We start from the raw sequence: 234,105 nt of genomic DNA, 5'->3' as shown, positions 1-234,105 counted from the left end.
ATTCCCAACCATTCTTATTTTTTATTTTAAGACAGAGTCTGCCAAGTTGCTCAGGCTGGCTTCGAACTTGGCTACAAAAGCATTTAACAATTCTTTGACTATTTCTGGTCCTCTCCCGAGTGTCTGGGATTATAGATGTGTCATACCTGGCTCCTCCCATTTTCAAATACCTCCTATTATATCTTCCCTGCGTATAAAAGCACAGAAGCACATCCTGTTTTACATATACAGAAATACACTGCATATGAAGTCCACACTTGCCTGAGACTCAACACTTCTCGGATTGAATGTGTTGTAGAGATTTGCAATTAAGGGTCTATTTTACTCTCTGGCCTAAAAACTCATCTTCCAAATGATCATCAGGGATCAAATGTTGTACCTCCTTCTGCTACAAATTCATCAGTGATTTTACTAAAAACCATAATCGAAGGCCTGCAAGCCCCATCCTGCACCACATTCACTTTCTGACCCCTATATGCTGCCCTCATTCTGCTCCTGCAGTGCAAAGGGATCCTATTTCTTGATAAACAAGCTTATCCCTCCCCATCACAGGACATTTGTACCAGCTTCCCTGAGTACAGTACTTACTTGACCTTCCATTCACTCCTTCTTGACCATCAGGTGACAACTCAGAAGTCACCACCTCATCATTGTGACAACCTTCTGTTTTATTTGTTTTCTTCTTTGAGCTGAATAGAACCCAAGATCAGTTTCTCCATTTGACTACTTCCCCATTTTAAGGTTTGAGTTCTGGAGCAGGGATTCTTGTCTGTCCCATTCACACCTGGATCCCCAACGCCTAGATGGGTACCTAGCATAAAGAAAGATGGACAAAACCCACTCCACACCAGTGCACACTGGGCTCCGCATCCTTACTCCAGGAACCACACCTCGCCACCCTGAGGTTTCACCCCTTTATTAAGCCTAAAGACCAAAAATCGGCTTCCTTCCTGCACTTGGCTATTACAAAAGGCACTTCAATTATTGAACTAGGTGCACTGAAAAACTTGATTACTGTTGCCAATTTTCTCCAAGAAGGACCAATTAAAAGAAAAACTGTTGTTTATCGCCTTTGGAGGGCTGACGATGGAACAGGCCAAAAGGGCATGAAGTTGCTCATTTTGCAAACGATCAGAGAGCTTCCTCACGCCGGATCTCTGTACTTTGCCCCAGCCTTTGGCTCATAAATCGGCCAGCACTAGTCCACGCGACGGTCTAGAACTCGAACCTCAGGCCCCGCCCACTGGCGGACAGCACCGAGCAGACTCCGCCCTTCTCTCGCGAGAGCTGAGAGGCGGAAAATGGCGCCGACGTGAATGCGAACCCGCATTGCCGAGAAAGTAGCCGCCTCCTGAGTTGGAGCCGCCGGAGCCGCATGAACCAGAGATCGAGCAGTCGAGGATGGTGAGCGCAGCGCCGGGGGAGCGGGCGCGGTACCGCAGCGAGGACTGGCTGGGAGCGATCCCGTCGCATACACACCCTCCGACCGACCCCGCCCTCACATCCGGGCACCCGCTCGCCGCTGGCTGTGGCTAGGCAAGCCCCCTGCCCCTACTTCCGGGCCTGGCCTCGGGTAGGCCACGCCCATCAGGCTCGGGCTCCTCCCGAGCGCCTCGAAGTTCAGCCACACAGCTGTAACCTGGCCAGGATGTCCCCGTCATGCACAGTTCACTTCTGGAAACTCCAGCATCTTCCTAGCCGCGTCCTGTCCAGAGCCCCGACTTCATAGCTTTGCCTCCGCTCATTCCCTCTAATCTGCCATCGACCTCTTAGGGCGCCTCCCACCTGTCGGAGCTGGAGACGTGGAGATGGTTCTCTTAAGTGTAGCTCCCGACAGAGGCTGGAGCTCAGTCCACTCTTGCCTCCTTACCCTCTCTGGCTGATGATGTCCTAGAATGGGGCGAGTGGATGGTTTTGCGGGGTCTGGAATTCAGGAATGTTAAGCCTAGTGGTCCTTTCAGGGTGGGAGGAGCTTCCCTGCTGGCCCAGAGAAACCTGAGTACAGACTAGTTCTCTTCTACCAGGAGGAGGAACCGTCCGTGCCCAGCCCAGACTTGTTAGCCACTGCAGAGCCCAACTCCAGTGCGACCGACCAGGAGGTGGTGTCCCCAGTTATGGCTGAGGCAACCACTTCTTCCTCCATGGAGGAGGAGCCAGACCCTAATGGGACAGCCACACCCCCAGTTTGGGAACGTGGAGGGTTTGGAGGTACACAGCAGGGTGCCTCCCCAGCCCCAGACAGCTGCCAGACAGGCCCTGGACCCAGCCCTGTTTCGGGGACCAATGAGGACCTGCGGCCTCCCAGGCGACGCCCACCACCAGGTGACCTGTGATGGGGCCTACTGGGGGGGGGGGGTGTCACAACACAGGTCCCACATCAGGAAATGGGGAGTGCGGTATATGGCCAAACTAGGGGACATCTACAGGGATTTCTTTCACCATTTACTGAGCACCAAGTGTATGCCGGTCTTTGGCTTCAATGAGGAACCAGATCAATCCAGCCCAGTACCCTTTGGCAGCTCATTCTTGTGGGGAACTTGCATAGTCTGGGGGCCAGCGGCCTGCAGCATTCATGAGGAAGGGATCTGTGACCCTCACTCTGTATCCTGCAGGGAAACAAATACCCTGCTCTAGCCCTGGCTGCTGCCTCAATTTTCCCAGTGTTCGCGACCTGGCACAGCATCTTCGTACCCACTGCCCGCCCACACAGTCCCTAGAAGGTAGGACCAAGGCAGATGGTGGGGAAGCAGGTTAGAGTGGGAAGCAAGCCTTGCCCCCGTGGGCCAGCCTTGGCCACCCCACTCTTCCACTCTGCCCTTTGTCCCTGCCAGGCAAGCTCTTCCTCTGCTCAGCCCTCAGCTGCACCGAGAGCTTCCCCAGCATGCAGGAGCTGGTGGCGCACGGCAAACTGCATTACAAGCCTAATCGCTACTTCAAGTGAGCTCCTGACCAGCCTGCCCTACCTCACCTTATGTGTGGGGTCCAAACCTTTTTCTATGTGGGGAGCGGAGGAGGGAGGGGGGGGAGGGAGGTGGGCATGGTCTCGGGCAAGAAGCGTGACCACCACTCTGTGCCTGGACTTACATGGGTGTAGGTCTGCCCAGCTCCTCTTCACCTCCCAAGTAGAAAACCAGCCTACTGAGTTAAAATTGAGACTTCCTTCTGCGTTGTCCCATAACTAACTCCAAACTGGGAGGGATCCAGAATGGTCACAATCCCCATAGGGGATTGGGGTAAGCTCCTTCTCCACAGGTTGAGTGCCATCCAAGGTTTGGGACCTGGCTCCCTTCCACGTTCGCAGAACAGGTCCCCTGGTAGCAACGGATGGCTTCCTTCTAACTGCCTGAGAGACAGCACAGCCCTGTGCCCGTCCCCCAGGTGTGAGAACTGCCTCCTTCGCTTCCGCACCCACCGTTCGCTCTTCAAGCATCTGCATGTTTGTGCAGAGCATGCTCAGAGCCCAGCCCCACCACCACCCCCTGCCCTGGACAAAGAGCCACCTGCGCCCGAGCGTCCCCCGGAGTCCGACCCTTCTGCGCCGGGCTTGCAATTTCCGCTGCTCGAGCCCTTCACAACCCCACCCTCTGCCTCCACTGGACCCTTTCTACCGTACTTGAACCCCGCGCCTTTTGGCTTAAGTCCTCCACGCCTGCGCCCCTTCCTGGCTGCTGCTCCAGGGCCACCAACTTCCAGCACAGCTGTCTGGAAAAAGAGCCAAGGTGAGTGTAGGGGCGGGCGGGGCCTCCGGAGGAAATGGCTGGGCTTGCCCTAACTCTGAATTTACCTGCCTCTTTCCTGTAGGTGCGGGCGGTAGCCCCCGAAGACCTCAGGGTGGCTCCGATGCGCCCTCAGGTGCGTGCAGGTGACCATCAGGGCCGGGTGGAGGGGCTTTCTTGCGCCCTGCCGGGCCCTGTGGATTCTGGGAGGCAGCAGTGCCCGTCCCTTTCCCAGGTGGCTAAAAGTGTCACCCCTTAAAATATATGATTTTGCCTTTAAAATTACTGGCACCTGCGCCTTAATCTGCGCCGGCGTTCCTGTGTAAAACTCGCGCCCCGTTCACCTGTGAGCGGTCTTCCCGCCCCCGCCCCCAATCCCCTGCGATGGTTCGAGGATGGGAATAAGGGATTCAAGTAAACAAAGTTTAATGCCCTCAGAGATGGGCAAACAAGCCCAGGAGAAACTGATCCTGCCACGCCCGACCCTGGGCTTCGGGAGCTGGGGAAAGGTCCAGCCTTCCCGCGCCCGCCTCCACCACCATTAGAGGACGGGTCCTCAGGGTTGGGGCCCGGGACTGATGGGGGTCCCGCCTGCCTGCCCGCAGGGCATGCGGCCCCGAGCCGCATCGTGTGGGAGCACACGCGCGGCCGCTACTCGTGCATGCAGTGCACCTTCTCCACGGCCTCGCGGCCCGCCATGACACTGCATCTGCAGGATCACCGCACCAGCGGCCCCGCAACCCCTGTGCCTGGGCCGCCACGCCCCGACGCCCCGGCGGGTAAGGCGGAGGAATACGCGAGTGGAGAGGGCGGGGAACCAGAGGCTAAGGGCGAGGAACCAGAGGCTAAGGGCGAGGCCAAGGCTCAGACGCTCCCTCCTCTGCCTCTACCAGACCCGACCCCGCTTGCATCTAAAGTGTCACCGCTGCTGTCAGAGGGGGAACTTCCGGTTTTCTCACCTCTTTGAACCCCGCTGCTTTGGGAATGGGCGGTGGGGTGTGGAGATTTTTGTAATTTTAAGGGGAACAATAAAGAAGGCGCGATGAGCCAGCCTGTGCTGTGTCTGGGTCCCTTGCCCCTCTGATGCGCAGTTACCTGCGCCTAGCATACCTGGGGCTCTCAGACCCCTGGAGGGGCACCTCAGGGTGGCTTCACAGGTGTTGGACCCTTGTTTGCACATTCCCTTTTAATCTCAATAGTGGAATCCAGGTCTCCACCAGAGGTAGGCAGGGCAACCTGTGCCCACCATCCCAGGCCACCACTTCCAGAAACTAGATAGGATGGAATTTTCCAGGCTTTTATGTATTTAAGATGTCCCAGGAGTTGGGAAGACTGAGATACTAGTCCTGAGAGTTCCAGGCAGGCCTGGCTGGATCCCCGGATCTTGAGGCCAGTAAAGAAAGGAGAAGCCTTTGAAGTCAGGAAGCAAAGGAGCTGTGCTAGAGCCTCCAGGGTGGGGCAGGACGGGGGCCCAGGCCTGTTGTCATCCTTGCTGTCCTCAGGACCCTCTGCTGCTTCTGCCCTGCCCCATCTGTTCCCTGCTTCATCAGGAAAACCCATAATAGGGTCACAGTGCTGTCAGCCCCGGGCATTGTTCACAGCTACCCCTGGAGGCTAATTTTACCTCCTGCATCTTATTCCCTTCCTCTCTCCTCTCCAGTCTCTAGCTCTGGCCATAACTCTCCCACTCCTCAGGCAAAGAAGGGACATCTCTATCCATTGCTACCTGGCAAACTGTTCTCCCAGACTCTTCTAGTGATGTCCCTCCCCTGCCCAGTACCCTTCAACAGCTCCCCATAACCCTTCTGAATGAAGATCCTGCTCTCCCAATAACACAAGACCCCATCTTGAACCTCCCTTCCCAGGCCCACACTCAGTTAACTATTTCCTCATCCTCTGCAATCAGACATCCTAAGAGGAAGAACCCAAGGACCTCCTCCACCACACCCCATCTTGTCCCACACTTCTTATCTCCCTCCCACTTACCCCTGAATCCACCTGGACATTGTCCTCTATCACCCCTTCATCCTGGCATCTGCAGCCATGACATCATTCATTCACTGGGTGGGGTTTCCCAGGCCCTGCCCTTCCCAGTCTGCCATCTACTTCCCATCACTACCCATCTACTTGATGGGAAGTGATCCCCCAGTCACCATTCTCACCTTTATCCTCAATGGAACCCTTGTCCCCCAGTGCATCCACCTCAAGCTGAGTGGAAGCCTTGGGGCAGCTACTCAAAATACCTGCTCTAGCAGCTCTGCTACTGTGTCACATTAGAGTGGGACAGTCCAGGCCCACAAGCCTTTCAGCTTCTGCAAGGGGCAGGTGGGAGATCTAGGCACCCTTAATGACCAAGCCCCCTGGACCCAGGTGCTTGTCTGCCTGCTGCTAGGTAGCACACACTGAATACTGTGCCAGCAGCTCAAGGGCCCTGCCAAGATGGTGTTATATGTGGGTCCCAAATGGCCACCAGGGGGCACTGGAGCTCCAAGGTCCCCTGAGCTTCCCCTTTCTCAACCAGAAGCCTTGGAACCACAACTGTATGACCTGGGGCAGGGGGACTCAATTCCCTGAACCTCACTTTCCTAGTACTTGAAATAGGTGTCATGATGCTTGTGCTTTTGAGACGCATACTAAAAGGGGGCCGAGGTGGAGAAGAGGCTTGGGAAATGTCTGCTGAATCATTCACATCCCTCTGGCTACCAGTTCCATGGTTGCCTGAGATCCTGTCAAGAACTGGGAAGGAAGGTGAGCCTTGGTCAAGGAACCCTGTGGTACAGATGGAGAAGGACTGGGGGCCCAGAGAATTAATGATGGCAAGCTCATTCTGGATCCTGACAGACACCTGGCTGCACAGCTGCATAGCAGTGCCAGCTTGGCCAGAGACGACAGGCTCACCCTGAACAGGCTGAGCCGCTCCAGGAAGCTTAACTGCACTGAGACCAGCCAGATGCCAGTCCACTGCCAGGCAGCTGTCTGACAACAGCTCTGTCACCTGCAGATACTGACCTGGTTATCCTCAGCTGAGGCTGAGAGAAAAGGTGAGGTCTCCTGGGGGCAGGTGGCACGTGTCAGTGGTGCCGAATGTCCCTATTCTGTCCCTCTCCTTCCCCACACAGTTCTACAGCTGCACTCCAAAGAAACCCCACTCTTCCAGGTCAACCCTAGCCCACCCTCACTTCAGGTTTCTGGTTCTGTACTGCAGCTGAAGCATGGCTAAGGCCTTAAAGACCTAGGCCAGGAGCCAAACACACAAAGGGAAGTGGGGTCATGCCCTCTGGTGGCCAGTGGTGGAAGCCTGCACACCTCACCTACTCACACCCCAGTAAACTGTGTGGGGGGTTACCCAGACACAATTTCAAGTTCCTTGCTCAAGATGACCAATCCCAAGCCCAGGGAATCCCCAGCTATCATTCATTCCTTGATCGTGCACCTACCGTATGCTCTTGGTCAATACTCACTTGTTCATTGGTTCTTTTACCAGTCTTCCCCCACACTCACCTGTCCTGGAGACCCAGAAAGGAACCACATCTGGTCATCCTTGCCCTGCTAAGAGGAGTCCTACTTTAAATGAGGGCCCATGTCTGGAAACCGTAACCCAGGATGAGGATGCACTGGCACAGAGGCCTTCGAATCCTGCCCATGTGTTCAAGGCAAGAGGAGTCTCCCTCTCAGACTCTGTAGGGTCTCTCTAGTTTAAATAAGCACAGGAAAATTCACCCAGTATGCACCAGCAGCCTGGGCACCACATGGGATCTGGCCCATCACCTGGGTCAGAACCTGCACTTTGAGTGACCAGTTCAATTTAGCCATGCATTTGAATCATCTTCCAGAGTCTGAAATAAAAACCCTTGCTCGGGCCTCATCTCAGACCAAGTAAGTTAGAATCTCTGGGAGACTGTAAACTGCTCAGGCAATTCCAACATGTGGCCAAACTGAGAATCAGGGCTCTGCACTCTTCTGGTGGGTGTTTTTTCCCTATCTACTGAGACCAGGTCACAGATTCCTAATGGACTGAGCTCTGTGGACGAGGCTTGCCCTATTCTGGGAAGGCCTCTACACCCTATGTGCCTTCATCCCCTCTTTTCAGGACTCCAAGGGGCCACACTGTTTTTATTGTGTCCAGTCTTAAGGTTCCTACTCTTTCCACTACCTTCAGTCACAGGGAATCTGGTGTGTCTTCACACCCCCTTCCTCCTTGGGGGCAAGATCTTTGACACCACTTACCCGTCCACCCCCAAATTTCCATCCTACTTGAGTTCTCTGCCCTGGATATCTGCCCTAGCTTGTGGTACATCTGTCACCTGAAAAGGGAAGTCCTGCTGAGAGTGGCGGAAGAAGTGTGGAAATGAGGAAGGCTGTTGAGGCAATAAGGGCAGGCAAATGTGGGCTCACCACCCCACTGCCCCCATGTCCTGGATCTCCCCACCTCCCTGGTGGCCTCCTAAGTCCCACAGCCAACTGTACCCCTCCATACCAAGATGTCCCCCTCCTGTGGCTCTCCAGTCCTAGCTGAATTTTGTCTTGGCCTGCCTCTTTGCAGGTAGGTCACCAAGGCCTGGAACTCAAGTCTTGAGATCAGGACACAAAAGTGGTTATGAGTTAAGAGGGACAGAGGAGAATCAAGAAACTATGACAACTATTGACTGGGTTGGGGATATGCTGATGCCCAATGCATTAATTGCAAGGACACCAGCAGGCAAGACAGGAACTACCTCAAGGGAAGACAGAAGTGTCCTCAAAGGATCTGGGGACAGACCAGAGCTGTCTCCGCCTATTTTCCTTCCTCCTCTGTCTTCCCCACCCTCACAGCAGCCCCCACCTTGTGTGCTGGCCTGTAGAGCAGAAGCCACAGATACTTCCTGAAGGCAACAACCTCAGCTCAGAGCCCACCACCCTGTAGCTCATCATCAGCCTGCAACCATGGTGAGTCCCCAAGCCCCAGGACAGGCCCATACTGGCCTGGAAGCAACAATCATATCAGGTAGAAATTGGAGTGGCAGAATGGGGCTGGGAAATGGGAATGTCCCACACCAAACCCCTAAGGTAGGAAGCAGTCAGGGCATAGCTCTAGGACACGGTTCAGGCTCCTGGGGCCCAGGCTTAAGTTGTAACTGCAGCGGGGATGAGTGGGACTGCCTGGGAAGACTCCCCTTTCCCTAGATCAACATGATCAGCAAGCAGGGAACATGAAGCCAGGATGAAGAGAAGCTTCCTATGGGGTGACCTAAGTGGGTCACAAACTCTGGCCCCTGCCATTACCCAGTCACTCACGTTGTGACCTGCTGCTGCTGATTTATTCAGCCTTGGGTTCACCTGGGAATCTCTGCCTCAACCCATCCAGGTTGGGAGTTTCAAAAGAGGAATTTCAGGGCCCAGGCAGGAATCATCATCTTTGCATGGGGAACTCCCGAGTCCCTGGACCTCTGAATGAGGAAAAAAGGCTCATGGAGCGGCAGGGGCCACATGCTTCTGCCCTTTCCTCCCCCAATCTCCTTGACCCCAAGTGAAGACAGGTTTGAGGGCCCAAGGCGGTGTCCCCTCAGAGGAGGCCTGGCCTTCTTGTCCATCTGTGGAAGTTGTCTGTGACCCATGGTTCAGGGTCAGCTTCAAGGACACCTGGAGACCACGTGGTACATGTGCCTAACGGGTACCTGTGGGTGGGAGCCTACCTGCTCGTCCTCATGGAGGCTGTCAACTCTGAGCCTCCTTCCCAGGCAGTCCAGGTGTCAAGAGAGTGTGAGCTAAATACCTACATATGCCTCCAGATCTATGATGGTCAGACTGAGTATATGTCTGTCTTTGTGGCTCTGTATAGTCTTTATGTCTGCAAATATTTACTGAACACTTACTATGTGCCAGGCACTGGGAGGTCAGCAATGAATAGGCCATAGGGGCTAGGGGAATTCAGTGTGTGTGAGCGCTTGCCCAGCATGTACGAGACCCTGGGTTCAATCCCCAACACCAAAACCAAACAACAACAAAACAACAACAACAAAAGCAACCACCCAGTCAAGAAATATTTTTTAAAACCAATGCAGTAGAATTAGTATGTGGTGGCAGATATGAACAGCCACACAGGCTGGGGATAATGGGGAGCACTAAAAGGGAGTCCTCCATAATTTAAAGAGATATTGGGTCAAGACTTGGAGAAGAGAAAGGAAACCCCAACATGATGGAGAGACATGTCCCAAATGAGGGGCAGGGCAGAGCTCCCAAGGTAGAAGGGAGAGGGAAGAGGCTGGGTCGTTCAGGGCCTTCAGGAGACCATTTACTTTTCCTGAGATGATGAGTTATCATTGGGCAGTTTTTTGGCAGATTTCCTCCAGCTGCTATGGGGGAACTGAGTTAGGCTGGGGGCTACCGGCAGCAGACCAGGGAGGAGCCTGTTATAATAGTCTGGGAAGTTGATGGGAAGGTTCCTCCCACTAGGGTTTCAGTGATGGAGGCAGTGAGAAGTGGCTGGAATCCGGATGTGTTTTGAAATGAGAACAGAAAGGCCTGGGAGGACACGGGGAGGGGAGGTGGAGGGAGGGGGTCAAGGATGCTGACTGGGAGGCTGTTGGGGCCACTAGATGGGGAAGAGGCATCAGTAGCAGCTCCAGTCCTGCCGAGATTAGACATCTAAGTGGTCAAGTCAGGAGGGTGTGGTTTTCAGGGACTGGGGTCAAGGGCTAGTTCTTGGCCAAGAAAAGAAGTGGCCCAAGGGCTGGAGTCAAGAACAGGGAGAGGCAAAACAGGAGAGGGAAGGGGATGGTGATGATGGGTTTGTCTGTGACTGACCATGTCCATGGGTACTCAGGTCTGTCTCTCCATTATGCTCTGTGTGTAAAAGCCCCTGCCTGACATTCCATGTCCCCTAGGGGAGCCATAAGGATTTTCGGAGCCTCCAAGCCAAATTCCAGGCCTCTCTACCAGAGCCTAATGAACTTCCTAAAAAGCCCCCAAAGCCAGAGTTCAACAAACTGCTGAATAAGTTTCCACAACCTGAGCTAAGTGAGCAGCCCCCAAAGCCCTTGCAGCCTGATGTCAGTGAAGCCCCTCAGAAGATCAGTACAGCGTCCTTGAGGCCTCCGCAGCCCCAATTTGCTGATCTTCCCAAGAAGCCCTTGAAGCCTGAGTTTACTCATCTCCCCAAGAAGCCCCAGCAAACTGAGTTTACTGATCTCCCCAATAAGGCCTCCAAACCTGAATTCACTGATCTCCCCAAGAAGTTCCCACAACTTGAGTCCACTCCATTTCTCAGGAAGCCCCTACAGCCCGAGGTCAGTGAGGCTCCTCAGAAGGTCTGGCAGTCAGAGCCCAGCACACTTGTCCAGAAGCCCCCACAACCAGAGCTCAGCGACCCCGCCAAGTCCCCTGCAGAACCCAAACTCAGCACATTCCCCAAGAAGCCCCCACAGCCTGAGTTCAAATTCAGTGTGCACCCCAGGAAGCCCCAACAGCCTCAGACTGGTAGCTTCCCAAGGAAGTCCCTTCCACAACAGCCTGAATTCTCTGAAGTCCCTCAGTCGCTTCCCTCAAAGTCTGGGCCCAGTGAGCCCCAACTCCTTTCCCCAAAGCCTGACCTCAATACCTCACCAAAGAAGGCCCCACAGCCTCAGACTAGTGACCTCCATAAATTCTTGACACAGCCTGAGCTTAGAGAGGTCCTTCAAAAGACCCCCCTGGAGAAGTCTGAGCTCAGTAAACCCCATCCCCACTACCTGCAGCCAGGCCTCAGTGCATTTCCCAAGAAGCCCCCACAGCTTCAGCCAAGTGACCTCCCCAAGAAGGTCCTGCAGCCTGAATTCAGTGACCTTACCAGGACTTCCTCAGAACCTGAAGTATTTGTGCTTCCCAAGAAGCCAAGGCAGCTTGAGTTCAAAGCACTTTCCAAGATGACACCAAAGACAGAGCTCGGCAGTCTCCCCAGGACCTCCTCAGAACCAGAGTTCAGCTCATTGCCCAGGAAGTTTCAGCAGCCTGAGCGCCAAGGGCCACCTCGCAAGTTCTCCCAGCCTGAGCCCAATGATCTGCCCAAGAAGCACCTACAGCCTAAATTCTTCAGGGATCTTTCCAGAAAGCCCCCACTCCTGGGCTCAGTTTCTGAGAGCTCACTGCCCTCTGCCACCTTGGGCTCCAGCCCCCAGTACCCACTCGGCCCTAGATTTGGAGCCACTGGGGCAACCCGCTGGAGGTCAGAAGACTTCAAAGCTCACAACCCACCCCAGCGGAGGCCACTGCCCCCAGCCAGCATCCTGGGACCACCTCCAGCCAAACCCCCACTGCCCCCAGTCCCCATGGATATTCAGAGCTTTCGGAGATCCTCAGCAGCATCCACAGGTGAGTCAAGATGGGCTGCACAAATAGAAATGAGGGGGCTAAGGCTCCTGGGCAGTGCCATCTCCCTCTCATGCTCTCCCCCCACCCCCACTCCACAGCTCTGCGGAGGACTCGCTCATCCGCTGGGACCCACTTCCTGGCCCAACAACCTAAAGACTTCCCATGGTGAGTGAAGGGAGGAAAGGGGGAGGCCAGGCACCCTTTATGGGCTGAAGGAGACCCTTATTTCAGGTATCCCTGCAGGGACCCGGACGAGACTTATGAGCTATATGACAACGTAGAGCCCACGGAGGACTCAGGCCCCAGCCCCAGAGGCAGAGGTTTGTTGGTGGTCTGCTCAGGGTCCTGTAAAGGCACTGGTTGCAAGGGCATCTTCTGCCATGTTCCTGGTATAAGGAACCAAAAGCACGGGACCCCAGAGGCTCACGGTTGAGAAAAGGTAGGCAGCAGTGTAGCCCAGGGTGATAGCAGAAGGCATGTACAACAATGGAAGAATCCAGAGATCAAAGATGCAAATGGGACTTAACAAGTGTGAGTGAGCCGAACACATGGTTGGGTCCCAAGTATAAAGTAAGCCTAGTCTTCAGGTACACAGTGGAACCAACCCAGGGTTAGGGACAAGTTGCTATGTTCCACATTAGACATGTGTCTGAGGTACCAAGGGATGCCCGAGCCTAAACTCGGGAGAGAGACAGGGGTAGAGACAGGTATAGCAGTGGTGGGAAGAGAGGCCACTCTGCTCTAGATTCTAAAAGACCCTTCCTTCCTGCTCCTGGAGGGCAGGGTCAACCCTAGTAGGCCTATGCCTCCAGGCTGCAGGAGTTTTGAGAGTTTGGCTGAGAATGAAGTGGCAGCAGCCCTGACCAGACTCTCTTCCCATAGCCTAATCTAAGAACAGCCCCCAAAACCAGCAAGGACCTTCCCTGGCAACAGTAAGGGCTTCCATGCAAGCACTCTGCTGAACCTGCAGCCCATACTCCCATCCCGCACCAAGAAAGTATCACCTCCCCCACCCCCTGCCATTTCACTGAAGTTGCAGTTTGAGGATCTGAAAGTTGCTCAAGCCACAGCCAATGTGGGAGCTTCAGTCAGACCCTCCTGCTCCACTCCACCATCTCTCAGGGAGGCGTTCTACAGAGAATCTGGCCTTTAGGGTGCTCCTGCTCTGCCCCCCAGCCAGAGGTTCTGGTTCAAAACGTAGCTGGCTGCCTCCTGAGTCCCTGATGCCTGCTCCTTCGTGGGCCCCCTTCTGCTTCTCCTGAGTGACCCCCAAGACCTGCTTTCAACACCTCCTTAGCACACAGCTTCCTGGCAAGGCCCCTTCTATTTCCGCTCCTGGGAGGATCTGTGGCTGCTGGGTTGAAGCCTGGCTGACACTGTGGTCTTGGCAAGGAGGTCAAGCTGAGTGCAAGTAGGGTGGGTGGGTACAATGCTGATGCCACTCAGAAGGCTGCGGGGGAGGGTGCAGACGGGCACTGCTGACCTGAAACACCCAATGACACAACAGGTCATTCAGAGAGGACAAGCTGTGGCCCCAGGTTCAGGCCTTTCACTCACCTGAGCTTCTGGAAGATCCTGCCATAAGATGTACCCTTGACCAGCAGGGCTTGTACCCCAAAGCCTGGTAAACCACTGCTGCCAAGTGGCATAAGTCAGACCTCACTCTGGGGTGACTCCTCCATGCCGTCTCCTTATCAGCCAGGCCAGGATAAGGAACTCACCTGGGTATCCCCTTCTCAGAGGTGGTATTTGCTTGCCTCTAGGAATGCTTGCCTTTGTTTACTTTTTGACCCAAATCTCATTACAATTCCCAACCTGTTCTAGGCAGCAAAAACAAAGTCACCTTAGAAGTCTATAATAAATCCCTCCTTTAACCACTTATGATCTGATGACCCTAGACAGAACCAACACACAGTAGTCTCACTCAAGATGGAGCCACTGGAGTAGGCTGAGCTGGGGGTCTGTGATTTGACTTGGTGTTTTGACTGCCCCCAGATGAAGTGCTATGTGCTCAGCAAGCCACCAGGAGGCACTCACAGGACCCAGAGCTCAGGTACTCCAGGGCAAAGGGGTGGGATAAAGGTGAGGTTGAATTAACAGAAGCATGAAAGTAGAACCCATCTTGCTCATGAGCACCTCAATTCTTGGGGGAATGAGGAAGGAGAAGGCCCCACAGACACAGCAGTTGCCACCTACGGATCCAAAGCTGCTAAAGCAGATCAGGAAAGCAGAGAAAGCTGAGAGGGAGTTCCGGAAGAAGTTCAAGGTAGGGACACAAGAGTCTGGGAGGGCTGGGACCAGATCCCCGGAGTCCCATCCTCAGAAACAAGACGGAGTGTATGTGGGGTGACCGCATGAGCAAAAGCTCTAATATCTTGTCCCCAAGTTTGAAGGGGAGATTGTGGTTCACACAAGGATGATGATTGACCCCAATGCCAAGACCCGTCGTGGAGGTGGCAAACACCTGGGAATCCGGCGTGGAGAAATTCTGGAGGTGATCGAGTTCACCAGCAAGGAGGAGATGCTGTGTCGGGACCCCAAGGGCAAGTGTAAGTGAACCTAGCCCCAAAACCCTGGGGAGGGAGGACACCTCAGACTGAGAACCCACCATGTCTACTTTCTTCACAGATGGCTATGTGCCCAGAACAGCTCTTCTGCCACTGTGAGTGCTGACTCTGCTGGGGTCTGGGAGAGGGTGGGGGGCCAGGGTCTCCCAGCTGACATTTGTGCTCTCTACCAGGGAAACAGAGGTGTATGATGACGTCAGCTTCTGGGGTATGTAGATGCTGCAGGACGGGTTAGAAGGGACCAGACTGACACCTGGTGGACCACTTTTTTAATGCCTCTATGGAGAGGGGTCACTGGAAATCACCCCTCCTTGCAGACCCTTTGGAGAGTCAACCATTTCCCCAAGGACAGTAGGGCCCTCAGGTGGGGCCCAGAACAGCCTGCCAGCCCAGCTACCCACTAACCCAGGATCCTGGATTCCAGTTTGACAGACAGAGCTGCCCAGGTGCATGTGTGACCACATAAAGCCTCTCTAAAAAAAGCTTCCCTGCTTCTTGTATTTTCTTTTCCATCCTGACTGCTGGCACACACAAGGAAACGTGTGTGTGTGTGTGTCTCCCCCTTCTTCTCTCTGTGGGAGGTCTCATCACCAAATCCTGATCTCACTCCTCAGCTGCTTGCCACAGGAATGGGGAGGGAGCTGGGAAGCAAGGTGCACACTGCACTTAATGCCACTCCACACCCCAAAAGGGCAAGTAGCAGATGGAGTCCCTCATGTGCTGCAAATACCTGTTTTACTAAGTGGGTCTATGAAAGCACTTCACTGACAGGGGCTCCCAACCTGAAAGACTTTGGAGGGAGCATCCGTTCTTGGAAACTGGCATATTCTCCTCCCTGTCGGTTTTATTAAAGTCAAACTGGAAATGAGCCTGACACCATCTCTGTCTCACAGGATAGGCACAAGAAGAGACAGGACAGCTTTCAGAATTGCTCTTATTATCAGCAGCAGTGAACAAAAGATCCCTCAAAATTCAGTTTCCACAGAAGAGTTTTTCTGTGGAAAACAACTGGCCAGGGCCTTTCCCACCCAAGGAACAGATGAGCAATAGCAAAGGTGAGATTCCTGGTGATCATGGGTCAAAGGAAAGAAGGAAGCATAAGTGGCTCCAGGCCACCAAATTTCAGATGGTTGTCCCCACAACACACACGCAAAAGCAAGCCACTTTCAGGAACTGGTATTTATTATCAAAGTCATATTCGATGTCAACAAGATGCCACAACTACAAAAAAAATTGCGCACATTGCAATCTCAATGCAAACAGTCAAATGGAACCCCAGTCATTAAAAAAGTAATTCAAATTACCCCAAAAAGCAACTGAATTTTTTAAACATCTTTATACATCCAGCCAACAAATTAAAATGGTTAACAAGAAAAAATACAAATTCAGAGGTCTGGTATTGATGTTTAAAAAAGGCAACTGCTTAAGCATTTCTATCGATTCGAACATCAATCTCTCGGCCACTCAGCTTCATGCCATTCATCATCCGGCAGGCTCTCTCAGCCACCTCTGGCGACTCAAACTTAACCACACCGCACCCCTTGGACTTCCCGTTCTCCATCTTGATGTCGGCGTACAGCACGTGGCCTGGCACAGGGAGGGAAGAAGAGACCATACGCATCAGGCAAACCCAGAGCTCAGCCTCAATCTGGGCTCCACTCAGTCCAGATCACCTGTTGGATTTTGGTGACAGAGTCAAAAAGGAAAGAGGCCCTCATGTGTAGAGCACAAATGCTCAGAACACCACGGCCGGAGTCAGTGACAAATGTCCTTTGGCCATGTTGCCATTGTTCTGCTATCAGTACAATTTGATCCAGCACCATGAAAAGCGTTCCTGGGGGTTTAAAGTGCTTGCCTTTTAAGTTCAAAAACAGGAGGAGTCCTGTGAAGCCAACTTGAGAGGAGAATTTTAGAGGCTGTTTTCAATATATCACTACCCTCAGTCACAAAGCCATCAATACAATAGATACTTCTAACTGTCCAAATGTAAGCTATATAATAATTAGCAAGCAGATTACACATATTCCTTCAAACACCTATTAAACACCCCAAGTATGTGTTGAGCACCATGGAAATAGATACAGAGGGTTAAGAGCCCAGAGGCCAAGGTCCACTCCAATGAGGACCAAGGAGATAGCACATTATGGTCAGTGCTAGGGGCTCACAGTTCTAAAGCCACCAAATCCATCTGGGGGAAGGAAAACATCCCAGGGAGCTTCTCACAGTAAAGTTCTAAAAGAGTTTTAAGTGGCCAGGTGTGGCATTTGTTTGCACATCTGTAATCCTAGCAGCTCTGGAGGCTGAGGCAGGAGGATCATGAGTTCAAAGCCAGCTTTGGCTATTTAGCAAGGCCCTAAGCAACTCAGTGAGACCCTATCTCTACATAAAACATAAAGTGCTGGGGGTGCTGGGGTTGTAGCTCAGTGGCAGAGTGCTTGCCTCACACAAGTGAGGCACTGGGTTTGATCCTTAGTACCACATAAAAATGAACAAACAAAATAAAGATATTGTGTCCCATGTAGAACTAAAAAAATAAAAAGGGTTGAGGATATGGCTCAGTGGTTGAGTGCCCAGGTACCATTAAAAAAAAAAAAAAAGGCGTTTCAGTGAAAATTCACCAGAAGACAGATTCTGGCCTGTAACAGCTCACACCAGAGCACTTCAGGAGTCAGAGTATTTGTAAGCTCAGGTTCAAGGACAGCAGTGAGATGAAGGTAGGTGCTGGGATCAAGTCCTCCAGGGGCTCATAAGTATTTTTACTTTCTAAGAGGTGAGGGGAGTGGTATGATCCAATCTGATTTCTTGAAGTATCTAGATACAATGTGGAAAAATGCAAAGCAAGGATGGGGGTGGGGTGGGACAAGAAAGTAGGCTCTGACACAACTGCTTACCCCAAAGAACCAGAGAGAAGCAGCAATAATGGTGAGTCGTGACCCACTGCTGAAACCAGAGATGAGAAAAACAAAACAGGCCCTGATCCAGCAGCCATCGAACTTATAGCTTAAGGCTGACCTAGTTTAAAGGACAGGGGTGGGTAGTGGATGGAGGCTTGGGGATCACCCCAAAGAGCAAACTATGAAGATAACTTCTTTCAGCCACAAGGGGGCCTTCTAGAAGGGTCATCTTGTATGCTAGGAAATTTCCACTAGAGACTTACTGCCACACAAGATGCTAAGTGCCTAGATCTTGCAAGCCTGACTCATGGCACCTACTGGGCACACAAGCGCTTGCTGACACACCAAACCAGCTTGCTGTGAGAGAAAGCAACCTTGTCTTGGGAGTATTTTATTTAATTTTATCTCTTACAAGTCATGCCACCTTAGAAGGTAGCTTTACCTGACTCCTCTGTAAAAGGGGGAAATACTACCTTTCAAGTACTCTGTTAGCAAAAAAAAAAAAAAGAAAAAGAAAAGAAAAGCAAAGCTAAGGGTTGGGAATATAGCTCAATTGATAAAGTGCTTGCCTCATATGCCCAAGGCCCTGGGTTCAATCCCCAGCAAGAGACAGAGAGGGAGGGGGAAAGAGAGAGACAGGCAAACACATACCAGGACACTCAATACATGCTTGGGTATCTGCAAAAGCAGAACAATGGCAAGACCCATCAGTCCTCTAGAGCTGATGAGCAGTGGTTGTGCAGACTAGAAGGAACATAACAGCACCACTGGTACAGGAAAGCACCTAGAGAGCCTTTCTCAGACACTTACCACATTCGTTGAATTTGTCCTTTAGCATCTTCCATGTAAAATCAAATGGGAGCTGAGGGGGGAAAAAAAGGTAGACTAATGTGTGATTCAACCAAATCCTAATGCACAAACATCACAATCATCTATGAGGGTTCCTGGGACAAAGGATGCAGCTCAGTGGTAAAGCACTTGCATCCCTGGGGAGGAGGCTCCTATATATACATAGAGAAGCTGGCCAAACTCCACACTGATATTGATCAGCAGAGAACAAATAAGTCTATTTAGAATGAGGTTCTGAAGTGGCACAGCTACTCACTCCCTGTCACCTTATCTCTAGTGTCTGGGAACATCATGCAGGGAGCAGAACATACAGAGCCTGATGTAAGCAGATTACAGAACTCAACAGTGGCTACAGGTGGTCCAGTCGTTACAAATAATTCAATATATAGCCACCTCTCTCTGAATCACTATACCAAAACACTGGTGCTCCTCAAGCCAAGGGATCAGAAACTAAAATCTTTCAGCTCATAGTCTGCTTGGTCAACAGACACATCAGGAAGCCCAGGCAATTGCAGAACTACTGTTCCTTTGTGAGCCTTCACAATGAATTAGCACCAGACTCTGGGGACAAGAGTAAGGTGTGCTCTCTATTGTCTCTTCAGAGGAATACCCATTACCCTCAGCCCACAAGTCGTCAGTCCACTGAGATCATCCCCTGTGTATAACAACACCAAAGAGTTCCTGAAGAGCCACTTACATTTCTCACAAATATCTGGCAGGCCTTTCTGGCCACCCCAGGAGCATGGCCTCCAGCTCCGCCAAAGGAACCTGCGAAGCTTCCTCCAAAGTTGCCACGTTCCATCTCAATGGCACGATCGAAGCTGGCACCACCGCCACCACCCATGGCAAGGCCCATGCGCTCAATGCCAGCGCCCAGGGCTGGGCCCATCGCTGGGCCCATGCGCTCCAGACTGTTGGCGCCCATTCTCTCCAGGCCCATGCGCTCTAGACTGTTGGCTCCCATGCGCTCCAGGCCCATACGCTCCAGGTTGTTGGCGCCCATTCGCTCCAGGCCAGTGGCCATGCGATCCATCACGGGGCCCATGCGCTCCAGGCCGGCCCCCATACCTGCGGGCACCATGCGCTCCATGCTCAGGCCCATGCGCTCGATGGCAGGGCCCATTCGCTCCACGCCAGAGCCCATGCGCTCAATTGTTTGGCCCACACGGTCGATGGGCGCGGCCATGCGCTCCAGGCCGAAACCCATGCCGGCACCCATGCGCTCGACACCAGAGCCAATGCGCTCCATGGTCTGGCCCATGCGCTCGATGCTGGAGGCCATGTGGTCGAGGCCCAGTGGGCCCATACGCTCGATGCCAGAGCCCATGCGCTCAACGGAGCCCATGCGGTCCATGACCAGGCCCATGCGCTCGATTTCGGAGCCCACTCGATCCATGCCATGGCCCAGGCCTGCGCCCATGCGCTCCATGCCAGCACCCCCAATGCGGTCAATGCCAGGGCCCATCCTTTCGATCCCAGGGACGCTGCCTCCACCTCCACCTTAAACAGGGACACAAAACACAGGAGATGTCAGGTATCTGTGTGTACACCATGCCACGCCTGGGCACTTCAGTTCACAAGCTCACCCACAGATTAGCAATTTAGCCCCACAGTGATTTAACATTAAAAGACCCCTCAAATCATACAGTTACTAAAACTAAGTAATAGGTAATGTGGGGTGATTATAATCATTCTTCCTGTCCTGCTGCAGTTGAAATTTCCATAATAAAATTTAAGAACAACACCCACACCACAGTTGTTTCTGAGGTGCTAGTGTCTGTGACAAGCGAAACCCCACACTCATTCACACAAACAGAAGTTATGTGGAGGTCATTCAAAGTCACAACTTCTATACTCTCTCAATCTGTCCCTCTAACCTGCCTGCTGGTGGCCAATCTGGCTGCATTCCCTTAGCACTTCCAAGGCACAGAAAAGCAATTTTATAGTCATGTAACCAAGCAGGGATAAGGAAAACGAACAAAAACACCCACAAGAGATCCTCTGTGTACAAATGCACACAACTGGCCATTTCCTGGAGGACCTTAGTTTCTATCAGGGAAATCACCAACCAGTTTATCTATAACTCTGCTGGCCTTGGAAGGAAAATGATGACAGTACTGCATGGTAGGCTCTGAAATAGACCCAGAGTCAGTACCCAGCAACCCCTGTACATGGAGCTTGCAATTATGGACAGAGAAGACTGGCTCTAGGACCAAGGCCACCATCAAGCACTTCACAGAGCTCCAGGCTCCTCCCAAGCTTCATACTGCCCACATGTGTCTGTTGACCACAGGGAGCCCAGTTACTGACTCAAGCGACCCAACTGAAGATGCAAATTCAGGAAGAAGAAATTCAGCAGTTTTTTTTAACTGATTCTATAGCTGACCAAGAATGTGACCTGGCACAAGGCACTCCACCTCTCTGTGCCCGTTTCCTTAGCTGAATAGCAGCACACCAAATGGCAAAAAAAAATAAGCACAACTTTAAGAATATTAGACTTTCATAGCAGAAACGGGTTAACAACTATCTAATATCCTAACATTTTATAAAAGAAAAAGGTGCTTGCCCAGTAGCAGCAGAAATGAGGCTGGCACCCAATGCCAACAGAAGTAGGAAGAGACAGCACCAGGTAGAGCCTTCCCCCCACACAAACAGAAATACCCAACAAGTGGGGAGCCAAGGCAATGGCTAACCCCTCAAGAGCCTTGAGGAAAAATCGGGCAAAAAAAGTACATTTAGTTCTAAGTGCCCAAAAAACTGTGTATTCTATGGAAGGGTATATACCAAAATGTTTATAGCACTCACCACTAGGTGGTGGGCCGGCAGATAATAATTACTTTCTTTGGCATTTTCCAGGTTTTTATAATGAGTGCATGCACACATTTTAGTAAGCATTTGTTGTATATTAGCTGATGTACTTTTACAGTCAGATAAAAGAAAACAAAACCCCCAAATATCAGTATTGTAATAACAATGGCTAACACACATCGCACTCATTTAAGTACTTTTTTTTATATGCATTGGCTCAATTACTCTTCACAACAACCCTCTGAGGTAGATACTACTGCATCCCCATATTACAAGGTAATACGAAAACAGAGAGGTTAAGTAACTTGCCACATGTCACATAGAAGAGGCAGAACTAGACACCCCACCCTGGGCAGTCTGTGTCAGAGCCCACTATGCTCTGCTGTCCCCCACGGTAGCAACCTGTTCTAAAAATCAAAACATCAAACTAAGCGTTTCCTACCTCCTCCCTGCTTTGCAATGATCTCTCCTCTCTTCAGTGCATTACTTAGGATTTCTAAGGAAATCAGGAAGAAAAAATAATTAGCCAAATTTCTCTATGGCAATAGAAACTTGCTCTTAACAGATCTCAGAGTAGAAACACTTCTAGTAAAAAATCTTAAAAGAAATAAAAAGGAAAAAGGTTAAGGGGTTTGAGAAATACATACAACAGACATGATCATTTTATAGGAAACTGAAGCACCCTTGATAATGGGTCACAATGCTAGCATCCCATGTAGCTCCAGAGTCTGAGGCCCAGTTCACAAGGTCACCTGCAAATGCGTCCAGCAGAGCAAGGAACTGTATGCATCTGGGAGCTGAACTCAGAAAGTCAAAGCAAGAACGGGAACCTTGGTCCTTGCTCAATACAGTACAGTTTTCTAAAGCTGGTCTAGATTCTCAGCAATTAGGCTTTCCCATTTCACCCAAGCAGAAAAACTAAGGCCTCTCTGGAACTACTCAGAAGTTTGAAGCCTGCATTCATTATTATAGATCAAATAAAAACCAAAGTTATACTTACTATCTAAAAGGTGAAAACCAACAGCACTGTACACAGTGCTTGAGCGTACTACATAATTTCATGCTTGGCATAAAAATACTATAACAACCTGACTGTGCCAGCCCCACCTGAAGTGAGCGTGAGCTGGATGAGATGGTGAATTAGCAACAGACAAAACTTAAAGAAAATACATACACATACATATGCACACTCATACACACCCCCAATTGTCCCAAACAAAAAGCACTGGGGCTTGCTGACCAACAGCTCATCCAAACATCCTTCAGTTTAGCCTAATGTTGTCATTAGTGTCACCTTTTAAAGTTTCTCTTCAGTCTTTTGTATATGGGAGAAAATGAAACCAACTTCTCTGGTCCTGAAGAAAATCAGCAACTTGGACAACAGACTCAAAACACATCTCATTATCATCAAAAACCACAAAGGTGGCCGGAAGGTGTGGTGCATGTGTGTAAACACAGCAACTTGGGAGACTGAGGCAGGAGGATCTCAAGTTCAAGGCCAACCTCATGAACTCAGTAAGGCCCTAAACAACTTAGACCCTGTCTCAAAATAAAAATGAAAAGGGCTGGGAATGTGGCTCAGTGGTTAAGTGACCCTGGGTTCGATCCCCAGTAGCCCCCCATCCAATCCCACACCAAAAAAACTCATAAGCAGTTAAAACCTACCCCATGGCTGTTCTTGTACTCCAACTAACCACTAGAGGGAGGAGGTAGGAAAGCACACCAAGAAATAACGGACTTCCTGCCTGCCAGCAAACATGGGGCTTATTCTTCCATGACACCAGAGATCCTGGTCAGCTTGCCATGCCAAGATTCACTATGCTTTCTGATCACAGCCCCTAGAACAAACAATTCCCTGCAAGAACACTGAGTTGATGCACCATGTATTTGAAAAGCCGAATTATTTCCATGGGTATTCACAGACCTTCCCTGTTTGATACTGTTCTCTCTCCAGTATTCCTTGACCGCTAGACCCTCATTTCCAAGCCTCTGTACTGACACTGTCTAACCTGTCTGCCAATATACAGACTATGCCAAACACACCCAGACCCTCAGCCCTCCAGCTGCAACTGCACCTCCTGCACTATCTTCCTATACTATTGCTCTGAACACAGGATGTCCAGTAGCTATCCAGAGAGGTGCCTTTTTAAGTTCTAACATATTTCACATGCTATTCATATGACTGCCTGAGGACCTCACACAGTTCTCCTCACTAGCCCACTGCCAAGTATTAACCTCTGGTGTTATCTTGGGCCACTACTGAGTATCATCTCTTTGACTGCAACATATCCTTTCAAGGTCAAGGACCACAGATCTATCTACAGCGTTGAAGCACCAAGTACTACTAATATGATATGAGAAAGCACACTGAGCAGAAGAGTGCTACAAAAAAGGACACAAAGAATTAAACAAACAAACAAACAAACAAAAACCCAGGTAAATACTCTGAAAACCCAATTTAAATATTTTATTTGGGACAAAGACTATTTTACTCCCTTGGGTCTGATCACAAATAATACCAGGGAATTCCAGGACAGAGACTACACAGTCCCAATCTTTAAAAAGGTGCCAAAACAGCAGGACAGGAAACCCTGCGGATGATATTTCTGTTCAGGTTCAGGCAGTAAGAGTTCCCTGTTGCCCACATCTGCTAGTATACCCCTGTAGGAAGAGGAATGAGGCCAAGCTGTTCATCACAGAGGTATATCAGAGTCACAGACTGGCCATGATTAAAGGCTAGGAACAAGAAAAAGTGACTATAGGTGTAAAGTCACATATCGTCTTGTTGGTCTTTGCCAGAGGCATCCCCAAACTGATATCTGAAGCCAAATTATGCTAAGTTATTTTTTAAAATAACCTACTATTTCAGGACATGAAAATGAGGCCAGTAATGGCAAGAGAATACCTACCCTAGTCACATACAAATATGAACTCACCCTTCAAAATTCTAAAGGTTTATTAAATCTAAGATAAAGATATAGGTAGGCAGACCAAGCAAGCCCAGAAGTAAAACACTAGCAGCCTAGTAAAATCAAAGAAAACCATTCGAGTTACCTAACCATGGTAAGAGAAAAAAGAGAAACAAGGATATACCAAACAATAGACCACTCTCTAGGAAACAGTTTCAGTAGTTAAACTTAAGAAAAAACATGAAGGACAGAAGGCCTAATAACAACATGAAGAGTTGAGATGCTAGACTTAAGGATGACTCTGAAGATAATCTTTCTAGGGCCTTCATAAATTCTAGGAGAACAACTAATACCAACTAGCAGTGAAAATCTTAGAATCCTGATCCCTCACCCATGGTACCCTCAAGGAGACAGAAATAAGTAGGAGGTTACCATGCTCTAAACTGCCTTTGAGAAAAACAACTTCAGAGCCCAAGAACATCTGATCTCCTTCCTCCCCAATAATGAAGGAAAATTCAACTGACAGATTCTAAGAAACACAGGGACCTAAATGGCAAAAGTCCACATCCATGGAAAAATAAAGAAGAAACTGCTTTGCCATCTAACCGAAAAGGAAACAGACCCCAATATTCAAGACCTTCCAATGTTAGGAGGTTTCCATGATCAATCTAGGTTCCTTCCAAAGGCAAGCGCACAAGACTAAATTCTGTTAAATGGGACACCTACCACAAACCACGGAGGAGAAAGACTACTGTCCACTTAGCAGAGCCTCCAAAACTCTACCAGAGTGAAAGTGTTAACAGAGTTATATAGCAAGAGATGCATGAGGCAGTTCTAATTCCCAAAACATGCAAAAACCTTATGCCAAATTTTTTAAGCCATTTGAAAGACTACTAGAAAAATGCTACTATTCCTAACCAGAAATCCCATATTGTCAATCACCACGGAGCCCTCACTCTCCTTTAATCCTCTTGATAAGCATATGACTATTTTAAAAGCCTAAGGAAAGCCAGCAGACTTTGCCTTAGAAAGAAGCCCCAACACCAGGCTGAGCCTCAGCAGCCTGTCAGTCCAGGTAGTGGACTTCACCCACATGGGGATCCACGGGGCCATCCTAACCATCCCTCTGCCAAGGATCTAACCATTTGCTCTCCAAAGCTTGGAGATATTCCCATCTTGTTTCTGGCAAAGTTTCTTTCAAATCCTCCACCTAAACCACCCGCCAACTGTGTGTGTGTGTGGAGGGGGGGAATATATACATATACATACACATTCACATATATTTTACCCTAGGCCTTTCCAGAAATAAACATTATGTTTCAGACATTAAAAACTAAACAAGAATTATAAACATAACAGCCACTACCAAGTTGACCTATGTAACTATTCTACAGGAAACCATCATTCACCCTTGATTCTTTAAAAAATCAAAGTCACAAATTCTAGAAAAGGATGTATCTATAATGTCTATTACAACCACACAACAGGTACACCACATACTACCACAATAATTAGTAGGTTACCTGCAGTGTTCACCTACAGTGCATACAGAGTTAAAGGAAGAGGACTCTGCTGGTAACAGTAACAACACCTACTGGGCACTTAACATATGCCCTGCCTGGAACTACTGTTGTACTGAATAATCCTCACAACCACCTTGGCTCCTGAATTACCTGCCTAGTGAGGGTGGATGGAAGGTTGCTATAACACAAAAAGGACACCTTGGAGCTGGGGTTGTGGCTCAGCGGTAGAGCGCTTGCCTAGTATAAGCTATGCAAGGCCCTGGGTTCGATCCTCAACACCACATAAAAATAAAATAAATATATTGTGTCCAACTTAAAAAAAAAAAAGTACACCCAAGCAGAAGAAAGAAATATGCATGCATATAACATCTGTCCACTGACTAGTGCACTGGTCCCATCTACAAAATAGGATTTGGACAACTTCTCTTCTTTTTGATCAGAGGGTGTTTGGGGGATTGAAATCAGGGTGCTTTTTCACTAAAGTACATTCCCAGTACTTTTTATTTTTAGACAGGGTCTCCCTAGGTTGCTGAGGCTGGCTTTGAACTTGCAACCCTCCTACCTGAGCCACCAAAGTTGCTGGGATTATAGATGTATGCCACCACACTGTGCTTCTGATGTTTTAATGTCCTTTAAAAAAAAAGCTGATCTTTCCTGGGAAAATGGCCCACCACAACTGACAGATGCTTGAGAAAGCCTTTCGTGACTCCTAGTATTAGCTATTTCTTTAAAGTACAGTCATCTCATCCAAGATTCATAATGCATCACACCATGTCTCCCTCCCATACTGAAAGGTCCTTCAATAATCTAGTATTATCAATCTCACTCTTTATAAGTATTAGGTACACAGGACACATTTTATTATACAACTACAAAAAAATGTTTATAAGTAGCCCGCATTCCTACCCTTTCAAGGAGCAGCACTTTATAGAGATATGGAAGCAGGCTCAAACCAGCATTATAAAGTAAGAAGACCTCTGGCATTGGTCAACTTTAGCATAGTTTTTGTTTGTTTGTTTCATTTTTTATTGGTCCTGGGGATTGAACTCAGTGGCACCAGCCCTATTTTGTATTTTATTTAGAGACACAGTCACACTGAGCTGCTCAGTGCCTTACTGTTGCTGAGGTTGGCTTTGAACTCTTAATCCTCCTATCTCAGCTTCCTGAGCCGCTGAGATTACAGGTATGTGCCACCGTGCCCAGCCTGACTTAAGCATAGTTTGAAACAAGCTCAAAGTAAAACCCTAGATTAGTGGTGTGCTATCTGCTCAAAATGTTATCTCACTCGTGCAAGTTTGAGGGTGGTGGGCAGAAGTGGCTCAAAAGAACAACCAAAATGAAATCATAAATGGCATCATAATTGGGGAACTGATGCTCTCCTTTAACCCCTTTGATAAGCCTGTGAAGGCTGCAATCCCCCTCCTCAGATAAGGAAAAGTCATATGCAGGTCTTGATGCATTGGCAAAGACCTTGGAAACTATCTTCCCAAATGCTGACAGGGAATCCTGTGAGAACTTCAATTTGGGAGCAAATTGGGCAGGGGGACTTGAGAGAATTTCATTGTCAAATATTGCATTAAACATCTACATTTGATAACTGACAGTCATTTACTTTTCAGAGCCATTCTATCAAAATTAGACCTATATTAATTCACTGGCCCTGAAAAAGTTCCATAATTCAGTCTAATGTCAACACCCGGAACCACAATAAACGCATTATCACCATCATCAACTAAACAATTTAAATTCAAAACAGCTTTAAATTTTTCAGTGTGATTTTAAATTTTCCTTTGACATAGTACCTAAAGGTTCTATTTCACCCAAATCTTAGAACCCAAATCCAGTATAAGGAAGTCCCTATTCTCTACTGCAGAGGACAAAGAAGGAGGACACCAAATATCTACATCTAAGGGCAAAGTCTAAGAACACAGGCTCCATTTTTAGTTCTCACAGAATCCTTTGAATCTTTTATGACCAGGCTCAGAATTCTTAACTGATGGATTACACCTGCTAGCTTAGCTTACACAAGACTTAAGTCACAAACTCAGCAGAGGTTCCAGGGCTGTCCCTACTCCTGTTCTCATCAACTTCAAAGCTGTACAACTCCACTCCCCAAAACAACAAACAAACTTATTTCTAATGACTAATAGGTTCTGAGTCAACATTTTATCAAATCGGACTTTCCAGATTTTTACTTTTTATTAAAATCCTCCACACACAAACAACAGGCAAACCTTAAAGCACACTGGAAACACAGACCTCTGTCCTTGGTGATGATTTTCCACCATCTTCTAAAACAAGGCACCCAAGAAGAAGGCAAACCCTTCCCATAGTTTAGTTTCCTATGCTCTGGAAGAAGGGTAGTCTGGTTTGTTCATCAGGAATATCTCTTCCCTTCAAGTTTGACTGTCTACTCTAGTAAAGACACTTGCTCTTTACTATTTTCACAGACCAGCAAACATTTAAACCTAAATTCTCAGTTACTTTCCCTTCCAATAAATGTTATGTATAAAAGCAGCTTTCCAGCAAATGAGGATCACAGAGTAAACCAGCATAGAGACAGCTTCAAAAGAATGACTTCTGGTTTCTCAGCCCTAGAGATAACGCTGTGCTGGAGGCAGTTCCAAAAGGCAGGATTGAGGCATGATGAAGAGCCAGGCTCTGGAGCCAGCCTGGGTTCATTCATATCCTGGCATTTACTAGCCACATAACCTTAGGCAAGCCACTCTCTGTGCCCCAGTTTTTGATGAATGGGGAAAACAGTAGCCACGTGTCATGTGGTTCTTGCAAGAACTATTAGAACACATTATTATAATCATCATCACCATTATACTCCTGTTAAGAGGAGGGCTCTAAAATCTGAATGACAACAAATGAGAATCTGTGTTATGTAAATGATAAATTAAAGGAATCTATGGTTTTTATAATGTGTCTCTCTGTCCACAACATGGAATCATCAGGGCAAATTGTCAAGAACTACCCATCCCAGCACTCCTGAGAAGAACTTGATCAAAAACTTCAAAGAATCTTTTGTCTTGGAGACCATTTTTAAGGTGTGCAAAACACAACCACAGATGTCTACATGCTTCAGTGCTAAAGGCAAAATGAAAGTTTTTAAATTTTTACTAAAAATTTTACTAAATTTTTACTGAATAATTACTAAGAAGACTTAGAAACATGGGACAATTTAAGAGTGACTAAACAAAGTAATCCTATTATTAAGTCCAACTAAGTCTACCTATTGAAATATTTAAGGCAATCTCAAGACAACGGGATTCAGCAGAAAAACAGAAGTGGGATGTCACTGAAAGTGGGCCTGCAGCCTAAAGGTCACCTGAGAGCTTCAGTCAGCAAAGGGCAGGTGTTAAGGAGGAAGAAATATATAAATCTTACCATTTATTCGGCCCATGTTCATCCCAGATCCAAATCGCCCCATGTTTTCCATACCACCACCAAAGGGTCCCTCCATGCCTGCAAGAGAGATCTGCATTTCAGTGCCATCCCAAGGAGACTGAAAAGACTGATCAGGGAAAGGGAAAGGTTTTTCACGTTTCACCTTAGGCATTCTCTGCCAAGAACTTACCAAGTTAAAGGGCTTTTGAAAAACAAAAAATACTGGTTCCCTTGTTTAAAAATCACCATCCTCAGAAAGCTAACCTGATCCAACCCCCTCATGAATACACAAGCAAAAAGAGGTCCAGAGAGATGAAGTGAGTTGCCCAAGGTCACAGAGCTACTAGTGAGAAAGCCAGAACCAAAAGCCAACAATAACCACTGAAAATAATGGGCAGCTAAGAAAAGTAATTTGTAGACTCAAACCTTTTAGAAACAAAGTGAGAATTTCATGCAGGGTTTAAAAGACAAGAAAGAAAAGGCGGGGGGGGGGGGGGGGAGGAAAACCATACCTAAAAGTAATTATATTTGTACTTCGTTTTAAATTTCTTACCTCCCATTTTATTTATTCCAAATCCTATGCCTTCCATTCCCATTCCTTAAAAAGAAAAAGTCAATGCAAACTAAAATTATGTCAAAGCAGTAGTGTTTAAACTTAGAAAGCACAAAATTCCAAACCAATAAACAAAAATATTTCTGATGATGAATATTTTTTGTCAAAAGGCGGGGGGGGGGGGGAGACACCCTACCATTTCAGTTGCCAAAAATCATATCCCAAGCAAAATTTTCTAAGCCTTTTATCCAAAGAATCATTATGGCAGTTAAAATTCTACACAGTTTTATTAAATGACCAAATTGGATAGTATTAAATATGGAATATAATTACCAGACACAGATTATGAAACATTCACTTTTTAGAATTTTATTTAATGGAACAGAAGTGAACTTTTCCTAAAATCCCTGTTAAAGGTAAAATCCTTAAAACAGTTTCTGAACACTGAAGCTTCCTCCTGCATTCACTGTTTTTTAGTGCCGGACAAGGAAGTATGTATATACATGTGTAGATTAGGTGGCAGAGTCACTTCAGGTTGTGACTGCTCAGCATACATTTCAGGTTTATTTCAGAGCTGACTCTGGAACAAAGACCAGGGATATGCAAAAAATGATGGTGATGAGGCACCTGTATCACAATTTAAATTTAAAAAAGAAAAAAAGAAAAACTGAAGTCTGGGGTTATAAAAATGAAATATTCCTTAAAAGCATAAAGAAATGCCTTGTACCAAAATAAAAATGCTATTCAACAAAGTTTATTCTACAAGTCCAAGCTTTTACAATTCATTAGCTGTTCCCTGTCTTCTTGAACAAAGATAAATGTTCAGTGCTGGAGTTGTGGCTCAGTGGTAGAGCGCTTGCCTAGCATGTGTGAAGTACTGGGTTCGACCCCCAGCACCACATAAACAAATAACAAATAAAGGTATTGTGTTTGGGGGGGGGGATAAACATTCATCCTTCCTTGTGACCCATGACAGCTATGTTATACAGGGAAGCCCTCCACACCTTCTTGCATCTCTCAGTGTTCCTACTTCTAGAAGAAGCCATTCCAACATCAGGCGAGAGCCCAGGATGGTTTGGTATCAAACTTAACAGGCTTTGAAAGCAGTGCTATGGTCCCATTGTCAGGAGAAATGCAGTCTGTCATTGACAGTGTGACCTTGGGCAAGACCAATTAACTCTCTGACTTGCCTCCTTTTATCAAATGGCATAACTATCTCAGCTCAGAAAGTCATTATGAGGATAAAAGGAAAAGGTATGAAAATTAAAATTGCTTTTTTTTTTTAAAAAAGGAGTCAACTCATTAAAAAAAAAAACACTGCTTATCAATATTACTTATCAAAACAAAGCTTAGAGGGGCTGGAGTTGTGGCTCAGTGGTTGAGTGCCTGCCTTGCACATGTGAGGCACTGGGTTTGATCCTCAGCACCACATAAAAATTAATAAAATAAAGATATTGTGTCCATGTATAACTACAAAATATTAAAATAAAGCTTAGATATAACGACGAGGGAATCTTTTCCTGATTAAATCTTTATTCCATTTGAAATACTTATCCAAATAATTAACTTCAATAATTTAAACTTTCCTCCCCAAATCCTCAATCAAGGTACACTGTAATTCTCACCTGCAGGCCCTATGTTTCCCATTCCAATGCCTTTGTTCAGGTGATTGGCATCAATAGGCTGCCCTCCTGGTCCTAACCCCATGCCAATACCACCAAGTCCATCTGGAAGGAAAAAAGAAAGTCAGAAGCATACATTACCCTTCTTATCAGAACTTGACCCTCAAAGACAAGAGTCTATGTGTTATAGCTGACCTGTTCCCTCCCCTGACCCCAAGCAAATCCAATACTTGATTCAGATTTCAATACTGGTACACTCCCTTTTATTTTGCAGTACTGGTAACTGAACCTAGGGATGCTCCACCACTGGCCTAGAATTTGTGATCCTACTGCCTCAGCTCCATGAATTGCTGGTGTTTCAAGTGTACACCAATATGACTAGCAAGTACTGCCCTTTATTAAGACATAGCTATTTACATGTGATCAGACTGGAGTATATGGTGTGTACTACATGACAAAAGCAGCTAAAAAAAAATCAATTTTACTTCAAAGCTGCCAGGAGCAATTAACAATATACAGTAAGAATCCTGAGCAGCTATTTGTTTGCCTACACCATGAGTTGAGAAAAGTTTCATCAAAAAAAGTGACTCAAACTAGGTGCAGTGGGGTACGCCTGTAATCTCAAGTTACTTGGGGACTGAGGAAGGAGGACCACAAGTCTGAGACCAATCTAGGCAACTTAGCAAGGCACTGTCTCAAAATAAAATAAAAAGGCTAGGAATATAGCTCAGTGATACAGCATGCATGTGCCCCACGTTCAATCCCCAATACCAAAAACTAAATTTAAAAAGTAACTCAAGAAACCAGGTGGCAAGGAGCACAAATATTGGTGCCAACACTTGCCTCCTGACCTGGCAGCCCAAAGAACTCTCATGAGAAAACCAATTTACACACTGCGCCACACTATGAACCTGGATAGTTTAATAACAATGAGGCTAATATATTCAAGAAACCTATCTCCCTGCCCACTAAGCTTCCAACTCGATATGCAATCTAATCTACCCTCAGCTCCATGCCCCACAAGCACAAACAAGGACACAAATAATACAGAGTGATCTATGGAAACAGTCAAAAGAACTGATACCTATATAATGCACTGCATAACCACAGTGTGAGGCTTAAACTGAGATTGAGGGGGAAAAAAAAAAGCACCTTCCACAAGTTCCCAGGCATTTAATCTGATTAACATCCTTGTTTTTAATGGCATAGCAACAGCAGCAAGAAATCACCAAGTTTACTTATTCCCAAAGCAATTAGGCTTTGAAGCTGACCATCTGAACTGTGCTTAGAGACCAAGAGCCAGGAATAATGGGCTCCCTATGGCCCAATGTGCCTGTTCATCTTCCTCCTCCTCCAGGCACAAAAGTCAACAGAAGCACGGCAAGTGATCATTTACTTGGACGTGGGTGTGTTGAGGCACGGAAATGTGGTCCCTCTCTAAATAATGGTGCCTTTCAACAGATTAAGCCAATATCCTATTTACTTTTGGTACTAGGGACGGAACTCAGGGCCTCACACATGCTCGGCACACTACCACCGAGTATACCCCCAACCCTAATCGCCTATTCTTTACTGGTAATATTTTATGCGTGTGTGTTTGGTAGCCAAGGGCCTCCTAGGCAAGTATCAGAGAGCTACATTCCCAGTCCTAATCTCCTATTCTTTAAGCCACCAACTTTGCTCAAGATCTACCTCTAGCTGGCTGTAGTGGTGCAGCAACTCAAGAGGCTGAGGCAGGAAGATCTCCAAGTTCAAGTCCTGCCTTAGCAATTTAGGGAGACCCTGTCTCAAAATAAAAATAGTTGGGGATGTACCTCAGTGGTAGCCAGTCTCTGGGTTCAATTCCCAGTAGCCCCCAACCCCACACACAAAAGTGTATTATGTTCCACTATTGAGAGCTGATGCTCTATTTAAGCTCCTATTCAATCTCCATCAGAAAGGACTGTGGCTAGAGCTACTGCTGCAGACCAGCAGTGCTCACCGACTCTCCTTCTAGACAGACAGCCCTCTGCCCACCTGTGGGATTAATGTCCTCCCTAGCATAGCACACAGATCTCATACCTACCACCAACCTTCTTGCCATAGGCTATCCCTGCCTGTACCACCAACTCCCCAAGATCTCATGCTGCCACAGGCCCTCACTCCCACTATAGTCAGTGTTCAGACTCCCACTTGTTAGAACACCATGCTGATAAGCACCACTCAACCACACCCAATCAACTTGCCTTCCTTGTCACAAGACAGATTTTCACCTAGATGTTGCAAACAGCCAATTACTTTTTTATTTTTCATAAAAATTACATGGTTGGTTATCTTTACACCTATAGAATTCAAGGATTTGGGGCATATTCAGAGCTATGCAACCATGGCTGTTATTTAATTTCAAAACATTTTCATCACTCCAAAAGAAACTCCATCCCCAGTAAGAATCACTCCTCACTTAATCCTCCCCAGCCCCAGCACCACTAATATACTTCTTGCCTTCATGGAATTTGCTGTTCTATGCATTTCCAATAGATGCAATCAAAATTCATCCATGCTCTTATTAGTATTCCCTTCCTTTTTATGGCAAATGTTTCAACATATAAATTTACTATATTTCACTTACATATTTATCATCTAATAAGTTACATCCTGACTTTTTTGAGTCAACTGCTGGGCCATATGGTATTTTAGGTCAAAATACAACCAATGTATTTTGACCCTCAGTACAACCTGGCTTTCATTCCCTTTGCAGATTCTGCGCGGGATACTTTCAAAATGCCCACTATGTTTGTCTTTTACATCTTGGCAGCCTGCCTTACCACAGAAATCATCCTAACAAGCCCTTCTTAGGTTGTGAATTCTCTGCTCATATCTCACTCTGAAAAATCTATAGAAAAGAACTGGTCAAGAGAGCTCCAGACTAACCTGACAAGTTCAAGTGTAATTATAGCATAGTTTTCTGAAATACTTACGGGGAAGTTGCTGTGGACGTTCAGGAGGGAAAAAGTCTCCCTTTGGTAAGGCCCTTTCATCCTGAAAGAGAGAAAAATTAATATATCTCAGTATATACTGAAGTACTGTTTACAACAGCAAAAGAGGAAACAATTTGTGTTGTCATAGAACTGGTTAAATAAATTATGGTATGTTTATTTATGTCATGAAATACTATGCAAGGGTGGAAAGACACATGGGAGCATGCCTGTCACCTTGTGTGATAAAAACACACAAGTGTATTATTAGAGGTAGGGATGGGGTGACCAGGCCCCTGGGCAAGAAATACAAGTGAAACTCTCACACAATCTTTTCAGGCCTTTTGACCTTTGAGTCTGTGAATCCATTATCTATTCAAAAAACTAAAGTAAACGTTTAAAGAAACTAAAACTTTGTTTTACAGTTCCTTATCTTCTTCCTATTGAGTCTCAAACTAGATTGCCCTCAGCACATTCTGGTCATGATTGAATAAACTATTATCTTTGGCACTGCCACAGCAGGGCCAATGTTTATTAGGACTTAAATACTCCAACAGATCTTTAAAAGCTGTCTGAATCAGGGCTGAGGATGTGGCTCAAGCGGTAGCGCGCTCGCCTGGCATGCATGTGGCCCAGGTTTGATCCTCAGCACCACATACAAATCAAAGATGTTGTGTCCGCCAAAAACTAAAAAGTAAATATTATAATTCTCAAAAAAAAAAAAAAGTGTCTGAATCAAAGTCAATTATGTTCACAAATACACTGTTAATCAAACATTATACTTTGAAAACTAGGAATCCACATATATAACCATTCTTTGAAAATGATCATTTGCTCATTCAGCATACTCAACTGACTTCCTGAACATGCCAATAACAGCCAACTATGGAAAGAAGAAAAACCCAGAAACAAGAGCTGCATGAGCAAAGGGTTTTTGTCTGTAATAAATGTGTTTAACATACTATATACCCTGTTTAATTTAAATTAATCTGTTGTTTAGTACAGGGATTGTATGCATACTCAATGCCACATTTTCACTAGACTTAAATAAGTATATTGTTAGAGAAAGATTTTATTAACTTACCATTTTGACGTGCATTGGTCTATCAAAGAGCAGTTGGCCGTTAAACATAGCTGATGTTAAAATTAAGGCTATTTCTTACAATTGTAAAACTGCACAACAAGAGAAATACAAAAGAAAAAAATACTACACTGCTACTGATCTAAGTGGTGAATTTACAAGCAATTTCAATTCTTAATTATGTTTCAGCATTTGCTTCTACAGTAAGCATAAGAGAAACAAAGAAAGCTTGAGGGAAGAAGAATTTAAAGCTTCACCTCACTCCTTAGGTACGAAGCTTCACTCAAAATCTTACACTTTTTACCAAAGTTCCTCGTAAGCAGCCGCATCACAGTTTTCTATATGGATCCAATGGGCCAGATGAACTAACTTTCTGAAGTACCATGGTTTTTGGGTGAGATACTCAGTGACAGTCTTGCCTGAGTTTAATGACTGCAATCATCTGTGGCACTTACCGTCATGATTTTTAAAAATGTAACTCTAGGGTGAGCACAGAGTCCAGAAGAAGTTTCTCTTTCAAAATGATGCCTATCCACTGGAGAGACAAGGTCCTATAAGCACATTATGTATAAATAGAAACCCCATTTTCTCTCTAGAGGTGTATTTTCTGGGCATCTCCATTCAAACCCAGATTCCTCTAAGAAGCAAACATTAGAAAAAAAAAAATTCACAGATACAGTTTACATTCTAACCTCCTCTTCTATCCACACACTATGGAACCAATTCAGCCTGAAAACTTTCAAAATTTCACAGTAATACATTCCCTCTAGTTATACAGAAAAATATGAACACAGTTATCTCTTCTTTATACAAAACTATAATTTACTGCCTAACAGTGCTGTGGCCACCCTGTTCACCATAAGTTGAATTCCTGCAGAAGGATACATATAGCTTGTACAGCTTCGATGGACTGTTCAAATGTCACAGTGCCTATTCCACGACTTTTCCCATCTTTATCCTCCAGAATGTCTGCTCGAACCACCACACCAGCCATACTAAAAACTTCCTTCAGTTTCTTCCAGCCAACTTTATAATCCAGCTAATCAAGAGAAGGGGGTAGTTAAAACCTCAATATAAACATCTTAAAAAGGAACATTTTTTATTACATGAATGAGAAATGTTTTAGTTGGAAACAAGCATCCGACAATATCACAAAAACTAATAGATTGCATTGGTCATTTTTCAAACAGGATTACAAAGCTTGGCCTTAACTATGTTATTTACTTATCTCTTTTCTTGGGAGGAATAGCCTAAGTTCCCTCATACTTTCCAAAGTAACATTTATTTTCTGAACATTAACCCTCCCCCCAGAAAGGCTGACCACTGCCCACAATCCACTTTTTTCTAATATTTTTCCTTGCAGATGACAAAGGTATCACTGTTCACCCTAGACATGACACAAAGAGGCAGGTGTTAGTATACTGTTTCGGCTCACTCCTTCCCTGCACTGAAACTGCACAAAGGAAACCCAACAAGAATGCAGACCCAGCTGCCACTTTTGTAAACACATGCAAACTTAAGCAAGCTCAGCCCCAATGGGACCATGGTCCAGCTGGTGACTTAACACAATGGTCACTAAGGTACAAAGTCCAACCCCCAACACTGGTTTTTAAATAAAGTAAGAAGATTGAGTTCATAAAATTCTGCACACTTTTTACTCTAGATAACATATGCATATACTTACATTTGCTACAAATACTGTGCTTCCAAGTCTTCCAGCCTGTAATGCATGGATAATCTCATTTGGGATGTTAGGATTATTTAGGATACTGGGTGGGATATTAATCATTCCTGGGCCACCTGGTCCCATACCCATCCCACCAGTCGTAGCCATCACCTTTTGCATTGCTCTCCTGGCATGTTCACCATCAGGATCCTGAAACAAGCACAGAAGTGTTACACTGAACCAACCCAGTGACGATTAGAACCATTGACAATTGCACCATAACTGAGACTGCCAAAAGAGATTAAAAAGCTGCTGGAATTCATTTCTCAAACCTACTAACAAGAAATTAAAATGAACTAAATAAAGTGTTCCAGCTAAGGAAACAAGAGAGGAAGAAAGGCACAAAATTCAGTACTGAAAATACTGCTTTCAAATTAACTAAATAAAAAACAAAAGACAGAAATTACATGATTAGCTGACCTGATGCAGAACTTCCAGACTGCAGGAAGATCTTCATGGGCTTAGTATGATTGACTCTTACTAATTAATTCCTTGGGGTTTGTGTAATTTCTGCAAAATCTATCAATGATTTTTTTTCCCAAAAAAAGTTTGAAAAGTACAGTTCTATATCCCCAGATGCCCCACCTTCTCAAGTGCTTTAGGCGATGAACTTCAGTATGTAAAGTTTAAACCATATTAATAGCACCCAGAACAGATTTATGAAGCATTGATATGGACACAGTTTTTTAACTCTTTGTGTTATGTTCCACCATCAACACACAAAGGACCTTAAAAAAACCCAACCATGCTTTCCTCCCTAAGTTCTTAATATATTGCTCCTCCTTCCCAAGAGACAAAAAGAAGTCATGGGGTGATTTAATCACCAACGAACTATACCTCTTCCTAGAGGAAAAAAGAAAGATATTTAGTAAAGTAAGACACGAAAGAGGATTTGAATGATGAGAAGCTCACTTTAAAAAAGAAAAAAAGGGAAAAGAAAAAGAAGAAAGGGAGCCAGGTGTGGTGGTGCACACCTGTAATCCCAGCTACGTGGGAGCCTGAGGCAGGAGGCTTTCAAGTTGAAGGCCAGCCTGAGAAACTGAGTCCTGTCTCAAAAAAAAAAGAAAAAGAAAGAAGAAAAACTAGGATGTAGCTCAGTGGTAAAGCAACCCTGGGTTCAATCCCTAACAAAGAAATAAAGAAAAACGAAAATAAAAAGGAAAAAAGAAAAACCAGAAAAGAAAGGGCAATTTAGGGGTATTGCTTAGTGGTAGTGCACCTGCCTAGTATGCACAAGGCCCTGGGTTCCACCTCTGGTGCCATACATGGAAAAGAAGAAAAAAAAGGAGAAGCAGGAGAAGAATGCTGTATAGGGCTGGGGATGTGGCTCAAGCGGTAGTGCGCTCGCCTGGCATGCGTGTGGCCCGGGTTCGATCCTCAGCACCATGTACAAACAAAAAGATGTTGTGTCTGCCGATAACTAAAAAATAAAATATTAAAATTCTCTTTATCTCTCTCTCGCTCTTTAAAAAAAAAAAAAAGAATGCTGTATAACAGCATTCAGACTGATAGATGTAATAATCTCTTACACAGATGTAATAGTCTCTTACACGAGCCCAATTAAAAAAACAAGACTAAGTTGGAGTGTTCCCAAGACAACCCCACCAAAGGAAAGCAGTCAGCTTAGGCCACTTGGGATCTGCTTGGCTGCTATTCCAAAGTTCTTATAAGAGTGATGGCTGAAGCTGTGATTAACTCTCTTTATTAAAACAACAAGTTGGTCTGCACTATAACATGCAGTCAAGGACTACTCTTGTTTTCTCACTCTAAACAGGACACTCAAAAATTACACATGGTATCCACAGCTTATCAAGAGCTTACTTTTGGCTGGAGATGTTTGTAGCTCAAGTGGTAGAGCACTTGCCTAGCAAGCCACCGGGCCCTGGGTTCCATGCCCAGCACAAAGAAAGAAAGGAAAAGGGAAGAGCTTACTTCTTTGACTTTCAGTGGTCTTCCACTCAGACTATGCTTGTTTAGAACTTCAGCAGCTTTTTTCATACTCTCTTCCATCTTGAATTCAACAACGCTACAAAGAGTCAAAAGGAAATTAGTGAAACCAGTCCTACAACTTGGAAGGATCTAATGCCAATAAGTAACTAGACAATACTTACGCACATCCCTTTGGATGAAGCCACAGATCAATCAGAAGAGCAAGGAAAGGCGAAGAAAAAAAAAAAGAAATAGTAAATATCAATGACAGTTATAGACAAATTTTAAAATATGATTTATGTAACAAAGTTAGTTTTTTTTTAATTAACCTGTCTAAGGGGAAGCTGACAGAAATGCCTTGCCTATTAGCCTTCCTTATTAAAAACTCCTTAATATTTCCTTTTCCTACACATTACCAGCATTGCACTATAGTTGCTGAAGTTATAATGAGCAGACCTAAATTCAGGTTCTCCAAGAAATCACACAAACTTTAGATCTGCTTCCCTCTATACTCAATCAATTCCTTATCATACTCCTACTAAATCCGTCCCTTCCATAAATTAAGCCCGTCCTTTTGATTATTCTAAGCCATTCTATTGCACAACAGAAAATAGTTTATGTTCTCATTAAACTAGGCCAATTTGGAACGTTCAGGTTTATAGTATTTGGTTTACAATTTACTGGCACAAAGGCAACTTTTCGGAATCTTTGGTTCACACAACTTTCAAATTCAGCAAACAACCAAGAATAACATTTTCTAGACAAGAACACACGTTTTACATTAATTATACCACCGCTAAAATTCCATGCATAATTCACACACAGCCAATTCCTCTGTTAACAAAGAGACAATGCTGCTATTGGTCCCCAGTTATCCAAATTGGGCATCCAAACAGAATACCAAAAAGCTCTTTGGCCAGCCATTTGGAAAAGCGGGACAGGACTCCCATTTGCAAACCCCCTCCCACCCAACTGGAGTGTTGGCAAAATCAAACATAGCTACTATAACATGAGCACTCACTGCCTTCCTGATTTCATTCGAGTCCACGCCACCATACAATTACATTTGTCATGTAGTAAATCCACAGAAGAAATTCTCTCAGACACTTACCCTTGACTTTCCTTCAGCGTCCATTAAGAGCTCCACGTATGTTACCTCACCAACTACAAATCAGTTTCCAGACGACACATAAACCAAGGGAGAAAAGCCAAGAAAACAATGGGAATTTAGAACAATCATCAGCAACCTTGTATGGAGCCTCTGCCTTATAAGAAAGCCCAGAAACACTCCATATTCTCTAAGCCACCAAACTAGGCATTACAGGTGTGCAGTAAAAGTAAGTGAAAACTCATTAACAATATGTCCTTGATTTTCCTCCCACCACAAACAAGCTACTTCCACAGATTTCAATTATCTATTTCCCTTCCTGGAATACTCATTCATGACTAGAGGCAATCCAAATCTATAGGAAAGAAGTCTGCATGATTAACTTTTTGGGGGAGAGAGGAAGTTTTATACATACAGTCTTACTAGTGAAAGCAGATAAACAATCCACAGGTTGCAATGCCACTGCACTGAGCTCAAATGCTGTATATACAAGGACGCTCAAAGACACACACACACACAGTCCCAAGGTCAGCTTCATGAGTGGCAACCTGTGTAATCATAGAGACCTGTGCTTGTTTTAATATTTTTAGAGCTACCATGAGATAATTAATTTGTTAACAAGAGGCCTCTCATTTTCATTTTGCATCGGGCCCCACCAATTCTGTAGCTGGTCCTATACACAACGCTAGGCTCCACAATTTAGAATATACAATCGTAAAATAAAGAGCAGCATCTGGATTCTCTTCAGTGAATTAAGTCAGGCTTTAATCTTGCTGCTTTCTAAACCTCCCAATGAAAGGACACAAATTCAAATTTAGGGCTCAGTTGGCAACTAAACAGTTAAACAGATTCATAATTCTAAGCTACACAAAGGGTAAAAGATCAAAGCATTTCAAAAGTTTCGGCAGATTTTCCTCAAGGTTTGGATTGCCAATTCATGACCACCATGACCAGATATTAGAATCCATCAAGAAAACCACCAAAATGGCTGCTGAACTTAAAGATGGCACACAAAAACAAATCTAAAGCTTTAACTTGGAGAAACAATCTCTAAGCAGGCTCTTCAAAGTTAAGAAAGGGCTTTTGCTCTCAGAAATCTTTTCTTAAGGATTTTTGATGTTAAAGCATTCTCCAATTCACTTCAGTTCATTTAGCAGTATAAGGGTAAAATTAACCCACTCAGTGCCCTTGAAAGGTCCAGACTATTCCAACTCCTTTGTTCAAAGGACATTGAAATTATAAAAGATTTCACATTACTATATCAAGGAAAGATTTTATTGAAAAGCAAAATTATTTCAAAAATAAAATTAACATTTTGAAGGGTATATTTACTTATGGATTTGCAACATGGTTTAAGGCAAGGTGGCAATGTTCAAAGTTTAAGTCTACAGCCTCTTTCCTTGTCCTTTCCTGAAATACTATAAAACTAGCACTTTGCACAAAAAAGGAAGGCGAATCAGTGCAAAGAAATGAAGAAATAGGTGGGACCAGTATAGTTAACTTTTGGAGTTTATACTCCAATGGGCAATTAAAAACTGATCACAGCCAAAGGATAGTCCTATATCCTGGCTTTATTTTAAACTTATAAGTAAAGCAGTTCCAAAAATGGTGTGGCCATGCCTGAGGACATGTTAGCCATCTGTTTCAACAGTAGCAGTCATTCAAGGACCAAGAGCCCTTGCTTCCACTTTGATGAAAATGCCAAGTAGTGTCAAAACAGTAAAGAGATACCCCAGGTTTATTTCCTACCAGCTAAGACTACCACCTAATAACCTTAAAAAAAAAAATCACAACATCTAATTCAAGACAGCTATAACCATGTTATCAGAACTCAAATACTGCTGCATTTGAAGTTCCCAGCCTGTGTCCATAAAGACACTTTTATCAAAAAGTTGTTATTACAACCTAGAAAACAAGCAAGTCCAAACCAAACTTTTTTTCTGCAGTCATAATCATTTTAACAAAATAACAGGTTTAGAAATTACAACTTTTTCCACTTAACATTGTAGTGATAGCACACACCCAACTTTTAATCCTTTGCACTAAAACTTTACTTTAAATTTACTTTTTTTCCTCCATATGGTACAGCTGTGGCTCCAGCATTAGTACTGTCCTTGAACATCAGTAGTAATAACCATGTTCCATATTCATAACATTCCAATCCCTACCCTGAGAGACTTCATCAGTTCAGCCTTTTGAGATCTGTAATTGTTTCCAAATCATACTTCCCCCTACAGGAAGATAATCATGAAGCCTTTAAAAGACCACTTGTCTTTTAGCACTACAATACTCAAAAGACTCCTTTAATACAACTATCCATAAGAATTTAAAGGCATATTCTGGTCCATCCCATGACATGAAGTTTTAAAAGAGTGAACCATTCAGAGCAGATCACACAGACAGGTAGTAGCACCAATCTCACAGAAGTGGAACTTGAAGTTATAAAAGAGGAAACTGCTGCTCCCCTCCCCTTCTGAATATGGATGGAATCTATGATAGTTGAGAATAGGCTGCTAAGACAAATTCAATTACAACTGCAAACACCAAAAACATCTAAATGAAAAAACTAAGACAAAATTTCAACACCAAATGTCAACCTCTACCTTCATTAAAAAAAAAATGCCCCAATAAACCATTTTAACCAACATTTAAGTGGTTTATAAAAGTACTGCCCCCAAAATGAGATGTATCATAAGTAAATGAGCAACCCAAAATGAACTCAACTACTGTGATTCACTCTTATACAAATTTTTATCATAATGAGCATTTGTTTTTGTGCTCCCATTTATTGCTCAAATCTGAAAGAGATAAATAACAGAAGAAATACAGAGGCCAAAAACTTCACTGAAGAGAATTCATATATGTGGTAAGGCCTTCTCCATCTTTGTTTTACTTGGTGCTAGTGATAAAGCCCACAGCCTCATACATACTAAGTACCTACTCTACCACTAAGTTGCACCCTGATCCCCAAGGCAGAGGCATGTTGTCAAACTTCCTTTCCTCAATAGTGGACAACTCTCATGTAGTCACACTAAGTGAGAATAAAATGCACGTTTTATTTTGAAAAGCTTTTCTTTGATATAACAAAGAATCTGAAACATAGCAAAATAATTATTCTACACAATTACTTCTTGACTTATTATAAGTCAGAAGATGACTAAGCCCATACTTGTTCCCAATTCATGGTAATAATAGAAGAGTATGACCTCTAACTAGGCCGAAGATCAAAGTAAGCCACACAGGTTGCGCTGCTGGAGATCAACTTCAGTATTCATACAAATGAATGCTTTAGCATAATGGGCCTTTCTGAAGTGCAGGCTGAATTTCCAACAGAGGAAAACATGAAGAAGCATGTAGACTAGGTAAGGATTTTATCTAAACTGAAAATGAAGTTCTGCCTCACAGACCTAAAAAAGCAGATTACCTTTAGGAGCCAGTGGAGGCTTTCTATTAGACTACATTTGCCCTCTGGGCCTCAGTTTTATTGTCAGCTAGAATCTGAAATTTACTTAAAGTGATGCAGTACATAATAACAGAAGGATTAAGTGCTTAAAGAAATCTTTGCTTACATAAGTTAAATTGACTGCTGCTAAACTTGGGATTGATCTGAAAGTAAACTACATCACTGACCTTCCTTTCTTCCTCAAACTGGGCTCTGTATTTACTGAGGGTTGGTGCAGCTCAGCACTACTTGAGATGCAGCTGCCCCACCTAGAGGCTCTCTGGTTAGGACAGGAAAACAAGCAGCCCAGACTAGGCCTTCCTTTATCCACAAAGGATCCCACTAACTTAACACAACATTAAGTTTAAAGTGCCTAAGATCATTTTTTGCTCTCAGAAATCTTGATTGTTTTCTGCCCAGTCCTTATGGTTAAATGCTTTAAGTCATGTATTCCATTATCAGTCATGATGTAACTGGTTAGCTGTGGACTGTTAAAGGCACTTTCAAAGATAGTCTGGCAAACTCCAATTCAAATTTCATATAACACTGGTTGGTTCTCAATTATTTTTCAATCCAGCAACTCCAGTGTTCACAGCAGCCATTTGTTCCACAATATCTGCATTAAAAATACGCATGGGGGCTGTTAATGTGGCTCAAGTGGTAGCGCGCTCGCCTAGCATGCATGAGGTGCTGGGTTCGACTTTCAGCACCACATAAAAATAAAAAATAAGGATATTGTGTCCAACTAAAACTAAAAATATATATATTAAAAAAATATATATGCATGGTCCAAAGGAAAGACAATAGAAACCTCCCCTTTGTTTCATCAGGACACCTGCAGGAGGAAGGGGAAGGCAGGAAGCAGGTGCTTAGAGCAAGAGCAATCACAAAAACAGTGTCTAACCTACATCTCTCTGACTGCTAGGACAGAAGGGGGTTTGAACAAAACAGCAGCCTGCCTCAAGACAAAAAAGCTCTGACACATTTTCCCTTTAAAATCGGCAATGCTGATTTTTCACGATAGTGCCACCAAATAAGCTTGTAAACAAAAATATTTACAAGACCAGCTCACATAATATCTCAGATTATTAACAGAATCTCCTAGAATGCATCTAAAAGCTAAAATTAAACAAAGAAGGTTTAAAAGAAGGAAAAGATCAGGAATCAGGGATTGGTACACAAGATAACTTCATGCACAATTACCCTGAGAAAAGCTTCCCTCTTGCCAAAGCTACTACTTTAGTTCTGAGACCTGCAATTAGACACTGCTGCAATGACAGAAAATTCAAGTCGAGGACAACTAATTCTAGCTCTTATATACTAGTTTCTCAAAATAATAGGACTAAGATTTTATCAGGAATGAACTCTATGGACTGAAAAGTGATTTAACTCTTTTAGGGTGAAAGTGCCTCTATTTGCCATTTTCCCTGTGTTAAGTCTTCAAAAATCTGACGACTATTGCCAACAGCTTTAAAATAACTATTGAGACTTAGTTTTGGTATATTAAGACATGAATAAAAGTTTATTTTTAAAATTTCATAACGGAAAGAATGAGGACATTTCTTAAGGAGTCAAATGTACGTAAACACCATTTCTTTAGGTTTCATATACTGAAAATGAGCATTACTATAAAGTTACCTTTCTCTTATGAATCACTTTACCCACAATCCAATACTACTAATAATTTAATTAAATGGCTAAGTAATTAACCAATACAGGGGAGCTCTAAACAAGAACATTTTAAGGTTCGTTAAAAATGACGGATTTACTGCACACCTGTAATTCTAAATTACACCACCAAAAATACACTGAAAAGGGCTGAGCCCAGGCATTCATAGCAGTATGCCAGGAGAATATGAGAACCAGTTTGGAAGTATCCAAATCAACCACCAGGCTGACTCCACACTTAATACAGTGCAAAATAGTAAATTGAGGTGAACTGCTTCTACATCCAGAAACGTCATGGCTGCTGCTGCTGCTGCTACCAGCTTTAAGGCTTCCAAAACTGAATTACTGAATGGTAAAGCAGTAAAAATGTCACCTACTTTATCCATCATGTCCCAAAACTGGTTCACACACTCCTAAAAATGAAAAAATAATTTGGCCTGCAATCTCTTACAAAATTCTAACAATTGCATTTTCAAAGCCACATTCCTGGTTCTTGGAACTACTATACCTTATTATCAATGGAAATAGCAATTCAGAGGTTCAACCAAATCACAAGAACACAAATTTGGGGGTTATTCCAAGAACTAATTCGAATAAGACCCAACTGTCTGTACAGAAATTCTATTGAAGCAGCAGTCCCAAAAACCAAGAACACTGCATCTGGGATGCCACATGACACGTCCTTCAGACAAAAGAAACTTCACTCTTGCCCTAGGAGTATTGGCAGGAATGATTTGGCTGATCAAGTCAGGAAAACAAATCTCACACCAAACATTTTTCCATCATCTGTATTATCTGGAGAAATACCACATGGGAGCAGCACACATGACTATACAGAGAGGTTCACGGTGCCTAGTGCTTCTTGCATGTCATGGTCAAAATAAGTGATGGGATAATGATGGCAGTGGCCATTCAGAGTTTCAAAACCTAATGCAGGGAGCACCAGTACACATACCAAAATGGCCTATCCAAGTGGCATCTTTGTCACTGAAATGTTCATCATTTGACAAATCAAGCCCACATCTCTCTTCATGATGAATGCTCCAGAAAACCGATTCCTTTCAGTCCTTCAAAAAGACTCCATGAAGGGTGATTTGATTCTAGGGTTCCCTTGGGGGGAGAAGGGAGCTCAAGGCATCATACAAATTTTTCTCTACCAACAGTTTTGTCTAAATCAGGGCAAAGCCATCTCTTTAGTCTTCAGTGCCACCAGCAGGGCCAAGAATGAGGAAAGAAAGGAAGACAATAGCAGAACAGGAGTGAAGAAGAGGAGAACACATGTAGTGTGTATGGGGGTGAGACAGAGGACATTGGGGCAGCCTCCTCAGATCTCCTGGTGGCAGCAGAACTCGGTTGCTTTCCATCCCTAGGCTAAAATTTGGATACCTGAGCTCAGATAATGTACATCTTTCGAGGCACATTACTAAGCAAATATTTTATTTTTGAGCTCTCCAACTGCCAATCTGTTGTTATTTTTCCCCAAAGCAGGAAAACAGAAGCTAGTATTTTACAGTTTAAAATCTAAACAGCATACATTTCAGCTACCAAAATTTGAACCCAAGAGGACATCCACAAAATTTAAACAAACTACCTTCCTGCCAGACTTAAAAAAAAATTAAAAAGATAAAAATCTTCCCCAAATAATGAAGAATTTATGAATTACCTTAAAACAAAAAAGCCCCCCTCAAGCCTAACCAAAGCCCTACTAACCATATCAAACCACTAAAATTATTTATGGGCCAAGGGACCATACAAGCCACTCTGCTTGACATAGGCAAGATCACAATAAAAAGTGGAGTGGGGTTAACTCTAAGCTTGGACAGAACACACACTCTTCCCAGAGCAGCTTCCACTGACAAAAATTAACCAAGGAATTAGCCACACAGAAGATGACACACCAACCTTCTTACCCTACTCAACCACCAGTACCATTACCTTTTTCTTTAACCAGGTCTTTAAGTGACTGCCATTTTACATCAAAAGGTATGTTTGTGATGAAGGCTCTGTATCTTTTAGTTGGATTGGCATATGGCTCAAAGCGATTGCCTCCTCTTTTTATGTTTTTCTCCTTTCTCTTTTCATTCTGAGTAGGTCGTTCTCCTTCACTGAATTCAAAAGAGAAAAAATACAAAGGGTTTATGTTAGCACAAGGTGAGAGCCAATATTTGATTTGATAGGTTTACAATTCCACACAAAATGAATACTGGATTTGAGACTCTGAAACCTAAAGTGTTCCACAGGGCAGATAGTTGCAGTAGTGTGGTTCCTTAAAACCCACCTATTAACAAAACATTCCCTAGAAAAATGCACTTTCCTAGGCTTATGAATGCTCCTATGGCTGTAACACAGGAAAGTAAGGCCAATTACCTGTCCAAGGTGTGTTAATTCCAAGACAGAAACAAAAGGGAAGATTAATAAAATTTCATGGGACGGAAATACAAGACAGTGCACAAAGTCCCAAGCAATTTTCACTTCATGAAAATCTTTCATTACTGGGGGTATGGTGGATAAAATGGTGCAGCCACTAGGAAAAACAATTTGGTGATTATTCAAAATTAGACAAAAAAATTACCATAACTCAGTGGTTCTACTCCTAAGTACATACCTCCCAAAATTTAAAAGCAGGAACTCAAGATATTTGTACACCAAAGTTCTTAGCACCATTATACATAAAGGCTTCACATAACCAAAGTGTTCATCAACAGGTAAATGGAATAAACATAATGTGGCACATCCATGCAGTGAAATTTTCCAAAAGGAACTAAGTTCTGACACATGCTACATGGATGAACCTCAGGACATGATGTTAAGTGAAATAAGCCAGACAAAAAAGGGCAAACACTGTATGATTTACTTATATGAGATAACTAGAATAAGCAGATTCATAGAGACAGAAAGTAAAAACAGATAACCAAGGTCTGGTGTTTAGTAGAATGGGAAGTTAACATATTTAAGGTGTAGAATTTGGGATGATATAATTCTGAGAATAGACAAGTCTTTTTTGTTGTTGTTGTTATTGTTGTTGTTGTTGTATATGGGTATATGGACTCAATGCCTTTGTGTTTATGTGGTGCTAGGATTGAACCCAGTGCCTCACAGGCATTAGGCAAGCACTGAGCTATCACTCCAGTCCTGAATAGACAGTCTTGATGGCTGCACCACACCGCACTTAACTATTTACTTAACAGTGGTTAAAATGGTATATTTAATACAAAACCAAAGATGTGTAGCTCAGTGGTGGAACAAGTGCCAAAAAGGGGGGGGGGAACCATTCTCTATTCAACTCTACTACTTTGAAGCTAGGAAACTGAAGCTGAGCAACTCTTGTAGACAGGAGACAGTGCTAACAATCCTACCTTCCACAAAGAAGGGTGGATGCTTTTTTGATTTAGCTTTCCCTGTAAAACTCTTTACCTTTGTTAATCTTCCCTTCTTTTTGCCTGTTTGTCTTGGGACTAAAGCATGTGTCTTCCATGCTTTAACATTTCATCTCTAAGCGCTACCAATAATAATTTTGGTTGAGTGGGACATGAACAGATTTCAAAGAAAAAAGTTAAAAAAAAAAAAAAAAAACACATACATTTCCAAAGCACAGCATAGGCCATCAGTCTGGAAACCACTGTGTATAGAATCACAGCTAAATGAGCTGTTCTCTCAGATGCCTGTTCAAATTCAGCCCCCCATAACTATATGGAGACTGACAAGTGGGGAGCAGCAGCTTTGGAGAGTTCCTCAGGGGGCTAAGTCTTTCTTGCACTTTTTGCTTCTTGAGCCTTAGGCTTTCCACCAGTGAGAAAACACCAGTGACTTCCAAACCACAGGCTCTAGCATTAAAAAAAACAGAAAACAAAAACGCCAAGACTATGGTTTTGATGATTTGTACAACTACCTTTATTTAATTAAAGGGCTGATCTTTATTCTGGGATCTGGCTTCCTCTTGAGGGAGAACGCTTTTCAAACACCAGATGGTACCTGAAGGACTTTTTTTTTAATGTACTTAAAGCTAATTTTTTATAGTCCCCAAAATCATCTTTACTGGTCCTCCACATGCAAACACAAAAGTGACAAATAGTATGGCAGTGAAGGTACACTATAACTGTGACCTATATCCTACTTGATAAAAGGTTAAACTAAGGAAAGCAGGGATGGGAATTTGGCTCAGTGGTAGAGCACTTCCCTAGGATACATAAAGCCATGGGTTCAATACCAGCACAATATTAATAATTTAAAAAAAAAAAAAACTATATAAGGAAAGCAGCCTCCTTGGTGATCTGAGCTATATCAGCACAGCATCCGCAGGCTTCTCTTCAAACAGGCTAGCAGATGGGGTATGTTATAACCATTCTGATCCCCCAATTCACAGAATTCTTCACTCAGTCTACCTGAGTTCACAACAGATCTCTGCTTAGGGTGGCTAAACATCACAAAGAGAACCCACAACTGTCACAAAAGCCCACCTGTCTACTCTGTCAAATCCTGCACCAGTCTGCCAAACAGAAAATATCCGCCAAAGCGTTTCTTTCTCCTTCCTGGCAGATAAGTGTTAAAAATCATAAAACATTGACGAATCAACATGCCATGGTCCACTAAAAGGTCTGGGGATGAAAATGTTTTAATAATATTGTTTTCTTTTTAAATACTTAGATTTACATTAAAAAATTATTTTGAACCAGGAGCAGTGGTGCATGCCTGTAATCCCAGTAGCCCAGGAGGCTGACACAGGATAATCACAGATTCAAAGACAGCCTCAGCAACAGAGAGACACTAAGCAACTCAGTGAGACCCTGTCTCTAAATAAAATACAAAATAGGGCTGGGGATGTGGCTCAGTGGTGAGTGTCCCTGACTTCAATCTCCAGTATTTAAAAAAAAAAAAAAAATTGACACAGAAATAGTTTGTTTTCATACTCCTCACCTGTTAATTTCAAACAAACAAACAAACAAATAAAGTTGCAGTACTGAACAAAATGTCTAGCCCACAGTCTGCTGATCCACAAATGGCTAAGAATAAACTACCCAATCTTACCAGGAACTGAGTATTTGTTTTAGGGTTAATCCATCTCACATGGCTCAACACTGAGAAAGCAGCTCACTGCAAACAAATCCTGCTCTGGCTAACCATTTCCTCTGTCCATGAATTTTCCTCATAAGAACTTTCTCTTGTCACTTCCAGCTTTTAAAAAATTAACCATTCTGAATATCTAATGATCACCATCAATTATATTCTTTGCAGAAAGAAAAGGACCCTCAAAGAAATTTCACTCAAGACATATGTTCGTATATAGAGGATATTGATAGTGATATTCTGGAAAGTTCATTTTTAAATGTCCAATCCTATTTTCTTACTTATCTTCAGAATAAAAAGAGGAAAATATTTCTATCCCTAAAATATACACATTTAATTTTGAAGGCCTTTTAGAATGACATTTTTAGATAGATTATACTTTTATATTGATAAAAACAAATTGCTTTACACCTAAAATATTTGGAGTATCATAGACATTTAAAATGAGGTTTGTACCAAGCATGGTGGGCGCACACCTGTAATCCCAGTGGCTTGGGAGACTGAGGCAGAAGGATTTTGAGTTCAAAGCCAGCCTCAATAAAAGCAAGGAGCTAAGCAACTCAGTAAGACCCTGTCTGAAAATAAAGTTCTACCCATACTCTATACCTCAGCATCACATACAAAACCAAACTTAAAATAGATAAATCTAAAAAAGTGATAAATCAGCCTTTAAAATAAGTCATGCCACAAACTATAAGACCCTTATCAAAATGTACAAAAATAAAAATATAAAATGTAAATTAAAAATGCAAATTTTAAAAAGAAAATATTTGCAAAGTCAGTATTTGGACAAAGGTGTTATATCCAAAAATATACAAAGAACACCTCAAAACTCAGTAATAAAAACACAATTTTTAAAATGGACACAAGTTCTGAAGACAGTTCTCCAAAGATATATGGATGGCAAATAAGCACATGCAAAGAAATCCAACATCACCAGTCACTAGAGAAATGCAAAATAAAGCCAGATACCACTACACATCTGTCAAAAGAGCTAACATTAGAAAGAGTATGGGGGGGTGGGGGGCAAGGGTTGTGGCTCAGCAGTAGAGCCCGCGCCTAGCACATGCAAGGCGCTGAGTTCAAACCTCAACATCACATAAAAATAAATAAATAAATAAAATAAATGTATTCTGTCTAACTACAACTAAAAGTATTTTTAAAAAAGAAAAAGAAAAAAGAACATCCAAGCCAGGTATGGTGGTATATGCCTGCAATCCCGGCAACTCAGGAAGTTGAGGCAGGAGGACTGCAAGTTGGGAGGTCAGCCTTAGCAACTTAGCAACGACCTATCTTCAAAGTAAAAAATAAATAAATAAATAAGGACTGGGGATGCAGCTCAGAGGTTAAATCCCCTATATCAAAAAACTAAATAAAAATAAATTCATACCAAACAATAAAAAGGATATGAAGGAACTGGTAAGAATGTAATAGCATAACCACTTTGGCAAAGTTTGGTACTACCTTAAAAAATAATTGCATATTCAACTAGACCCAATCACCCACAATTAACTACTTACCCAAGACAAAACAAAGCATACAGCCATACCAATATTTGTACTCAAATATTCACAGCAGCATTATTTTTAATATCCCCAAGCTGGAAATTCAAATATCTAACAGGTAAATAAACAAATTGTAGTTTATCTATATAACAAAAAGTAATAAACTACATGCAATTAGAGACGGATCTCAAAAGTAATTATCCTCAAAGAAGCCAAACCCCCAGAAAAGAGTACTACTGTGATTCAACATATGAGAAAATCATACATAGCAAACTGGAGTATTTTTTAACCTCAGCACTACTGACACTATGAGCCAGATACTCCTTTGTTGCAGAGGGTTGTCTGGAGCATTGCAGGATGTTTACCAGCATCTACAGCCTCTACTCAATACCCTAAGTCATGAAGGTGAAGATTAAAAAAAAATGTCTCTTTAAGACACTTCCAAACTTCCCAGAGGCATGGGAGGGTCATCCCCAGAGAACACCGATAGAAAGTTGATCAAGGGCTGCCCAGGGGTAGGGGAGAAGGGGGCAGGGAAGAGTTGTTGGAAGGATAGGATTACAAACTGGCAATTACAAAAGGACAAGAAGATACTTGTGAAGAATATGGATACATTCATGTTGATTTCAGTGAAGAATCCACACAAGCTAACAGTTATCAAACTGTACATTTTAAATGTGTAAATCATTGCATCAATTATAAAATAGACTTATACTTCCTATCATGTTTGCTACATTTCAATACTAATCCCAGTAACCTGACTTCGTAACTTCAACATAGAGGAACAAAATTTGTAATCTTTCAATAGGCAGATCTACTTAAATCAGCTAAATTTTTTACCAATACTGTATTTGCCAACTGGCTCTCTTAATTCCAATTTGCCAATGAAAACTAGATTCTGGCACCCAATTATCAATCCAAAGTTCTAAACAGACACAGTCAAATAAAAATGCTGACACTCTATCAAATTGTTATTAATAATATGCTGATAAACAAAGTCTAAAATATCTTAAATATGTCCTGAACCATTAAAATAAGACTAATTATATATAATATGGTTTTGGAATAATTTCACTGACTGGTTTCCTTGAAAACTGACCTTTATCTAATCACTGCTCCAACATACAATTCTAGTACAATACATAAAGATCACAACTAATAAAGTTTTGAATGCCTACTCCACAAAGGACTGCTATATTTACTACATTAAAGCAATGATTTATCATGTATAATATGTACTCTCATTACTTGTAATTTCTCAATCAAGGAACGTATAGTTTGAAGGATCATTTCCTCAATACCCTGAAATTCTGATCACATCTTCTGAAGGGCAAAATCCTTCCTCTCCACTTAAGAACCATTCCTTATGTTAAGTGATTCTTCACAGAAATCCTTTAAACCCTGAGTTCTTATAATGCATGCAAGATGTAGAGAGCATTTCAAGATTCAAGTCCACCATTTACCTACCCATGTGACTCAACTCTTTACCTATCTGGTTCTTTTTCTTATATATTTATTTTTTAGTTGTAGTTGGACGCAATACCTTTATTTATTTTTTTCAATGTGGTGCTGAGGATCAAATGCAGGGCCTCGCCCGCGCTAGGCCAGCGCTCCACTGCTGAGCCACAACCCCAGCCCCAGCCCTTGGTTCTTTACCAGCAAAACCAGCATAACCTGTATCCATGGTAGCTCACAAAAGTGCTGTGAGAATCAATAAAGAACAGCCCAACAAAAGGCAAAACTGGTAAATGTTTAAAGCAAAATACCTAAAGAGCAGTACTGCAGGTGACATATGTCAAGGTCTTTACCCCAATGTAACTGTGTCTTTTACTTGGCCTCAATTATCTCATCCATAAATGAAGGTTACTCCCTAACAAGGAGAGACTTGGCACACAGTAACTGTTGCAATAACAAAATTACCTACCAATAATTTTCTTGAGGGTTAAGGAAGGGAATGGAAGACTCAAGCTTCAGATTCTGTTACAGTAACTAAAAGCAGATTAATAAAGCTCTTGTGTGCCATTTGTGAAAACTCATTGAGCTGTTCTTTTGTAACTGGTGCACATTTCTATATGTATGCTATACCTTTATAAAAGGTTATTCAAGGGGGGGGGAGGAAGGGAATAGATTCTAATGTTGCATCTACTGATACCAACCAGAGTCCTGGCTGAGGAAACCTAGATATTGAACCCATTGCAAATTACCAAAGGGAAACTCTGCTTTTAATCCTATGACTGCAAATCATTATAATTTGAAAGTCCATTTGAGAAACATCCTCCCTACGTTAAAAAGCAAGCTAATATTTGCAGGCTATTATTTCTTTTCCCAGCAATGAATATAATCAAAAGACAAAGTGAAACTCTGGAAACATGCATTCAAATAATCCAAAACTCCCATTCTAAACCAGAACACTCTGATGTGCTTCAAAATTCCTTGTCCCAACCAGGCACGGTGGTTCACACCTATAATCCCAGCAACTTGGGAGGCTGAGCCAGCCTCAGCATCTTAGCCAGGCCTTAAGCAATTCAGCAAGACCTTGTCTCTAAATAAAATATAAAGGGCTGGGGATGTCGCTCAGTAGTTAAATGTCCTTGGATTCAATTCCCAGTACAGAAAAAAATTCCTTGTCCCAACCCAGTCATACCCATAATCTCAGCAATTCTGGAATGGTAAGGAAGAAAATCACAACTTCAAGGTCTGCATGGGCAATTTAGCAAAACCCCCTATTAAAATTAAAAATGGTTGGAGAACCAGCTCAACAGTCGAAAAGCCCCTGGTTTCAATCAAATGCTACCAAAAAAAAAAAAATCCTTTTCACCAAGTATACAATCATTTTTTCAAAAAAAAAAAAAATTTAAGTTGCTGATGGACACAATATCTTTGTTTTGTTTATTTATTTTTATGCTTGCTAGGCAATTAAAAGCCCAGCCCTAAAATCACTTTTTTAAAGTAATCAACAATACAAAGGATAGAGAATCTGGGTTAAATAAAACAATTCAAATGTCTGTTAAGTGGTAGTGTTAAGGAAGCAGCAGAGGACTTAATGTCAAAATGGTCTCACCCACAGTTTCTGGTCAACTTGTTTTCTTAATTATTTAAAAAAAGTTCTCCCACTGGGGGATAGAATGCTTGCCTAGTAAACTCAAGGCTTTGGGTTGATCCCTAGGCACCACAAAAACAAACAAAAGCTTTCTCAATGTAGAATAGAATTAACACCAACAGCACCTCCTCAGAAATCTATGCTAAATATTAATGCTTATGTTTAAAACAACTACTCCACATAATAGGGAGGAAGGACTAGGGAAGAATAGAGGTACTTTGGATCAGACAGAGGGGAGTGAAGGGAAGGGAGGGAGTACAGGGGTAAGAATAATAGAATGAATTGTACATTATTACCCTATGTGCATATGTGATTACACAACTGGTGTAACTCTACATCATGTACAACCAGAAGAATGAGAAGTTACATTCCATTTATGTATGATATGTCAAAATGCATTCTATTGTCATTGATAACTGTTTAGAACAAGTAAAAAATAAAGAATATAAAACTACTCCATTCAATCAGGAAGGGAAGCAGGTCAAGTCACTGACATTAAATACTGTATATAACCTTTAATTAAAAAAAAAAAAACTAAACCACATTACTTATTTCCCCCCTATATAATCTAATTCTAAATCCTGATTCTAAATAGAACACATCTTGCAGGGCACAGTAGCACACTCTTGTAATCCCAGCAGCTCCGGAGGCTGAGGCAGGAAAATCCCAAATTCAAAGCTAGCCTCAGCAACTTCACAAGTCCTAAAGCAACTCAGCAAGACCCTGTCTCTAAAATAAAAAAAGGGCTGGGGATGTGGGTCACTGGTTAAGCCCCACTAATCAATCTCTGGTACCAAAATAAATAAATAGGACACATATCTCACATGCTTCAAAACACAGGGTCCTCTATCAAGCTTATTGACTGCCTTTCTGGTCTGTAGCACACCCCTCTACTGGTGCAGAGGTAAGTCAAAAGAGCAGCTTCTATATTTTCCTCCCATCTCTTAAAGGCTTTTAAAGTAAAAATCCCAATTCCTTAGCTTACAATTCAGTGTCCACCAGATGGCCCTCAGTGCTCCAACCTTCTGCCCTAACTTCAGTTTTTAAAAAATAAAGTATAAAGTAGAGAGTTGGGAGTATGAGTGCCCATTTAGCAAGCATGAAGCCCTGGATTCAACCCCTAACACCATAAAAAAATTATTCTTAAAAATAAAGCACATAGAGGTTGGGGATTTAGCTCAGTGGCAGAGTACTTGCCTAGCACTCACAAGGCCCAGAGTTCTGTCCTCAGCCCTGAAAAAATAAAGCACATAGCCAAATCCCTGGTCTTTGCTCAACGGTCTTCTCTGCCTCTCTTCAATCACTTTTTTCTCTTCCTGGGGAAGGACATCAGGCTCCCAAAGGTTGGGGAGGGTTCCTTCATGCTCCTCACTGATCATCTTCTAAAAGCCTAATTACTATACTACAAAAATGTCAATTCTTAGGCTGGAGTTCTGGCTCAGTGATAGTGCACTTGCCTCACATGTTTGAGGCACTGGGTTCGTTTTTCAGCTTTGCAAATAAATGAATAAAATAAAGATCTATCAACAATTTTTAAAAGTTTATTTTTAAAAAAGTCAATCTGCATAACACCTCTGGATATGGGCCTCTAAAGAGTTTAAATTTCAACAACTTTTGTCATGCCAGATGTGGTGGGTGATGCAAGCCTGTAATCCCTGTGATTGGGGAAGCTAAGGCAAGATGGTAAATTTGAAGCGAAACTCAGCAACTTAGTGGGACCCCTGTCTCAAAATTAAAAATAAAAAGGACTTGGGATGTAGCTCAGTGGAAAAGGGGGAGAAAGTTGAAAGAAATGAATGCATGGCTATTCAGCTTCCAAAGTAAAGTGCTGGGGATATATATATACGTTTTTCTCTAGATTTCTACAGGACCAGTTAACCATAGTATAATTATTTTGTTTCTGCCCATCATTCTTTCTCATCAAAGAGAAAGAATCTGGATTTTTCTCCTGATTTATATGGTGAATGCTCACTAAGGTTAAGTGCTTAATTACTTCACTGTCGATCCTCCTAAACTCATCAAGCCTCACAGGTCAAAAAGTGGAGGGAAGACAAATTCATAGAGAAACAAAATAGGCATTATCAGGGACAGTGTGGAAGGGGAGGAGGGGAATATTGTGTAGTGTTTTATGGCTACATTTATATTTGGGATGATGAGAAAGTTCTGGATTCAGTGGAAGTTGCACAACATCACGAATGGACTCAACTCCACTGAAATGCACACCTGAAAATGGTGAAAACAGCAAATCTTATAAATGGCGGAAATGGAAATCCAATGGGTGCCTAAGTCCTCCCCATCCTCCACGTTTGTCAAGTGATTGTAATCTGAATGAGTGCGTTTCATCGGGGCACAGGTTGATGCTCTACTTCTTTAAAGAAACTTCGGAAAAACAAGGATTCTAAACAATCCCGAAATAGGACTCGAAAAGGTGACGGGAGTCTAGAAGTGGGCGATTCCCACTAAAACGGAACATTTTCCCCTGAAACACCAAAGAGGTTTCTCTCCCGCTTTTTGCTGGTTTCTACTAATACCTACTGCGCACCTGGGGAGAAGGCGCGCGGAGCGGTGGCGGCGGCCTCCAGCCAAAGCCAGAGCCAGTTCCGAGGGACTCTGCCCGCCGGCCTGGGAACCCGGTCTGCGCGCTGGGGGGGCGGGGGCGGCGGGGGGCAAGAGCTGGCCCCGGCCGCGCGGCCCTTGGCGACACCTCCCCCGCTCGGCTGCCGTTTACCGGGAATGACCGCGCGAGGCCTTGCGCGCGCACTCCCTCCCCTCCCCCACTCACGGGTCGGGAAACTGAGACCCGGGGTAGGGCGGCGGGGGGGGGGTGAAATCACGCGTCCAAGGTCACCAACAGGCGGGCGTCGCGGCGGGCCTCGGACTCCGCGCTTCTCCGGCTCCGGGGCCCGCGCCATCACGCCCGCGCGCAGCGACCCGGCCTGAGGCCTCGCTAGCGACGTAGGACCCGGCCCGGGGAACGGCAGGTGTGGAGACGAGATGCCTGCCGGTAGGGGGTGATCCTTCAGCGCTCTTAGGGCCGCGCGGCTCCCCTCCCCGTAGCCTAAGCCACCTCCGCACTCGGCGGGGGAAGTCCAGGGACGAGGCCGCGCCGAGGAAAGGCCGCCAACAGACCTAACGGAGCCGCTGCCGGCCGCCCCGAGGGAGCCTGCCCCGGGACATCGACCCATGGAATACTTACCCCTTCGGGCCCGGAGCCCCGTTGCCACTCGGCACGCCGGGCGCGCCGCTTTCTTCCTCCATTTTGGGCTCCGTCGCTGCCACCTCTGCCGCCGCTTCGACCCCTGCCGCCATTTTCTCCGCGTCTGGGCTTTGTGTGAGGGAGCGGGCTGCGCGGCGCTGCGCCTGCGCGCTCACGTGACTTGGAGCGACCAGTAACGCCTGCGCGCGACACGATCCGCTCCCGCTTCCTCCCCTCCTGCCCCGGGCCACGCCTCTGGCCAGGCCACGCCCCCGCCGGGCACAGGCGCAGACCGGCCGCTTTGGATTCATTCATTCACGCAACAAGTTTGAGTTAAAACACTTACCCGACGTTCCGCATGCGCTCCAAGTCCTGTAGGGGAAGCATCTGTCTCCCCTTCACACCTACGTGTACACACCTGGACCTAGTCACGCCCAGCTTTCTGTAACCAGAGCTGGGGAGAGGGACAGCGAAAGTTCTGTCTGGAGGTTCCTGGAAGGTTTAGAGGACTTTTTAGAGACAGGCTAACACCACATTAAAACTTTCTTCTCTATGTAATTTAAACTATTAGAAGAGAAGTACGAAGGCTTTTTTCTCTTCTTGGCATACCTGGGGCACCACACTCCAAAGCTGGCCTGAGGAGGAATAGGTGCAAGACTATGCAGATTGCTGAGGCCAGGGGTACCCTCAAGGACAAGCAGAGCTAATGTGTTTGGAAGTGATCCTTTGTTTCTGCAGACCACCAGCTCACCATCCACCCATTCCTAGGATACTCTGCCTACCTCTCTGATCCCTGCCCCTTAATCACACTGTTCCAGCCACAAAGTCCTCTACTCTGTACTACAGGCCAAGCAAGTTACAGCCTCTTGGTCTATGCACTTTGCAAAACTAGCATCCCCTTGCCCTCCCAGTCAGAACAGAAAAGGTTTTTCTTTGTGGGTGAGCTATGTATCAGGCAGGAATTTGTGCAGAACACAATAAGAAGGGCCAGACACTGTACTAGATCCATCAGGGATGTCTGTCCTTGAACCAGTGACCCCATTGCTCTGATGCTCAATTTGCTCATCTGAAAGTAGAGTTAATAAGAGACTCCAGAGAACCCATATTTAGGGGCTTCTCTGAGCATTAAATGCAGGCCACTGTTGAGCCCTGGAATGTATAAAGCTTGGCAAGCAAAAAGCGCTCAGAAATAGGTGCTGTTATTAGCATGACCACATTCTGCTTCTTTCCTGAGTCATTATGGAAGGTGGGGCACAAGGCTCAGCACTGAGGCATTGCAGACCTAGGGTTCCCAACTCAGCTTCCTAAGGCTATAGAACCTCAAAGGTTTTCTTGCACTGGGCTTCAGTCTTCTCACCTGTAAAATGGAGATAATAGCTATTCCTACCCCAGAGGGTGATAGCAAGAATCAGAGAAAGGGAGGATTTCTGAGAAGGCTTAGAACTGGACCTCATCCATGGTGACCTCTCATAAGTACAGATAGTATCAAGATTACTTAGTGAGCATAAAGGGCCCAGTATAATATCTGAAGCATGGGAGATGCAAAATGAGTGGAAACTGTTCTTAACTGTTATTTTTCCTTTTTGGTGGTGCTGGAGAATGTAACCCAAGACTTGCACATGTTAAGCATGTACTCTATCACTGACATGCCCCAGGTCCACATGTATTTTTTTTTTAATATTTTTTTAGTTCTTGATAGATCTTTATTATTTTTATTTATATGCAGTGCTGAGAATCAAACTCAGTGCCTCACAATGCCAGGCAAATGAGCTACCACTGAGCCACAGCCACAGCCTCATATAGATTCTTAAAATCATTTATTACATAACCCTGCTACCTGCTCTTCACTTAAAAAATCAGACTTTGCCTCTTCCTGTGGGCTTCATAATGGATCCCTCAAAATAAGCCAAGCATTGTTTATTCTTTACCTCCATGGAGTCTTTCACTTTGAGTGACTTAGAAATTTAAGTAACGAGTCCATTTTGTCCAGCAAGGGCTCCTTTTATTCATTCAGGGATGGGTTTTTGAAACGCAGTGCAACTTCATAAAGTCAAGGGTGCCAGGAGAGCGAGCCTGCCAGGTGCAAGGAAGCAAGAGAAGCTGGGACCTTCCAGCCCAGTGGGCACCCTTGATGCATGGCCACAGCTGCTGGCCCAGAAGGTGCCAAATGGACCTCAAATTTGAGATCAGGGTGCCTGCTCCATCTGAAGCTCAGGATCATGTCCATCTGTCCTTGTCATGAACAACAGTGTGCAAAAAACCTAAAAATATGTTCACATAGGATCATAGAATAGGCTCCACTTGGCATGGCTCTTGGCCTGGGAAGCATTCTGGCCATGCAGGAAGGGTCGGGCAGTTTCTGTCCTTCCAAACACCAGGGCATCACCAGCTGCCTCTGGCCTATCTCTGCCACAGGGCCCCTTCAGCCTGGCCTTCACACAGGCGTCTCCTCTGCCACCTTTTTCAGGAGTCCAGCTGCCAGCGGGGAGTGGTGGGAATCCTCGGAGCCATCTGTGTCCCGGATCTTCAGGCGGACTTTCTGGTTGGTCCTTCTCCACTCAGAGTACAGCTGGCAATGGTAGCGGAAAGAGACCTGCAGGGCAGTTCTGTAGTGGGTGGGCAGGCCAAAGCAGCCCCTACCCCCAAGGGAGGAAAAGGGCCCCATGACACCTGCCTTAGCCTGATCCAGGGTCCAGCTCCCATTTTCAGGAGCACAGCCAGCAGGCTGTGCACACAATCACTCACTGGCTCTCCTGGGATATTCTGCTTGAGCTTCAGTCCTAAAAAATGAGAGACCCTACCCACCCCAGCAGGAAGCAAGGCACTCCCTTTATGTGTCTGGTAGGAGTGCAGTAATTCAGCCTTTTGCAAGGGGTTAATGTCAATCAGTCACAAAATCACGAGAATTTGGAAGCAAACGAAGATGTTCCTCAATAATGGTGGTGCATCCAGACAATGAAATATTATTCGGTGCTAGAAAGAAGTAAGCCATCGAACCATAAAGACACAGAGAAACCTTAAATGAACATGACTACTTGAAAGAAGCCCATCTGAAAAAGGCTATGTACTGTATGACTCTATGACATTGTAGAAAAGGCAGAACTATGGAGAGAGTAAAAAGACCAATGGTTGCCAAAATCTGTGGGGAAGGAGGAGGGGCTGAATAGGTGGAGCACAGAGGATTTTTAGGGCAATAAAGATACCCTCTGAGCCTGGTGCAGTGGCCACGCCTGTAATCCCAGCAGCTGAGATAGGAGGATCTCAAGTTCAAAGCCAGCCTTAGCAAAAGTGAGAAGCTAAGCAATTCAGTGAGACCCTGTCTCTAAATAAAAAACAAAATAGGACTGGGGATGTGGCTCAGTGGCTGAGTGCCCCTGAGTTCAATACCTGATACTAAAAAAAAAAAAAAAAAGATACAGTCTGTGATACTAGAAAGGAGGAAACACCATATATTTGTCAAGGTCATAGAATGTACAACGAGTGAGCTCTATGGTGAATTATGAACTCTGGGTGATAAGGATGTGTCCTGGCATCAATGTGCCACTCAGTGCAAGATGCTGACATTGGTTTGGGGGGGGGGGGACGCGCACTGCACAAGTTGTGGGGGACAAAGTTGATATGTAGAAATTCCAGTATTTTCTGCTCAATTTTTCTATCAGCCCAAAAACTACTCTAAAAAATAAAGTCTGTTTTTCAAAATTAAAAAATGTCAGTAGTTTATAATCTTTGACCAAGTTCTCAAGAAATATAAGCAGAGTTATTTACTACCTTGTCCCATTTCTCTTTTTATAAAAGCCACATGAAATTACTTATATAGTTATTGTTGGTTGAAAAGATAGAGCAGTTATACTCAGGAATAGAAGAAGCAGAAGACACATCACTGATACTTGAATCATATTTTTGTTGAAAGGGGTAGAAGAAGCAGTAAACTAGGAATCAGATATGTGAGAGTCGTGGGTCAAATCATTGTCTTGGAATCCTTGTTAGAATCTATAAAATGGAGCTGGAAACATGATCTGGAGACAGCGTATGTTAGCAGGAGGGGGTCTTCAAATGAAATAGTGATGCAAAAGTGTTGGGAAACAAATCCCCTCTATAATTTCAGATATGTAGTATCAATTGACTTTATTAATGATATCATCATCATCTTATGTTGTCACCGGGCAATGTACCATGTTTAGTTCCGAAATGTTCATTAAAATAATTGAGAGGGGGGGCTGGGGATGTGGCTCAAGCGGTAGCGCGCTCGCCTAGCATGCGTGCGGCCCGGGTTCGATCCTCAGCAGCACCACATACCAACAAAGATGTTGTGTCCGCCAAGAACTAAGAATAAATAAATGTTAAAATTCTCTCTCTCTCTCTCTCTGTCCCCCTCTCTCTCTCACTCTCTCTTTAAAAAAAATAAATAAATAAATAAATAAATGAGAGGGGCTGGAGATATGGCTCAAGTGGTAGCACGCTCACCTGGCATGTGTTGAGGCACTGGGTTCAATCCTCAGCACCAGATAAAAATAAAATAAAGATATTGTGTCCACTTAAGGTTAAAAAAATAAATATTTAAAAATAAATAAATAAAAATAAAATAATTGAGAATGCAAACAAAGAAGAAAGAAATATATGCAGGGCTGGGGTGTAGCTCTGTGGAAGAGCGCTTGTCTAGCATGAATGAGGCTCTGGATTCCACAGCCAGCACAACCAAGAATAAACAAGGAAATAATTGCACAGGTGTTGCCCAAAGCACTGTTCATAAGAGGAAAAAAAAAAAAAAGGAGTGGAGGGAGAGGCACACACAAACACTGGAAAAAATACCAGTGTCTGTCAAAAGGGATTGGTTAGGTAAATATAGTACACCCATAAAATGAACGACTGCTGGGAGGCTGCATTTTTTTCTAAAGGATGTTAGCAAAGTAGAAAAAGAAGCAAAACAGTACCTATGGCCAGTTTCAACCTATTTGTATTAAAAAAAAAATACAATCCTGTGTCACTTAACAATAGGGATATGTCCTGAGAGTGCATCAGTGGGTAGTGTTGTCACTGGGCAAGCATCTTCGAGTGTGCTGACACAATCTAAGGCAGGTATGGTGTAGCTAGGCAATGTAAGCTATGGGACCATAGTCATCCATGTGTTGTGTTCTCCAAAGAAATGTTGTTATGCAGCATGTGACTTGTATATGCTGGTGGATACACTGACATCTACTTCTGGAAAACAGGCATGCTGGTATGCACCCATAGTCCCAGGTGCTCCAGAGTCTGAGGCACTGAGCCCAGGAGTTCAAGTTCAGCCTGGGCAATGCAGTGAGATCCCATCTCTTAAAAGAAAAAAGACTTCTTTTGTTTTGGGGGACGGAACCCAGAGGCTCCCTCATGCTAAGCACGGGCTCTGCCTCCAAGCTACACCCCTAGGCTGAAAAACATTTATGAAGGAGACTACCCCACAGCTGAACAACAACGGTTATGGCTGAGGGATGAGATGGACTCTCACTGTGTTGGACACACTGGCTCTGAACTCCTGGGCTCAGACAACTCTCCTCCTTTAGCCCCGAGGAGCTGGGATCACATCCTTGCCTCTTGCTCAACCTTTGCCCCTCCCTCCGTGGCCCATGCCCACTCTCTGACTTGGAGCTTAAGGATTCCACTCGGGAATGGTGATCAGATGCCCTTACTACGCCTTTGAAGCAAAAGGCTCACCCTCGGCTTGGGGCTTCCCTGGACCTTTGCCATGCTCAGAATCTGGAGCTCCATGAGATGCAGGGTGAGCTCAGGGGAAGCTTCCACCCAGGGCCACCTGCACAGAAGACTCCCAAGTCATGACCAAACCCCTGGCCCCGCTGCTCATAGCTGGAACCCCCCAGTTGCCTGCTCCCTGGCTGACGGCACTCACCAGCGTCCAGAGGACGTAAATAGTGAACAGGGCGATGGTAAGGGCAATGAGCCCCACGGCCTCAAGCCGACTATGGAGCCGGAGGTGGTCCTGGGCTCCGCGCAAGCAGAGCCAGCCTGAGATCGCAGCCAGTGGTGTGATGAACAGGAAGCACACCATGTCGCAGCACAGAGTCCGCTTCTCTGTTCGAGGCCCTGGGTCCTTCAGCCACTGCAGGGTGCGAGATGAGGAGAAGCAGGGTATAGAGAGAGTGGCCAAGGAGCCAGAGGTGGCCCTGCCTGGACAGTCCTCCATGCTACCTTTGTTTGTTTGTTAGGAACTGGGGATTGAACCCAGAAGCACTCTGCCACTGAGCCACATCCCTAGCCCTTTTGATTTTTAGTTAGGGTCTCCTAAGTTGCCCAGACTGGCTTCCAACTTGTGATCCTCCTGCCTCAGGCTCCCCAGTAGCTGGGATCACAGGTGTGCGCCTAGCTAGGTGTGCGCTTAGCTGTTAAGCAATGGTGAACCACAAGTCACTTTTGCCTCCATTTTACAGAAAGGGAAACAGACATGGAGGGGTTAATTCATTTATGCAAATTAATACAGCTATATAGCTTTCCCTAATCCAAAAACTACAATCCAAAATCTTCCAAATTCTGAAACTTTTTGTGTGGGGACATGTTGCCATAAGTGAAAAGTTACATACCGTGATACTTTGTTTCATGCATTTAATTATTCAAAATGTTATATAAAATGAAGTTCAGGTTATGTGTATAAGGTGTATATGAAACACAACTGAATGTCATACTTTAACTTGGATGCCATCCAAGCATTTCATATAAGGGATATTCAACCTGGGGTCCACAAAGCCAGCTAGGACTGGAACCCGGGAAGTGGTGCTCCAGGGCCCAGCACCCTTGGCCACCATCTGACATTGTCTTCTGCAATCATGGACCAAGAGAGATAGGCACTGTTCACAAAATCAGTGAGTGAGATAGAGAGGGTCCCTGCTTTCCCTTGCAAACAGGGAAGGTATGAATGGAATGAATACTCAGGGAAGAGAAGGCCTTGATGAGGAGACTGGAATGAGCAAAAGAATGGCAGTCAGGTACAGAGCTCCCCTTTAAAGAACATCGGGTGCAAAGGCCCTGAGGTAGGCATGGGAGGCCTAGACAAGGTACACTGGGGAAGAGTACTATTCAGCTGGAAAATGAGAACCAAAGAGGAACAAGAGGGGTGTTCAGGCAAGAACTGGACCTTCCCTCCCAATGTCTTTCTGGGGTCCCACAGACTCCCAAGCTTACTGTGATGCTCTGACTACTCTAGGGAGCCTCCTCAGTCTCAGGGTTAGATTCTGCTCTTCCCTCCCCAGCCCAGTGACATCCACTCTGCAGTTCTCAGCCACCCCATGCCAGGCTGGGCAGCACCCAGGCAGGCTCAAGGAAAGCAGCAGCAGTGAGGTACTACCACGCCTGGAGTGTCCTGTCTTAATCTGACTGTCACACTTCAGGCTAAAACCTAAGTGTCTGGGTGCAGGTCACACAGCCTGGTGTGGCTGCAGCCAGTTCCTCCTAGGTCACTCTGCTCCTCCTTTAACTCGACCCACTCCAGCCATTCAGGCTTTGCTGGGAGTACTGAAGTCGGCTTGGCCTGGGTCCCTCACACCTGCTGTGCCCTCTGCTGGCACTACCCTTCCCTGGGCTCTTTCCTCCCTCAGGTCTTAGGTTGGGGTTCACCTCCTGTCAAGGCCTCTCTTGACCCCCAAGTTGTTGTCCCCTACATGCCCTACCCTTGGCAACACACTTTCGGGCCACGTCATTGATTGCCTGGACTTTCGTCTCTATGAGCACTGCCAAATGGGCCTTTGTCAGTGGCTGGGTCCCCAGCACCCGACAGGCAGTGGGCACACTGGAGGTGCTCAAGGAGTACCTGCTGGTGACAGAGTGAACCTGAACAGGGAGCAGGCACGGTGGACCTGCAACCTCAGGCTTGGTCCCCCAGCCCCATCCACAGAGTCTGCCCAGAAGGCAGTAGGGAGGCTCCCCCAGGGAGAAGCTGTGCCCCAGGGCAGCCCCCATCTGTGCCCCAGGCCTCCTTTCCTCCCCTCCCCCTGCTCAGGCTCCCAAGGGTACCTCTGTGAGAGGTCTGGGCCGCTTTTCCACTGCAAACTCCGTGTGGCACAGCTCGCAGTAGCTGGTGTTGGATGAGGAAAGCCACTTCTCCAGGCAGCTCCTGTGCACGGCGCCCAGCGTGCCAGCGCAGCCACACGGGGACAGCAAGCTCTCCCCATTTGCTCCCTCATGGCAGATCCGGCAGAAGGGACAGTCACTGGATTACAGAGATAGGACCCATGAGCAATGACCGGGCTTCATGCCTACACCTGCTTCACTGCACACTCTTAGATCACAAACTCATCATTGCCCCACATTGGCATTTGTTGAACTCCTCTTCATCCTTCAATACCCAGCTCCAAACAGCCTCCTGTTTTGGAAGCCTTCTCAGACTCCCACAGCGGGAAGGATGTACTCCCTCCCAGGACTCCAGGGGCATTGTAGGCCCAAGGTGAGTATCTTGAGTACCTGCCTGCCCAAAGTTCTCTCTTCCTGTAATACCACCCTCAACTGTTGGTTCTCAAGGACCAGGGCAGAACTGATGACATCTTGATGACCTTAGGCCTGACCAATGAGAACATCATACATCCCATGTGGTGGGGGGACTGACTCAGAGGAGGGCTCGTGTAATACAATCAGAGCCACCAAGAATCAATCTCTAAAATTACCAAACAGCAAGGCTGGCAGTAGCTTAGAGCTGACCGATGCCAGCACAGAGGAAAGGAGTGCCAAGACCAGGCAAGAGGACTCCCTTTTTACTCTGTTTCATCAGTACTGGGGATTGAGCCTGGGGCTGCTCACTGCTGGGCTGCGACCCTGCCCTTTTTATTTTTATTTTGAGGCAGGATCTCACTAAATTGCCCAGGCTGACCTTGAACTTGCTGCCTACACCTTGACATGGCTCCTCCAGCCTCAGCCTCCAGAGTCACTGGGATTATAGGCATGTGCCACCATGCCTGGAGGGGAAAGGCAGATTATTAAAGACATCTTTAGAAACCCTGGATACAACGGCACCTGAGGCCACACAGCCTAAGAAACCTGTGTATCCCTAGAGAATTGCTCCTGGGCTCCTGGCCCCTGTGAGGGGGAAAACAGATAAAGCCACCCACTGAGAGCTACCTTGGGAAAGTCTCCAGCCCCCACCTTGTCTCTGGGGAGGCTAGGTCCTTCCAGAGGCAGCTCAGGAGGCAGAGGTGTGGCCTCAGTGAGCCCAGAGGCCATCCAGGCATGAGTCATTGTTTTCCAAATACTTCGGCCCAGAAGCAGAGGTTGTCAGGAACACACAAAGGACACTGAGTAGGAGAGCTGTTTTCCAGATAAGCCAGTTTCCCTCGGAAACTGTTTTCGGTCCCTTTCTCAGGCTTTCCTGCTATGGGGTGGGGCCTGGCTGCTTTCAATAGAGCCTAGTCGTCTGCTCTTGGTCAGCCCTAGCCCCAAGCTGCCGTTCTCTCTAGCAAAGTTAAAGGGCAAAAGGCCTGCTCCTTTCCAATCCCACACCCTGATCCTGCCCTCACCCCCCCCAGAAGTTCCCAGGAGACAAGCCCTCTCCAGAAACCAACTCAGGGAAACGGAAGTGGCAAAAACCTCAGTTTGTAGTTTGTTCTGGGAAATCCTGTAAAACTCTGGAAGGGCATTCAGAAAAAACAAAAAGGGGATCCAGCACGGTGGTGCACACCTGTAATCCCAGCGGCTGGGGAGGCTGAGGCAGGAAGATCACAAGTTCAAAGCCAGTCTCAGCAAAAGCAAGGTGCTCAGCAACTCCGTGAGACCCTATCTCAAAATAAAATACAAAATAGGGCTGGGGATGTGGCTCAGTGGTGGAGTTCAATTCCTGGTACAAAAAAATAAACAAATAAATAAAGTAAAATTGATTGAGCACTTACTGTGAACTAGACACTATTCGAAGGGCAACATCAGGATTAATTTGTCTCATTCTCACAATGAGCTGGTAAGGAAAGGGCTTGTTACAGTTTAGATCTGCACTGTCCCCTGAATGCTCATGTGTTGAAGACTTGGTCTCCATTCCAGCCATGCTCAGACTGGGACTTTTGGGAAATGATTGGATCCTGAGGGTTCTAATCACATCAGTGTATTAATCTACTGATGGATTCAAACTTCAATGACATTACTGGGAAGTGGCGGGGAAACTACAGGGGGTGGGACCTAGATGGAGGAAGTAGGTCACTTGTGGGGGGGCCGTTCTAGACAATACTTTAATATTTAGAGATAGTGTCTTGCTAAATTGCATAGGACCTCACTAAGTTGCTGAGGCTGGCTTTGAATTCATGATCCTCCTGCCTCACCCTCCTGAGCTACTGGAGTACAGGTGTGCGCCACGGAGCCCAGCTTAGAAGGGTACATGCTGATCTTGGTTCCTTCCTTGCTCTGTCTCTCTCTGTTTCCCAATTGCTAGGACCTGACAGCTTCCCTCTGCCACACCCTTCTATCATGATGGCGGTCACCTCAGGCCCAAAGTAGTGGGGCCAGTTGACCACGGACTGAAACCTCGGAAACTAAGACACAGTAAATCTGTCCTCTAAGTTGTTCACGTCAGGTATTTTGGTCACAGCAACAGAAAATTCACAATGGCAGTATTCATTTGGTTTGGCCCCCATTTTACAGATGGTAAACTGAGGCGTTCTGACTTGATCATGTGAACTCACAGCTAGACATCTACAAAGCCAGATTTGAACCAAGAAGTCTCACTCCAGGGCATGGGCACACTAGGCTGCTTTGTAACACTGCCTTCTGCAAATGACAGGCAAGAGAAATGGGCTTTGTTCATGAAATTCTGGCAGGGTAATAATGCAAGGGACACAGCCCAGAAGGCAATGGGATGGAAGAGCAGGTGAGACATCCACAGACCTGGTGGAGCTGCCCAGCGAGCACTCCAGGAGCAAGGAAAGGTCAGTGTGAGTGACAGAGAAAATCCCAGGGAAGAGGGCAGGCAAAGGGCTGGGGATGCCAAAATGCTTGAGGCAGCCTCCAGAAGGGGCTGGGCTCACTCACAACCTGTGGGGCAGACAGCCCAAGGTACAGAGAGGCAAAAGGCACCCAGATGCTGTACCCGAGCCTGTGGGGACTGTCCTGGGTCATGGAAACAATTCCTCCTTAGACCTTCTTCTTTGATCTCTATAGGTTTCTGAGTCCAAAACTCTCTGCCCTGATTAACCTCTGCCAAGATCTTTGCCATGTGCCCCCAGGATTCGGGGTCTACTTGAAGACATGTGAAGGCTGCATATCTACAGTCATGGAACTGGCCAAGGTGCTGGGTATGATATCTTTGGGTCCTGTGCTTGCTGCTTTCAGTAGCAAGCAGAAGCTCCCCAGGAGAAATTTTGGAGTCAGCAGGAGGATGGTAACCAGCTGTCTGCAGCCTCTGCCAAGCCCAGAGCCATCCAGCAGCAGGGAAGGACCCCTGTTTACCCTCGGGAGGACTGGTCAGGAGGCTGGAAGGAAGGTCACATTCCTGAATGCTGACCTTTGGACAAACAGGGGTGTTTGCTCTATGGAGGTCTGGATGGAGCACCTCTCCCCTGGCTGGACTGGCTTGAGTTGAGCTGCTTCCAAAGGCAGATGCGAGATGGAGAAGGAGACCTTCGGAGAGCTGAACTGCACCGCAGGCAATGAAGCCAATGGGCAGAGCCGGGAGGGCCCTGTGGTCTCAAGGTGCCATGCTGTCCTGACCACCAGTCACATACCAATTGGACAGGACCCAAGAAGCAGTACAAGTTGACCAAGGACAAGAGCAAGAATTGCCAGACTGCTCACTGGGGTCTCTCAGAACCGTAGGAGAAGGTGCAGCCCTGGGTTCAAGCTTCCATTCTACTCAGTGACCTTGGCAGGTGTCCATCTCCCTTGAGGCTTCAGTTTTCCCAGGTGTAAAAAGGGAGAGTGGAGCCTGTAATCCCATGGACTCAGGAAGCTGAGGCAGGAGGGTCTCAAGTTCAAGGCCTGCCTCAGAAACTTAGTGAGACCCCTCTCAAAATTTTAAAAAAGGGCTAGGGTTGTGGCTCAGAGGTTAAGTGCCCTGGGTTCAATCCTTGGTACCAAAAAAAAAAAAAAAAAAAAAGGAGAGCAGGCCAAGTAGGGGTCACTCACTGGATCAGCACTTTCCACATACACAGCTCCTCAGAAATCCTACGTGGGGACATTCTGCTGCAGTAGGCCTCCTCCCCACTGCCCTGCCCTAGCAGCCCTGGCTGGGAGGCCTGGAGCCCAACAAGGGTCTCCTTACTCTCCGCCTGCCTCTACCAGCACAAGCCCCTTTCTACCTCCTTTTTGTTTATATGCATGTGGTGCTGGGGACAGAACCCCAGGCCTGAGCATGCTCATCTCAGGTTCTGCCACTGAGCTATATATACACCCAGCCCCAGGGCTTCTAACAGAAATGGAGACTTGTAAGCGAAAACCTCAGAGAACACTCAGAAGCTCAGAAAGAGACTACCTGATCTGATCTGGGCTCAGACAAGGAAGGGACACCAGGCGAAGACTTAGGGAGCAGCCTTTAGTTCCCCCTCCAAGGGCAATTCAAGGATTCTATTTGCTGCTTGTAATTTTATCTACTTATTGGTTTTTGCAGTGCTAGGGATGGGACCTTCACATGCTATGCAGGTCCTCTACCACTAAGATGTACTCCCAACTCCTACTTATTTTTATTTTTTGCATAAAATGCTTATGAATGAATTCTGACAGTACAACACGGACGAACCTTCAGAACATGATGCTCAATGAAACCAGCCAGTCTCAAAGGACGCACTGTATGATTCTACACACAGGAAGCCCCTAGAATCATGGGATCCACAGAACAGGATGTAGTATGGTGGGAGCCAGGGGTAGGGGATGGGAGTTCCTGTTGAATTGGACAGTTTCAGTGTGGGAAGATGAGAGACTTCTACAGATGGAGGGTGGGGACGGCTGAACAACAATGTGAACGAGCTTACTGCTCTGAACTGTATGTTTAAAGTATTTAAAGTGGTAAGATGAATAGTATCATGTATTTTACCACAGTAAAAAAAATCGAGAAAAAGGAGCTTATTTATTAAATTGTATGAAATAAATATAATATGTAAAACTTAAAAAAGTGAAAGAAAAATAATTTACAATTCTATTCCCCTAGCCAATTTGGTGGCTATTTTAAATCTAAGTGAGTTAAAATAGATTTAAATGTCAATAGCTGGGTACTGTGGCACATGCCTGAAATCCCAGCATCTCCAGAGGTTAAGGCAAGAGGATCACAAATTCGAGCAACTTAGCAAGATCCTGTCTCAATAAATAAAAGGCTGGAGACATAGGTCCATGATAGAGTGCCCAGATATCACACACACACACACACACACACACATACACACACACACACACACATGTCCAACTACAACTAACTATACACACACACATATATACATATACACACATATATACATACACACACACACATATATTTTTTTTTATTTAGTTAGTTATAGTTGGACACAATGCCTTTATTTTATTTATTTATTTTTATGTGGGGATCAAACCCAGCGCCTCACACATGCTAGGCAAGTTCTCTACCACTGAGCCAGTCCCCAAGACAAAATAAATGTTCATGGGGTTCCCTTAAAACTCTTCCTAGCTGGATGCACCATGGAACACACCTGTAGTCCCAGCTACTTTGGAGGATCACTTGATCAGGAGTTTGAGGTCAGCCTGGGCAACATGGTGAGGTAGTATCTCTAAATAAATAAATAATCCTTTTCCTTGGAACTGATAACAAATTGGCAAACCAGACAAGTTGAGCTCATAGAAGGTCAGGAAGACGAGGCTCACACTGAGGTTTGTTTTTGCTTTTACTTTTGTCTTGTTGGTGCTCACTCATGGTAAACACACACCCGACCACTGAGTGGAATCCCTGGCCCTTCATGCTGAGTTTTAATTACAGATAGTTCCCAATTTAAAACAGTTTGATTTAAAAATTTTCAACTTCACAATGGTGTGAAAGCAGTACACATTCAGTAGAAATAATCATTTGAATTTTGCATTTTCATCTCTCCCAGGTCCTCTGTCCTGATGCTGGACAGCAGCAGTGACCGGTGGTTCCTAGACAGCCACAGGTTACCGTGGTGAACAACAGAGGCTCTACTGTGCTGAGCACACTGTTTCTAAGTGACGCAGCTCAATAGGTTGGGGATGCAACAAATTTTTTTAAATTTTATTATTATGATTATGATTTTGGTACCAGAGATTGAACTCAGGGGCACTCAACCACTGAGTCACATCCCCAGCCCTATTTTGCATTTTACTTAGAGACAGGGTCTCACTGAGTTGCTTAGCACCTCACCATTGCGGAGTCTGGCTTTGAATTTGTGATCCTCCTGCCTCAGTCTCCCAAGTCACTGGGATTACAGGTGTGTGCCACTGCGCCCGCCCAGCACAATGCATTTAACTTGTGACATTTTCAACTTATGGTGGGCTTATCACAATGTAACCCCATTATCGATCAAGGAACATCTGTGCATATTATCAAATGTTTACTAAGTAGCAAACCTCACTTTCTAGGGATCATGGCATCATATTCCCAGAACAACCCCAACTGGAAGGTGTCCCCATTTCAGAGACACAGTGGTGAAATAACCTCTGGGGACACTCCAAGAGAGACCGAGGAGTCCGCTCAACGCGCACGGGCAGTCTATACTCCTATAAGCTCCCTCCGCTGCTCCCGTAAGCTGGAGTTACTTGCCAACACATAACCTACAGATTCTGCATAAGAATCCGGAGTTTGGGCCTAGCATATGTGAGACCCCAGGCTTGACCCCCAGCCCTACCAAACAAAAACAAAAAAAGAATCTGGAATTTTGGCTTTTCCTAAACAATCAGACCTGGCTAGCCTGTCTTTCTGCTTCCGAGTGGTGATTACCATTTGGGCTCTGCTCTCTGGTGTATTCACTGCCTGGCCTTTTTCAGTGGTTGGACTTCTGACCTCAGACTAGGAAGAAATCATTCACCACAGAGAGAAAAAGGAACAAAGGCCAAGAACTACACAGTCACCACTTACCTTGGTGTGTCTAATGCCCGGATGACAGTTGAAAGGAGCCGGCCATCCCTGGAAGTCACCTGAGCCACATACTGGGGTGGCCCAAGGCCTGTGGCCTCCACAACTTTGGAGAATGCAGGGCTGCCAGAGCAGTCACACAGGGAGCCAGGGAGGTGGCAGCAGTCACCTGTCGTCATGGCCACAGGGAGCCCTGTGTCCTCAGGGCCTGAGGCCCATGGTCCCAGGAGCCTGAGAGGTCAGCAGAAAGATTAAGGACAAAGTTATGAGCCCAGTGGACTAGGGTTTGATTCCCCTCTTAGCTCTAGGAACTATGTACAAAGATGTACCTCTCTGAACCTCAGTTTGCCAGATCTGTAAAATGGGGCCTTAAGGGGGAACCATGAAGATGCTGAGATGATACACACAACCTAGTCCATGTCAGGCAGACACTAGGCATTTGGTTGCATTATCTCTCACTTTCCTAGGAAAAGCCATGCCAGGCCTCACCTTCAAAGCCACACACATCACCTTTACAGACTTGGAAATGCCATCTGACACTTATTGAGGGCCTACTGTGTGCCAGGCCCTATGATAGTTCTGTGTCAGGACCAGAACTATCCTGTGCCTGCTAACCACTTAGTTTTGGTCTCCGAGGATGGGGCTGGGCTCAGAGCAAGAAGCCAGCCTTTGACTGGAGCAGAACGGAGCTGGGAACTTGGCCTCACAGACCTGAATGGTGAGTCATTTTGACCCAACTTAGTCATAGTGTTTTTTAAATTTTTTTTTTAGTTGCAGATAGACATAATCATTTATTTTTATGTGTTCCTGAGGATCAAACCCAGTGCCTCACACATGCAAGGCAGGTGCTCTACCACTGAGCCCCAGCCCCAGCGCCTCATGGTGTTTTTAACTTTTCTGGGGTGTATGTGGTTTGGGGGCTAGCGCCTAGCACCTAAGACCTCACAAATGCTAGGCAAGCACATTACCACTGAGCTACAGTCCCAGCACTTTTTATTTTGAGACAGAGACTTGCTAGGTTGTGCAGGCTGGCCTCGAACTTGTGTGCCTCCTGCCCCAGCCTCCTGAGTTGCTGGGATTAGAGGCATGAGCCACCGTGTCCTGCTGGCTCCTGGCCTTTTGTTAGGCTGTACATACCATCACAAGGAAGTGACACAGGCTAGAAAGGATGGTGGCAACCTTTGACCTCACCAGACCAGTAGCTCTGAGCTATGCCTTGGTCCCCAAGGGGAGTCTGTGGGAACAGTTGGAGCCTTGGGTAGCAATTCTGAAGTCTGTTCTGGTGACTGCAGCAGAACTCTAACCTCTGCCCCACAGTCTCAACAGCAAAAAGGAAGCATAGGTAGTCTCCCCACTGCTCGCGCGAAACTTGAAATAGGGCTTCCAGATCCCTATGCATGCTTCCCTCTGAGAATATCATGAAAGTAACAGATGTCTCTAGAGAGGGTCCCTTGATGCCAGTACAAGTATGTTTCCAACTTGTCTAATACCTGGGGACTTTGTCTCCATGAGCTAAGGTCCAGAGCCTGAAGCAACCCATGTAGTATTCAGAAACCAAGTGAGCAGCCAGTTGGGCACTCATTGAAGTAACCCCTCCATCCCAAGTCAGCTTTGACCAGCTGCTGCCTGTCAAAGTCTGAGACCCAAAGAGAGGAGTAAAATCCACATACATTGATTGACTTTTGGGGTTGCAACAGTCCGTCTGCTGGCAGACAGTGCCCTCTGAACAGCTCAGCCAAAAACCCACCATGTCTGAGCCTCCACAGTTGGGCCACTGTGGCCAGATAAGCAAGTTATCAGCTGAAGGCAGGAGAAGCCTAGGAGGAAGGCTGCATGTCTGAGATAACATCCCTTGCGCAGGCCCAACATGTTGTGTACACTGCTGTCCCTCCCAAGTGCTTACAACCCAACTCCTGCTCAGAGATCAGCGGAAAAGCTGCTGGACCCTCCAGGCAAATGCATGTGGAAGGCAGTCCAATCCTTTGCTCCTTCAAGGGTCAGTCTTAGCATTTCTCTGTATAGCTGGGCATTACAAGAGTCATCATAGCTCCTGTAGATTAGTACTATCAGACTTGGGGACAGGGGACAACAAACTAGTAAATCTGTTAACACCAGGCTCATAAATCACCAAAATAACCATAACAGTTAAGGTTTATCAAGGATTGGGCACTGTGCCAAGCAATCTACCATCTCATTAAACTCAAAACAGTTCTTAGAAGTGTCCCCTTCAAAGGTCACCTCCCTGGAAAACCCTTCCCTACCACTGATGTCCATACTACTACCCTCATGGCATGAAACCCTCTCTGAAACGGGCTATTTGTTCAACCTGCTTAACCATCTCTGTCATCCCACACCTCAGTGAACTCTGGGAAGTATAGATTTGGTCAGACTTGATCCCTGCAGTCCCCAAGTTCCTGACCCTATGTCTGGCAGAGAGCTCTGCACACATTGTTGCTGTATCTGTTTCTCAGCACAGACTGTGAGAACATGATCTTGTGACCCTCAGGCCCTGGCCTGCTAGCCCCCAGGGTGAGGTTCAGAGGCTATAGGTCCATGCAAACCACACAAGCTTGGACTTAAAAGGGGTCAAACTTGAGACTAGATAGAAGAATAGGGAGGCTGCCGGTTAGACTTAGCTCTGGAGCTGCTGAGATGAACAGAATATCTTGGGCAAACTAGGCCCAGTGCCCAGGAAATGAGTTTCATAAAATCTTTATGACAAACCTACAGCATAAGTTCAATAATTACCTCCATTCAGCCACGGAGGAGGCTAAGGCTCAAAGGGGAACACCTACTAGCCCAGAGAAGAAACAATGCTAGGATTTGAATTTAGTCGTGAGTGGGTCTGGGCCTTAAGAGACCTGGTTCTTTAAATCATGATTCTGCCACTAATGCTGTGAACCCTGGTTCAAGTTACTTTACTTCTCTGGACCTCATCTTTCCCCTCTGTCAAATATGATGGACCTAGTAAATTAGGTGGTCAGAGGGATCTCCTGAGAAGAAGCCTCCAGGCCTAGCCTAGCCTACCTTTGGCTAGGCTTGGAATGACACTTGGGCACCCAATCTTTTCCATGCCTGCCTGACCTCCTTTTCCAAAGGGCAGGAAATTGAAGAAATAGCAATCAGAGGGCCTTAACTCCCCACAGTGTGATCTTGAGCAGCTATATCCCTCTCTTAGACTCAGTTTTCTCATCTGTAAAATGGTAGGTCCATAATGATACCTAGCTTGTCAACCAGTAAATAAGAAGTCAATAAATATTAGCTCTAATATAATTACCATCATCAGAGCTGTTGGGAAGATTTGATGAGAGGAAACAGTCAGCACCTGGAACATGGTAAATGCTCCAGTCTTGGCAGGGCTCACCATTATTGTTTTTTAGGATAAATGTAGAAGCTGTCCAAATGCATTCATTCCTCATCACTCACCATAGAGAATCTCCTGTGTGCCCTTCAGCACTTCCATCGCCCTGCATCAGCGAGATTCTAATCCCAGCTCTACTTCTTATTTGCTGTGTGACCCTGGGCAAGAGACTTCACTTCTCTGACCCTTCACTTCCTCATCTATGACAGGAACCATTTCTAGCACTTACACCTACTCCGGTTCCTGCAGGACTGAAGGAGCAGCTAGTCATGTAATTTCTGCCGACCCTGTTTTGTGCACCATTTCAGCACAGTGCACTCTGTCCGAGCAGCTTTATGCACACTGCCTGACTCGTTATAAAATTTACTACTTTTCACGCAAAGCCCCTCTAAAAAAGGTTAGGGAAGGACATCAGCCACTTATTGACTGCCTACTGTGTGCTAGGCGCTTTACTCATCATCAACCTCCTGAATCAGGTTGGCGCTGGGATGACCCAATTTCACAGAATGGGAAACAGAGGCTCCAAGAGGCTCCTACTGTGTGACGAGGCCCAGAGGCCTCCCGAGGCTCTGAGATGGAAGTTAATGTCCCCACGTCCCAGGGGAAGGATGAGGCCAAGGGTCCGAGCCTGTCCCGCCCGGGGGCCGACCTCGGGCCTCGAACCCGGGATCTGGGACCCGCCTTCGTACTCTGACCCTACTAGCAGTCCCGTACTTACCTGATCCGCGGCCGGGCCGGGCGGCCGCGCAGGCCCCTCAGTTCGCCCTGGCCCGGGTCCCAGCCCGGCCCGGCCCGTCTGCGCCGCTCGCTCGGCTCCGGCCGGCACCTGCGTCCGGGCACCGCCCGCCAAGCCGACAGCGCCGCGGGCCAATGACGACCGCCTCTCAACTGCACTGGCCAATAGGCGTGCATGTCCCGCCCAGGGAGGCGGGGCCGGAGGCGACGGGGACGTCCTGGGCGGTACAGGCCCCGCGGCGCCGCGGCTGGTGGCCCCGCCCCTGCCGCGTCCTGGTTCCGCCCCCAGCCCCGGCTCCGCCCCTTCGCCAGCCAGGGCGGTAGCGGAGCCGGCTACGCCACCTGCAGAACAGCCGTGTTGTAAGTAAATAGGACCTTACAGAATTAAACATGACACTTGCCAGGTGATTTGTAAGTGTTCATCACCTCCCTTACACTTCTCGTCGATCCCGGGCGTGGGAGGGACTGTAGGTTCACGTTTCCCGGAGGAGAAACCTAGGTAGCGGGGTTAGGAAGCTGTGGAGCACTCCAAAGCCAACTTCACTTATGTGTCATTCATGAATTCCCGCGACAGATCCGTTCAGTAGACAGAGCAGACATCAATAGGAGGGATTACAACGAGCCAGGCACTGTGCTAATCGCTGGTGACAAATATTAACGTAGACAAATAATCGCCTCGTGGACCTCAATCTAGTCAGTGAGACGGACATTGGTAATCAACTTTTTTCTCACAGTGCTGGACATTGAACCCAGATCCACGTGCATGCCAGGCAAGAGCTCTGCCACTAAACTATATCCCCAATCTTACTGTTTTTGAAACCAGAATATTTATTGCCTTACTAGCCACTGAATTTTGGGGAGGAGGGGCCCTGGAGATTGAACCCCTCCGTGCTCTGCCACTGAGCTATATTCTCAGCCCTTTGTTGTGTTTTTTTTTTTTTTTTGGTTGTTGTTGTTGTTGTTTTAGCTGTAGTTGGGCACAATACCTTTACTTTATTTATTTTTACGTGGTGTTGAGGATCGAATCCAGGGCCTCACATGTGCTAGGCAAGCGCTCTACCGTTGAGCCACAATCCCAGCCTCTTTGTATTTTTTATTTTGAGACAGAGCCTCAAACCTGTGATCCTCCTACTTCAGCCTTGTGAGGCCCTGGGATTACAGGCATGTGCCATATGCCCCTGGCTGGTTGACATTCTTAAAGTAATCCATTATTAATTACAAATGTGATACATTGTAGTAAGGGAAGGTTATCATGTTATGAGAACTTGGAATAATATGAGAAGCTAGGAAACATTTTCCTGAAAAAACAACTGAGGCGAGTAGGCTGGTGACACACGCCTGTCATCCCAGTAGTTTGGGAGGCCAAGGCAGGAGGATCACAAGTTCACAGCCAGCCTTAGCAATTGAGTGAGGCCCTAAGCAACTTAGTGAGACCCTGTCTTTAAATAAAATATAAAAAGGCTGGGGCTGAAGTTCAGTGGTTAAGTGCCCCTGGGTTCAATCCCTAGTACCAAAACAAAATAAAACACAGAAGAAGCAATTGAGCTAACATCAAAGATATCTGAGTAGAGGTTACCTAAAAAAAATGAGAGGGGGAAAGAGTCCTGGACAGAGTGTTTGGAATATGCAAAGATCTAAGGTAGGATGGAAAATGGAAAAATTGCTTAGTACTCTCCCCCCCTCCTACACTGTATTTGTTACATATATAGATCTGGTCAATTACTTCAGTTAAATTCTGTTGTGTTATATTGGATGGATGGAGATATAGATATATATTCATATTTCTCCCCAATCCCCTCTGGTGCTGGAGATTGAACTCAGAACCTTGTGCATGCGAGACAAGCACTCTACCAACTGAGCTATATCCCCAGCCCTGGCTTATATTTTTTAATGGGAAGATAAATCATAACATTTGTTAAATGGTTACCTATAGGGCTGAGGATGTAGCTTAGTGGTGGAGCACTTGCCTACATCTGTGAGGCCTAGGGTTTCATTTGCAGCCCCCTCAAAACTTCCCCTTGTCTCAACCTTCTTGAATATACACAATGATTACTATGGCACAGGTATTCCCATTGTAACACTTTTCCTGAATAAATGTAGTCTTTTTTTTTTTTTAAGTGTTGCTGGAGCTGTAATCCAGGACCCAGGACTCACACATACTAGCAAGTGCTCTGCCACTGAGCTACATCCCCAACATTCCCAGCCCTATTTTGTATTTTATTTAGAGACAGGGTCTCACTGAGTTGCTTAATGCCTTGTTTTTGCTGAGGCTGGCTTGGAACTCATGATCCTTCTGCCTCAGCCTCTCAAGCCGTAGGGATTACAAACAGGCCTAGTACTTTTTATTTATTTTTTTTTAACTTTTTTTTTTTTTTAATGTGGTGCTGGGGGTTGAACCCAGTGCCCCATACATATTAGGAAACACTCTACCACTGAGCCACAACCCTGGCCCTCCAAACTTAATCTTTTAAGAGTATTTCTCAACTAAAACAAACAACAACAACAAAAAGAATATTTCTTTGTAGATTATTTAGATAAACAAGAGTGAAGGAGCTGGGCACAGTGGCGCACAGCCGTAATCACTGTGGCTAGGGAAGCTGAGGCAGGAGGATCACGAGTTCAAAGCCAGCCTCAGCAACTTATCAAGGCCCTAAGCAACTTAGTGAGACCCTATCTCAAAATAAAAAATAAAAAAGGGCTAGGGGATGTAGCTGGGTGGTAAATGGTCCTGGGTTAAATCCCCAGTTTCAAGAAATAAAAAATTAACATACCTTGTTTAGATTTTGACTTTACAACCCTATAAATATTTTATGTAACTATAAAACTTAATTAACATCAAAAGAGGCTAGGGGTATAGCTAAGGGGTCAAGCACATGCTTAGCCTGTATGAAGTCCTATTAAATTGCCAGCACCACCAAAAGTAAATAAATTAATTAAAATACAGACTTAAAGAGATCCCTGAAGAATAAAATAAATGAACACATATATGCATATGGTAATAAGACAATCCAGGGATAAAACTCCTGGTAAATTCAAAACACAACATAAGCCACTACTATGTTACTGGTGGTGTTAGAACTGTTATGCTGAAGGACTGTGGCTCAGTGATAGAACATTTGTTCAGGATGTGTGAGACCCTGGGTTGGATCCCTAGGCCTACAATTAAGAATTGTTCTGAACTTATTGCTTAAGTCATATGAGATGAAGGTAAAGAATAGTTACATTGATGTCAAGAACTGGAATTTTGGGCTGGGGATGTGGCTCAAACAGTAGCGCGCTTGCCTGGCATGCGTGCAGCCCGGGTTCGATCCTCAGCACCACATAACAACAAAGATGTTGTGTCCACCGAGAACTGAAAAATAAATATTAAAAATTGTCTCTCTCTCTCTCTCCTCTCTCACTCTCTCTTTAAAAAAAAAAGAACTGGAATTTTCAGATGGAATAGAGATACAAATGTGAACTGAGTCGTATATAAAAACTCTTAAGTTGGGGCTGGGGTTGTGGCTCAGTGGTAGAGCAATCGGCCTCGCACATGTGAGACCCTGGGTTCCATCCTCAGCACCACATAAAAATAAATAAATAAATAAACAAGTGAGGGTGGGGGATGTGGCTCAAGTGGTAGCACGCTCGCATGCGCGCAGACCGGGTTCGATCCTCAGCACCACATACAAAACAAAGATGTTGTGTCCGCTGAACAAAACTAAAAAATAAATATTAAAATATTCTCTCTAAAAAATAAAATGAGTTTAAAAAAATAATAAAATAAACAAGTGAAATAAAGGTGTTGTGTCCAACTACAACTAAAAAAAATAAAATAAAAATAAAAAAATAAAAACTCTTAAGAGTATCATATTTTATCTTTATAAAAAGCAAACATTTCCTAGCTCTGTTCACTGAAAAGGTCAGTGACATTTCGAAGACCAATTTCATTGCAATGAGCACTTATTAAGCTCAAATTATGATCTCTAAATTCAGTTTCCAATTGAAGGAACTAGAGAATCTTGGGGAAAGATCTGATTCTAGGTATAAGATCCTTGCTTAGCATCTGGACAGCCATCTCAAGTGACAGCTGCCATTTTAAGGAAAAAGTTCCACTTTCCCACCCAAGGGTCTTTCTGAGAAAGGCTTCCACTCCCTCACCACTACCCAACCCTCTGATTCTTGAGCCTCCCCCATAGAAGTCCCAGAACCCCAGGCCTGTTTTGCCTCTCCTACAGAGATGGCCTTCATTTGTCAGCTCTGACAAAGAAACTCCTGTATGTATCTCTGCCTGGTCTCCATCTTTCATTTCTTGCTTATCCGTCTCTTGTTTCTCACTTCCCTTTCACTAAGTTTGAGGCAGGAAATGAATACATGAATCTGGTACATCTAACAGAAAGCAGGAATGTTACTATCAAAGGCTAGTGTTCGCTGGGCACAGTGGCACGGGCCTGTAATCCCAGTGGCTCTGGAGGCTGAAGCAAGAGGATCATGAGTTCAAAGCCAATCTCTGCAAAAGTGAGGCACTAAGGAACTCAGGGAGACCCTATTTCTAAATAAAATACAAAAAGGACTGGGGGTGTGGCTCAGCAGTTAAGCATCTCTGGGTTCAATCCACTGTATACCACCCCCCAACAAAAGACAACAACAACAACAAAGGCTAGTGTTCATAGGAGCCAAACTAGAAGCTTCTGCTGGCCACAAATGGGACAAATAGACTTTTAATAAGGGTATTGATTGTAAATAGATCAAAACAAGTAAAAAAAATGCATAAATCTGTGTACCTTTTAAGTTTTAAAATAATTTTTAATTTAACCCAGTGTGGATGGTAAATTTAGGCACACCCATAATCCCAGCTCTGGAGACTAAGGCAGCAGAATTGTAAGTTTGAGGCCACCCTGAGACACTTAGTAAGATCTTATCTCAAAATTGAAAGAAAAAAAAAAATTAACAGCTGGGGTGTAGCTCAGTGGTGAAGTGCCCCTGGGTTGAATCCTAGTACCAGAAAAACAATTTTGAATTTACCCAAAAGTTACAGAAATAATACACAGGGGGCTGGGGATGTGGCTCAAGCGGTAGCGCTCTTGCCTAGCATGCGTGCGGTCCGGGTTCGATCCTCAGCACCACATACCAACAAAGATGTTATGTCCGCTGAAAACTAAGAAATAAATATTCAAAAATTCTCTCTCTCTTTCTCCCTCTCTCTCTTTCTCTAGTCTCTCTTTAAAAAAGAAAAGAAATAATACCCAGGGCTGGGGATGTGGCTCAAGCGGTAGCATGCTCACCTGGCAAGCGAGCAGCCCGGGTTCGATCCTCAGCACCACATACAAACAAAGATGTTGTGTCCACCAAAAACTGAAAAATAAATATTAAAAAAAAAGAAATAATACACAGAGCTTGCACAAACCCTTTGCCCAGATTTTTCCATCTGTTAACATTTCTGAGTCCTTTGAATATTACAGTCCTGGTATCTCATTATATATACTTCATTATATATTTCCTAAATATAGGCATACCTTTTTACATAATCATAGTACAATTTTCAAAATCAAGAAATTAATATTGATTCAGTATTATCACATAATTCTCAAAGCCCAAAGTTTCCAATAAAGTCCTTAAAGGTCCAAAATCCATCCTAGAATCATGTGTTTTATTTTGCTATTATGACTTTAATTTATCCCCCTTCTATCTACAACATTTCCTCAAACTTTCCTCATCTTCATGACTTTGATAGTTTTGAAATCTACAAACTAGTTTTTTTTTGAGAGAGAGAGAATTTTTTTAATATTTATTTTTTAGTTTTTTCAGTGGACACAACATCTTTATTTTATTTTTATGTGGTGCTGAACCCAGCGCCTGCGCATGCCAGGGAGCGCGTTACTGCTTGAGCCACCTCCCCAGGCCAAGCTAGTTATTTTATAGCAAGTCCCTCCATTTAGATTTATCCAAGGTTTCCTCACAATTATGCATTTATATCCAGAACCACAGAAATTATATTATGTTCTCAGGATACATAGGACATTGATTTCTTCCATTACTGATTTTGCTAACTTGTTTGAAATATGTCTCCCAGTTTCTCCAGCATGAGTTAGTATATTGAATTTGTCAATAAATACCTTATGGAAAGACACTTTGACACTAATTAAATATCCTGTTTCTCAACAAATGTTTGGCCACCAATTTAATATCTATTGATGATTCTTGCGTCGATTAATTATTATGATGATGGCTGCCAAAAGATGATTACTCAAATTCCATCTTTGAGGGCTGGGGATGTGGCTCAGTGGTAGCGAGCTCGCCTGGCATGCGTGCGGCCCGGGTTGGATCCTCAGCACCACATACCAACAAAGATGTTGTGCCTGCCGAAAACTAAAAAATAAAGATTAAAAAAATTCTCTCCTCTCTCTCTCTCTCTCTCTCTCTCTCTCTCTCTCTCTCTCTCTCTCTCTGTCTCTCACTCTCTCTTTAAAAAAAAAAATTCCATCTTTGAGCCCTCTCTTACTGGCTCAACAAGATTTCCAGGATGACCTGTATTTTTCTCTGGTTCTGCCCTGGAATCAAACATGTCTCCAAATAACTCTGTCCTTTTAAGTGGAAAATGATATTTAGAAACCAAAATTTTGAAGCTAAGTGTCATAAACACCATGGTTTGATTACTACTTGGTTTTCTCATTGCAATACATATACATAGACATTTGCATATTGATTCATCCATCCATCTATTCTCCACTCACCTTTTTATTTTTTAAAATTTTTTTTAAAGAGAGATAGAGAATTTTTTTTAATATTTATTTTTTAGTTTTCGGCGGACACAACATCTTTGTTTGTGTGTGGTGCTGAGGATCGAACTCGGGCCGCACTCATGCCAGCCGAGCATGCTGCCGCTTGAGCCCATCCCCAGCCCCTCCACTCACCTATCTTTAAGACCATGAGGGAACTCTAATCCTAATCCAACACCCAAGTTTATTCTAATCCCCTTAGTTTTAACTTCCTTCTCTGACTATGAGAAATCTGGCTAGCATTATCCTTAATGTATTTACTTGATTGCTTACCCAACCTCCCAGCTCATATGTGGGACATATGGATACACACTGGCTGTCTTTGACCATTTTCTGTTGGTATGATAAAATACTTGAGCACAGATAATTTATAAAAAATAGAGGTTTATTTTGTATTTTATTTAGAGACAGGGTCTCACTGAGTTGCTTAGCACATGATCTTCCTGCCTCCACCTCCCGAGCCCCTGGGATTACAGACATGTGCCACTGTACCCAGCATTTTTTTTTTTTTTTTTGTACTGCTGGGGATTGAATCCAGGGCTTTGTGAAGCACTCTACCAACTGAGCTATATTCCCAGACCAAGAATAGAGGTTTATTTATCTTACAGTTCTTCAGACTGGGAAGTTCAAGAGCATGGGCTAGCATCTGGTGAGGGCCTTCTTGCTGAATCATAACATGGCAGAGGGCTTAACATGGTAATAAACCCAGTATGCTGTCCTGAGTCTCTCTTCCTCTGCTTATGAACCCATTAAAGTCATCACAGAATTATCACCACCCTGATGACCTCATCTAATTATAGTGAGCTCCTCACCTCCCAACAATATTAATATATGACTTTGGGGATTAAGTTGCCAACTTTTTTTAAGATGAGACAATTTTTTATATCTTTATTTTTTATTTTTATGTGGTGCTGAGAATGGAACCCAGTGCCTCACGCATGGTAGGCAAGCACACTACCATTTGAGCCACAACCCCAGCCCAAGTTGCCAATTTGTGAATTTCAGATGTCACACCTTAGCACTGGCCAAGACTCAGCCCTAGATGTACAGCCTCTGATGCCACGCTAGTCCCCATGGGACACACCATTGGAAGCTTGACCCACAAAGGGGATTAAACCATGCATTTTTTCATTTTTTTAAATACAGGACAGTAGAATGTATTTTGAATATCATATATATATGGAGTATAACTTCCTATTCTTGTGGTTGTATGGGATGTGGAATTAAACTGGTTGTGTAATTCATATACACAGACTGTCATATATGAACACAGGAGAGTTATGTACAATTCATTCTACTGTCTTTCCCATTCCCATCTCCCCTCCTTTATTCCCATTCCCCCATCCAATCTGGTGAAACTTCACCTCCACACCCACCTCTGCCTATTGTGTGTCAGCATCCACATAACAGAGAAAACAATTGGCCTTTGACTTTTTTTTTTTTTGAGAATTTTTAAATATTTATTTTCTAGTTTTCGGCGGACACAACATCTTTGTTTGTATGTGGTGCTGAGGATCGAACCTGGGCCGCACGCATGCCAGGCGAGCGCCCTACCGCTTGAGCCACATCCCCAGCCCTTGACTTTTTTGTGATTGGCTTATTTCACTTAGCATGATAGCCTTCAGTTCCATTCATTGACTGGCAAACATACATTTTATCTTTAAAAAACCTAAGTAGTCAGTCACTTTGGGAGGCTACTCAAAGTCTTGAAAATCATGACATTTGAAAGCTGATGAACAAAGGAAAGAGTTAAGTCTTTATGCAGATTTGCATACACTGTATCTCAAGGTCACCAACATAGTGGATGAGGAATCAGAGTACATAAAAAAATGAATAGGATTCTAATACAACCATTTTGTAACTACCAATGAATTATGAATCCTAGTAATGCTTATCAGCAGCTGCTGACAACACAAGAGATGCACTGACATTATGTGCCTCCTAGTGTACATGCATCACCCAACCTGTGAAGTGCCCCATCCTGAATCTGATCAAGCTTCTAGCTTCAAGTTTCTAGAAAGACAGATGATAAATGACACCATGGTCCCTGCAGATAGAGTAGATTGAGTGCTTGCTGGGAAGGGGCAGATGAGGAGCAATTCTTCATGGAATGGGTGCTGTTTCTTCTGGAGTGGTGAGAAAGTGCTGGAATTAGATATGGTGGAGCTAGCACAGCATCCTGAACATACTGAAAACCACTGACTGGAGCAAGACATGCTGGTGATGCCTGTAATCCAGCAACTCAGGAGGCTAAGGCAGGAGGCTACAAGTTTAAGGACAACCAGCAATTTAGTGCAACCCTGTCTCAAAAAACAAAGGGCCGGGGCTGGGTTGCCTGTAACCCCAGCAGCCAGAGGCTGAGGCAGGAAAATGCTAAGTTCAAGATCCTACCTAAAAATAAAATTTTAAAAAGAGTGGGGGTAGCTAGGGTTGTAGCTCAGTGGAGAATGTTCCTGGGTTCAATCCCAGTAACATACACACACACACACACACACACACACACACACACACAGTGAATGGGGCTGGGGTGTGGCTCTGTGGTAGCTTACTTAATATATGCAAGGCCCTGGGTTAATTCCCAGCAACACCCACCACCACCAAAAAAAGAAAAAAAGTACATAAAAGGTTCTGTGTAAATACTACCCCATTCTACTTAAGGTCCAGAGCATCTTCATTGTTTGGTTTCTTCTTCTGTGAGTACTGAGAAATCACTATACTTCCTTCAAGTCTTTTTCTTGTTTTCAATATTTTTATTTGCAGATGGACACAATATCTTTATTTTATTTTATATATTTTTTAGTTGTAGTTGGACACGATATCTTTATTTTATTTTTATGTGGTGCTGAGAATCAAACCCAGTACCTCACATGTGCTAGGCAAGTGCTCTACCACTGAGCAACAACCCCAGCCCCTCTTCCCAGTCTTTATCTGAACATTTAATTCACTTAGAGCTTTCTGGCTCATAGCATGCCCTTAATCAACCATGGGAGAGGCCCATAACTTGATGGTTACACACACAACTCCAGGTGTGAAATCTGCTTGCATCTCAACTGTAGGACCTTGAGTGAATCACTCACTATTCCTGTTCCTTATCTGTAAAATGAAGCTAGTATTTATGTCCACCTCCTAGGATCGTTGAGAATACCAAATAACAATGTGCAATAATAGACTTAATTTAGTTCCTAAAAAAAAATTGAATTACCATATGCCCCAGCAATTGTATATATACACAAGAGTTAAAATCAGAGACTCAGATATTTGTAAACCCATGTTCATAGCAGCATTATTCATGCTAGCAAAAAGGTGGGAGCAGCTGGGCATGGCGGTGCACTCCCATAATCCATGATTTAGGAGGCAGAGGCAGAAGGATTGCAGGTTGGAGGACAGCCTTGACTATCTAGAGAGATCCTCTCTCTTTTTGGGGTGCTGGGGTACAGGAATTGAACTCAGAAGCACTCAACCACTGAGCCACATCCCCAGCCCTATTTTGTATTTTATTTAGAGACAGGGTCTCACTGAGTTGCTTACTGCCTCACTGTTGCTGAGGCTGGCTTTGAACTCCTGATCCTCCTGCCTCAGCCTCCCGAGCCACTGGTATTACTACAGGCGTGTGCTACCATGCCTAGCCTGAGAGCCTGTCTCAAAATAAGAAATATAAAGGGCTGGGGTATAGCTCATTGGCAGAGCATTCTTGGGCTTAATCCCCAGTACAAGAAAAAAAAAAAAAGTAGAAGCAACGCAAATGGATAAATAGAGAACTCTATGTGGTATATTTACACAAAGATTCAGTATTAAAAAGGAAGGAAGTTGAAAATTCAGACACAGGCCACAACAGGATGACCTCGATGACCTCATGCTCAGTGAAATAAACCAGTCATAAGAGAACAAATATGGCATGATTCCACGAATAGGAGGTCCCTAGATACATAAGACCCCACAGACTGTAAGGAGAATGGTGGGTGCCAGGGGCTGGGGAGGGGGAGAGGATGTCGGTGTTTAATGGGGACAGAATTTCAGTTTAGGAAGATGGGAATGTTCTGGAGATAGATGGTGCTTTTTGCAGGACAATGTGAACGTATTTAATGTCATGGAACTGTGGATCTAAAATGGTTAATAGTCAATTTTATGTTATGGACATTTTCCATAATTATAAAAGACTTTAAGAAAAGGACTTGGTATCAGAGAGTCTGATATGAAATCAGGGTGTTCAAAACAGCATCTGTGGCCTGTGGTTCCCAACAGCTCTGGGCTTTGCAAATATCAGGGCTCCAGAAATAATTGATCTTTATGACTGCTGGAAATCTTTCAAGGGTGCAGTATCTCTTCACCTGGCTCCCTGAAGCCCGTTTCTCACATGCTCCACACTATCCTGCCCCAACCCAGGGCTGTCAGAGCCTTGGGGTCAGTGTGGATGGGGTCCTAGAGCACATGATGTCTGGCTGCCCATGTCCCCCAGACTCCCAACTCCATCGTCACACACACCAGGCTCATTCCCACGTAGGACCTCTTCTCCAGAGATGTGTCTGGGACTGCTTGTCCTCCAGGGAAGGAGGCCCAAGCCTGCAACCAGGAGGATGGGCCTCCAAGATATTCAGGGCATGAGTCGCCTCTTCAACCAGAGGCTGGAGCTTCGGGAACAGCTCCCAGTCCTCAGAAGAGGGGGGACACACATTAGGTCCCAAAGTCCCTGTAGAAGTTGAGTGGAGGGTCAGGTCTCCTCATTATGCAAGCCCCGCCCATGTGGTCTAGGGAAAAGCAACATCCTGGGAACAGGCAGAGGACCTCGAGCCGCCCACTTTGCCTCTGCCAGTGTTCCCCACTGGCCCTTCTCAAGTGTCAGTCTGAGGCGGAGAGCTGGATAGAGCTGAAGTCACCCTATATCTACCACCCAAAGCCCCCGCCAGGACCCCAGGTGAGGTGGTAGCAGTGGGTAGTAGACGGAAATGGTGAGCAGTGGGCGTGGCCACCCCTCTCATCCCCACCAGAGGGCGCCGTGGGCCCTCCCGTCTGGCAGTCCTAGTTTCCAGTGAAAGCTATCCGCGGTGGGCCATGGCCCCCAGCCTTCCTCCTTGCTACAGGGGCAGCCGAGAGGAGGCTCACCCTACTCCAGGACTGATAGCCACGTGAGCCTCCAAACTGCCCTTGCAGGTACTGGGCCCAACAGTCCCCGGGGTTCAGGCCTGGTTTCCTAAGCTCCCCATGAGTTGAGCCAGGGAAGTCCAGCCTGCCGTGGGGGACACGAAGCGACCTTGGCTCGCTCTGCAGTGCTGCCTGGCGGAGAGAAAGAAGACAGAAGCGCAGTGGCAGGTTTCTGTACAGGAAGTCGGCTTATACATTTAGTATCGGGCAACAGTGCAGGGGCCACAGGGAGAATAAGAGATCGAGAGCTGGGGTTTGGCGTAAATCTTACAAAGTGTATAAAGAATCTGTGTTTCTCTACAATAACAAAAACCAAAGGCTACAAGAGCGGTTGTATATACAAAACACGGAGATATTGCTTCACTTGCAAACAGGTTCCTGACCAGACAGGGAGACAAGACAGAAGGGAGGACGGGCAGTGGGGGAGAGCGCGCTGCGTGCAAGAGGAGGGTGAGAAGGCGAGGGTCTCCTCCCAGTGTAAATCTACAGGCGGGAGCTGGAGTCGCGCGCCCGGAGTGGTAGTGCCGTGCTGGCGCTGGCTGTGCGGGAGGAGCAGGCAGGAGGCCGAGAGCTGGGAGCGTCTGCCTGCCCAGTCTGCGCTGCCAGGCTCTTCTGGTAGCCCAAGAGGGGTTCTGGGTAGGGATGAGAGGCCAACTGGCCAGATCAGGAGGGAGGTGACGGCTCCCTGGAGTCTGCTGTGGGAAAGAGAAGTCGGCTCCATCCACTCGTCCTCCTTGCCTCCGGCCAGCCCTGTCCATCCTGCCAACCTCCCCACCCTGCCAAGATGCCCACAGGGACCCGAGGAGAGCAGGTGCAGCAAGCAGGGGCTTCTAGGCTTCCTCGGGCAGGAAGGGAGGTGCCACCCAACTCCTGCTCTTCTTGGGCTCTGGCTGGCGTGCAGAGCTCACTTGGAGGGTGGGACTGAGCTGGTCACAGAGGACCGGGACAGGGGCAGGAGGACATGGTGAGGAGCAGGCGAGGATGAGGACGTGCACGCACGCTGGGGTGGTGGCGAAGGGCGGTCACAGATTCTGGCAGCACTGCAGCTTGTTGGGTTTCTGTCCATCCGTGGTGGGCGGCACACTGATGTCCACTACATTGTTGCCGGGGGACTCGTCATGGGCTGCACGGTCGGCGATTTGCTTCTGTGACACAATGCGGTAAATTTCTGCAATAGGGAGGATACAGAGTGAATGCGCCACGGGTGTCTATCCAAGGCAACCGCCTCCCTGAAGGACTCAGGCTCACTGTCCCCTCGAAGGGCCCCACTGTGCCCTGTGTGTTCCATCACACAAGGGTAACAGTGACAAGAGCTGGGCTCCGGGGACTCCTGCCAGCTGACCCAGTGCTGGGTCACAACCAGCCCAGGCTCCTGTTTCCAGACATCAGAGCCCTCCCCTGTCCTCTCAAACAAACTCCTAGGAGCCACGGAGGTCTGGAAGGCCACTGCCCCCTCTGCTGGCCCCAACAGGACCCACAGGGGAACTGAGCAAGGGAGTCTGTGTCCTGTGTGCTAGCAAGGACCTGATCCCACAGAACGTGCCACCTCTGTCCTCAGGTCCAGACTGATGAGCAGGTTACAAAGCGAAGGCCCAGGGGCTGCACTGCACCTGCACAGCCAGTGGCCTCCCTGTGCCCACCTAGCCCCAGGCCCACCTGTGAGGATGTTCTTGAACGCTTCCTCTACATTGGTGGAATCCAAGGCTGAGGTCTCAATGAAGGACAAGTTGTTCTTTTCTGGAACAGAGAGAATACTGCCAGGGTAAGTGGGTGTGTACGTCTGGCTCCCGGGAGACCTGCCTAACAACTGCCTGGCCTGGGACGTGACAGGCTGGTGCTGAGCAGACAGGACGACCAAGAGGTCCACTCCTCAGGGAGGTGAAGATGGGGCTGTGACATGGAAGTCAACACGTGGGACTGCCTGCCTTCCAGATGCTGTGAAGCCTGAGTCTCAGCTCCTCTTGGGCATGGCCCTGCCACTCCCCAGTATGCCTTACCTGCAAAGGCACGGGCCTCATCAGTGGGCACGGCTCGCAGGTGGCGCAGGTCACTCTTGTTGCCCACCAGCATGATGACAATGTTGCTGTCTGCGTGGTCCCGCAACTCCTTCAGCCAGCGCTCCACGTTCTCATAGGTAAGATGCTTGGCGATGTCATACACCAGCAGCGCGCCCACTGCGCCGCGGTAGTACCTGTGGGGCAGGTCCAGCTGAGCCACGGGCTCCATGGACAGCAGTTGTCTCAGGAACCCAGGCTTCTTGGTTTGTGCACAGGGCCCAGCTGAGGGGCAGCCATCTTGACCCTGAGGGTCCTAGGTCTTGAGGCCCCAGCTTTATCCCCCAGATTTAGCTCAGGACGTGGGGACTTGGGAAGGAAGTTTGGGGTCTGGTGTTAGAGGAAACAATGAGGTCACTGACAAAAGGGAAGAAGGAAGGAGCCGTGGTGCAGGAAAGAGCCACTGCCAGGCAAGTACTCTGATGCCCACAGGCTGGACCATGGAGAGGAGAGACTCGTGGGTGCCTGGAGGACAAAGGATGGGGAAGTGACAAAGCTATGTGAAGGGAGTCCAGAGGACAGTGAGGGATGGAAGGAGTGAGGGTGCAGGGAACCGCAGGGAGCCAGGAGGGGCCAGGAAGAGGCAACCTGGTGGGTCTTTCTTTTTAATGTTCTTTTTACTTTAGCACCTCGCTGTTGCTGAGGCTGATTTTGAACTAGTGATCCTCCTGCCTCCACTTCCTGAGCCACTGGGATTACGGGCACACACCACCATGCCTGGCCCCTTTTGTTCTTTATTTTGAGACAGGCTCAGTTGTCCAGGCTGGGTTGGAATTTGGAACCATCCTGCCTCAGCATCCCTAGTAGCTGGGTAACAGGCATGACCATCACACCCAGACTGAATGAGCCTGGATGGCCATTAGGTCTCAGGAAGACGGAGAAGGTGGCCAGGCTGGACCAGCTGAGTGGCAGCACTGGGGTGAGGACACAGTGGAGTGGTCCAAGCCAGACTCTCACTGTGCCGCCAGCAGTAAATCCAGTATCAAGGATGGTCAAGGCTGGACACCAGTCTGCTGAAAGTCCTATAGTTCTTGGGGGCATCTGAGGGCAGTGTCCAGGGTGTCCCTGATCTCTGGAGCTTACCCCTTCTCTCACCCAACTCCTACACACCCTTGCATGCCCACATTCCACATGCCCATGCTACGTCCAGGCCCCAGCCCAACACGCACGCAGAAGTGATGGCACGGTAGCGCTCCTGGCCGGCTGTGTCCCAGATCTGCGCCTTGATGGTCTTGCCGTCTACCTGGATGCTGCGGGTGGCAAACTCCACACCGATGGTGCTCTTGCTCTCCAGGTTGAACTCGTTGCGGGTAAAGCGTGACAGCAGGTTGCTCTTGCCCACGCCTGAGTCCCCGATGAGCACCACTTGGGGGCAGGGAGAGAGGAGATTGAGGATCTGAGTCCCCATGTGACCTTCACATCCACCCACAGAACCTTCACGGCAGCTCCCTGGGCACCACACAAATGTGTGGTGGAGGAGCTGGAGATGCCTGGAGCCCATCACCATGAGTACCACAGGAACTGATGCAGAAGTGAATGGAGGCTTCCATTTTTCAGAAACAGTCTGTGGGAACAGGGCATCTCTGCTTGTCTCTCATCCTCAAGATGACCATTCCAGCTGGTCACAGGGACACACCAAGCAACCCCATAGGCAGGGGGGATGGAAACCTAACAAGTCTCAAACCTCCACCTGCAGCCTGGTGGCTGAGTTACTGGGAATGATTAGAAAAAGCTCTGGAACTGTGTGGCCTTAGGCAAGTCATTTAACCTCTCTGGCCACCTTTTCTACATGTGTGAATATGTAGGCAGTAATAGGCCCTTTAGGAGGAGGGAGAGAGAGCAGCTGGGGTCAGGACCCAGTCAGTGTGTAGCACAGAAGAAGGGACATGAGTAAGCAGTTGTCATTACTGTGTGGTTTTGGTTCAGGCATGGGAGGGATCAAGACTCTGCAGGGATTTTACCTGAGGGTCTGCATCTGATGCTTTAAGTGAGAGTAATGAAAAGCCATCCCTCAGCCATGCTTGTACTGTTCCAGCTGCGGCAGGCAAACCCACATTTAGCTCCAGTACCAATCCCCCCATGTGGAACAGGAATGTGCCCACTGGATGCGACACAAAAGGGTCAGCCCCAGGTTAGGACCGCTCTGCTGAGCTGCAGCATGCTCTTGGCCAAGTCCCTGGTGCAAGGGGAGGTCCTCAAGGCTGTGTAAGTGCATGTCCTCAAGTTCACAAGTGTGCACAACTTCCTTCAGCTCCCTCTGGTGGCCAGAGAGGAGGGAGAGTCTCCGCCCAGCCCAGCCCACACCTGCTTGTGGCTGGAGCAGCTCATTAACATGCACACATGTCCAGAACGGACACAACTGCTCCCCAGGATGTGAGGCCCAACCCCAGGGAAGGCAGGATGTACAGCAGGACTGCATCATGCAGGCTGAAGGACACTGGGAGCAAGAGCCCTGAGAGGCCGCTAGCACAGGCTAGCCGGGCTGTAAAGTATGTCCTACCCAGCCATCGAAGCACTGCCTCTAGGGACCCAACTGCCCAAGCTTTGGGAGATGGTCTAAGAGGGCCTGAGCAGGCTTTCAACACACCCAGGGTGTTCTTTGCCAAGGAAGATCAGGGCGTGCACATGTGTGTACACATGCTCTCAAGCTAAACAAGAAGCGGTCTAACCAGGCCCCAAGTGTGGGCGTTGGACCCGGGTACCTGAGCGTGGGTCTACCCAGTGGAGTCATGGGGGCTGCAGGCTTGGTCGTCCACAGCCCTGGGGAGTAGGAGAGGGAGCATGAGCGAGCCAGAGTGAGGCTGAGCCCAAGGCCCTGCTGAGTGTGGTAAGGTGCAGGAATGCAGGCTGAGCCTGTCAGCCCTGGCTGACACAGAGGACCCCAGGCCCTTCCTAGGAGTCCTGCCCCATTGAGGGAACAGGGCCCAGAGGTCACCAGGCCGTCCGGCTCCCCTGGACCAAGGTGCATGGCTGTGGTCACATGCTGGTAATTCTTCCTCCTGAGATTGTCTCGGACCCCACTTCCTGCTGTAAGCAACACCCTAATTGTCTCCTTTCTGGCTCCAAACCCCTAGAAGGCACTGTCCATACTCACTGTCTCCCCGTCCTGTCCTCCTAGCTCCTCTGGGACCTGAAGTGGGCACATGTCTGCCTCTACCTCTCCATGAGTCCTCCTTCCCACAGCCTCCCAGGACTCGAGGCCCTCATACCACCCCCCATATTACAGCTAGCTGCTCCTGCCCAGTCTCCTCTGCAGGATCCCCCTTGGCCTGCAATCATCAGGGAGCCCTAGGGCTTGGCCTCTGTGTCCACATCTGGTCTCTAGGTGACCCTGTCCAGGCCCACATGCTGGCAACTCCTACGTTTCCCTCTCTTCCTGCAAGCCCAGACTGACCTTCCTTCTGCCTATACATCTCTTTGGGGTTCATGGGCCCCTCAAGGCCAGTGCAGCAGAGCTAAACTCCTGATCACCCCCAAACCTCCCCCAGCCTTCCCTATCTCAGCTAATGGAGATTGGGGCCTTTGGGTGCCTGGGCCAAACACCTGGAGCCCTTTCAATCCCTTTCTCTGTCGCACACTTTAGGCTGTCTCCTGCAGCCCCTTCAACACAGGACGAGGGCAAGGATGACGCAGGTACTTCTGGAGCTGGCAACGTTCTGCTTCTGCATCTGTCTGGTTACTCAGGTTGGGGGGGGGTGAGCGGGTGGAAACACACTGAGCTATGCGCTCACATAAGTGCTTTTCTATCTGAATGCAATAGTTGGTAAAAAGTTGTGTGGGTGTCTCCAGATTCCTGCCACTTCTTACCACCTTCACAGTTCAAGCCACTGTCCTCTCTCCCTGAGGGGCAAAGCCAGCAAGCACCTTCCCTGGTGGCCCAGCATTCACTCTCATCTCATCCAAAGCCTGTTTTCCTCACGGTCACAGGAGGGCGCCAGTGAGCCTTCCCAAGTCAAGTCCCAACAGTCTCGGTCCACCTCCCTTAGTTTAGGTAAAGCCCAAGTCCTCCCTGGGACCCAAGAGGCCCTGCATGACCTGCCCTGCTCACCCTAGCCTGTTTTTCTCCCTTTTGCGCACTGTACTAGTTTCTTCTCTCTCTCCCTCTCTCTCTCTCTTTTTTTTTTTTGGTACTAGGGATTAAAAAAGAGGTACTCGATGGCTGAACCACATCTCCAGCCCTATTTTATATTTTGTATAGACAGGGTCTCACTGAATTGCTTAGGGCATCGCCATTGCTGAGGCTGGCTTTGAACTTATGATCCTCCTGCCTCAGCCTCCCGAGCTGCTGGAATTACAGGTATGCACCACAACACCCAGCTTGCTCACTGTACTCTTGCTTCCTTCAGCACACCAGGCTCAGTCCTGCCTCAGGGCCTCTGCATGGGCTCTCCCTCTGCCTGACCACACATCCCAGGCACCATGTTGGCTCCCTACTTAATTTCTTCATGTGGTCCCTCGACACTGCTTGGTCCAGAAGGACCTCCATGCCACCCTAGTAAACCTCACTTTGCTAAATTTCCCCATTATCCATCCCAACATTTCCTCCAGAAATCTTGTCACCTCTCACATTTGCCAGTCTGCCCCACGAGCGGGAATCTCAGACAGTTTTGTTCCCTGCTGTAGTTCTAGGCCCTGGCAGAGTCTAGCAGGACTACCTTATCTAAGATTTCCCCCACACACCTGGAAAACGCCCAGGGTTGCACCCTTGGGCCAGAGATGAGGACGGGGAGATCAGGCAGTTCCCCACAACCTGACCCAGCACCCTCTTTGGACTGGACAATTTAGAGCCAAGAATAATAAGAACAAGAACAAAAAGAACCTTCCAAGAGAATGTGCGAGGTAGTTCCTGGTGTGTCACCACACACGTCTTATGGCCCATTTTAAAGAAGAGGAAACTAAGGCTCAGACACAGAATGACAAGCCCAAAACACATGGTAAGAGGAATAGGACAACAAGAGTCTAAACCTGTGCGTATCTGTGGGCTTGCCCCCACCTCCCAACCATGTCCCCAAGTAATGACCCATCTGGGGCTGCCGGCCTAGGAAGCAGCCAGGTGAATTTGAACCCAGATCTTCTGAGTCAAGGCCTGAATTCTTTCCCTCCCAGCTCATGTCCTCAATGACTATTCACCCCCACCCCAGGATATGGCTCAAGAGTCTTGGTTCTGCCTCATGTGGGACACAGAGGCCCCAGGTACCTCAGCCTGCCCTCTCTCCAGCTCCCACCACACCCAGCTCTAGGGCAGCTGACAAACTCCTGCTCATCCTCCAGGACCCTGAATTCAGGCCTCTACTTTGCCTCAGATCATCACATGGCCTGGCCCACAAGACATGTGACAACAGTGCCAGTATCCTCTCGTGAATGTGGGTGCCGAGCACAAGACTGCCAAATTCAGAGAAAGATGGAGAGGTAGAGCCATAGGGGCTTGCAGCCATGCAGAGGGCAACAACCGGCGCCCAGGCCCAGGCCACTCAGCGCCAGGCTGGACTCGCTGTGGGGACCACGGTATGTACCACTTGCCCTTCACCTCCCTCCCCTGCTGGCCTCAAGAGCCTGACCAGGAGTTTTCCTCGCAGTCCTCGTGTCCTCAGGAACAGAGAAGGAAACTCAATCCCTGTCCACTGCCCACTCCCTTCCCAGCCTCGCCCAGCTCATGCCTGGGCCCTGTGAGTCCCGCCCCACCCTGGCCAACAGGCTCCTCACACCCTGGGCCAGGCTGGCTCCTAAACACCTTGCAGACCTCAGCTTCTCCAGTTCCCAGGGACCATCTGTAAATACCCATATCCCACTAAACAGCTCAGACGCTCACCCCAGAGTGCCCAAGTCCCTAGTCCAAGGTCACTCAGAGCAGGATGAAGACCAGCCAGTCACTGCCCAGGTGAACAGTAGTGGCTGGATGGCCTCAGCAGTCCCTGGCACAAGGAACCTGATGCAGAGAGATGGCCGAGGCGCCCAACCCTGGGTGCAGGCTGGCAATGAAATGGCATTGTCAAGAGTACAAATGATCTGTTGTGTTGGGGAAATAAAGAGCCCTTGAGGACATGGCCCCCAGCATTTCCAAAGAAGTTGGTGGCTTCACTGGCCAGGAAATGGTCCCCCTGGACATGTCACTTGGCTCGTCCAGCAGGCAAGCCCTGTTGGCAAAAACAAAGAGCTGGAACCTCTTGAAAGTCCTGGATGCACTGGATTGCCCCGTGACAGTGTGGCACCCCAGGGGCCCAGACAGGCACTCAGGCAGACTGAGTAGCCATTCAGAGGGCCCCTTCTCTGTGACAAGGGCCTGGACCATCCTGGACCCCATGGCTGGCAATGGGAAGCATTCTTGCCTCAGCTATTCTCTGAGGACAGGCATCCAAAGCCAGGACACTGGCAGGCCTTCAATCCAAATAGGGGAAGATGGTGTTTGGGTCCCAGAGCAGCAACCAGAACAGCAGGCCTGATGAGGGCCCTGTCCAGGCTGGAGGGCCACAAGCTACCTCAGGAGCACTCAGCAGAGAAGAGCAAGCCCTGAAGTTAGACTGTTCCCTGGGGACCACTCCCTCCCTCCTCAAGCAGGGGTGGACACAATCCAAAGGAGAGAGCCCGGGCCATTGCTGCCAGCTTCCAAATGACCCATGTCCTCAAGGGTCAGGTGGGCACTGATTGGCCAGAAGTTCTAGGGAAAGGACCCCTGGAGGGCCTCAATGGCCCCTGGGGACACAGCTGCTCCCTCTGTGGACCCTGCATTCTAGTGTCCATCAGAGGAGAAGTGAGGGGTACCTCCAGGGATCAATCAACAGGCTGGGGAAATAGCCACGGATGGGAGGATAAAATGTTAGAGTGATAATGTGAAGATCTATAATTAGATACAAATAAACAACCTCACTCCTGTGGGGGAGAATGTTCAAGGAGGAAAACAAATAGCACATGGTGGCCACTTGCAGGACCTGCTGGCCTTGGCTGCTGAAGTCAAGGGAGCTAACGTGTGATATGGCTGCCAAAAAATAAGGTGGGGGATAGGGAACCTCTTGAACAGAGGGCAGCCAGGGTCCCAAGAAAAGTATGGCCCCCATGTCAGGGGCTCAGCCAGCAGAAGGCAACTAAAGCCCAGTGTAGGGGGGTGGAAGGAGGAGAAGGCTGGCTTGCCACAGGAGGGGGGATAGAGACTGCTGTCCCTTCTGCCTCCAGGAAGGCTCCCCACAGCAGGCAGGGCTGGAGAGCCACAAGGTGACAAAGTTGGTCTTTGTCAAGACTTCTTGGGCTGGGGATGTGGCTCAAGCGGTAGCGCGCTCTCCTGGCATGCGTGCGGCCCGGGTTCGATCCTCAGCACCACATACAAAGATGTTGTGTCCGCCAAAAACTAAAAAATAAATATTAAAAAATTTCTCTCTCTCTCTCTCTCTCTTTAAAAAAGAAAAAAAAAAAGACTTCTAGGGGGCTGAGGTTGTAGCTCAGTGGCAGAACGCTTGCCTAGCATGTGCTAGGCACTGGGTGCAATCCTTAGCACCACATACAAATAAAAATAAAGACAGTCTGTCCATCTACAACTATAAAAAAATATATATAATTAAAAAAGTGGACTTGAGGAAAAACATTGAAATAGAACAGAGAGGGTCCCAGGACAGGATACAAGTTGTGAAGGGGAGACCTGGGATGGGCACAATGGGAAATGCTGACCTTGTGAGTTAGACTTTTGCTCCCATCCAACTTGAGAAGGTCAACAAGACACCTGCTCTGCTCAGGGAAAGGAGGCCAGTGGGGGAGGGCAGCGGGGCAGGCGGGCACTTCCCCGTGCCAGTTGCTGCAGAAGCTGGATCAGTGTTTCCAGGAAGCAGGCTCTGGAGACAAGTCCCGGGAACCACATGTCTGTTGCATTGCTGCCCCTGACCCAGTAACTGTACTTATGGGAACACACATCAAGGAAATAACCCAAAGGGCAAAAAGAGGACTCAGGCAAACAATCAGAGCTAGGTTATTTATAACAACAAAAGGTCAAAAATAACAAGTGAGGAATGGCCACAGACATCTGGATAGAGTAACTTAGGAGGAAAGTCCCCTGCCCCAGGAGGGCCACATGTGGGTCAGTGTGCAACCTGGACCTGAGAACAGCTGCCATAGAGTGGGCTAAGTGGGGATGCTGCAGCAGGACTGGAGTCTGATCCACCTGTCACCAGAGGGTCTTTCAGATCTCCAAAAACCTTCCAAAGCTACCCTCTGCTTTTGGAGTGAGATCAGAGACCATACACCTGCTGACCACACAGCCTGCATGCAGCCCCTAGTAGACCATGGTGCTCTGTGATGACGCTGGATCTTTACAGAGGCGCACTCTCCCCCACTGCCAAGGAGATTTGGATATCCCATAGGTAAGATGACCTCTTCTATTTTCTATAAATCCAAGATACTAGATGATGTCACAGACACCATGGTCAGCCAAGGCTGCCGTTAGGAACAGAACACATTCCCAGGTATAGTCAGGCCCCCCCAATAAGGGGAAGATGTCCATAGCTAGTAGCCACTCAAACAACAGGCAGCAGGGCAAAGGTGCCTTATGGGCCCAGGAGGTAGTTCTCAAGGGCAGCCACTTTCAGCCAGGGAGCCCAGCAGAGGATCTGGCCAAAGTCCAGCGTGGCACACAAGGTGCCAAGAAGCCAATGACCCCTAAACCTGTCCAGCTGAGAAATGAAGGACTCCAGTGACATGGAGTCTCACCAGGCAATGGCTGCCTGACCTGCCTAAGCCTCATACAATATGCCTAGAGCCCTGGGTCCCCAGGTGGGGAAGATCTGCAGGTTGACAAGGGCCTAAGTCATCACTGTGTGTTGGGGGAGGAAGTCTGACAACATCAAATCCCTGATCCAGACTGTAAGTTCCCCAATACTCATTCCTTAAGTGGTAAAGTCCACAACCAGCCTGGATTCTATCCTATTCCAACCCTTATTAATTTAAAAGAAAAGCCAGGTAATATCGACTTCACAGGGAAGTGGAGATTTAAATGAATTCATTAATGTAAAGTGCTCAGAAAAGTGCAGGTACTGGGTCAGTGCTATCAAGAGTTGTTCAGATTTAAGGGAACGAATTGGTGCTGCACACACAAGCACCCCTCCACCTAACTCTGATCCGCACTCTTATCTAGGGATCCTCTCCTCTCCATCTCCCCGCCTCCAACTCGGCCCCGCCCCCATTGTCCGCCCCTTCCCTACGGGACTCCGCCCCCACTATCCCCAATCTGGCTGAGCCGCGAGAACTCCACCCCCTTACGCCCAGGTCCAATCCACCTCTACCACGCCCACACGTCCAGGCCCTACCTCTAGTGGCCCCGCCCCCAACCCGAAACACGGTTTCAAGCGGTTCCGGCCCGCCAAATCCTGAGGCCGCCCCGCCCCCGAAGGCCCCGCCCCTAACGGCCTCTCCCACTGCCCTGGGCCCCACCCCACTGGGCCCCGGCCCCGCCCCCGGCGCATCCCCAACCCCCAGGCCTCTCCCGGCCTCCTGCTCCTCACTGCCCCACACTCCGACCACACAGTGACAGAAACCGGCCTACTCCAGCCTTTCTGGCCGTCTGAGCGCCAGACCTCAAGCCCCGGGATCCATCCTGGGTCCAGGGGCCTGGAGTGCCACCTTGGTCCGCCTACCCACCGCCTTGCCGCCGCCCCTTCGCCCGTCTTTGCCCCACCGGCCGCACCTTTGAATAGGTAGTCGTACTCGTCGTCCCGGGTCCCCATTGTCCTGGCGCTTCCGGCGGGATCGGCGACTCCGCAGCCCCACCACAAACACCCGACGGGGGCGGAGCCGGCGCCGCGCAGAGCGGCGGTCTGATGACCAATCAACAGCGGAAGTAGTAGCGACCGGCACTCAGTACAACCAATCAGAGGTTGAAGTAGAACCCCGTGGGTGGGTGCCTCCTGGGATCCACCCTCCTCGCCCTCGGTCTCCTGGAGAAAGGCGGAAGGAATGCGGATCTTTGTAAATTGACTGCCGGAACAGCCTATCAGAGGCAGCCTCGGAAAGGTGGGACGGAAGACTGGAAGAAAGAGTCGGATTGACGGAGTGGATAGCCAATGAGAGGCTTGATTCAGACCCTACCCTACAACCAGAGGACTTGTCCGGGAAGGGAAATGTGGCTACGTCCAGGTGATTTTACGCTGCTTAACGTCCCGATGACGTCATAGGTCAGGGCTAGCGGTTTTGGCCTCCCCCAGGCCATAAATGACCATTTCCGGGGACCCTCTGCGCAGAGGTGGGCGGGTGTCTCCTCTCCTTTGCAGTTTCCATCCTTACCCTGAGGACTTCTTACTTTACCTGTCTGTTCTGAGTGTCAGCCTCTGCAAACAATGAAGATAGGCCTCATGGAATAATTTTTGAGAATATATGGATCATTCCTTTCATACTGAATCAACCGTCCTCTGCCATAAAATCTTTGTTAAGCAAATTTATTTAGGGACTGGGGTTGTAGCTCGGTGGTGGAGCGCATGCTTAACATGGGCAAGGCCCTGGGTTCCATCCCCAGCACCGAAATGAGTAAATAAATAATAAATCCCTGCTGGGTGCCAGGCGCTTTCCAACATAATTTCCTCTCCCTTTCTGCCTCCTTACCCTGTTTTACTTTAACCCCTACAGGGTTTATCACTGTCTAATATTAAAGTGTATGTTTATTTTTATTTTATATATTTAAGATGTACAAAAATGCTAATATCAAACTATTACCACAGTTAAGCAAACTTATCTACCCATTAACTTACATAGTTAATATAGTGTGCATTGCCTTCAGAAGGCAATAGGAGTCTCTGCTCAGTGGCTCATGCTTGGAAAATTGAGGGAGGGGGATTATAAAAATTAAAAGAGCTTGAGACATGGTAAAGTGTCCTTAGGTTCAATCCTCAGTACAAAAAACAAAACAAAACAAAAAAGCAGAGGACAATAGGACCTAAGAATCCTCCCCCATTTTATTATGAAAAAAATTAAACATTCAGGAAAATGGGAAGAATTTTTTTTAAATATTTATTTTTTAGATGTAGATGGACACAACACAATGCCTTTATTTTTATGTTGTGCTGAAGAAAGTGAGCGCTCTATCGCTGAGCCACAATCCCAGCCCAAATGGGAAGAATTTTACAAAAAAGTTCCATCATTGATATTTTGCTTGATCTCTCCCACTTTTTCACCCACCCTTCTGTCATCTTTTCTTTTTTTCTGGTGTTGGGGATGGAACCCAGGGCCTTGCACATGTAATAAGCACACAGCCTAAGTTCTATATTCCCAGACCCCATCGTCTTATTTTTGAAACGTTTAAAGGAGAATTGAAGACATGGATCCATTTAACCTCTAAAATGTCAGCATACATGTCATTGATGAGAGCTCAGTACTTACTTGTGGCTCTTTTCAGAGTTCATGGTTGGTTGGTTGGTTGGTTTTGGGTGTGCTGGAGATGGAACCCAGGGTCTGGAGAATGCACAGCAATCAGTCTCCTATTAAGCCACACACCAGACTGCAAGCTGGAATTTTATTTTATTTTATTTTATTATTTTTTTAAAAGAGAGAGAGAGAAATTTTTAATATTTATTAATTTTTTAGTTTTTTTGGCAGACACATCTTTGTTTGTATGTGGTACTGAGGATTGAACCTGGGCCGCACGCATGCCAGGTGAGTGCGCTACCGCTTGAGCCACATCCCCAGCCCACAAGCTGGAATTTTAAAGCTTAGGCATGTTTGATTGTCTTCAACCTTAGTTTTACTAACCTATTTATGGCAGATCATTTTCCAGTGGTAGAGATATGATTACATTCTTAAAAACTGGGTTGGTAAGTTTTGATGTCTGGGAGTGAGCTGTTTGACATCTCTTGTCCAGATTAATTATTAACAGCAACCAGTTTCACTCTTGAAAGTGTCCCAGTTTGGACCATCAGTTCTAGGTCACCGTATCTGTAATGGGAGGGGCTGAAAAGGGCAACTCAGGGAGGGCAGAGATCTTTTTGTTCACTAGAGTATCACAGATACCTGTCATAGGGCTTGGCATGTAGTAGTTGCACAATAAATATTGATTGAATTTATATTTTCCAAAAACAAAAATAAATAAATAAATTTAAGGAAAACTTGAAGTAAATTCCAGAATAGGTTATCAGTAGATATGTGAGTAATTGGCCACAAATCCTATATTAGTGTTTACATGACAGCTGTGCTATCCAATGTGGCAGCCACCAGCCGTGGACAGTGACTACTGAGCTATTGAAACCCGGCTGGTCCACATTGAGATGTGCCCAAAGTGTGAAACACCAACCAGTTTCCTGTGACTTATCAAACACAAAAAGCCAAATATCTCAGTAATAATTTTAATTTTGATTAGAAGCCAATTAGTAATATTTTGAATAGGACGGATTCAATAAAATATTTTTCACTTTCTTTTTTTCCCCTTCCCTTAGTGGTGCTGGGATCAAACCACGGGTTTCACACGTGCTGAACTCGTGCTCTACCACTGAGCCACATTCCCAACCCAGATAAGATGTTTCTAAAATGTACTTGGGGTGTATGTGTGTGTGTGTGTGTGTGTTTTACTGGTAATTGAACCCAGGGGTGCTTACCACGGAGCTACATGCTCATCTTTTTTTTTTTTTTTTTTTTTTTAAAGAGAGAGAGAGAGAATTTTTTTAATATTTATTTTTTTAGTTTTCGGTGGACACAACCTCTTTATTTTTTATTTGTATGTGGTGCTGAGGATCGAACCCAGCGCCCTGCGCATGCCAGGTGAGCGTGCTACTGCTTGAGCCACATCCCTAGCCCTTTTTTTGATTGTTTGTTTCTGTGACAGGCTTTCACTAAATTACCAAGGTGAGTCTTGAACCTGTAATCTTTCTTCCTCAGACTGTGAAGTCACTGGGATTACAGGTATGTGCCACCATGCTCTACTTCATATATATGTATGTGTGTGTATGTGTGTGTGTGTGTATATATATATATATATATATATAAAGTTTATATATAAACATTTATATTTACTATAAAAATACATGTGCATACATACACACACACACACACACACACACACACATATTTTTTTTTTTCTTTTGTACCAGGGATTGAACCCTGTGCTTAACCACTAAGCCACATCCCCAGCCCTTCTTTTTATTTTTTATTTTGCTAAGTTACACAGGGCGTCACCAAGTTGCTGAGGCTGGTTTTGAACTGGCAATTCTCCTGCCTCAGCCTCCTGAGCCGTTGGCATTACAGGCGTGCCCCATCATGCCTGGCTCTTTTTAACTTTTTTAAAACATGGCTACTAGAAAAAATAAAGTTAAACTTACAGCACACATTGTACTTTTTGTCTATATGCTGTCATGCATTGTATTTCTATCCACTAGCAAGATATTAAAAAATTAATCATGATTCATATCCTTAAGTATGAGCAGGAAGGATTCTCCTTTTCTCTATTATGAGGGATTTGTTTTATAGTTTTCAAGATAAAAACAAGGGAGATCCACAGGATGAAATACTGAGTGGACGAAGCTGAGCTCACTTGTCGGAGGAGGGAGGAAAAACCAGTGCCGACCTTAGGGGACCTGAAAGCATGTTCTCCACCCTAGGAACATGTTTATGTGGACTTTGAAACTGTCCGTTTTTTAAAACAAACCAAAGGACAAAGAAGAACAAAATGTTCTAATGTTGCTTTTATTCCAAGAATTCTGTGGACTCCACCCGGACACCATCACTGGTGCCAGCTCATGCCACAGCACCCACACACAACAGCACCATGAGGGCATCCAGGGCCCCAGGGAGCCCTGAACCCCACCAGTCAATGTGACTGAGTCCGCCATCAAGGGCTGGCCTGGCCAGCCCCAAGTGGTCCCTCTGTGTCCCCCACTCCTCGGGCGGGCGAGAAATGGGACTCAATGCCCCTCGACCCAGGTTTCCAGGGTCTGTGTGTGCCCTGCAGCTCTAATCTCAGAGGGCAACGTGTGTGGCCCCCACTCAGGAAGGGGCCTCTCCAGTCGTGGGCTTCATCTCTGTTCAAGAAGCTCCAGGTGGCCCCTGCTTAGAGCTCCTGCTCAGGCAGAGAATACCATATCCGTGGGCCAAAGCCAAAGTCACTGTCCTCTAGAGCCTGGGACCAGGCCCTTGCAAGGTGGCTAGGAAGCTGCTACAGCCTCTGTGGGCTGGATCAGCATAGTGGTAGCCTGCAGCGGGTAGTAGCGGCCCCGCCAGGTCTTCCAGAAGATTCCCTTCTTACGCTGCTGCCGTTGCCGAGGGATGGAGCGGAAGTACTGGCCATTGAGGTTGGAGTGGCCACAGGTGCCAAACCACCAGCCACCTGAGGAGGGCAGAGGAGAGGGGACTTGGTCAAGTCCTTGGGTCTCCACATGGGGATGGAGATGAAGATGGGGTAGGGGGTGAGACTGGGCCTCAGACTGTTCACATTTTAAATGGGAAGGGTCTGGCAGTAATTGTCAAATGGTGTTCCAAGATACCCAAGGTTATGACAAAAGCAATCTCAGGGGCCCTGGGCATCCCCTACCCATAACTGCAGTAGACCTGCTTTCATAGTCTGTGACCACAGCCAGTTATTTGTGTATTCCTGGCACATGGCTAATATTTTTTGCTTTCTAGGACCAGCATACATTGCATTAATTTGGGTTAGCTTGAACCATATGAAATGATCAACATTCCATCATTTTTTTTGACCCATCAGAAGGTGATCCCCTGTTTTACTTCACAAAACCCAGGCTCTGTCTCTGATTTCAAAAACACAAAGCAAGGGTGATCTGGGTGGTTCTGCTCCATGCCAGCCCCCCTCCCACTAACGTCTCATTGGATTTCCCTAACGATCCTATGGACTGAGCACCATTTTAAAGATGGGGAAACTGAGATTGGAGAAGTTACATCAGCAAGCAGCCCAAGCACACGCAGCAAGTAAGGAGAAAGTGGGGGAAGGAAACAGATGCATTTGGGGGCTGAAGGCTGGCTGGTCAGGGTAGGGGCAAAGCTGCTCACCAGAGAGGCTCTTGGCACAGTTCAGGTCCCCGCGAAGGTCATGGTCCTGGTCCCACGTGGAGAAGGGCAGAGAGAGTCCACTGGGCGTGATGGTGGTGGCACCCAGCTCGCTGGCCACCGGCTCCGTGAGCTGCAGGCTGTAGGCTGTGTCCTCACCTCCCAGGTGGACAGGAAACTGCAGCGATTCGGCGTTGCCCTCCCAGTCCTTGAGCTGCACAGCCAGGCGGCTGCCACGGTCCCCTGTGATGCTGTGCATCTTCTCCAGGCCCAGCCAGAACTCGCCTACAGCGGGAGGGGCTGCCTGGTGAGCTGGGCCCACCTCCATGGGACCCTCCTCCTCCCCTGCCTCTGGTCCTGCTGGAAACACCCACCTTGGGGATCCCCGAAGCCTGTCTTGTAGGCTTCCCAGGGCCGATTGAAGTCCACAGAGCCATCCTGGCGCCTCTGAATCACTGTCCAGCCTCCATCTACCCAGAGAGGCACAAGGTCACCAGAAGGCCCCTCCTCACAGGGGACCCTGGCAACCAACCCTGAGACCCCCCAAACCCAGGAGAGTCACATTCCCCTCACTCTTCCCAGGAGGACTGAAGGAAGGTGAGGCAGAGGGATGACTACTGTGGGCCACCAGGCAAGGGCTCGAGCTGGATCTCAGGCATCTATCTGCAAAGCTGGATTCAGATTTGTGTGTGTGTGTGTGTGTTTTACTCAGGATTGAACCTTTTTATTTGAAGACAGGGGCTTGCTGAATTGCTGAGGCTGGTCTCAAACTTGGGATCCTTCTGCTTCAGCCTGTCAAGTAGCTGGAATTATAGTCTTGCCCTACCGTTCCCTGCTAGGCTACAGGTGGTAACTCCAGGAACCTATCTGTGAGCTTGCGTTGGACGGCAATGGGGAAAGGGCTTGTTTTCATTATTATGTTTCTGGTGCTGGAGATGGAATCCCAGGCTTTATGGGCGCTGAGCACATGCTCTACCCTGAGACACACAGGGCTGCGTTTTAGAGAAAGACACTAGGGCCCGTGAATGGCAAGAGGGTTCCCTGGAAGGCCAGTACATCCTACCTGAGGTCATTTTGCAGTTGACCAGAAAAGGTGGGGACCCCTGAGGCTGGATCTGGAACAGTCCACTTTGTCTCTCACCAGCTTCAAAGAGCTCCTGGCAGTCCCGGGGCAGCCCTGAAGGCAAACAGAGAGATGAGGTGAAGCAGGAGAGACGCTCCTGAGGCCTCAGGAGGCAAGCTGTATGTGGGTGATGAGTAGGTGAGATGCAACCCTGATCTCATGACCCTTTCCTACCTCTGCCTAAACTCTTCCATGGCTCCCTCTGGCCTTCTCAGTGTAATCTATAAGGCCTTCAGGAGCAGCCTTTGTACCCACATTCCTTCCTCTCAATGCTGCACCTCCACCCTTCCTGGCCAAATCAGCTTCTTTCCTGTTCCCCACCACCTTCCTTGTATCACATATCCCCCTACCACAAGGTCTTTGCACATGCTGGTCCCTCTGTCTGGGACTCTCTTCCCTTAGTCCCCGCTGTGGGTCCCAGTTTCCAGAAGAATGCCTTCCCTCACCCCTAGACCAGACTTGATCTCCCAAAATGAATATGAAGGCTTCCTGCTCCCCCACACTAGGGTCATCTGGTAGTGGCTCCCCATCCTCCTACTGAGTGGGGGCTCCATGAGGCCAGGGATAAGGAGCAGCTCTGTCCATAGGCACCAGGCTCTACCCTGAGCTTAGCTTGCAGCCCGTACTCAGTGAAGAGTTGATGCATGAATGATTGCAGGAGTTTGATGGGGTAGGAAGCAACCGCCTGGGTGAGCTGAGCAAAATGGCTCTCTGCTCATACCAGGGAACACGGATCATAGCTGGATGAGGCTTGGCGACATAGAGACTTTGCCCAGGGTCCCAGCTCTGAGCGGGAGAGGGCTCAAGATAGAGGAGAGAAGGAGGAAGGAAGAAAGGGGGAGAGAAGGAACCTGGCCTTGGGTCATGGAGACTGGGGAAGGACGGCCCCCAGCCCAACCCAGCTGGGCCGGGAAAGTAGAGGAAAGGTCACCAGGGGGAGGGGCAGGGCCAGGATTCTCAGCCAGTGTGTCCACTGCAGCAGAGGGGCAGGCCCAGAAGGACACTTCCCGGCCCCTCAGGCAGCTCCCCTTTCCCCTACTTTCCTCTCATCCAATCAGGACAGGCATGAAGCCAAGCCACCAATGTGGTCTCCATTAGCTCCAGCTGTTTGTCTCTCAGAGCTCTGAACTTTCCCCGACTTGGCCAGGCTGAGTCTGGGAGTCCTAAACCACCCCGCACACCCCCCTTCTCTTCCACCACATCTCCCTGCCTGGACCTGTGCCTGCTGGCCTCAGAAACTCCTCATCCAAGATGATGGCTCGGGAGAGCTCCCTGGGACCCTCACCATGCTGAAACGCCAGCCCTCCGCGGGGAAGAGGGAAGGAGTCTGGGGAGCAAGGGAGCCCTCAAGACTGCAGGGCTGGAGGCCAGCAACCAGGCCAGGGTGTGAGGCGGGGGATCCACACTTTCACCCAGTTGGCTGTAGACAGTCACAGATGCTGGGCAGGGTGACAGCATGGCTGTGAACTTAAGGGTGGGAACTGGGAGCCTGTGTCACACACACACACACATGTTGTTATTTGAGATTGGGGGGAACTTGGGACATACACAATAAAAGACCTAAAATCTGTGATGGCAGGAAAAGCCTGGTGTGTGTGTGTGTGTGTGTGTGTGTGTGTGTGTGTGTGTGTGTATAGGTTCAATGGGGACTTTGAGGACATAAGTGGCAAGAGTCTGTGTGTGAGGGCTGGGGTTGCGGCTCAGAAGTGGAGTGCTCGCCCAGTATGCACAAGGCACTGGGTTCGATCCTTTTTTTTTTTTTTTTAAAGAGAGAGTGAGAGAGGGGAGAGAGAGAGAGAGAGAAATTTTAATATTTATTTTTTAGTTCTCGGCGGACACAACATCTTTGTTGGTATGTGGTGCTGAGGATCGAACCTGGGCCGCACACATGCCAGGCGAGCACGCTACCGCTTGAGCCACATCCCCAGCCCCTGGGTTCGATCCTTAGCACCACATAAATGTAAAATAAAGATATTGTGTCCACCTAAAACTTAAGAATAAATATTTTTTTAAAAAAGAGTCAGTGTGTGGCCAGGGAGCTGGGGGCCCTGCCACAGTTTCCCTTCTAGATTCACACCATGGGAGTTCTTGGGGTGCCAAACCTCAGAAACCCCCACCTGGTACCTCCCTCTATCATACCCTCCCATAAAGTCCTCCGCCTCAGGATGATGTCCCTGAGGGATACTACCGTCTCCCAACACCCCTGAAGCTTAAGTTCCTTGTGGTATCTCTTCCAACCCTGGCTCCAGTTGGTGGCCAGCAGGATTTCAGGAAAAGCCCTCTGGCTTGCTGAGAAGAGGGGTGCAGTGGCCTGCCTGCACAGGTCAGGGCTGAGGAAGGAGGTGCTGCCATCAGCCTCAGGAGCTGGGACCCAAGACCAGAACCTCTCTCCTTATTACAGTGAATCTGACCAAGGGGCTGGGAACAGGAATGGCAAATGGAGGGGCAGGGAAGTGCAGGAGGACAGCAGAGGTCCAGACACTCACTGTGCAGGCGGGTGGTGTTGTGCTCCAGGCCAAGTGGGGCCATCTTGGGTAGCCTCTTTCTTTTGGCAGGCTTGGTCACTCCATTGTCAAGGTGTGGGGGGGTCAGGAGGCCAACCTGGGACAAGACAGGAGAAGGGGGAGGGTGTCTGGTGGATTGACTCATTCGGCTGCCTTACCTGCCTGGCTCCATGATGGGACCTTCGGGTCCAGCTCTGACCTCTCTCCCCACCTGGGTCAGGCTTAGGGTACCTGGCTCTGCAGATTCTGTATTCTCAGGTGCTGCTTCTCCAGGTGTCGCTGTTGCTGGGCTACCTTCTGGAACAGTTGTTCGATCCTGCTGTTCTGAGCCTTGAGCTGCGTCTGGGGAAGGGTGCAAATCTTGGTGAGGACCGGTCCTATATCTCCAACCTCCCTTTTCAGCCACCCACCCATCCTTCCAAATGTCCATGCTTTGAGCCCCCGGCAGTGGTACCCAGAGAGCCTGGGCTGCGCTCTCCCTTCCCACCCACACAATTCCAGACCAGAAAGGGAGTTGGCAAGAGTGCCCAAGAGCCCGCGTTAGCAGGCCCACGTACCTGCAAGCTGCGGAGGGTCTCGGGGACCGCCTCGCCTCCGGGAACCCGGGTTTCTGGGACTGCCTCGCCACCGGGAACCACGCTCTCGGGGGCTTTTGAGGGCTTGGAGGACGCCTCAGACCCCTGGCAAGCGGCCCCGCAGGCGGCCAGGCGCTGCTCCAGCGCGCCCAGCTGTCCACGGGTGCGCTCCACGTGTTCTCGCAGCCCGTGGCCGAGCTGCAGCAGCCCGTGGGCCAGCACGTTCATCTCGTCCCAGGACGCGAAGCGAGGCGGCTCGGGCGGCGCGGGGCGGCCCTGAGCGCTCAGCAGCCCGGCGGTGGCGGCGCACAGCATCAGGGCTGCGCCTGCCGTCGGAACGCAGCGCATGTTCTTGGTCGGCCTGGATGTGGGGACACAGGGACTCGGTGCAGGGACGCAGTGGCTCGAAATGCTAGGGCTGGAGACGTGGAGAACCTGGCGGAGACTCGCTGGGGTGCCGAAGGCAGCGGGAAGGAATGGATCTCGGCCTCAGGTCCGCTAGGCTCGGCTTGACCTCGCAACGCCCAACGCCCTCTCTTATAAACCGGGTGCGGGAGTGGGAGGGGGAACCTCGGGGGCGGGGCGCGGGGAGTGCTGGGGGCGGGGCGAGCGGCCTAGGGTGGGGTCCTGTGTGTGGTGGTTATAGAGGGTGGGGAGCCTTCTGGGGCGCGAAATTCTGGCTCCCCTCGCCCTGCGCCAGGCTCTGGTTGGCCTTCCTCTGTGAACCGTGGGAGACGTGACTGGCGCCTCCTCTAAGACCCCCGTGCTGCCCCCGCTGTGATCAGTGGGGGAAAGGCCGATCGCATCTGTCGGGACATTCCTGAACCCCTTTGCGAGGCAGAAGTTGGGGAAGAGAGCAGTGAGTACTGCGTGCGAGGAAGGTCCCTCCCTGGTGCGCAGAGTTCCGCGGGGTGGGCGGGGAGCCCCGGGACACCTCAGCCTCCTGGTCTCAGAGGCTTCCTATGATCTCCAATTCCAAGACCAGACTGGGGCTCCTGGCTCCCAGGGTTGTCTGAGGCCTCCCACGCCCCTTCCCGCACAAGGGTTCGTCATTGCAGGTAGGTTTACGAGATTCTGTCTTGTCCGGACCTCCTGTCCCATCCAAATTGCCAGCGCCCTAGTGGCAGGGTGTGGGCCTGTATTGCTCAGAGCCTCCCCTCCTGTTGCCCACTCTCCATTGCCAGGGCTTTGCTCGTATGCAAGCAGGAACCCAGGGCACATGGAAGGAAGGCCTCCCTTCCACCCTTTCTCTTTGTTCATTCATTCATTCGTTCGTTCATTCATTCATTCATTCAACAAAGAGGAGCTCAGCCCAGACCCTATGTGGAGTTCCCTGGCTGGAGGAGAAACCCCAACACTCTGAGCCTGAGGGAGGGACAGAGGAAGATCCAAGCAAACCCGTGGGCCCTGTTCATGGCACAAGGCTAAGCTTTCATTCAATAAAAAACGCACAGGTGTCACCTATGCATTCCCCACCAACTCCCCTATACCTTGCCAGGAAGGTTAGCCTGGCACAGAAAACCCTCCTGCCAGGAAGAACCACTAGGCCGATTACTCAGAAAAAAAAAAAATGATAATAATAAAGAATGGAGTTGACTCAGCATGGCTGGGAGCCAGCAGCCCTGGCCTCTGGAATCTGAAACTGCACACTCCAGGGCTGACGTGCAGGCCACCACTCATGCACTTGGCCTGCCTGGGCCACATGCCAGCCTGGCTGATCCCAGCAGTGACAGACAAACGGGAAGGGCAGGCAGGGAGGAAAACCCCAGCAAGGATAGTTTCAGCTGGCCACCATCTGGCCTGTCCACCCCTATTTCCAGCATCTGAGTGGTGAACATAGCTATCCCAGGGAATCTCCAACCGCAGTATCCTCTTTCCCAGCTTCTTGCATCAAGGAAGATGATCAGTTATTTTCTAACCTCATGGACTTTGTGATTTGCTTCTCAGGAACTTCAGTGCTGTGTTTTAGAACAAACCAGACTTGCAGAAGGCCATTGGCGGCACCTGCTAGGAGTCAACTTTTAAGACTATGATCCCCCTGGGGACCAAAGCTGGCCCTGGATTTTATCCTAAAATCAGCTGCTTGGAATGTGCTCTCTGACTCAGCCATAACACAGTCACCCTGACTGATGGTCCCTTAAGCATCTGATGTGTGCCAGGCACTATGCTGGGGCTGTGTTGGTGTGATGAGCCTGTCCTCTACTCCCCAGGCTTTTTTTTTTTTTTTTTTGTACCAGAGATTGAATCCAGGGCTCTTAACCACTGAACCCCTGAACCACATGCTCAGCCCTTTTAAATATATTATTTACAGACAGGATCTCACTAAGTTGCTGAGGCTGGCTTTGAACTCACAATGCTCCTGCCTCAGCTTCCTAGGATTACAGGTGTGCACCACCGCACTCAGTCTTACTCCCCAGGCTTTTTTTTTTTTTTTTAAACTTTTTGTAGTTGTAGATGGAGAGAATGCCTTTATGCCTTTATTTTATTTTATTTGTATATGGTGTTAAGGATCAAACCCAGTGCCTTGCACATGCTAGGCAAGCACTCTGCCACTGAGCTACAGCCCCAGCCCCTACTCCCCAGTCTTGACCCCAAGCTACTCTGGTAAAAGTAAATGGCTTGAGAAAGGTGGGCTGGGGACTCGAATCTGTCATCAGAAAATAAAGCAAGGGAGGTGACTCTTGTTACCAGGTGGTGTCCAGCTGAATGAAGGAGACAACCCTCTGCCTTTGGGATATTTTAGCCTGGGTAGGATGTGGTCTCTTGAACAGTGCCCTTCCAACTCTAGTCTTGGGGACTTCTAGTGGGTGGGTGGGAGGAGAGAAGTTGATCTGTCAATCACCCTGAGGAGCTGCTTAGACTAAAAGCAGCAGCAAAGGCTGGGGCTGAGGCTCAGTGTAGAGCCCTCACCTAGCACGTGCGAGGCCCTGGGTTCGATCCTCAGCACCACATAAAAATAAATAAATAAAATAAAGGTATTGTGTCCAACTACAACTAAAAAATAAATATATTAAAAACAATAAAAATAAAAGCAGCAGCAAACATCTGAACACTTAATATCCCCCACATATTGTTCTTTAGTGTTGCCATATTCATTTAATCCCAGTAACAACTCTGTTTGAAGCACATATTCTAATTATTCTGTTGTAACAATTCTATTTGAATTACATAATCTAATTATTCTATTTTATAGATAACAAGATAGATTGCACATTTATCCAAGTCCACACAATTATCTAGACACAGGTAAGATTTGAAACCAGCCTGATAGCTGTATTCTTTTTTTTAAATTTTTTTTAATATTTATTTTTTAGGTGTAGATGGACACAACACAATGCCTTTATTCATTTTTTTTTTTTTTGTGGTGCTGAGGATCGAACCTGTGTCCCGCCTGTGTTAGGCGAGTGATCTACCGCTGAGCCACAATCCCAGCCCCAAGACAGCTGTATTCTTAGCAGCCAACCTGTCCTTCCTCTCTTTAATAATAAAAATCGTTCACATTTCCTGATATGTGCAACCTCATGGAGTTCCTTCTGTATTATAACCAATAGGCTACTGCAGAAATGATGGGACGGTAAAAAAATGTATAAAGAAAGAAACCATGGGATGTATGACTTTTTTTAAGGGGGTGGGGCTTGGTACCAGGGATTGAACCCAGGGGCACTCAACCCCTGAGCCAGGTCCTCAGCCCTTTTTATGTTTGGTTTTGAGACACAGTCTTGCTAAGATGTTTAAGGCCTCAGGAAGTTTTTGAGGCTGGCTTTGAACTTGTGATCCTCCTGCCTGAGCCTCCTGAGCCACTGGGACTACAGACATGCACCACCATACTCATTGGGACATGTGACTTCTGAAATTAGGCCGGGGGAAAAAAACCTATGACTTCTATCTTGATCTTGCTTGGATTACTTGCTCTGGAGAGAGGCAGCCACCATGTTGTGAGGATGCTCAAGCAGTCCTTTGGAATGACCTATGCAAGGAGGAGACTGAGGGTCACACCCAACAACCAATGTCTTGTCAGTCATGTGAGTGAGCAGTTTTGGAAGCAGTCCTCCAACACCAAATTATGAATGACCACAGTCTCACCTGACATCCATCAGTAGCCACGTGAGACCTCAAGCCAGAACAACTCAGCTAAGCCACTCCCAAAGTCCTGACCCATAGAACTACAATATAATAAATACTACTGTTATTGTTGTTTGGGGTGCTGGGGATGGAAATTAGAACCTTGCACATGCCAAGTGAGTGTTCTACCATTGAGCAACACCCACAGTCTCCTGATCCTACCTCTTAAAGGTCCACAGAGACAGCCATCACCATCATCATGGGGACAAGGTCTTTATGTATAGACCTTTGAGGAACACTCATCTGAACCAAAGTACCATATAATTATGGGGCCCAAGAAGGCCCACCATCTGCCATCTGCAAGCTTCAGAGTCAGGAAAGCAGGTGGTATAATTCAGTCCAAGTCTGAAGGCCTGAGAATAAGGAGCTCTAATGACTGAGGACAAGAGAAGATGGATGTCTCAGCTGAGAGAGAGAGAGAGAGAGAGAGAGAGAGAGAGAGAGAGAGAGAGAGAGAATTTTTCCTTTCTCCATCTTCTTGTTCTATGTAGTCCTCAATGGTTGGATGGTGCCCAGCCACCTTGGTCTACTGACACAAATACTCCTTTCCTCAGTCTACTGACACAAATACTATCTATTCCAGAAACACTCTCCCAGATATACCCAGAAATAAAATTATCCTGGCTATCTTGGCATCCCTTAGCTCAGCCAAGCCAATACATAAACTTTAACCCTCACAGACTGCACCGCCAACACCACCAACACCACCAGGTAAGGAGTTGTGGTTGCAAGACATGCTGCTGGGGTTTGGATATGGTTGGAGTGTTTCTTCCAGAGATTCAGTGTGGGAAGCTTCATCCCCGATGTGGTGATGTTGAGGGAGCAGAACCTTTAAGAGGCGGGGCCTTAAGGAAGATGGATAGGTCATGGGCCTCAGAAAGGGTTTCTGTAGTTCTTGGAGGACGCCAGTTAGTTCGCATGAGAGCAATTTGTTATAGAAAGAGCAAGTCTGGTTCCTGCCTCTCCTGTGACTCTCCTTTCATATATGCTCCCACCATGAATCTGTCCTCTGTGTTGTGATTACAGGCCTGTGCCCCCACACTGGGCTCCCTCTGCCTTTTTAAGCCTAGGCAGTGTTCCATTGTGTATATATACTACCATGCCCAACGAGATACATTTATACAAAAACACACGTATGCAACATACACGCATATATGTAGAGATCTATTAATACATATACAGATACATGTATGTGTAATCCACGCAAACATATATATGTGGACTAAAGCACATTTATATATAGATACACAATACATGCAGACAGATATGTGTGTATAAATCACATATATATAGGGACATATATATCATACACACATTTATGTGGAGTCATATATACAGAGAAACATACAAATATATACAATGTGCATACATATGTAAATACGTGCACAGATTATATGTCATACCTACATACCTACATATGACATGCAAGGAAAGAGAAAACACACTGACATCATGCCTGAACCACTTGTGGGTGTATTGCACATGGATTGTGTGCCTTTTGCCCCTTATTAAGGGGCACTCTTACATAACCATAGTACAGTGAGAAGCTTCAGGAAACGTAACCCTGACCTTGTACTCTTATCTAATCTACAGTTCACATTCCAGTCCATCCATGTCCAATTGTGTCCTTTGACAACTGTGTTTTTCTCTTCAGGATCCCATCCAGGGATCACAGGTTGCATTCTGTTGTCATGTCCCCTTGGTTCGCCTTTGACCTTCAGGACACTGACGTCTCTGAGATGCACACACCGGCTAGTTGTAGAGTACCCCTCACTGTGCATCTGCCTGGGGTTCCCCAGCAGGTTCCCAGTTTTTGGCCGTGTCCTTCTCAGTGCCTGATACCAAGTGGCACTCGATGTTCCTTTGTCCCTTATTAGCACCATTATTTTTGATCCTTTTAACCACATAATTTGAATCCAGGATGATCAGTAATGTTCTGGGGGAAACCCACGAGAAAAGGAAATGATCTCACCAGGTAAGGCTTCTTGGAGCTGGAGAAGGGCCCCAAGGCTGACGGTCTCCTGGGAGGTATCCAGACAAAGAATCTAGGTAATAGGTGATCCAGGTGTAGGAAAGAGTGTAAAAAACATACCCTGGCCAGGAATGGTGGCCCACACCTGTGATTCCATTGACTTGGGCGGTTGAATCGGGATGATCTCTAGTTCAAGACCAGCCTGGCAACTTAATGAGACTCTGTCTATGACGGTGCACACCTGTAATCCCAGCAGCTCAGGAGGCTGAGGCAGGAAGATTGTGGATTCAAAACCAGCCTTAGAAATTTAGTGAGACCCTAAGCAACTTAGGGAGACCCTCTCTCAAAATAAAAAAAAAAAAAAGGTGGGGGATGTGGTTAAGTGGCCCTGGGTTCAATCCCTGGTACCAAAGGTAAATAGATAGATAGATAGATAAAAATTAAAAGGGCTGGGGTATAGCTCAGTGGTACAGTATCCCTGGGTTTATTCCCCAGTAGTAGGGTTGGGGGGGGTATTGCACTCTGGCCTGACACACATGTCAGAGGAGGCTGTAAGATTTCAGAGGAGGCTGTAAGATCACTGGGGGTATTTATTCAGACACTCTGCCCAGGAAATGGCCTTCACTGTCCCTGGCAACCGAGCATGGTATTTCCTGCTGCCCTCTGCTCACATCCAGGTCACCAGGAAAGGGCAGCCCCAGAGGAGAGAGCTCAGAGGCTCAAGGCAGAAAATATGACTCAGAACCTGAACTTAGGACTCAGAAAAGGATGAGCAGCTTCTGCCCTCTTCCACCCAGTGTCCATGCTTCCTCCCAGCCTGGCATCTTTTTTTTTTTTTAATAGTTGTAAACAGACAGCATGTCTTTATTTATTTAATGCGGTGCTGAGGATCGAACCCAGTGCCTCACACAAGCTCGGCAAGTGCTCTGCCACTGAGCCCCAGCCCCAGCCCCCAGCCTGGCATCTTGTACACAACAGGCAAACAGAACTAAGTCACCAAGGAAATAATGACAACGATAGTAGTGAACGTTTACACCAGCAGACACTTGCACAATCTATTTGTGTCATCCTTAGATCAGCTCTGGAAAAGAGAGAGGTCTTTCTTCCCTTTTTGTAAAGAACAAGAGAAAGTAAGCATCTGAGTTGTTCAGGCATTTGGCCAAAATCACACACAGTCTTTAAGGGTCAAGGTTTGAACCAAGTTCCAAACCACCGAATGTTTTTTACAGCTTGTTGTCATTTTGTGATTGAGAGTTTTGCATGAATAATACATTTGCATATCTCCAAACCCCCAAACTCTAAAAAGTATAGTAAGAGAGGTTGCCTTACTCTAATCATGTATCTACACAAAATATAATTCAAGAATATGTGTGTGTATACATTGATTGATCCCAAGGGCACTTTACCAGTCCTTTTTTTTTTTTTTTAAGAGAGAGAGGGAATTTTTAATATTTATTTTTTAGTTTTTGGCGGACACAACATCTTTGTTGGTATGTGGTGCTGAGGATCGAACCCGGGCCGCACACATGCCAGGCGAGCGCGCTACCGCTTGAGCCACATCCCCAGCCCACCAGTCCTTTTTATTTTTTGTTTTGAGACTGGATCTCTCTAAATTTGCTGAGGCTAGCCATGAACTTGTGATCCTCCTGCCTCAGCCTCCTGAGTCACTGGGATTACAGACATGATTCATCACGCCCAATTTCAAGAATATCTTATTCATAATCACTTTCAAGGGTTTTGTTTGTTTGTTTGTTTGTTCTGTATGTGCAATCATTTTCAATTTTAAAATAGCGGGAAGGACTGGGAACAGGGGTGCACACTTGTAAATCTCAGTATTTTATGAGGCTGAAGCAGGAAGATTGCAAGTTCAAAAGCCAGCCTCAGTAACTTAGTGAGGCCCTGAGCAATTTGATGAAACCCCATCTAAAAATAAAATGGGCTGGGGATGTGGATCAGTGGTTACAGGATCCTGAGTTCAATCCCTGGTACCAAAAAAAAAAAAAAAAAAAAAAAGTTGTTCCTTCATCAGCTAGGCACAGTGGCACTCACCGGTAATCCCAGCTATTTGGGAGACTGAGATAGGAGGAGGATCTAAGTTTGAGGCCAGCCTGGGCAACTTAGTGGGACCCTGCCTCAAAATAAAAAATAAAAAGGATTGGGAGTGTAGCTCAGTGATAGAGCATCTCTGGGTCCAATCCCCAGTACAACAAAAAGAAAAATAAGTTCCTTCTCTCTCCACCTTGAGTTTATTTAGAGAGTTATCAGCAATATCCCCCAGTTTTACATGGGTTGCAGAATATTGTTCTCATTGTTCTTTTGCATTGGGGCGGTGGGAATGGCCAGGGCCCTGTGCCTGTCACAAGGCGCTCTCCCACTGGGCCACATCCCAGCCCAAGCACTATTTTACATCTTTTTTCACTTGACATAAATATCAAAGCTCGTTTCAAATCACTCTGTACCAGTGTCCTTGGTAGTTTTTATTTTTCTTTCTTTCTTTCTTTCTTTGTAGTGCTAGAAGCCAGTGTCTTGCACATGCTAGGCAAACACTCTACCACCCAGCTCTGGCCCCTGCCCGCACTCCTCGTTTTTTGATAGCAGCACACTACCCATTTTATGTCTGTACCGTGCTTTATTTTGCCAGTCCCTGTTGAGGGTTGCTTGCTTTGTTCCTCATCTTTTCCTCCTGGAAACCAGGCAGTAATGAATAATCTCGCAGGTTGTTATTTTACACGTGTACATTTATACCTGTACAGTAAGTTCCCCAAAGTGGAATCACTAGGTCAAAGAGGACGAGTATCTGTAAGTCGGGTGAATGTCACCAAACTGCCCTCCGTGGGTGCCTGCACTCCAGCAATGTGAGTTGGCTGATTTCCCCTCACCGTTGGCAACACATTGTTTTCTTAAACTTTTGGATTCTTTTCTTTTTTGTTATTTAAACTTTTGAACTCTTGCCAATCTGATAGGTGGAAAATGATATCTCACCTAGTTTTAATTTTCATCAGAGTATGAGATTACTTTTTCAAATATTGAATGGCCATTAATACTTCTTTTGGCCGATTTTTATTTTTATTTCTGTTCTTTTGCAGGGCTGAGAATGGAATCCGGGGCCTGCTGCCTGCGGGGGAGTGCGCTGCACTGAGCCCTCTCCCCAGCTCTGGTATGTTCTTTTCCTTATGATGTCTAGAATCTCTTTAGGAGGTGATGAACTCTTTTTTTGTTTTGTTTTTCTTTTGTGATTTAACTCTTTGTGATATGAACTGCAAACATTTTCTCTTTCAGTTTGTCATCTGTCTTCTGACTTTGTTTTTATTTTTTTTGACAAGTGAATTTATCCATGTTTTTTCTTTCCTTTCTTGCTTTCTTTTTGGTGGGGGGGAACTGGGATTTGAACTCAGGGGTACTGAACCACTGAGCTACATCCCTAGCCCTTTTATTTTATTATTATTATTATTAAATTTTGAGACAAGATCTCACAACGTTGCTGAAGGCCTCACTAAGTTGCTGAGGCTTTGAATTTCTGATTCTCTGGCCTCAACCTGCAGAGCCACTGGGATTACAGATTGGGCCACTGCGCCAGGCCCTATCTTGCTTTTCTATTTTTATTTTTTCTCTTTTCTTTTGGTGCCAGGGATGTAACAGTCCTTGTGCATGCTGGACAAGGACTCTACTGCTGGGCAAGGACTCCACTGATTTGTGTTAATGACATTCTGAAAACAACCTAAATGCCCCACCGTGGGAGACAGCCAGGAGATACAACATACTTGGAAATTGGATCTGGGACAATATACTGAGTGTATTTAACAGGAATTAAAACAAAAAACAAACAAATAAAAAACTGACTGTGTATCCAGTGACATCTTTTTTTTAAAGCATGTTTATGAGGAAAGAGACTGGTGAGAGACACAAATGAGTGAAAAATCTCATGTACTGTTTTCCTGGATACACCTGGAGTTAGATGGACCGAGGCACCAGTAGTCCCAGCTACTTGGGAGGCTGAGGAAGGAGGATGGTTTGAGCCCAGGCCAGCCTGGGCAACATAAGCAAGACACCCTCCCCCATATCAAAATAAAATAAAATAACTGAAAAGTATATGTGATTCTTATATTTACATTTAAAGGAGAAGGGAATGATATTTATCAAAGATGCATGAAAAAAAAAATGCAGCCAGGCAGTAAATGACTCTTAATAAAAAACAAACCAGTAGTAATGATGTTGCTTTTGCTGAGAGACAAACCTGAATCTGAAAAAAATATTTCGAATGCCCAGTGTCCAAAATATGTCCATAACTGTGGCTATGGGTCAAATGTGGCTGTTGTGCAAGCACTTGGAAAGGTGGTCAGTCCAAATTTCTATATGCTATAAATGTAAAATAAATATCACATTATTATCAGATCAGGAAAAAATGAGTTTTTTTTTTAAAGTAAACTATTTGGCTAATTAAAAAATATTGACCACATGTTTAAATGATCAAATTTAAGGTGTGATGGATTAAAATGAAATTATTACAATTAATTTCATGCTTTTTACCTTTTTAAATCAAAATGACTACGGGAAAGTTTTTATATTCACGGCTCTCTTGGTGGCTCAGATCATATTTTTACTGGATATTGATCTAGAATTCTGTACCAAGTTTTAGGAGACAGACAGGGTGTTACAGGTCAGGGGCCTTCCTGGAAACTGAGATGGCAGGACAACTCCCCCGTTAAGCCCTGATTCTTGTGATCAAGTCAGAAGGATTTCATCTATGTCACTCAGAGTAACAGGCATGAGTTTATCAGGATCAAAGGGAAAGGGGACACTCTCAAGTGAGAAAGTGGGTCCTCTTAGAAGAGGGACAGCTTTGCTCTCCTGTCATTCAGTTTTATTGGGGTCTCAAGGAAGATTGTAGAGAGTTCTTCTTTTTTTTTTTTTTGGTACTAGGGATTAACCACTAAGGCACACCCCCAGCCCTTTTTATTTTGCTAACTATCAGGACCTCACTAAGTTGCTGAGTCTGGCTTTGAACTGGCTATCCTTCTGCCTCCTCGGCCTCCCCAGCTGCTGGGATTTCAGGTGTGGGCCACCATGCCTGGATCAGTTCCATCTTTTGACTTTTGACTGAATCCAGCAGGATGACATCAGACTTTTGAGTACTCCCTGTGCATGACAACTTCAGGTCCCTTAGGTCTATTCTGACTGGTTCTAACTGGAACCTATTTTACAGATTTTATGATTAGCGGGAATCATCCTTATCTCCCTGAATTCCAGGATCCGGTCTTTTTTTTTTTTTTTTTTTTAATGTTTGTTTGTTTTTGGTACCTGGGATTGAACTCGGGGGCACTCGACCACTGAGCCGCAGCCCTAGTTCTATTTTGTACTTTATTTTGAGGAAGGATCTTGTCGGGAGCCACTCTGGTCAGGAGCTATGTACACACCTTTAAGTCCTGAGTAAAGGGGTACTGAGCAGTTATTGCACCCCGCAATACATTGGACTTTTACTCCCGCAGGGATAATGAGGCGTGGCTCTGGGAGTGGAGGTCACCTGTTGGAGTTGAGCTACACTCACCTGTTCCTTTGAATTTTTTTTTTTAATATTTACTTTTTAGTATTTGGCAGACACAACATCTTTGTTTGTATGTGGTGCTGAGGATCGAACCCGGGGCCGCACGCATGCCAGGCAAGTGCGATACCGCTTGAGCCACATCCCCAGCCCTCACCTGTTCCTTTGAAATCCTACCACTTTGCCCTTTTGGGGATAGACTGCCCCATGGAAACTCCCCTTGTGTGTCCCCTGTGTAAGAATAAAGAATTCCAGTGGCACTCTCTTTCCACAAGGCTGGAGAGCCACCTCGCAGCTGGAAAAGGCACCCCTGTGTGTTTGCCTGCTTTCTCTCACCCTTGACTTACGTTATTGGAATAGTCAGATTTGTGAAGCCAGCATAGATCACCAGCTCGGCTGGATGGCCACAGGGCCTCACTGTTGCTGAGGCTGGCTTTTAACTGGGGATCCTCCTTCCTCAGCCTCCTGAGCAGCTGGAATTACAGGTATGTGCTGTTGAAACCACACCCGCCAGAGCTGGGCCTCCTCTAGAAGCTAGTGGTCCTTGTACCGCCCCTGCCAGGGGAGGAGGCCCTCGACCGCGACCTGTGTCGGCGGCTACACAGTCCCTGATGGTGGTCTTGTGCAACTGGATCATGAGGAACACAGCCACTGTGAAGGCTGCCTCTCGCTCAACACCCAAACCTGATTTCTCTAACAAAGACATTGGAAAACAGGTGAGGAGAGAATTTTTAGGTCGGGAGATATTTAAAAGGCATTTCAGCTAAGTGCCATGGCTAGGTACCTTGTGATTCTGAGTCCAACGATCTCCAGAACAATAAAACAAACAGTGTTCTGCGCTTGGTGTCTCTGTTCCCCTCAAATTCACATATTGAAACCCCAGCGCCCAATATCAGCTGTACAAAGCCCTCCGTATCGGTGGGTTCTGCACCCATGGATTCAACCAACTTTCTTTTTGTTTATTTATTTATTTTTAGTTGTTAATGGACCTTTATTTTTTATTTATTTTTATGTGACGATGAGGATTGAACCCAGGGCCTCACACATGCTAGGCAAGCGCTCTACCACTGAGCTACAGCTCCAGCCCAACTTTCTTTTTTTTTTTTTTAAATATTTATTTTTTAGTTGTACAGAGCACCTTTATTTTGTTTATTTACTTTTATATGGTGCTGAGGATTGAACCCAGGGACTCACAAGTGCTAGGCGAGCCACAACCCCAGCCCCTGCATTCAACCAACTTTCAAAGTCCTCAGGGAAAACCATGTGTCTGTAGGGAACATGTATAGACTTTTCCTCTTCTCTCTGAACAACACAGTGCAACAATTATTTCCAGCATTATAAATCATCTGGAGGTGATTTAAAGTCTACAGGAGGCTTGTGTAGGCTCTCTGCACACACTGTGTCATTTTATGTAAGGGACCTGAGCATCAGAAGATTGTTATATAAAGCGGGGGGTGGGGGGCACAGGGGTCCTGGAGCCAGTCCCCCAGGAGAGGTGACTGTATGTAGAGACTGGGCCTCTAAGGAGGCTAAAGGAGACCATAAGGATGGAGTCCCTAATCTGATAGGATTAGTGACCTTATAAGAAGAGACACCAGGGCTGGGGAAGCAGCTCGGAGGTAGAGCCTTTGCCTAGTGTGCATGAGGCCCTGGGTCTGATCCCCAGCAAAACCAAAACAGAACAAAGATCTTTCTCTTTCTCTGAGTCAGCACCCAGGGAGGGCACATGAAGAGGACAGTGAGGACATGGCCACCTGCGTGCTGAGACCAAGTGCTCATCAGAAGGGAGCACTGCTGCTCTTAGAATTCCCAGAACTATGAAAAAAAAATTCATTTCTGTTATTTGAGGCTTGCCGTCTGTGGTGTTTGATCATGACAGCCCTGGCGGGCAAACACAGTCACAAAGTGAATTAGAGCATTGATGAGATGGTTGAAAATGAGAAAATGCGAACATTTACTGAATAAACACAGTTTTAAAACTACATTTATGCTATTATGAGTACCTTTTTGTGCATGCTACTGGCGACTGGGCCCAGGGTGCACTGCACTCCTGAGTCACATCTCCAGTCCTTTTTATTTATTTATTTAAGTGGTCCTGAGGATTTAGCCCAGGGGTGCTCTACCACTGAGCTACACCCCCAGCCCTTTCCTATTTTTATTTTGAGACAGAGTCTTACTAAATTGCCCAGGCTGGTCACTTGCCATTCTCCTGCCTCTGTCTACCCCAGTTTCTGGAATGACAGGTGAGCTCCACCACACCTGGCACAAAATTGAGTCGGTTATTGTTGAAGCTAAGAAATGGGCACAGGATGTTTATTTTTTAAAACCTCTTCTCTGTTGTTTTTTTTTATTGTGGCAAAATATACGTAATATAAAATTGAGCATTTAAGCATTTTTAAGAGTCCGCTTAGTAGCAGTAAGTACATTTCTCTACTTTTTGTTGTTAAAAATTCTCCAAAATAAAAGTTTCGGTTTTGCAAATGACAATAAGCAAAGTACAGTCTTGGTAGAGGTGATCCTGAGTTTCTGGGAGTGGTTAGGTTCTTAGTGCAGGGATTTTTTTAACTTCTTCAGAATTTCCTAATTTTATATAATGAATGCTAATCTCTTTAGAAGTTTAGTGGTTATTTTTATGACGATAAGGATAAAAACAAGATACGACGTTTTGCTATTGGTTTCCTTGGAGGATTCTTTCTCACACGCATTCACAGGGTCAGGGGGCCCCCGGGATATAACAGGGACAGAGGCGCCCCCTGGTGGCAAATCCGACGACAGCTGTGGCGGTGCCCCAGGCGCACTGCTGTTCCCAGGCTACAGGAAGGACCGGCGCTACCTCGGCTTCTGAAGGCGGCAGATCCACCGGAGACAGCCTTGGGGAAGATGATCTAGAGATTTCTGAGGCAGAGCCAAGGGGGGAATGGAAGCAGTGATTGGCAAGTTCTTTCACCAAACCCCTACTTCCTCCTGCTTTCAAGCCATCTCATGTTTAACAGCAGTGCATGCTTTCATTCATCCATCCATCTAACACTGATGAAGCACCTTTGCTGCGCCACCAGGCCCTGTTCCAAGCACCTGAGACAAAGGTCTTTACCCTAATGGAGCTGACACAGTTACTGTGTAGAAAAAAACAAACAGACAAGATAAGTTAGGGAAATATACAGCATGTTACATGGTGATAAACACTAAAGAGAAAAATTAACCCAAGGAGGGAGATACGCATGGGAGAAAGTATGTATGAAAAGATGTAAAATAGAGCGACCAGATCTCACTGAGAAGAGGGTGTTGGAGCAGGGAGGTGAAGGTGTGAAAGTTCAAGAACATTCCCAGGAGAGAAACTTGCCAGTGCAAAGATCCTGAGGCAGATGTGTGTGTGTGTCTGTTGGAGGAAAAGCAAGGAGGCCTGAGTGACTGGAGTAGAGAGTAAGGAGTAGAGAGGGAAGAGAGATGGCAGGGAGGTGATGGGGCAGATCCTTACAGGCCACTGGAGGGACTTAGGCTTTTACCAATTATTGGTGGGAGCCATGGAAACATGATAAAGCTTAGATGATAAGACTCCTCCTGGCTGACACGTGGGGGTGAAACGTGGAATCTAGGTGATGAGGAAGGAGGCGACTTCACCGGTCCAGACATACAATCATGGGGGCTGGACCAAGGTGGGAGCCTGGAAGTGGTGAGAAATGGCTGGGGGGTGAGAAATCAAAATGGAGCCCACGAGATTTGCTGGTTTATTTAAACATAGGGGAAAGAGAAAGAGAGCCCTGTGGTGATCCTGGTGCTGTTGGCCGGCACGGCTGGAAGGACAGAGTTGCCATTAACCGAGAAAGGCAGAGGGAGGGTCAGGCTTGGTGCTCCTCCCTGGCATCAAGTCTTGCTTTCTGACCTTCAGGGCAGAGGAAACCCAGCGGGCTTCTGTATGGGGAAAGAGATCAATTATTCAAAGCTGGGGGCGTGGGGCAGGAGGGCAGCAGGGTGGGGTGCGCGCAGGGATGATGCGGGAGGTGGGAGGCAGGGGGTGAAACTAACAAGACACGCAGCAGCTGGATTTGGAGCCTGGGGAGAGGGGTGAAGCCAGGCAGCAGCCAGTGGGTAGAGATGCCCTTTGAAGCACCGACCAGGAGCCTCCGCCCGCAGGCTGGGGGCAGGGGACACGTGGAGAGGCAGGTATGGCCTCTCTGGGGCAGCTGGGCATTCCAGACGTGGGCGAGGGGTGCTCTGGAGTTTCTAGGAGGTCCTTGAAATGGTGAAGGGGCTGAAAGTGGCTTCCGAGGGCCTCACAGGCCGTCGGGAGTAGCCAGCAGCCTCCTCTCTCCTTTACTCTTCTGACTCGAGCCTCCGCTGGGATGTGGTGGGACAGAAAAGAGTCTCATTTTTCCACCATGAACACGAAGGGTGTTAGGAATCCAGTTGGGGTAAAAAAAAGACATAATTGAAGAGGCCTAAGATCATGACACCTCTTCTCCTCACCCAGGTACAGTCCCTTCTCCCTGTCACCTATCTCCAACCACAGGATGGCACGGTCTTGCAGGACACATCAGAAATCCGTGGTCTGCTGAGAGCTCAGATTCACCTTCAGTTCCTCTCACTCCGTGACCAAGGTTTTTCTTTTGCTTTGGAGTGCTGGGAATCCAAGGGACCTTGCCCACGCTAAGGAGGCAGCAAGGGTTTTGTTTTGTTCTGCGGTGGTGCCGGAGAGCAAAGAAAACTTTCCCAAGGTTCTCAGAGTGGCTTCAACAGGTGCCAACCTGAAGAGCATCCCGTTGGCTTGATGAGGGCATCGGCAAGGGCGACTCCAAAGAAGTGAGGCACAACGTGTTTAAATCCATAAGTTCATAATGATTAAAAAAACAACCAAGCACACTCGAATCCCAGCAGCTTATGAGACGGATGCGGGAGGATTGCAAGTTCAAAGCCAGCTTCAGCAATTCAGTGAGGCCGTGTCTCAAAATAAAAAATAAAAAAGGGCTGGGGATGTGGCTCAGTGGTTAAATGCCCCTGAATTCAATCCCTGGTACCAAAAAATTAAAAAAAAAAAAAACAAAAAAACACTGATTCAGCCAGGCAAAGTGATGCAGGCCTGTAATCACAGTGACTTGGGAGGTTGAGACAGGATGGCAAGATCAAGGTCAGCCTGGGCAATTTAGTGAACCCTGTCTCAAAATAAATAAAAACTGGGCTGAAGGTGTATGTCAGTGATTTTTTTCCATACTGAAAAACAGAAACAAAAACAAAACCACGTAATTCACTACCTTCAGAGGGGGATGGGGAATCCATTCAGTACTACAGTTCCCCTTTATCTGAGGGGAGTATGTTCCAAGACCCGTGTAGGTGTCTGAAACTGAAGATAGTGCCAAGCCCACTTTATGTTTTTTTTTTCTTATTCATACATACATACTTCTGACAAAGTTCAATTTATAAATTAGGCAACAACTAATAATAGATCAATTATAAAAATATACTATAAAAATTGCAAGCCTTCCTACTCTTGCAGATTGGTGTCCTTATTTAGTAAAATAAGAATTATTTGGGCTGGGGATGTGGCTCAAGCGCTCACCTGGCAGGGGTTCAATCCTCAGCACCACATACAAAGATGTTGTGTCCGCCGAAAACTAAAAAAATAAATATTAAAATTCTCTCTCTCTCTCTCTTTTTTAAAAAAAGAATTATTTGGACATAAGTTCTGTGATATACTACAAAAATCAATCCGATAACTTCTACAAAGTGACAAATGGGCAGGTAGTGTATACAACATGGATACACTGGATGATCATGTCTCCAGCAGAACAGAGTAAATGGCATGAGATTTCATCATGCTGCTCAGAGCAGTACACAAATTAAATTTTATAAATCATTTACTTCTGGAATTTTCCATTGAACATTTTGGATGGTGGTTGACTACAGCTAACAAAAACCATGGAAATTAAGCCCTTGGTTAAAGGGCGGTGGGGAATGGACTATAATGTTTTGAAAATGAGTATAAAAAGGGAAAGAATCAAACTCTTAGCTTCCCACTATGAAGCTACCTTGGAGTAACCAAATAGTACATAAGGGAATAATATTGTAAAGAAAGAACTCATGCTAATAGGTGAGGAAGAAATGCAAAAGAGGTCATTCTTTTGCAACTCCCAATGAGTTGATCCTCAGTGGCTACTAGCTTCAAGAAAAAAGAAAGTCAGACATCCACAGCCTCCTGCTGAATGTACCCCAGACAGACGCCTGTGGTCACACCAAAGGGATCCAATCAGACTCACATCCCAGTTCTAAAAGCAACTGCCAATTTGTAGGGGATGCGTAGGACAGAGGAGAATGCTGACTACCTGCGCTATGGGTGTAGGATCAACAACATATGGAAATGCTTCTGGATAGACAGCCAGGGTTGTGAAATCCATTCATTATTATCAAGGCAAGGGATAGAGGAGAATCTGTGAATGCAATGAGACCGAAAGGCGGTTTGTAACTCAGTGACAGAGCGCTTGACTAGCAGGGGCAAGGCCCTGGGCTGGATCCCCAGTGGGAGAGAAGCAAGAGTCACATTGGTCACCTGGGTCAGGGCAGCTGTGATTGGGATGCACACGTCCCTGGAGGATTTCTGGGGTAGCTGGCAAAGTGCTAATTGAGGACCTGGGTGCGATTTATAATGCTGCTTACCTTATAAACTCAAACTTAGCATTAGCCGTATTTGGGTCAGATAATCCTTGGTTGGGGGAGCTGCCCTGTGCATTGGGCAATGTTTAGTTGCACCCCTGGGTTCTACCCTCTTCCCTAGTCACGAAAATCAAAACTGCCTCTAGAGCTGGGGGTGTGGTTCAGTGACAGAGCGTCTGACATGGGTGAGGGCCTGGGGTCCATCCCCAGCATCCCAAGGCTGGGGGGAACCACACAAAACCAAAACCAACCAAACAAATAACACTCTAGAAGTTGCCAAATGTCCCCTCAGGGAAAAATCACCCCTGGAGAACTCCACTTTAGAGTAACTCCTTGAGCCATATAAATTTGATTTATCTGGTTTCATAGATCTGGCTCTGTGTGTGTTCACATGTGTTCATTTTATTTCAAAATTATTATTATTTGGAGCTGGGGATGTGGCTCAAATGGTATAGCGCGCTTGCCTAGCATGCGTGAGGCACTGGGTTCGATTCTCAGCACCACAAAAAAACAAAATAAAGATATTGTGTCCACCTAGAACTAAAAAATAAATATTTTTTAAAAATTATTATTATTATTTTGGTGTTGAGGATTGATTGGACCCAGGGCTTCATACATTGCTAAGCAAGTGCTCTATTTTGCAATAAGAATGTTTTTCTAAATTCCCATGGAATTTCCACGGGGAAATGTGACAGAATTTTCTGGTTTATCCAATAATGAAAATAGCCCAGGAATTCTGTGAAAAAAGAGAACTAGATATGAAAATATATGTTGACATACTATTGGGGTCTCACTGCAGTACCTCAACACAGAGGGGAACTGGGTCACACAGAAGCATCTTGGGAACATAAACTCCTGCCTCCAGATGAACCTTAATTTATTAAGGTCTGAGTTACTTTAAAGCAGCCCTGTGCCCTAAAGGTCCCCATATGTAAACTTCACCTCCTTTTTTTCCTTTGCTTGTGCAGTTCTGGTAGATCACCTTTCCTCAAGTGTCACTCTGCAGGCTGCCTTCTAGAACCTTCTCCCCAAGTTCTATGTCCTCCTTCTCAGGCTAGGTCAGGACCTTGCCTCCAACTTTTTTCCTCCTACAGACTACCCTCTGACACTCCTTAACATAATTCTTAGTTTAACATGAACCTTAGCTTGAAAGGTACAGGATAGCACAAATTGTATCCCCTCAGAAACCTGGCACTCAGTAGGTACTCAACAAATGTTAAATTGACAGAAAAAGATCAATATAGTCATTTTAGATCATAATATATGCCCAAGGGTTTAAAAAGTTAAATGTAATTTTAGATAGCTATTTCAACAAGCATTTATGAAGCACCTACTTATGTGCCCGGTGCACTGAATAAAGCAGTGACCAAAACCAATCAGTTCCCCCATTTCTGTGATATTTGATGTTGATATGTTAGTGGGAGAGACAGATGGCAAGCAAATACATATAGACTTTTGTTTTTCACACGATGGAAATAGCTATCAGAGCCAGTGAGGAGTGCACATCTGTAATCCCAGCTACTCATCCCAGCTACTTGGGAGGCTGAGGAAGGAGGATCACAAGTTCAAGCCTAGCCTAAGCAACTTAGGGAGACCTTGTCTCAAAATTTTAAAAATAATAAATGAATAAAGGGGATGTAGTTCAGAGGTAGAGTGATCCTGGGTTCAATCCCTATTATACCAGAGCGAGAGAGAGAGAGAGAGAGAGAGAGAGAGAGAGAGAGAGAGAGAGAGAGAGAAGTGAGTGGGAGAGAGGGAGCAAGGGAGAGAGGGGGAAAGAGATTGGGGAGCGGCAACTTAGGCCGTTAGAGAGAGAATTTTTTAATATTTATTATTTAGTTTTCGGCGGACACAACATCTTTGTTTGTGTGTGGTGCTAAGGATGGAACCTGGGCCCCACGCATGCCAGGCGAGCGCGCTACCGCTTGAGCCACGTCCCCCCCCCAAAAAAAAAAAAATCAGGGAAGGTGGTTACAAGAGCGTGTGCAAGTAAGAATGTTTCAAAGGCGGGACAGCATATGCAAAGGCCCTGCAATGGGAAGGATGGGGTATCTCACAGAGACCTTGGGAATTGAGTACCAGTCAAACAAATCACACCCGTTTATTTTCTGCTGAGAGTCTTCCTGTGGCTCCCCCTGGTGTCCCGTGGATCAAATCCATGCTTCTTGGTCCTGGGCTGGGCGGAATTTAGCCGCCCTTAGGGCACAACTGCCTCCTCCCCCAGCCCTCCAGCAGTCCCACAGGACCCACCCCCAGCCGCGCCCCACGGTCCCAGCCCTGCCCACAGAGCCCACCCCGCCTCACCATTGGACAGCTAGGAAGCCACGGGAGCTGGTTGGCTGGTGTGGCCGTCAGTTAGGGTCAAGGCCTTGATAACCCGTCCCCGAGCTTCGAGGGGGTGGGCTCGGGTGCGGGCGAGGCCAGGGCTGCCGCTTCAGGTAAAGCGCCAGCTTGCGGGGACACCCTTGGGGACCTGGAGGGGATCAGGGGACGCTTCGGGAAGGGAGGGCGCTGCACTTCCAGTCCGTCGCGGGCTCGGCGTGCTGCGACGGGTGGGCGCTGTGTCCTCCGACGGGGACTCCTCGGACCTGGGGAGCCCCGGTGGTAGCGAGCCAGGCGGGCAGCGGGGCTCTGGGTTCAGGACATCCCCCTCTCGTTCCTCAAGAGCCACCTGCGGGGCTTGCTCGCCTCCTCGTGCCCCAGGCCACCACGGGCTCTTCCCGAGTCGCTCCCGGTGGGCTTGGGGACCCAGACCAGCCTCCGGCTCGGTGATGGGTGCGGGTGGCGGCGGGGTGCGGTGGGGGGAGGCGGAAACGGTGTTGGGGGGAGGGACCGACGGCCGGGGACCCGCGGACAATGGGCAGCGGATGGGACCGCCCGGCGGCGTTTCCTGTAGGAAACTGCCCTTGTCTCTGCAAGGCCGACCTGACCTGCGGGTGGCAGCGGTGGGGGCTTCTGACCCGGGCGCCCTCCTCTCCCGCGTCATCAGCCCCCACCCCCACCTCGGGGACCTGAGAGGGTGCCACCACCGGGGCCTCAGTCCGGGAGGGCTGGACCCGGACCCGCATGGCCTGCCGCGTCCGCTCTCCCTCAGGTTTCAGATGCAGCTCCGCATCTGGAAATAGTCTCAGGGGCGGGAATGGGGGCGTGTGGCGTCAGCTCTGACGGCCTAATAAGGGGTCTCCGGCGGAGGATCCGGATCTAGCTGTGACAGCCAGGGCGGGCAGCGGAGGAGAGGGCGGCTACCAGCTCCACTCCAGTCAGTCTGCGGCCTCTAGGGCAGCCTGGTTGTGGGTCTGTCCCTCCACCGTCCCCTAGACCTCAGTTAGGGACACAGGCAGGAACTGACCGGTGCAGGCTGGAAAGGTCTCAGCTCTGGGGACGGGAAGGAGTTCCTTCTAGAAGGCAGGCAATTATAGTGGTAATATGGCGCAATCCTGTAAGCTCAGTATCTGGGGAAACTGAGGCAGGAGGGTCCCAAGTCCGAGGCCAGCCTGAGCAAAATTAGCAAGACTCTGTCTCAAATAAATAAATACGTAAATAAAGGGCCAGGTATGTAACTTAGTGGTAGAGCACTTGCCTAGCTATGTGCCTGGCCCTTGGATCCACTCCCGGTACCAGAAAAAAAAAAAAAAAAAAGTTAATAGTCATAAATTCCTTAGAATAAGAATTTGGCCCATAATAGATGCAAAAGTGTTGTTGTGGTTATTTACCGTACTGGGGCCATCCACCCATTATTCAGTTCAGCTTCTGGATCCAGCTGCTCCAGCTGGTTTAGGTCTTAGGGATGACCACAGCTGTGTTTTCCATTCCCAGAGCCCCAGATTGGGTGTGGCCAGGTCACTGGAGGAGGGGGCTGACCCCATTCAGTCATGCACCAGCTGTGTGAGAGGCAGATCCAGACCCTAATATAGGCTTTTTCCAAAACCTGTTTCTTCCCTAGCAATTTCCTGAAAACAAGTTGTGAGAGGTACTGGCTGTCCTCAGTGATGACCTGCTGCCCTGCTGGCCCGCCCCTTGTGCCGGTGTGAGGGGACAGGAAACAGCTGCCTGGGGACTGGAAGGAGCCCTTCCTGGTCTTGGAGGGAGATGTCAGGGACTAAGGCTGGACACAGATGGGGAGTGGAAGGGGGTCCCCCTGCAGTAGGTCAGGGTGATGAGTCTGGCAGGCAGATGGTGCCAAGTGGCTGGTGGTGTTAGGCACATAGTTAGCCATCAGAATGCAAAAGGCTGGAAGGGGCGACTAGGAGGTTGCCAGGTGGTTAGAACAGATGCCCAGTGGGCCAGGGGGAGAATGGATTGGGTCTGACTGGTACCAGTGGAGAGCTGGGTAGACAAGGGGTAGTGAGAAGTTGTGCTGGGTTCTGCTGGCAAGGGGTCTCTAGAAGGTGGGAGAGCCCAATATGTGTTTTCTTACAGTCAATGGCTTAATTGCTCTATGCCTCAGTTTGCCCATCTGTAAAACGTAAATGATAACATCTGTCTTGCAGTTATATTTAATCAGGGGTTACATTTAATCAGGAAGGGCATACAGTAGGCACTGATACAAGCTGCTTCCTATTCCTGAGGGTTTTCTATGTGGGCTCTCCAAAACCCCATCTATGTGTATGGGTGCTAGGGACCAACTCTGGGCCTCATGAATGCTAGGCAAGCACCTTACTACTGAGCTACACCCCCACCCTTTTTTCTTCCACAACAACTCCTTCTTCATCCCCCTTCTACCCCTCCTCCCTTCTTCTCCTTCTCTTTTCTTTTTAAACATATCTTAATATTTATTTTTTAGTTATATGTGGACACAATATCTTTATTTTTATGTGGTGCTGAGGATCAAACCCAGTAACTCACACATGCTAGGCGAATGCTCCACCTCTGAGCCACAACCCCAGTCTTCCCCTTCTCTTTTCCCCTCAACTAGGGATTTAGCCACGAGTGCTCTATCACTGAGCTATACCACCAGTCCTTTTTTTTTTATATATATATTTTATTTTGAGTCAGGGTCTGACTAAGTTGCCCAGATTGGCCTAGACCTTGCCATCCTCCTGCCTCAGCCTCCAGAGTAGCTGGGATTACAGGAGTGCACCACTATGCCTGGCCCCATTCAGTGCTTTGTGTAGGGTACTGTGGATTGAACCCAGGGGTGCTTTATCACTGAGCTATATCTTCAGCTTTTTGATTTTTTTTTCTTCATTCATTGCCTTCAATGTGTTATTGAGCCCACCACAGGGGCATTTTTTTTTTAAATGTGGTGCTGGGGATTAGAACCTTGTGCATTCAAAGCAAGAACTTTATCAACCAAGCTATATCCCTAACCCTCTTTTTAATTTTTGAGACAGGGTCTCATGAAGTTGGAGACGGACTGGTTTCCAATTTGCCATCCAAGTAGCTGGAATTAGAGGTACATGCCTGCGCACGCACCTAGCCATCCTGTGTTTTTTGAACCAAAATTGTGGACTCAATATTTGTCTTCATTAAATGTCACATTATTAGATATGACTCAACCTCCTTCACTCCATTGTGTCACCTAAAGTGTCACCCTCCTCCCATTCCCCACATATAGTTACAGCTTTGATCATCAAAGTACTTTTGGTTCTATTATAGACTCTTACAAGCCAAGGAAAGAGCCTGTGGTGCTCCACTGGAGACATTTTTCAGAGAGAGAGGTATTCACTGGTTGCAACCGGCCCACAATTCTCCATCATTCCTAGAAGAGTCCCTCTGTGCAAAAATCCAGATGTGCACTTATATCTTGTTTACATTTCTCTCAATAAAAAAAATGTACCACTGAGCTGTATCCCCAGCCCCAAGAAATCTTTTTTTTTTTTTTAATCTGCACAATCTCACCAGATGAGATTTTAACAAGCCCTCGATCTTCCAACTTTCCCCTTTCTTTTCTAAAGGATTGCAGCCCACATGCTCTTGAGCATAACTTTCTAATTTTCCCCAGGGATTGACAGAAAACCCAGTGGGTCTGGAATGCCTCCCCCACTCCCAGAGGCTCTTGTTTTCTTCATCATTTTATGCCTTTCCTGCCTCCTTCTTGCTCAGATCTGAGACGTGGGGATCCCTACATTCATTTAATCCACTGTTCAAGGTCTTTGAGAGGGAGGAGGAGGGAGAGAGTCTGTGCTTGAGATGAGTGGACGGGTAGGTGGAGAAAAGCCCATGGGTAGGCTCAAGCTGCAGGGACAGGGCTGGGACCTCACCCTCATCTCTCTGGGGTCCTTTTTCAGGGTGTGCCTGGCAGCTACTCCAGGAAACATGGCCAAGTTTGCCCTGAATCAGAACCTGCCTGGTGAGTGTGCAAAATGGAATATATGATATGCAGAGATCCACACTTGGTGCTCCTGTGTGTGGACCCGGCCTTACAGTTCCTTCCTTTAAAACAGGCCCTTTCCAAAGGCCCACTGAACAACCCCATGACCCTGCTTAAAACCCACCCATGGCACCCTATCACAACTTGACTAAAATCCCAACTCTCCAAGGTGGCCCTGGAGGACTCTGCAGTCTGGCCTTTACCCTTTCTCTCCCTCCACTGCACCTTCTTCCTTCCCTGCTGGGAACACCCCACTGTTACCCTAGCTGGCTCTGCCCACCCCTACCCCAGGGTCTTTATGGACTGTTTTCTTCTTGACCTTCTGCCTGCAGCTGCTTAGATCTTATCATGCAGTGTTCAACTTTTAGGTTCCCTCCACAGGAATCCTTCTCTAATACCAGGGCCAATTTCCTTCCCTCCAGTGATTCATTTAGACGCTATTATTACTATTGCCCTTCTCACCGTCTGGAATGATTGTGTTTATTTATCTTTTCCCTACCAGAGGGCTCAGTCTAGAAAAGTGCTTGGTACCCAGTAGTCGCTCAATAGACTCGTGAGTGCGTGACTATTTGGGTGCAGATGGACGTGCCAGCCTGGGGTGTGGGTATGCGCAATGGCAGGTGTGCAGAATCCTGGTGAGGCTTCTGTCTCTTCTCTCCGGGGTTTCCTTGGCCTGACCACCACACTCCTGTCATTCCCGCAGACCTGGGAGCCCCTTGTCTGTTCCCTGGGCCCACTGGGGGTGCCCGCAGCCCGAGCTCGCCCTACTCTGTGGAGACGCCCTATGGCTTCCACTTGGACCTGGACTTCCTTAAGTACGTGGAGGAGCTGGAGCGCGGCCCCACCAGCCGCCGAACCCTGGGACCCCAGCTCACGCGCCGTCCTCGCGCGCCCCGGTCCGGCCTCGCGGGCGCGCGAAGTCCAGGCGCCTGGACATCCAGCGAGTCCCTGGCCAGTGATGACGGTGGAGCTTCGGGCGCACTCTCCCCTCGGGCGCCCCTGGGGCTCCAGTTGCCGCCGCTTTCGCCGGGCTCACTCGTGCGTAACCCGCGCGTAGAGCACACGCTGCTGGAGACGAGCCGGCGGCTGGAGTTGGCGCAGGCATACGAGCGCTCTCTCAGCCCCTCCCGCGCGGTCCGGCTTAGCCCCCGCGGGTCCGGCCGTAGCAGCCCCGCCCCCAGCCCTGCCCACAAACCCGCCCCCGCTTCACCTGGCCCAGCGCAACTGCAGCTGGTGCGCGAGCAGATGGCCGCGGCTCTGCGGCGCCTGCGCGAGCTTGAGGATCAGGCACGCGCGCTGCCGGAGCTGCAGGAGCAGGTGCGCACGCTGCGCGCCGAGAAAGCGCGTCTTCTGGCGGGGCGCGCGCAATCCGAACCCGATAGGGAGGTCGAGGCGCGCCCGGACAAGCTCGCCCAGCTGAGGCGGCTCACTGAGCGCCTGGCCACCTCCGAGCGCGGCGTCCGCCCTAAAGCCAGCCCCCGGGCTGACCACCCCGACGGTTTGGCTGCGAGGCACAGCGAGGGCGCGCTCCAGCTCTTTGACGGGCCCTCCGGGACTCCCGATGGAGCACCCCAGACCCGGGAAGTGGGCACCGAGGCCGTGCCTGAGATCGAAGAGGCGGGTGCCCAGGCAGTTCCGGAGACCCGGGAGGTCGGCGTAGAGGCGGCTCCCAAGACCGTTGAGGCGGACGCGTGGGTGACCAATGAGCTGCTGGGGCTCCCTGAGGTCGCTGAGCGCGAGCTGGAGCTGCTACGCGCCAGCCTGGAGCACCAGCGCGGGGTGAGCGAGCTTTTGCGCGGCCGGCTGCAGGAGCTGGAGAATGCCCGCGAGGCTGCTGCTATCGCGGCGGCGGCCACTTCTCAGCCACGCGAGGCTGCCACTCAAACTCTGTGGGATTGTGCTGAGAAGGCTATACAGACGGAGCCCCCAGCGGAGGCCACCTCCCTGACTCTGGAAAACCCGCCCGGACCCACCGTTGGAGACCAGGCCACGGCCCCCGCGGGTGAGTCCCAACCCCTCGCTGAGCTCTGACCTGGCCACTCTGAACCCAAACTTAACGTCCTCTGTGATCTCTGCCAGGTATCCTCAAATCTATCATGAAGAAGAGAGACGGTACACCTGGCGCTCAACCCAGTCCTGGACCCAAGAGCCTCCAATTCGTTGGTGTCCTCAACGGAGAGTGAGCGCTTTCCCCCTTTCACGTGGCAGTGGCTGCGGGGACCTGGAAGGGGTGTGAATCCCTTTCTGCCTCTCTGCTCGCAGCGTGGTTTTAGCAACCCTCAATTCCTTCACCTATAAAATGGTGACAGCTACTCCCACCTCTCAGCACTCCAGAATGAGCCCACAGCCAGAATGAGCCCACAGGGGAGGCTCAGCGACGCCTCCCACCCCGCCCCCAGGTATGAGAGCTCCTCCAGCGAGGATGCCAGCGACAGCGACAGCGACAGCGAAGAGGGAGCCACAGAGCCTCCGAGGAATAGCTCTTCAGGTTCCGGGGAGGATAGCAGCGGAGGATCCGACTCTGGCACCCCTGGTCCTCCCAGCAGCGGGGACTTCCTGGACCCAGAGCCTGAGACAGAGGCAGTACCTCAGCCAGGAACACAGGGGAGGTGAGAGGTGCCAGAGGTCTGGAGTGGAGGCGGTTGCACTCCTTCAGGTCACTGCTGCCTCGCATAGCGGCTGAACTGCACCCCGCCTCGCCTCCTCCGCAGGTGCGAGCTGAGCCCCCGTTTAAGAGAGGCGTGCGCTGCGCTGCACCGCCAGCTGGGCCGACCTCGCGGAATTGCCCGTGATGGCGTGAGTAAAGGGAAACCCTTCCCATGGGGACCGTGCGGCCCCACCAGTGACTTCTTAGGCCCTCTTAGGTAAGCGAGACGAGTTTCCTAAAATAGGAGTCCCAAGACCAGTCCCCTCTCGCCAGGGACCTCTCTCTCAAACCTTCAAACCTTTTTTGTTTTCCAAAGGAGCTCCCTCCTTCCCCCACTCCAAGTTCTTCCATGGATTCTTCCCACAGATCCTTCCCCAGAAGAGCAGGACCTGTGTCCCCTTGAGCCTGGGAACCCCACTGACCGCACTTCTTTGAAAGGGGTGTGCTCCCAACCCTCCATCTGGGTTCCCATTTCCCTTCTACTCACCAGCAGTGATCTTCTGTCCCTGCCAGCCCTGCCCTACACCTTCCCTCTGCCAACCTGTCCTGGGAAGTCACTGACATCTTTGTCCCTGTCACGGCAGAATGCGGCGCGCCTTGTGGCCCAGGAGTGGTTTCGAGTGTCCAGTCAGCGGCGCTCTCAGGCTGAGACCGTAGCTGGGGTGTTACAAGGGGTAGGGCATCTGGGAAGCGACCTACTGGCACATGTGGTAAACCTGGCGGATGGTAATGGGAACACCGCGCTGCACTACAGTGTGTCCCATGGGAACCTGGCCATCTCGAGCCTGCTGCTGGATACGGGTCAGAGTCAAGGAAGGGTGGGTGGGAGACCAGGGAATGGGGGACCCATAGAGGGCAGGGCCAGAGCCCATTCAGGCTAGAGGACCCTGGAGGAAAACTGTAGGAAAGGGATGGCCGGCAGGGGGCACCACTGGCTCTTCCTCAATCATGGATGGATTGATTGCCAAGGTCATTTTGATTCCACCATAACCCTCAGCTCTGCCCTGACCTTCCTCCCAGCTTTTGGATTTGACAGACCTCATTTTAGGACTTAATCTCACCAGCCTTAAGCATGCTCATCTGTGAAATGGGGATGGCAATGCCACTCCTCCTGGGCAGCTGAAATGACATGTAAAAGGTGCTGAGCATGTAGTAGGTCAGTATGTGGCCACCATGCCTTCTGTCCCTCAATCTCCAGCCCTGGCATTCCCTGAGTTCTTGATTCCCAATGCCCAGCCTCCAGGGCAGGGCTCTGACTGTCCTCCCAGACAGGGATGCTATCCCCACTCATCTGCCTCCTGCTCGCTCATCCTGGCTGCATCTTCTGTAGGGATCCACAGCCCTGGATACTGCAGGGTGCACAGACATTCACTGGGAGCCTAATGGGTGTGAGATTCTCCACGGGAGACCAAACACAGATGTGATGGTGGACCACACCAACCACTGTCCGCACTTCCAGTTTCATTATCCTCCTGATTCTCCAAACCTTCTGGCTTCCCAGTGCCGTGGCCTGTTACCCTCCCTTGACCTTGATATCAGTAACTGTGTCCCCTCCAGTCTCACTTCCCATGACCTCTCCTCATGACGCTCACATCTTAACTTCTCAGCTCACTAGCTCTGGTTCCAAACCCCAATAACCCTTGGTTCTTAATGGGGAGAATTAACAAATATTTGCCAGGTGCAGTGGTGCACACCCAGTAACTCTGGAGGTTGAGGGAGGAGCATTAGAAGTTCAAGGCCAGCCTCAGCAACTTTGGCCCTCAGCAATTTAGTGAGCAAGACCCTATCTCAAAAGGGCTGGGATATGGCTCAGAGGTCAAGTGCCCCTGGGTTTAATCCTTTGTACCCCGCCCCTCCCCCCAAAAAAACCAAATGCTTCTACTTCATTTTGTTACCTCGCCCCTTGTTTCCTTGCCTCCTAGCTGTTCCAGCTTTGGCCTGTCATGAACTCCTCCCCCTGTACCCCTCATCTCACTGCATGCTGGACTAACCCCAGTGTGGCACACTGTAAATGCTCCAGTATTTGTTGAAACAGAACATCAATGAATGGCTCTGTGGGTAATGGTGGGGAGTAGAGATAGACAACTATTAAATAATTCCAGATAGGGATAATGGCCGTGACAAAACAACCAGGGGATGAGATCAAGAAATGGGCTGATCCTTGGGTGTAACTCGGTGCTAGTGCACTTGCCTGGAATTGTGAGGTTCAATCCCCAGCACCACACACATACACAAAAACCACAAAAAATGGGCTGGGCATGGTGGTGCACACCTATAGTCTCAGCAGCTTGGGATACTGAAGCAGGAGATTCCCAAGTTCAAAGCCAACCTCAGCAACTTAGTGAGACAAAAAGTGTCTCAAAGGAAAAAACAAAAAAGGTGATCCTTCAGGAGAAGTCTCAGGGGCAGCTGGGAAGGGAAAGGAAAGAGGTTAAGATGGGTTGGTCCAGGGCTGGGGATGTGGCTCAAGCGGTAGCGCGCTCACCTGGCATGCGTGCTGCCCAGGTTTGATCCTCAGCACCACTTACAAACAAAGATGTTGTGTCTGCCGAAAACTAAAAAATAAATAAAATATTAAAAAAGGAAAAAAAAAAAGATGGGTTGGTCCTGTGGCTAGCCTGCAGAAGGAGACCCCACTCTGCACATTTTTGTGTCCCTCTTTCCACCTGACATTCTCCACTGTGTCATAGAAACCTGTGGAAAAAACAACATCCACATGGCACACCATTGAACTACAACACCCAATTTTTAATATTTTGTGGTGCTGAGGTCCAAACCCAGGGCTTTGTGCATGCTAGGCAAGTGTTCTACCACTGAGCTATACCCTCAGGTTTCCTCTTAACTTAACCCTTTTACTCCCCAGTCCATAGCTTCAAAGTCCCTCCTTCACATCCCTGATCCAGCTCCTTACTTCAGACCCCCCATGATATGTTCCTCCCAGCTGTACAGCTCCTCAAACCATCTCTATCTTCAAGGAGCTTCCAGAATGTTGGGGAAACAGGCACAAAAACAGCCACTCCAGCTGGATGTAGTGGCATACATCTATCATCTCAGCCACTTAGGAGGCTGAGGCAGGAGGGTCCCAAGTTTGAAGCCAGTCTCTGTGAGACCCTGTCTCAAAATAAAAAGCTGGGGATGTAGCTCAGTGGTCAAGTGCCTCTGGGTCCAATCCCCAATGCCAAACAAACTCCCAAAACCAAAACCCACTCCAGTACATGTAGTCCCAATGAAGAGGGCCTGGATGGCAACAGAACTGACCAAGGAAACCAAGCTGATGTGTTTAGTTCTGAGCAGCATCAGTCAGGCTTTATTTCTGGGACTGCCATCAAGTACCACCATGTGAGTTTTTTTTTTTCTTAAGTATTTATTTTTAGTTTTAGGTGGACACAATATCTTTATTTTTTATTTTTACGTGGTGCTGAGAATCAAACTCAGTGCCTCACGCTAGGTGAGCGAGCTTCCCCTTGAGCCACATCCCCAGCCCCATGATGTGAGCTTAATTCAACAACTTATTTACTTTTAGCTCAGGAATCTGAAACCAAGGTGTGTAAGCAGGATTGGTTCCTGCTTGGGGATTGGAGGGAAAATATGTTCCAAGCCTTTCTCCTAGCTTCTGGTACTCTGTGGCTTGTAGTAGCTTACCCTCAATTTCTGCTTCATCATTATATGGCATTGTCTGTTTCTCCTCCTTAATAAGGGACATCAGTCATAGTGGATTAGGGCATACCATAACTACCTCAGCTTAACTTGATTACATCTGCATAGGCTATTTCCAAATAAGTTAACATTCATTAGTACTGGGGGTGGGGTAGAACTTCAACATCTTTTTATGGGACATAATTCAACCCATAACACAGACTGGTGTGGGGGTGCTGAAGATTTCTGAGAAAAGATCAGGGGTGGGCTTATAGTGTGATAGAGCACTTGCTTAGCATGCACTAGGCCTTGGGTTGCATCCCCAGCACCAGAAAACAAAACACCCCCAGGAAAGATCAGAAGCTATTTAATAGTCTCATAAGTCATGGTGGGCCAGGGCCTGCATTCCAGGAGCAAGGGGGGAAACCAGAGGCATTTTATAGGCAGGTGACTGGGCCAAAACCTTTCCGAAACACTGCTTCTGGCTGCTGCATGGAAAGTGGAGTGGACTGAGACCAGGATGGTGGCTGGTCATTCTCCAGGGCAGTAATGATAATGGCTTGGTGGATGTTAGTCATCAGAACAGACATCCATTCAGTCTGTCAACAAATGTTTTTTGAGCACCTACGGTGTCAGGTATTGTTCAGAGCACTGAGGGATATAACAGCCAACAAAACAAGACCAGTTTGAAATAGGGAGTCAGGGAAGGACTTACTGAGTTGAGATGAGAAACCCTGGGGGAAGAGCCATATAGTTATTGGGGGGAGGCAAAGGGCAAAAGGGTGACTGCCACTAGGCAGAAAAAGAACTGAGGCCCTGGAGGGAGGTGTGGACAAGGCTGAGTTGCCGATATGGACCTGTTGCCTGATCACCCCTCTCCCTCAACAGGGGTCTGTGAGGTCAACCGCCAGAACCGAGCTGGCTATTCTGCACTCATGTTGGCTGCACTCACCTCTGTGGGACCGGAGGACATGGCAGTGGTCCAGAGACTCTTCAGAATGGGTGATGTAAATGCCAAAGCCAGCCAGGTGTGTGGACATCCCCACTAGGCTGAGATTAGGATTGCTTTTACATTAAGTGCAGCTTCTCACCTTCCTTCCCCACTTCTTCCTTGTTCCCTAGACAGGACAGACAGCCCTCATGCTGGCCATCAGTCATGGCCGCCAAGACATGGTGGCAGCCCTGCTGGAGTGTGGGGCTGATGTGAATGCACAGGATGCAGATGGGGCCACAGCACTGATGTGTGCCAGCGAGTATGGACGACTAGACACTGTTCGGTTGCTGCTGGCCCAGCCAGGCTGTGACCCTGCCATCCTTGACAATGTGAGCCACTGTCATGGTGCTGAATGGTAGGGTGTATGTGTGCCCATGGTGGCTTAGGGACCTGATGTCTAAATTTTCCTCAGGAGGGCACCAGTGCCCTGGCCATTGCCCTGGAGGCCGAGCAGGATGAGGTGGCTGCTCTGCTGCACACCCACCTGAGCTCCAGCCAGCCTGGTTTCCAGGTGAGCACAGCCTCCCAACTGCAGATCAGGTTTGAGAATACTAAGCAAGCCCCAGACTTCCCTTCCTGGAGACCATGGGGTGGGGTATCTGTGTCCGGGTTTCCCTATGTGGCTATGGTTTGATATTTAACCTGCAAAACACTGACCTGTGAGGTAGACATAGGGTCATGAAACCAAAGTCCTAAAGAGAAAAAGGTGTTGGTGGGCTTCTGCTACCTGCTCCAAGGAAATTCATATTGAAGCAAAAGGAGCCCATAGGTGAGAGGCAGGTAGAGTAATGGGGTGCAGACTTTGGGGGAAAGCTCGACAGCAGTGGGAGGGGGAGGGGTCTAGGGGGTAGAGGCTTATACTAGATGTTAAGTGCCTGGCTGTTCTCAGGGCTTTACTCAACTCATTCAACCCAGCCACCCACCCTACACTCATCCCACTAGAGATGTGGGAATGGAGGTCAAGTATCTCTTCCAAGTCAGAGGCAGAGCCAGGATTCAAACCAGGCAGGCAGAGCCCACAATAAAGGCTGAAGTTTCTCCTTAGGAATGACCACAAAGGGGTCTGCTAGGTCCTCAAGACTGGGGCTAAAACCCCCAACTTCTGCAAGACTCTGCAGCAGGACCCCTTTCCTTCCTGTCTCTAGAGCCAGCTGCCCCCAGACTCTCAGACAGCTACACCTGGAGAAGGCAATGACAATGAAGGGGAATCCCAGCCTCAGTGAGCTGCCCAGCACATGACCTGGATGGTGGGGAAGAGGGAGATCGTTCCTTCCCCCACCTCACCTCTGGATCAGAACAGGGCCAGGGTCCTCAGTACAGATGCCTGCCCTAGTGTGACAGAAAAGCTGCTTCAGCTGAGATGGTGCAGCATGAGGGAGCCTTATGCTGAACCCACCAAGGTGAGGTGGGCCCTGGGGAGTAATATATCTCCTGGTCCACCCACACTCCCCCAAACTTTTCCCAAATAAAACACTTCTACTAAACTCTGTTTTGCCCCCAGGAGTGTGTGCGTGGGGGGCTGGGACACATGTGCATGGTTCCTCTTTTTCTTTTTTTTTTTCAATAGTAGATTGACACAATACCTTTATTTTTAGGGGGTGCTGAAGATCCAACCCAGTGCCTCACATGTGTAGGGTGTGCTCTCTACCACTGAGCCACAACCCCAGCCCAGCACGGTTCTTGGGAAAAACCACACCCCCTCAAATTGCAGATTGCAGAGGGTTGATGACCACTAGGGGGGGGGGGTCACACAGCAAAGGGCCAAAAGAAAATCTAGTTAACAGCCCAGACAAAAACTGGAGTTTATATACATACAAACTCTTTATTTTAACAAATGCAGGTCATCCTGTGGGCCAAGTAGTACAGATCCAGGACCCTGTAAATAGAGTAGAATATGAGATGCCGGCAGAGCCCTCAGCAACTAGCAAAATTCTCTTCACTCTTGCCAGTTATCTACAGATCCTTTCCACCTCCTAAGACCCTTCCACCTAAGCCGTGGATCTAATAGGGACATAATTCAACCCATAACACAGGCAGGGTGAAGGCTGCCTCTGTACCTACCAGCAGCAAGTTCAGCGCAGCCTCCTAGCCTCTCGCTCTGATTCCAATAAAGTTAGCACGTCGCCCTCACGGACGGGGCCTTTCACGTTGCGGATGATGGAGCGGCTTGTGTCGTCCATGAATTCCACGCGCACCTACAGGCCCACCGGAGGGCAGGAGTAAGAGTGGACGAGTCAAAAGTTACCACGAGGTGGAAAGCTGACATGGGTTCAGAGGACGTATCGGGATCGGACTTGAGAAAACTTGTGGGGACCATCGGAACCCGAGGGAATGAGGTGGCCAGGGCTCGGAGCCCCGGGATAAAGGGAATGTCGATTCTCAGATCCCCTTAGGTAGGGTCTGAGGCAGGGAAAGGGTTTTCATCAGGGCTCAGATCCTCGCAAGTCGTCCGGGCGCCCCCACCCGCTCACCTGCGTGCACTGTCCCTGCGAGCCGGTCCTACCCAGCACCTTGGTGACCTGGCGGAAAGAAGCTACAATCAGACCTGGACTTCCCGGTTCTTCTACCCACTCCCTCAATTCCTCTGAGCCCCAAGGCGGGCGCCCGCCTCACCCTGGCCAGCTTGATGGGCTGCACACGGCTCGTGTCCATGATGGCGGCGCCGCGGCTGTCGGTGGAGAGAAATCACGTGTCTCCGGGATAGCTTTTATACAACGCTCTAGCCACGCCCACTGCTGCTCTCGCGATATGACGCCGCGCACTTCCCAGTATCCCTCGCGGTAGAGACGTCACCGACGCCCTTCAGCGCGGACGGAAGATGGCGTCCGCTACCCGCTTTATTCAGAAGCTGCGGAACTGGGCATCTGGGGTGCGCGGGATGGGCTGGGCCGCGCTGGAGGGGATGGGGACAGGGACGAGGCTGTGGGCTCTGAGTACCCCATACTCGCTACTTACTTCCCTCCTAAGCCGGGCCTTCGCTCAGTGGAGGATGTCTCCTAGATTCCCCAGTTTCTGACCCTGTTAGCCTGGAATTTACTGTCCCACCGCCACTATCTGGGCCCGGGACTGACTCAAGTCTGGGATTTCCCTCGCTCCCCACCTTGCCTTTGGACCCCGTGGCCCTAGCATTCCTCTTCATCAGCATGGCCCATAGACCTGTCCTGGCTGTTCATCCCCTTCCCTCTTCTCCCCTGCGATGCCCCGCAGGCTGACCTCCCTTCTCCTCCCACAGCAAGACCTGCAGGCGAAGCTGCAGCTGCGCTACCAGGAGATCGCCAAGCGGTGAGCCGGCCCCGCTCGCTGCCCAGCCTCCAGTCTGGTCTTTTCTCCACCAAATGCAAAATCCGTGTGCTGTTAGATCCCTGGAGCGCTGGGCAGGGATCCTGCCTCCACCGCCTGCGAGGCTATGGAGGCAGAAATAAAACTATGCCTTTAAGTTTGCTCAACTCTCCATGGAGCCGGCTTCTTTGTAATAGGGAGGCTGGGCGTGTATTCTGGTTTGGAATTTTGAGTAGGTGTTCAGTTTTCGATGTGGCCCCTTACTGTTTAACCCCCAAGCTACAGAGTTAAAAACAAGAGACCTGGAGAGGCTAAATCATTTGTCTACAATCAGTTGGACACTAGAATGTGACAGCAGGGGGTTGAACCCCAAAGCGTCCCGATTTCAAACTCTTTCATGTAGTTGATATATATATATACAAGCCCTTGCCATGTTCTCAGCTTTGGGGATACTCTATGAACAAGAGAAGTTCTTATCCACATCTCTTTGGTGGTGTTCACCTCCTAGGGAGAAACAATAGGGAAATAAACATAGCAAGTACCATGGTTCTGAAATGTTTTCAAGATAAAACAATAAATGCGAATAAGCTGGAGGGTGGCTATCCGGAGTTAGATGGTTGGGAGAGGTCTTTTTTCAGGGTTTACCGTTGAGTCACCCAAATGATGGGAAGGAACCAAAGAATAACCATTGAAAAAGCATATTGCTGTTGGCAGAGGGACCAGCAAGTACCGAGGTTGTGAGGTTGGGCAGAGTCTGAAGTAGGAAGGAAGTTAGTATGGTGGGAATACATCCAGGGAAAGGACTTTGGGATTGAACTCAGGGCAGCATGCATGCTAGGCAAGTGTCTACCACTGAACAATCCCTCCCAAGTCATTCAAGGTTATCATGAATGAAAGTAAACTAGCATTAATAGCATTAAAATAATCAAATTTATGTGAATGCTGCATGTTGTGATTAGTTCCAAATATCCTAAAATATTGAATTGTTTTTTTTTTTTTTTTGGTGGTACTGGAGATTGAACCCATGGGTGCTCTGTCACTAAGTCACATCCCCACCTCGCTGGCCTTGAACTTTGATCCTCCTGCCTCAGGAATTAACAGGCCTGGGCCAGTGTGCCCAGCTTGAATTGCTTTTCTATCAGGGTAGTTAGTGGGCCAGTTGAGAAAATGATTTTGTGAATTTTTCAACTTCTTTAGGATAGTGGTGCCCTGTAGTGATTAATTTGGGCCCTTTCATTGGGCAACTGTTACCTTTCTGTGCAAGGATGCAGAAACCTAAGGTCTATAGTTTAGAGGGGCATCTTTGCATTCAGTAGGAAAATTCTGTCACATAATATATTGCATGTCATGTTTTAAAATGTTTACCTTATATCTGCATTTCTTATTTTAAAAATACAAATACTATCACAGATATTTAAGTTGTAACACAACAGTTACCAGACAAAAATATTATTCAACAACGTAACTAAATAAAAACCAGATTTTCTTTTCTTTTCTTTTTTTTTTTTGGTAGTGGGTATTTAACCCAGGGGCACTTAACCACTGAGCCACATCCCCAGACCATTTTATATTTAAAAAAATTTTTTAGTTGTAAATTAACACAATACCTTTATTTTGTTTATTTGTATGTGGTGTTGAAGATCGAACCCAGTGCCTCACACATGCAAGGCAAGCGCTCTACTACTGAGCCACAACTCCAGCTCCCCTTTTTATTTTTTGAGACAGGGCCTCGTTAGGTTTCTTAGAGCCTCCATAAGTTGCTGAGGTTGACTTCAAACTTGTAATCCTCCTGCCTCAGCCTCCCGAGTCACTGGGATACAGGCATGCACCACTGCCCCTGGCAAAACCAGATCTTGTGATTTTTCTCCCTGTCTTCTCTGTCCCCTCCCTCTTTCCCACTTTCCTCTGGGAAGCTCCTCTTTTGTTTAGAACTCAGCATTTCCTTTTAAGGCCTCAGACTTCTTGGTAAATTTAGTCCAGGATTTAGTGCAAGAGTCTTGGCGTCATACCACACAGTGGCAGGAAATGTAGAGGTCTGGACAGGCTCCAAGGGCAAGGTGTTCTTTGGGGAATAAGCTTTGATCCCAGCAGGATTCTTCAAAGAGTTCCTGAGATGACAGGAAACCCAGGGATTCCATAGATTGGCCTTTTGGGAAAAAGCTACTCAAAGCAGACAAAAATCCAGTGCTGCTGTCCAAGTGTTTACAGTTGATGGATAGGTGGTAGCCATAACCTGGCTCTCTGCCTCTTCAGTTTCCTGAGCTCCTGCAGGTAGAGGTGAGGCCAGCTGCCAAACTTGGCTCTACATAGATATGGGCTCCCCTTCTGGGAGTCTCACCAAGCGTCCTTCATACCTATCATATTTACCTACCATGGGGGAGCCTGAAGTAAGGCAGACTTTGACCTGACCTTGTATTACCCTCACATCCAAAGCAATGTCTACTACCTGCTTCTGGGCTCTGGGCCCCTACCCATGCATATATGCATAACTGTGCCAAGAGACATGTTGGGCTTGCAGCCCATTCCTATGGCCACAGACCCTGAGTCTTTGACTGACTTGATTGGACCACAGTGAGGCAATGGGAGAGACTGTTGGTTTGCTTCATTCAGTGCCAATGTTCTTTCTCCTTAGGACTCAGCCTCCTCCCAAGCTCCCTGTGGGCCCCAGCCATAAGCTCTCCAACAATTACTACTGTACTCGTGATGGCCGCCGGGAAGCTGTGCCCCCCTCAATCATCATGTCCTCACAGAAGGCACTGGTGTCAGGCAAGACAGCAGAGAGGTGAGGACCTTGAGAATCACTTGCCCAGAGACCTACAGTGGTCTCTCCTGCCTCTGGACCTTTCTTCCCTGCTGAAAGGTGCTTTTCTAGATTCTGTTTATCTGGCTGGGGGTGTAGCTTAGTGGTAAAGCACTTGGCTAACATACACAAGGCACTGGGTTCAATTCTCAGCATTGAACCAATGCCTTGTGTATGTTAATTGAATGAAGAATTGTGCTACTGACGGTTTTTCATTCCAGAGCTCATTTAATCCAGCCCCAACCCATGATAGGGTTTAGTACCTCAGTTGGGGGTGCGTGTTTTCAGATGAAGTCTGATGTCCCTTCAAGGGTCCTAGGAAAAGCCTGGACATTTTACTGCTTTTATAATTTTTTTTTTTCTTTTTGGTGGTGGTGCCAGGGATTGAATTCAGGGCCTCATGCATGCTAGGCAAGTGATCTACCACTGAACTATGCCTCCCAAGTCGTTGGCATTATAGGTGGTGAGCCACTGGACTGGCTCCAGTTAGTCTGTCTGTCTTTCTCTCTCTCTCTCTTTCTTTCCAGTAATGGGATTGAACTGAGGACCTTGGCAATGCTTGGCAGTTGCTTTACCACTAAGCTCCTCCTCCAGCTCTTTTTATTTTTTACTTTGAGACAGGTCTTACTAAGTTGCCTGCACTGGCCTTGAACTTGTCATCCTTCCACCTTAGCCTCCTGAGTAGCTGGGATGACAGGTGTACATCACTGCACCTGGCTAAACAGCATTTTGTTCAACTGCATTTTTTTTTTTTTTTGAGAGAGAGAGAAAGAGAATTTTAATATTTATTTAGTTTTCAGCGGTCACAACATCTCTGTTTTGTATGTGGTGCTAAGGATCGAACGCACACCAGGCGATTGAGCCACATCCCCAGCCCTTGTTCAACTGCATATTAACTTTTAGCCACACCAGACTAAGAGATCCCTAAGCACATGACCTTCTTTTACTAGCATTGTGCCCATGTGCAGAACCTTGAGGAAGACCAGTGGACACTGTCACCTGATTACTAGGTCCTTTTGCCAGCATCCTCTTTGGGGGCAGCAGGAATGGTTGGGTGCCTTGTCCACACCAGATGGCTTTAAGTGGGAAGGGAAGAACCCAGCTATTTCCTGCCCAGGAACCAGTGCAGGTTCACTGTCTTTTGCAGGGGGCTGGGGAAGCAAGGAAGTATACCCCCATTGTAGGGGTTTGAGTCGTCTGAGACACCTGCCTTCTGTCTCCAGAACCAGAAAGTCCCAGCACGTGTGTCTGTACCAGGTGTGGGTGTGTTCTCCTCTTAGATCCTTTTGTACTGTTCTCTGGAAACCTAGCCCTAACTGAAGTCTGTGTTCCTCTTCCAGCTCAGCCGTGGCAGCCACTGAGAAGAAAGCAGTGACGCCTGCCCCTCCCATGAAGAGGTGGGAGCTGTCCACAGATGAGCCTTACCTGTGACACTGCCCGCATGCTCATAGGCTACTTGGCCATGTCTCCAGGGCCATCTGAGTGCTTTTCCTCCCTGGATTCCCTCTGGGGATACTGTGACCTAATTTATGAAAAATACAAGGAATTCCATATCACTTCTATTTTTACTTTCTTCTTTTTTAAATAAGGGTCAGGGCCTTTCTCTGTTCCCCAGGCTGACCTTGAACTCCTGGTCTCACGTAATGTTCCTACCTCAGCTTTCCAAGTACCTGGGACAATAGGCATGTATCACCAAGCCTGGAATTTTTGCTTTTTAAGTGACCCCAGCTTACTTGGATTTGGGGTAAAGTTGGTGCCAAGTTTAACTCATGTCAGTGCTTCAGAGGTGGGAAAGGAATGTTTCCTGGGCTTCCTGCATGCAGAGCTGATGATGTGGTGCAGGAGGCCTGACTCTGCTCCCAGGGTCGTGGAAATAGGGAGTGGGGTGGCTCCTTCTTGGTGACTGGGTTCCAGCCCTCTGGGTATTTGGGGAGCAATGACTACCAAGGCCCATGGGAGGGAGTGATACTTAGAAGACCAAACAGATGCTCATTTGAGAACTACCCCTATCATTGCTCATGGGGAAGGAAGTTTAGGCATCTCCCCATTGAGGCCCCCAGTTGGTCTTGGCCACCTGCAGCTCAGTGGGAAAAACAGAGGGCAGCAAGGGCAGCTCACAGAAGTCTCACCTGGAGTGGGTTCAGAAAAGCTTTCCTGAGCCAGAAGGAAGGTTGGGAAGGAAGGTTGCTGGTCCCTGTGGAGCAGTGAGCAGAAGAGAAAAGGCTGCAGAGCGTGAACAGTGGCCTGGAGCAGGGGGAGTGTCAGGGCTGCCCCTCCGAATGACCCTGTAACCTCCAGTAGGTGCAGAACATCTGGCTATGTGCCAAGAGTGTCACACTGTTGGCTTCTGGAAGCTTAGAGCCAGGGGAGAAAGACCACAGTCCCAGGGCTCCTTCTCTGCTTATATGACTGGATCCCCGAAACCTCCTCACCAAGACCCTGATCCTCAAAGGCAGGGGCAATCCCTTCCCTTCCCCCCTTGGCAGACCTATTTACCCTACTGACCTTTCCATCTGTGAGTGAATCTGAACAACATCACCTTTTATTTCCTTTTCCCATGGTAATCAGGAAGACATAAAAACTAAAACAAAACAAAAAAACATTCCAAAAGAAGATATACAACCTCTAACATTTTCAAATTGGGAAGCATGCCATTAACCTGCAAATAAAACCTTTTCTAGCTGGTGTGGTGGCCCATCCCTGCAATCTCAAAATAAAAAATAAAAAGGGCTGGGTATGTAGCTCATTGGTGAAGCGCCCCTGGGTTCAATTCCTGGGCAAAACAAAGACTTTTCTGTGGAAATATGGGTGATTGCAACCTCACAGGAGACTTAGGGCTGGGAGTGGCAAACACTTGCCCATGTGTCAGTATTGAGGGTCAGTGATTTGTTTGGGGCCCTGCTGGGAGTTGGAGTCACTGCATCTTCTGAAGGCAGAACTGCAAATGACATTTTTCAAGACAAAAATATTGTAGTCAGATTGGACAGAAAGACGTGTGCTAGTGGGAAGAGAAAACCCAAAGGCTGCATAACTCTTTGATGAAGAGGAGGTTGCCAGCTCCCTGGGTATGTGAGAACTAAATAAGCCAACGAGGATGAGTTGATCGCATCCTGGTGAGAGCGACAGAGGAGACATTTAGTCGCCAAGTATCTATTAAGATATCCTGTGTCGGGCATTGAGATAACAGCAGTACACATAGCATTCCTGCCCTGGTGGAGGTGGCGTTCTAGTGGGGAATAGGAAATAAACCAAAATAAGTAAATAAAATATAAAATCTGTCGGTGGCACCAAAGAGGCAATAGGAAGGAGGGGATGGGGAGTGCCTGAGGGGAGTTGCTACCGTATTAAATAAGATCATTAGGCAAGAACATTAGTGGCAGTGTGCATGAGGAACGCAAAGGAGTTTAAGTAGAAGCCGATAACATTTACAAAGCTTCGGCCGGCGCAGTGGCGCACGCCTGTTACGGGAGGCTGAGGCAGAAGGATCGAGATTTCAAAGCTATCCTCAGCAATTTAGCGAGGCCCTAAGCAATTCAGTGAGACCCTGTCTCTAAATAAATAAAATACTTTTATGAAAGGTCTGGGGTTGTGGCTCAGTGGTAAAGGGCACCTAGGTTCAATCCCTGGTCTCTCTCTCTCTCTCTCTCTTTCTCTCTCTCACACACACACACACACACACACACACCAAACAAACAAAAAAACTTTTGCTGGGGCTGGGGCTCAGTGGTAGAGCGTTTTGTCTAGCATGTGCGAGGCACTGGGTTCAATCCTCAGCACCATAAAAGAATGAATAAATAAGAGTCTTACCCTGAAAAAGACATTATCTGGAAATGCTCTAAAATAAAATACTCATGTGTGCACAATGTTACAAAAAAAGAGAGAATGAATAAATAAGATAAAGGTAATGTTGTATCCTTTTAAAAAAACCAAACCAAACCATTTACCTAACTTCAAGTAGGCTGTATACCATTCAATGGACTTTGCCAATGGAAAAGTGGGGAAGAGCTTCAATTTAGGGGCCCCTCGTATTCTGACATTTACGGTACACAGAGCAGTCCGCGCCGCGGGAGCGAGGGGCGCAGGCCCCGCCCAGCTCGCGCGTGCGCGTGCGCGTGCGCAGGGATAAGAACCCGGGCAGACGGCGTGTGGCGGGTACAGCGGCTGGGGCGGCACGAGTAGCGGCTGGATGACGCGGGGCGGAGCACGGCGGATAGCGGCCCTGGGCCTGGCGCTGCGGCTACTGCTCTGCCTCGGGCTGGGCCTGGAGGCCGCCCCGAACCCAGCCCGAACCCGGACGTCGGCCCAGGCTCCAGGTGAGAGAGTCCCCTCAGAGCACGCCCCCGCCCCTCCTGGGGCTGCGCCCCGCCCCCGCGCACTCCGCAGCGCTTTTCCATTGGCTGCGCCGCCTGTCGGTCGTGGACACTCCCCCAGCACATGGGTTTGGATTTAGTAGTGTGCGGGGAGCGGGCACTGGTGCTTTGAGAGCCTGAATGGGGTGCCTTCCACCTGGGCGCCTCCGCCTGCCTCTAACTGCCCTGTGCACCACTTCCCTTCCCCCCATGACCTGTTTTGCTGTATTATGCCCCCATTGTCACCTCTAAGCCGCCCTTCAGTCCAGCATGGTCGGGAAGACTTGTAGCAGGCACAGGTTTTCCGACCTCTAACCACGCAGGATCAGTCTCCTAGTGCTTCCACAGCAGCTGTGCTTTCCAAAAAATCTTCGTCCCGAGGCCTTGTGGCTGTTTCTTGGACAACCAGCCTCACTTTCCCATTCTCTCCTCCTCGGTTTTCTGCCTTCTGGGATGAAAGTTCTCCCTCTCCAGGCGTTAAGCACGGTTCACTTGTGACCCCAACCTCACAAGTGGTTGGGCATGTTCGCCCATGGCCCACGTGATTCTGGGTGTCCAGAGACAGGGGAGCTCTCTCTGAGATCTTCAGAGGCAGCTGGAGGGTCAGAGTGGCCTCCCTGTGCTTATAGGATCCCTAACTTTCAGCTGAGAGCACAGGTTTATACCCTCCACTCTTCCATGTGGTCTCCTCTTATGGCAGACTTACCCCCAAAGTCCCTGCTTTTCAAACTAAATGCTCCTGGTTCTTTAGTGAAGCTGGGCTCATTTTAACCAAGCACTAGAACTCTACACACAAATAGCTCCTTTTCTCAGAGTGCTGAGGTAGGAACTCCCTTCTCTGACATGTGGCCCTGACCTCCACTGAGTGTCCAGTCTATGGGAGGACCATTGTTACACGTGGGAGGCAGTGCTTTGCAGGTCTTTGGCCTACCCCTTTTGTTATTTTCCTAACTGAGGCTGGGAGGGTAAATCACTGCCCTGTCCAACTTCTCTTTGATCGGCTACCCACTGCTACTTACTTTACAGAGAAATACAGTCCAGTAGGCCAGCCAAGGGAGGTCAGAGCCCTCAGAGCAGTTGGTAGCTAGGCCTGGGGAGGAAGTGGCACCTGGAGGCTGCCAGGTTCCTATGGGTAGGGAAAGAAGCTGGTACCTGGTTGTCCCTAGCTCTTCCAGCTCCACAGAAATCAGGGACTGTGGCCAGAGCCCAGTTGGGCCTGGAGGCCTGGGGAGTGGGGGTTGGAGACTCAGGCCCAGGGAATGTAGGTGGAAAGGACAATAGAAGCAGGTCGAGCCGATGGAGCAAGGCCAAGCCAGGGCAGGGTATTTTTACCTCTCCTTGCTATAACCAGGAGAAAGCCTTAAGAGCCACCTCCTGTCTTTGTTTCTCAGGCTTCCTCCTGCTAGAGCAGGTCTCAGGCCCCCCTGTGCTCCTCCAGGTCAGCAAACAGCTCTAGCTCTAGCCTCCTGTTCAGAGTCAAGGAAGGCTCAAGTCTCATTGTACTCATCTTGGACCCTCTTATGACCCATTGCCTGTGCATTGTCAGGGACTTCCCTGGCCTGGGTCATGAGGTCACAGCCATGACCTCTGCTGACTGTGATCTGTGGGAGGGTAGGTGTCATTGGTATAAGGACTGTTGTTTTACACGGGAGGCAGAGCTTGGTGGGTTTCTGAGGGGGACATGAGACCCCTCCCAGGAAGTAAGCTGCTATCTGAAGGCTGTGGAAGAAATCACAGGTGTAGATTGAAGGGGTGGGGAGCTTCTGGGCCAGGGAAAGGTGTAAACAAAGACTGTGGAGCAAAAGACCAGGCCCCCTAGCCCAGCCATGTGCATGCCCGGAAGAGGAGCTGATAAAGAGGACAATGTGGAGGAGTTGGATTTGGTAGTGAGAGGGTCTAGGAGCCAGGGAAGTGTGGGTGACAGAATGATGTGACTCTAGTGGAGATTGGAGCCAAGGGTTTAGTGAGGAGATGATGCGTTCAGGTCAGGGAAGGATTTAGGAGGTGAGGCAACAGGGCTTGCTAACAGAGCTGGTTCTCTGCCTAGGGGCTTAGTTTCCCTTTTTGCTAAGCAGGTGGAATAGAATAGACCCTGATGACCTTGACCATGCGTCTTATCTGGAACATGTGGGGGATGGCTTCTCCCCTAGTCTGTTGAACCACAGAGATTAGAGGTCTCTCTGGTAGACTGGCCATTTGGAACCTTGTAGACTCCAGGCCCTGGGTTCAAATTCTGACTCTGCCACTAGCTTTGTGGCTTTCTCTTAGGGTCCTCTATAGACTATGTATCACAGCAGTGCCCACCCAGTAGGGCTTCAAACCCCCCACACAGTGAGTGAGCGCTTTGCAAAGGGTGGCCACCTGTGTAGTTCCTGCTCCCTGGGACTGGCTTGTCCCAGTGGTTGCAGCCTGTGACCCCTGGCCCTCGTGGAGAGGATTCAGACTGGGGTCTCCCAGGCGTCACTTGTGCATATCTCATAGGCCCCAGTGCAGGCTCGTGTCAGCCCACCCACTTCCAGTGCCGCAGCAGTGGCTTCTGTGTGCCCCTCACCTGGCGTTGCGATGGCGACTGGGACTGCTCAGATGGTAGCGACGAGGAGGAGTGCAGTAAGTGCCCATATCCTGGGGCGGGGCTTTCAGGGGTGGGGCCTGGGAATGGAAGGTTATACTCTTGGGCAGATGGGGAGAAAAGGGCTGGGGATGTAGCTCAGTGGTACCCCTGTGTTCAACCCCCCAGTACCAAGAAAAGAAAAGAGGTGGGGTCTGGGCTGGGGGCGAAGCTTAGTGAAAAAGTCCTTGCCTAGCTTGCTCGAGGCCCCAGGTTCAATCCAAGTTAGGCTTTTGGGAAGTGGAGTGAGTGGGGTCTCGTGGGGAGGAACTTGCTGGGAGGCAGGACCTCGGAAGGTGGAGAGCTGACAGGAGCCAAGGGCAGAGCCTTAGCGCAAGGCGGGTCTTCCTACAGCTGTTCTCAGAAGGCGGGACTTACTGGGAAGCTCTGTGCAGAATGCCGGGCTTTCTTGCATGGGTGTTTGGGACCTGACTGTGCCCTAGGGATCGAGCCGTGTACCCAGAATGGGCAGTGCCCTCCACCCCCTGGCCTCCCCTGCTCCTGCGATAACATCAGTGGTTGCTCTGGTGACACCTACAAGCACCTTCAGAACTGCAGTGGCCAGCCCTGCCCCGCAGACCATCTGCACTGCGCACAGGAGGGCACCTGCATCCCACACACGTGGCGCTGCGATGGCCACTCAGACTGCATGGACTCCAGTGATGAGCTTGGCTGCGGTACATCCCCAGGACCTCGGGGCACCTGTGGGAGTGGGGAGGGCTAGGGCTGGTGAAGAGCACCTGATATCTGCTAGGGTGCTCGTGACTGGCAGAGTGTGGACACGGCACTCTCCTGGGCCGCCTCCTTGGGTGGCGTGGCATTGTTAGGAGTAGCCCACCTGATCTGGGATCAGGAGGAACCTCAAGAGGAGCCTCCACATGCCCCGTGCCCTGGGTGACTACTGAGTGCCTGCTTTTATTGCAGAAACCAACAAGACTTTCCAGGGAGGGGGTGCCATAACCATGACCCCTGGGACCCTGGAGATTGTCACTTCTCTCAGGAATGCCACAGACGACTCTGCTGGGCACCAGTACAGAAGCCCAGGTGTCCACGGGGCCGTTGTTGCTGCTGGTGAGATTCTCAGCCTCCCTGCCCCTGGGCCTGTTCTGGGGGAATTGGGTCTGGGTGGGGACGGGATGCAGGCCACCCAGCCCCATATGTTGGGAGCTCAGTGGCTGTGAGAGCCTGTGCCTTCCTCCCACTACCCCTCTGTCCATCTCTGTGTCCCACAGCAGTGCTGAGTGCCAGCCTGGCTGTTGCCATCCTCCTGGTAGTGATATGGCTCCGAGCCCAGGGGTATCTACCCGCGCGGGGGCTTCTGGTGGCAGTGAAGGAGTCTCTGCCGCTGTCAGAACGGAAGACCTCAGTGCTCTGAGGACACGCTCTCACACCTCGTTGCCCCTGCCTGAGTGCAGCCAGATGAGGATTGTCTGCATGGGAACCTGCGGGCAGCTGCTGGGGCCCCAGCCCTCAGAGACGTGGGTGCTCCTGGCCACCTAGAACCTTGCAGACGTGGCCCAGGAGGCTGGGACACTCCCTGTGCACAGGAGGAGTTTGGATGGAGAACACACCACAGCCAGAGACGAGGGGCTGGCCGCAGCCCCTCCCAGGGCCGAGGATGGCCCTGCACCTAGACACTCCTGCCACCCTTGCTAGGGTGACAATTAAAGTTCTTCCACGTCCTCTCCCTGCCTCTGGGCCTCTGTCTTCCTGGTCTGGGCAGCCTGGGGCCTTTGTTTTACCCGTCTTCTGTGAGGTTCCAGAGAGGAGGGGATGCAGGACCTCATGCCCAGCACCCTCTCGGCCCCTCCTCCTCTCGCCTCCTGAGAGCAGGGGTGACGCGGCTGCAGTGGCAGGGAGGTCTGCATCGATGGCAGCTTTGATGGCAGGCCTCATGGAGGAAGAGCAGAGCTCAGGCAGCACCTCCCGTCTTGAGTTGCAGCCCTTCGTCCATCATGGCCTCTCCCCCTGTGAGAAGAGGCTGTGGGTGGCCCTGGCCCCAGCTCCACCCTGCTGTGAAACATGGGTTTTATTATCAGGGCTGGTGAGGCCTACGGATCAAGAAAGAAGGCCCCTGAAAAGGTCACACTCAATGGATATGGTGGCACACGCCTGTGATCCCAGAATTGGGGAACTGAGGCAGGGGGATGGCAAGTTAGTGAAACCCAGTCTCACAGAGGGTTGGGGGTGTGCCTCAGTGGTAGAGCCTGGGTTCAATCCCCAGCACCAAAAGAAAAAAAAAAAAAAAGGAAGAAGATATAACTCAGATTCTTACAGTGGCGGTGGGGTCACAGGTAGCTGTCAGGCTGCAGAGTCATACAGGGAAGAAGCTTCAAGTGAGGGATGTCCTTGGTCAGGAGGCAGAGAAGGCTGGAAACCTCGGGCAAAAGCCCTTATGGTGGTTTCTGTGGGAAGCAGTGGGTGAGGTAGGATAAGTAGCCCCAGGAGTGGCTAGTTCCATTCATTTTGGGAGGGTTGTGTGCCTGGGGGAGCCTGCCGGTGGCTCTTCTGAGGTGTCTGGTTCTTGGCTCTGGGGTGGGGCTGGGGCATGGTGTCCAGGAGCCTAGTGAAGGGAGTGTGGCTTGCCTGTGGAAGGCAGGATCCCAGGTAGGCAGGTTGTTTCCTGTCCTTAGGAATTAGATAGCGCTGGGCCGGGCTGTCCCTTGCTGGGTCAGTGGGGTGCCTTAGTGTTCTCTGTCATAGTTCCAGTTCCTGGACTCACTGGTGGTTCTTTTGTTCCACATGGTGGATTCCATGCTCTTGAGATAGGCTGGCTGAGTGTCACTTCGTGGAATGTCTTACGTGTACCCTGGGGGAAATGCTGGGACAGCCAGGTGCTCTCTGTGCTCTTCCGAACAGGCCTGCTGCACTGTCCTTGGTCCTTGGGAAGTTGGGGCTTCCAAGGTGCAAAGCAGAAGTTGCTGGACCAGCAGCATTTCTGCTTTAGGGTGTTAGTTAGCTCAGCGTGTATCCTGTGAGAGTGTGGGTGAGTGGGTGTGTGAGTGTGAGCGTGTGTGTGTGTGTGTGTGTGTACCACGTAAAGGTATGAATAGCTGCAGGCCCTGTTTGTCAGGCCCTCTTTACCAACTGCCACAGGTGGGGCAGAGGGCAGGAGTGGGCGGGAACGGGGCAGGCCTGAGGTGAGTGCTCCCTGCCTGCTGGCGAGTAGCTCTGCTTTGCTGTCGTGTGTGCGTGCGTGAGCTATTTCCTCCAGCAGGACTCTGTGCTGGCAGCTGCCCATCCTGTCCTCAGAATCGGCCTAGAGAGTCATTTCCAGGAAATCCGAGTTTAAAGTGGTGTGAGCATGGAGGGTCCTTGCATGTGGGACTCCACGTCTTGCTGGCCTGGGAGCCCAGACCTGTAGGCATCTTGCTTTCCCACTTGACCACTTGGTCTCAGCCTGCAGCCAGGACTGGGGACAAGTGCCCCACCCTCAGCGGCAGCTCAGTGGGTCCTTTCCTTCTCCTCCTCAGTAAGGAGCCCCAAATGTCCAGTCGTATCACTCTGTGCCACCCGGATCCTTGTCTTGGAGCTGAGCCCTAAGTTTGCTGCCCTTTTTCTCTTTGTGCCCCATTCTGATTACTCATGCTGAGGGGAAAGGTAGCCTCGTCTCCGGCTGAACAGGATAGGGTCCCAGGCAGCTCCAGTGTTCTTCCCACCCCATGTCACGGACTGTGGTCTGGACCTCCGAGTGTGTTTCAGGGGCTACACATGGTCCAGGTGGGCAGAGGTCCCGGCACCTGGCGGATGAGTGCTTGGCAAATTCCAAATGGGCTCAAGGTGGCCAGGAAGGGGTGGCCTGGGGGCTGGGTGGGGAGATGGGGAGGGGAGGAAGCTGTGTGTGTGTGTGTGTGTGTGTGTGAGAGAGAGAGAGTTTGAGAGCCTGTGAGAGTGTCCTTGTCCAGTCTTCCCCCACCCCTTTTTGATATTGAGGAAAATTCACATAACCTAAATTAACCATTAACCATTTGGAAGTGTACAGTCCTGTGGTGCCTGGCCCACTGACAACATTGTGCAACCATCACTCTGTCTAGATCCAGGGGATTTTCATCATCCCCAGAGGAAACCCTGTGTCCAGTAGCAGTCCCTGTACATCCGCTCTCCCCAGCCCCCGAAACCACTGAGTACTTTGTCCCTGTGGGTTTGCCTGTTCTAGACGCTTCATGTCGGATGGTACCACCTGATCTGTGCTGTCCCCTCCACTGAGCATGTTTTCAGGGTTTGTTCGAGTCGCAGTGTTAGCATTTTGCTCCTTTCCACTGCTGGGCAGTATCTCAGTTTGTGTCCTGGCTGATTGTTCATTGCTTGCTAGGCTCTCTGGCTGTTTCCACTGGCTGTGCTCATGATTACAGGGGGGAAAGTTAAGGTCCGTGAGCTCAAGGTCATGTAGCATCTGAACTGGGATTTGAACCTCGGTAGGGCACTCTGGACCACGGTGCCCAGTTGTTCTCTCGCCCTCCCTAAGGTCAAAAGCAAGACTGAGTGGAGCCCCACAGACCCAGAGTGCACCTGGGCTGTTTGGTGCCAGGTCCCCATGCCTTGGGTAGTGGTCAAGTGGAGACAGAGTGGTCCTTCGCCACGGTGTGAGGTCCTGGTTAGACCAGGCACAGGTTCGCCAGGGCCTGCTTCCACGGTGGCATGTGGAGGCTGTGTACTGCCTGCTGCTTCTGCCCAGGTTTGGGATCCAGCTTGTGCCGAGGCTATAGCTCAGCCTGGCTGGGATAACCTGGAATGTTAGGTGCCAGCTCCTTGGTGCTGAGCCAGAAATTTTAAGCTAACGCCTTACATTCTGACTTCTGGCAACTCTGCCCTCCCTTGGTACCTGTTATCATCCTATTGTCCCCTGTCACCATGCTTAGTCTGTTGCTCTTAGTCTGTTGCTCATCTCCATTGCAGGCCCCTTGCCCAATACCTTTGTCACTGTGGTGGCCTCCTGGAGTCACACCCCTGTCTCAGCCATACTCTCTCCCTAGTCTGTGTCACATTTTCTATAATAGTTCATAGGGACAAAAAGCAGAGACAGGAATTTCTTAACCTCTTCAGGATGGGATTATTATATTTGTAAAGTTGACATTTGAAGAGGTGATTTAAGGAATGTACCAATTTAAAAAAAAGGTGATTAGGTTGGGGGTGTAGGTCGATAGTAGAGCATTTGCCCAGCATATTCAGTGAGGCTCTGGGTTCCATCCTTAGCAATGAAAAATGGGAAGGAGCAGAAAGAAAGAAAAGAACACATGTGACTTAAACATTTATAGGCTTTACTTTTTCTTTTTTCGCTTGTCATTATTCCCTGAACAACACAGTAATGCAACTGTTTGTATACCGTTTATTTTCTATTAACATAGTCATCTGGAGACGGGATGCGGGAGGATAATTGTACTAATTGTACGTTGGACTGCAAATTCTAGAGCGTTTTAAAGGGACTTGGGCACCTGCAGTTTTTGGTATCTGCAGGGCCCCTGCATCCAATCCCCAGCAGACATGATTGTATGGGGCACTGTTCTAGGTGCTCAGTACAGTCATTAACAAAATGGACCTCCAAATTTGGGAGGAAGTATTTTTGGAGGACAGAGGATATGACGGGAGGGGCCAAAGTGGGAGCTTGGAGATCAGGCAGGAAGCGCAGGAAGGGTGGAACCTGGGGGGATGACCGGAGATGGTTGGATTCTGGAACAGTTTAAAGGCAATTGGGGGGGCTGGGGATATGGCTCGAGTGGTAGCACGCTCGCCTGGCATGCGTGCGGCCTGGGTTCGATCCTCAGCACCACATACCAACAAAACAAAACAAAACAGATGTTGTGTCCGGCGAAAACTAAAAAATAAATATTAAAAAAAATTAATGGCAATTGGGCACCAGGATTGATGGCCAACTGGGATGTGGGCGTGGGGAAGCCAGATGCAGGGGCTGAGTGAATGGCGGTAGGCTAGCGGTGACCTTGAGGCTGGGCAGGGCCACGGTGGGGCGTGGCCGCAGTGGGGCGTGGCCCTGGAAGGGGCCCTTAGGAATCCAGCTTGGAGGGTGCTTCTTTTGAGAAAGAAACCTGATGGGGGAGACGGAGAAGGCCCTGGGTCTGGGTTGGAAACCCAAGTAAAGACAGGCGGATGTGTGTGGAGGCAGGAGAGGAGCCAGGTCTAGAGGTTTGGAAAGCGAGGAAGAAGCCCAGGGAGAAGGCACCCAGGGAAGGACACCGGGGACTTCAGGAGAAGGGAAGGAGTCAAATGAGAGGGAGTGGCCGCCACCGGAGTCGCCAACTGCCAGGGGTCAGGTGCAGCAGGCCGTAACGTAACGTGGGGGCCATTGGTGGCCTTGGTGACGAAGGTTTTGTTGAGGAGTGCAGGCTGGAGGGGTGGAAGAGCTGAGCCTTCGGTGCCCCCGAGCTCTGAGGCCAGAGTGCGACCTGGGGTGGGAACCATTTGGAAGTAGAATCGCGTCAGTACTGAACTCGCGTAGACTGCCATAATCCCAGCTACCCCGGAGGCCAAATTCAAACAGCCTCAGCAATTTAGTGAGGTCCTGAGCAACTTAGCAAGACCCTGTCTCAAAATAAAAATAATAATGATAATAATAATGATGTTTGTGTGGACAAACGTACTGTGCTGGCTCATAGATATTTCAGTAGTCATTTTCTTGCATGTTAGTGAGATTGACCATCCTACCCTATTAAAAAGCATAGTGATGGGTTGGAATTGTAGCTCAGTGGCAGAGCACTTGTCTAGCACCTGTGAGGCACGAGGTTTCATCCTCAGCACCACATAAAAATATATAAAATAATTGTATTAGTGGTAAAATACAATTTTACCACTAATACAATTTTACCATGTTAACTGTTTTTAAATGTACAAATCAGTGGCATTAAGTACACCGAGTTGTGTAACTATTACCACCATCCATCTCCAGAACTCTTCATCTAGCAAAATGGAACTTCTGTACCCAATAAACACTAACTCCTACCTCCCACTCCCCTAGTCCCTGGCATCCATTTGCGTTCTTTTCTGCAAATCTGACTGTCCCAGGTGCCTCGCATGCATGGAATTGTACATTTTTTGTCTGCCTGTCATGTCATTAGAGTTCATCCAGTTCCTTTTCTTTCTAAAGCTAATGTTCTAATATGTATTTTCCCATATTTAAAAAAAATTCCTAGCCTGGCATGGTGGCACATGCCTGTAATCCCAGTGGCTAGGAAGGCTGAGGCAGGAGATTCACGAGTTCAAAGCCAGCCTCAGCAATGGCAGGCACTAAGCAACTCGGTGAGATCTTGTCTCTAATAAAATATAAAATAGAGCTGGGGACGGGGCTCAGTGGTGGAGTGCCCCTGAGATCAATCCCTGGCACCAAAAAAAAAAAAAAAAAAAAAAGTTCCAATGGGGCGTGGTTGTACACACCTGTAATCACAGCCACTAGGGAGGCAGGAAGATTGCAAGTTGCAGGCCAGCATCACAACTTAACAAGGCCCTGTATAAAAAAACAAACAACAACAAAAAAGGTAGGTGGGTGCTGGGGATGTGGCTAAGTGGTAAATCGCCCCTGGGTGCAATCCCCAATACAAAAAAGAAAAAAGTTCCACTCCTATGACTTGCCTGTATATGCCTGTTCGTCCTCTTTCTTTGGAGGTTCGTTTTCTGATATTTGGGAGCTCTTTATTAGGATGGTGTCATCCTCTCTGCATCCTAGGGGACTACCTTCCTTAGGGAACTTGGAGGTCAACCCTTCTCAGTCCTGGGGTTGGGTGAGATTGGCTTCATCCTCAAGTCAGAAGTGGGTTCCATTGGTAAGCAACTTTTCTCTTGGCCACCTGGTTGGTCCACAGGCAGCACGTACCAAGTTTAGGTTGTGGTCCTCCAAGATATTTTCTGGCCTTCTGAGATAATTTATTTATTTATTTTTTCTGGGAAGGTGTGAAGTCTGAAACCATTGTGTTCCATCATTGTCTTCAATCACAGAAAGAGAGAGCCAAGAAAACAGAAGAAAGGGGGCTGGGGATGTGGCTCAAGAGGTATTGCACTCGCCTGGCATGCGTGTGGCCCGGGTTTGATCCTCAGCACCACATACCAACAAAAATGTTGTGTCCGCCGAAAACTGAAAAAAAAAAAAAAAAAGTTAAAATTCTCTCCCTCTCTCCCTCTTAAAAAAAAAAAGTTAAAAAAAAAAAAAGAAAGAAAGAAAGAAAACAGAAGAAAGGGAGCCAGAGCCTGGGTGATGTCATGAACTTCTGCAGCAACCATGCCTGATGGTAGCCTAGTTTCAGAACTGTACAGTCATGGAAGCTAATATCTCTTCAAAAACTGAGCTAGGTTTTTGGGTTAAGTTTTTTTTTTTTAGGGGTGTGTGTGAATGTGTGTGTGGTTAAGTTTTTGTCACTTGTGACTGGAAGATTCCTAAGTGGTTCAGGAATCTTTGGGTTGTTCTGACATTTTGAATGTTGTTCATGTGTCAAGGTTTTCCTTTATGTATATATAAAACAGTTGGACACTATACCTTTATTTTATTTATTTATTTTATGTGGTGCTAAGGACCAAACCCAGCAGCCTTGTACATGCAAGGTGAGTGCTCTACCTCTGAGCTACTACCCCAGCCCCTTCCTTTATATTTTGAGCTTATTGAATAGTTTGCCACCTTACTGCCATAAAGATAGTTCCTTATATTTTATTCTGATAACTTGAGAGCACTCTTCTTTTCAAACCAAATTAGATTAGCAAATAATTGAAGTCAGTCTTTTAAAACTTGCTATGAAAAATAACAACTCTGCCTCTTTTACATTTCCTGCTCTTCAAAACAAACTCTGAACTCTTCCACTGATTTCCCATTTACCTTCCAGTGTGCTCTTTGAGAACATTGGCTGTGTGTGGCTTCTTGCATTTTCATACATTCTAGGGTCAGCCTATTGTGTTCTGCAAAATGGATTCTTTGGGGTCTGGGGTTGTGGCCCAAGGTAGAGTGCTCGCCTAGCATGCATGAGTTCGATCCTCAGCACCACATAAAAATAATATAAAGGTATTGTGCTCATCTGCAACTAAAAATTAAATGTTAAAAAAATAGATCCTTTTTGGGGGCCCCTCCCCCCATACTGAGGATTGAACCTAGGGGTGCTCAACTCCTGAGCTACATCCTTAGTTCTCCTCTTATTCCTCCTCCTCCTCCTCTTCCTCCTCCTCCTCCTCCTCCTCTCCTCTTTAATTTTAAGAGAGGGTCTCTAAATTGCCAGGCTGGTCCTCAATTTGCCATCCTTCTGCTTCAGCCTCTGGAGTTGCTGGGATTGCAGGTGTTTGCCACCACCCCAGGCAAGAGTTTACTCATATAGAGCTTAATCTGTATAAATCGATAAATCTTATGTAGATTTACTTCTAAGTAGTTAGTCTTTTTCTCATATTATAAATGGCATCTTTTCTAAATCATTGTTGTTAAGTAATAAAAATGTCTATTATATAGTGATTAAAATGTTTCTATACAGATTTTTAGATTAAACAAACTTTTAAACTTTTATTAACCTATCTGCATAAGCTGTGTTGTGTGTGTGTGTGTGTGTGTGTGTGTGTGTGTGTGTGCATGCACACATGTTCGTGTGGGTCTACCAGCATGTTGGGCACTGAACCCCAGGCTTGGTGCATGCTAAGCACACACTCTCACATGCCCAGCCCTGGTCTGGGCTTTTGGCACAGATATGATGTCTTAGGCAAATAATGGACAGTTTTATTTATTTCATGGTACTGGGAATTAAATCGAGGAGGGCCTCACACATGCTACCACCGAGCTTCATCCCTAGTCCTTTTTATTTTGTTTTGAGACAGGGTCTTGCTAAGTTGCTGAGTCTGGCCTTGAATTTATAATCCCAGTAGCTGGGATTAAAAGCTTGCACCAACACACTTGGCTTCATTTTTAATTTTTTATTGTGGTGCTGAGGATGGAACCCAGGGCCTCCTGCATGCTAGGCAAACACTCTGCTACTGAGCCATGTCACCAGCCTGACTTCTTTATTCTCGTCAGATTTGTCTATTTTATTAGTCTTTCACAAAACCAGTGTTGAGGTTGCCTGTCTATTCTGTTTATTTATATGTTCCTTTATTTTTCCTTTATTGAGCCTATTCTACGGTTCTTAAATTTTTTTGTTTTTCATTTTCTAATGCAAGCACATGAGGTTACAAATTCACCTTAGGATGGTTAAACTGCATCCCACAAATACAGCTGTGGAATATTTTTGTTATTCATCTGATCATGTGTATTTTCTAATATCCATCATGTTTTCGTTTTTGACCCTTAAGAGGTTTTGTTTGTATGTTTTGGGGAAAACAGGGAGTGGGGGCCATTGGGTAGGGGACACCAGGTGTATGGAATTGGAATAGTCTTCATTTCACAAGACCCTGTTAATTATCGGTTCAATGCAAACTCCCCTTTCATGCATTTTTATTAAGGTGAAATTCATATAACATAAAAACCAATCATCTTTTTTTTTGTTTTAAAGAGAGAGCGAGAGAGGGGAGAGAGAGAGAGAGAGAAAGAATTTTTTAATATTTATTTTTTTTAGTTCTCGGCGGACACAACATCTTTGTTTGTATGTGGTGCTGAGGGTCGAACCCGGGCCACACCCATGCCAGGCGAGCGCGCTACCACTTGAGCCACATCCCCAGCCCCAAAAAACCCCAATCATCTTAAAGTGAACAATTCAGTAGGATTGAGTATATTCATAATGTCATAGAATCACAATTTTAGTCCACAAACATTTCCATCACTAAGACCAACCAACCAAAAGAACCATCTGTCTCAGGGGCTGGGGCTGGGGTAGTAACCAAGAAGGAAACGGGATGGATATGATCAAAGTATATTACATGCACTATGACAGTGTCAAATGAAACCCATTGTTTTGTATAATTAATACATGCTAATAGTTATAACTTTAAAATATAAAAAGCTTGCTTTAAGAAATACACACAAGAGGGGCTGGGACTCAGTGGTAGAGTGCTCGTCTGGCACATGTGAGGCACTGGGTTCCATCCTCACCAGAAATATATATATATAATGAAATACACAAGAAAGAGGAAATAGGGCTCAGAATGGTATTTGAATTAAATAAAATGTGATATTTCTTGCAAAACAAAACCACAAAAGCTCTGTACCTATTAAACAGTTACTCCCTACCCCTCACTCCCCAGAAGCTGTTATCTATAAATCTGCATTTTACTTATATATGTTTACCTCTTCTGGATAGTTCATATATAGAGTCATAAAAATGTGGAAATTTTTGTACCTAGCTCCTGTCACAGAATGTATTTTTTTCCTTTCAAATATTTTTTTAGTTGTATTTGGACATAATATCTTTATTTATTTTTCTGTGGTGCTGAGGATCGATCCCAGGGCCTTGCATGTGCTAGGCGAGCGCTCTACCACTGAGCCACAGCCCCGGCCCCTTCTGTCACTGAATATTTTTGAGGTTCATTTATATTTCACACATATTAGTACTTCCTTCCTTTTCATAATTCAATAATATTCCACTATATGGATATACCACAATTTATTTATCATTCACCTATTGGTGGACATTTGGGCTGTTTCCAACTTTTGGTCATTGTGAGTGGTGCTGCTATGAGCATTCATGTACAAACATTTAATTGAATCCCTGCTTTCAGTCCCTCTGATCATGTGGTCATTTTGTGTTTCACTTTTTGAGAAGCCACCAAACTGTTTCACAGAGGTTAACCCTTTTTATATTCCCACCAGCAGCGAACATGGATTATTTTGGTTTTCCACATTTTCAACAATACTTTTCTTTTTAATTTTACTCATTCAATGGTTATGAAGTAGTATCTCATTTCGATTTTAAGGTCTTTTTTTTTTGTGTGTGTGTGTGAGGGGGGTTACTGGGATTGAGCTTTATTTACTGCTGAGTTGCAGGTCCAGCTCTTTTTATTTTGAGACCGGAGCTTGCTATTGTGATATTGCTATTGCCTGAGCCTCCCAAGTCAGTGGGATGATAGGTGTGTGCCACTGTGCCCAGCTCACTGGTTTTGACCTGCATTTTCCTAATATCTCATGATGTTGAATATCTTGTCATGTATTTTTTGGCTGTGTGTGTGTGTGTGTGTTTATATTTTGTGGATGATGTCCATTCAAGTTCTTTGCCTTTTTTATTTTTTATTATTATTTTTGTGGTGCTAGGGACTGAACTCAGGGCTTTGCATGTGCTAAGCAAGCACTTTACCACTGAGCTACATCCCCTAACCCAGTATAACATTTTTGAACTTTATAGAAGGTCCACAAAGTGACCCTTATAAAAGGTCACTTTTATAAAGTGGTGTACCCATTGAAGCTCCTCCCAGTAATGGATGTGTAATTTCTTTTGACCTCATTCTTTCCAACACTTGATTTTTTTTTTGCCGGGGGTGGGAGGGGGTGGGGGGGTGGGGTGGTGGTGGTGGTGGTGGTGGTGGTGGTGGTGGGTAGTACTGGGAATTGAACCCAGGGACACTCTACCACTGGGCTACATCCGCAGCCCTTTTTACGTTGTGAGACAGGATCCTGCTAAGTTGCCCAGTCTGGTCTTGAACTTGTGATGCTCTGGCCTCAGCTTCCCAGGTTCAGGGGAGTTCACATGTGCGCCAAAGCACGGGCTTGTCTGATTTATTTGTCAATTGAGTGGATCTAAAATGGCATCTTGTGGTCTTGTTTTCCATTTCCTTGGTTATTTGTGAGGTTTAGTGTGTTTTTATAAGTTTATGGGTTTTCCCATCTATATGTGTTCATCATATGTTTTGTCCTCGGTTTATAAGGTTAGTTGTCCTGTTCTTGTTGAGTTTCAGGGGTATGAAAAACGCTAATATCTTATAACACAGTAGCTACGTTAGTATCTAAGTGTATCTTCAGAGAGAAGAGGAAACGTTTGTAGTATTGCTAGTTATTGCCAAGTTCCCCTCTAGGGGGCGTGCCATTTGGCGGCTCTACTTTCCTACAGGTTTCACCAACAGAGGGCGCCATCACCCTGCATTTTGCCGGTACTGGTTGCATGTCCCTAATCCGAAATGCCTGGATCCAGAAATGTTTGATTTTGGATGTTTTTGGATTGGGGACTATTTGCAGATACATATTGAGATACCTTGGAGATTAGATACATGTCTAAATAGGAAATTCATCTGTTTCACATACACCTTATATGCACGACTGAAGGTCATCTTATACAATGTTTTCGGTGAGCCCACGTTTTGACTGTGACCCCTCCGGCGAGGTCAGATGTGGAATTTTCCATTTGTAGCATCATATTGGTGCTCAAAGATTTTGGAGTATTTCGAATTCTGGATAAAGGATGCTCAACCTTTATTATCGTTTTTTTTTCTTTTTTCTTTTTTTAAAATTTTTTTTGGCCAGTATGTCACTGTCACTGTGCTTCGTACTCTGCTTTTTGTTGTGTAAGGCTGAGCGTCCTTTGTGTCAGGGCCGTCTGCTGTTTCCCCTGGGGTCCATCAGTTCATCTTTTCATTCCAGCTGCCCTCTGTGCTGAGGACGGAACCCAACTCAGCTGGTGCTAGACGGATGCTCCACCATCCAGCCACCCCAGCCCTCTCTTCTCCGTGATCTGCTGTTTCACGTCCCGATTTGATCATCCCTTCTTCTTCCCTTTCCTCTCTCCGGCTCTTCTCTCCTTCTCCGCCTCCATATTCATCATGCTCTCCCCAGGGCCCCTCCTTCTCTTTCCCTGCTGGCTGTCTCATTCCTGCGCTGCTTCGGGCTCCTTTCTCTGCATCTCTCACCACTGTCTGATCTTGTCACCGTCTGTTGCCGCCCTCGGTGGTGGAGACAGGGAGCCCTCTCCTCTCTCCCGTCTGCCCTATTTGCTGAGAAGCACCAAAGATAAGGGCTCCGTCCCTCCTCACTGTGCCCCTAGCCGTCTCTTTCTCGATGGTCATAATTTTACAGTAGCGGGTCGTGGTATGGTCACACATGCATATAACCTAATTTGGTCAGTTTTGCCGCCCAGTACTGCCCCTTTCCCTCCCATCCTCCACTTGTCTCCATGGGGTCCCCGCGTTCCCCCTGCATCTTCCACAAAGGAGAGAAAACATGAGCCTCACTTTCTGCCTCCACCCAGTCTTGACCCTCATGACCCTTCACTCCTCCACTTTACCCAGCTATTTCTCCTCTCTTGGATCTTGTCCCTCTATTTTTCCTGATGGCCTGTCCTCTGTCCCTCCTCTGTCCCTTACCAGTTTCTTCTCTAGTGTACCCACAGTGCTTCTTTGGCCCCCACCACCCCTTACTTCTGCGTCATGACTGAGCTCCACTTGGGTGCGTCCCTGAGGGCAGTGGAGGCTGACCACATGTGGACTTTGTGGCTGTTTCTGGGGTGGGGGACACAGGTCCTCCAGCCTCTCTTGGAGAGGTACCCTGTTCCTGTGTGGCTCCTGAGGGGACAGTGATCTCACCTAGGCTGACCCTTGGGAAGCCTGTGGGAATCTGCACCCCCACCCAGACCTCCTTCACTGGCCGGAGGGAGTCTCCAGCTGGCTTTGAGCAGGGGCTGCAGGCACAAGCTCCCTTCCCACCTCCTGCTTGGACTCTGACCTTAAGCAAGTCTGCGGCTTCCTGTGCTTAGTTTGCCTAGTGTGTAAGCCAGATGTGAGCAGCTGGCTGAGCAGTACCAGGGTGGAAGGTGGTGGCCTTGCCCTGGGGTAGCTGCACCTCCATGCCCCTGGGTCCCCTGGTGGTGGCAGTGAGTATCTGGTTGATGGTGGTCTTCTGGGGATCTTACGGAAGGACAGGGAGCTGCACCAGACCCAAGTTTTCAGGCAGAGAATTCAGCTCCGTTCAGCTTTTATTGGACCTCTTTCATCCAGGGCTCCCCATGGCCACCAGGCTGCAGCCTGGATGTGGCTCTGGCTGGCAGCAGTGTCCTGCTGCTGCCTTCTGGCTCTGTCTAGGGGCCCAGAGGGAGGGGGAGGGGAGGGGCTGGAGACAGATCATCAGCCTCTGGCCCATCTGGGGCCGGGCTTCCCTGTGAGTTGGCTCAGAGGCTGCCAGTCCAGCCACCTCAAGTACCCAAGGTGCTGGGGGCAGCCCCTCATTGCCAGTTCTTGGCAGGCTATGTGCCTGGCACGTGCCCATTGGCCAGCCGTCTGGCTGCCCGGCTTCTAGGGCCGTCAGCTGGGGCAGCCCAGGGCTCGTGAGTCATCCCGTTCTTCATCTGTAAACCTTCTGGGGCCAGCCCGTCGTCACTGGAGTCAGACTCTTCCACATCACTGCGAATGTCCTTTGCCATCTGGGGAACAGAGCCGGGTGGAAGCTCAGAGCAGGTAGGAGCTAGGGGCAGGGCCGGGCCAGGCTGGGATGGGGGCTTCCAGAGGCATACATGAGCTACCCTTGCCCAGATGTACCTGACCCTTCCTAAAGAAGTTGATGAGCATGCGCAGGATGAGGCCGAACCAGTACACGTGTAACACCTGCAGCATCATCAGAAGCAAGTTGAAGAAGTAGTAGCCAAAGAAGGGACCCCTGTCCATGATGGACTCATAGTAGGTGGTGTAGATGATCCTGCAGCAGGAGGGAGGGAGAGAGGAAGGGGTCTCACCAGCTGCTGTAGACCCTAGTCCTAGGAACACCTAACTTGCATAGTCTTTCTTGCTCTGGAACTTTCTGTGGCTCCCCAGTGCTGTCCCAGACTCAAGATACTTACCCACTTCCGCTGGGTACACAGCCTCTGCTCCCTGCTAAACTAGGTCAGCACAATAGACACTGTCAGCGGGCCTTGCCCAACCATGAGCCCCAAAGGGATGCTTAGTATCCCACCCCGCTCCTAGGCGGCCCTTTCACATCTTCTTGTATCTCCTTAGGCCCCAGCCCCTCCTCCCCTCGACCCCTCGGATGCAACCTGAGAGAAGTTTCCCGAGTGCCCTGCCCCCTGCCCTCCATCACCTCTGGCCACTCTCTCGCCCTGTTTCTCCCTCACCTGCCTCCTTGCTGGCTCACCTGCTAATCCCCGGTTACTTCTCATGCAAGGAAGAGCGACACACCCTCTCTCCACCCTTCTTTGTCCCTCTGGTGACCCCCCTTTCCCTCGAGACTCTGAAGTGGCCGCGCAGACTGTTTTCCTCTTGTGCCTGTCATTGGCTGCTGCTTCCCAGTCTCTCCAGGCCCCCCTCTGCCTGAGGACATCAGGGGGCTCGGCCTCACTGTCCACACTGGCTCCCCAGCTGATCCATCCAGGCTGGTGTCTTCAGTCACCGGCTGCGGATGGGGGCTCCTACAGATGGGGGCTCCTACAGAAGGCCTACGTCGACCTGCCTCCTCCCTGTCTCTCCATAGGTCCCACGGAGCCCGATGCCCCAGGCAGCTCCTCCTGGACCGGTTCCCAGCCTGGACCCTGGTGGCCCTCCCGAGTCTGCACGACCCTCACCTCACTGTACCAAGGCAGTGGCTTCGCTCTCGCCCTCGGCCCCCTGTTTCCCACCGCCTGTCCCCTGTAGCCACCCGAGGGCGCTCGTGAGCTGCTCGCCGGTGCCTCCTCCCTGCGGCCTGGCCCTGGTCCTCTCCTCCCCCGCGCTGTCTTTGAGTCGCGGGCTCTGCCGGCCACTCCCTCCCTCCGGAACCCGTCTCGGGGTCAGCGCGGTCCTTCTCTCACCTCCCTCCGCTGACTTCCAGCTATGCACTCGCGAGCTTCCCTCTCACCCTACCTTCTCACTCTCCTTCTCTAGACTTGGCTCCTTGCCCCTCTGCCCGCTTCCACCCACACTGCCAGCACCCAGAGGGCAGGCGGCTTTGCACTGCTGCCCCGGCCATATGCCCAGCGCCTGGCATCTTTGAGGGGCTCCATGAATATTGAGTAGAGGACTCCAGCAAGCTGCGCCATGGTCCGCCTCCTCCCACTTGGTGTCCAGGGCTGCGCCCCATGAAGCCTGAGCCCAGTTCCGATCTCTCACCTCTGAGCTTTGGCATATGCTGTGCCCTGTGTCAGGCACACCCTTCCCTGCCGCCTCCTGGAAAAATCCAGCCAATACCTCCAGCTCTTCCCGGGGCGGGGCACCCAGGGCGAGGCGGGCCGGGGTTTCAGACATGCCCGCCCCCCTCTAGCCCCCACGGGAGAGGGAGGCCGACTCACTGGGTGGGGTAGAGTATGAGGCGGGTGAAGAAGAAGACAAAGGAGAAGATGAGGAAGAGCGCGTCGCACACCAACGTGAAGCGCGTGTAGTTGAACATCTTACAGGCCTGGGGGGGACAGAGGGCGCCGCTCAGGACCCAGGCTGGCACGCAGGGCAGGGCGGCAGGGCGGCAGGGCGAGCAGGGCAGGGCGGGCCTCCTCTCACGGGAAAAGGGGCGAGAGCGTCCCCTCTTAGGGAGCGGGGGCGGGGCTCAGGTCCCGGGAGGTGGGGGGCAGGGTCTCCTGGCTCGGGAAGACCGGGGGGGCGGGGCCTCACCCCTCAGGAGGTGAGGGGGCGGGGCCTCATCTCCAGGGCGTGCGGGTCAGCCCACCTCCAGCAGGTAGTCGGCCGAGTCGTGCAGCAGCAGCACCAGCGAGCCAATGCGCAGCAGGTTCGCGCTGTAGGAGAAGGTGATCAGGGTGATAGTCACGACGTGATGCGCCACCTGCTCCTTGAGGTCCTGCAGGAGACGGTGGGTCACCAGATAAGCCTTGGTGCCAGGAGGGGCCCCCACCCTAGGGCTGGGGGCAGGCCCTCGCAGGAGATTGGTGTGACCTCTGGAGCCCAGGCCTCCTGGTGGTGGGGCCGCAGCCCACCGCACCCCAGCTCCCTGTCCAGAGACTGGGTCACGTCTTCCCCGTGGTGTCCCTCCCCATGGCTTCACCTTGCGCTTGATGTCAAAGGGCAGCGTGATGACCAGTGAGATGTAGAAGCTCAGCTCCAGGAGGTACCACCAGTACAGCTTTGGCTGCAGGGTCTGTGACAGGAAGGACGGCAAGGGTAGCTGTGGGCAGTGGAGGCGCCTACCTGGCAGGCCCACGGCCCAGGACCCTCCCCATTTGCTTAAAACCAGCACAGCTGAACGCCCATGAGTGAGGAGGTGGTCAAGGCCAGCGGTTCTGTGGAGTCTCCTCACTCCTGGCCCCTCTCTACAGAACACAGGAGTAAGAGAGCCAGAGCAGCACTCAGGGGAATTTCTGGTGTGTTGTACAAGTTTGGGTCTTGGGCCTGTGGTCACCCTTGCCACTCACCTGGTTTGGGTAATTTTCCCAGCACATCACTGGAGTCCACAGCCATGACTCCTGCAAAGAAACGGGTGTCTCAAGGTCCTGAAGGTCAGACACCAGCTGCCACCCAGGGGCCAGGGCCTCCCCAAGGTTCCCGCGCAGACCCTTCCACCCTTCCCTGGCTAGTTCCACCTCTGCCCCTCTCTCCCCACGGTGGTTCATTCACTGTAGAACCTGGTGCCCAGGAGGTCTTGGGCACAGGCCCTGCAGGTGCTTGTGGGACAGTGCGCAGTCGGGGTACTCACGTTGTACAGGACGGAGACACCACCGACGAAGGTACACAGGTAGAAGGCGAACCTCCAGCTGCAGACAGGAGGAAGCCCATGAGGCAGCTGCCCAACAGACCCCCTCCCTGGCCCTCCCCTGGCCCTGGTACCTGGCCTCGCAGAACTTCTTGGAGAGGCAGGGCCGATCCTGGTTCCGGCGTCTCCGGAACCAGCGCTGAGTCTGCCGCAGTGTGAGGCCACACTGGGCGGCCAAGAGGGCCATCTGGGACTGAAAAGGGGTGTCAGGAGTCAGGGCCACTGAGGCCTGATGGTGGCTTCCTTCCCTGGTCCCTGGATAAGCAGGACCTGGCTCTGTTCCCCCTCTTGGCAGCCCCAGATCTTGCCTGTGAGGTAGCCATGTCTACTATTGAGAGATGGGTGTGCCCCAGAACACTGGGTTGGTGAGGACCAAGACCCGTCCCTAGTGCAGCAGAACACTGATGGAGAAGGGGACTGGGGAAGAGGCTTTCCTACACCCCAGGCAGCGGTGGAGAGCTTGCCCTCAGCCCTTCCTACAGAGGAGATTGCAGAGGGAGGGGGACCGCAAAGCTCTCTGCTCTTCCGAGTTGTCCTGACCTTACCAGGGAAAACAGTTTCCTTCCTCTCAGGACCCACACCCCCAGACCCTGTCCCCTGAGCAGTCCACTCCATGGGTGGGAACGGAGGTCGGTCACAGGGCTGCCTGTCACCACCCCCAGGCACAGCCAGACTTCTTTTCCTTCCCAAGAGCCGGGAAAGAATTACTCCTCTCCTCCCAGCCCAGAATCTGCCCAGCGGGCAGCTGTGTCGGCTGATGCCCAGGATGGAGGGCGGGATTCACTTCTTTACCCCGCCCCCACCCAGCTCGAGGGGGCGAGGCTTCGCTTCCCAGGCAAGCAGGGCATCCAGGTGGCGTGCAGGCTGGGCATTTGTTGGAGTGCCAGAGGACACCGTAGCTTCCCTGGCCCCCAATAAGTGGTCACAAACCGCTGCCGGGCACCATCCACGACGGGCAGCAGGGTGGCGGTGGCGACGGGCACTCACCTCCTGGGGTCTCCGCCCTGTCTCCAGGAAGTGTCTCTCCAGCGTGGCGTTGGGCTTCGCAGGTTTCCGGACCCGATCCCGCACTCCCAGCCACCGGCCCAGGGGCAGGCCTACGAATCTGAGTGCAGGGGACATGGAGCCCGTTAGCGCCCAGGAGAGAAGGGTGAGCGTGGGGGAGGTGGCGGGGAACACGTTATAGGGCCAGGGGTGGGCGCACAGCAGGGCGTGAGGCTGGGGGTCTTTCTTCTCCCTCTAAGAGGAAGGTCCACAGGCCCGGAGCCCAGGGAACCGTGGGGCAGGGTCAGAACTCTCCCCTGCCGCGCTGGCCTCCCACGCTGGGCCCCAGAACCCCGTGTTGTACTGGACGGCGTGGGGGTGGGGGGTAGGAGCCGGACCATCGTCAGGATGTGGGGTTCCCAGGTACCTTCGCCCATCCCCAACCAAGTCGAGAGTCCCTTACTGCCTGTCCCCCAGACGCCGGGGTCCTGATTCCCAAGGGCAGGAGCAGGGCCAAGGCCGGAGGTCACCCAGAAGGCGGCAAGACTGGACCCAGGTGTGAGGGGCCGGTGGCGGGTGGTGGGGAGGCTGTGGGGTGCAGGCTTAGGAGGGCCACTGGGAGGTGGGGAGCCAGGCAGGGCCGGGACAGGAGAGGGGCTGGCGGGGGTCTGTCTGTGTGCCCGAGACTGCAGCGCAGCAGGGTCTCTGTGGGCCCTGCCCAGGGGGGAGCTGTAGGAGCAAAGACTCCCACCAGAGAGGGTGCTCAGGGGAGAGAGCCTGGCTCCCACTGGTCACGCAGGAAATGACTGAAAATCCAGGGGTTTTGGCAGCCAGGTCACTGGGAATCTGGGCAGGTGGCACATACTTGGGGAACAGGTACCAGACTGCCAGAGGTTGGGGGCAAATGGGGGGCATGAGGGGGGACCAGTGTAAGGGGAGGGGGAGGACCAGTGTAAGGGGAGGGGGAGGGGAGGAGCGAGCAGAGGGGGAGGGGGTGGGGCGGGTCAGACTAGCCCATGGCAGAGGGAGGAGCTTCAGGCCCTGGGCGGGAGGGAGCCGGCAGGTGTCCCTCTACTCACCTCTGAAGGCCAGACCCATGTCCTCCCAGGTCCCCAGCCCTGTTCCATGAAGGTGGAGGCACACCCAGGGTAAGCCAGCCACCAGCCACTAGAGGGAAGTGGTGCCAAGCCAGGTCCCACCCAGGACACTGCAGATGGGGACCCCACGCATGCAGGGACACACAGGTGACAGGGTCGGCCAGAGGTAGCACACATGGACACTCACCTCTCGAAGACAATGCGCAGGGCCACCAGGACCAGGGCTAGGGGCAGGGCCGCCAGCATGTGGTGGGGGTGGGCGAAGACGCGGCCATCACGGTCCTCCAGCTGCTCCCAGGAGCAGTTTGGTGGTAACCAGAGCTTTTCCTGCCACAGCCACGCGTTCAGGCTGGACAGCATCCTGCGGACACAGGTGCCGTGGTCAGCACTCTGCACTGAGCCTCGGGAGCCACAGAACAAGAGCACCCTCGGCCCGCTCACTGTCCCCCGCCCCGCTCACGGGGGCTCCTCTGCGGCCTCAGTGAGTGGGTTCCTGGTCACAGTCCACCCTCGGCCCTCGTTTCCAGCCAACAGAGCGTCAGGGCCAGTCGTCAGGGCAGACATGGGCTGTGTGTCCTCAGGCAGGTGACTTGACCTCTCCAAACCTCAGGTTCATTCATAAAACAGGGACAGTCGTACCCACCTCTCAGCCCAGCCTGCCCCAGGGTAGGAAGGGCTTGGCCTCCTGACCCTGCACAACCCGGCTCCTCAGGGTTATTATTCTGCACTATTCAGGCGCCAACACGGTGGCCACAAGTCAAGGGAGTGGCCACTTGGGGTCATAAACTTGAATCCTCTAATGTCAGGAAGGTGCCCTTCATTGCAGGAAGCGGCTCCAATACCCCCCCGAAGACAGAGGACGGAGGGGATCCAGAGTCCCTCCAGGCCCTCCTCAGAAGGTGGACTCCCCGTAGGAATGGCAGGAGGCCATCCACCCCGGAGGCTGGGCCACAGCAGGGCAGAGCTGCCGCATGCCCGAGCTTGCCAGGCGGGGAGTGACGGCTGAGGGGGCAGCTGGGCAGCACCTGGTGAGCGGCCCACTCGGCCGGCCCCACCTGCTGAGGAACCCGGGCAGCTCCTCTGTCCCGAGATCTTTTTTTTTTTTTTTTATTGTTGGTCGTTCAAAACATTACATAGTTCTTAATACATCATATTTCACAGTTGGATTCAAGCGGGTTATGAACTCCCAACTTTACCCCGTATACAGATTGCTGTATCACATCAGTTACCCTTCCATTGATTGACATATTGCCTTTCTAGTGTCTGATGTATTCTGCTGTCTGTCCTATTCTCTACTATCCCCCCTCCCCTCCCCTCCCCTCCCCTCCCCTCTTCTCTCTCTACCCTCTCTACTGTAAATCCTTTCTTCCACTTGTATTATCTTGTCTTACCCCTCCTTTCCTCTTATATGTAATTTTGTATAACCCTGAGGATCACCTTCCATTTCCATGCGATTTCCCTTCTCACTCCCTTTCCCTCCCACCTCTCATCCCTGTCTAATGTTAATCTTCTTCTCAAACTCTTCGTCCCTACCCTGTCCTTGGTTACTCCCCTTATATCAAAGGAGTCATTTGGCTTTTGTTTTTTAAAGATTGGCTAGCTTCACTTAGCATAATCTGCTCTAATGCCATCCATTTCCCTCCAAATTCTATGATTTTGTCGTTTCTTAATGCAGAGTAATACTCCATTGTGTATAAATGCCACATTTTTTTTATCCATTCATCTATTGAAGGGCATCTAGGTTGGTTCCACAATCTTGCTATCGTGAATTGTGCTGCTATGAACATCGATGTAGCAGTGTCCTTGTAGCATGCTCTTTTTAGGTCTTTAGGGAATAGACCGAGAAGGGGAATAGCTGGGTCAAATGGTGGTTCCATTCCCAGCTTTCCAAGAAATCTCCATACTGCTTTCCAAATTGGCTGCACCAATTTGCAGTCCCACCAACAATGAACAAGTGTACCCTTTTCCCCACATCCTCGCCAGCACTTGTTGTTGTTTGACTTCCTAATGGCTGCCAATCTTACTGGAGTGAGATGGTATCTTAGGGTGGTTTTGATTTGCATTTCAGTCCCGAGATCTTGAGCCAAGAGCGGACAGCGCCAGTCACCAGTTGGAAAGTCTTTGTTCACTCATTCATCGTCTGTCCATGAATCGTCTGTCCACCCATCCAGCTATCTTCTACCATCCTCCCATCTGTCAGCCCACCCACTTACTCACCCACCCACCCACCCACCATTGCTTTCAGGCCACAGATGTCCCTGGTTTGATTTGTCCTGTTCATGCCAGGTTGGGGCTGGGCATTAGACACAGTGGGGGAGGGGGAAAGACATTTTTTGTTCCTGTGGAACTTACAGGCCTGCAGGAAGGCAGCCGATTCATAAAGACCAGATACCAGAGTGTGATGGAGCCTGAGACAACACGCCGAGTGGGTGGCTGTGAAGGTAGTGAGCAAGGAGGGCTCTGGAAGGAACCGAGACTCACGGCGAAAGAGGGTAGTGTAGGAAAGGAAGGGGGCCTGGGGAAGGGGCTTTTCAGAAGATTAGCAGCAGGTGCAAAGGCCCCGAGGTAGGGTGGAGCTCAGGGTGCTGGAGGTCTAGGAAGGAGGCCCATGTGGCTGGAGTTGAGTGAGTGAGGGGGACACAGGGAGGAGGTGAGGGGGGCAGGGCATGCAAGGAACAGGGGCCAGAAGGGAGATTTGGATCATTTCACCCAACATTTTATAATGAAAAAATTCAGCCCTGCAGAGTAGCTGAAAGACTACTCTGAATGCCGTGAACCCACCGTTGGATCTGCCCTTCACATTTTGTTCTGTCTGCTTCATCGCACGCCTGCCCGTCCGTCCCAATGACCCGTCCATCAGTTCATCTCATTTTCCTGGATGCATTTCAAAGTAAGCAGCAGACATCAAACCACACCCCCCAAAACATCTCGGTGTGCAGATCATTAACTCGGGCTCAATATTTGCTTACCCTTTGTTTTTTTCTTTCAAGGTAAAATTTGCTGGAGGGAATGCATCTCAAGTTTACAGTGGCTGAGTCTGGACCAATCTACGCACCTAGGTGACCCAATCTCCTCCTACCCACATTCTTTCCAGAAAGTTCTCATGTGTCCCTTCCTCCACCTCTGCTGCCCAAAGTTAACTTCTATCCCATACTTTTAATATCGGTCATCACAGATTAGTTTTGTCACTTCTAGAACGTTGGATAAATGGCTGCACGCGCTGCCTGTGTGCGTCTGGTGTCCTGCACACCACAGACTGTCCTGCTGCCAGGACTCCTCTACGCCTCTGTGTCCATGGGGTGACTCCTGTGCACTGTCCGGATGAGCCAGAGTTGGCTCCTTATCGTTTGCTGATGGACACCTGGGCTGCTTCCAGCTCTGGGTAATTAGGGGCAAAGCTGCCGTGAGCACGTCCGCGTGTCCTGCGTGGGTGGCAGTGTTCCATTTCTCGGGGCCACTCCCCGGGTCGCAGCTGTGGGCTTCACTTTATCTAAAGCAACTCTATCTAAAACCACTTCCGTCAGTGGCAGCGAGGTGCTGTTGTCCTTGGCGTTGAGATGGGAGACTAGGGCTGCCGGCCATGCCACGCATGGGGTGGCCTCTAGACAGTGCTGTGGACTGTCCCAATGAAGCGAGGTGGTGAGAAGGGTCTAGACGCAGAGGAATCTGGGGTGAGGAAGGGCCAAGAGCTAAGGCTTCAGCAAAGGCCCAGGTGTGAGCGGGGGCTGGAGGGGTGGGGAGGCAGCGGTCAAAGAATACAAGATTTCAGTTAGGGGTAAGCTCAAGGATCTCTTGAAGAGCATGGTGACCACGGTAACAATGTATTATATATTTGAAAATTGCTCCTGAGTGGACTTTAAGTGTTCTCAGCACACACAAAAAGGTACCCCTGTGACATAATGCCTAGGTGCTTTAATGTAGCCACTGCACAATGAATACTCGCTACAAATATATACATGTTTCTTTTTGTCCTGGGGTTTTTAACCCAGGGGTGCTTTTTCACTGAGCTACATCCTCCCCTTCTTTAAATTTTGAGACAAGGTTTTGCTAAACTGCTAAGGCTGGCCTCTAACTTGCAATCCTCCTACCTCCGCCTCCCGAGTCCCTGGGATAATGTGCCACTGAGCCCAGTCATCACACACACACAGTTTTTGTCTATTAAAAAATGAACTCATGTAGAGTTCTTGCCTAGCATACGTGAGGTCTTGGGTTTGACCCCCAATACTGCAAACAATAAAAACATCAGCAAAAATAAAATAAAATAAAATTTAAAATACTGAGGGTTGGGGATGGTGGCTCGGTGCCTGGGATGTGTAAGGACCTGGGTTCCTTCCCCAAGCACTGCAAAAAGAGGGAAAAAAAAAAAAAAAAGCTAAAAAAAGAAAACACAAATAAACACTGAAACCAAAAGGCTCGGTGGCCGAGCACATGCTAGTGTGCGTGAGGGCCTGGGTGACCTCCAGTGTCCCCCACGCCCCCAGAAACAGAAAGGACCGGAGCTGCCCAAGAGCACACCGCCACACGGGTATCGCTACTGATGGGAAATCCCAACCCAGGAGTCAGCCTGTGATGCTGGCGGGTCTCCTCTGGGTGCTCTCGCAAGAGACCGCAAACTTGGTGGCTTTAAACAACACAGAATCTAGGATCCAGGGTGCTGTGGGTCAGAAGTCCAAAACGGGTCTCCCTGGGCTAATGCAGGGCTCTGGGAGGCTCTGAGGAGGCTTCCCGCCGGCCTCTTGCAGATTCTGGAGGCCTCACAGCCCTCGGTAGGTGGGGGGTGTGGCTCCTGGTCTCCAGCGACTTCTCCCTGGACCCTGCCTGTCCTCCAAGGGGACTCTGTCGACACTGGCCTCCTGGCTAATCCAGGATGATCCCCCCTCTCAAGGTCAGCCGATTTGCAGCCTAATTCCGTCTGCGCCCTCGCTGTGACCCTGCCCGAAACTGGCCTTCCAGACTGAAGAGCCAGGGACCCGAGGAGTGGGCTGCGTCAGGGGATGAGCTGGCTCTGTCTGCCTTGGACAAGACAAGCAGGAGGGCCTCGGTGTCCCCACGGACACAGGAGGCGGGGTAGACTCAGGGGCCCAGGATGGGAGCAGGTGGGCGCAGGGAGGTCCGGTCAGTGTGGGGCCGAGGTTCAGACCCGTGCGGATGGCTGGTCCCCAGGAAGGGGCTGCGATGAACCAGGTCATTAAGGCGCCAGTGACGTGCTGGACATCCTGTGGGGGTTCTCGGAGTCAGCAGCTAACAAGCATCGCGGGTGTGTGACAGTGGCTCGTCTAGACCCAGGGCAAGAGCCAGAGGGTTGATCTCTCTAGAGAAGCCGGCTGTCATCCCTGACTGGCAGCCTGCCTCATCCTGCGCCTGACAGTGTTCCAGCCCTGCCTGGCGCCCCCAGCTGCGCCTGGACCCAGCCTCACGGGCACAGCCAAGGTCACGGGGGACCTCTACAGCCTCCCTCTACAGCCTCCTCTAAGGGACTCTCCCACCCACCCGAAAGACCCGAGAGCAGAAGGAGCGGGAGCTGGAGCCAGATCCCAGGAGTCCCGGGCCAGCTCCATGATTCTGCCCCAACCTGAGGGTCTTCAGATTGGGGTCCTTGGTGCATGGAGCCACCCTGAGCTGCCCATGATTCTAGGTCTCCACTTACACCCCCAGCCTCAAAACCCACGCCAGGCACCGCGTGACCCTGCACACAGAGCCGTCTTTTTACAAGTGCACTCCACTGTGCTGAGCGCTGGGACACAACACAGTGGGAAAGGAGGTGAGGCCTCTGCCCTGGGAGCCTGCAGGCCTCCCGGTCTGTTTGAAAACTCCCGTGCCTCCTCCAAAGCCCTGCTCAGTCGGCCCCATCTCCTGGAGGAACCACCTCGTGGCCATGGTTGTCCAGTTAAAGCACCTCCCCAGCTCTGCCTCCTTCACCGCGCGGTCAGGAACTGGCCAGGCTTGGGGTGGGGAAGGCAGCGTGGTTCTCAAACCTAGTCCTCCCAGCTGCAGCAGGCCCAGCCCCTTCTGGTCCAAAGCCACAAAGGGGACCAGAAACACACTTTCCAAGCCAGAGAACCATGACAGCAGAGGTCTCACGGAGGAGCCCTGCCCCCTGACCCACCCGTCCCTGCCCACTTTCCTTCCTTTATCTTGTGGTGCAGGGGATTGAACCCAGGGCCTTGTGCGCGAGGCGAGCGCTCGACCCACTGAGCTACAACCCCAGGCCCGCACTTTCCTTTCTTGATGCATAAATAAGTGATGCTGTGGTTTGAGAGGAGAGCAGGGTCTGGAGCCAGCAGACTGCAGTCCTGTCCCCAGTGCTTCAAGGGCTTCAGGATCCTCCTGAGGCACACCCAGCAGCGCCCCACCCCAGACCCTGCACAGGAAGACCCAGGCAGGGCCTGGCATGCAGGAGGGGCTCAGGCATGGCTGTCACTGGGCGTCTCTGGCAGGAAAGACCCAGATTATCCTCCTGAGGGAAGAGCCCTGAGCTGTGCTCCCCTGGATTGTCACCTTTGGCACCCCAGCTCCTCTAGTTCTTCCCAGTGGCGCTGCCCCCCTGGGCCTTGCTTACCCATCTGTACAGTGGTCATGGCCAGGTCCTAGGCTCTGGGCCAGGGGGTCAAGGGCAGTGGCTGAGAACCTACAGACACCCACGCAGGTATCACCTCTGACTTGCTTTTGGCCTCACTCACCAGTTGTGCCACCTCAGGCAGGTGACCTGGCTTCTGTGCCTCAGTGTCATCATCTGTAAAATGGGACCTAGAGTGGCCCCTTCCATGGGGGAGGCTGGGAGTGATGCCTGGGGTGGGGCCAGGGGGAGGTTTAGGGGCTGTGATGGGGGTGGGGAGGTGCTGGCCGGGTGGTCCCCAGCATCCAAGTGGCCGCACACAGCCTGGGAGCCCTCCCTGAGCCTCCTGTGTTCCCCCGGATGCAGCCCGGGGTGGCCTCCAGGTCATCTGGAGAGTAACCGGGGTGTGTGTGTGTGTGTGTGTGTGTCTGCTCCAGCATCCCCACACCTCGGCTGCCCCTGGTCCCCCAGCCTGCCTGTTCTTTGAAGCCTCCTGGCCCGGCTCCCAGCCCTGCCCTGCCACCTGGGTGGCAGCTGATAATCCTTCTTAGTGGCTAAAAATATCCCTGGGTTGAGGGAGAAAGAGACTAGGGCTTTGTGTGGCACAGGGCACGGGGGTGGGAAGAGCTGATCTCTCCCCTGGTCCTGGGGGGCCTGAGATTGTGTAAGCCCTTCCCCAGGGATTCCCTGAACCCCAGGAACCCGGTACCACCCCAACAGCAGGACTGTGCACAGAGGCTGGTTTTGTTTTCAGTCCAGCTGGAGGGCAGGACTTGCCCAGATCAAGAAAATGGAAATTGGTTCTGTTGCCCCCAACGCATGCTCCCCTCCCTCCCCAGCCGGGCTTGCTGCCTGGGTCACCTGATTCCTGTGGCCCGAGGCCCAGGCAGTAACACATGATGTGCTGCAAAGGGGTTGTTTGTAGATAACCACAGCCACCTCTGCACTGGGCCCTGGCTGTCCCTTCCAGATGGCCCGAGCCCCAGCAGCACTCTGCAGAAAGGCACATGGCTCCAGGGTACTACCGTGCTGCTCCCTCCCAAAGACCCCCAAGGAGGGCCCTAAGTCTGGGGCTCTGCCTTGTCCGGGCCTCTCATACTTAGGCACCCTCTTGGCCTCCCCCTCCCTGTTTGATTCACTGCAATAGCTCACTTCTGGACTTCCAACTCAACGTGCTTCAGGGCCTTTGCACGTGCCATTCAACTTACCAGGTTCACGCTGTTTGACTTCCCAGTGACACTTCAACAGAGATTCAACATAGACTCAACATAGATACTGATCGGCTCAAAGTGCTGGAGTGGAACAAATTCCCCAGCCAGCCCTGAGTCTAGCTGTCTTGTCACTCTCCTTTCAGCTCACACTTTACTTCCTGAGAAATCTTCTAAGACCACAAACCAAAGCAGCCAGTGTTCTGTCGCCTGACCGGGGTGGTCCCCCTGGCCCTCTGGCCCTGCTGCATCTGTTTTCTTACTTACTGTCTGCTCACTGCAAGGCGCAAGCCTCACAAAGGCCAAGAATGTCCTCTGAGCCATTGCTGTGTCCTCAGGGCTTCCAACGGGCCCTGGTGTGACAGCTGGGTGCCGACTGCATGTGTGCAAAGGGGGCCAAGGAGCAGGTCAGACACACAGAGGACAAGCGGGTGGGCACCCAGGACTTGAGCTAGAAAAACAACCCACCTCTGTGAGGACGCAGGGTGGCCTCAACCTCCACCCTGTCCTCACAAAGGAGGGCCACTGGGGGGCTGGGAAGGCCGAGGCTCGAGGAGAGACGGGCTGGACACTGGTCACAGGGCGCGTGGTCAGCACAGGGGACAGCCAAGGTTGCCAGCTCCCTCCGTGGGGAGGGGAGGGGCTGCTGCGCCCGCCGGTGGGCTCAGGGCTCTGGGCACCCAGGCCTGCCTCTGCCCGGGGAGGTCCTGAAGGAGCGGCCTCCTCTCCACCCTCCCTCCGGCTTTCAGGGGGCCAGGAGCCAGGGAAGAACTCCTTCGGGTTCACGCCTCCTGACAGCCTCAGGGTCTTGTGAAGCGAGCCAGGCTCCCTGAGATCCCCAGCCTCCTCCCCCGGTGGCTCCTGTTGGAGCCACCCCTTGACCCCCTATTCCCCCAAACCCCACAGCGGGCACTGGGGCCATGAGGTTGGGGGTGGGTCGAGCCACAGCCGCCTGGTCAACGCTGCCCTGCACTGGCTGCCACGAGGAAGCAAAGAGAGGCCCCCGCCGGCTGGCCCTTCTAGAATCTTCTACCTTCTACAGCTCCACTCAAGTCCCTGTGTTGCCTCAGCTGCCTGGGGTCCAGACCTAGGAGCCCCCAGACCACCCACGGGGGCCTTTTCCTGAAACGGCCCCCTCCTCCCCTGGGTCAGTCCTGCCTGTCTCCGAGCCCTGGATCGGACGGAATCCCCCACTGAAGAGGCGCCCCTGCCCTCCCTCCTGGGCAGAGCCCTCTCCCAGCCCCCCGGTCCCCCTGGTCCATCTCTGGCTCTGTGGGGCCTGGAGGGCATGTCTGGCTCCGGGGCAGCCTCCAAACAGCGAGGGCCAGGTCCGGGGGAGACCCCCAGGAGCCCCCAGCGGGGCTGGGTGTGTACAGGGGAGTCAGGGAGGCTCAGAACGGAGGGAGGAGGGGTCGCAGCTCTGAGAGTCCAGTCCCTGGACAGGAGCGGGCGGTGAGGACGACTGTCACCTCTCTGGGGACGTGATCAGCGCACAGGAAGGAGTGGAGGGAGCCCGCGAGGCTTTATGGTCCCTCAGAGGCCGATGCTAAAGGTCTGCTCCCCAATCTGTGGCTCCTGGGGGCGGGGGGACGTCCAGAGGAAGTGAGGTCACTGGGGCTGCCCTGAAGGGGACGGGAGGCCCAGCCCTTCCTTGTTTTGCTTCAAGCAGCCGAGAGGCTAGCCAGGTCACTCCACCCAGGGCCCAGAGCAGAGACCCACCAGCCGTGGACCCCAACCTCTAAGAGCTATCCTTTCCTCCTCCTGAGCTGAGCTGTCTATCTCCGGTCCCTGTCACAGTGACTGAAAGCAGAGTAACACGTGGTTTAAAGAAAAAAAAAGCTTTCTTGAGTGTAATCAACACGCAAGGCCCTGTCTGCGCTCAGTGGGTGACACAGTGCGTTGACAGGCACACACCCGTGAAGCCGTCCCCTCAGTCAAGACAACAAACACACCCATCCCTCCCCAGAGTGCTCCCCTGTGGCCCCTCCTTCCCTCCCGGCGAAAGCTGGAAGCAACCTTGTGTCCAACAGCTGGGGATGGGAAACCTCAGGACTCTGTGGTATCAGGTGCCGAGGGAGAGTGGAAAGGGAGGAGGAAGAGGCAGGGGGATGGACCTGGAAGGCGCTGGGCCGAGTGAAGTCATGAGTCACGAAAGGACAAAGACCGGCAAAGACCGTTAGGATCCCACTTACAGGAGGTCCCCAGAGAAGGCACATCCACAAACACTGGGATGGCGGATGACAAGGGCTGGGGGAGGGGAGCAGGCTGACCGAGGAGAATTTTGATTTTGAAAGACGAAGCCATTCTGGAGTGGGCTGCTGGGCCGCAGCCAGACACTGGGCCACACTGAAGTGAGCGCAGGAAACGGTGAGGACACTGCATTTGACACTTTACCCAAAGGATATTTTTTTTATTTAAAAAAATGACCCACAGTGGGGTGGGGGTGGGAGGGAGGTGGGAGTGGGGGTGGGAGGGAGGTGGAAGAGCGCTGCGCTCCCTGACTTGGGAGGATCATTGAGCCAAACAAGAAAAGCAAATTGCGTAGACGCTAATAGAAAACCCCCGGAGAGCTCTGTGGCTGGTAGCGCCTCAGACCCAGGTGACCAGCTCGGGACTCAACATAAAGCCATGACCTGGAAGCTCCCGGGCTGCGCTGTCTAATGGGGCGTCAGAGGCCAGAGGCCGCTGCGAAATGAACTGGGGCTGGGGGCCTGGGGTGTAGGAGGCCCTGGGTTCCATTCCCAGCAGGGCAGAGGCTAAATTTAAAATTCAGGTCTGTGGTTGCATCAGCGATACGGGAGTTCCTAATTGCTACAAGTAGCCAGTGGCCATCACACCGGGCAGCAGAGGACTGGAGCTTCCCGTCATTGCAGGATATTGGGTTACACAGTGACCCAAACCAGCAAGAAGGGAGGTGGGGAGGACGGAGGTGAGAGGCTCAGTGGAGAGCGCTGGCCTAGCGCGTGAGGACTTGGGTTTGGCCCTAGCACTGGGAAAAAAAAGGTTTGAAGAATAAGAGGACAGACTAGAGACAATGTGGCAGAGGATCTAGGAACGGCCAACGATGGGAACCCCAAATTCCACACAAAACTCTGTGCCTCTGCTGACCCCTGAACCACACATATGCAGGGTGGCCTCGAACAGTCTAGATACGCCTCAAAAAACAACTGTTAATTTGTTTGGTTTTTGTGATGCTGGGGACGGAACCCAGGGCCTGTGTCCATGGCAGGCAAGGGCTTTCTTTCCAGGTTGAGCTCCGTTCCCAGCCCCAAAAACCAACGTTTCACCTGCCAACCAGACTTCGGAGTTTGAGTCCAGCTGGGTTAATTGCCTGATAAAAAGTAATTAAAATGTTTAAAAATCAATACTGTTCAGAGGAACATACCAGAACCCACAACCTGACAAGTATCTGGCACAATGTCCAGAATGTGATCTAAATTTACTGGACATGTGAAGAAACAGGAGAACGTGACCTCACGGTCAAGAATGAAAATGAGCCGGGTGGGGTGGCTCACGCCTGCGATGCCAGGACTCGGGAGGCCGAGGCAGGAGGATGGCAACTTCAAGGCCAGTCTGCACAACTTATCAAGATTGTGCCTCAAAACAAAACAACTAAAGAGTGGGGGCTGGGGAATGTAGGTATGACAGAGCACCCTGGGTCAGGAGGAGAAGTAGAAGGAGGGGCTGCAGATACAGTGCTTGCCTCAAATGCAAAAGGCCCTCGGTTCGATCCCCAGCATCATTTAAAAAAAAAAAAAAAAGAAAAGAAAAGGAGGAAGAAGAATGGAGGCTGATTCAGGGATGACCCAGATATTCAGATATGGGGATTATCAGATAAGGACTTTGAAGCAGCTTTTACAAATATATTCAGAAATTAATTTTTCTTTTTCCTTTTGGCACTGGGGGGGATTTAACCTAGGGGTGCTTAGCCACTGAGCCATCCCCAGCCGTTTTATTTTTTATTTTGAGACAGGGTCTTGCTAAGTTGCTGAGGTTGGCCTCAAACTTGCCATCCCCCTGCCTCAGCCTCCCAAGACCCTGGGATTACAGGGTGCGCACCACAGCTCCCGGCTGAAATTAGCTCTAGGCGAATGAACAAAGAGGAAACTCAGCAGGGAAGTAGAGACTATAGAAGTGGACAGACGGTGAATGTTAAAACCCCAAAAAGGCAATCTCTGAGATTGACAATTCACCGTGTGAGTCTGATGGCATATCGGTGATGGGAGAAGAAAGACAAGACAAATTCCAAGACCAGTTAATAGCAAATACCCACCCTGAAGAACAGAGGGACTCAAGGAAAAGGTGCATCTGGAAGCGGACAGCGGTGACAGTGGTGACAGCGGTGACAGCGCTCAATACTGTGAGTGTCCTGAGGGCACACCTCGCGTGGGCAAGGCGGCCAGCTGTTGTCACGCGGGTTCAACGGTGGCTTTCAGAGCCTCAGCAACCTGAGGGACCACTGCAAAGGTCCAACGTGCATGAAACCGGAGGATGGAAGGAGGAAGGATAGAGGAGAGGGCGGGGCCGAGAGCAGTTTAAGAGACAAAAACACAGAAGACTTTCTAATTGTGTCCACGGCCCCAAACGCACACGCGAACACAGCAAGCAGGGCTGTGAGGAGCACCCCACCGAGGGGCCGAGGGGCCGCTGCACCAGGAAGCCCGAGGGCCGAGCCAGGAGCCAGAGCGTGCTTCATGTTTCACAGGTTTTTATAAAGGGAGTGTGGCTGAGGATGGCTTCTAAAAACTCTTTTGCATGTGACAAAATCCACATAATAGACTTGGCCATCACCATTCTGAAGCCTCAAGTCCAGGGGCTTGAGGCGCATTCCCGTGTTTGCAGCCGTCCCTACCACCCTCTCCAGAACTTCCTCATCTTCCCAAGTTGACACTGTCCCCATCCAACATCCCCACCCCCCGCCCAGCCCTGGTTCCCACCACCTCTAGGAACTGGCTCCAGGGACCTCTGTGAGTGGAGCCACACAGGATTTGCCTTTGTGACTGGTTGACTTAGCTCAACAGCAAGTCCCATGTTCATCTACATTGGAGCGCCAGAATTTCCTCCCTTTTAGGGCTGAATAGCATTCCAAGTGTGTGAGTCTGTGTGTGTGTGTGTGTGTGTGTGTGTGTGCACAATCAAAGAGGGACTTTTTTGGGAGGGGTACCGGGGATTAAACTCAGGGACACTCTCGGCCACTGAGCCCCATCCCAGCCCGATTTTGTATTTCACTTAGAGACAGGGTCTCACTGAGTTGCTTAGCGCCTCCCCATTGCTGAGACTGCCTTTGAACTCACGATCCTCCTGCCTCAGCCTCCGGAGCTGCTGGGATCACAATCACCACACTCGGCTCAAAGGGGGACTTTTAAAACAGCAAATCGCATTAGTACGAGAGAGACGAAAAGGCGGGATGGCTGGCAGAAGACACAGGGGCTCCGCAGGGCGTTTTGGGTGGGGAGTGAGCTCCCAGGCCCAGCTCACCACTTAGGAACCGATTCCCAGCCCAGGTCGGCCCCTCAGGGCGGGGGAACGGCGGTGCCAGGCTGTGCTCTGCTGGGGCCTTCATTCACTCAACCTGGCCGACCAGCGGCCCCTGCCTTTCCCACCTGCTGGTGGCTGGGCCTCTCGGCCACCCCCTGGTGACCACGTTCCAGGAGGTACGTTCAGGTAGGGCAAAGCCAGACTGTTTTCCGGGAAAATGGACCTTGCCCACACCCACGTCAGGACTGCCCGAGGCACCACTGGTCAGCAGCCCGGCACCACGGCGGCCTTGCCCAGGGGCCAGGACTGCCTCCCTGTGTTGGAAACGTCAGCCACGGTTTAGAAAGATGCCATCACCGTTCCGCTTCACGGATGAACCAACTGCATCTCAGAGATGCTGAATGCCTTACCCAGAGTCACGCAGCTGGTCTGTGCCAGGCTGGAGTTCATTTCTGTGGATGCCACTGGGCATTCTAGGACAGAGAGAAACTTGGTGCACTGTTGGAGAGTGGGACTCTGCCTGCTGTTTCTACCCGACCCTAACTACTGTGGCCTCTCCTGGTCCAGGACACTTCTTCCCACTATAGCCACCCCCAGTGGCCAACAGCCCATCTGGTATTTGTGCCCCCTAATGGGGTTTGTGTCCAAGAACTGGACCTCCCCTTCACCTCTTCTCTGCTGTTCTGTCTGCAGTTCAGGTTGCTTTCCTCCCCGCTGGCCCTCCTCTTACCCTCCCCTCGCTGAGAACTCTCACCCCCGGAAGCCGTGACCAGCATCTCCATCCTCTGGTTTCTTCCCCCAGGACCAAGCCTGCGAATCCAACACCAGCTGGCTGTTCTGGGCCGGACACACCACGCTAAAGCCATCCTCCACCAAACCCGTTTTCTTTTCCACCTGTGGCTTCTTGGCTGAGAACTTATCCACGCCACCTTTGAGGACAGGAATCTGAGTCATTCCACACGCCTCCTGGCACCTTCTTGACGCTCTGCTTCTCCCTGGGTCCTGAGATGGGTCCATCTCCCTCCTCTGCCCAGTTCCCACAACTGAATCATTGTGGCAGCCTCAGCCCTGGCCTCTCTGCCTCCAGTCTTGCCCCAGCCACCGCCCCTCCCACCGGCATCCAGGCTGTCCTTCTAACCTGCAAGTCGGGCCCTGGGCCACGGTGCCCAGCTGGTTGTGGGTGTGTGTACACAGGGTTTTTTTTTTTTTTTTTTTCCTTCCTTTGGTGCTGGTGACGGAAACCAGGCACTGAATCCTGAAAGTTCTCCCATGGGCCTGGCACGGTGCACCCCAGACCAGCTCCGGGCCTCGGCCCAGCTGCAGCCCTACCAGGAATGCCATGTCTTCTGCCTGGCCAGCTCCGGGTCTGTGCCATCCTGCTCTCTGGACACTTCCTCCGGAAGGCCTTGCCAGTTACCCCTGGGCTGGGCTAGGAGCCTCTGTTACGGTTTAGATATGAAGTGTCCCCCCGAAGGCCACGATTAGGTCACAATGAGAGCTGTGACCTAACTGGTGGATTAATCCAGTTGATAGATGAACAGTTTGATAGGGCTACTGTGCTGGTGGTAACGAGGTCAACAGGATGTGGCTGGAGGAAGTGCCTTTGGGGTTTATGTTCTGTCCCCGGCCCCCTGGATGCTCTCTCGGCTTCCCACCTCCCTGATGGGAGTGGCTCTCCTCTGTGGCTCCCTGCCACCATGATGCTCCGCCTCACCTCAGGCCAGAGCTTCGGAGCCGGCCAGCCATGAGCTGAGACCTCGGAAACTGTGAGCCCAAAATAGATCTTTCCTCCTCTAAATTGTTCTTTTTTTTTTTTTTTTTTTTTTTAAAGAGAGAGTGAGAGACAGAGGGGGACAGAGAGAGAGAATTTTTAACATTTATTTATTTTTTTCTTAGTTCTTGGCGGACACAACATCTTTGTTGGTATGTGGTGCTGCTGAGGATCGAACCCGGGCCGCACGCATGCTAGGCGAGCATGCTAGGCGAGCGCGCTACCGCTTGAGCCACATCCCCAGCCCCCTCTAAATTGTTCTTGTCACGTATTTTGGTCTCAGTGATGCACAACGAAGACACCCTCCTACCCCATCTTTCTTAGCAATTGGAGGGCGACTGTCTGCCTTCCCCAGCGTCCTGACCTGACCTCTCCATTCTTCCAGCACATAACGGGGGGCAGGAAGCTGTGGAATGGATGAATGGAAGGTGGAACTGAGGCCCAGGCACCAGGACCCAGAAAACAGTTTTGCCTCAATTTTGAGCCTTCCCACTCCCCCCCCACCTGCTCTAACAGGCACCCACCCACCCACCCTCCGTCTCCTTCAAAAGGCTCATTTTTTCCCTTAAGTGACTAGGACGAGCCGGGTGCAGTGGCGCGGCCTGTAGCCCAGTCCTTGGGAGGCTGAGGTGGGAGACTCCTGGGAGTTTGAGACCAGCCCCTGGGCCACACAGCAAGCCGCAATAGCAAAAATAAAGTAGAAATTTTTAAAAAGGAAGAAATCTATATAACAACATTTTGGGCACTGATGGACAGAATTTATGATGGGATTATCATGCAGCCAAAAAGTTCCTATGGCTGAGTGACACCTTAGTCATGGGAACACCGAAGTGCGTGCATTCGTGGCAAGCTGGTGTAAACATGCCGTGGCGCTGCCAGCCTTCTACAAGGGTGGCGGGACATGCTGTGCGCGGTGCATAATGCCGAGCATCACGACGGTCTGATCCTAAGTGCCCACGTTCTTAAAGGCTTGGTGCTGACCGGAGGTGGTGGACTCTCTAAGAGGTAGGGCCTGGTGGGAGATCTTGGGGTCAGTGGAACCCTGGTTCCTTCCGCTTGCTCTGTTTTTGCTTCACCATCACGAGGTCAATGGCTTGGCTCTGGCCACTCACTCCTGGCCCAGGCCAAAGAGTCATGGTCCACCTGGAACCTCCAAAACTGTGAGCCAAACACACCTTTTCTCTGCACCAACTGAACACATCAGGTATTTTTTATAGTAATAAAAAATTAACACAGTAATAATAACAAATAACTGTTACTGGTTTGTGTAATTTCTTTTTTTTTTTTTTTTTTTTTTTTGAGATGGGTCCTCCTATGTTGCCCAGGCTGGCCTCTAACTCCTGAGCTCAAGCAATCCTCCTACCTCAGACTCCCGGGCACTGGCCACTGTGCCCAGCTTGGGGGTGAGTGCACATTTCTTTTTACCTTGGTGCTGGGGGTTGAAACCAGGGCCTCGGGCATGCTAGGCAAGCTCTGTGTCATGGAGCTGCACCCCGAGCCTCTGCTATCATCTCCTTTTTATTGTTATTTTGAAGCATGTTCCTTCCACTCACTGAGGAAAGTTTCTCGACACCATTGTCACCTTACGCCACAGGAGCCTCTGTGTCTCCTGCTTCCCGCCCCCCTTGGTTGCATGGAGGCCACATCGGGGACTGGCCTCCTCATCTGGGTTTGTGAAAATGCTCCCGATGGTCACACAGTGACGAAGGGGCCTAAGGATGCATTTCTCAGGACCGTCCTGGTTGGCAAGTGGCGCGTGACTGTACATTTATTTCCCTCCTCCCTCAACAAGCCGGTGCCCACACCAGGAGCAGAGTGGCCATAAAAACAAGCAAGAGGAAAACAAAACAAAGTTTGGTGCCAGCCAGTCCCTGAGGCCGGTTCCAGGGGAGGTGGGCAGGTGTCTGTTGCCGTGGTTTCTTAAAGACACAGCAGCAGCCTGGGGAGCCTGGGTCTCTGTCAGAGGAAGGTGGCGGACGTTCCAGAAGAGGAGACTCTGTGAACTCCCCTGGCTGGTAAGCCGTCTCCATTGGTCACCTTGTGGCTGGCCGCTAGGAGGTGTTGGGCTGGTCTTGGGGTTCTGGGTCAGAATTGGGGGGTATATATTGGGGTGAATTACCTGCTTGGGCAGGAACATGGCCTGGAGGTGGGAGGAGAGTCGGGAAGACCAGCTCTGGGCACGGAACTCTGGGAAGGCACTGTCTCAGAGATGGGAGTGACCACAGGGACAGGGCAAGGGGTCATCTGTCTGAATGTGGGCCGTAGAACCACCCCATCCCAGAGGAGTGGCGGGCAGCAGGTCTAGACAGTGGCAAGCTGTGGCCTTTGGAGTTTGCAATGGGGGGGGGGGTCTGGGATCTGCTCCTGACCTGCTGGCCTTGGACAGAGTCCTCAGAGAAAGCAAGTCACCTGCCTGCCTGGTGGGAAAGAGCCACAGAAGCCACTGTGGGGCGCATGTCCTTCCGGAGCCCTCCAGGTGGGGCAGCAGGGACGGGGGTTCCAGGACCATGGGGTGGCTCAGTGAGGGGCCCCCAGGGGGCTGCCACAGTCCTTATAAAGACCAGAGGTGTCAGGGACAGGTGCAGAGGGAGGGCAGAGGGGCACCCTCCCTGGCCCTGCCCACCCCTCCCTTGGTGGCCCAGGAGAGCCTCACAGTTCAAGCCGTTTCTTCCCTGCACAAGAGGCCCCGTGGCTCCTCGCCAGGCATTCAAGGTCCCCATGGTGACCTGGTCCCGTTGGCCGTCCCACCCCACCCCACTGACCTCCCACAGCTAGTGACCCGGGGGTTCTCAGGCTGGGGTCCGTGCGTGAATCCCCAAATCTCAGAAGAGTCACTTTAACGACACCAGGATGCCAGCCTTTGCCTGGGTGTCCCCCATCTGAGCCCCTGTCCACCATTCCCGCCGGCTCCTGGCACAGCTTGCCTGCTGCTGCCACTCCCCCCCCCTGCCCCCGCCCCAAGCCTCGGGCCTCCTGGGCCGGGAAGGGACCTCCTCTTGCCTCCAGCAACCAGAGACCCTCCACTGGGCTCGGGCTGTTCTGCCTTGTCCCCGCCAGGAGCCGGGCAGGCTCCCCAGGGTGGGGGCTCCAGGAGGGCAGCGTCCACCGCTGGTTCGGAGTCAGCCTTGACTCAAATGTCCCCTTTTCAGAGAGGCCCTGACCTCCTCAAATAAAGTCACCTTCCTTGGTCTAATCACATTTCTGGAAAATTCCAACAATACATGGGGAAGCCCTCAACATCTTGCCTCCGTTTCTGAGCATCCAGCCCAGCTCCCTCCAGCCTCCGGCTGTCTCCAGGGGGCTGCAGCAGAGGCACAAGTATCACGCACTTGTCACCTTATAATTGGGGAAACTGAGGCATGGGGTTCCCCCCAAGGGCATGGAGTAGGGAGTGGCGAGTTGGAACCTGGGCTTGTGTCTCCAGAACTTGCACCCCACCCCACCTGAGCCCAGTTTCTCCGGCTGTAGCCAGAAATGCCTGGATTCCTGCATCACTTCAAAAACGTGCATACTGGTACCTGCTCTGTGCCAGGTGAGGACCTGCACCCTCGGTCTCGGTGGGGAACTGAGGAGACAGGATTCCTGTCTTCCAGGAACTGATGTTCCGGATGGGGCGGGGAGGGAGACGCATAGTACATATTTTGATAGTTGATTTATTTCATCATGTCAGGCGGCGACCCCAGGTGTGGAGAGAATAAGGTGAGGAGGGGAGGGTGAGTCAGGTAACTTCCTGGAGAAGCTGACGTTTGAGAAGAAGGTGAGGGAGGAAGCCAGGGGCCAGAGCATTTTAACCAGAGAAGACCTGAGCTAGTGCAAAGGACCTGAGGCAGGGCCTCCGGAGACATGGCTGGTGTGGCTGCAGGGGAGGGCAGAGAGGTAGGAATGAGGGACAGAAGCCCTGCCCCTCCCCCAGGAAAGGGTGGTCCTCCCTTTCTTCAGGGTTCAAGGACTTTGGGGTGGATGGCCCCACTTTGGCACCTAGAGGCCAAAGTGACAAAGCAAAAACATCCCTTAGGACCCACAGTTCTCCATGGACTCCTCTGCGGTCTCCCCTCACTCACTCGTGCCAGCCACATGGGCCTCCCGGTTGTGCCTGCAGCACACCGGGCCTGTCCTGGCCTCAGGGCCTTTGTACCTGCTGGTCTCTGCCTGGAATGCTCTCCTTCCAGAGGGCCACCTGGCTAGCTCCTCCTCCGTCTTCAGGTCTCATCCCTGTTGCTGTCCCCTTCTCTCTGTAAGAACAGCGGCTCCAGGAGCTTCATGTCCTTCACTGCCAGGGCCCCCACCATGCGTCCCAATGCAGAAGCTGCGTTAGAGTGAGCTGGACCAACAAATGACGCACCACAGACAGGGACGGGAGGAGGAGCCAGGCACAGGGCGGAGGGGGAGCCTACCACGGGACCCCTCTCTAGACGCAGCCAAAATGTGGCTTCAGGAGGCAGGAGGGGTGGGAGAGAAGAGAGTGGGCTCTGGCCAGTCCAGCGTGTGGGACAGCATCCTATTAACCAAGATGGAGTCCGGCCTGGGGAGGACAGAGGCCTCCTCTACCCCACTCTGGTTAGTGAGGCTGGATCTGAGGCACCTGTTCAAGGGGCTGAAGAAAAGCCCAAGCTGGAGGGACCGGGAGGGGGGAAAGGGGGGAGGAAGGGAGCCGCATGCAGAAGAATGTCTCCTGGGCCAGTTCCTGTCCCGCTTCTCCAAACCGCCCCGCACCACGCCTCTGCCAGCTGGGCATCTAGCGGCACCCCAAGTTGCAGATGCTGGAAAGAGACTGATTCCACTTAAACCTGCTCCCCGTTATGGCTGGCCTTCCCCGCCTCCCCTCCTCACCTAGCCACACGGCACTGGGCTCAGCAGGGCCCGCACAGGAGCCTCCGTCCTGCTCTTCTAACTCCTGTCCTCGTCCCTGCCCCACAGTTTCTTCCCTGGGCTCAGAACAGCGTCCCAATGCCTCTCAAGGCCAGCAGGCTGGCTTCGCCCACGGCCTCTCTCGGCTGGACCTCCCAGCCCTGGCCTTGCAGACTTTCTCTGTGGCCCGGCCAGGAGCTCCTCCCAGCCCCCCCGCCATGCTCGGGGCTCCACACCTGCTCTGCCTCCCTGCTCTCCCTCCCCTTCATCCAGATGCCTCCCCGGATCCGCTCCTGACACAGCCAGGCGACCTCCTGGGCTCCCTCCCTGAGGGCATCAGCTCTGCCAGGTTTCCACATTTTAACAGCCTCTGCCGACCAGGTAGTTATCACCGCCGGCATCGTGCTGAGTGCTTAACCTGTGGGGTGACGGAGGCGGTCAGGCCCACTTCACAGGTGGAGAAAGGCAGCACGAGGAGGTGAAGTCACTGGCCTGAGGGCTCCTCATCTCCAACTGGCAGGACAAGGCAGGCGGCAGGCTGGAGCCCAGACACCGGAAAGGGGGCAGACTGAGGTGCCCAGAGAAGAGGGGGTGCGCCCCGTGGCGCCCGCCTTCCTGTGTCATCCCACCATGGGAGGAGGGGACCTTAGCCCACTGCTGCTGCCATCTACGGTCAGCCCACGGCTTCCGAGCCAACTGCTCACTCTGTGCCAGGCACTGGGCCAACCAAACACTTTATCCAACCTACAAATGGTCCTGGGTCTGGAGGTGGGCAGGAAACGGGGGCCGATGGGAACTTGAACTCCCACCTGGCCCGGGCGCTCTCCCTCATCCCCTTGGGGATGTGGATGCCACGGAGACTTACCAAGCCCTTTCCTGGCCAGGCTCCTTTGACACCCGAGAACACTCCCAGGGATAGGTACTATTCACCCATTTTAGGGAGAGGGGAACTGAAGCTCTGAAGTCTTTCCTGGGACCACAGGCCAGTTCAATGACTGGCCTCTAGCTGATCTCCACTGCCTCATTCTCTCCTCCCTCAAGACACCTCAGCCAGGACTGGGGGCCTGGGAAGGCAGGCAGCAAGGATCCCCAGTGTCTCCTGAGACCTGGCTGGTCCTGCTGGGGCCCAGGTGAGTGAGTAAGGCCTCTAGGACCCCCACCCAGTCCCTTATCCACAGAATCTGCTCCTGGAAAGAGATCAGCTGCAAAGCCCGACAGCTTCTAAGACAACTCCGCAGCCCAGGATTCTTATCTTGGGGGGTCCCATCCCATAGGTTTACGGTTGCTCCAGAGTGGGGCCACCCTGGCCTCTGCACCCAGATGCCTGAGACCTTGCCTGGGCCCAGACTGGGGTCTTGGGGAGCCTCCCCCATCTCAGATTTTGCAAGGTGGGATGGGCCACAACAGCCTCCCCAGCCATGTTTGTGTACCCCCAGCAAGTCTCCCCATCCCCGAAAAGGCCCCTCCCTCCATGCTTCCATCTCCAGGTCAGAAATCTCCATGCGCATTCCTCATACTCTCCTTCGGAGCAGACAAGAATCTAGGTGATGCTCTTCTGCCAAAATGAAGACGGAGCTGGCTCATTTCCTATCACACCCTCGGGCAGGGTCCAAGCTTCCTCCCAAGCCTCTTCCCAACCCTTCTGCAGGCAGGGCACTACAGGGTCTTTTTCTCTTTTTCAGGATTGAGACAATCCGATGGTGTTAGCCTGCTGGCCCAATTCTCTCCGGTACCCACAATTCAGAGAACGGACCGGGGCTCCTCCACCTTCCAACCCTGGCCAGACCTCGCCGCACCTTTCATCTTCCCTGTCCACACTTGGGCCACGCTGGCCTCTTTTCGCTGTGCAGAAGCACCCAGCTGGGCGCTGCCTGGGGGATCATGCTGTTTGCTGGGCCCAGAAAGCCCTCGCTGCAGGGTCCCATTAGGTTGGTTGGCACCTTCCCTGAGAACCTCCTTTGCCGTCCCTCCGGGCACCTCCACCCTTCCCCTAGTTCCCTGATGGGTGGTCTTCCCAGCACCGTGGAATGATGAGATTTTCTATTTACACGGTTCTTAGAAACCGTCCACGCAGCAGGGACTCCGTAGGCCTGGGGCCCTGCTGCGTCCCCAGCCCTGGTACGTCGGTGGCACCAGTGGGCGCCCGCCCCGATTTGCCCGTGACCGGCGCACACTCCGGTGGCGCTCCGCCCGTTCACACATCCGGATTCCCCGCGTCACGGGGCCAGGCTCGCCCCCACTCGCTCCCGCCCGTTTCGCAGCCTCGTCCTTGGGCACCGGAGCCGCCCGGGTCCTCGGGGGACCAGGGCTCTCTCGGGAAGGTGGCCCGGGCCGCAGACCAGATGGGAAGCCCCGAGAGGCAGCCCGGGAGGAGAGCTGGGGGACGCGGGGGCTGCGTTTGGGGGCCAGGGCGGTCATGGCCGCGGAGGCGGGGCCGGAGCCCGTCGCGAGGGTGGTGTTCGGGGCGGTGTTCGCGGCGCGGGGCGCTCTTACCTGGGGGCGCAGGCGGCCGGGCGCACCGAGGGCCGCGGCGGGGCGGGGGACGGCGCGCCTGGCAGCTGACCCGGAGAGGAAGCAGACGCACCGCCCGCGCCAGGCAACCGGACTCTGCTCCCGGCGGGGCAGCGGCCCCGAGCCGCGGGAAAGAAAGCTGGAGGGGGGCGCGGGGCGGGGCCGGGGCGGGGCCTGGAGGGCGCAGCCAGAGGGGGCGGAGCGCCAGGGCCTCTCGGAGCTCGCCCCCACCCCGCGCAAGCAGCCCTCTCCCCTGGCCCCGCCCCTATCCGCCTGGCACCGCCCCAGCCCCACCCCATCCCCGCCCCCAGCCCCGCCCCGCGGCGCGCCAGGCGCTGGTCCAGCCACGCGTCTGAAGTCTGCGCAACCCGCAGCATCTTCTGTGGGCGCCTTCTGGCCCCTGCTTCACCCTGCCCACGCGCGGCATGTGCTCGCGGCCCTTTCTAGGTCCCCTCTTCTGATCAGTGTGCTCTGGCCCGCGCATCTGCGCACACCCCGGCGGCCGCCCCAACCCTGGGGGTGCACTGCTAGGCTTTGGAGGAGAGGCCTATACCCCTCCACAGGCCTCAGTGACCATCTCCCGCCCCAAGTCTGGGGACCTCGTGAAGTGAGGCGCGCGCAGGTTCAGTCGCAGGTTGGGGAGGTGGAGAGGGCATCCTGAGCAAGGCTGCGGTTTGGTGGAGTGCAAGGGTCAGGCAGCCGAGCGGGGGAGATAAAGTCTGGAGATAGGCAAGTGTGGGTGGTGGTTGCAGCCTTGACTTGAACGAGGGCAACAGGGAAGGAGGCTGGGCCTCCCCTTGCCTGGTGAAACCAAATAGAAGACAATCCCAAGCCCCGCTGTTGCTCGTTGAAGGGAAGAGGTTTCCAACGGGATGTCTGTCACCTTGTCGTGAATCCGAGAATCCGAGATTCAGACCCCAGGGCCGATGCAGGAAGTTGAGATCTTAGATCTTCCTGACCTTGGCACCGTAGGCGGGTTGCTTAAATTCACTGAGATTTTATTTCCTGGCCTAGGAAGGGGGAGGGGCTGGAGACCTCTGCTGGCAGGCAGCAGAACCTGTCGCCCCAGTCTAGCTTTTAGCAATTCCATCGTGATCCCTCTGCTAGCCCCTAGTGAAAACGTGCATCCCTCTCCCCCAGGTCTCAGACCCTTCTCAAGGTATCACCTCCCCTGCTCCCACACACTACATTCACCTTTATTCTCCCCCCATCCTTCCAAAAGTCCTTTTGCACATCCAGAAAAAAAAGAAAGCCGAAGCGTGACTTTTCTCAGGTACTTGGAACATGGCAGCCGTGATACTGCTAGTAACAGGAGAGATATTGTGAAACCAGGTAGTGCAAGCCTCCGGGAAGAAGCCCCAGGTCCACAGAGTAGTGGGGGATTTGAGTGGAGAGATTTTGGGGGTGAAAGATACTGTGTGGGGCAAAGGCCGGGTGGCTGGCGCAAGGATTCAGAGATGAGTCTGACACAGAGAGTGACCACTTACCGAAAAGAAGTCCCCTAAAGACAAAGGAATGGACATCTCACAGGGGAAATAAGAGCCAAACCTGCTCTTAGTCTGGTGGGTGAGCAGCCAAACTAGAATATGAAGCATTAGAAGGTGCTCAGTCTTCAAGGCCGCGGGAGTGAGATAGCAATGGGGAGAAGGGAGGCAGGGAGAGTCCCTCATCCTCCTGCGACCATGTGGTGGGCAGAAGTGCCCGCTCTAAAAACATAACACAGAGACTTTCCCAGATAGGAAGGGTGCTCCAGGTGGTGAGGCAAGAGGCGTCACATGTGCAGAAGAGTCACCCATAACCCACAGTCACCTTCACCTTATCAGCACCACCTTTGGTGGAGACTGAAGGTGGCGTGAAGAAGCATGAGTGACGGAAGTCCCACCTCTGCATGGCACAGCATCAAGAGATGGAGGTCCTGCCTTCCCCCCAGATACCATGAAAGCCACACCCCTTTGTTCTTTGCTGGGGCTTCTGTCCCCCATGTCCTGTCCCTTCTGGCTTGAGCAGAAGTCTTTAACACAGCCCCACCTGTGTTTGATAATTTCCAGGTCCACTGTTCTTTCTATAACTCTGGACCCAAGAGTCCAGGGCTACCAAGGTCGGTGAGAAGCCTGGCAGGAGAGAGCAGGCGGGACCCCCCGCAGTTGGGCAGCTTCTCCTCTGCATCCCCAGGCCTGACCCCAAGCCTGAGAATGGACGGGCATTCGGTTCAGAGACGGTTTCCTGGAGGAGGTGACTTCTCAGGCCTGAGGGATGAGTGGATGGGGTGGATGAGGGTCTGTCCCAGGGGCCCCCAGGACTCTGGGGAGAGGCACCATGGAATTCAGAATTGGGTTGCATGGGATATCGGGGAGGGAGTTACCCCTGAGGGCCTGGTCCAGGGTTGGCAGACAGGAGGGAAGAGACTCCAGAGGATTTAGAAGTCAAGTTGCCAGGAATTGGGGGCTGGTGGGAGGCCAGGGTGTGGCTGGAGTGGGCCGATGGAGCTTTGGAGCCTGTGAGTCCAGCGTCAGTGAGGGCCGAGGAAGGCCAGGGCTCCCTCCCTCCCCCGCTCCCCCCCCCCTTCATACTCTTTGTGATCTGGTGATTAAATGTGGGACTGAGAGAAGATGAAGGGAACTGTAAGCCGCAGGACAGCTGAGGGTGTGTGTGACCTCACTTCTCCCAGCCCGCTGTGAGCTGGCCCTAGGCACAGGGCCTTTTCCAGGCCCGAAGGCCGGACCCTTGACAGTGGACCTGTGTGAGGTGGAATGCGGAGCCCTCTGCTGTGACCACACACCCCAGCCTCTGACAGACAGAGAGACTGTAAGGCCCCTGAGATGGGGGTCTTCCTGGATGTCCAGGGCCCAGTGCTTGGGACCCCAGCCCTCTGCCATCCCCAGGACTACTGTCTGTTCTAGTGGGTGTGGAGAGCAAAGTCCAGAATGTCCACGTCTCCCTTTCTCTGCTGGCCCTGCCAAGTCCACCCCTGGGCCTCATCCTCCAGCCCCTAGCCTGGCCTCCTTTGGTCCCTCGTACTGGTCAGGGTTCTGCCCTCCCAGATTTGGCTGCTCTGTCCTCTCTGGCACAACCTTTGCCAAGCAAGAGTCCTGCTCTCTGTGTTGGGGGACTCTGTGCCCCAAAGACAGAAGCCTTCAATTAAGACAGAGTTGGACCCACATTTGGGCTGTGTGACTGTTAGTGTTGACACACCCTCTCTGAGCCCAGTGTCCTCCTCTGGGGGACGGAAGAGGATCATAATGGGTGGAGTGGGCCGGGGGAAGCAGTGGAGTGGAGAGAAAACTGTCCTCACAGGGCCCTGTCCGAACGGCCTGGAAGGGGAGCAGCGAGGGCACAGGAAAGGGAGGGTGAGGGTGGAAAGGCCTCCGCATTGGCTGATCTTGCTGCATATCCACAGGGGCCCTTCCCTGGGGCCCTCTGCCATCAGAGGAAGGGCCTTGTCCTGCTCCCCTCCCTGTAGCCTGCTCCCCCTCCACAGTGCCCCTCACTCCCTGTCGGTCACGGGTGCCCCTTCCAGTGGTCCAGCCCCCAGGGCAGTGCCTGGTGCCCCCCCCCCCGTGCAAGAAAAGAGGGTGACAAGGTGACAGGGTGACGGGGTGACAGGGTGACAGGCTGGGACTGTGGGAGGTGTCGTCTGTGTGCCTACCTGTTCCTCTCTGTGTTCCTCCGTGTGACCGTCTGAGTGTGCCTGGGTGCGTGTCTGTCTCTGGGGACGTGTGTGTGTGTGTGTGTGTGTGTGTGTGTGTGTGTGTGTGTGTGTGTCTTTGTGCATTTTTGGGTGTGATTTGTGCTTCTGGGCTGGTGCGTCCTGACTCTGTCTGTGTGTCTGGTCACACGTGCGCATCGCGGTTTCTGGTGTGTGAGTGCCTGACCCTCTCTGTGTGTCTCTGTGTGCCTGGGTGTGGTCTGTCTCCATGTGTCTGGGGACCTCCGAGCAGGGACCCGCTCGGCCTGGCCCTCCCCGGCGGAGCTGGTACTGGAGCCTGCGCTCTTCTCTCCGGGTGGACTCTGTCTCCTTGGAGGCCTGGTGTGGCCCCTGCCCTTCTTTCCTGCTTCTCACCTCTTCCCAAGCACCCTCTGGGCTCTGCCTCTCCTTCCTCCCCTTCCCGGAGTAGAGGCTTGGCACCCAGCCTCCCTCCACCTCCTCCTGTTCTTTGCTCAAGTCCCTCAGGGCGAGCTGGCACCCAGCACGTGCAAGGGAAGGAGAACCAGTTCACAATGGTGATGCCTCCTGCCAGCCCGGAGCCCCATGCCAGACTGTGGTTCCCAAAGGCTGCATGAGGTAAGGGCCCCAGAAACCCAGCGGAAGGGATGGGGGGAAATCATGACCTGGAGCAGCAGGTGATTTAAAATTCCCATTTTACAGATAAGCTCAGAATGGTTCAGTAAGCTGCCCAAGGCCACACAGCCAAAGGTTGGGGGGAATAGATTTCTTTGGCTTCAGCTCCGCCCATGGGCCTCCCTATTCTGCAAATAAGAAAACCTGGACTAGGAGGACTCAGGTGTGTCCTGGGATATGGGATTTCAAGGGTAGTGCCGGGACAGTCCTGAGCAAACTGAGATGATTGGCCACCCTACCAAGAGGTGAAGAGATTTGCTCAAGGACACACAGTAAGGACAAGAGTCCCTAGGCCAACACCTGCTTGTCCAAGATGTCACCCCCTTTTCCTAACCAGACTGGGAGAGGGCGGGACCTAAGGGGAGCTATGGGACCCTGGGCTGGGCAGTGCTCCGCTCAGGCACGGAGGCCGGAGGACCGCGTGAGCGTAGGAGTCAAGCCAACGGCAAAGAGAGAGCTGTGTCAAAAATAAAATATATAAACAGGAGATGGCAGTCTCCAGTCTGCATTCGAATGTTTCTCTTCTGGACGAGTCAACACATTAGATTCAAGAGCTGCAAAAACGTTGACTAAGGGAACGTTTTCTCCTGCTGGGTCTCCCAGGCTCCTGCAGGCTCAATTTCTTGGTTCTCCTTCCTGGGAGAGCCTTTGTGTGTAAAATATGGACCTTTTTTTTTTTTAAAAAAAATTTCATTTTGCACATTCTTCTGCACCTTATTTTTTTTATTTGTACCAAGTTCTCATTTTTTAAAATATATAAGTTTTTATCGTAGTTGGACACAATACCTTTATTTTGTTTACTTATCTTTATGTGGTGCTGAGGATCCAACCCAGGGCCTCACACCTGCTAGGTGAGCACGCTACCACGGAGCCACAACCCAGCCCACCAAGGTTCCATTTTTAAGTGTTCGGTTGGTGATACAAAGTGTGTTCATGGGGCTGCTGGGGTGGAGCTCCGTGGTGGAGCTCTTGCTTAGCAAGTACGAGGCCCTGGACTCCGTCCCCAGCACTGGAAAGCCAACCTTCATGTCGCATCAGCACCGTGACTGTTGACTTCTGGAATCCTTCTGGAATCGTTTTCATTGCAAACAGAAACCTTTCAACGCTAAATCCCCAGCCCCTCCCAGCCCCTGGCACCTACCATGCTACCTTCTGTCTCTGGGGATCCGACTGCACTGGGGACCTCTTGGGAGCAGAATCACATGGCATTTGACCTTCTGCCTCTGGCTCCTTTCGCTGAGCGTCTTGTCCTGAGGGTCTATCCATGTTGCAATGTGTTGGAATGTCAGCCCTGATCACGCCTGAACCATACCCACTGTGGGACGGCCACGTGGTGTGGAGACAGTCATCCGTCTGTGCACATGGGCTTGTCTCCACCGTTGGCTGCTGTGAATCGTGCACCTGGGAATGTGGTGTCCAAGTATCTACTCTTCCAGGCCCTTCAATCCCTTTGGGTGTGTACCTGGGAGAGAAATGGCTGAATCACATGGTAATTCTATTTCAACTTTTTGAGAAACACGAACCTCGGCTCTGTTTATTCCTTTTTGTGGTGCTGGGGGTGGAACCCAGGGGCACTCTATCACGGAGCCACACCCCTAGCCCTTTTTATTTATCTATTTTTATTTCGGAGACAGGGTCTCACTAAATTGTCCAGGCTGGCCTTGAGCCTCAGCTTTGGAGTTGCTGGGGTGACAGTCATGGCCACTGCACCCCGTGCCTGACAAGACCTCGCTTAATATTCCTAGGAGCTCTTAAAGAGGTCTCTCTCTCGGGGCTGGGGGTGTGGCTCAAGCGGTAGCGCGCTCGCCTGGCATGCGTGCGGCCCGGGTTCGATCCTCAGCACCACACACCAACAAGGATGTTGTGTCCGCCGAGAACTAAAAAATAAATATTAAAAAAATTCTCTCTCTCTATCACCCTCTCTCACTCTCTCTTTATAAATCAATAAAATCATCTTTTTTTAAAAAAAAAAGAAGTCTGTCTCTCTCTCTCTTGCTTGTGAAATGGGAAGTGATATATATATATATATCACATACACGTTGGTACCGGTATGAGGGGACTCTCTGAGTAACCAGTCCCCTGTTCGGACACAACATCTTTGTTTGTCTCTGAGTAACCAGTCCCCTGTTGTTGGGCAAAGTGGTTGCTTATTTGTTTATTTATTTTAGTTCTCGGCGGACACAACATCTTTGTTGGTATGTGGTGCTGAGGATCGAACCCGGGCCACACGCATGCCAGGCGAGCGCGCTACCGCTTGAGCCACAACCCCAGCCCAAAGTGGTTGCTTCTGATCCAAGCAACGGTGAATGAAAAATCTGATACAGAAGTGGTGTCAAACCCCTGGGGAGATTTGAATAAATTCCTACAAGTGAAATGACTAGTCTCAGGGTGTGAACTTTGATAACCATTTGTAGCGTTGATAACGATTGCCAAAGGCATCATCACCTTCTGTGCTATCACCTTTATCACACTGCAAATCTGTGCTAATTTGAAAGTTTCAAAAGAAGCTTGTTCTACTTTGCATTTGTATTATTCTTAGTGAGGCTGAGATTATCTTTTCCTGGAAACTGTTTTTTTTTTAATTGTCAGGTGTTTTCTTCTTTATATAGAGAGACTCTTTGTGGCAAAATACATGTAGACATTTTTTTCCCCCTTTTTATGGTGCTGGGCATGGAAACTCAGGGCCTTGCAAATGCTCTGCCACTAAGCTTCATGACTAGCCCCAGAAGTTCTTTTTTTTTTTTAATTCTATTTTTAAAAGTTTTTTTTTTAATTTATTCTAATTAGTTATACATGCAGTAGAGTGCACTTCTCATTCATCCGGTCGTACCAGATGTAGAGTTACACAGGTCATGCAATCATATAGGCACATAGGGTAACAATGTCTGATTCATTCTACTATCATTCTTACCCCATACCCCTCCCCTCCTTTTATTCCCCTCCAAATACCTCTACTCCCCCCCCCACACATCATTGTGAATTAACATCCACATTTGGCCTTTGGTTTTTTGGGATTGGCTTATTTTGCTTAGCATAATATTCTGCAGTTTCATCTATGTCCTGGCAAATGCCATAATTTCATTCTTCTTTAAGGCTGAGTAATATTCCATTTGCTTTATCCACTCATCTCTCGTTGAAGGGTACCTAGGTTGGTTCCATAGTTTAGCTACTGTGAATTGAACTGCTATAAACATTGATGTGGCTGCCTCACTGTAGTATGTTGATTTTTAAGTCCTTTGGGTATAAACCTAGGAGTGGGATGACTGGGTCAAATGGTGGTTCCATTCCAGGTTTTCTGAAGAATCTTCTTACGGATTCATTGCAGCCCCAGCAGTACTGTCTGAGCGTACCTTTTCCCTAATCCTCGCCAACATTTATTGTTGCTGGCATTCCTGACGACTGCCATTCTGACTAGAGTGAGATGGAATCTCAGTGTCTTGCTAAGTTGCTGAGGCTGGACAAAGACGGGACCCAATTCTTGTTTTCTCAGTTGTCCCCAAAACACTCATTGCAACACCCATTTTTTTTTTTTTATGAGCAATTTTGAAAGATCACCAGGCTTGTGGGGCAGTTTTGAGGTGTGACGGGAAGCTGAAGCTGTCCTGCCTGAAAACTGTCGCTCCATTGAAAACTTGGGAAATCAACCTGCTCCCAGCCTCCAGCTCTGGCACCAGCTGAGCCATACCCACCGGGAGGAGACCGGGTTTGGGAGAGGGACTGGTTGTGGAATGTCATAATGTTCCCTGAAACACTAGTAACAGCAGGCCCAGCTGTGCCATCACAACCTGAATGACGAACCTGACACTTGGAAGGAGTTCAGGTGGTGGGAGGAGGTGGCGAGGTGGCGGCATCAGGGCGCAAAATACAGGTGAGTCATTGCTGGAGGAGGACCTGGTGGGCAGTCCAGGCACCATTAGATGCAGAGACGGTGTCATTGTCATCAGCAAACGGAGGAGGGGCTGCTCCAGGGGGGGCACCAGCTACCGGCAGGTGCCTTAGACACCAGATCCGAGGTGTCTGCCGGGCCCACGTCCTCTGAAGACTCTCCGTAAGGACCCTCCTGCTCACGTTGACAGCTTGGTCCTCAGTGTGACAGGCGGTGGGACCATTAAGAGGTGGCTCCTTGTGGAGGTCACCGGGGGGCTCAGGGGGTTCCCGGGGCCTGGCTCAGTTGTCTCCAGAGCCCCTCCCTGCACTCTGGCTTCCTGTCTTGCCATGTGACACCCTCCCCTGCCCCAACACACACACACACAGCCTTCTGCCACAAGGGGGTGCAGCCCGGGGGGCATGGCCAAATAAACCCGCGTTTTGTTTTCGTTTTCTGTCCTGGGGACTCAAACACTCCCCCAGGCTGCTCTACCTCTGGGCCGCATCCCCGGCTCCTTTTTATTTTATTTTGAGACAGGGTCTGACGAAGTGGTCTGGTCTGGCCTCAAACTGACCATCCCCTGCCTCAGCCTCCACAGTCACTGTGTTGACAGGCTGCACCAGGAGCCTGGCTGAACCTTTTACTGTGATATAGGAGTTAGGGGCTCCGGAGCAGCCGCAGCTCAGTGGGTACAAATTGGGGAAAGTCATTCTTACTATTTAAAAAAAAAAAATTTTTTTTTGTAGTTGTAGATGAACAGCATGACTTTATTTTGTTTGTTTATTTTTTTTGGGGGGCGGGGGCGGGTACCAAGAATTGAACTCAGGTGCACTTGACTACTGAGCCACATTCCCAGCTCCATTTTATTTAGAGACAGGATCTCAGTGAGTTGCTTAGTGCCTCGCTTTTGCTGAGGCTGGCCTTGAACTCGAGACTCTGCTGCCTCAGCCTCCTGAGTTGCTGGGATCACAGGCGTGCACCACCCCGCCCAGCTTGGTTTTTTTTTTTTTTTTAATTTTTATGTGGTGCTAAGGCTCGAACCCAGTGCCTTGCACATGCTAGGCAAGCGCTCTGCCACTGAGGTACAGCCCCAGCCACGTGAAAGTCATTTTTGGTCTGCAGAGAGGGTATGTGTGCGTGTCCCATATCCCAGATGGGAAAATGCAAACTTGGGAGGTCCCATAAGCAGCTGGTTCCACCTGTCCCCAGGCCAGGTCCTGTTGGCTGGAAGGAGTCTAGGCCCCAGATGAGGAACCTGTGGCCGGAGGAAAAGCCCCAGATGCACCCAAGAGGAGCTCCCTGAGTTCTGGAGCAGGAGGAGATAAGTGACCTGGGGTTCGAGGGGTTTCCTAGGCACAAGAGGGGCTGGCCTCCATTCTTTGTAAGTTTCCCAGCCTCAGGCATTTCGTTATAATAGCAGGAAATGATTGCAATCAGGACATCCTTGATGTGTGGATCCATTCCTGGATTTCCCCCATCTTCACCTGACATCTTCCCTCGATGCGGTCTGTTTCTGAATGTCCATATTTCTGTTTTAAAGACCAGTCAGGTGGGGTGTGGTGGCCGTGCCTGGAATCCTAGCTCCTGGGGTGGGGGGCCTGGAGGTGTGCAAGTTCACAGCCAACAGCAGCAACTCACTGGGACACCCACCGTTGGATTTAGCCCCTCCCTGTGGCAGTGTGACCTCATCCTAACTGAATGACATCGGCAAAGACACTTTCCAAATAAAGTGACATTCACGGGCGAGTGGGAATTTAGGACTCCAACAGATCTTTTTCAAAGACAGAATTCAAACCGCACTACCCAACAAACATTTTTGTTTTTACGTCTGTTTTTCCCCAAAAAGACTGTTCAGGGCTGGGGTGGTGGCTCAGTGGTGGAGCGCTTGCCTAGCACGTGGGAGGCTCTGGGTTCGATCCTCAGCACCACACATAGGAAAATAAATAAAAGTCAATCAACAACTTAAAAAAAAAAAAAAAGACTCCATTCGGAATCATATTGGAAAGCTCAGTGTAATCTATGGCGTACAAACGTGCATGGGGTTGACGTGTCTCCTCTGTCCACCCTGCCAAAAAAAATCCCCTAGATCATTGTATCATTTTTTTTTAATTTTGAGAATCAGCTTGTCATTGCAGTTACAGCCCACACCTTATTAACTCCAACAGAGAGGGCATTCATTTTTGTAATTTGTACTTTCTGAAAAATACAGTGCCGTCTTATCTTCTGTCCCCTGTTCTGGGTTTTTGGCACATGTTTTAATTGGAGGGGACCTTTTTTCTGGGACCAGTGAGCTGAAGCGCGTCAGAAGGCCCTTGGAAAATCCAGGTCAGTGTGGTGGTAAGCACCACCCTGTGGGGAGGGAAGTGGGGACAGGGTGTTCGGGAAGCAGAGAGAGGCCAGCTTTCCCCAAGAGGGGGCAGATGGGAACCGGGGACAGGGTGGTGGAGTTGAGAAGGTGCCCTGTTAAAAAAACAAACACACACAAAAAACCCCAGTGTGACCAGAAACCGGCCACACAGGCCTGAGGGCCCGGGCGAGGGGGCAGATTTCCCAGAGCCTCAGAAAGCTCTTGGTCAAGTTTTTCCTGGGGACTGGTCAGGCTCTGATTCCCAATTTGAAGACTGGCCAGGGCAGCAGCGGGGGAGGTGTGTGGAGAGAACTGGGCAGTGGGACCAACCGGCTAGGGCAAGGGTGACTGGGCACTGCTGGACCCGGGAGAAGGGGAGGAGGTGGGAGGGCTCACCTGCAGGCCTGGGCGGTGCCCAGCAGGGGGCCTCGCGGGATGCCCTCTCTGGCTCAGTGGCCAGGGTGGGCATCCCTCAGGGGGGCGCGCAGTGTGACCGCAGGTTTGGAGGGAAGATGCCCAAGAGGAGGCTGTGGGAGGAGGTGGGTCTGGCCCAGGGTGGGCAGTGGGTCCGTGGTCAGATGTCCAGCTTGCCACCCAAGCCCAGGGGTCAGCAGCAAGCTCCCGACTCTAGTGGAGCTGGGCCGGAGAGGCTGAAGGAAGCCTGCGGGGGCTGGTCCCAGGAGGATGCTGGCTGGAGCTGCCCCCTGGAGCCAGTACCTGGACACCGGCTTGGGGGAGTCTCCCAGACTGGAGTGTGACCTGCAGAGGGGACAGAACCAACCCTGCCTCTCTGTGACATCCCGGGCCAGGCGGGACTTTTCACGGCAGCTGGCACGGATGCAGCCTGGAGTGGCTCTCCAGGTTTTTGCACCTGCTGTATGCTTTGCTTGACCGCCAGGCTGCCCGGGTCCATCAAGATGGTTGATCCATCTTGCCCTTCTCGGCTCAGAGGGCAGGGAGGAGAGGAGGGGTGTGAGCGGAGGCCTGGGCTTTTCTTCCAGCCTGGGGGGGCCTGAGAGGCTGGGTGCCCTGGAGAGAAGGAACCTGGGGGGGCAGCAGAGCTTGTGCTGGTTACTCAGCACCTTCTCTTTGATTTTGCAAACGGCAACGTGTGAGTGTTGAAAAAATTAAAATCAACACAGTTCCTAGATCTGTTCAGAGAGAGAGAGGAGAGAGAGAGAGAGAGAGAGGAGAGAGAGCACTCCAGGTAGGAGCACTGGAGCTGAACTTCAAAGGGTAGGAATGTGCAGGGCAGGCAGGCAGTCAAGCGAGGCGAGGCGTCCAGCAGGTGTGAAAACCTGGAGGGCTGAAGGCTTGTTCTCCTGTTCTCTGGGCTGGAGGTTAATAGTGCGAGAACCAGAGAGAGAGAGAGAGAGAGAGAGAGAAGAGAGGCTGCAAGAGGACCAGGGCTGGGGGAAGAAAGTCAGTCTGGAGGGGCCGGGTTGTCTCCTTACAGCCTTGGATCCAATCTTGGGGGCAGTAGAGCAGGGAGGGACCTGGTCCTGCACTTAGCACCTCCAGAGCTTCTCCCTGGCCGCTGTTCCTGGGGTGGGCTGGGGCAAGCGGCCGGCAGGAGGCACTGCCCCGTGCACAGCTGATAAAGCCAGCGTGGGCAGAGCTGCAGAAGGTGGGAGGACGCAGGTGTTTTTTTTTAGAACCTTTTATTCAAGAATATAGAAAAAAAAATGCACAAGTCATACATGAGCCACTTGATGAACTGTCACCATGTGAATGTGCCCTGCAGCCAGTGCCCAGATCCAAGAAGGGACATCCCCAGCCCCTCAGGGGGCTCCCTGTGAAGGGCCACCCTCCTCTCCATGCCCGGCAGCTCGCAATCCCTTTACCTGCTGTTTGAACTTTAAATTAATGGTCGAAAGCAGGACACAGTGTCTGGCTCTCTGCACGCCCTGACGTTTGCCAGGACCGTCACCTCCTCCCAGCTCTTTGTGTGTCCCGGCACTCAGCAGCGTTCCTGGCTGCGACCCACCACACGATCCCTGTGGCCCCCGAGTCGTGACAACCAAACCACCTCTGCACGTGGCCAGTTATGTCCCATCTGTGTGTGATGCATCAGAGCAGAGTCCCCCCAGACGGAGAGTCACTGTGCTGTAGTCTTCTATCTTGTGAATCCGCCACAGTTTATTTAGCCACTTTTTTTTTTTTTTTTTGGACACTTAGGTTATTTTCGGCTTCTGTTAAGCTGAGCAGAGTCATTGTGGACAACCTCCTAGGTTTTGGGGTGAACCTAAGTACGTATCTCCTTTGAGTTGGTACATAGGAATAGAATTGCTGAGTCGCGGGAGGGTAGGTGTTTGTTCAACTTTTATGGATATGGCCAAACAAGTTTCCAAAGCACTAGTGACAAAGTTTTATGCTCCCACCAGAAGCATAGGGTGTAACTCAGTATTGTCTTTTTCTTTCTTTTTTTTAAATTTTTTTAAGTGGTAGATAGACACAGTATCTTTATTTTATTTACTTATTTTTTTTTATGTGGTGCTGAGGATCGAACTCAGGGCCTCACACAGGCGAGGCAAGCGCTCTGCCACTGAGCCACAACCCCAGCCTGGTATTGTCTTTTTCACATGAGCCTTCTGGTAGGTGTAGGGTATTGCCATACATCGACCATTTATTTATTTATTTAGGGTGTTGATGGATCTTTGTTTTATTCAATCATATGCGGTGCTGAGAATTGAACCCAGTGTTTTGCCCATGCCAGGCAAGCACTCTGCCACTGAGCCACAACCCAGCCCATACATTGATTTTAATTTGCATTTCTCCAGTGACTCATTGCTGCAGTCTGGCTGGGCACAAGATCATGAGCCACTCACAGCTTTGTAGATTCAAACAGCAATTCTTTATTCCCGAACTCACACCGGCCTCTACACACGTTCTGGGGAAATCCAGGTTCTGCCCACACAAATTCACGTACTCCACCAGGCTTTTAATCCCGAATACTTTCTGAATTCCACGAGAACTCAACGGGAACTCAGGCAGCAGGATATGCCCTGTTCCCAGAAGGATAACCTTAAACCTGGAACCGCCCTAAACCCAGATTATCTTAAACCGGGAACGCCCTAAACACAAATTGTCCTAAACCGGGATACTTCCTAAAACCTGCAGGATACACCCTAAACCCGGATCCACCCTGGTCCTTGAGCAGGGTCACCTTTCTCAAACATACATGCAATGTCACAACGAATGTCCAAGGCAAGTCCATTTGCACGAGTCCTTCCTCTAAGCAACATGGGGTACGCTGGCAAGGAAATTTCGATGCGTCATTCCTACTTGGCAATGGCCCTCAGCAACTCATGATGTCAGGCATCTATCTTTTCAATTATTAGCCATTTGGAGATGACCTTGTGTGAAGGGTCCATTTTTTTTTTCCTTTGGGGATTCTACCTTTTTCTTGTTGGTTTATAGGTGATCTTTATATATTCTAGTATAGGTCCTTGGGCAGATATTTCTAAGGCAGACATTTTTGAAGGGAAACTTTGGGGAGACATTCAGGAAGTTAGGTCAATAGATGAGTGTGACTGGAAGTGAGGAAGAAGGAGGGGAGAATGAGGCACCCAAACCTTGGCTAAGTGTTTTGGTGGCTAATGGAGCCATCCTGGACATAGAAGCATGGGAGGATCCACAGGTGGGGGAAGTGCTGGTAGATCTGAGGAGTCTGGGAAGAGAGAACACCAGCTTGCAGATGGATATGTTCAGGTCTGGGGTTGTGCTGGTTAATTTTATGTGTCCTCTTGACTGGGCTAAGGGATGCCCAGATAGCCGCCGGTAAAACACTATTTCTGGATGAGTCAGGCCGGTGCTTCTGGAGGAGATTAGCATTTGAATCAGCAGACTGAGTAAAGAAGGTCCCCTCTCCCCAGGGTGAGTGGGCCAGGTCCAATCTGTTGAGGCTCAGAACAGAACAAAATGGTGGAAGAAGGGAGAATTCTCCTTCTCTCCTCTTGAGCTGGGACATCAATTTCTCCAACATGGGACACTGGAGTTTCTGGATCTTTGGACTCTGGGATTCACACACCAGCATCCCCAGCAGTTCTCAGGCCTTCAGAATTGGACTGTGTCCTGTCACCTGCTTCCTGGTTCTTTAGGTGACAGATGGTGTATAGTGGGATTTTTCAGCCTCTATAATCATGTGAGCCAGTTCCCACAATACATCTCCTGTTGGCTCAGTGTTCAATCTGCACATTGGGGTGGGGAGATGGGGAAGGAAGGAGGTGACATGGGGGCCAAGGGCTACCGAGCGGCAGAGCACTAAATTGCCATCCCCACCCCGGGTTGTGATGATTGATTTTCTGTGTCAACTTGATTGACCCAAATATTCAGTAGAACAGGATTCTGTGTGTTCCTGTGAGTTTGGGGGAGATGAGAAGAACATTTCCATCAGTTGACTGGGTAATGTAGATCACCCTGCTTTATGTGGGTGGGCCTCATCCAATCAGGAGAAGGCTTGGGATAAACAAAAGGACTAATCCTTCTCTGAGTAAAGGGATTCCTCCTCCCACTGCCTTTCAGCTGTGCATGGGCCTCTTCCTCCTTGGATTTGAACTTTGGCTCTTGCTGGTCTCTAGCCTGCCAGCTTTTGGAATAGAGCCACTTCACTGGCTCTCTGAGTGGGTCTCCAGCTGGCCAGCTCACTCTGTCCGTCTTGAGAGTTGCTTATTCCATTGTAACGTGTTTCAGTCTGCTTTCTGTTGCTATAGCAAAATACCTGAGGCTGGGCAATTTATTTCTTTTTTCTTTTTTTGAACCAGGGATTGAACCCAGGAGCCTATGACCGCTGAGCCACATCCCCAGCTCTGTTTTGTATTTTATTTAGAGACAAGGGTCTCACTGAGTTGTTTAGTGCCTCACTTTTGCTGAGGCTGGCTTGGAACTCACGATCCTCCTGTCTCAGCCTCCTGAGCTGCTGGGATTACAGGCGTGCGCCACGGCGCCCAGCTGGGTAATTTATTAAAAGTAAGCCACCTTGTTCATGGTTCTGGAGGCTGGGAAGTCCGAGAACATGGAATACTGGCATCAGGAGGGCACTTCTTGCTGAGTCACAACATGGCGAAGGGCATCCCTTGGCACGACAGATCAAGTGGGCCAACTCAGGCTTCTCTTCTTCTTCTTGAAAAGCCACTAACGCCATCACGGGGCCCCTCCCTTGTGACCTCATCTAGCCCGACTCACCTCCAGTTGCCTTTAGTATTGAGCTTTGGGGATTAAATTTCCAATCCGTGAGCTTCTGGGGAACACGTTCAAATCACAGCCCCGTGCCAGCCGATTCCTGATCCATCTCTGTCTCCGTCTGTACTGACGGCCACCAGCCGTTTCTGTCTCTGAAAACCCTAATACAGGGTTCCTCCCTTGGACCAGTGGGGGCAGGAGCCGGGTGTCCGGGGGGGGGGGTTAAAGGAACTAGAGGAAATGGGGAGGAAGGGACCAAGATGTCTCCTCCAGGGATCCAGAGTGGGAGGAGGTTGTGCCTCTCAGAGAGAAGACGAGGCCAAGTGCTGGGGCTGCCTGCACCTGGAGCCTGAGGACATGACTGGGGGACTCAGGGTGCACAGTGTGGCTGCAGCTCAAGGAGGTGAAGGTGTGAGGGGAGTAGTTCACGGACGTCCACAGACAGCCACGGGATTTGCCCCCAGCCTCGCAGAGGTGGCGGGAAAAGAGGGCAGTATTTTCCGTTTGTTGATTTGTTTGCTTTTTGGAACCTGGGATTGCACCCAGGGGTGCTGACCCACTGACCACATCCACATCCCCAGCCCCTTTTTATTTTTTTATTTTGAGACAGGGTCTCTCTTGGTTGCCTACCCGCCTCGCTAAGTTGCCGAGGCTGACTTTGAGCCTGCCATCCTCCTGCCTTAGCCTTCCGAGCCGCTGGGAGTGTGCCGGGAGTGTGCCGCCACGCTTAGCTGGACAGAGGTTTTGGAAAGGAAGTCTCTTTCCAGTGGGTGCCAAGGAGCCAGATGCCAGGACTTTTTGCAGTTTGTGAGGGTGAAAGTGAACCCCGGGGCTGTCCAGCAGGTGGGGAGCAGAGCCATGGGAAGGAGGGCTGACTTCGGTGGAATATTACGCAGGAGGGGAAAGGACAGACCTCTGTGGTCCTCTCTGCTCCCTTTCTCAGCACGAGCTCTGCCTCCACGCACACGTGGCTCAGGAACATTCTGCTGAGTGCGAAAGAAAGCCGAGTTACGGAACACCAGCACAGGGTGGTCGTCTATATAAATTCTACACACGGGAGAGCACTGTCTGTTGGGTAGAGATGCCTCCCTGCGTGGGAAAGCCGATATGGATGATGGGAAGGGGGGTCCCAAGGGGACTACAGTTATTTCTTTTCTGGGTCCTTGTGGTTTTCAAGCGTGTCTCTTTGCAGGGGCTACAGAGAACGGACGGCTGCAGGAGGGCAGCCAGGGAGTCCAGGGGCCAGAGTGGAATGTGATCTCCTTGCTCAGTGCAGCCAGGGACCAAGGTGGCCAGCAAGAGCAGAGGAAACGAGGCCTCAAGGTCCCGGGGGCCCCATGGACAAGCTGGTGACGTGTGGCGTCGGACGACCAGACACAGCCGTCCTTGAATCAGGGCACACGTCGGGTACCACGGGTCCATGGAGGGCAGCAGGGGCCAGGCACTGGGGCTCCAACCCAGGGCCTCGCAGATGCCACTGAGCTCCAGCCCCAGCTCAGGGTCTCTCTCTCTCTCTCTCTTTTTCCTAAAACTTACTTCTAATGATGGTAAAGCAAGATTGAGTTTTCTCATCGGGGCATATAGCCCTGGATAGAGAACAGTTCTGTCACTCCCCAAAACTCCCTTGCACTGTCCCTGGAGGGTCACATCCTCCCTGCCTCGTCCTTGACAGCGGCCAGTCTGTTCTCGCTCGGCCGGGAATGTTCCCTTCCGGGACGGCTGTGCTGTAAAAATAGAATTTCTGTGTGGAATCTGGCCGCTTTTTAAAATTTTTTTATTTTTAGTTGTCTGTGGACTCGGGCCTTTATTTGTTTTTATACGGTGCAAGGATCGAACCCCGGGCCTCACACTGGGAAGCACGTGCTCTTCCACTGAGCCACAGTGCCAGCCCCAAGACTGGATTTTTTTTTTTCTTTGGTACCGGGGATTGAACCCAGGGGCACTTGACCACTGAGCCCCATCCCCAGCCCTATTTTGTAGTTTAGAAACAGGGTCTCACTGAGTTGCTTAGTGCCTCACCTTTGCTGAGGCTGGCTTTGAACTTGTGATCCTCCTGTCTCAGCCTCCTGAGCTGCTGGGATTAAAGGAGTGTGCCACTGACCCCAATTCCCCAGGCCTTTTCTTTATTTTAATTTTGAGACAGAGTCTTGCCAAGTTGCTTAGGGCCTCACTAAGTTGCTGAGGCTGGCTTTGAGCTCATGATCCCCCTGCCTCAGTCTCTGGAGCCGCTGGGATTACAGGCGGGCGCCACTGTGCCCAGCCTAGGATTGCTTTTTAACAGACTGTATTTTTTTAGAGCAGTTTCCCAGCAAAATTGAATTGGATGGACTACCCGGAAAGGTCCTGTATATCCATTTGCATACACAGCCTCACCCTTGCCAATGTTCCCTACCAGAGGGGCACGTGTGGAAATTCTCTGTCTTTGGGCAAAGGTACCAGGACGTGCCCCCACCATTGCGGCGGGTGGCATCGTGGCCCTAAAACGCATCTGTGTGTTGCCTGCTCATCCCACACTTCCCCAGGTTCCTGGTAACCATCGACCTTATTGTCAACGGGGCTTTGCCTTTTCCAGAATGTTCTATCGTTGGAATCGCACAGTTTGCTGCCTTTTCCGATGGGCTTCTTTTAGTGATGAGCATCTAAATTTCCCTGTGTGTCTTTTCACAGCTCCGGAGCGCACCTCTTTTTACAGCTGAGCGATCTTCCAGGGTCTAGCGGTCACCGTGTCGGTGCCCCTGCTGAAGGGCGTCTCTGCTGCTGCCGACGGCGGGCAACAAAGGAAGCTGCCATGGACACCTGTGGACAGGTTTTTGCACGAACATAGTCCCCGGCTCCTCGGGGTCCACGCCAAGGCACTCCCGCGCTGGGTCGTGTGGGGAAGCGTGTTTGGTTCTGCAATCCGCCAGGCTCTTCCCGGTGGCTGTGCCACTTCTCATTGGCGCCAGGGTGCTGTTATCAGCAACAGGGGCTCTGCTCCGGGGGGGAAACCAGTTCCTTCCATATCCTGCTTTCTTCCTAAAATATTATATAAAAACATTTAAAAAAATATTTTTTAGCTATAGATGGACGCAATATCTTTATTTCATTTATTCATTTTTATGTGGTGCTGAGGATCGAACCCAGTGCCTCACGTGTGCGAGGCAAGCGCCCTGCCACTGAGCCCCAGCCCCGGCCCCATATAAAAACATTTTTATATTGTTAAAGAGAATCTGAAACCATTTCCAATGACAGCGTCATGGATTTTTCTGTTTTCTTGCAGCACCGTGGGGTGGAACCCAGGGCCTGCGCTGGGCTGGGCAGGTGCTGGACCACTGAGCTGCGCCCCAGCCCTTTCCATCTCATTTTAAGACCGGGCCTCACTAAGTCCTCCTGCCTCAGCCTCCCGAGTGGCTGGGCGCACGCGGGATTTCATCACATCCCTGAACATTGGACTGGACTGGGCACCGCAGGCTTTGTGCCAACTGGCCACTAGAATAATCCCCCACAGGTGTTGGGATGTGTAAATATTTACCCGTTTCTCCAATTTCTTCAGAATGGAGTCTGAAAGCCTGGCTGGAAAAGCCGGCCCCCGGAGGCTCTCGGTACCAAGCCAGCTACTCCCCGGAAAGCACGGAGCTGAGCAAGATTCCGTAAACAAAGTTCCACCTTCTGACTGAGATGAGCAGGAGCGCCTTTGAGGGCCTGAGGCTGGCGTCTGTTTCCTGGTGAACTGGAGATGTTGGTTCGCTGCTTGCAGGATTTCTTGGTTCAGGTTCGCTTGCAGAAACCAGGATTTTTTTCTGTTGTTTTGTTTGTATTTTGGGTGTGGGGATGGATGGGCCCAGGGCGGGGACGCTGGGCCAGTGCCACACGCCAACCCTCCGCAGGTTATTTGTGATTTCTTGGCTCGTGATCTCTTTCATCCCTTGGTTGGAATGTCATCATAAGTGGATTCCTATGAGCTCTTTCCGTGTTTTCCCCCTGGCTGTACTGGGAATTGAAGCCAGTGCCAGACAATCAATGAGCTGCGTACCCAGACCTCTAAAAAATGTTCTTTTGGAGACAGGGTCTCGCTAAGTTACCAAGGCTGGCCTCAAACTTGCCATCCTCCTGCCTCAGCCTCCCCGGTGGCTGGGAGGACAGGTCAGACCACCATGCCTGGCTCTAGTGCCCATGTGTTACCCTTCCAGATCTGAGGTTCAGGAGTGGTCTGGGTGGCAATCAGATGTCAGCCGGGGATGCTGTCCTTTGAAGGCTTCACGGGGATTCACTTTGAAGGTGGCTCGGTTGCCTGGCTGCCCAGTTGGTGCGGGTTTTTGTTCATGGACTTATGGATTAATGGATGATCATGGGAGTGGCTTTGGTGTACAAGTGGGCTCTCTCTGCCACGCTCCCTATGTCTTGCCATGTGGTGCCCTCTGCCAGGTTGTCATGCCGCAGGAAGAACCCCCACTAGGTGCCATCATCAGGTTCTTAAGACTTCCCAGCCTCCGGAGCCATGAGCCAGATAAACCTCCGTTCTTTATAAACAACCCCACCTGTGGTACTCAGTTATAGCAACAGAAAGCGGACTGAGGCATACATAAGTAACATAGTCATGGAAACAGCGATCATGAAGGCAGAGGTTCCTATTCAGAGTTCCCCTCAGAGGACAGGCATGGCCCACTATGCAGGGCCACACAGGGTGGCACAGGGGTCAGTTGAGGCAGAGAGAACCGAGGGAAAATGTAGGCTAGAGTTTTTATTGTGCTCTCCATGGGAAAGCCCAATCGTGCAGAGTTAGGTTTAGGGTTTGGCAAGTTTGGATAATTTCAGCAGATTCTAGGGCACAGGGCTGTCCCCGGTTGCCTGGTACCTGGCCCTTGAGTAACTAGGACAGAGGAATATTGGCCTCGGGGGTCAGAGCGTCCTGTGCTGTGTAAACTTGGGACGGTCGGTCTTTGGAAAGGCGTGTTCCTGGGCACACCAGCTGTTTACTGTCTCTGGAACTTAGCTAACTGCGGGAGGGGTCATTGCCCAGGGTGGCAGCGTCAAGAGATAGTATCAACATGAGATAGTATCAAACCTGAGGAGCTTGGCACACAGACCTCTCCTCCCTCTGCCCTCTGCCCACCAGCTGCCTCCCCCGACCCCGCGCGCGCACCTGACCCGGCTCAGACCCTTGCTCTGCCTGTCTTCCATGCCAGGGCTCTGTCCCCCGTCCTATCTGCCTCCCCAGGTCCTGAGCCATCAGACTCACCCCAGGGACTTCTGGGTCCCTCCTGGAGCCTTGGGCCCAGGAGTCCAGCCACCTCCCGATGCCCCCGTGTCTGTCATCCCCAGAGCTCATCTCAACCCTGTGCCCCGCCCAGGTGGGGGCTGAGCAGCCTCCCTCCCGGCTCCAAGGCTGCTCCCGCGGCTGAGTCACGCAAAGACATGAGCACACCGCGATTTCTCAGAAATCGGCTCTTTGCCCGTCTGGCTCCAAAGAGCACGTGACCTTGAGGGACACAGAGGGGGCCATGCCGGCCTGGAGGCAAAGCAGGCTGGCCTTCCTCCCCTGCAGCCGGCTGCCCACTGTCTCAGTCCATTTTCTGCCGCTACAGCGAGCGCCCCAGACTGGATCCATTAGGAGCAGTGGAAGGGCATCTGCGCTCTATTCCGAAGGCCCGGGAGTCCCTGCGCCTGGTGCCATCATCCGGCCAGGGGCCTTAGCGGTGAGTCCCAAATGGCAGAAGGGCCAGGAAGTGTGCAAGAGATGGAACCGGGCCCCACTTGCCCTGTTTAACAGGACCTGCTACTGCAATCAGCAATCCCAGGACAGAGGTTTAAGACTGTTAGGCAGTCACCCTGCGCTACCTGGGCGGGGCTGTGGCCGGGAGGCAGGGCACTTGTCGGGCAGGCTGGAGGCCCGGAGTCCGTCCCCAGTCCTGGAACAGACAAACTCCAGAAGGAGCTTTGGAGGGAACATTCTCAGCAGGGCCCCGTTCAGATCTGATGGGTTTCCCTCCTTCACCTCTCGGAGTCCCTCTTTCTCTGTCCCAGTGCCCGTGTTTCCAAGACACAGGCACCTGACTCTGCCGGTCCCCAGACCCAGCCTCAGCCATTAGCCAGAGAGGACCCTGAGACAGTCACGGAGGGCATCTCCCACCCCCGCCTAGAAGGCCTGTTGCCCTGAAGAAAGCTCAACCTGACTCTGCTCTGTCCCCCAGGGCTCCTGCGCTGGAGGGGTGGCCCCCAGGACAGGGGTGCTGAGAGATGACAGGTTGTTGGGAGTTGGGGTCCAGTGGGGGTGGTTTAGCTCACTGAGGGCACTAGAGAGGACCCCATGCTTTGTGGAACTCTGGTTAGCGCTCATCAGAGGACCAGTTCTCAAGGTCATAAAGAGAGCAGGTCTGGCCCGGGCATGGTGGCACACAGCTCGATCCCAGCAACTCAGGAGGCTGAGGAAGGAGGATCACAAGTTCAAGGCCAACCCCAGCAACTTGGAGGTAGGAAGTAGGCCCAAAATAATTTAGTGAGACCCTGACTTGAAATAAAAAAATAAAAAGGGCTAGGGATGTGGCTCAGTGGTAAAGCACCCCTGGGGTCACCATCCCCAGTACAAAAAAAAAAAAAAACAATCAAGCCCTGTGATGCACCCCTAGGAGAGCCGATACGGGTGCCACGCCCTTGAACCGCCTGAGCTGTGCGCTAAGGAACCCTCTTTTCTTTATAAAGGACTCAGCCTCAGGATCTCATTGTAGTTACAGCACACATGCCTCTTAGATGGAGCCACAAGCCCTTCCCTGCTAAACTCTGTGAGGGTTTCCTGTTGCCTAGACCACAGGCCCCTGGCTTACTCATCACCATGCCAACACGTCCTCTGTCTGCCTCAAAGTCACGTCCTCTCTGCTATCAGATTAATGAAGAGCAAATTTTGAGAAGTCATGGTGTGGGTGTGGGTGTGAGTGTGGGTGTGGGTGCGGGCATGGCAGGTGTGACCCAGAATGGGAACAGCCTTGGAGCAGGGCAGTTAGACGAGGCTGTAAAAGCCACCTTCCATGCAGCCACCTTATTTGGGGCCTGTATCCTGCAGATAAACTTGAGCACCCGAGAGAATTCACAGGAAGTGAGTCTGTGCTGCATCTTTGTGGTAGCAAAGCCTAAATAGCCACCCGTCACAGCCCAGTTCAGGACAAACAGTGGCACCTCTGTGAAATGGGGGTCACTGTGTGGAAGGTGAGTCAAGTTTGGCCAGTGACAGAAGCTCAGGTGCATTGGGTCACTGCCAAGTACCTTGGCCTGATTTGTGATTTTTCTTTTTCTTTCCTCTTTCTTTTTTATTTTATTTTATTTATTTTTGGTACTGGGGATTGAGCTACTACTTAACCACTGAGCCACATCCCCAGCCCTATTTTGTATTTTCTTTAGAGACAGGGCCTCACTGAGTTGCTAAGTGCCTCGCCATTGCTGAGGCTGGCTTTGAGCACGTGATCCTCCTGCCTCAGCCCCCTGGGCCGCTGGCATTACAGGCGTGCGCCCCTGTGCCTTGTGATTTTTCTTCATGTGCATTGAAACACCCATCCCATCTGTCCCTAGGAATTAAGTGCCATGATTCTCCACACTTTCCAGGTGAGGAGAGAACTGGGCAGCGCCAGCGGACGGGGGCCTAAGGGACCTGCCCACAGTCAAGAGGGAGAAGGGACGCGGCCACTCGTGGTGAAGCTGGCCAGCCCACGATGCTGATCTCCCGGCTCCGCCGCCTCTCTTTGCTGGGGCATCACCAAAAGATGTCTCGGTGGTTGTTCATTTAAAAAGCAGGAAATGTTTTTGGAAAATGTTAGCATTTAAGGGAAGCCAGGTGAAGAGAAATGGGAACTCGGTGCATTTTTGCAATTTTTTAAACCTAAAATCATTCCAAAGTAAAAGTTGATGAAAAAGACAAACACCTCAAAGAGCTAAGTGTTCATCTGTGTTCATAACAGGCGGAAGCTCTCCCCGTCCATGACAGATGAACGGAAAAACACAACGCCGTCCGTCTGTACAGTCGGATGCTATTCAGTCTTAAAAAGGAAGAAGATGTTGACATGTAACCAAGTGGATAAAACTTGAGGACATCAGGCGAAATGAAACGAGTCACTCACAAGAGAACGGATGCTACGTGATTGTCCTCATAGTGGGTCCCCGCCACCGTCCCATCTGCTGTGTGCTATCCCATAACAAGACCTGAGAGAGCCAACTTACGCAGAGACAAGGTTTATTCTGGCTCTGTTTAAGGGGTTTCCATGCTCTATTGATTGGTCTTGTTATTTGGGGCCTGTGACAAGGCAGCCCATCATGGAAAGAGTGTGTGTTGGGGGCTGGGGTTGTGGCTCAAGCGGTAGCGCGCTCGCCTGGCATGCGTGCGGCCCGGGTTCGATCCTCAGCACCACATACCAACAAAGATGTTGTGTCTGCCGAGAACTGAAAAATAAATGTTGAAATTCTCTCTCTCTCTCAAAAAAAAGAGTGTGTGTTGGAGCAAAATCACTCAGTTAATGGTCCAGACGAAAAAAGAGAGGAAGAAGAAGAGACTGGGGTCCCACAGTCCCCTTCAAGGGCGGCCCTCAATGACCTAAGACTTCCCACTAGGTCTTTCCTGCTAGAGTCTCCCCGTCTGGGAGAGTGGGCACCAAGCTGTCACACACACGGGCCTTTGAGGGCTATTTAAAGTTCAAATCATAGCACTTAGAATCAGAAAGTGCAAGAGTGGGGGTCAGGGCCTCCGGGAGGGGAAGGGAGTTAATGTTTAATGAGGACAGAGTTTCAGTCTGAGATGATAAGAGAGTTCTGGAGATAGATGGTGGCGATGGGGGCAAGTGCCCTGAATGTGCCTAATGCAGCTGAGGCACGCGGACGCGCACACACACACACACACACACACACACACTCACACACACACACACTCACACACACACACACAGAGTTCAAATCTCCTTCTGGGGGAACCCAGGTGTGACCTTGAACTCCTCACCTCCTCCTGGAAGTCCTGATGTCCCAGGCACTGGGCACCTCCTAGGGGTCTCTAGAGCCCCACGCTTGCCTCTGCTCACTGGGTCGTCCACCCTGGGTCCTCGTTTCCCGCTTTTGCCATGTGTGGGGCCAGCCAGGAGCCAAGTCTAAGCTGTCCCCTCTGCCCGTCCCCTGTGGCCTGGCGCCACCTGCGCCCCATCAGGGCTGGTGTGGGGTGGGCACCTCCTACAGCCCTTTCTCCTCTCTCCAGGGCCCTTCCTCCTGCCCCTCCTGGCTCCGCGTCTCTGGGAGCAGGTGCACCACCGGGGGAAGGAGCTCCCCCCACCCTGACTGGGACCCAGGAAGGGAACCTGAATCATCCACCCTCCCTGCTCCCGGGCCTGGCTACTAGACCCTGGGCAGGCACCCACATCAGATCTCAGTCCTGTCACCTCCTTCCCACTTCCCTGAGGAAGGTAAAGCTGGAGCAGAGAAAAAGAAGCAAAAGTCAAGTGCAGGGCCACACCAGGCCCCTGGAGGGGGGGACGAGGACTCAGAGGGGCAGGAACAGTCCTCGAGGTTGGAGAGCCTGGACCACAGTGACCGGGAAGGGCAGGCCTGCTATGAGCCAGGGCAGAGTGGGCAGGGCCAGGGAGGCCGGCTCCCTCTCGTCTTAGCTGATCCCTTCCCGTTCCCTGCCAGCCCTGCCCAGGGGCACCCAGAGCATCCTCGGGGTTGACCAAGGTCAGTATCTGCAGCTGTCAGACGAGTGGGATTGGCGAAGGCTCGGGAGTCTTGCCTCCAGGCGGAGGGTGTGGGAGGAGGTGCGGGCGGTTTCCCCACCACAGACCCACAGACCAGGCCAGCTGGGAACAGAGGGAAGGAAGAAGAAGGCTCTGGATCTTGCCCAAGAAGTGGTATGAGGTGACCGGGTCAGAGGTAGAACCAGGCCCTGGCTGGGAAGGGAAAGGCTTCACCTGGGCCAGAGCCCCCTTTCCAACTGGTGGTCCTCCGCTCCACCAGGGCAGGTGGAAGAACATCCTGAATGAACCGAACCCACCCCACCCCACCCCACCGAGGCGCAGGCCCAGAGGAGTGGTGGACATGGCGGGGCCTGGGGGTGAGCAGAGAGCATCTACCTCCTCGAGGGCCACAGAGGAACCGGTCGACTGTGGCCGCCCAGGAGCTTGACCTCATCAGGGCCGATGCTGGGCAGGCCCAGGAGCAGTGAATGAGGAGATTAGTGTGTACCCACACTTAGGGCCTGTGACGTTACGTTGTTAATGTGATAAAATTACTCCGTGTCTAAATTCCACCATCAAAGGAACAGGAGGACCCCTGCTAGGACACAGGGGCCTTTGTGTAAATTGCACCCCCAGGGCCTCATGGCACCCCGAGAGCAGGAGCGCACAGTGCCCACCTGTGGGGTCCCAGGTCAGGGCTCAGTCCCAGGTCCACTATGTCTGAGCTGGGCAGACTGGGCCTTACCCAACCTCGGAGCTTCAAAGTTCGCTCCTCAGCAAAACTGTGTCAGCAGGTTCTGTGGGGCGGTTGAACGTAAATATGGATGAGAAGAAATGTACTGCCTGCCCAGGAAAAGCCTTCCCGGAGATCAGCTGTGGATTTAGGATCACCATCATGTTCTACGATGCCCCACACTTAAACGTAAAGTCGAAGCCCTGCAGCGGACATAAAAGGCAGGCGTTGTTATCGTCTCTGCTTGCTGCATGGAAAAGTAAGTCTCAGAGAAGTTAAGTCCGAGAGCCCAGAGCCAGGGAGTGACCGTGCAGCGCACTGATCCAGCCCTTCAACCATGCCAGGCTCAGGGGCTGTCCTTCACATTGACCAGCGCAGCCAGAGGAAAATGGTGCTTGGTCTCTGAGTGGTGCCGGAACAGCCGAGTCCCCAGGGACAGGTTCTAGGCCACCACTGGGTCCCTTATTCCAACCAGGGGCTCTTGGCTCTTTCTCCTGGTTCCAGGAAGATACTTCCTCATGGGCTGCTCCCCATCTGGGGCCAGAGGCTTGGGCGGTTCCTGTGGCTATCAGGCCACTGCATGCAGGTTTCTGTGGATTTGTCCCGAGTCTCTGTAGAGGTGGCATCACAGCCCAGGCTGCAAGGCAAACGGGCAGCATGTACCCAAAAGCTGAGTGAGTAGCCTGGGACCCAGACATTCTGTTGCTAGGATTTAATTTTATGAAAACAGTTAAAGGGGCTGGGGTTGAGGCTGAGCGGTAGAGCACTCGCCTAGCAGGTGCGCGCCCTGGGTTCGATCCTCAGCACCATGTAAAAAATAAAGTATTGTGTCCAACTACAATTAAAAAATAAATATTGAAAAAAAAAGAAAGAAAATAGTTAAAGACTTAGACAAAGTTTTAGCCACAATTTTTTCTTTTTTCTTTTTTTTTTTTTTGCACTAGATATTTTACCCAGCGGCACTTTAACCACTGAGCCACATTCCCTGCTGTTTTTATATTTCTTATTTAGAGACAGGGTCTCACTGAGTTGCTTAGGGCCTCTCTAGGTTACTGAGGTTGGCTTTGAGCTTGCAATCCTCCTGCCTCAGCCTCCTGAGCTGCTTGGATTACCAGTATGCACTACTGAACCCAGTTTAGCCTACAATTTTATATAAATGTGTGTGTGTGTGTGCGTGTGTGTTATACATATATGTGTGTGTGTGTGTATATGGGGGATACTATATACACATGGAGTAACAGATATAAAATCAGTTTTTAGTTTAGGGAAGCTTAATCTGTGTGTATATGTGCTTAGTAGATTGAACATCCCTAATCCACTGTGTGTGTGTATGTTGCTGGGGACTGAATCCAGGAGTGCTCTCCCACTGAGCTACATCCCCAGTCCTTTTTATTTTGAATTGCCTTGGCTGACCTTGAACTTGCGATTCTTCTGCTGCCTCCCTTGCAGCTGGGGTTACAGGCCTGTGCTACTGTGCCTGGCCCTAGGTGTGTATTGTGGGGGGGGTTTTTTTCTTCTTCGAGCAAAAATTACAAGAACATTCCTGTGATTACAAATGAACTTTGGCCCCTGGGGCACGTTCTGTAATCCTCTAGATAAACACTTTATTTTTACGCAAGTTAAACATTATTCTCTCTTTAATTAGAGAACATTTCTGGAAGGCCACGTGTAACATGTATCCAAACGTATTAGCAAGTCCTGGACTCACCCCTGATGTCATTTGAAGCCCACCAGTGTTCCAGGTTCCGAAAAACTAAAGTACAGGTTACTGATTAGGAGGTCTGCAAACCATTTTTTTTTCTTTATTCTTTCTTCCTGGAATATTCGACTCTATTAATTAATATCACAGCCACTTAAAGGAGCTTTTATCTCAGAAGTTACAATGCTGGGTAAAAGGGAAAAAAACAAAGAGTAATTTTACAAGGGGCAATTTTACAGAGTCAAGCTAATCTGGAATGGGTGGTGTAAACCAAAAGGCGGAGTCGTTGCTGCTGTTACAGATCTACGTTTATAGACGGGGAAAATATTTGCCACTATCGAACAAAGACAGGTGGTTGGAAAAAGAACCGACTAGAGATAAGGCAAGGTAGTGAGCGATGGGGATAAACCCAGCTATGCACAAGTGGAAGTTTCCAGAAGGAACCGGAGTGTTCCAGCTCCACAAGGCTGAGTCCTCCTCAAATCTGCTCAGCAGGATATTGCCAGGAGCCAGCATGGTGTTTTTCACTTGGTAGATGCTCAATAAACAGCTGTTGAAGGAGCTGAGTTAATCCGAGAATTGACTATTTCAAACTGAAGTCACTTGAGCAAGGTGACAGCAGGCAGGGCGCCTGACTCTGAAAACACGGCAAGCCATAAAGCTCCTTGGGGGAGGGATGTCTTTCTCATAGCAAGCCTGGAGACCGCCTTGACTACTGGAGATTGGGGAACTGAGTCGTAATGAACTTGAGTGAACAACCCTTATCTTCCAACAGCTTCTGAACAGCTCTTTGTAACACACCTTGAATTTACTGCCCTTGCTCAGAGATCCGTCTGTGCCGTCGTCCCTTTCCAAGCTGATTATTTGTCTAAAAAGGATAAGAGCGTCGTCGTGCTCTGGCGATTTCTTCAGATCTCACTGTCTTGTGAAGGTTTCTATGTGCATGTAAAATTTCTGCCCCCTGAACGGGGGACTGAACCCACTGATCTGCATCCCCAGCCCTTCTTTCTTATCTCCTATTTTGAGATAGAGCCTTGCTAAGTGGCCAGACTGGCCTTGAACGCGTGGTCCCCCTGCCCCGGGGGAGGTGGGAGGACAGGCGTGCACCACTGCCCCTGGCCTCCAGCAGTAGCTCTCTTATTAACTGGGTTCCTAGATGCAGCCAGACACCCTGAAGAGCTGGGCGCTAGGGGGCCTCTTCCTCCTTCCCCTGCCTTGTGGAGGAGAGCCGGGACTTGAAGACAGGATGGGCAGGGGCTTCCTAATGGGTTGGAAGTTGGGTCTCTGGGAACACTAGCTCCCAAATGGGCTGCAGGAATGTGTGGGGGGGTGTAAGGAGGGGGGACAAGGTGTGGTGTTGGGAACAGAAGATTGGACAGAAAGGGGAGAGAGCCAGGTTCTTCCCTGTCCACCCCAAGGTGACACAACCAAAGCAAGCCCCTGCCTGCTGCCCCCACACAGGAGCATCCTCGGAGCCCCAGAGGGCTGACACTGGGTCCCCTGTGGGAAAGATCTCCTGCCATCAAGCTCCCCATTGACACGAACACTGTTTGCTCTGTACACCACGTTCCAATGTGAGATTTAGGGAAACTTCCAAAATGAAAGGCAGGGGGCCCTCCAGATACCGGAATCAGGGCTGGGCATATGGCTCAGTTGGGAGAGGGCTTGCCTTGCATGCATAAGGCCCTGAGTTTGATCCCCAGCACCAAAAGAAAAAAAAAAATCACGCAAAGAGAAGAAAACTTACAAAACAAAAGCAATGCAGCCTGTTATTGTTGGTATTTTTGGGAGGGAGAGACGGCATCAAGCAACGTGGGTGGATGTTTCAAGGTGCTTCTGCCTAGCCCCAGAGTGGAAATTACCACGAATCTGCCCGGTGACGAGTGGGTGACACACGTGGTCCATCCCCCGTGGACTGTTATCCAGCCACAAATGGAACGATGCCTGCAACATGCTACAACGTGGATGAACCCGGAGAACATTCTGCTAAGTGAAAGAAGCCAGATACAAAAGCCACAAACCGATGTGACTCATCCAGGACAGGCCACTCTGTGGGGACAGGAAGGATAGCATTGTTGGCCAGGGCTGAAGGGAGGGTGGCAACCGTGGTGGTGACTACGGCTAAGGGGGCTGGGGTTTCCTTTCCAGATATTGAAGAGTGTTCTGAGTTGAACTGCAGAGATGGCCGCACTATCTCGTGGACACAGAAAAAACCACCAGAGTGTACACTTGGAAAGGGTGAATTTTATGATACATGAATTATTATTATTATTATAAAGTGCAGATATAGAAATGTGACAAGATATCCAAGGAAACAAACACTTTTTTTTTTAAAGAGAGAGTGAGAGAGAATTTTTAATATTTATTCTTTAGTTCTCGGTGGACACAACGTCTTTGTTGGTATGTGGTGCTGAGGATCGAACCCAGGCTGCACGCATGCCAGGCGAGCGCGCTACCGCTTGAGCCACATCCCCAGCCCATGATACATGAATTATGTCTCAAGGAAAAAAAAATGTGTAGATTCTGACCCACACTAAAAACAATGCCGACAGAGAGAGAAAGAAACAAGTGGCACATGCCTGTCATCCCAGCTACTGAGGGGGCGGGGGCGGGGGGGGGGGGAGGCTGAGGAGGGAGGATCTGGCCAGCCTCGGCAACAGTGGGATCCTGTCTCAAAATAGAAAAGAAAAAGGATTTGAGATTAGCTTAGAGGTAGAGCATTTGCCTAGTATGCTTGAGGTCCTCTCCAGGTTCAGTCCCCAGTACTAAAAAAGGGGGGGAGAGAGAGAGAGAGAGAGGGAGAGAGAGAGAGAAAGGGAGAGAGAGAGAGAGGGAGAGAGAGAGAGAAAGGGAGAGAGAGAGAGAGGGAGAGAGAGAGAGAGAGAGAGAGAGAGAGAGAGAGAGAGAGAGAGAGAAAGGGAGAAAGAGAGAGAGAAAGGGAGAAAGAGAGAAAGGGAGAAAGAGAGAGAAAGGGAGAGAGAGAGAGAGGGAGAGAGAGAGAGAAAGGGAGAAAGAGAGAGAGGGAGAGAGAGAGAGAGAGAGAGAGAAAGGGAGAGAGAGAGGGAGAGAGAGAAAGGGAGAGAGAGAGGGGGGGAGAGAGAGAGAGAGAGAGAGAGAAAAAGGGAGAGAAAGGGAGAGAGAGAGAAAGGGAGAGAGAGAGAGAGGGAGAGAGAGAGAGAGAGAGAGAGAGAGAGAGAGGGAGAGAGAGAGAGAGAAAGGGGGTGGGGAGAGAGAATCTAAAACCATTTAAGTAAATGGAAAACACAAAACCCTACTGTACATCCAGCAGAATCAATAACAAAGAAAAAGATACACGTCAAGCTTTCTAGCAAGGCTGTCTGGGATGGGGAAGGATAGAAGGGAACTTGTAAGCTCTCTGAAAAACCAGGGAAAAGAATATTTCATATTTTAAAATTGAAACGGAGAAGATGAAAAGTCGAGAAATGTTCAAAACCTCAGTTATCTCATTATTATTTTTATCTATTTATTTTTGGTGCTGGGATTGGACCCGGGGCATACACTGGGAAGGGCTCTGTACCCCCAGCCCTGAGCTCATTGTTGAAGACCAAGGCAAAAATAGAGAAAATAAGAACTTGTTCTAACAAGTGTGACAAAGAACAAAACAAATGCAGGGAGATGGGATTTATAGAGAGATAAGAAGACCAGGGGCTGGGGAGCGGCTCAGGGTAGATGCTGACCCAACAGGAGACAGCCCCAGGCTGCACCAGCACCGGAAAATAGAAAAAGCAGCGTTAGAGGCAGCCACGGGGCTCCATGAGGAAGTGGGGTTCTGGAAAAGACCCGTGAAAGAGACGATCCCCCAGAAAACGGAATGATTTTAAAACGCACAGAAAATAAACAAGATTCGGAACAAACGAAAGGAGATTTGGTCAAAGGGTAGACCTAGAAAGTAAAATAAGAATTCTACACACAACTCCGGGAAGCAGGATGAGAAAACCCAGAGGAAACGGAGGATTCCTGAGAAAAAGCACATCCTTTTCACCTACCCTGAAGAATGACCACAGAAGAGCAAAATGTGCTGCTGGTGCATGCCTGTCCTGCAGCAGGCTCACAAGATCAAGGCCAGCCTCAGCCACTTTCGAGGCTCTAAGCAACTTAGCAAGACCCCAACTCAAAAAAATGGAAAAGATTCCGGGATGTGGCTCCGTGGCAGAGCATCCCTGGTTTTAATCCCCGGTACCAAGACCCATCAAAATCATAGAAGAAATTAACCAGATGGTTAAAGAATCACAGTGAAAAAGCTTTTCTACATTTAGAAATATCTGACTTGCTTAAACTATTCCATAGGAAAATTGCGGAAAACTCCCGGCAATTGATTTATGATTTCGATTTATAGATTTGATTTCATGACTTCAATTCCCAAACTTGATAATACAGGACAGACAAGCACAGATCTATATCACTTGAGGATATAGATAGAAGCTGGGTTCAATGGCTCACAACTGCCATCCCAGCTACTCAGGAGGCTGAAGCAGGAGCCTTGCAAGTTCAAGAGAAGTTGCTTAAACACAATTAAAAACAATTTCCCTGAAGGTAACAATGAATATTACACAAAATCGGTAAAAAAAAAAAAAAAAAAGACCCATAGGCCAAGTTTTACTATCACTATCCAACTTTGTCTTGGAGAGTTTAACTGATGCAGTAGGACAAAAGAGCACTAAGGTGTTAGAAAAGAAGAGATGGAGACTTACTTTTTTGCTGATCGTAGAAATACCGTATCAAAAAATTACGTTTCTTGGGGGCTGGGGTTGTGGCTCAGCGGTGGCTCAGTGGTAGAGCGCTTGCCTAGCACACTCGAGGCCCTGGGTTCGATCCTCAGCACCACATATAAAAAAAATAAAATAAAGGTATTGACAACTACAACTAAAAAAATAAATATTAAAAAATTATATTTCTCTATTCTAGCAATGAAGAATTAGAAATGGAAACGAGGAAATATTCCATTCACAAATGACACGATATGGGTTGTCTGTGAATTAATTGAGTGAAACAGGCACAAATAATATATAAGCAAAGTTATAAAAAAAAAAGTCCATTGAAAGGATTGAAGCAAGATCTGACACTCTGAAAAGACACGCCATTTCTTGGAAGGGGTGACACTGCTATCACTGATAAAATATGAACTCTCCACATCTTCATGGAATACAGCTAGTGCAATTGCGTTCGGCATCACGATGGGAAAGGAATAACTTTTCTTGCATTGGAGAAAAAGTGTGTGGAGGTAACTGACACAAATGTACAGAAGAATGGGGGTGAACCAATGGACGAGTTATTAAAGTGGAATGAAGAATTAGGTAAATAGCGAATGAACAGAAATGTAGGAGCACATCCCAGCACAGATGTGAATCTACATGGGAAAAAAGGTGACATGGTAGTGCCTTGTCTGTAACCGAATCCCACAGACAGGGTAATTTATAAAGAACCGAGGTTTGCTTCATCCACAGTTCTGGAGGCTGGGAAGTTCAGGAGCATCTGGTAAGGTCCTTCCTGCTGCATCACAAGATGGCAGAGGGTTTCCCATGGTGAGAAAGGGCAAGTGTGCCCGAGAGAGCCAGCGTGACTTCCATGAACCACTTCCATGACGATCCATTAATCCATGAGCAGAGTGATCTGCTCATGAGGGCAGAGCCCACCACCTCCAAAGTCCCACCTCTCAAATACCATTCACAGAGGACTTTGGGGAGTAAGTTACCAAATCATAAAATTGGAGCCTAGCAGGTAGTATTTTAATTCCCAGGGAATAAGGAATATCAATCAGCTTCAGGCCATTATAATAGTTTTCTTGCACAATGTCTTTGGGGTCTGGTGTATGCTGCACTTACATCTGGGTTTGGGTTGGCCTCTTCTGAAAGACTCAAGGATCACCTGCATGGTGTAGCCTCCTGTGGGCGGTGCAGCGCTGAGGACAGTCCATGCTAAAACCGGAGTGCCCTCTAGTGACAACCCAACGAACTCCACCCTTCTTGGCAAACTAAGTCCTCAAACTTAATGTGACTGTATGGCTCTCTCCCTAGAACCCTCCATAGCTCCCTGCTGCCTCCAGGTCACATCCATGCTCCTGGCTTTCAAGGTCCTACTCAATCTGAGTCCTTCTCAGCCCTCCCCGAGCTCTTGCCACTCCTTTCCTGACCTGCCCACCGTCACTCATTCCTTCAGTGAGCATTTACTGAGTGCTGCCCTGGATGCAGATGCCTTTACATCCTGGTGCACTGGGGTTCTGAACAATTATTGCATGGCAGTAACTTGGCGTTACCCCAGCCGGATAACAAGGCGTGGCTCCAGGAGTGGGCGTCACCGGCTGGGGTCGAGCTACACTCACCTGTTCCTTTGTAATCCTACCCCTTTGCCCTTTTTTGGGACAGAATGTTCCGTGGAAACTCCCCTTGTGTGTCCCCTAAGAATTAAGAACTCGGGTGGCTCTCTTTCCACAAACCCTCAAGGTTGGAGAGCCATCACGGATTTTGAAACGGAACTTCTGTGGGTTGGCGTGCTTGGTCGTTTTCTGAAGTTATTGGAAGAGTCCGATTTTGTGAACCCAGCATTAGGTCTCCAGCGAGGACAGATGGCGATGCGGATGCCCTGGCGCATGCACGTCTCCTGACTGGGTCACGCTTGCACCTCTGGGTTTGACAACCTGCACTCAACCCACTTTACCTTGCCCTCCATCTTCTTGTCTGACCCTCATACCTTCCATGCAGGATCACTGGGGGAACTCTGTGCAATAATGAATGTAAAGACCTGGCACACAGGAAGTGCTTTATAAATGTTGATCCCACTTATACATCCTTGAGGCTTGGGGCAGGGCAGGAAGCTTCAAGTGGAGCCCCCACCCTCAGGAAGGGGACCACACACTCGGAAAGTCTGGGGGGGGCCCTGGAGCCCCTGATCCGTGGGTGCAGACAACAGGGCTTGAAATGGGTGCTGGGGTCCTCCCTCCTCCAAGCGGGACTAGCCATGCCCAGCTCAGGGTCCCAGTGTTTGCAGGACCCACCCCTGTGGGGACCCCTCCCCCTGCCGCACTAAAGCCCTCCGAGGCTCCCAGTTCGGTGACGTAGCCCCTGAAAGGTGCATCCATGAGTCCTTGGCCATCTCTAGGACCCGCCGGCCTTGGGAGGGGCTAGATGTCAAAGAATCAGACACAGAAAATTAAAAGGACGTGCTAAACGCAGGGGCAGATAAGCACAGAGGACGATGAGACGGAGACCCGCGGGGAGAAGATGGCTATCCATGGCCCGAGGAACGCCAGAGGCACCAGAAGCTACAGGAAAGGCCAGGGCAGTTTTATAAAAATCTCATAGATTATTAGAGAATCAAAATGCAGCCCCGACTCACACCCCGCTGCACGGATACCCACCGTGTGTCCGCCCCTCCACCCATCAGTGGCCTCGGGAGCTGCCACCTTTGGTAGCAGCGCGTCATGCTGCTGTGGACACCTGTGTGCAGGTATCTTGTTTAGAGCCCTGTAATTCTTCCAGGTGCACGTGCCCAGGTCGGAACGGCTGGGTCGTAGGGTAGCTCTAGGCTGAACTTTGCGAGGAACCCCGATGCTGTTTACCACAGCAAACTGCCCCATCTTCACCCTCAGCCGCCATGCAGGAGGGACCGGCTTCCCCACAGTTCACCACTTTACTGACGATGGCATCCTGGTGGGTGTGAGGAGCACCTCCTGGGGGCCAAGCCTCCTGCCTTTCACCCTGCAGAAGGGCTTCCCTAACAGGAGTCTTAGGAGGCAGAAGAGTCTCCTAAGACTGCCGCTGAATCCTCCAATCCTGACCTTCTGCATGTGGCAGGTGCAGGTCCCTCCCCCATGGGACTTCTGAGTTCAGGACTCCTGTTTGTCTTCAGATCAGGGGAATGTGCCTTCCCTTATCTCCTCTGCTTCCTTTTCTCACTCTAGAATGTTCAGATTTCCTCTCTGCTTGGGGTTTCCTGCAGTGTTTTTGTGGCCAACGACTCTTCAACCTCTCCTCCTGCCCAGCTTGGCCGTCTGTACCAGTCACCTTCGCATTACTGTAAGGAAATACCTGAAGTGGCCAACTTAATAGAGAGAAATGGCTTATCAGCTCACAGTTCTGGAGTTCAAGTCCAAGATGGGGCGACTCGCATTTGTTTGGGTCTGTGGTGGGGGTGCTGATGGCAATGGTGAGAGCGAGTAGTCACATGTCTAACCAAGAACAGAGAGAGGCTGAGAGGCCTGGGTCTCACAGTCCCTTCTAAGGACATGCCCCCAATTACCTACGAGACTCCCATTAGGCCCCACCTCCTAAC

The 234,105-nt window shown here is 49.6% G+C and overlaps 11 protein-coding genes and 5 long non-coding RNA genes across 40 annotated transcripts; 10 read left to right on the top strand and 6 right to left on the bottom strand.

Moving 5' to 3' along the window:
* The first annotated feature begins 1,246 nt into the window (after positions 1–1,246).
* Znf414 (zinc finger protein 414) lies at positions 1,247–4,766 on the top strand. Of its 3 annotated transcripts, XM_005332157.5 has the most exons (8): positions 1,247–1,404; positions 2,025–2,322; positions 2,613–2,720; positions 2,832–2,937; positions 3,379–3,719; positions 3,802–3,852; positions 4,322–4,495; positions 4,610–4,766. In XM_005332157.5, the coding sequence occupies exons 1-8, from the start codon at positions 1,402–1,404 to the stop codon at positions 4,681–4,683; spliced, it is 1,155 nt and encodes a 384-aa protein (XP_005332214.2). In that variant the 5' UTR covers positions 1,247–1,401; the 3' UTR covers positions 4,684–4,766. The 3 variants fall into 3 exon arrangements, with proteins under 3 accessions (XP_005332214.2, XP_021586653.1, XP_077891652.1); XM_021730978.3 differs by having other exon boundaries at positions 4,322–4,766; XM_078035526.1 differs by having other exon boundaries at positions 1,397–1,536; positions 4,322–4,766.
* On the top strand, positions 4,766–15,092 carry Pram1 (PML-RARA regulated adaptor molecule 1). Of its 2 annotated transcripts, XM_078035481.1 has the most exons (13): positions 4,766–6,464; positions 6,558–6,757; positions 7,201–7,369; positions 8,529–8,642; positions 10,580–12,041; positions 12,140–12,206; positions 12,273–12,361; positions 14,037–14,094; positions 14,199–14,307; positions 14,428–14,590; positions 14,670–14,703; positions 14,782–14,816; positions 14,926–15,092. In XM_078035481.1, the coding sequence occupies exons 4-13, from the start codon at positions 8,640–8,642 to the stop codon at positions 14,961–14,963; spliced, it is 2,058 nt and encodes a 685-aa protein (XP_077891607.1). In that variant the 5' UTR covers positions 4,766–6,464; positions 6,558–6,757; positions 7,201–7,369; positions 8,529–8,639; the 3' UTR covers positions 14,964–15,092. The 2 variants fall into 2 exon arrangements, with proteins under 2 accessions (XP_077891607.1, XP_077891613.1); XM_078035487.1 differs by having other exon boundaries at positions 4,770–6,464; positions 6,558–7,369; positions 12,285–12,361.
* Positions 15,093–15,772: 680 nt separating this feature from the next.
* Positions 15,773–58,108, bottom strand: Hnrnpm (heterogeneous nuclear ribonucleoprotein M). Of its 5 annotated transcripts, XM_005332155.4 has the most exons (17): positions 57,933–58,107; positions 47,003–47,172; positions 39,961–40,013; positions 39,032–39,039; positions 38,853–38,946; positions 37,032–37,070; positions 36,879–36,914; positions 36,080–36,233; positions 35,198–35,247; positions 34,117–34,177; positions 31,163–31,264; positions 29,538–29,582; positions 28,985–29,062; positions 21,602–21,655; positions 19,049–19,851; positions 18,313–18,364; positions 15,773–16,195 (listed from the first exon to the last, which is right to left on the bottom strand). In XM_005332155.4, exons 1-17 carry the CDS (start codon positions 58,043–58,045, stop codon positions 16,032–16,034), a joined length of 2,076 nt encoding a protein of 691 aa, XP_005332212.1. In that variant the 5' UTR covers positions 58,046–58,107; the 3' UTR covers positions 15,773–16,031. The 5 variants fall into 5 exon arrangements, with proteins under 5 accessions (XP_005332212.1, XP_005332210.1, XP_077891624.1 ...); XM_005332153.4 differs by having other exon boundaries at positions 36,879–37,070; positions 57,933–58,108; XM_078035498.1 differs by lacking the exons at positions 21,602–21,655; positions 39,961–40,013; positions 47,003–47,172; positions 57,933–58,107 and having other exon boundaries at positions 36,879–37,070; positions 39,032–39,056.
* A 1,804-nt stretch (positions 58,109–59,912) lies between these two features.
* Positions 59,913–77,166, bottom strand: Marchf2 (membrane associated ring-CH-type finger 2). 3 transcript variants are annotated; one of them, XR_013432187.1, is made up of 6 exons: positions 77,013–77,166; positions 72,937–73,164; positions 65,928–66,123; positions 63,814–64,023; positions 60,607–60,905; positions 60,392–60,525 (listed from the first exon to the last, which is right to left on the bottom strand). XR_013432187.1 is itself a non-coding variant. In XM_005332152.5 (5 exons), exons 2-5 carry the CDS (start codon positions 73,110–73,112, stop codon positions 60,367–60,369), a joined length of 741 nt encoding a protein of 246 aa, XP_005332209.1. In that variant the 5' UTR covers positions 73,113–73,164; positions 77,013–77,166; the 3' UTR covers positions 59,913–60,366. The 3 variants fall into 3 exon arrangements, 2 of the variants coding, with proteins under 2 accessions (XP_005332209.1, XP_077891663.1); XM_005332152.5 differs by lacking the exon at positions 60,607–60,905 and having other exon boundaries at positions 59,913–60,525; XM_078035537.1 differs by lacking the exon at positions 60,607–60,905 and having other exon boundaries at positions 59,913–60,501.
* An 11,929-nt stretch (positions 77,167–89,095) lies between these two features.
* Rab11b (RAB11B, member RAS oncogene family) lies at positions 89,096–100,800 on the bottom strand. Of its 3 annotated transcripts, none has more exons than XM_005332151.5 (6): positions 100,642–100,800; positions 92,150–92,345; positions 90,924–91,117; positions 90,583–90,663; positions 89,926–90,094; positions 89,096–89,621 (listed from the first exon to the last, which is right to left on the bottom strand). In XM_005332151.5, exons 1-5 carry the CDS (start codon positions 100,679–100,681, stop codon positions 89,949–89,951), a joined length of 657 nt encoding a protein of 218 aa, XP_005332208.1. In that variant the 5' UTR covers positions 100,682–100,800; the 3' UTR covers positions 89,096–89,621; positions 89,926–89,948. The 3 variants fall into 3 exon arrangements, with proteins under 3 accessions (XP_005332208.1, XP_077891470.1, XP_005332207.1); XM_078035344.1 differs by having other exon boundaries at positions 89,096–89,618; XM_005332150.4 differs by having other exon boundaries at positions 89,096–90,094.
* An 80-nt stretch (positions 100,801–100,880) lies between these two features.
* On the top strand, positions 100,881–104,989 carry LOC144371989 (uncharacterized). 2 transcript variants are annotated; one of them, XR_013432037.1, is made up of 3 exons: positions 100,881–101,090; positions 102,531–103,838; positions 104,403–104,989. It is a non-coding gene; the product is annotated as an uncharacterized LOC144371989 (long non-coding RNA). The 2 variants fall into 2 exon arrangements; XR_013432036.1 differs by lacking the exon at positions 104,403–104,989 and having other exon boundaries at positions 102,531–104,258.
* On the bottom strand, positions 104,603–110,673 carry Angptl4 (angiopoietin like 4). Its single transcript, XM_005332147.5, has 7 exons — positions 110,120–110,673; positions 109,794–109,904; positions 109,545–109,659; positions 106,999–107,112; positions 106,310–106,405; positions 105,939–106,220; positions 104,603–105,258 (listed from the first exon to the last, which is right to left on the bottom strand). Exons 1-7 carry the CDS (start codon positions 110,483–110,485, stop codon positions 105,077–105,079), a joined length of 1,266 nt encoding a protein of 421 aa, XP_005332204.1. The 5' UTR covers positions 110,486–110,673; the 3' UTR covers positions 104,603–105,076.
* Positions 110,674–110,758: 85 nt separating this feature from the next.
* Positions 110,759–120,320, top strand: LOC106145106 (uncharacterized). The gene is made up of 4 exons (XR_013432033.1): positions 110,759–113,383; positions 113,510–119,086; positions 119,318–119,388; positions 119,860–120,320. It is a non-coding gene; the product is annotated as an uncharacterized LOC106145106 (long non-coding RNA).
* A 10,396-nt stretch (positions 120,321–130,716) lies between these two features.
* Positions 130,717–143,486, top strand: Kank3 (KN motif and ankyrin repeat domains 3). 5 transcript variants are annotated; one of them, XM_078035285.1, is made up of 13 exons: positions 130,825–130,850; positions 133,746–133,807; positions 134,011–134,072; positions 134,643–134,704; positions 135,429–136,727; positions 136,805–136,904; positions 137,125–137,334; positions 137,437–137,521; positions 137,957–138,173; positions 141,897–142,036; positions 142,131–142,331; positions 142,415–142,513; positions 143,148–143,486. In XM_078035285.1, the coding sequence occupies exons 4-13, from the start codon at positions 134,671–134,673 to the stop codon at positions 143,223–143,225; spliced, it is 2,463 nt and encodes an 820-aa protein (XP_077891411.1). In that variant the 5' UTR covers positions 130,825–130,850; positions 133,746–133,807; positions 134,011–134,072; positions 134,643–134,670; the 3' UTR covers positions 143,226–143,486. The 5 variants fall into 5 exon arrangements, with proteins under 5 accessions (XP_013216945.2, XP_013216943.2, XP_077891411.1 ...); XM_013361489.4 differs by lacking the exon at positions 134,011–134,072 and having other exon boundaries at positions 130,795–130,850; XM_013361491.4 differs by lacking the exons at positions 133,746–133,807; positions 134,011–134,072 and having other exon boundaries at positions 130,717–130,850.
* A 313-nt stretch (positions 143,487–143,799) lies between these two features.
* Positions 143,800–144,761, bottom strand: Rps28 (ribosomal protein S28). The gene is made up of 4 exons (XM_005332145.5): positions 144,616–144,761; positions 144,474–144,521; positions 144,064–144,197; positions 143,800–143,878 (listed from the first exon to the last, which is right to left on the bottom strand). The coding sequence occupies exons 1-3, from the start codon at positions 144,652–144,654 to the stop codon at positions 144,075–144,077; spliced, it is 210 nt and encodes a 69-aa protein (XP_005332202.1). The 5' UTR covers positions 144,655–144,761; the 3' UTR covers positions 143,800–143,878; positions 144,064–144,074.
* Ndufa7 (NADH:ubiquinone oxidoreductase subunit A7) lies at positions 144,743–149,637 on the top strand. The gene is made up of 4 exons (XM_005332144.5): positions 144,743–144,871; positions 145,235–145,284; positions 147,914–148,063; positions 149,422–149,637. Exons 1-4 carry the CDS (start codon positions 144,821–144,823, stop codon positions 149,510–149,512), a joined length of 342 nt encoding a protein of 113 aa, XP_005332201.1. The 5' UTR covers positions 144,743–144,820; the 3' UTR covers positions 149,513–149,637.
* Positions 149,638–152,174: 2,537 nt separating this feature from the next.
* Cd320 (CD320 molecule) lies at positions 152,175–156,723 on the top strand. 2 transcript variants are annotated; one of them, XM_021730968.3, is made up of 5 exons: positions 152,175–152,394; positions 154,912–155,037; positions 155,482–155,715; positions 155,963–156,109; positions 156,274–156,723. In XM_021730968.3, exons 1-5 carry the CDS (start codon positions 152,268–152,270, stop codon positions 156,411–156,413), a joined length of 774 nt encoding a protein of 257 aa, XP_021586643.2. In that variant the 5' UTR covers positions 152,175–152,267; the 3' UTR covers positions 156,414–156,723. The 2 variants fall into 2 exon arrangements, with proteins under 2 accessions (XP_021586643.2, XP_005332200.2); XM_005332143.5 differs by having other exon boundaries at positions 152,177–152,394; positions 156,271–156,723.
* A 13,092-nt stretch (positions 156,724–169,815) lies between these two features.
* On the bottom strand, positions 169,816–198,150 carry Cers4 (ceramide synthase 4). The gene is made up of 11 exons (XM_078035205.1): positions 197,958–198,150; positions 175,791–175,964; positions 174,510–174,627; positions 173,597–173,715; positions 173,466–173,523; positions 173,185–173,235; positions 172,818–172,910; positions 172,485–172,613; positions 172,114–172,220; positions 170,393–170,549; positions 169,816–170,277 (listed from the first exon to the last, which is right to left on the bottom strand). Exons 2-11 carry the CDS (start codon positions 175,961–175,963, stop codon positions 170,101–170,103), a joined length of 1,182 nt encoding a protein of 393 aa, XP_077891331.1. The 5' UTR covers position 175,964; positions 197,958–198,150; the 3' UTR covers positions 169,816–170,100.
* Positions 177,880–178,780, top strand: LOC120891530 (uncharacterized). The gene is made up of 3 exons (XR_013432007.1): positions 177,880–178,044; positions 178,340–178,493; positions 178,594–178,780. It is a non-coding gene; the product is annotated as an uncharacterized LOC120891530 (long non-coding RNA).
* On the top strand, positions 191,913–202,991 carry LOC144371926 (uncharacterized). 8 transcript variants are annotated; one of them, XR_013431996.1, is made up of 3 exons: positions 191,913–192,631; positions 194,041–197,392; positions 200,024–202,991. It is a non-coding gene; the product is annotated as an uncharacterized LOC144371926 (long non-coding RNA). The 8 variants fall into 8 exon arrangements; XR_013432001.1 differs by having other exon boundaries at positions 191,913–194,148; positions 197,147–197,392; XR_013431997.1 differs by having other exon boundaries at positions 191,913–194,148; positions 194,287–197,392.
* A 14,487-nt stretch (positions 202,992–217,478) lies between these two features.
* Positions 217,479–222,138, top strand: LOC144371910 (uncharacterized). Its single transcript, XR_013431981.1, has 2 exons — positions 217,479–219,385; positions 221,636–222,138. It is a non-coding gene; the product is annotated as an uncharacterized LOC144371910 (long non-coding RNA).
* Positions 222,139–234,105: the final 11,967 nt, after the last annotated feature.

This window comes from Ictidomys tridecemlineatus, chromosome 2 (genome assembly GCF_052094955.1).
Source record: "Ictidomys tridecemlineatus isolate mIctTri1 chromosome 2, mIctTri1.hap1, whole genome shotgun sequence".
NCBI lineage: Eukaryota > Metazoa > Chordata > Mammalia > Rodentia > Sciuridae > Ictidomys > Ictidomys tridecemlineatus.
The sequence above is the reverse complement of the archived record's forward strand: the minus strand, read 5'-3'. Positions and strand labels throughout refer to the sequence as shown.

Coding starts and splice junctions, on each gene's coding strand:
- Znf414 (XM_021730978.3), top strand. Junction 2,323..2,612: donor CAGGCGACGCCCACCACCAG/GTGACCTGTGAT, acceptor TGTATCCTGCAG/GGAAACAAATACCCTGCTCT. Junction 2,938..3,378: donor AAGCCTAATCGCTACTTCAA/GTGAGCTCCTGA, acceptor CCCGTCCCCCAG/GTGTGAGAACTGCCTCCTTC.
- Pram1 (XM_078035481.1), top strand. Junction 14,095..14,198: donor TCACAGGACCCAGAGCTCAG/GTACTCCAGGGC, acceptor TGGGGGAATGAG/GAAGGAGAAGGCCCCACAGA. Junction 14,591..14,669: donor TCGGGACCCCAAGGGCAAGT/GTAAGTGAACCT, acceptor CTTTCTTCACAG/ATGGCTATGTGCCCAGAACA.
- Hnrnpm (XM_005332153.4), bottom strand. CDS start 58,045: ATGGCGGCAGGGGTCGAAGCGGCGGCAGAGGTGGCAGCGACGGAGCCC. Junction 36,234..36,878: donor GCACAGTATTTGTAGCAAAT/GTAAGTATATGC, acceptor TCTCTTGATTAG/CTGGATTATAAAGTTGGCTG. Junction 35,248..36,079: donor CGAAGCTGTACAAGCTATAT/GTATCCTTCTGC, acceptor TTTTAACATCAG/CTATGTTTAACGGCCAACTG.
- Marchf2 (XM_005332152.5), bottom strand. CDS start 73,112: ATGACGACAGGTGACTGCTGCCACCTCCCTGGCTCCCTGTGTGACTGC. Junction 66,124..72,936: donor CGGGCATTAGACACACCAAG/GTAAGTGGTGAC, acceptor TCTGTAATCCAG/TGACTGTCCCTTCTGCCGGA. Junction 64,024..65,927: donor GGCCCAGACCTCTCACAGAG/GTACCCTTGGGA, acceptor CGCACCCTGCAG/TGGCTGAAGGACCCAGGGCC.
- Rab11b (XM_005332150.4), bottom strand. CDS start 100,681: ATGGGGACCCGGGACGACGAGTACGACTACCTATTCAAAG. Junction 92,346..100,641: donor GTACGACTACCTATTCAAAG/GTGCGGCCGGTG, acceptor CCTGCCCCCAAG/TGGTGCTCATCGGGGACTCA. Junction 90,095..90,582: donor GTTCAAGAACATCCTCACAG/GTGGGCCTGGGG, acceptor TCCCTATTGCAG/AAATTTACCGCATTGTGTCA.
- Angptl4 (XM_005332147.5), bottom strand. CDS start 110,485: ATGCGCTGCGTTCCGACGGCAGGCGCAGCCCTGATGCTGTGCGCCGCC. Junction 106,406..106,998: donor CAACTGCAAAATGACCTCAG/GTAGGATGTACT, acceptor CTCTCTGGGTAG/ATGGAGGCTGGACAGTGATT. Junction 106,221..106,309: donor AGGCTTCGGGGATCCCCAAG/GTGGGTGTTTCC, acceptor CTCCCGCTGTAG/GCGAGTTCTGGCTGGGCCTG.
- Kank3 (XM_013361491.4), top strand. CDS start 134,671: ATGGCCAAGTTTGCCCTGAATCAGAACCTGCCTG. Junction 136,905..137,124: donor GTTGGTGTCCTCAACGGAGA/GTGAGCGCTTTC, acceptor CCCCGCCCCCAG/GTATGAGAGCTCCTCCAGCG. Junction 138,174..141,896: donor GAGCCTGCTGCTGGATACGG/GTCAGAGTCAAG, acceptor CTCCCTCAACAG/GGGTCTGTGAGGTCAACCGC.
- Rps28 (XM_005332145.5), bottom strand. CDS start 144,654: ATGGACACGAGCCGTGTGCAGCCCATCAAGCTGGCCAGG. Junction 144,522..144,615: donor AGCCCATCAAGCTGGCCAGG/GTGAGGCGGGCG, acceptor TCTTTCCGCCAG/GTCACCAAGGTGCTGGGTAG. Junction 144,198..144,473: donor CGCAGGGACAGTGCACGCAG/GTGAGCGGGTGG, acceptor GTGGGCCTGTAG/GTGCGCGTGGAATTCATGGA.
- Ndufa7 (XM_005332144.5), top strand. CDS start 144,821: ATGGCGTCCGCTACCCGCTTTATTCAGAAGCTGCGGAACTGGGCATCT. Junction 144,872..145,234: donor TGCGGAACTGGGCATCTGGG/GTGCGCGGGATG, acceptor CTCCTCCCACAG/CAAGACCTGCAGGCGAAGCT. Junction 145,285..147,913: donor TACCAGGAGATCGCCAAGCG/GTGAGCCGGCCC, acceptor CTTTCTCCTTAG/GACTCAGCCTCCTCCCAAGC.
- Cd320 (XM_005332143.5), top strand. CDS start 152,268: ATGACGCGGGGCGGAGCACGGCGGATAGCGGCCCTGGGCCTGGCGCTG. Junction 152,395..154,911: donor GACGTCGGCCCAGGCTCCAG/GTGAGAGAGTCC, acceptor CATATCTCATAG/GCCCCAGTGCAGGCTCGTGT. Junction 155,038..155,481: donor TAGCGACGAGGAGGAGTGCA/GTAAGTGCCCAT, acceptor ACTGTGCCCTAG/GGATCGAGCCGTGTACCCAG.
- Cers4 (XM_078035205.1), bottom strand. CDS start 175,963: ATGCTGTCCAGCCTGAACGCGTGGCTGTGGCAGGAAAAGCTCTGGTTA. Junction 172,614..172,817: donor CCTTTGACATCAAGCGCAAG/GTGAAGCCATGG, acceptor CGTCTCCTGCAG/GACCTCAAGGAGCAGGTGGC. Junction 170,278..170,392: donor ACTTCTTTAGGAAGGGTCAG/GTACATCTGGGC, acceptor TCTGTTCCCCAG/ATGGCAAAGGACATTCGCAG.